At 37.6% G+C, this 288,358-nt stretch overlaps 12 protein-coding genes and 4 long non-coding RNA genes across 27 annotated transcripts in view; 8 read left to right on the top strand and 8 right to left on the bottom strand.

Moving 5' to 3' along the window:
- The window catches only part of arhgap27l (Rho GTPase activating protein 27, like), a 29,011-nt gene extending 24,901 nt beyond the window's left edge, over nt 1-4,110 (bottom strand). For 2 of the 5 annotated variants that reach the window (XM_082177761.1, XM_082177762.1), the window contains exon 1: nt 3,136-4,110. The gene's annotated coding sequence lies outside the window, so the exon portion shown is untranslated. The remainder of the gene's footprint in view (nt 1-3,135) is intronic. The other 3 variants (XM_082177758.1, XM_082177759.1, XM_082177760.1) reach the window with 3 other exon arrangements.
- Nucleotides 4,111-8,652: 4,542 nt separating this feature from the next.
- On the top strand, nt 8,653-10,981 carry LOC309481900 (uncharacterized protein). Its single transcript, XM_082147003.1, has 5 exons — nt 8,653-8,868; nt 9,478-9,546; nt 10,057-10,194; nt 10,287-10,361; nt 10,477-10,981. The coding sequence occupies exons 1-5, from the start codon at nt 8,755-8,757 to the stop codon at nt 10,573-10,575; spliced, it is 495 nt and encodes a 164-aa protein (XP_082003129.1). The 5' UTR covers nt 8,653-8,754; the 3' UTR covers nt 10,576-10,981.
- A 3,508-nt stretch (nt 10,982-14,489) lies between these two features.
- Nucleotides 14,490-17,640, top strand: ifnphi1 (interferon phi 1). The gene is made up of 5 exons (XM_082178999.1): nt 14,490-15,008; nt 15,603-15,671; nt 15,827-15,982; nt 16,614-16,700; nt 16,860-17,640. The coding sequence occupies exons 1-5, from the start codon at nt 14,880-14,882 to the stop codon at nt 16,962-16,964; spliced, it is 546 nt and encodes a 181-aa protein (XP_082035125.1). The 5' UTR covers nt 14,490-14,879; the 3' UTR covers nt 16,965-17,640.
- Nucleotides 17,641-21,975: 4,335 nt separating this feature from the next.
- Nucleotides 21,976-22,913, top strand: ifnphi2 (interferon phi 2). The gene is made up of 5 exons (XM_082147360.1): nt 21,976-22,073; nt 22,178-22,264; nt 22,396-22,530; nt 22,618-22,713; nt 22,812-22,913. Exons 1-5 carry the CDS (start codon nt 22,005-22,007, stop codon nt 22,899-22,901), a joined length of 477 nt encoding a protein of 158 aa, XP_082003486.1. The 5' UTR covers nt 21,976-22,004; the 3' UTR covers nt 22,902-22,913.
- A 958-nt stretch (nt 22,914-23,871) lies between these two features.
- LOC309506553 lies at nt 23,872-26,204 on the top strand. The gene is made up of 2 exons (XR_014208862.1): nt 23,872-24,997; nt 25,594-26,204. It is a non-coding gene; the product is annotated as an uncharacterized lncRNA (long non-coding RNA).
- A 6,722-nt stretch (nt 26,205-32,926) lies between these two features.
- Nucleotides 32,927-36,454, bottom strand: ifnphi3 (interferon phi 3; the record flags this gene model as incomplete). Its single annotated transcript, XM_082168025.1, has 5 exons — nt 36,228-36,454; nt 36,035-36,118; nt 35,797-35,943; nt 33,154-33,249; nt 32,927-33,034 (listed from the first exon to the last, which is right to left on the bottom strand). Exons 1-5 carry the CDS (start codon nt 36,351-36,353, stop codon nt 32,927-32,929), a joined length of 561 nt encoding a protein of 186 aa, XP_082024151.1. The 5' UTR covers nt 36,354-36,454.
- Nucleotides 36,455-39,361: 2,907 nt separating this feature from the next.
- rdm1 (RAD52 motif containing 1) lies at nt 39,362-43,625 on the bottom strand. The gene is made up of 7 exons (XM_082146209.1): nt 43,385-43,625; nt 42,822-43,001; nt 42,588-42,710; nt 42,310-42,472; nt 40,428-40,526; nt 40,261-40,340; nt 39,362-39,951 (listed from the first exon to the last, which is right to left on the bottom strand). Exons 1-7 carry the CDS (start codon nt 43,487-43,489, stop codon nt 39,859-39,861), a joined length of 843 nt encoding a protein of 280 aa, XP_082002335.1. The 5' UTR covers nt 43,490-43,625; the 3' UTR covers nt 39,362-39,858.
- Nucleotides 43,626-44,601: 976 nt separating this feature from the next.
- gh1 (growth hormone 1) lies at nt 44,602-48,616 on the bottom strand (the record flags this gene model as incomplete). Its single annotated transcript, XM_082167911.1, has 5 exons — nt 44,602-44,805; nt 44,949-45,110; nt 45,814-45,930; nt 46,081-46,220; nt 48,490-48,616. The coding sequence occupies 5 exons, from the start codon at nt 48,614-48,616 to the stop codon at nt 44,602-44,604; spliced, it is 750 nt and encodes a 249-aa protein (XP_082024037.1).
- Nucleotides 48,617-54,942: 6,326 nt separating this feature from the next.
- scn4ab (sodium channel, voltage-gated, type IV, alpha, b) lies at nt 54,943-96,087 on the bottom strand. Of its 4 annotated transcripts, XM_082183742.1 has the most exons (26): nt 95,804-96,087; nt 95,492-95,716; nt 79,700-80,024; nt 79,470-79,588; nt 79,163-79,252; nt 78,011-78,139; nt 75,859-75,950; nt 75,500-75,754; nt 75,249-75,312; nt 74,925-75,066; nt 69,921-70,118; nt 69,593-69,803; nt 69,167-69,405; nt 68,867-69,040; nt 67,565-67,921; nt 66,323-66,667; nt 64,690-64,807; nt 64,455-64,609; nt 64,190-64,363; nt 63,203-63,325; nt 61,289-61,573; nt 61,144-61,197; nt 60,849-60,990; nt 60,665-60,765; nt 59,576-59,846; nt 54,943-58,735 (listed from the first exon to the last, which is right to left on the bottom strand). In XM_082183742.1, exons 3-26 carry the CDS (start codon nt 79,967-79,969, stop codon nt 57,498-57,500), a joined length of 5,346 nt encoding a protein of 1,781 aa, XP_082039868.1. In that variant the 5' UTR covers nt 79,970-80,024; nt 95,492-95,716; nt 95,804-96,087; the 3' UTR covers nt 54,943-57,497. The 4 variants fall into 4 exon arrangements, with proteins under 4 accessions (XP_082039868.1, XP_082039867.1, XP_082039866.1 ...); XM_082183741.1 differs by lacking the exons at nt 95,492-95,716; nt 95,804-96,087 and adding an exon at nt 88,026-88,139; XM_082183740.1 differs by lacking the exons at nt 95,492-95,716; nt 95,804-96,087 and adding an exon at nt 81,467-81,678.
- A 5,828-nt stretch (nt 96,088-101,915) lies between these two features.
- Nucleotides 101,916-105,465, top strand: myl4 (myosin, light chain 4, alkali; atrial, embryonic). Its single transcript, XM_082184376.1, has 7 exons — nt 101,916-102,297; nt 103,829-103,856; nt 103,949-104,098; nt 104,198-104,371; nt 104,558-104,635; nt 104,993-105,030; nt 105,119-105,465. Exons 1-6 carry the CDS (start codon nt 102,193-102,195, stop codon nt 105,019-105,021), a joined length of 564 nt encoding a protein of 187 aa, XP_082040502.1. The 5' UTR covers nt 101,916-102,192; the 3' UTR covers nt 105,022-105,030; nt 105,119-105,465.
- A 5,232-nt stretch (nt 105,466-110,697) lies between these two features.
- On the top strand, nt 110,698-160,541 carry maptb (microtubule-associated protein tau b). 4 transcript variants are annotated; one of them, XM_082183972.1, is made up of 13 exons: nt 110,698-110,953; nt 112,716-112,813; nt 139,289-139,474; nt 143,047-143,070; nt 143,988-145,175; nt 147,078-147,112; nt 147,835-147,898; nt 148,682-148,732; nt 148,988-149,220; nt 152,238-152,319; nt 153,025-153,131; nt 156,877-157,016; nt 157,825-157,964. In XM_082183972.1, exons 3-12 carry the CDS (start codon nt 139,306-139,308, stop codon nt 157,000-157,002), a joined length of 2,079 nt encoding a protein of 692 aa, XP_082040098.1. In that variant the 5' UTR covers nt 110,698-110,953; nt 112,716-112,813; nt 139,289-139,305; the 3' UTR covers nt 157,003-157,016; nt 157,825-157,964. The 4 variants fall into 4 exon arrangements, with proteins under 4 accessions (XP_082040098.1, XP_082040095.1, XP_082040097.1 ...); XM_082183969.1 differs by lacking the exon at nt 156,877-157,016 and having other exon boundaries at nt 157,825-160,541; XM_082183971.1 differs by lacking the exons at nt 143,047-143,070; nt 156,877-157,016 and having other exon boundaries at nt 157,825-160,541.
- Nucleotides 160,542-162,444: 1,903 nt separating this feature from the next.
- On the bottom strand, nt 162,445-258,306 carry kansl1b (KAT8 regulatory NSL complex subunit 1b). 2 transcript variants are annotated; one of them, XM_082183873.1, is made up of 15 exons: nt 258,209-258,306; nt 217,800-219,081; nt 176,894-177,035; nt 176,101-176,196; nt 175,537-175,649; nt 175,218-175,413; nt 171,079-171,238; nt 169,541-169,723; nt 167,220-167,387; nt 166,960-167,099; nt 166,756-166,874; nt 166,599-166,656; nt 165,858-165,970; nt 165,291-165,545; nt 162,445-164,733 (listed from the first exon to the last, which is right to left on the bottom strand). In XM_082183873.1, the coding sequence occupies exons 2-15, from the start codon at nt 218,990-218,992 to the stop codon at nt 164,499-164,501; spliced, it is 3,171 nt and encodes a 1,056-aa protein (XP_082039999.1). In that variant the 5' UTR covers nt 218,993-219,081; nt 258,209-258,306; the 3' UTR covers nt 162,445-164,498. The 2 variants fall into 2 exon arrangements, with proteins under 2 accessions (XP_082039999.1, XP_082039998.1); XM_082183872.1 differs by lacking the exon at nt 258,209-258,306 and adding an exon at nt 256,859-256,998.
- Nucleotides 193,929-196,512, bottom strand: LOC309509669. Its single transcript, XR_014209987.1, has 3 exons — nt 196,498-196,512; nt 195,809-196,270; nt 193,929-195,613 (listed from the first exon to the last, which is right to left on the bottom strand). It is a non-coding gene; the product is annotated as an uncharacterized lncRNA (long non-coding RNA).
- Nucleotides 196,151-196,649, top strand: LOC309509707. Its single transcript, XR_014210016.1, has 2 exons — nt 196,151-196,267; nt 196,465-196,649. It is a non-coding gene; the product is annotated as an uncharacterized lncRNA (long non-coding RNA).
- On the top strand, nt 206,755-213,342 carry LOC309509640. The gene is made up of 2 exons (XR_014209961.1): nt 206,755-210,940; nt 211,912-213,342. It is a non-coding gene; the product is annotated as an uncharacterized lncRNA (long non-coding RNA).
- A 2,435-nt stretch (nt 258,307-260,741) lies between the features above and the next one.
- cdc27 (cell division cycle 27) lies at nt 260,742-271,074 on the bottom strand. The gene is made up of 19 exons (XM_082183935.1): nt 270,903-271,074; nt 269,697-269,772; nt 269,263-269,410; nt 267,228-267,353; nt 265,218-265,315; nt 264,935-265,095; nt 264,560-264,771; nt 264,247-264,358; nt 263,765-263,880; nt 263,574-263,673; nt 263,266-263,470; nt 262,943-263,115; nt 262,649-262,801; nt 262,349-262,557; nt 262,110-262,227; nt 261,799-261,927; nt 261,645-261,719; nt 261,373-261,538; nt 260,742-261,298 (listed from the first exon to the last, which is right to left on the bottom strand). The coding sequence occupies exons 1-19, from the start codon at nt 270,927-270,929 to the stop codon at nt 261,213-261,215; spliced, it is 2,490 nt and encodes an 829-aa protein (XP_082040061.1). The 5' UTR covers nt 270,930-271,074; the 3' UTR covers nt 260,742-261,212.
- Between the last annotated feature and the right edge of the window lie 17,284 nt (nt 271,075-288,358).

Below are 288,358 nucleotides of genomic sequence, written 5' to 3'. Positions count from 1 at the left end.
TTCTACTGATTTGAGATGTGTGTGTTCTGGTTATGGCAATATATACGTATATTTAAATACATTTGATAACTTCAGTGCTTGCCAGGAGCCACTTAAAATGTGAATCCCTCACACCCAATGTGCCTTGATCTTTGTAAACATCTAGTAGTTGTTTGAAGCTGTCAAAAGTAAGCAAGCTTGCTTTAATCAAAAAATTCTTCAAGGATCTTATTTGTAGTTATTTTATGTCTAACCACAGCACTCTAAACCACAAGGCAAACACATGTGCTCTGGGACTATTTTCATTAGATAAGCATTTAGGACAGTATCAGGTCAAAATTTACAGTATTTAAAAGGGTGTCTCTTTAGAATTTCTTGTCACAATTGAAAGAGCCTGCTGTCATGAGACGTGGTGTTTTTAGCTTTTCAGTTTTAGATAGTTTGGTAAATTTGTATTTAGTTGATTTATTTCATTATAATTAATCAATTAACCGGTGAATCAGAGTGGAAGAACACTTATTTTCCCAGAATGTGTTACATTTCTGCAATTCAATACATTTCTCCTCATGTAATTCAAATTACAACTTCCTGTCAGGGATGGCTAAATAAATTCATATGCCAACTCCTCAACTGAAAGGAAGCCTATTCTTCAATTATGAATTTACAATGTCTGAGAAACTCTCAAAAGCAATTCATTTGTGGGATATGTAAAAACACCCTTGATGTAAGCAATCTGCAGACATATTGGTTCAGTGAAACACCCTTACGGCTACTACTGCACTGGAATGTAATGTGATTTGGAAAAAAAAAATCAATTTTTTTTGCCACTCGTTTGTCACAAAAATATTATTTTATCTATTTAGGAGACTGGAAATTGTTCGTCTCCCAACAAAAAGATAAGGCCAAATGAAATTAATTGCTCTTAGCAATATGAAAAGGAGAAAAATCAATGTAGTCTACAGAAGACTTCATCAGCCTCTTGCCAAAACAACATCAGCTGCTGTTTTTTAACAAGTCAAGACATGCCTCCCGAGAGACAAACGAGACAAAGAACACCACCCTTGTACAATTGAAAAAGCTAACCAAGAGAGAGTCTGTAGACACCCAGCAGTCCTTCCTTAAATAGGGAAGTAAATGGTAGGCCAGACCACCTTCTCGATTTATAAACCAGGGGGTGGCAATGGATCGAGAGGAGGCCTTGTGGTCTACCAAAGGAGCACATTGCACAATCCAAGGAGGGAGTGGCCAAAAGCACTGCTATACATTCGATTCTGAGAATATATCTTCTTCATACTGATATGCTGTCATGCCAACTTAGATCTCAGACTGGATACTTAATGTATTTCACAAACAGTTCACCTTGGAAGGGGAGAGCCAGAACCTGTTTCACAACTTTTTAGCCTGGAGTTGAACAGCAGCAAAGCAAAAATTACAGAAACATCAATGTGATTCATCATGTTGGAGCGGTTTGAAAAGAAATCACCTTCTGCACAAGCTGTCTTTGGGGGGAGGGGTGTCCTTCCAGTTGAAAATGGCTTTTAGTGTAGAACAATTGGAGGAGGCCGTTCCCATTTAGACAGTGTTTAAACACGGAAACTCCTTGTTTTTCTCTAGCCTGGCTTGCTTTGACCTTGCTGTGCTGTCTGGATCTCTCACAGGATGTTCATTGCAGGGGGGAAAATGGTTCCCTATGTGATGTGTTCACTCACCCTGCAGCACCCGGTCATTTTTAGAATTAGATTTAGGGCTGTCCTAACACTTCATATTATCCCCTGCCACATGTTGTCAGTCCAAGGTCTCAACATCCTCATTTTGTTTTAAATTGTCTTTTTCTATCTGTCATAGCCTGTCAGGTACGGAACATAAAAATACAAGAACAAAAAATATTAAAAGTTATTGTCTTCCACCTCTGCTTCCTTGTTACATTTTTGAGAGTGTGCCAGAGACTGTGTACATGCAATATTAAAAAAGAATTGAGGAACCAAATAGTTCAGATAGCTTTGTTTATTAAACAGTAACTTGTTATTTGTTGAAAATGATCAAATCTAATTTGTGCATGTGAGCATTCAAACATGCACCAGGTTTGATGTCAATAATCTCCAACTGCATGGCCTACATTAATTGTGATAGAAATGCAATGTGATGTGAAAGTTTTGGCGGATGTGATTTTCAGCAATTAATAACTTTGGTCGGTTCATCATGCAGAGCTACTGTATAGCTTCAGAAGACTTGGAATTTAGTGCTCCTTTCATATGGACTACTTTCTGTCTAACATTGCCTTTTATGTTACGTGAAAGAAAGAACATTTTACAAGGTGAGTAAATGACAGAATTTTTATCATTTTTAAGTTAACCAGTAAACCAAACTTAGAAGTGTACAGTAAAAATGCTTGCAATTCAAGATTCTAAGCAAAACCTGCTGTGCTTTCAGATTTGAACCCAACCAAAGCAGTGGCCTCAGAAAGTCAGAGGTGTTATTTTGAGGTGTGCACACAGCGAAGACCTGAGGCAGAACTGAGATTGGAATGGGCCGTGCACCTCGGATAGCTGTACCAGATCTGTGGTGTTCCAGTTTTCCCTCCACCCCCACCCCCACCAGCCCAGTCACCTCAGGAATGCAGAAAGAGCACTCTCACTCTGTGAAGTCTACGCACTAAATGCTGAATACAGCCTGCATACAAAATGTTTCTTCTTATCTTTCTTAACAGGTTCCATTGAGCTTATGAAGCTGAATTACTAAGGTCGGAGAACGATGAGATCCAAAGACACTGAATGACAAACGTTTCTCACATCACAATTTCACCTATCAGCTTGACAGCCTCAGTTGATCGACGTGCCACTGACACAAAACAAAACTCTAAGAATTATCACAGATTTGAGGATGTAAAACTCAACACCAGAAATCAAAATCAAGTGCTCTGATTTTTTTGGTCTCACATCACAGCGTAAGGCGGCACACTGTGCCTTCTCTTTGTAAACTGCAACAAGTTGCTGTTTATGTGGGCAGACAGCTGTTTGTCACGCAACAAGACAGAAACAGAAAATAAGGAAGGTAGGAATCTAACAGATAAAAAAAAAAGGCCAAAAATAAAAATGCGACGTACCTAAAGAATGAATACAAAGTACATCTAAAAGAAGCAAATTCATAGAAGATTACCTGCTGAGGCAGGATCGGAACACCATCTTCTCCACACCTTTGTTTCCTACTCTTCTTGTTCAAGTTAAATTTGTAGGATCCGTCTCCTGTTTTTCTTCGTCTTCAAATCTCTTTTCCTTTCTTAGAAGCTCACTCCGCTTAATATCTTGGACGGCACCGGTCTTTTGCCGCCGCCGCTTTGACGTTCCACCTCTGACAGTTGTTGCTCAGGGCCAGTGTGTGTGTGTGTGTGCCTGTATGCTTGTATGTGGGTGGGTGTGTATACACGCTAGTGCTTTGTGCCAGTTTCAGCTTGCCTGCCTCCTCAGTCTGCATTCATTTCCTGTTCCAGCACACATCACAACTTCAGAAGATTCAGACAGTTAGCAACAGGAAGAGAGAGATGAGGGTATGGTTCAACTGAATCAGAAAGAAAAGCCTTGTAATGCGTAACCAATTGTTATTCCACAAAAGCAATAAAGCATTACTCTGACAAGATGATGTTCCTTATTAAATAAAAGTTCTGCAATGTTACTATGTGTTTCAAGCTGTGTTGTGCCTCATCAACAAATCAGGTCACTGGAAAGTTGGTGGGTGAAATCAATCAACAAAGCAGTAGACAGGAACACATGACCAAGACTACAACTGACAGGATGTTTTAACTTAGAAATAGTTTCCTCACCTGCAAACAGAAAGTTCTGCTTTCATCTCTGCTGTTCACTCGTGTGAGTACAGGCTTATTGACATCTTTCAGGTCCCAGCCAGCAGTAAAAGGTATTTTTATGCTACCCTACAGGCTCCCTTGTGGCAGTTTCATGCACTCCTGATGTCAACTACTGAATGAAAAACATCAGCTATTGCAAGTGTTCCCCATGCAGTTTCTATGAATAACACCCAGTGGTTGATTCACACCCATTTGGGCTCTCTGGTGGTTTCTTCCCTCCCTTCCAGTTTGCACAACCTCTGATCACATTTAGGCTGGATAAAACGGAACGACCACTAAATATAAATACTAAGAAATCTCACACTGAACAGTGAACACTAAGGAAAAACCAGGAACAAAGAGGTTGATACTCACCCTCACATGTGTGAACAGGACAACACGCCCCACCCCTGTAGTAAAAAAGTATGTTTTCTGGGTGGGGCACGTGAAGATTTACTGTTGCCTTTGGACTCTATACTTTCAGTGATGTCCCATTTTAGCATGCTCTTGGAATGTGGTGCAAATGGTGGAATTTTTTGTTAGGATAATTCAATGAATCAGCTGTAGTTAGGTCATAGAACAATGTTCAAGTTACTCAACATTGTTTAGTGAACACAGTCACATGGTGCATTTAGCATTGTTGGAAACTGAGTGTGTTGAATGATGCATGAACGGCTAGTTTTTTTGTTTTTTTTTACAACTGTTAAAAACATGTATGCATGTTATAGTTTCCTCTGAATTAATTAATTATTTTTTTTTAATTATGTACCTGTTGTGAAACATTTAGCAAAATTTTGCAAAACATTCTGCACATAGTAATAAAAGGTGCTGCTAGTGCCATTTATACATTTTAAATGAGCAAAATGGTTCACAGGCAGAGAGTGTTTTTAACTTTTCTGATTTGGCTAAAATAGTGGGCTGACATGTTTTTGTACTTTACAAAGGCAACGACTGTTGCCTTTGGCTTGCTCAGTTGGGGATATTTTGGGGATATTTAATCTAATTTTATCAATCAATAAATTCCTCTTGAAACAAACTTTGTTGTATTATTTTAATTTAATACTGTGAAGCTGCTTTGATACAATCTGTATTGTGAAAAGCGCTATAAAAATAAACTTGACTTGACTTGACTTGACTTGACAAGGCTGTCACTAGACAGGTGTGATTTAGTCATGTCTTTCAGGTAGTTGGGGCATTTTCTGTTCCCTGGAACTAACAACTCCAAGAAGTACATTTTTGGCAAACAAATTATTGTGTGACCGTAAACATTCCATAATGACGTATATTTTTGAGTGTCAGTGTTTATAGGCATATTTACTGTTGGTGATGAATGAATGGTGAGGTGATGAATGATTTATATGGCAGGATTCAGTGAGGACAGTCTATTTCTGACTGTAGAGGGTGCATTATGATGTCATTTGTGTCATAACTGATGATATCATTTGTGTTGTGGGAAAGAAGTCAGTTTATTTTATGTATTTTTTTTTTTAAAGTGACAATCATTTGAACGATACAAATTATTGTCTCTTTTTAAAATATGTTAAAAATTTGTTATTCTAGTCTAAACTAATTCATGCAAAAGTATAAACATATTTTATAAACACCATTTGCAAAAGTTAGAAAAGCTCAAATTTATTGGTAATCAGTGGTATTTTGACACTGTCCCTGCAAGGCCTAGAAACATTCACATGTCTGCCTTTCTTTCTCCCTGCAGTCCTCCCTCTTCCTCATCCTCTGGAAGGAAACCCACTCTTTCCTGTTCAGTAAGCCAGCCACATAAAGTTTCCTCTTCTCAAACGATCTCATTTCCTGCCGAGGATTCACATGTCCTTGCTCCATACACACTCTGGAGTAGATGACATGTACAGTAGGCCTATAGTGTGTGAGTTTTGGATGGTGCATAGCCTATATACGATCTTATGACGTACTGAGACATCACATCACAAAAGCAGGTGGTGTGCAGCTCTTGATCAGGTATGAACATGTCCCAGTAGTCTATATCTTAGATTTTTCCCCCTCATTTGAAGTAGATGATCTTTTGTAATCTAGCAAAACATCTTTTTTTCCCCCTTTTTTTTTTAGCCCAAAGTATGTTTTGCCCCTCTGTCAGATTCAATTTTGCAATTCTCTGGACACAGCAGTTTCCTAATTCAGGCAGGCAGTTCTCACTTTTCAAATAAGCCTAGTAGGCCTACTCATCTAATATATAATTGAGGCATAAGCACAAACTAGACCAGGCAAGCAGTGCACGATATAAACATTTATGCTTAACATGTTTCTTATTTGTCAAGGCATGTGTACAATAAGAGGACAGTTAACAACACAAACGGTAAATAGATGCAGATAGGTGGTAACTACATTTATTTCCCATAAATAAATCTCGGTTTCTCGAGAGCATAAGCCTTGCATGTGTAAAGCTACGAATCTCACAGATTTGTTTAATTGTCACAACAGCAATGTTGGGCTGCCCTCTACCGACGGAGATTTGTAATAACGCAGGAATAACAAATTCAAATGATTTTAGATACGATATGATATGACATTAACACAGATTTTGTGCAGCTGTGCGGTTTCTGTTTTAAGACTAGATGCGTGTTAGCCTAGAAGCAGCATTCAATTCTAGGCTACTTATATATATATATATATATATATATATATACAGAGCCGCCTTAACCCAATGTTAGGCCCCGGGGCTGAGAGGTTTTGTAGGCCCCCCATCCCCTCGATTTATAGAGTCTCATTTTTAAAAAAGTGTAAAAGCCTATCTAGGTAATCTACATCACAAAATGCATTAGTTTCTTTCGAGACCTACAACAGTGAGTTTTTTTTATATTGTTTTTAATTTTAATATTGTTATTAACATATCACTGAGCACATAAACACAAGACACTTTATTTAACAACCATACCAAGCAACTAAATTTCAACTTTATGCAAATGAGAAGCGATTTTCGCGAACGACAACCAATAGGAAAGAAGCCTTTCAGTGGAGCTCAGCTTCCGTCACCGTCTCGAGTGCACTAGTGCAGGCAAGACAGAAGAGTTCAAGGGCGATTTCACTATTTTATGATTTGACTGTAACTAACCACAAACATGGATATAATAAAATAATGCATGGAAAAGAAACTGTCGACAGTCAGTGAGTTTAATTTGTAGATTGATCGATCGTTAATCTAGTAGCCTAAATGATTTAATCCCTGAACACTGCTGTGTGGTAATATAAAAACACTCTCCCAACAGCATACTGTTTCTTTTGAGCCTAATTCCTAGTCAAATTAAAATTATATAGTTGTATAATATCACTTGTGATGGTGTTTTGTATAGATGTGGCCAGGCGAGCAGTCTAACGCCTCATTCGCGCCGCGGGACCTCTAGACGCGCGTAAACGCGTCTTTGCATTGACATGAAATCACTCGCGCCAGACGCTCTATTCGCGTTTGGTGTGAACGCACCATAACAGTAACATTAGAGCGACAGCACTACCAACGTCCACAAGCGACTAGCGACACAGCGACAAAATCTGACCCAAACACCAATTTAAACTAAATTATTATAGCTAACATTTCTATTTTTTAAATTCATTATTTGCTTTAATTTAGTCATTTTCAATGGCTTTTAATATCTTATACCATATTAAGGCCAAAGGTCCTTCTTATATTATACATAATTTATTTCTTATATAGCCTATTACGAATTTTATTGGAAAGAGCAACAATGTTTTGGCCCTTTAAGATGAATCGTACTTTTTATCTTTCTAAATCAGAAATAGAGTCTAGGATTTTTAAATGAATTGACAAAACAAAGAGAGATATAGGTAGTTAATTAACGATTTTTCCTTTGAACTGAAATAGACACTTAGGCCTTTCCTTTATTTTATTTTTTTTTTATTATTATTATTATTATTTTTTATTATGCCCATATCTTCACGCGTATAGCCAGGTGTACAAAGCAGTTGTTTTTCTTTTTACAAGACTTCGTCGTCCATAAGACACAGCGTGATTTGCACAACATATGTTCCAGCATTAATATACTTTGCTGATTCTTTGAAAAAGAAAAAAGGGAAATTTACACAATTGCAATCCCCGATTGTTTTTGACGAAGTTTTGAAAATATTGTTTGCGTCATAATACAAGCATGGCCATGGAATTGCTAAAGGAATTCTAAGGAAGAGCGCAGACACGAGGTCACTATGGAAACTGAAAGTGAAATGCTGTATGTAAACAATGAGGGATTACCACTAGCCCGAATTTCTGACATCATCACCTCACACAAACGGTTTGATTATGTCACCCTAATCAAGAACGCATGCAATTGCTCTTAAATAATGTTGCACATTTTGTGCATGATTTTATCATCATTTTTTTAGGCTATTTGAAATAAACTTGTTTTAATAAATAAAATGTAAGAGTGCAAAAAAAAGTGTAAAAACTCTTTTTTGACTAAATGATCTAACAACGCGAGATTGTACCTAAGAACAGAAGATATGGATAACGTAGGCTACAGTAAACATCCTAATTTTGACATCATAGGCTAGGCCTACTTGGTTGATGATGTCGTTGCGTCGCCTACATAATAGTGATTATGAAATTCCCGATTTTTTTTTTTTCCAGATGAATGAGATCACTCTCACTGTGTTTTCAAGTTGAGTAAACTGCTTTAGATCCATCTCATTGCGTTATCAAGGTGAGAAAATGAACTTCCACCGTGATGAAGAGAACGTGATTCTTTCATTTTCTCCTTCTGAAACTTCCAATTGTAATACCGCTGGGCTTCCCGCTCTGCGCACCTGCTCAAGGGAATGCAAATTATAGGGTTTTTTTTTTGTTTTTTTGTTTTTTTTGGAGAACACTATATAGCCAAGGTCTTGCCATGAACTATCCATATCGTAGTATTCATATCGTTTGAATTGTAGCACTGCACTGCTGTCAATATAAAACCATGAGAACTTTTTTGTGTTTTCTGTGGCTTATCATTTTTCCGAGCCTATTTGCAGAATCCTTTATTCAGGAGAGAAGGAATTTGTCTAAAACAATTAAACTTCTGCATGAGCTGGTGAGTAGTCTAATTTATTATTTTAATCTATTTTTCTATCTATCTATCTATCTATCTATCTATCTATCTATCTATCTATCTATCTATCTATCTATCTATCTATCTATCTATCTATCTATCTATCTATCTATCTATCTATCTATCTGTCTGTCTGTCTGTCTGTCTGTATGTCTTTTTTATTTATTGTTATGCACACACATGGTCCATTAATCTATTAATAAATATTTATGGATTTATTTAAAAAAAAAAAAGTTTCTGGAATAACAATATAACATAACACACTGTATCAAGAAAACAACATTTCATAGGCCTACTTTAGTAAGGTTAATGTGAATTTATACATATACCATTGTTAATTTTATTTTAAATATAGCCTACAACTTGTGTATTAAATATTAACCATTAGGTTAACAAATAGGCCTACTTAACAGTATAGTGGGTATTGTTTTAATATGGAGCTTATGAAACCCTCAAGTAAAAGTATGGTTCATTGTTAATTCATGATACCTAATGGTTTAATGTTATCAAAACTGTGACTGCAATATTTCATCGCTTAGTGGTGAAGAACACACCATGAACATTGACATGTTTTTTTTCTTTCTCTCAAAGGGCCCAAAAGAATGCCTAAAAGAGGTGGAAAATGCCACGTCTGATCGCTTCACGAGTCTTCCCAAAGAGGTAGCTAGACAAAATATCAAGAAACAGTATACAGAAATGTTAAATCCTGGAGACATATGAATACTTCAGATGCAAAAGCCTTTAAGTCCGTCTACGTTTTCTTTAATATTAACATTTTTATCAGGCTCCTCCTATGTATAGGTTTCTACCTAAGTACCGACATGGGCTGAGGCTGGGATCTAGTGAGATTGAAGTGAAAGTATTTGATGAACGTATACTATGTGCGGGGAGCATTCACTCAATATTATTATCTAATTTTTGACATAGGTGGCTTTTAGAGGCTTTTGTATCGGAGGTCTTCATATCTTCCTGCTGCGTTTTATTTGCAGTCTCCCTGTGTTTTGTCAATGAGCCCAAAGAACTTGATTTGCTGGTTCAGGTGTGCCATCATGATAAAACTCTGCAGTGAGGTTGATCGCCAGAAATATTCAGCACTGTTGGAGTTACTCATTGTTTTTCGCATCCTGATGGTTTGACAATTAATGTTTTGTCTTTTTTTTATGTGCACAGGAAATATCCCATGTACTGAAGATATTATATAACTCTACCTTCGAGCTCTTCAAAAAGAAAAACACTCATGGTCACTGGAACAAAGATGCATTCCAAAATCTAATGGAGCACCTCAACCGGCAAGCTAGATCAAATAGCGTAAGTCACGGGCATTACTTGGGCTGAATCAAAATCGACTTTTCATTTTTTGACAATGCTAGATTGTAATACAATGTATCGTTAATATCTAGGTCCCGGCGATGAGCTCTGAACTTGAGACGCTGGTCAAGAACTTCAAGTTGCTTGATCATTTTCTTACACAGCAGGTGAGATATGCAGCAAACGACGCGCTATACCATAACAAAAAAAAAAGGGTTTAGCAGGTGTTTGTACCTTCATAGTTCAAATCTATGATTAATGTGTGACTCTTCTTTCCTCCAGAACTTTAGCCGCTGCGCGTGGGAGATTGGGCGCGATGAGATTTTGGTCATCATGAACCACTTCAGCAGAAAGACAGCACATAGAAAGAGACACAATTAGCCTATACATAGTACATGTAGTAAATTAAATGTTGGCCGTAATTTATTTATATGCTATTTATTGTTTTTCTTTTGCACTTTTCACTTTTCATTGAAGTTGAGTTCGTAAAATGAACGAATGAATGAATGAATGAATGAATGAATGAATGAATGAATTTCCAGATTAATATTAGCCTAATATGCCATTGTCTAAACTGGCTTTAATGGCTCTGCTCTTATTTATTAGAATAGAACAACTAATCTACACTAAAAGATCTACATCGAGCAAATAAACTATTGTCTGTTATTAAGCAAAGCACAGGGCATGTGCTATGAGGGAATGTTTCGTTTACATGTTGAATGAAGTTTACAATGAATGTCTAAATGTCTTTGTAACAAATACTCACCAATGTTCATCAAAAATAAATGCAAAAAACAAACAAACACTTGTCTCTCAAATTGTTCTTTCATATCATTCAGTTACAAGGGGGAATATTCTAACCAATAAAAGTTATAGGCTATAGTTTTTATTTTTAAGTAAAAAGATAAAATCAGACCGTTGGGGTAAGATGTACCAAGTGGCATGTTGTTACTTGTCTTATTATTTTTAAACGGCATACTTATTGTGATTCATGGGGTTATTATTTAATATTTCCATTAATTAGTTCAGACATCTTGGCTTTTATTAAAACCTAAAGGTTAATTGAGTGAAATCATTCAATTTGATTTCAGTGTTTCTATTATGACATATCTTACATTAAAACATGCCAATTAAATATGTAAATAATGTATATACCTGTGCATAAGTAATATAATAATATTACCTTTCAGATAAATCTCATGGAATTCTGCTTTGTCTGTCACCGGTTATTCAATTATTCAACTAAACTGTCAAAATACAATTTTGAATAGCTCATTTAGTATTCTACATTAATGACACTTTACAAAATATATAATTATTAATAATAAACATAAAAAGTGATTTATACATATGTATTTGACATCTATATGACATTTTGTGCTATAACAACTAAATTAGCAAATGTGTCTATTTATTTCCTATAATAATACATCATCATCCAGCACATGCTAAACTTATATCTAAATAGTTGCAGTTTACAGTAAAAGTAGAAGGAGACCGGGGATGGTTACATTTTTTGACATTTCTGTCTGTATATTGGAGGGTTTTTGTTTGTTTGTTTGTTGTTGTTGTAAAAATTACTTTTTAAGCGTTTTATTCAGCTTTTTATTCAAAACAGACTTTTTAATATAATGGTGTGTGTGTGTGTGTGTGTGTGTGTGTGTGTGTGTGTGTGTGTGTGTGTGTGTGTGTGTGTGTGTGTGTGTGTGTGTGTGTGTGTGTGTGTGTGTGTGTGTGTGTGTGTGTGTGTGTAGCAAAAATGAATAAAATTAGCAAATGTGCACCAGCTTCAACAATTGAATACTATTTGTGTGTGTGTGTGTGTGTGTGTGTGTGTTAGCATCATCATAATACAACTGAATAATGTGTGTGTGTGTGTGTGTGTGTGTGTGTGTGTGTGTGTGTGTGTGTGTGTGTGTGTGTGTGTGTGTGTGTGTGTGTGTGTGTGTGTGTGTGTGTGTGTGTGTGTAAGCATGTCTGTTACTGTCAGTCATAGTAATTGGCAATAAAAAAATGCCATACAATTCTGCCACAGATCAGACTTTCCCAGCTCTTTTACATCATATGCTCTCTTCAAAATGCTGAGAGACACCCCTCAGTTTGTCTTTCTCTTCCAAGACCCAGGTATACTGAAATTTGAATAAAAATACAACTTACTTGGGGTAGGTTGTTATATTCACTGCACTGATGTAATAACTAACCCGTCTTGCTGTTACAACTAACTCAGAGTCCTAGCCATGAACTAGCACTCTTTACAGCTAACAGCCAAAACACCAACAACTTACATGCAAAATATCTACACAGACACACAATAAATAATTTAACTTTGATGAGCTTAACTAAAGCAGGAATTTTTAAAAGTTACTTTCAGAGGCGAACAGTAACAAAGTACATTTACTTGAGTACTGTACTTAGGTACACTTTTTGAGTATTTTTACTCATTATTATTTCTTCTGGAAACTTTTAACTTTAACTTCACTACATTTGAAAGACAAATATTGTACTTTTTACTCTGTCAAGGTCCTTGAGTATAAAGTAGTAATATCAGTCAGGGGTTGCATTTTGGTTGGAAATAAAGATGATTATTATTTTTCTTTTTTCAATTCAGTTGTTTAATTTCTATAGGTTGTATAACATTCTAAAAGCTCTTAATTCCACAGATACTCAGAGGCATAAGGTACTGTAAGTATTACATACAACAATGCAACAATAATAAAACAATGCATTGGCATTTACTTTTTACTTTTGATACTTAAGTACTTTTAAAAACGAGTAGGCCTACTTCTGTACTTTTACTTAAGTAAAAATCGTCTTTACAACTTTTACTTGTAACAGAGTAATATTTGACCAGTGGTAGGCCCATCTGTACTTTCACTCAAGTAAAATTGTGTACTTTGTCCACCTCTGGTTACTTTCTTACATCAAAATGAGTTTTTCTGCTCTAAAAACTGTGTTTTCTGCTCACATGTGGAATAAGGACAAAACCGAGCATGTGTGAAGTGAATCAGGTGATTTGTAACTTGTTCCTGGTTGGAGAAATTGGAAGTGTTACAATTAGCCCGTATTAACCATCGCCGGTCTCCCCTATATCAACATTGTTCTTTAGCATGAACATTTACAAAGAGAAGAAGAAGGCGAAGAAGTCGTCATTACTTTTATTCACTGTTTGTATTGCTTTGGGCTCTGTCCTCATGCAATATTCGACAGAAAAGGTGAAGGCGACAGCTGTGGTCGAAAGACATCAAACACAGGTATCGATGCGTGAACTATGAAACCAGGAGCCCACTCTCACGAAAAGATTTTATCCCCCTAACTTTCTTTCCTTCCTTCACTTTTATAAGACCTACTGTGAACAAAATGTGTGCTGTAAGGACTTTCTTCGTGACACTTTTGGTCTCACTCTCAGGTCAGCAAACTGCGGTCAAAACTCAAAACACATCCTCATTACATCTGTTTCAATTTATATGGCTCGTCTTTATGATTTTATCTTGCCATCTACAGGCAAATAGGTGCAACATCTTCAAAGTATACGGTGCTCAACGCATGCGTTGCCATATTGCCCAGAAATGTTTCATTTAATCGTACAAAAAGTGAATACTGAGTCATCAACTTCGCACTCAGTAATAACCAACGAGAGATAATCACTGTGAAATATGTGTTAAATAATCCAAGAACAAAACAGCCTACATTTGATTTATCTGCAGGGTGCAATGTTTTAGCTTTTTCTTAGGTTTGTTTTAAAGTAATGGACCATTATTGACTTGATTAAATTGCCACACTCGATTGAGTAGCCTAACTGTTTATTATTTTTTATATTTGTTCTTGTGATTGTCATAGGCTACTACATTTAATCAGTGAAATTTAGGTGCAAGCTGTCCATTAGCTGGTTGCAGATATCATATTCCAAAACACCTTTTTGTTAACAAGCTCGAAATCAGCTACCCTGTTCCAAAACACAATAGGTCCATATAACCTGGATTAATTATTAAATAATATTATTTATTTTTTCCAAAAAAAATGTTTTAACAACAACAAAAATGCTTTAAAAAAAGGTTGAAAGTAAATATTGAGATGTGGAATTACAAAAGATGAGGAATTACATTTCATTGCACCATGAGAAAGTGCGGTGAAATCCAGTGAGAGCTTGAGGTTACGTCAGCACGTTGACGTTGCGTGAACAATGCGTTACATCACACGTTTCAGTCTCAAACAGAAAGTGTTTTTCTATACGAGCCCGCAGACCATCTCCCTGTTTGGAAACTTCACGAACGAAAATACTTTGGAATCAGGTAATTATTTTGACCCGTGGGATTGCTTTAATTTTTACGAACTTGCTAATAGCATTGCTTAATGGATTGCACGAAAGTTTGTGTGCTTTTTGCGTTGATGTTTAAGCTAAAGACTGTTAAAGAGTAAACTATAACTAGGATACATGTATTTTTTACCTTTGTCTTTTCTAAATGCAAATGTATCTACTTTTAAAAGTATTTTTGATGAATTAAAGCAGACTAGATAAGTTATTTTGCGTGATAGCCAATATACGAAAGTGAAAGTGGGAATGCCCACTTGGGGATGCATACTTCGATTTTGCTTTCCATACTTCCGAATAAATCCAAGGCACTGCACCATGTCCCTGCAACAATCTCTCGAGCGACAGTGTAGAAAACTACTGCTTGTATACAAAGATGAAGACTCAAATGTGGACGTATATTTTTGTGATATTTTTTACTCTGCAGAGTAAATCCTCAGCTTGCAAATGGCTCATCCAATACGGGAGGGTAAGCAACGAATCTCTGACTTACCTTAGGGAAATGGTAAGTAGCTACACTTTAAATCTTTATGCTTTATTTGTGAATTTTTGAATAGAATAGTGACAATGCCTTGTACATTAGTTCTACATTAGACTGTTGCACACATCTCAGCAACTTTCCTTTAAAATACCTTTCTTTTCAATGATTTGTGCAACAGATTTGTTACTTTTTTTCTTAGAAGTATCCAACTGTTAACTCAACCTTACAGAATCATGTACAACTATTTGGAATACTATGCAATGTTTTGCTATTGTGGGATGCTGTCACTGATTCGCCTTTTACACGCCACTGTAAAAGTGTTTCATCATTATGTTACATCTTTGCTTCTATCCTTAATTTTTGTCACAACAATTTCTGATGTTTACACTGTATTTGATAAGTTTCTATTTCTACATGCTCTAATCTTCATTCGTTATTCAACGTGGTTGCCAAAGTGCAATGCACTAACCACTGCGGGTTGGCACCACTTTGATTTAATTAAATATTGAAGGCAGCAATTAAAGTTTTCGTTTTTGTAAATTGATGTCTGTAACAGCAATGTCAAATATTCAGCATGTGTTATATATCAAAAAATACTAATTGTACTCTGTCTTATAGGGTGGAAACTATCATGATATCACGGTGCCATTTCCAGGGAAACTGTACAACTGGATAGACAACGATAAGGTTTGCAGAACTTTTCTCCTTATTTAACAACACTTGAACAGAGTGCAAACATTTCATTCCCTAAATAACACTTAAGTTATCAGAGATCATCTTGCATACTATGTTCATAATCTGAAGGACCCAGTTACCTACACAGGCATTATGTCTCCTTACAGGTGGAGAACCAGCTGAAGTTTCTTGTCCTGACCTTAGAACATATCATCCAACTCATGGGGTCCAGGGAGAGCGTGAACACAGTGCAATGGAACCAAAAGACTTTACAGCATTTCCTAGCTGACCTGGACAGACAGTCGTCGGAACTTAAAGAATGTGTAAGTCTTGTGTTTTCAGAATACCATTCTATGAATTGCATATTATCCTACATTTTTAATCGAAGAGAACACTTTATTTTGATGGTCGCTTTAACACATTCTGTTGACTATAAGTAGCGTTGCACCTACATTTCTCCTAACTCTCATTAGAGTGTTAGTAGAGCATTAGTAGACTGGTAGTAAGTTGACATATACTTGCAAAGTTACTTATATTCAGTTGAATGTCTGTTGGAGGAGCATCACAATAAAGAGTTAGCAGATGTAAAGCAGTGAGTCGATGAGAGTTAGTTGACATGTAGTTGCAAAGTTACTTACAGTCAACAGAATGTTCAAAAGGGACCATCAAAATAAAGTGTTACCGATTATCATAATAGTAATAGACCACAAACTCAGAATGAATTACACTCAACCATTTAACATAATATTGCATTAATCTTACAAATGTTGATGACGTTCGGATGAAAAGGCTGAGTGAATAAGAGCCTATTCAGTGTTTGAAGGAGATTTAGAGACTGTCAAAAAGATATGATTGTAGAAGTATATAGACGCTGTAGAAGATTTTTCATCATGTTAACTTTGTCATTAATGTTATTTTGGCTAATTGTTTATGTTTTGTTGATTTTTTTTTCAGGTGGCTCAATATCCATCACGTAAGGAGTCCTACGAGAGAAAGATAAAAAGCCACTTCAGGAAGTTAGATAAGATTCTAAAGAAAGAAGTAAGTTTGATCGCATATTATATTATATGCGTACCATAAGAGGCATATCATATTTGCTCAATGTAAATGTTACTTTGTAAAGAGTAAAAGGAATGATTTTCTTCCATATAAAATGTAGTCTGTTGTACTCAGCTAAAGTTGTTCCTCTTGTGTTTTCAGAAATATAGCGCCCAGGCATGGGAGAAGATCCGGAGAGCTGTGAAACATCACCTTCAGAGGATGGACATCATCGCAAGCAATGCCAGGTCCTTTCTAAAAGTTTAACAGATGATCCGATATAATGACTGAAGAATGGCTTGCGATACAGTGGTGTTGGAGTGTTGAAAATGTACTGCTAACAATGCCTTACAAACAAAAACTGAAAAAACTGAATGTAACAAATGTATCTATTTTATTTAAATGATTGTATTTCATTGCAATGAATGTAGCCTAGAGTTGTATGTTTTACCTAAAGTGTTTTAATATAGAGTTTACCTTGTGTTTTTCCTATGAAAACTTGAAGTAACCGGATCAAGCAGGCTAATTATTTTTCTTACCTGTGAAATTTCTGTTTTTTTATTTATTTTTATTTTGGTGCAAATAGGCCTCTGTGCCTAAACAATACTGAGATTTTTTGCTGAATGTGAACAAATGTTAAAAAAGAAACAAGCAAGCTATGCAATTCAGATCACCAGTATTTATTTACTGTCAGATAGGTGTAATGTGTTCGTGATTGTTTCTTGTATTTATTATATTTAATTTAATTTACATTGTGCAATTTTTGTATCCCAGGATATTTGCTGTTTTCATTTGTACTGTTATTTATATTTATTTATTTATTTGATCTGTTTGTTCTCAAAATGTTTTTGTACTTTTAAAGTTATTTATTTATTTGATCTGTTTGCTCACAACATTTTTGTACTTTCAAATAAAAAATAAGTTATTGAAACTAATGTTTCTTTCATTTGGTTTACTAAATCCATTGAACTGTCACACACCAGTATAAGAAAAGACGGTTGACAACTCCTTACTTGTCCTATACTTTTCTAGTATGGTTCTTCAGAGATTGAAAATGTTCTTTGAGGTATTTAAAAAGTTTTAAACCCATTATTTTTATTCTAATTTCCCGACATTTGTATAATGCGAATGCTTCGTCTATAATGCAAACGTTTCACTATAATGGACATAGGAGAGAGGTGCAGAAATTGCGTTTGCAACATATTAGGGCTCTTCTCGTAGGGGGGCGCCAAAGTCATTCCGGGCGCCAAACAAACATTCTTCTGTGAAACACAAAATAATACATTTCTTCTTGTTTTTGTTTTTGTTTTAGCGTATGAGCGTCAAAAACAACCGACACATATAAAATAAAGTCATACAGGTTTTGGAATGCAATAAGTAACTGATTACAGAGTTTACATTTTCGAATAAATTCGAACTGTTGTCGAGTAGCCTAGTTCCATTTTTAGGCCGGCGACACACTGGCTGCGTGGCGTGAGCGTCTCAGCTGCGTGGCGTGTCCGTTTTTATTTCGGCTCCCATGTTAACAGGTTAGAGCCGCGCGGGAAACGCGTGCATGCTAGAAATAGAACCGACGCCTATTTTTCACGCGACACGCAAGCCTGTTGGAAGCGTTTCCAGGCGAAATAGAATGTTTATATGTCATTTTGACACGAATACATATTGACATAAATGACATTTTGATGTTTGAAAGTCTCTAGGTTTTGACATAAATGCAGATAGGGGGAGAGCGGGGCACAAAGTAACGCTTTTTGACTTTCTCAGTTTGTGTAAATCTACTTATGGTTCAGTATTTATTTTTTCCCACATTTCTAGTACAATTATATAGTTTTTGTTTTATTAATACAGTAGGCTATATTCTTTTTTCTTGATATACCCCGAACGAATGGAAGTGAAATGTGACAACATGCCCCATAGGTGGGGTACATTGTAACGTGTGGGGCACATTGTAACATAACATATGACAGCTTAAAATGTTATCTGATCTCATTAAAAAAATATACAAAACAAACTAAAATATTTTCTAAATAAATACAATTAAAAAACTTTTTCATATAAAATAATGGCAATTTTTAATAATTAAATATAAACTCATTTTTTGAGTTTTGACTACGAACACATGAAAACACAGCCATACAACATAGTTCAAAACAAATAAATAATTAGTCATTTCTGAACATTGACTCTCAGTCTTTATTCACCTTTTTCTCACGTTTTCTCAATAAAATTAATAAAAGTATAGAATATAATAGCATATTTCTAATAGGGGCACATTGTAACGCAGTGTTACAACATGCCCCCGCCTGCACAACTGGGATTTAAACCCGGCTAGTGTCTTCTGCTAGTTAGCGAAGCATTGAAGAACTATCTCAACTGTTAAATAACATCTTGGAGTTGGAGATTAAAATAATATCAGATTTGTCTTATTTTAAATAAACACAAAAAAATAGAGATGAAAAATTAACTTAAGTAAGAAATTTACTTTTGCTATGGTTTAATAAATGTCTATGGATATCTTCCAAAAAAATAAAAATTTTGGCGGAATTTTTTTTTCTATAGGCTAGCCTATAGTGTTGATATGGCAACTAGTAAATAAATAGGCTACACAAAGTTTCGTCCTCCAAGCATGTGCGGAAGTATTTAAAACAAGCGTGTAACTAGCCCCGCTTTAGGTTGTGCCCCGCGCTCCCCTATAAATGTAATTTAATAAAATATATTTTTGATTTTCAAATATTGCACCTGTCAATACAGAACGATATATTCTGTAGCCTATTTTGCCGTCAACACTGCTATATATTTATGTTTAACATGAAGTAGGCCTTCCACCACTCTCTCCCCATATGTCGAATATATATCACCAATGAGGCTTATCATGTTACCTATCAGCAGCAGCGCCGCGTCAGACACGTTTCTGGTGTGCAAAGACATAGAAAACGCCACGCAGCCGCCACGCAGCTGCACGCAACAGAAACGCCCCGCTCGCGCCACGCAGCCAGTGTGTCGCCGACTGAATAGTCTACTTGGACGCATTTATGATGTTTCACACTTAATCTAATGATTGTCTGTCACATGCTTTTGTTTTCATGGTGCTTTAAGATTTATTCGTGAAATGGGCTGTAAACTAACATTGTTTTTCCCAGCTTTAAATAAAACAAAGATTGTTGGAGTAGCCTAGGCCTATACGACGTTTCCTATTTCAGTCGTTCTACTTAAAAATGTCACGTTTAATTTAGTGTGTTACTTGTTGCTTCTTTTAATGAATTGTGAAAACTGTTTCTATACCAACTATTTTAAGTGTAGGCCTAAGGCTACACTCTTTTCTAAAGTGGTTATCTTGAAGCATTTATTGTCACTTGATGATTGATATATTTTTATATTAGCCTATTCAAGTATAAGACATTTGACTAACAAAATTAGTCATAACCTACAACACTCCACCATATCCATAGCATACAACGCAATCTTTAGGCTATTTATTTGATTATTTGTTTGTCTCATTAAACTATTTGAACAATTCCATGATGATGCATTTAAAGGAAACCATTTTTGTTTTGTTTTAAATCAGTTAGTCTCACGCTCAGTTCCATAATGATGAGCAAGCACATAGGCTAATGATATGTCTCTTGTGTTTTTTTCCAGATAGGCTACATACTCAACAGCAGAGGCTAAATGAATATAATAGCTAATTTCAGGTATTGCGCTTCGTACGTTAACATGGTGAAGATGGAATATTCCGCTATTGAATGATGACGGTGTGGGTATTATTAATAAAGCGCACACTCATTATTAGCCTAGTTTTAAGTGGAACACATGCACGCGCTGAATTGGCAGAATTGAATTCATAGAGCGCGAGCTTGCTCGTGTGGTCTGTGAGCGTAGGAATAGGCTATACGCTGCGGTGGATCGTGGCAGTTATGATTCGCTGATGTGGGTTGTTGACACCTCACTGACACCTCACATGTGTGCTTCCCTCTCCCATTATCTGAGAAAATGTTTGTTTTTTCTCATCAATTTTATGAAAGAAAAGAAATTAGCCGTTCATTCATTGAAAGCAATGGGAATTGCCCAGTGCTCAGCTTCTTTCGAGTTCAGTGAAAAGTGAAAATGGCACACACATTTTACTACGTAGTCTACCACCCTTCGGTCTCCTGGTTAAGATGAAATATATAGCTAATCAGTGTAATAATAAAAAAACACCGACTGTAATTAAAAAATGACGCCATATAATAAAAGGTTTAGTTTTGAACGGTTTTTCTTCAACGTGAAACTCAACGGCATTTTTATTTTTGTATTTTTTTACTACGAATTTGTACCAGGTTTGTGTTTTTTTTTATTATTTTTTTTTTATTTTTTTTGCACTACAAGATAACCCAAGATGGCAATAATCCAAATAACTAATTCGTTCACAAATTTCTTAATCATTCTAAGTTTTCTTGATAATATACTGAGAACTTTAATGCTAATTGTCCGACATATAATTCATTAGATAGATGAATTAGATGACAAATATGCATTATATAACAAACTATCAAAACAAGTGGCATTTATTTTAAAGAAATATGGCATAAGCACACTTTTCAATTAAAGCATTTCAAAAAGTTTGATAGATTTCAAATACAGATATTGTTCAAAATGAATTGTCTTGGATAGGCAGACAGACAGATAGATAGATAGATAGATAGATAGATAGATAGATAGATAGATAGATAGATAGATAGATAGATAGATAGATAGATAGATAGATAGATAGATAGATAGATAGATAGATAGATAGACAGACAGACAGATAAATAGATAGATAGATAGATAGACAGACAGACAGACAGATAAATAGATAGATAGATAGATAGATAGATAGATAGATAGATAAATAGATAGATAGATAGATAGATAGATAGATAGATAGATAGATAGATAGATAGATAGATAGATAGATAGATAGATAGATAGATAGATAGATAGATAGATAGACCACATCCTCTTAACCACAGCAAAGGAGAGAGAGATGCACAGCGGGAAACAAAAGAGAGACGTTGCGGTCTCAAAACTTCCCAAATACACACAGTTCTTTCCATTCATCACTCTCTTTTAGTATAAAACGGTCAATTGGCACCCATGTCTTCAGCAAGAGATTTTCAAGAAGTTTCAGCACCGTTTGAGACTCAGTGCTCTTTTACAGCTCCTTTCATTTTTTTGACTTGGACAATCAGCATCAGCTGTCTGATTTTTGTTCGCATATACAAAATGGCACTTTTGAAATGTATCGCTTTATTGAGTCTATTTCTTTTTTTCTCACAAATTTGTTCAATGCCAACAGACCGCATTAAGAAAGTGCGGACGCTTGTGAAAACAACTCACAATCTACTTGAGAATATGGTAAGTTGAGTTTCTCTCTCTTCTCTCTCTCCCCCCGTTCTCTTTATTTCCTTTCCATGCATTACCTAGCTATGTCCTAATACAGTATGTGTCTTTTCTCATAGGGAGGTCTTTTTCCTCGTGAATGCTTGGAAGAAAACGTCAAAATACCCTTCCCGGAATCTGCACTGCAATCAAATGGCTCCAACCAGGTAAAAACACATCAGGCATATTAACTCCTTGATTGTCTAAATGTTTCTGGAATGGCGGAACCTGGAATGATGAAGACTGCATATAATAGGCCTATATAGCCTATTCTAACTGTTATATGTCTAATTTTCAGAACATCGGTGTAAAAAAGGCAATGTATAAAATCATGGAGCACATTGACTTCCTGTTTGCTAACGACAGTTATCCAAAGTCCTGGAACCAGAAGAAAGTGGAGGATTTCCAGAACATAGTTTACCGTTTAATTTGTGTAAGTTCGAAATACATTTATTTTTATAGGCTATTATGAATATATGAACATGGCTGTAATTATGTCATATTTCTCATCCGTGTGTAGATGGGGAGAACGCACAGAGCCGTGGATGATTTTCCAGCAAGGGAGGATGCTCTGAAAACCTACTTTGATAAACTGGCCACTCTCCTCAGAAACAAGGTAGAATACAGCAGATTTCAGTAGGCAACGCACAAGTAAAAACTGTGATGTCATCCCATAGCCTGTATATTAATTGCTGTTCTTTTCCCCTCAATCAGAACCACAGTGTCTGCGCGTGGGAGGTGGTTCGAAAGGAGCTCCTGCGTGTTCTCAACGTCATCCTTAAGCTTAAACCATTCAAAGGGTAGTTTTCCGTGGACTTACTGACTACTTATTTATTTATATATTTATTTATATATTTATTTATTTATTTATTTATTTATATATTTATATATTTATTTATTTATGTATTTGATACTTCATTGATTTGTAAACCGTAAAATTGTTTCATTGTATCATTGTTTCCGCCTAAAATTTATACTTGATGGTAGCTACTTTGTATTTGTGAAGTACATTACTTGGACACAGTCTCTTTTGATAACATCACTCTAAATTGTAATGTAGACATGCATTTTCTGTAAAGCTGCTTTGTATTGTGAAAAGCGCTATACAAAGAAATGTGTATTTTACCTGAATTCAAATCATTATCCTGAACACTCAATAAAACACTCAATACAACTGAAGACAAGTTTATCTCTGAGCATAATTTACAACTGAACAGCCTTGTTTCGAACATCATGCTGTATTGCTGTAAAATTAAAGCCATGATATTCAGACAGTAGATTGCAACTGTAAAAATGCTTTTCTATAACAGTGTGATAAACAAAGTGTTAACATTGATTGAGTAGCCTAACACACATTTTACACACACTATTTACGAAAGTACAATTAAATATACTCTAAGTAAACTACTAGTTTAGTAATTTTATACTGCAAGTAGGCTACTTCAGTACATAAATAGTAGACTGAAAGTACGTTCTTATTTTTAGCTTAAAAGAAGTAGGCTATAGGCTACTGTTATAGCACACTTGAAAAAAAAAATATTTTTTAAAGAAAGTGATGCTCACTGTCACTGCAGAGCCAAACGATGTCTAGCTACCCCTATCTGGACTTAAAGGGTAAAGGGATAGTTCACTCCCATGTTGTTCCAAACATGTATGAATTTCTTTCTTCTGTTTTTTTAACACAAAATAAGATTTTGAAGAATGACCAAACAGTAAATAAAAAAAATATAAATTCAAAAAATGAAAATTCTGTCATCATCTACTCACCATCATCCCAGCAAACATTGGTCCGACGGCAACGTCGTGTCCCTGGCCAAAAATAGTCGCGGTATGACGGCATAAATCGGTAAAAATATGTAACACAGAACATTTCCTAAAAATGCATTCAGATACATGTGTGCATGTCTACAGTTATCTGAGGTTGCATGTATAATTGTTATTTTGACTTTTAGCTACGTAGTTCAATATATACCATGTTGTGTTTCGGGTGAGAGAGGACGTCACCATGGCGACGTCTTTTACACGTGCATTTATAGTCCATCATGACCCTCTATGAAATCAATTGTGATAAAGCTGTGCTTAATCCTTGTGTGGTTAATACTGCAATAATTAATTAAATTTTTTATTAAATTAAAGTTTTAATAAGTTGTGTGAATACGTCCACTGACGTCCTTTACACGTCTATAGTATCGGGTGAGAGGACGTCACCTGGCGACGTCTTTTACACGTGCATTTATAGTCCATCATGACCCTCCATCATGGAATCCTTGTGAAATATGCAAAAGCTGTGCTTAATCCTTGCATGGTTAATACTGCAAAAATTCATTTAATTGCCCAAGTAGTTTTTAAGAGGTTGTGAAGACGTCCACTGACGTCCTTTACACGTCAAGGCTGTGAATACACGTCCACTGACGTCCTTTACACATCTAGTCAAGCAAGACAGAAAAAAAACCCCCAGGAATTATCTTTATGAAATACACGAATTGTATACAAAGTAAATATATTTACTTTATCTTGTTTAAATAAATTATAATCACACAGTTCCCAGTGTGGTTAAGTTAATGCAAAGCCTCTGCATTTTAGTCATTATTTCAACCTTAGCCTACCTTACCTTTTCGGTAATGTTGTGTTTTTTATTTTTTATTTTTTTATGGAATGTATGCATGTAAAACAGAAATATATCTGGTCACCATTTATGTCTGAGTTGGATGTAATTGCCAAAACTGTGCTGCCAAGATGTAACAAAAGATCTCCCGACATTACCAAATCCCGCGATAGGTTAGATTATCTCACGAGATGTTAACGCGTTTTCCCCATAGACTCACTCCGGAACACTGAAGTTTGAACAACCACGAAGAGAGGAGGAATTGAGGCCCATATTATTAAAAATCTACTGTTGGGTACGTACATTTTGTATTATTAGATTCACGTGCTAGAGTTTTACTTGTTTGACATGAATGAACCGAAAGAAATGATGCCCACATTGTCAACTGAAATTGGCTAACTGAGTTTGGCTAAAATTAGCTAGTAGGCTAAAAGTTGCTTTGAACTTATACAACGGTATACCATAGTATAAAGTATGTTTAATGATACAGTCAAAGTTATTACTGTAAATTATTAATGTAGCCTTTTGAGAGTTTCTTTCAGAAAGTAAATTATCTGAAGTAGAATGAAATGTTTAGCTGGATTTGAACATGTATGTTTTCAGTAACTGCTTTAAAAATTTTGTAATTTTAGAATTGCTAAACATGTCTATTCAGGGGACATCACAGCCCACCTGTCTTTATCAGAAATGTCCTGTTCACTTTCTCACTGTTACACACCTAGTTAAGGGTCTTTCTCAAGGGCACCACAGTGGTATTGAAGAGGCAGGGGACAAATGCTGTTTTGAATTTAGCTGAAGACCATACAAATATTTTGAAAATAAGTGCATGTCATTTACCTCAAATTTTTAATTTTCATTTATTTTAAAAAGAAATATATTCTCTTCCCTTAGATGCTGTGAAGAGGTGGAGCCCACATGCTACAGACTCTGAAATTGATGCAGCAATGGCAGAACACCTGAAACACACTCCAGGAAGAGCTGGGGGTGGTGGATGCAAAAAATGAGCCAAACAATGTGTTTAAGGGATAGTTCACCCAAAAATGAAAATTGTCATCATTTACTCAACCTCATGTTTCAAACCTGTATACCTTTCTATGCTAAACACAAAGATGTTTAGAAGAATGTTTGTAACCAAGCAGATGTCGCTTCCCATTAATAATCATTTTTTCTCCAATAATGGTAGTCAGTGGATGCTCTATTTGCTTGGTTACAAACATTCTTCAAAATATCTTCTTTTGTGTTCAGCAGAAGAAAGAAACTCATACAGGTTTGGAATTTGGTGAGTAAATTACATAATTTTCATTTTTGGGTGAACTATCTTTATAATTCAGTATTTTGCAATTGGTATTTTAGTTTGGTTAACAAATCGAGAGCTTAGAATTATAAGGTTCTATCTCCGTTTATTGTAGTTTATAAAGCATCAAAGTTTTTAAACTCGGTTTATGTTTTGTGAGATGGAACCTTTTATTTTATTAATAACTACTAACAATTTTTTTTTTTTTTACAAAAATAACACCACACAGGCATTAATAAACACCTAATGGATCAGATTGTCAAAAACTCAATTTCAACCAAAAGTGGAGATAGAACCTTAAAATTTTAAGCTCACGAAATGTTAAACATTGAAAAAAATAAAGAAATTTTGGCTGTTCAATATCAATAAAATGTTGTGCTTAATCAGAACATGCTTCTTTTTTGCTTATGTCCACAAATAATGTGTTATTGTTTTTGATGTACACGTGATTAAAACGTTTTATTGACGTTCAGGTCTGACTGGACCAATTTTGGACCTTTTTAGAACCTTTGTCAAGATGTGTAGGCTAAACCTCAAGACTTGATTGTCTTTCACGATGTTACACAATAGGTGTGTGATTATTTTATATGCAGGCTTATATATACACTTAAATTATGCAGCAACACATTTAAACACATATGACGACGCATTTAGACGTCCAGGGACGCGCAGAAGAGACGTGGAATTCACGGCCAGAAAAGACGTGGAATTCACGGCCAGAAAAGACGTGGAATTCACGGCCAGAAAAGACGTGGAATTCACGGCCAGAAATGACGTCGGTTCAACTTCCATTTTGGAACTATTTTTCAACCATGACGGGACGTCTCGGACGGACGTCTTTTCAACGGTCATTAAACGTCCAAATGTTTGCTGGGATGTCTGTTGAAGCTTAAAAGTTTATGTATTACAAGTTGAATCAAATATTTCCTTTCTAAAGGCCCATACACACCGGGACGAATATCGGCGCGCGTTATTCGCCAGCGTTTTTCAACGCGTTTTTTGTGTTCACACCCAAGCGTTTTTCGCTGACGATGAGCCGAGTGAACATGCAAATTCATTCCCTGACATTAGATGGCGCTTAATGTAAAACAGAAATACAATACCACTCCATAACAGTCTATACTCTGCAATACCACTCCATAACAGTCTATACTCTGCAATACCACTCCATAACAGTTCTCTTTTAACAAGATTTTTGTAGTCGCTGTCGCGTTTGTCATATAGTTCTTTATTCCGACACCAACGAGACCAGCAGCTCTACATTAATCTTGCCTTGCATCTTCCTCGTCATTTCTTCCCGGCAGTGTCTGTCTATGGGCAGTGTAGACGCTACCAGAGCCCGTCTACGGAGAGCCTTGGCACTTCCTATTAGCCCCATTGTATCGATCTTGGTTGCAGTTCCATTAGAATTCCACTGGAGGTGATCGCGGGCGAGTGCAGACTGAATGGGAGTCAATGGGGCTAGACGGCTAAATGTGTCTCTTTCACCCGATTGCCGTTGAGAAATCTCAGATTTTATTGTAGGTTTTGCAAGTTCAACATGGGTTATAGGTCGAAAGTTGAATGAACGAGTACTTATTTCTTTTCGATTTCTTACAGGTTGAGTTGTTGTTGCCCATAACACGCTAGCATTCTGCTAATGACGTCAGCATTCTGACGTCATTGACATTTTAAAAGACTTTTTAAACCAAATAAGTGACTCTAAAAAATCTAACACCCAGCAATGTGTAATTTCTTTGCATCTCCTTTCGAATACAACATTCAAATTACTAGACAAAAAATTATATCCTGAGAAAAGTGGATTTTGAGGGTTTTTCGCCATAGACCTCCATTCATTCTGCACTCGCCTGCGAGCGCCCCCGCATGGACAGAGACGTGTTACTGCAGCAGTCCAGAAACCGGAAGTAAGCAGAGAGTGCCAATTCTCTTCCTATTAGCAGAGCCCGTCTACGGAGAGCCTGTCCACTCCCTATTAAGCCCTATTATACCGAATTTTGGTTGTAGTACCACCAGAGTTCCACTGGGGGCGCTCGCCATGAGTGCAAAATGAATGGGAGTCAATGGGGCTAGACGGCTAAATTTGTCTCTTTCACCCGATTGCCGTTGAGAAATCTCAGATGTGATTGTAGATTTTGCAAGTTCAACATGGGTTTTAGGTCGAAAGTTGAATGAACGAGTACTTATGTCCTTTTGATTTCTTACAGGTTGAGTTGTTGTTGCCCATAACACGCTAGCATTCTGCTAATGACGTCAGCATTCTGACGTCATTGACATTTTGAAAGACTTTTTTAAAGCAAATAAGTGACTCTAAAAAATCTAACACCCAGCAATGTGTAATTTCTTTGCATCTCCTTTCGAATAGAACATTCAAATTACTAGACAAAAAATTATATCCTGAGAAAAGTGGATTTTGAGGGGTATACCGCCATTGACCTCCATTCATTCTGCACTCGTCCTGTGAGCGCCCTCATATGGAATCAGAGTGGAACTGCAACCAGTTCAGAAGCCGGAAGTGTAGTGAGAGTGAAACTTCTCGCCATATTAGACATTCTCTGCTATTAGACATTCTCTGACGCTACTTGGCGTATATATTCTTCGCTGTTACGTATGTGTGCTCGGCAAGACCGTTTTGTGTTTGAGCGCCCCCAAGTTGTGTTTTACTGTAACTTCAGAAGCTCCAGACACGTGAGCAAAAGCGCCAATCTCATTGGTCGGATAGTTTTTGACGCGGCGCGTCAAACCAAAAAAACGAACCCGAGGCGTTTAAAAAAAAATTACGCTTTTATGCGTGGCGTTTTTCGCGTCGGTGTGCACACTCACATTGGCGCCCTTTGTTTAGTCACGATCGAGGCGTTAAACGTCGGCGAATATCGCGCGCGAAATTCGTCCCGGTGTGTACGGGCCTACTTTTTGTAGGTGTTTACGTAAACGGTGTTTACGGGCCTACTTTTTGTAATGTCTATTTGACATTTTGGGGTAAACTGCTACTGGATATTGAGTCCAGCACCACCTCTGTGTGGTCAAGCCTAATCATCTTTAGGGTGTTTCACAGTAGGGGAGACCGGGGACAGTTGCAACATGGGGATGGTTGCAACATGTCATTTTTCTCCAATCAGAAACAAGCTAGAGTGATGACACTCATACTGCACAGTTAGACCCTCCACCCACCAAGAAGACAGTAGACATATTCAACATCTGCTGCTGCATTTATTGAACAAAACTTGTTTTTGTTTTTTCATGAGATATATTTTTTCATGAGATATATTTTTGTCATACTGTCCTGACATTTTGTATGAATTAATCAAAACTTACTTAGTTTGAATTATTGTTTTGTTGACTTCTAAGTGACATGGTTAGCATGTGTCAAAGTCAGCGTGTCTAGCAGGCGTATGATGTTCTGTCATGGCTGATAGGGTCGGGGACGGTTGCAACAAGTTATAAATTGCATGTTTAATAAAAGTTTGTTGCATTGCAAATTGTTCAATTCTTCCTGTCTGACACTGAAATATGGAGAGATTGAATAGCATCTGTAACACCTGCACACTGAATCTATGTAGGCCTATGTTCTACACATGAACAAACAAAACTCAATAACTGTTATTTGATAAATATGTCTAAATAAATAAATTATAGGCTACAATAACATTATTGAAATAAATAATACTATAATATAATAGCTAAAACAGTTCATATTTTCAGAATTCTATGCTCATGCAACCGTCCCTGGGTTGTGTTGCAACTGTCCCCTGGGTTGGGGTCAGTTGCAACATCTGGCTTCTTCCATTCAAATAAATACTGTGAACGATATGTCATCATCTTTAAATGGTATGGGTAATTAGCAGACAGATGCAAGTTTAATATATACCAATTTGGTTGGTCTAGTCCAAATAGTCTCTGAGTAACTGAGAGAAATGCAAAACGTGTTGCAACTGTCCCAGGTCTCCCCTACACTCTTAAGAAAAATGGTTCTAAACAGTACCAAATTATGGTTCTTCGGCTTGTAACAATAGCAGAACCCTTTTTGGTGCTAAATAGAACCCTTTTTTATAAGGTTCCATAAAGAACCATGCTTTGAAAGTGCTATATAGAACCTTAATGGTGTTATAAATAACCTTTTCAACATTATTTATTTTCATTACTATCTTCATATTATTAATATTGGGTTTTTTTTAGCCCTCTATCTGCCTGATATCTTGTTGCCTCTATTTGGGTTTTTCATTTTAAAAAAACAGCGTGTTCTTGTTCATGTACTTTTTCTTAACAACGGAACTGAATCAACACTGATAATGACCATCCCTGTAAAGCAATCTGTATTGTATAAAGCGCTATATAAATAAAGGTGACTTGACTTGACATAACAATCTCTGCCCATACAGTATAAGGCATTTCTTAGAAACATAAATAAACATGTAAGCAATGCATAATATTAAATACATTATCCAATATCCAAAATATAAAAGCATCTACAATTAATAAACAAGGAGACAGGGTCATTGCATTTCCTTGATAATATACAACAAGGGATAGGGTAACATGAGGGTTAGGGTGTGGCTTGACCTTTAAGCCCACCTATCACGTGCAGAGAGGACGTCAAGCTCCACCCATTGGCTCAACTTTGCGCATTTCTAACGCACAGTAGCAGAGTGTCGTTCTTGAATGAATAAGTGAATTCAGTGAATGATTAAATTACTCATTTAGGGCCTATATAGTCACTTGATTAATTCCTGTATGAATCAATGTATTTAAAGTCCTCATTAATTTAGAATAGACAATAGGCCAACTATTTATCCGTGCATCTTCTTCTTTTTTTAATTTTTTTTATTCATGTGTCCTCATAATATTTAATCAGAATAACTTCCCATCTTTCTTGCAGCGACATCTTTTCTCTGATGATGTGTTTATTAGCTTAATGACTGGACAACCTGTCACTCATGAGATCACTGCAGCAATAGCAACCGACAATCAACCAACAATCCCGATGGGTGGACGGATCGCCAGCTATTAAATACAAGTTATGTCCATTATTTCCGTCTCTGATTTCTTTGACCAAAAAAACTCTAATTAGCTTCAGGTAAGTGCCGTTATAATTTTTAATAATTTTAAATAGTTAATTGCCGCTTGCATTTTCAAGTAAAGGATTTGGACGTTGACTGCATCTTTTATGTTAATGACATGTATAAGGCGGAGTTAAGGCGGAGATCTGAAACCTTTCAGCTGCGCACAAATTATTTGCGATTTATAGATTTCACATCTGGAAGAGATCGAGGGGTATACGCACGTTTTTTTGTTTTGTTTTTTTTTTGTTTTTTTTTGTACGTTCGTTCTCTGAATCACATTTTAGAAATAATCGTATATGAAATGGGTTTCTATGCAATATTTTATAAACGAGGCCCCGGGTGAGTTGATGTTCTTGGAGCAATTGTATTTTCATAAATGCCAAGTTAAGGCATTTTAACGCATTTTTTTTTTTACTGTTAGGCCTAATGTAATGATTTTGCAATTTGTTAATTACAATATATTTTGGCCCAAAACAATTTTATATTTTTGTTCATTAAACGTGTGGCAAATAGCTATGGTTTCCCTCATTGTTCATTTCACGCCATTTAAACAAAACAGAGAAGCTCTCCTGTTACAACCTTGTAAACTTGACATTTACATTCCCGTTTAACCACACTTTAACCATCTGTCTAAAAAGAACAGTGTTTAAATGGTTTACAGTCAATGTCTGTGAACATGTATTCTTTAGCTCTTCCCTTTCTTACACACCTGTCCAAGTTTACTCAAAGCCAAGCAACAGTTAAACAATAGCAACTGGTAAAATACTTTTGTGATTTAGAAAACTGAGACGCAGTCTTAGGTTCATCAGAAATAAAAAAGATGTTAGCGTAAAGGGCAAAAGAGCAAAAAATAAGCTTCAGTATGAAAGAAGAGTCTCTACTGTAACTTATATAGTACAACACATTTGCATTTGCTCTAGACATAGTAATAGACAAAAACAGGATGTTATTTTGCAACAATGTACAAACAGGATATGTGGTTAAAGTGTGATCGCTATAGGTCTATTCGGATCTCATATAGCATGATGTTCTTGAACTAGAAATAACTTCTGCTGGAACAAACAGCTGCATAGATGCACAAATGTCTAAGGTCACACCATCAATGTCTAAGGTCACACACACACAGAGAGAGAGAGAGAGAGAGAAACATTCATGTAATTTTTATTTGATTTTTTTATTCATTATTCATTATTTTTTGTTATTATTATTATTAATATAGTGTTATTAATGCTTTGGCAATGTAAAGATTTATTTTACCATGCCAATAAAGCTATTTATATATATATATGAGAGAGAGAGAGAGAGAGAGAGAGAGAGAGAGAGATGTAGTTTAAATATCAACCTCAATATTCCACATACACCACGTGTATCTTATTTATTCATCCACCTTCCTTCCTTTTTTCATCACACTCTTTCTTTATTGATCTGCATTGACCTCTTTCATTCAGATATTTAAGGTAATCATTTCACAAATGATACTTTAATAACACAATATTCTGAGAGGTCAGTGTATTCAAAATGTATCTTTTATTCAGAAATGACAAAAAAACATACAAAAATACAACATTGTAGATGAATGAATAGTCTACTGGAGTGTTCAAGCTGTGAACTGTCCAGTGCTGAATGGAAATGGTGACGTAACAAATCAAAATCAAAAGTGAAACTGACAGTTATTTCCCTTACAGCGATCAGGCATAGAAAGCGAATACACCTCTAAAGCCACAAAGGAGACAATAAATAAATAAATAAATAAATAGATAAATAGATAAATAGATAGATAGATAGATAGATAGATAGATAGATAAATAAATAAATAAATAAATAAATAAATAAATAAATAAATAAATAAATAAGCCAGCATGCGAGTAAGCATCTAGAGTTGTGGAGAACCATGCATGATGTCAGAGTTGTTCTTCAATATGAAGTTCAGGGTGCGGATAATCTCACTTCTCGCGATTTCCCATGCGCAGTAACTGAAATCCTGCGCAGAAAAAAAATGCATTCAACATAAAAAATAAATATAAATAAATAAATAAATGATTACCTTTATATAACACAAAAGTATATATGACTACAGTTAGGTTTGGGACACAAGCGTACCTTTTCTTTCAGAGTTGAGGCTATAGCCTCGAAGTAAACCTTGAGTGAGGCGTCTCTGCTGGGAAAATCCTGGGCCGCATCAGACTTGCTCATGATCTGTATTTACCAAGACCCAGAAAACATGAAATTAATTAAATGTCATATACGTAACGTTCATATGGGTAAGATTTTTTTTTTCTCTTGGCCATAATGACACAAAATCTCATCTCATAGACGTTTGATGAATGGCTATGGTATTTTCATTTAATTTGGTCACTTCCTCTGAATATCAACATTAAAGTCCGCGTGAACCGGAAGTTGCAAACGACTTTTCTCCAGTGCTGTGACGTATTTCCCAGTGAAAAGGAATATTGAACAGAGGGCAGGGTTTTACTCTAGCGCTCCTCCTCTCCATCTCTCGCTCATTAAGCCTGTTTTATGCTTCTGCGTCGAATCGACGGCGTACCCCCGCGGACCCCTCTGCGTCGACGCGAACCTCGACGCGAGCCCTCCGCCGTAGCTTGACGTGCACCTCCAAAAAATTGTAACTACGCGTCGCGGTGACGCAGACCGCAGGGGCTGTGATTGGTCAGATTATACATCATTTCCGGAGTAAAATATATTAAAATAGAAAACAGTCATTTTAAATTGTCATAAAATATGTTTTGTTTTATTGTTTTTTATATACTAAACACAGCCTTGGTGAGCAGAAGAGACTTATTTTAAAAACATTAAAAATCTTACCGATCTAAAACTTTTGACCGGTAGTGTATATGTATATATTTATATATATTCTTTTCTTTTTTTGTTGTTGCTAGAAATAAACTTCAATCAATCAAATCAATGTTTGTTTTGAAAAAAAGTTTGTTGTTTATTTACAATACAATGTTCACGGGTACATCATGGATATCAAGTAATTAACCAAGTCTGCCACGGGACACTACATTATCCTGCCATGGCACCGTGGTCGAACCCATTTTGTAGCCCAACCCGGTGATCTTTGCACCCGAAGATAAAATCTTTAAAGTCACTGCCAGTCTCTGAGCGAGGTCAATAGGCATACTGTGTGTAGTCTGATGCTGTATTAACGGCTTTAAACGATGAACAAGATCGTCAAATCGACCTTTCGACATCCGAAAATACTTAAAGTGCATTTCTTCGTCCAAGTCCCTCAGCGGTCGAACAACCGTAACAAATTCGCCAATCCTTCCCCTGTCTTCGTGCACTGGTCGTACAGACCACCTTCGCTGACGTCTTTTTCTTCTACGATTAAACATTTGCAATAAAATCATTTGTTGATTAGCTCCAGCTGCAACAACACTCTCTCTCTTTCGCTCGCCATTGTCGGAAATGAAAAAGCGGAACCGGCGCATGGAACCAAAACAAACTAGGAAAGAGATTCGCGAACCACACCACCCCCCTAGCGTTCTGGCGGTGAAATGCACCGCGATGCAACGCAACCCGACGCAGAACCATAAAACGGTCACGACGCCGTTGGAGTGACGGCGTAGCTACGCCGTGGAGTTGACGCAGAAGCATAATGAGGGCTTAAAGACTAACGATTTGAGGGGAGTGGTTAAGCGTTTCCCAAACCAAGCCATCAAACCTACGTCATCAGGGAAGGTCCTCCAATGCAGAGGGGAGGGGCATTTTCAGATTTTGATTAACGTAAAAAAAAAAAAAATTCTGTGTTTTAACTTGCACTGATTAATTGTTCACCAACAAGACTAGTAATATGCGCTAACAAAGTAAATAGGGTCCATTTTGATTTCAGTTGGACTTTAATTTATTTTAGTCAGTTGAAATTAAATCGAGGTGAACCAATCAAATTTTGTTTCTAAAGATAACAGTGATCTATGACATTGTATTAGCCTACGTACATTTATTTGTTAACGAGAGATTTGTGGACACATTAATGTTTTTAGATTTTTGGAGTAAAAATTAGGCTATAGTTTTTATTTTTAAAGTGAAAAATAAAATTAGATAAAATATTGCCCCAAGGGGGCCATATTACCTCATTGGTGTTAATTGCATTTACAATTTAAAAGTAAATCCACATCGTTCTTAAAGGGGCATCTCCCCCATCTCTGTAACATACATATCAGGCTACACAGCGCTCTATATTACTTGATTCTGATTCGTCAGTTGAGGCAGTCAGCGGTCATATAGCCTATTTTTTGGCATAATGGATAAACTCCAGGGCAACAACTGACCGGTTCTACTTCCAGCGTCTCTTGGAGCTTCATGCGTCTCAAAACGCAGTTTAAGTTGTTCGGAGCACTTCATAAGGCCTGTTCATTTTATCTTGAAAGCTTTTGATACTACAAGTTCAGGTTCAAGATCAATATACAAAGAATGCAAACGAAAAGATCACTCGGAAGAACTATGCAAACCGCCAAAAGACTCGAACTGGATTGGGCTAGTGAAAGAAATGAATTGCAGCTAAATAATAATAAAAAAATTATAAAAAATGAATCCTGTGTAACCTAATGTGTTGCCGTGTTTGTGTTGAGCGATTATTTTCTACGTTGCAAAGAACTATTTTTCGTAGCGGCAGCTTTGAAACAACATGCAACCTAGCCTATAGCCTAGACCTAGGCGAGACAAGGACAAGATCTCTGAAGTTGAAGACATTAACAAAAATGAAGTTTGCTGTTTTCTTACGCATTTGCTTTCCTCAATCTGCCGGTATACGAGGCCTCGAAACTCAGTCATTTTTTCTGAATCCCACTGGTCTGGAACACTGTAGTCCTCAAACAGTGCGTCAATATTCTGGAGTGTCTGGTAAACAGCCTTTTCAACACCAGAAACCTTCAGAAACATTAAGAGTTGAAGAGTGACCTCATGTCCACAATAACAACCTAAAGTAGTGCAAATTAAAACGGTTATTCAAAGTTTTTACCTGATTCTTGTTGCTGGACTCGAACACATTTTGCGGGAAATATATGGGAACGTGGCCCAGGCATTGCGAAGGGAAAAGGCCACCCTAAAACAAAATTGTTTTTAGTTAAAGAATATCCTATATATCATTTAGGATTTATGTTTTTTTTTTTTTTTTTTTGCTTTCAATGAACCTTCTCTGCAACGATTCTTACCGCAGTCTCTATAAATGTACAGGTTTTCTCCATTAGGTCCTTCCGAAGGATGCAGTTTGTTGGTAATGACCAAACCTGCGCAAAGCAGAAAAAGGTGCACAGCCAGGCCACATAATGAAGGTCCATTCTGACAGATGCCTATAGAGGATCGGAGAGCATGAGTTTAAAGCAATAGGATTCAGCAATTTCAATGATAATTATAAGCCTCTAATTTGACTGCTTACCTTGTTGAATTGTTGTGTATCCTTTACAACTTGTGTTTGTTCTTATGTGATACACTCACAGCAGGTCTGCAGTTTATATACTGCATTTTGGATCGAAAAGTGTTGGGGGACCATTGATGTCTTTCTGTTTTCGAGACGTCTTTAACTCCGCGGTTTGTTCTAATTATGCTGACTTGCGTCATTTCAGTGTATCCCAAATCAAGACAGATTTCGTCGTTATGAACGTTATGAAGCCACAACACCATGTGTTAATTTCATGTTGGAGTCACAACTATTGCTCTCTAATTCATCTTAAATAGGTTTAAATGGTATCTAAGTGCCCAAGGTACGAAACCCAAATAAAATAAATAAATACATTCCAGTGTATGTAATTGTGGCAGATGAGTGATATCTTTTGAGTTAAAACACATTGTGGCATGTTGACACATGTTTGTTGTTCACAAGAACTAATAGTGAACAACTTAGCTATAATTTAGGCTACATCTGAAGGCTTAGTCACAGATGAGCTGATCGACAAAAACTTTCTGTTGAAATATTTTCTAACGCATCCAAGATGATCAATCTAAATACAAATCACCGAATCATAAAATAGACTACTAATTGTTGTGAGATTGTGTTGGCAGATTTTAGGCTTATATTTGACAGTCTCTTAATGTGTTGAGAATTAGGCTACATTTTTATTACAATTAAAACTGATTTCCCTTGCGTCAAGTGTTAAACACTCGAATCGCTTAAAAAGAATATGGAATAGCAGCACAGGTGTAAAAAAACAAAGAGTGAAAAGGGAAATGTTAAGTAAGTTACATTGAAATTAGGAGGTTAACCACAGAATATGGTTATAACACTGCAGTGTATATTTGTGACATGCTGTACGGTCATTTCCAAATGTGCCTGCAATCACAGATCCTTTCTTTGGTAGATTTTTGGTCGTTCTTGCTTCTGGTTTTGGTAGGCTATCGGCCTGCGGTATTAAACCAGACCACAGTTACAAATGCTATTGTTTTTAACAATAAATCTGTTGACTGATGTTGATTTTATGCTTCTTTTTAGACCAATATTTATTGTGAAAATTATTAAGAATAATAAGTAGGCTATTTTGAATTGAATATTCTTTTTTAGATAATATTATAACAATTCATTGTGCCTTTTATTTAGTTACATTTATAAAATAAATGGCAATTATTTAAATTCATTTTGAGAGCTGAACAAAAGATTTATGCAACACTAGCAGACTGGGATTTGCCCAAGATGGCATGTGTGTGATTTATTCTTTGGGTTATTTGTGGTTGTGGTTTTACTTGCAAGAAGAAGAAGAAAAGATTTGTCGTTACTCTTGGTTTGTTTCTAGTGAAATACAATGAATGACTGGTATATTTCAATCTCGTGGGTAAATGGAGAGACCCCCCGCTGGCATTATTGGAAAGTGAAAATTAGGACAGGGAACTGAAAGCGCTGAACTGAAATGTGAACCAAGCTGTGATCACGAAAAATCACATTCTTCCGTCCCTATCTGGGGTTGTTTGAGGGGAACTGGAATCAAGAACTGCATGTGCTGGTTCTGCCAAGCGCCTCAGGGCGTGCAGAACCCGCAGAACCCGATCTCTGATTACCGAATAACCTCTCACAACCATAGGCCTACTCATCAACACGAGTTTATGACTTATTAGTCCAAACAAGAAGTTATTAATGTCATTCCCTGCACACACCTCAACAAATCCAGTAGAACTAGAACTTATGACATCAAGTTTCTTAATTTGCCAAAATGTGGAAATACACTGCTTTAGTCAAACGCGAAAGCTAAATTTGATCTTCTAATTTGTAATTCTTTCGATTTGATAACATCTTTCCTTAATAACAAACATTCTCAAAGTGTTAGAAAGTAAATAGAAATAAGAATATGAAGTAATTTTCAGGCATTTCTTTTCAAATATTCATTTTGTAAAAAAAAAAAAAAAATCCCCTAAATCAACTTAAAAAATTAAAGTCATGAAATCAAAATTGACACTATTTACTTTGTTAGGGCACATCGAACGCAACTTTCGATTCACGGGGCGTTGAAGGCAGCAATTGTACTTAAGTTTTTAATCAAATTGGCTGTATAAGTAATTTCATCTCTTTTAAAAAAATATTTCCTATTTAAATCTTGTGTACTTAAATAATGAAGTACTTTTTTTCTTTCTTTTTTTTCAGTGTAATAATCTCTCATTACATAATGCAGAAATGACATGAAAAAGAAGACAAATACATACATGCATGTTTAAGCCTCAACATATAGGTATACACAAAACACAAGCATGAACAGAAATCATGACAACAAAAGAAAAATCTTTATCTCTTCAAAAACAATCCTATTTGATATTGTCACTGGACTGGAATAAGCGATTTTTGTATATATTTTCAGTGCATGCAGAATGAAGAGGAAGAATGCGTGTGTATTCCTTTTTTTAATAAAATTTTTGATCAAACTAATTAGTCAATATTATCATAAATATGTTTTTATACATAATATAAATATGTGCCAGTCTGACTGTTTCCAGCTGAGTTTAGTTCTCCCTCTTCCTACGCTACAATCTAAGGGTCTTTTTTCTTAGGGTCTTCCACTGTTGCCAATGGCTTGCTGAAAGAACTCCTTGTACAATTCAGTTGAATAGAAGCAGACACTGCCACCTAGTGTCAATTAGGTTAAGAAGCAAGCACATCAGCTCTAATCACTATGACAAATAGACACAAGAAATTATAGGTAAACAGAGTAGTCTTGATTCTATAAATTCAATCTACTGATATTATTCTTCAATCCGGATAATTCCATTTCTAAGACCCAAAACACATGGCTAAACATATATTCTACAAAGAAAAGACAGCCAACTGAACAATAATCAAATGCAATGAAGGAAAGAGAGGCACTTATGATTAAGATACAATTTAGTTTTATTTAACACAGCAGAAAAATCACAACACACAAAAACCCTTTTAATGACAACATACAATAGCCTCTTAATGTATTATAAGGTAGCACAAATAAGAATTTTTAAAGTTATTTTAACAACAGGTTTATGAAGTTATAAAGTGATGCATTCCGGCTTCCTTCAATTCCTTATGAAATTACACAACTTTCTTTGCTTGACATCTGACCTGACCTGACCTTCAAACCTCAAACTGTGTGGCCACTGTATCGGCCACTGTATCGGCCACTTAAAAAAACCTGAGAATTGCTTTGGAAATAGAGAAGAGGAATCTGGGGTCAGTTGCACTGAAATCAAGAGGTTTACCACAGATTATGACCGTAACACGGCACACGTTTGACATTATGGTCAATACCATACATTAAAGAGAAAACATATCATTTTTGATGGTCACTTCTCTGGAAAATATTGGCAACTGTGTGGGTTGAGAAAGTTGAGTGGTGGTCAATGAGGGAGGTCCCCAGTGAGGTCCCATGGGAAATCCTCCTCGGTATTACTGTCATCACCTTCAAACTCATTCCAGGAGATGTCATTAACCTGGCAAATTAAGTTATTTAATAGTTAGCTCTCTGATCAGCTGTTGCTAAACCACTGACCAACAGGACAAGAACTGAAAGTGACTGGTTAGTTCCTTATGGGAAATGTTCCTCATAGCAAAACTTATCCACTGATTTCAGTAGACTTGAATTACAGTAATCTGGTATGCACGGAACAATATATTTTAATACAAGCTTTTCTAATAAAAAGGCAAATGATGACTGAAATTTTGAATTTAGCTTTCTGTAAATGGAATAAATTCGATAAGTTATTGACTGAAGAGTTCAAAGATCTTGAAGGAACACTTACTTTAATGACTCCTTCTGAGTTCTCCTCTGGAAGGATCTCATCTGGATCATACTTGATTTCAATTGCTACTTTTCCATTTCCTATGAGACATTAATTACATGAAATGGATGTCACCACAGACTGCAATGTACATTGTATAATGGCTGTATAGGTTGTGTGATACTTACCCAAGATCATGAGAAGCACTTTTTCAAAGGCAACCTCTACAGCTTTGTCTTTGGCTCGTTTCATTAGTGTCCCTCTTTTTCTCAACTTTTCCTCCGGGTCTCAAAAGATTTGAGCAGATGTGAACTCATAACATGTTTTGCATGAAAAAACAACAACTACATATTGCACACACACATCTGAAACTATATTGCATTTATTTGGCCTTTATGTAGGGCTATTATTACATGACAAGAACAAGGTAAAATAAATTAACAAAAAAGTAAATAAACAAATTCACAAACAAAGAAGTTAAATAATTGTATAAATGTAATTAATTTAAAATAATGAATTGCATTTAAATATGATTATTATTACATTTATTATTATTATTATAAAAAGTGTTGGGGGAGATGCATTACAAGTAACGAGAGTTACGTAATCAGATGAACTTTTTTCACGTTACTAAATGTACAACAAAATATCTGAGTTACACAAGTTACTGTCTTCCCATTTATAGACTGACCTCTTCTGTCCCCATGTTGAGAGAAATCGGCAGTAAGTTCAGAGGTGTTGTGAACGCAATGTAAACTTGACAGTTATTGTAATTCTAGGTTAAATGTGAGAAAGCATTTACTCATCTCACTTGCAAAAAATAGATTTAGTGTTCCTTAAAATAAATGCAAACCGTGAAATGCAAACTCAGAACATTACACAAACTTGCAATAATCAAATATGTTAACACAAATATACTTTATGGATTTAATCTCACTTTATTAACCAATGTCTTTGCTGCAGACCTTTGATGGTCCAATTCAACCGTACGAATAAGCAAAAATTACTTTAGTTAAACATCAATTTTTAGTTTTTATTGCTGAAGAAAGAGGGTGCTTCTCATTTCTTATTTGTGCATCCTCGTTTCCTTTCCTCGCGTCTCAGCTCCACCCCCTGTAGGATGCGAGGGAAGGCTGCAAGGAAAGAAAATGAGGATGGAGGAGTTGAATGAAAGCTTTTTTTTATACATTGGAATACTTGATCACTCGAGTGTCACTTCACAGCGTCATCAGCAGTTATGTTGTTGAAGTTTGGTTATTTAAGAAATTCATTATAAAAAATAATAAAGCAATATACCCTGTTGAAATATGTGAGATGTGTAGTTTATATAAACTGCAAAGGTAAAGTATAAATTAAAATGATTGTGACCGATGTGAAGGGGGAGGAGAATTTATACGTGCGTCACGTTTTAGTCGATAAAACTCTTCCACATAGGATACGTGTATCCTCGCTCATGACTCCTCAGGAAGCTCCCTCACTCCTCGATCCTCGACTCCTCACGGTGCAATTAGAGAATTGAGATATCCTTCAAGATGGCTGAGCTCGATCGGTTTCCGGGTCATAGGATGGAGGACGGAGGAGCGAGGAGACGATGAGGGATATTGAGAAGCACCCAGTGTGTTGAACTTTCCTCTCCTACGTCCTATTCTTCTGCGATCCAGAATGGCAGCACAGCTTAAAGGTTTGTTTGATCTGCACCCTCTACTGTAGAGACGTGAATTTGCATTTCCTTCAAAATGAGGCTTAATCATTTCACTTTTGGTGTGAAAGGGCCTTTACATTTGCCAAAATAGAACTTTTGTTTGTTTGTTATTAAAAGACAAACAAGCAAGCCCAGCCCAGGTGAAAAAAAAATAATGGCAAAGTAACATAAAGCATTACTTTCCATATAAAGTAACTAAGTTACACAACTCATTACTTTCAAAAGTAACTTTCCCCAATACTGATTACAATGATGTATTATTATTTTAAGATATATTTATATAAGTAAATTGAAGTGTACTCAAGTTTTCTTAAAAATCTGAGTTTTCTAAAAAAATAAAGCATGTTGCTTGACTCAAGTCAAATCACCTCGATCGTTGTCAATGATCTCCTCTGCCACACCGACCCCCTGGCAGCTCACGCCATGCTGTGGGAAGGTCAACTCTGCTATGCAGCCATATTTCAAAAGCACACCCTGGTCATCTGCTTCTTCTTGACACCCGGCATCCACACACTTTGAGATGTCCTTCAACTGTTGATGAAACACACAAAAAATGTTTGAACAGCCGCCATGAACAGATGCACACTTAGCCTTGGGGGGGAAATGAAGAGTATATTCAGTGTATATCATCCATATTGATGCTTACAGTGATAATGCGGGTAGACCAGCCACTGAAGCCCAGATAGTGGTTAGCCAGGTTGTGACATTTGGAAAGGCAGAGAGGTTTAGTGCTATAGAAGGACAGATTCTGCTTTGTGCTTAATCGGACCTGAGGGGTTGGTTGAAGGAGAGAATAATATAAGCAAAATAAAATCAAGCACTCAAACCCTCTGTAAAATCACATTACAGCTTTATCTGTCGTTGTAATAGATTAGGCTACCTTTAAAGGAGAGCTTTGGAAAAGACACTGTTTATCAGTGGCCCGCTGAGCTTTGGATGCCTGTGCTGATGAGTAGAACTTCACCATCGTGTAGAACCCAGGTTCTGCCACCGTGGCATTAGGACACACCTTCAAAAGGTAAAGAGCTCCAAATGCTGAATACACGCTCCACAGGGACTCCTAAGAAGTCAGGTGATACAGTGAGAAACAGTCATTAAGATTAAAGTTAGGTACATTCACGCTATTACTGGTGATTTTGCACTAAAAATCCCTAAGATTTTTTAAACTAAAAGTCCAAAGTTGAGCAATCCAGGTCTTGTTACGCAAACATTATGCTTATGTACATCTTTGGGCAAAAATTAAACATAACCTGACTTAAGAGCAGGTGAACAGTAAATCAAGACAATAATAATAATAATAATAATAATAATAATAAGAAGAAGAAGAAGAAGAAGAAGAAGAAGAAGAAGAAGAAGAAGAAGAAGAAGAAGAAGAAGAAGAAGAAGAAGAAGAAGAAGAAGAAGAAGAAGAAGATGTGGTTTATATAATATGGTTTAACTTACATAAATGTAGGCCTCTGAAAAGTTTGGCTGAATGTCCCAAATAAAAATAGTTTTGTTGTTTTCGAGAGGGACTTTGAACTCAATTATATCGACCTCAATATCCATTGAGATATGGGTTCAAATAAAGCTACCACTCGAAAACGGTGTTGTTGCCTCATAAAACATTTACATTTATTTAAAACGCTTTAAAAAGTTGAGTATTCAGTTGACACCACGGCTCCCCTCTACTACTTCCGTAAACAGAATTGCATTTCGCGCTCTTCTCGACGTCATATTACGTATTGCGCCGTGATTGGATCAGTGGAATAAGAACTTTCCGCGCAGCCAGTGTGCTAGTACCAGTCTATGGCTAGTACCTACGGACCAGAGCCATCGTATGTGGCTCTGCTACGAACGTTCTAGAAGCGTTTAAACAATAACCAACATAAGTTAGAAACATTTAAAAATGTAGGCTAATCTTGTGTCATCATCTTGTTATAGAGACCTGCAGCAGTGCATCTTAGAACAAAAAGATGGTCCTGGTTTAACAACATACTGTAGAAATGTTGTGGCTATTTTTATTTTTTCGGTCCAATTTTAACTCGTTCATTGTGGATGCCTTACCAGGGCACAACACAGACTTTTTTTTTCAGACAAAAAACACGAGCATTTAAGGTAGTAGGCTACGAGTAATTTTGAGACGGGCAGAAAAATGAAACCACACAGGTGATACAGAAGACAGATTGGATGCAGTTAAACACTTTAATGGATAAAGACACACAGCTTCAAGAGAACAGCATGATTTAACACTAAGGGCATAATCAATCTGACAGACAGACAAAAGTTTACATTCATACACTTGGGAGTGAACCCAACCATCCAAATGACAGTGTCGACAAAAGGCATCTTTAGCCATTTTTGGAGCCATAATATGCTAATGTCAAAGTGATTTGGGCACATTTGAAAATAAATTGATTAGCACCACTGTGAAATGTTAAATCAGATGCAAGATTCAACCTTGATTTATGAGCACTCCCCAATGAGAAGAATAAATACAATAGTAGGGTTTAGATATGGGAGGGGACTAGAGAACAGACCTAGCCATACCTGGTTGACATTTCCTGCATATATAAGACCAGATAATAATTAGGCCTACTTTAGGAGGTTTTGAGGACTTAAACTGGTTTTAGATCTGCAGCAAAGCACACAGGCTTTGACTAGCACTACATTGGCGCCCTCTACAGGGTACAGTTGGAATCCAGGGATCTCCTGCAATTTGCAACCCTCAGGTAAGTTTCCACCTTGTGCATGTCCTTCTTGAAGCAAGCCAGAAGACGGAAGCTCTCTCTGACACTGCTCTCCCCCATGGTCAAGTAGAAATCCTCAAAAGGCAGCGGTAGGGAGTCGTTATCATCCATGTTTGGTTGACCATCCAGACATCCCTGTGCAGATACAAATGGCAAATTATGGAATAGCTATCCAAATAAGCCCACAAGATGTGAAGATGTCATCACACCTCCACTAGACACATTGTTTAAAAAAACTAAAAACTAAAGTAGCCTAGAATAAATCTGGTCTCTCTCACCTTGATGAGCACGCTGATGCCCACTTTCAAGTCTTCCAGCTTCTCAGTGATCTGGTTTGGGTTCCCGACGGTCAGGCTGTTTGAGACGGCTCCGCTCAGGGTCTGGCTGGGGAACTCCCAGGACTCAATGAGGCGGAAAGAGATACGAAGGAGCTTCAAAATCTGAAGGAAGAAAAAGGAATACCGGAGGCTTTAGACCACTATCTATTTTTTTTATGTTTATGCTGCCCATATTTGTTACTGCCTTAGATTTTTAAGTACAATCAACTTGGATTTTTCAAGTCATTTGAACTTAATTATTAAACTGACTTAAAAAAAATGAGTTGAATCTTGTATAACTTATAAAAAAGTTTAAAATTGCTTAACTTATTTTGATGATGTATAAACACCCGTTTTCATAATATATTGATCGTTTAAACTTTTTTTTGTGATGATGGAACTTTTAATCTCTTATAGCATTTTCTGATTTTTGAACAATTTAAGAATAAAATTGTCATCTAATTGCGTGAAAACAACAAAAATATTTCACTTGCATCATGTACTCTAATATTATATATTTATTATTGTTTGATACTATTATTTGTTTAATAGTTCTATATATAGTTGAATAAAACATGACAGGTTGAGATTGAATTTTTAACGATATTGTCTACACAAAGTGATCAGTTGACCTTACTTAAAAAAGTGAGAAAAACCTGTTGTCTTAAAATATAAGGTAAACAAACTTCATTTGTAATTGAAAAAATTTAGTTATGTGGCAATGTCAAGTTGACATAACTTTTTCAATTACGCATTAAGTTAATTTACTTCATTTTAAGGCAACGGGTTTCCTAAGTCAACTGATCCCTTTTTACAGTGTACGTACTGAGCTCTTCTGCGTTTCATCTTTTCCAGTGGGCGCCTCAATGGAGTCAGAGTTGCAGAAAGACAGAGGAAAGATTTTACTCAGCTGTCTGCGATCCTCAGGCAACAGGTTGTCCTCCTTGATAATAAAAGTAAAATAGTATTTAGTCAAATACATGTTACAAATGCATACATGTTCATCTGATAGAAATGCAAAGAACACTAATTAAATGGATAGTTCACTGAAAAATGGAAATTTTGTCATAATTTATTTGAATGGAAATCTTACAAAGTCGTTAATCATTTTTGCAGCCAGCTGGTGCAGGTGTTGAACACGGATGACTGCGTTGTTGAAGAGCCGCTGGTTCTCTGAGGCTCTTCCCTGGTTCACCAACAAACTAACTAGGACCACCGACAACAGCACTAATGCTATAGGAGAAGAAAAGAAAGAGGTTTGTTTGCCATTTGCAACATAGTTGCTTTAAAGCTCCTGATAAAATAACCGAGTAACTAATGAAATCAAGATTTTGAATTAATCAAAAGATCAAATACATTTTTTTGGTTTATTTGCCATGCTCCATAAACACTTTTACGACTATGAAATTGGTTTTACTGGTAAGAAGATAAACATCTAAACTAAACAGGGAGTTGTCAAAAATACATAAAAAAAAAACCATTAAATCCACAAATGACATGCAATAGAAAGCATCACATCATACCTCTAGCCATTTTTACTCAGGGTAGACGAACTCTTGCGGTCTTAGTTGAAGGCTTGTGAAGGTTTGTTTTCCTGGCTCAGGTGTACTGATATTTATATGTGGCATGAACATGTTTTGATGCATCCTAATCAGAAACATGATAGTTTCCTTGCTTTAATATGTATTTAGACAAAATACATTAGTGTTGTGGTTCTAGTCATTTATGTGGATATTTCCATGACTCTGATATGATGTTGTTGGCACTAAGAAAAACCATAGAGGTCATCATTTTATTTACTGAATATTAATGAAATTCTTTGTATCATTTGAATTAAAACTGAAAGAAACACATAAGAAATATTTCTTTCCTTGTAAAATTCTGGTGGAACTATGGAAAACATGGAAACTATGGAAAACAAGTTTCTTTATATTTTTAAGTGGTCCTTATATTCCGAAAATGTTTTACGATCAACACACAAGAAGATGTGTGTAGCATCGCCACGTAACCTGTAAATGGTGTCATCTCCTTCTGAAAGGATACATTGTCAATAATTATGAGAGTGAATCAGGCCATATGTGTTTGTTGTCACTGTGGGGATGTGGGAGGTTTTTCCTATTCAGATGTGATGTTGCCCTGTGTGTAATATTCAGCAGTACTGGGGTTGCGAAATGTCAGGATATGACATTAATAGTTTAATCCCTTTTCGTGGAAAAACAGAATACAATCAGTTACCTGACCCTCATAGCTGCATTTTTTGCCCGCGTCACTAGTGGCATAAGGACCAAAGAGTATAGTATGTCCTGGACAGTTAAAGTTGGATAATTCATAGATAATAGATTAGACCAATATTGAAAGTAGAAAATATAGCGAATGGTCAATCTCACAAATCTGTCAAAAAACATGGGTCATAGTTCACTCAACATTAAAGATCCAGCTGTATATTTAACCATGGATATGGTGTACTTGTTATCCCTGTTTGCACCAAACCATTCTGATGGCTCTTTTTTAAAAAGTTTCATCTTACCATATAATCCGGTCCCTTTTGAAGATCCAGTCAGTCGTGTCTGACAACTGAATTTGCTAGAGTTTGTTTTTGGATGAGCGAGGAGGATTTTTCTTGAAACCCTCCCAAACAACATGTGGGGATGTAAGGATGTTTGGTTTTTGTTTTATAGGATTTCTGACCCCAAGACTTAACTAATCTCTGCAATTCTCCATCTGTGATCCTTGGAGAGTCTTTGGCCACTCAAACTTTCCCCCTCACCGTGCATTAATACAATATAGACACACATCCTCTTCCTGGCAGATTCGTAACATCTGTAGTTGATTATAACTTCTTAATTATTGCCCTGATGGTCAAAATGGGGATTTTCATTTCTTTAGCTATTTTCTTACAGCCACTTGCTATTTTGTGATGCTCAACAATCTTTTGATGCACATCATAACTATATTCTTTGGTTTTACTTATTGTGATGGATGATTAAGGGAATTTTGCCTTTGTGTTTCCTCATAATTAAACTCCTGTGAAACAAGAAGTCATTGCTAGACAATTTCATGTTTCTAGTCACTCTGGTGTGCTAAAAAAAAAAAAAGGTAAATATTAATGGGAATATACTTCAGAGATATTTTACTCATAATGAATTCTAGGGGTGCCAATAATTGTGGCCAACGTGTTTTGGAGAAAAACATTTATTTCATAATGTGATTCCCCATTATGATGAGTATGTATATATATATATATATATAGGCCTACATACTCACAGAAAAAAGGTACAAAAGCTGTCACTAGGACGATACCCATTGTATTTAAAGTACTTAGTTGCATATTAGTACTTCAAAGGTACATATCGGTACCAACATATTAGTCCCTAAAATGGTACCGTCCCAGTGACAGCTTTTTTACCTTTTTTTCTGAGAGCATATATATATATATATATGCTCTTTCTATTCATAATTTTTGAGTTGATATTTAAAGGGAGGATGCTGTTCCTAGGTGCACCTGACAGGGCTTTCATCGGGTAGAATTGGTTTCCCACACTTGACTGACAGGTGCCATCAGTCATCAGAATGTCCAGTGTGAACAGCTGAGGCATCATGGGGGATTTATCTCTGGCACCTGCTTTCATTCCGATTGTAACCACAGGGTGGAAGTAAGTTACAGTCTTCGGATGCTCGTGGTGCCAGTCAGTTCTGTTCTGTCTATGTAGATGTTTCCATGGCAAGCTGATCTGAGACCAGATACAATAAGGCTCTATGCACGATCGCTTCCGCGTTTTGTCTCAGCCCGCCCAGTTACATCCGGTGCTGCGTCGGAAGCCGTTTTTGCATTCGGTGGAGATAATGGCAAATTACACTCGCTGTTTTCAAGAACTTGCAGCGGTTAACGTGAATGATGTTAACAATATTGTGAGGCAGTTAGCTGTCACACAGAAAGAGAAGGGCTTTAAATTATACATTTTGAGCTACATCGACAACTTTGAGGGTGAGTATTCTCTCATATCGCGCGAAATCCGACTAGCGAATCAGTTTCTAAAATCGTTGTCTCCGTTTCTGAGAAAATGAATTTTAATGTTTTGCCGCTATACACTTCGCTATAGAACGCTCTATGCGGAAGTAAAGACGCTGGCTGAGATCCTACCGGAAATATGTTAGCAGCGTTTGTGCATAGAAACGTTCATTACGTTCGTTTTGGTAAACCAAAAAAAAAAAAAAAAAAAAAAACTCAGAGCTCAGGGAAACCTACATAACTTCTCAAGAATGATATTACTTGAATATTGTCAGAGGTCATATTTCACTCCAAAATCAAAAGAAAAAAAATATTGGCTAGCTGTACATTTGGCACACAAAATTAAGCCTATTTTAAGACATTTAAGATTGTGACATTACTCTTATGACAATTAAGAACATTTCCCTCCAAAATGTTCATTTGTTTACTGCAACAAAACAGTCTCAGTATATCACTCTCATTAGTGTAATAAAATTAATCATGTCTGTAAATAAAATTATAATCACCAAAAAATGTATTTAGCATGATTTAAACTTGTGCTTTATAAAATTTAAGTAATTGGCTACTTTTTATTTTAAAGTAGGTAAAGTTGCGACAGTCTTTTCTTCCTTCTAGTGACGTATATCTAAGTGAAATGGCTTCTTGAACAAGACTTGATTTTGTCCATCGGGAATTAATTAGATGGTTGGATGCTGAGATGTCATGTGAGTGACAGGTTGTCCCGCCCTCACAAGAGAAGAGAAGAGAAGAGAAGAGAAGAGAAGAGAAGAGAAGAGAAGAGAAGAGAAGAGAAGAGAAGAGAAGTCACTGCAAGAGGGAGGGGAATATGCATCAAAAGATTGTTGAGCATCACAAAATAGAAAGTGGCTGTAAGAAAATAGCTAAAGAATAAAAAATCCCCATTTTGACCATCAGGGCAATTATTAAAGGAACCGTATGTAAGATTGTGGCCAAAACTGGTACTGCAATCACTTTCAAATTACTGTAGAGCGGTGTATCCCCTCCCCCTCCCCCCTGACTCGAGGTTGCCAGATAGGCTGCCATTTTTTATCCGACACGTTTGTAGCTGGAGCTGTGATAACTAGAGCAGAGCTGGCAACCCGGATGCCGAAACACTACTGACTTCGTGATTAGTAGATAGGTGGAGGGTGGAGCATCAGGCCAAAACACAATATGACAACATCAACATCAACATCAGTTGAGGGCTGCAACTTCACTTTTAAATGACAATATCCTGGCCGGACTACTGTTGTCAGTGATATAAGTATTTGAAATGAACATGATTTCTTAATGTCTAGTGACATATCAGGGCCATTTTATGATTAATTGAAATACATTTCTTACATACGGTTCCTTTAGAAGTTCAAATCAACTAAAGATGTTACGAATCTGCCAGGAAGAGGACGTGTGTCTATATTGTATTAATGCTCGGTGAGGGGGAAAGTTTGAATGGCCAAAGACTCTCCAAGGATCACAGATGGAGAATTGCAGAGATTAGTTAAGTCTTGGGGTCAGAAAGCCTATAAAACAAAAACCAAACATCCTTACATCCCCACATGTTGTTTGGGAGGGTTTCAAGAAAAATCCTCCTCGCTCATCCAAAAACAAACTCTAGCAAATTCAGTTGTCAGACACGACTGACTGGATCTTCAAAAGGGACCGGATTATATGGTCAGATGACACTTAAAAAAAGAGCCATCAGAATGGTTTGGTGCAAACAGGGATAACTAGTACGCCATATCCATGGTAAATATACAGCTGGATCTTTAATGTTGTGGGCATATTTTTCTGCTGGAGGTCCTGGACTTCTTGTTCAGATACATGGTATCATGGATTCTATCATCAACAGATAAAAAATCTAAACCTGACAGCTTCTGCTAGAAATCTTATAATGGGCCGTGGTTGGATCTTCCATCAGGACAACGATCCAAAACAAGCATCAAAATCAACACAAAAATGTGTTAGGGAGCACAAAATGAAGCTTCTGCCATGACTGTCCCAGTTCCCTGACCTGATGACTGGGGTGAACTGAAGAGAAGCGCCAACATGGAGCTGGGAATCTGAAGGATCTGGAGAGATTCATTACGGAGGACTGATTATAGGAGAAAGCTGTTATCTTGGCAAAAAGTATTTAATAAAAGGGTGCCAATATTTTTTTGCCAACGTGTTTTGGAGAAAAACATTTATTTCATAACGCGATTTCCCCCACACTTTCAATTCCTTTACTTCAATGAAAGGTTAAATTTTTGCAATTTTTTTTTTATTTTTATGAAAGATCAAAAGGATAAACAACGCAGATTTTTTTTTTTACAGCAATTTTTTTATCATATTTACCAGGGGTGCCATTCATTCTGACCACAACTGTATATATAAAGGCCTATATGATTTGTATGAGAATAAGTTGCCAAAATAATGACTAAAATTACAAGATTTTCTTTGTAATATCCTTTCTAGCCACAAGACGGCGCAATAAATTGAAGATCTTTTCTAAAGAGGCTGTATTTACGAATTAGGAATTTCATGTTTTAAAGCTGCTTCCAGTTATTTTATTCCTACAAAAACACAAAAAAACATATTTGAAATTTCACACATTTAGAGGAAATAGCCTATTCTATTTCTAAGGTGAGTAGCACTTTAAGCCTCTTCAAAAGGTGTACAGTTTAATATGTTATTTTCAGATGTACAATTTTGAGATGATGTACAGTTATGATAGATAATATACAGTAGTTATGAGAGTTTTAACTGTTCAGACTGAATATAGCCTGAGGGAAAAAAAATAACTGTTCTTGTACCTATATATATATATATATATATATATAGAATGATTTGAGAATATTTCCATTATGTGCTTTAATGCTCAGAACAATAATATATATACTTGGCAACCTTTAGGCAGAGGAGAGGCACCTGCCCCTGACGCCACCTGCTATATTCACAATGACCTTCGACCCTTTCGTTGTAAACTGTTCTTGAACTTTTGGCATCATTGATGCACTTGCAGCCATAACTTTTATGCACAAAGACAAGCCGTGTCTTTCTGTGTTGATTTAGAGACCTGTATAAGCTGTGCTCAGGACACTCTCTTCCTTTAAGGCGAACTCCACCTTGTTCCCACTTCTCGTCAACTCTTGTTTCAAAGGGGGGCAATGTTACACATCTACCCTGGAATGCACTGACTCCATCCCACCCTCTCTCCGGTTCCACAAGCTGCTCATCACAGTTCTGGAGTCGTCTCATGTTGCATCTCTCCGGGCAGCTGCGGCTTCTTTGCTTTGGAGGAGCCACTCGTTGATGGGACAAGCTTCTCCATTGCTTCCTTAGCTTACATAAAGGCTGAATCCCAGAAGAGGTCTTTCACGTTCCCGTCCAGCCTGTAAAAGTAGCAAGCATAGGTTGTTCAGGTCAAGTGTGCTGTTCTGACAGTGCTAAGCACTATGAAATCTATTCAGTTAAAAGTGAAAAGTTACCTAACATAAGCTGGATCTGTGTTTCTGCACGTGGTTCAGAGTAATTGGTTCTAGCCTGTTTTGTGGAAACCTTTTCTACAATGTCCATGTTTCTATCGACAAACAGCCTTACAAATAAATAAATGGATCATTTAAATGAGTAATAAACACTTTAATAAAAAAAAAAAATATATATATATAAAATCTATAATATAATATAAGTTTAATATAAATAAAAATGACAAATGTATTCATATATTGACTATTTAAAAAAGTTATAGGAAAACAACAGAAATGGACAATTTTTTTTTTTTTTTTACATGGATGAGTATTTAGTAAATATGAATAAAATAAAAACAGAAAATTAAATGGAAAGAAAAATAAAGCAAGCAAATAATTAACAGGTTATTGTAAGAATGTTATGATTCTAGTCATTTCTTTCCAGATGCTGAAACTTTGATTACCATGACATGAAACTAAATCTAAACATAGTTTAGTCTAGTCCCAGACTAAAATGCATGTTTGAGCTGTTTTACCTGAAAGCCACTTACACTGACATATCTTAAAATATATCAGTGCCATTGTTTTGTCTCAAGAGTAAGGTTATTTTTTTTTTCAAAGGCACGTTTATAAAAGCTACTTAAATGTCTTAATGGAACTAAGGCCTAATCTTGGCTTAATCTAAGCCCTGTCTGTGAAACCAGGCCCAAGTTTTAGTAATATTAAGTTTATTTCAAGAATATTCTCTCCAGTAATACATAATTATTCCATTGTTTAAATTAATACATTTTTAGCTAACTGTGATTTTGTATAATTATGACCGCCGCTAGCATAGCTAGCGAAAGCGGTCATATAGGGATTGTCAAAGTTTTTTTTTTTTTTTTTTTTGTCATCTACTGAATTTTTCGTCAACGATACCAGGGACACCGAAACACCGGGGAACATGAAATTTGGTGGGCATGTAGCCCCACTAGACTTTTACGGAAAAATTGTGGTCCCCGGGGGCCCCCGATTTTTATGGTATGTTGGTCTTAAGGGCCCACATCAACCTAGCCCATAATCACTCATTTGTGATTTGCGCCCCTCCCATAAAAAATGCAATATTATTCTGCTTTAATCGCCCCTATCTTCAGTTGAGATGTTCAGAACTGCACCATATTTCATGTGTATGATTAACTTGACATCCTCTGGGGGTATGCTAAGTTTCGTAGAATTTCATCCATGGGGGGGTATAAAATAAATTCATTTATGTGCACATTTAGTGACTGTACACTCATCGGCCTGTAGATGGTGGTGTTGAGCGAAGGGTTGCTGGTTTAGGATGATACTGTCACACACACACATCTGCAACATCGCAAGCATGCACACACACTGACCTCCACACGCACACATACAAATCCACATGCACAGCCACAGACACACACACACACACATGTACGCACGCATACATACACGCACAGAGACACACACACACACACACACACACACACACACACACACACACACACACACACACACACACACAGACAGACAGACATGCACATACTACTACTTTTTTTTAGGTATATACATAAACACGCAATACAGCCAAATTGCTCCACGTCATTTATTTTTGTGGAAAGCCAGTGCAGGCCTGAGCGGTGGTCATATTTTGTACCGCCATGCGGTACATCTAGTTATGTACATTTCTGAAATGCATAACTTAGACAGTTATCTCTGATAACAGATCACTCTAAATTGTAATCTGGACTTTTCTGTAAAGCTGCTTTGAAATGCTGTGAAAAGCGCTACAAATAAATGTGTATTGAATAGATAAACCCTCAGCACTGAAGTGTCACTCAGACGCCAGTGAGAATGAATGAGCATAATAACAGCACTCATCAGAGTGAAAGAGATTCACTAAACGCACTGACCGTCTGTCTTGAGGTCACTTCACAGCTGACCCTTGACCTGGTTTGCATGCACGGAACTCGGACGGCTGTTATCCAGGGGATGCCGCAGTAGTTCCAGTGAGCAGCATGTGTTCTTGTGTGTAGGCCCATAGGTTTGAATGTGTGTATGAGATAGGCTAGTATAGGCCTACAGTGCCTTGACCAGGGTATTTAGTGCACTTAAGTTTATTCATTTAAAAAAATAGGTATGGCTAAAGTGTATCCTGCAGTAAGACTATACAAAATGAATAAAATAAAATAATAATAAACCATCGCTGATTCGATGTTTAAAGTCAGCTCAATAGGCTACTGTATTGAATAAAAATGATCTTGACCACGGGGTGGCGCATGTTTACCATATCAGCTGGACAATTGAATATGCAATAGAAAAAGTAAAAAAGTATAAAGCTGTTTTTTAATATAAATTTTTTGGTAACACAATTCTAAGCTTTACTTTCTCTTAACTGCATTTAATTAAAACACTAATGAGAAAATATCCCAAAGACAAATAGAATCTTGTATTTTTTGTCATTGCATATTGTTAGAGAACATAATAAAACCCCAAAGACTCAAAAAACAAGAGTTTATTTCACGCATGTAAACAGAAAGAATATACAATAAAATTTACAAATATTTCAGTACTTGAAAAATTTTACATTATCCATAACATGCATTCAGCAAGTGACAGATACTGTGAAGAGTCAATACATTCAGTCAAACAGTGTGTTAGTAACAGTGCCAAGCAGAACATTAAAGACCATCTGATAAAAGATTCAACTAAAATTTCTTAATAGTGATTTAATTAGAAAATTAAATAATAGATGGTTTTTATCAATGCATAACATTAAGAAGTGGATTCAGATTCTTATTCTATTATTATTCATTTGTCTTAGTTTATAAAATAAATCAAGTCAATGATAAACGAAAAACGTTTTTCTAAAAAGCATTCAGTTATTCTGTGCATTACTATTTTAATCACGGTCATGTTATTAAAGCACACTGTAAAAAATTATATGGTGAATATATTATAACAACATATGTTTTATTGCTTTAACTCGTCAAAATAAGTTAAGCAATTTTCAACCTTTTTTTTATAAGTTATAAAAGGTTCAACGAAATTTTTTGAGTCAGTTGAATTTTTTTAAAGTTGGAATTACTTAAACATCCAAGTTGATTGTACTTAAAAATTTAAGGCAGCAACTTTTTTTTACAGTGCATGAACTAACTGAACTATGAATAAATAAGCATTTGCATTTGATCTTATTTGTAATCCTCATCTCTCTGCTTATCTTATTGGTTTGCATTTCACATGTATAAAAAAATGATAGAAATGCCATAAATAAAGAGTTTGAAAGCAACCAAAGCTTCATGCTCATTTAAAGTGCTTATTCTAACACTTTCAGCTTGGGGGCTTAAATAAACTGGCAGCTTCAGAAGCCAGTGCATGTTTAATTACATTAAATTTATCCTCAAAAGTACAAAATGTTTCACCAATTCAATAATAATAAAAAAAATTATGTGAAACGACAAGCAAATGAAAAGACTTCTTAAAAACATTTAAACCTCTTTACCTGGCAGCAAAAAATAAACTCAGATTTTAAATGCTGTTAATTGATTATGTGAGAGAAAGATAAATTGTTAACTTTGCAATTAAACATTGATAATCAAAATAACAATGCATTTGAGCGAGTAACTGTAAATGCTGGATGAGTATAGGTGCAGTGAAACACGATAGGGATGCTAACAGTCTGACAAGCACATTTGGTCAGTCTTGTTCAGTCTGACTCTCTGGAGGCATTATAGCAGACTGCGTCCATAAAGACAGCAACATAGTGTCACCAACATGTGGATTCCACGCGTACCAGATGTGGGCCGGATCTGGGCCGACATCGCTATGTTGCTGTCTGGGAGACAGTCTCCACAGAATGCTAATAAATAGTAGGATGCAATATGCTAAGCTGGCTAGTTTTTTCTACTTTCTGACCCTGATACATCCATTCATACATGCAGTTTTTCCAACATACCCTGTTAAAAGCATAGTTTATCTTCTACAGAATATTCTCTGTATATTATGCCATCATGCCCATTTTCATTCACTACATGACTGGGCTGAACAACCGGACATTCAGGACACAACTGCACATCTGGCTCAAAATAAAGTAAAAATGACCTACATTCATAAGCCAAGGATTTCACAGACTTGCAATTAACAATTTGCAAGTACACCCTCCACATGAAAAAGGCTCATTAGGCAAGTGAAACATTACAGAATCCATATTTCAGCATGCTCCATTTGTTTTATGGTCTGAGTTAGCCTTGGTTAATTCAATTTTATAGTGACATTTTTGTTTTTGGGCAAACTAGAGATTCTGCTTTTATTTGATTTAAGGTTTAAAATGCTACCAGAGTCAATAACCAAATGTACTGCTGTTAGTAAAGTCTGTATAAATACAAACGCACATAATATTACATGTCTTTGCGTTGAACTATTAAGACTAATATACTTGATTAAATTCTGATTAACAGGTTGCCATTGTTATTTTTATTTCACTTAGTGCAAAATCAGAGCGATATGTTTATTTTGAACGCTACAGTTTAAAGTAAGTAAAAAACAACTGTAAATCTAAGTACCTCATATATGTGTTATTTGTTAAATGCAATTAAGTCAAGTCAACTACAAAAATTATCTGTAGGTGATCTTTAGGCTAAGTCTGTTCTGGCTATCATGGCAACTCATGGGGGGGTTTCCTTTCCTGTAAGTACTCTAAATTACTTTTGAATGATTAGTAATCATTACCATTAACAATTTTTCTTAAAGTTGTCATTTCAGGTTCTGTGCATCAAAAATGATTGACATCTGCACTAAGAGCCCAATCATTTCCAATGCCATTAGACAAACAGTTGATGGTCTTCTCAAGGGCAGTACTGAGAGGAGCCATCGATTGCATCAATACATGTAATACTGATTACAACTCTTAGCCATTCGCAAAGAATCTTCGCCTTACTAACTCAATGAATTTCTTTCATACTTGCTGTTGTATGTCGAAGTATAACTCAGTCTCCTGAAGGGTCTCAGTATTGTTGGGCTTTCCAAAGGTTGAGTGTACACCATGGCTTGAACCTGCTACACAATTGACTCCTTCAAGTTTTCCTCAGCCCTTGAGGAGTCAGGAACGGGAAAAGGGGCGGAGTGCAAGACCACGTCTCTCTGGACCATCACCGGGGGACGCTTAGCCCCATGTTGTGTTTCCCCATGTTGAGAGAAAGAGAAACCCACAAGACTGTTGTCCTCAATGGCTTGATCTCCATAAAGATACCTCATTTTGTTAGCAATCATCCCTTCGTTCTCCGGAGCCTCTTCTTCTCGTCTCTTCGAGTCTGTCTTCTCTCTGTACATATACGAGGCCTGTTTGAGGCAGCGTTTGAGGACGTGTGAGCGGTAGGCTTTTTGGATGGTCGAAGCAGCCACTTCTTCTTGCTTACGTCTGAGAGTGCTGGTGATGGGCTCGTACGAAACCTTTGAGGGGTTGTTCGCCATGAACTTCTCCTCCATAGTACCTTTCATGGCATCCATCTGTCCAGAATCGCCCAGCACCTCTGTAGTGAGGGCCAGGAGGATGTCCAGACAGTGGATCTTATCACCAGGGACCATGGGAAGGTCCATTGTGATCAACTTCAATGTGTTTGGTTTCGGGATTCTCAAGGGGTCTTTCAGTGTGTCGCAGAATTCAGACAGTCTACTGTAATCGATGAACTGAGAAGCAGAGGGGTCAAATTTCTCCCAGGTTTCATAGAACATCTCGAAGTCGTCCTCGCACAAGGGGTCGCCGCTTTCTTCCGTCGCTACGTTGAAGTTTTCCAGGATAATGGCTATGTACATGTTGACCACGACGAGGAACGACATGACAATGTAGCTGCAGAAGAAGACGATGCCCACCGCGGGGCTCCCACAGTTTCCTCTGACAAACGATCCCGGGTTCTCCACATCCGGGTCACAGTTTGGTGGACTGTTGAGAATAGGAGACAACAGTCCATCCCAGCCGGCGGACGTCGTGATCATGAACAAGCATATGATACTGTTCCCGAAGGTCTCGAAATTAAACATGTCATCGATGCCTGCTTCTTTTTTCACGTACGCAAAGTTGGACATGCCGAATATGGAGAAAATGAACATGATTAAGAAAAGGAGGAGGCCAATGTTGAAGAGGGCAGGTAGCGACATCATCAGCGCAAACAGTAACGTCCTGATTCCTTTCGCACCCCGGATGAGACGCAGGACTCGGCCAATTCTGGCCAGTCGGATGACTCGGAACAGCGTAGGTGACACAAAGTACTTCTCAATGAGGTCTGCCAGCAAAAGACCTGTGAGACGACAAAGAATTAACACGGAAGTATTATGGTCAATTATAATCAATTAGATAATTATATAAATTATATCAAAAACATTCATGGCATTTTCAAGCCTCTAAAAATGTCATGTAAATCAAGTCAAATGTAATAGCACCCTGAATATGAGTTTGAGTGTAATATTTGGATAAATCTTTTTATTTATTTATATATATATATATATATATATATATATATATATATATATATATATATATATATATATTTTTTTTTTTTTAAGTACATACATATTAAGTACATAAATATGTAAATGTATTTAGTATACTTAGCATGAAATAAATGTATTTCAAATACACTTTGGTACATTTTATTTTTCACTATTCATTTTAAGGATTCATCTGAGAAAAATGTTGTACAAGTATATATATACTGTATATATTTACGTTTTTGGGAAGTTACACATCATGACATTTTACAATCTGAACTAACCTTGTCTTGTCATAAAAAAGTTAAGTCAAGAGGCTTATAGACCTCGACACAGTCATGTCTTCTCTATGATATCTTTTTTTGTTGATTGTTTTTGTTTTTTGTGAAGCAGTTTTGTTTTTGTAAGGTAAAATAATAAAGGATTATGCCAAATTAAGGTTTCATTTTCACAAATTAAAAATCCGTTAATGGGGCTTTTGTCTTTAATATGACATTAAAATTTATTTTAAAAATGCTCATCATAGAAAATCATTGAAGATTAATTCAGTTTGAATTTAAATGAATATATAGGACAAAAAAAATTAGCAGCCATTAACATTTTTCTACATCATGATTGCTTAGTGATTACTATTAATAAAGCAGCCTTACCCGAGATTGAAAGAATGACCACCACAAAATCAAAGATGTTCCACCCAATGGAGAAGTAGTGATAGCGCAGGGCGATGATCTTGAGAATGCACTCCCCGGTGAAGAGCACGATGAAGATAAAGTTGATAAAGAACAGAATTTGTTCTATCTCTGCACTCTGGTCATCCGTCTCCACCATCATGGTCACCATGTTCAGGCAGATCAACACCATAATGAAGATGTCAAAGAATTGCTTGGTGACCAGGTCGTACACCAAGCCTTGGAAGCAGTTCTTCAAACATCAGATATATCCAGGCAGCATATGGGAGAAGAGCATACCGAGGAGGAGAAGATGCAGTTAGTACTTTAAAAATAATAAGATATCAGATTCAACTCTAGTGAAAAAAACCTATACCAAAATGTATTTAAAATAGATTTATTTCATACTAAGTATACTACAATTCCATTAACATATAATATTTACTGACATAACGACACTTACTGATATAAATATTGCAATTAAACTTTATTTGGAGTACTTATTTATTGCACAATGCATTTTCTTAATATTAATCCTAAATATGTGTTTTAATATCACTATTAGTAAGGATAGTATGATCACTGTATAATATCAGTCTTTAAATGCAAGATATTAAAAGTGTCCCTAAAGTATACTAGCAATAGTTTCACTTTAGCACAATCAAATATACAGACTTAAGTATATATTTAGTTGGACCTCTCAGCACTATTTCTGGATAACTAAAGTACATTAAGTGCAAACTTAGTTGTGCCAATTTAGCAGACTATTATTCAATTTAGTATACCAAAAGTACAAATGTAGGGTATTTTTATTAAGTACATAAATATGTAAATGTATTCGTAGTATACTTAGCATGAAATAAATGTATTTCAAATACATTTTGGTACATTTTATTTTTCACTATTCATTTTAAGGATTCTTCTGAGAAAAATGTTGTCTATCTATCTATCTATCTATCTATCTATCTATCTATCTATCTATCTATCTATCTATCTATCTATCTATCTATCTATCTATCTATCTATCTATCTATCTATCTATCTATCTATCTATCTATCTATCTTTATTACCGTAGGCCTTGGAATTGGTTTCTGTGGCTTTTTGGAGCCAAGTTTCTTCATGGCATTGTAGTATTTTTTCTGCTCTTCTGTCATGAAGATGTCTGTTCCTCCTAAGTATAGGCACAGAGACAATTATTCCAGGGCATAAAGTGTTTTAGTGTCGCTACAGATGAAGAAGACCCATTGCAGACACTTATCTTTGCCTTTTGTTGGTTGAAATTGTCAATGATGACACCAATGAATAGATTGAGGGTGAAGAAAGAGCCAAAAATGATGAAGATCACAAAGTAAATGTACATGTAGAGATTTGACTCATATTCCGGCTGATCCTCCACCTGCACGGAGAACACTGTTAAGCAATCACACACGTATTGTAGGAAAACAATATTGCGCATTCGAATTTGAATCATCTGGGGTTACAAATGTGAGATGACACAACTAGTCATGATTCTTTTATTCTCTTAGTTAATGGTTAAAATCTACATTACCCTACGGGAATCCACAGCACTATACATGATGTCCATCCATCCTTTAAATGTTGCCTGGAAAGCAAAGTGTATTTTTAAGTGTATTTGTCATTGCAGATCAGTGCACACGGAGGGCAGACATTCGACGACTAATATCAATGCTCACCACTTGCAGTAAGGAGAGGTAGCCCATGCCTACGTTATCAAAGTTGACCTTCATATTCATCCATCGCACATCTGATTCATTAGCCATCATGAGCTCAAAGCAATCAGTCTTATTGTTGACCTCACTGGGAAGGAACATTTGCTCGGATGTTGTGTTGAAGCAGTAGTAGAACTTTCCAGCAAAAAGGTTGACTCCCATGATGCTGAAGATGAGCCAAAAGATTAGGCACACCAGGAGGACGTTGAAGATGGAGGGGATGGCCCCCACCAGGGCATTCACCACCACCTATGCATATTGACAGCGTGAGAGCCAGGAACCCAACCTTAAACCGTTAACCTTCACAAAGATTGAATAGCCAACTTTCTTTTTTTTTTCAACTTGAAAATGATTCATCGTTTTTAGTCATGTTACTGATGTGGACACGTGGCTGGCAAAACCACCATAGAACTGCGACACAGAATTTTTCTAACCACAATTATTTAGATCACCTCTCAAAAGAAGAAAAACAAAAATATGTGAACAAAATGGAAGTTTTGGGCATTTGTGGTCCATATACAGTACATCACCTGCTGCAGTATTTCAATAACTAAAACAACGGGACGTTCTAGAATGCTTAATGTGAAAATTGGCTTTATGTGTTCAAGTGAGATTAAAAGTTCAAATTCAGTATAAACCTTATTGATGATGCATATTATATACAGGGGAGCAGATGAGCCCAGAATATGAACGTCACATGAAAGCTATGAATAATATAGAATTGGTTAGCACTTTATTTTACAGTCCTGGGGCCGGTTGCTCCAGCTGAGCACAAGATACAACTTAGCCTAATTTTGATGTAAATTGACACTAGGTTACAATTTATGCACTACTAAATATTTTTGCGTTGAAGCTCAACTCTACGTATAAACTAAATATTTACGGAAGCCTCCGATCAGGAGTAACGGTTGGAATAAAATAGCAGACAGACTGAACTTTTATCCGACAGACTCAGTTCTTTAGACTGTGATAATGCTGATATTTACACTCGCTTACATTTTAAGGGAAAGAACATTGTGTGAAAACATTACTTTGTTAGTGGCTATTCAACACATATCCGTCCTAAACAGCATGCCGCTGTGTGCATCGGTCCGTGTTGTGCATGTCAAATAAAATCAGTCATTATAAATGTAATTTTTTATATAAATTTTTTTTGCATCAGAATTTATTTGTTGATCCTTATTAATTTTGTTTCAAATACAGTTTCTGAATGTTATTTAGCCTACATATAAAAACACTTGTGTTATTCATGATTAAGTGGTAATAGAAACGTATTTATACCGTTAGTTACGCGAGGCAAAATAAGTTAGAATGAAGGATAAACTGAAATTCACAGCATGTAAACACAACTTCTGTTCATGTATTTGAAGGCTATTGGAATATTGAGGGTAAACGTCATATTATGAGACTATGCATTACTTTACGGACAGTTTACGACCTACTAACTACGTTCTGCCTTAAGAACAAATGGTGCAACTGAATAAAGTACAGAGTTAGTTACAAACTAGCTAGTAGTTACTAAGCCTCTAGTGTGGACATTTTGCGTTCCAATGAAGAAAGAACTTACAAACGACTGGTGCAACCCTACCCCGTTTCTCATGTACATACTATGTACTTATTGTAGTAATAACACTAACTGGGTAATAACTAGGTTCTAACCCTGAAACTACCCCTAAACATAACCATATCCCATGTTGTTACCTTGCATGACTCAGTACTTTTGCGGGCAAGTACACTGTAAGTACATTGAAAGTACACCTACTGTAAAATAAAGTGTAACTAAGAAATGCGAGGAACTAATAATATTATGGACTTCTAATTAATGAATGGAGTTAAGATGAGGGTGGAAGAAAGAAAACTTACTACACACACACTTACCCTCATTCCTTCAAACCTGGAGAGAGCTCGAAGAGGTCTTAGCGCTCTCAAAGTCCTGAGAGATTTAATGGCCCCCAGTTCAGAGTAGCCTAAGATATTTGCAGTCAAGCTGATAAGGGACACCTGAAGAAAGAATAATTAAAATAAATTATATTACTAAGTATAAGTATAAAGTATATCACTGGTTATTTTCACATCAATAACACATCTTGAAGCCCTAATTCTCAAAATACTGAATTAACCCTTCTGTTGTCTTTAAATACATATTGCTTACCAAATTACCTGATCCATTGTTGGTAAATAATATGCATAGAAAGTCAGACTGGTAACCCAAAGGTTGCGGGTTTGATTTTCAGTACCGGCAGGAAATTACTATTATTGATGTGCAAATGAGCAAGGTGTGCACGATTTGCAGTGTGTGTGTGTGTTCACTACTCACTACTCCTTATGTGTGTGTGCACTAACTTGGATGGGTTAAATGCAGAGGACAAATTCGGACTATGGGTTACCATACTTGGCCTTCACATGTCAGTATATGGGATGCAATAAAAAGACAAATAAAAATAACATGACATGTCTTTATATTGACTTGCCCTCACAGGCTGCGCTACTAAACATTTGTAGTACTGCAACAAATTGTTTTATATCAGAGAAATGGATTTGTTGTGACATATTGACTACTCCAGTCACAATAATAGAAATTTGATTGTGAAATAGACATGAACCAAAATTTTGCTTTAAGATGTACACCATCCATTTACCAATAGCAGAATAATGCAGAAGCTGTTATAAAATATGAGATATTACAGAAATAAACTATAACTTAAGTACATTAGGAATTCATTAATTTATAATGGCTTTCAGTGTGAATCAAATTTGACTCAAGGATCACAGATAGATGAAGTTTCTTAGGAAGGTAAAACGATAGTGTGAATTGTATTTGTACTTTTAACATGAAATTTTCAAGTGGGATGAACTAATACTTACATCAACGATAAGAAAGTCCAGCCAACACCATGCGTTTGTGAAATAGACCTTGAAACCATAGGCTACCCATTTCAGAAGCATCTCAATGACAAACACATAGGTGAAGACCTGATCTGCATATTCAAGGATGATTTTAATCATTCTCCGTTGTTCAATGTATATGTCCTCAAATGCCTAATAAAAAAAAAAGTATACATATGAATTTTTTTTTTTAATTCAGTGGACTCTGGTTAAAGAAATAAAAATGGTTTATTGATTGGTTCACCAAAGCTCCACTGCTGAGGAGAATCATGAAGATGATGAAGGTTTCAAAATAACTGTGCTCCACAATGGCGTAGCAGGCTTTACGTAAGTTCCACCATGCCTTCCCTTTACCCTGGGAAACGTCAAGCTCCAAGAAAGGACATCGCCTGATGCAGTCTGGGAACGCAGACAAACCAATATGTTAATAACAAGAATATAACTCAATATACTACACATAGTCATTGTTGATGTCTCACTCTCTGTGTAACAGTCCTCAGGGAAGGTGGAATCCTCTTCTTCCATCAGTTCTACCTCTTCTACCTCAGGAGGTTTGTCCACTGTGCTGCAGGTTGAAGATTCATCTCCATATTTCTTCTGTACAGATGAAAAAAACTGCAGGTTAATTTTGGCTCTAGGTTGAATATAACTTTACAAACAAATGAATATCCTCTGTGTCTGGAAACCGGCAAAAAGGTCGTTAAAAAGGTCGTGCTTCCAAGTTCCCAAATCAAGTAAAAATTGGATTCGGCAGGTAAAGCCACACTCACATTAGACTTTAAGCATGCACAATTTCTACAGACATAGATATCTGCAATTTTCGTAATATGACGTCACACTCGGCAACATCTTTTTTTTTAACATTTACTTTCATGCATTTGGCAGATGCTTTTATCCAAAGCAACTAACTTTGAATAGGTAGGTATACAATTGATCAGTTAATGCAAGCCCTGGGAATCAAACCAATGACATTGGCATTGCTAGCACCATGCTATACTGTTTGAGCTACAGGATTCCTGCAGATTTAAAGTTTGCGTTCTTTTAATTCAGCTAAGAGGTCACACTGTGACATTCTGATCTTCTGTTGCTCACACATCTTCATGTGATCGGAGTTCACCAAACTTGAACTTTGGAATTCGCATGAGTTTGCGTTTCCGGTCTCCTGCGTTGGCATGCGTATGAATGGAAGTCAATAGAATGAAAAATCTAGTGTGATCTAGTGTGATCTAGTGGTTTAGGCTGAATTGTACGAAGAGAAAATCAAAGATATTTTAACTGTCAACTCAAGCAAACGTCATTATTTGCTAAATATCTTGTGTAGTTTGACAAAAACGCAAGGAAAATGGCTTAAAAAAGAACGGTAAGCGACATTTTATTTCCAATTTACCATCACTGGCAAGTGTGTTCAAAATAACTAATGTGACTAAAAGTTCCAAGATTAGGCTTTATGAAGAAAAAACTAACATAAGATCATGTTTCTGTTACCTTACAGATCTTATTCGACTGTTCACACGAGACTAAAGTACAACTTTGCTTTCGTGTTCCCTCTCTCTGATACATAGCTGGTTGTGAAATGCAGGGCTGTGCGACACATGAGGGCATGACATATGAACTGTGTTACCTGATCCAGTGGCATGCCAACAATCAGTTGTCTAATGAGTTAGAGCCAGCGCGCTTAAGCAAACCAAATATGAAATAAAATGTATGACTTGAATTGGTAAGACATACATTTTACTGTGCATTGGTATACAGTGCAGGTAGGGATTGATTTTAGAAAGTTTATAAGGCATGGACGTGCTTTATGCTGGTTCTTCTTCAGGACGTTGTTCAGCAAGGTAACTAATCATGCTGTGCCGGTGCTCTTTCCCACGCCCCGTCACCGTGTCACATGATCTCTGCCATTCCTCAGACATACTCTCTAAACAAGATGACCCATGGGGCTCCAGATGGACTTTGCAGGTGTCACAGTATTTGGGACACATGTCTAGGTGTCAAAAGGTGTTGATGGACGGATGTCAGTGACACTTTGGTGAGCGGTTTTGCATTTGTGTGAACTTTCACATTAGATTTTAGGAACACAACTATACGAATTTTTCACTGAACAAAACTCACTTTAGAATTTTTATCGACGCCTTCGTCTTCATCCTCAGAAGAGCTGTTGCCATCCTCATAATCCGATTCACCATTGGCTATAGGCACTTTGATAACGGACAGACTGGAATTCATGGTGGCCATTTTAGAATCTCCCTCTTTGTTTGCATTCGCACCCTCTTCCTTTGGCATCAGGCCCAGACACTGTCTTACATGTCCGATAACGAAGGCCTTTACCCAGTCAATGCCTCTTGTTATTCTAGAAACGGCAATCTGCAGATTGTTCATCTCCCCATCATCATCAGACGCTGACAGGTTGTCCCCGCTGAAGGAACTGAGCAGCAGAGCCAGGAAGAGATTCAACACCTTCAGGAAGAGAATGAGAAAAACTGTAATAATGCAAAAGATGAAATACAATGACATACAGTACCATATTTGGGCTGGGGATATGTGGCTATCGAGGCTATTCAAGAATGCAATAGTATGAAAATATTTGACTCCTGCTAAACTGATATTGAAAATGAATATTTCAAATAGGTGACTGAAACATGTATAATACACTGCAACAGAAAGCATTATTTTATGGATAATTTTAAAGGTATTTTAAATATAAGGACTATCTTTATGTAATCTCAGCTGCTTTTCGATGCCAAAATCAACAACTAGACCAGGTCCATCTTTTTTTTTCCTGTCCCCTCATATCTCTGATTAGAATCTACTGCATGAAATGTGAATGATTTCCAAATAGGTATAGACATTTTGTACTTCTTGGGTCCATTCAAAACAAAAAGCCATTGCAGGTTGTCCCTCTAGGTTTGACACCCAAGTTTTGTTACCTCATCAGATAAGCCCCTTGGTCTATGAATAACACAACTTCTGTTCATGTATTTGAAGGCTATTGGAATACTGAGGGTAAACGTCATATCCCACCGATGGCCCTTTTGATACTTGTATAAATATGAAGTAAATCAATTTAACCTCAAGTTCAGATTGCATGGTCTTGATCTTTACAACTTGATGTTGCACATCTGACTTTAAAGCATCTATCTATCTATCTATCTATCTATCTATCTATCTATCTATCTATCTATCTATCTATCTATCTATCTATCTATCTATCTATCTATCTATCTATCTATCTATCTATCTATCTATCTATCTATCTATCTATCTATCTATCTGTCTGTCTGTCTGTCTGTCTGTCTGTCTATCTATCTATCTATCTATCTATCTATATATTAAAGATGGAGTTAATCTACTCACCACTAGGTTTCCTATAACCATAACCATCATGAAGACGACGATGCACATGCCTTGGTCGGCCACCTCCATGCAGTCCCACATTGTTTCGATCCATTCCCCACACAGAATACGAAAGATGATGAGGAATGAGTGAAAGAAATCTGTCATGTGCCAGCGAGGGAGCTCACAATCATATGAAATCTTACACACACAGTCTTTGTAGCTCTTTCCGAAAAGCTGCATCCCCACCACAGCAAAGATGAAGACAATAATGGCCAGGACAAGAGTCAGGTTTCCAAGAGCACCCACAGAATCACCGATGATCCTTATCAGCATGTTTAGGGTTGGCCAAGACTTTGCCAGCTTGAACACACGCATCTGCAACCAACAGAGTCATGATTTGAATAGAGATAAGTCCTGAAACTCTGAACAGTGCGATTTCAGTAAACAAATTTGTACATAAAATGTATTTAAGTTTATTATAGTTATTTATGACAATGCAAAAGCAACAATGGTACAAAAGACAATGTTACAAAATAATTATATTTCAAATAAATGCTGTTCTTTTGAACTTTCTATTCATCAAAGAGTCTTGGGAAAAATGCATCACGGTTTCCACAAAAAAATTGCACAAAAAAACTGCTTTGCATTGATAATAATAAGAAACCTCTTTTGAGCATCAAATCGTCATATTAGAATGATTTCTGAAGGATCATGTGACACTGAAGACTGGAGTAATGATGCTGAAAATTTTGCTTTGCCATCACAAGAATAAATACAATTTTAAATAAAATTTAACTTAAAAACAATACTACAATATTACACAATAAAAAAATAAAATAAAATAAAAAAACAAACAAAAAAAATCAAAGAATTTTTTTTTTTTAAACCTGTATTACCGTACTTTATTTCTTCGAATGAACACAAAAGGAGTTATTTATAGCAGTGTCTAAGCTGCTCATTTCCATACAATGAAAGTGAATGGTGACCACTACTCTCAAGTGAGATTTTCAGTAAAAAATGACTTACATTTCAGTCTTTTCCATACATAAACTATCATATGGTTTAGAAGACTTGGAATTTAGTTAACAAGTCACATGGACTTTTCTTATTATGCTTCTATGGTGCTTTTTCACCCTTTTTTGAGCTTGAGAGCCATTGGTCCCCATCTACTTCCAGTTGTTCTGATTTCTTCATTTGTCTTCCATGAAACAAAGTTTTGTACGTTCGGATCAACATGAGGGTGAGTAAATTATGACAGAATTGGACATTTTAGGCTAACTATCCCTTTAATAGTTGGCAATTCAATCAAGTTTCACCTACCAGACGGAAGGACCTTAGCACAGACAAGCCCTCAACATCGGCTAAGAACAACTCCACTAGGCTCATGGTCACAATGAAGCTGTCAAAAATGTTCCAGCCGACCTGAAAGTAATGATAAGGGTCCAGTGCAATAAGTTTTAGCACCATCTCCGCTGCGAAGATACCTGTGAAAACCTGCATGGGATAGAACATGATGCAAGTAAGCCATCAGCTTCTGCAACAAACTTTCAACATATTCTCAAAAGATATACAGTATAAGTTCTCAATACACATTTAACATTGATAGGTAGATGTACTTACCAGGTTTCCCACCGACAACGTGTTTTCAAAACTCTCAGACATGGGATAGTGTTCCATAGCCATGAACATTGTGTTGAGCACAATGCAGATGGTGATGCCCAGATCCACAAAAGGGTCCATCACAAATAGGTATACGATCTTCTTAAATTTCACCCATGGAAGGCAGCAATCCCATATCAGGAATATGTCAGCAAACTTGTACCAGCAGGGAGGACAAACCCTTTGATTATCTTCCAGCTCTGTTAATTAAAGTAAATATATATATATATATATATATATATACATATACACATACATACATACATATACATATACATATATATGATACATACATACATACACATATATATATATATATATGATTTGTATGTCATAATATATGATTTGGATTATTTAATTGTTCTGGAACTCACCATTAACACTTACCATCTAAAGCATTGTCTGTAGCATTCACTGCACTCACTTTTCTCATCTGAGAGTCAGGGACTTCTAAGTAATTCATGCTGCCTTTGGATCCATTCGATTTCGAAAGGGGTTTCAGTGCAATCCCATCATAGTCGCTCTGAATTTGGTCATCATCACCTTTCTTTTTGCTGGATAGTGATGTCTTGCTGCCATTTACCACTCCGTTCTTCTGCTGCTTGACAAATAAAAACATCAGATAAAATCAGAACTAACAATTAGTATTTTTCAAAACAAATGATCCAATGCTCAGGCTACGCTAGTTAAGCTGTTATGTTACTGCATGACAAACCTCAGCTTGTTTCTTGAGCTGCTCCAGGATTTTTGCATACTCTTCCTCCTTTTCTTTAGCTTCTGCAAAGGTGGCTTCATTCTGTTCAGCATATGCCATGGCCACCACAGCCAGAATCAGATTGATGAGGTAGAACGAACCCAAGAAGATGATGATTACAAAGAAGATCATATACGTCTTCCCTGCTGCACGGAGCGTCTGAAACATTTAAGACACTTTTCAGAGTGGTGCTTTTTTGCACACATATTACTTTTTATGTTTCATTTATATTCTTGGTCAAAAGCATAGAGAAGTAAATGGTTACTTCTATAAAACACTAACATGCATTGAAAGGTTTGGGGTCGGTAAGAATTTTTATAATTTTTTTGAAAAAAGTCTCTTATTTTATCCAAAGTTTAATATTTTTCTGGAAACCAGGACATATTTTTCAAAATTCTTTGCTAAGTTCAAAAGAACGTCTCGGTTACATATGTAACCCTCGTTCCCTGAGGAGGGAAAGGAGACATTACGTCAGTGAATGACGAAATGGGGGTCCCAATTTAATCACGCCATGGCGGCTGTCTTCCAGTGCCCTGCGCAAGACTGAGCTCCCTGTCAGGAAACTACCATGGATGAAGGGCTAGGCTTAACGCAGGAATAACAAGGTACACTGGGTGGCATATCCCAGGTGGAATATGTATCACAGCGCCTACCCGAAGGGAGGACTTATAATACACATACGACCCGAGTACCGGATGCATATGGAAAACTCAGAGGTATCCAGCCCGCTGTGTGGAATGTTTCAACCTCGAGGCAAGTGAAAGACACATGCTCAGAGAAGACTTACTGTGGAAATACACATGTGGGGGTTGCACAACTGGGAACCATGCACATGGAAGCACCTAGCCAATCACGAGGGGTGACCAACCGGGCATGCACTCTGGTGACGGCATCAAAAGTGCAGGAGGAACTCAGGGTCTAAGGAGAACTCATCTGAGTGAAATAGCACACGTATCCAGTCCGTGGAGTGGAATGGCGCAGCAAGCGATGACACCGAGCTGGTCCTACTTACTGGCTAGTGGAAGCGAGTAAATGAGAGGACACTGGCTCTATCCGGAGATTATAGAATCTCAAGAAAGTGTTAGGTGTCGCCCAGGTGTCTGTTAGTGAAGCGCCATGCGTTAAAGCCCAGGAGGAAGCCATACTCCGGGTGGAGTGTGCATTTACCCCTAAGGGGCATGGACGACCCTGCGTCTGGTAAGTCAAGACAATGGCGTCCACTATCCAGTGAAACAACCTTTGCTTGGAGAGAGCCTTTCCCTTCAGCTTCCCACCATAACAGACAAAGAGCTGGTCTGAGGTCCTGAAACACTGCGTTCTGTCTATGTAAGCATGGAGGGCACGTACTGGACAGAGCAGTGCCAAGGTGTCTGCCTCCTCCGAGGGCAGCGCTTGCAGGTTCACCACCTGATCCCTGAAAGGAGTGGTGGGAACCTTGGGCATTTATCCAGGCTGGGGTCTCAAGATAACGTGAGAGTTAACCGGCCCGAATTCCAGGCACACTTCGTCAACCGAAAATGCGTGCAGGTCCCCTACCCTCTTTATGGAGGCCAAAGCGACCAGATATATATATATTCTACAGAATTGGTTAGAGTTTCTGCAGAAAGTTAGAGTTGGAAACATCTTTTGTATCCTCTCCCCAAATTTGTCACTAATAAAACACAATAAAATAATGTAATGAGAAGGCTTAAATTGACCGATTTAGATTTTGTTTTGTTTAGATTTACCTTGTAAATATATTTTTTGCTATTTTATTAAAAAGGTTACAATTACAACAACAATTACGATTTTATATTTCAGGTGTAATCTTTCTTTGTAAAAAGTATACATTTTATCATAAGTATTTCAAAATTAAGGATTCTTTTGTTTGAATATTGGAACAAACACTTTAACATCTTATTTGATAATTCATTATACCTACTTTATTTTTGACAAAACATCCCATACTATATATTTAACAAATGAGCAGAAATTGGCGAACAAAAGCTTATTTGATGTGGCAGTAGTCTTTTTTACAGCAAAAACTTTATAATCTATCCAAAACTAATCAACGAAATCTAAACTTTCATATCTCGTCTGTGACATATCATTTTTATGATATATTAGCATATAAATGTTAATTTGCAGTTTAATACGTTGCTTATACAAAGACATTTTATTTCAACATATTTCAGTCGATTTTTTCTCATCTCAGTATAGCAATATAGTTTGGTAAAAGCTAAACTAGTAGAAGTGTTCATGTAAAACTAACATGTTTAACATGTTGTAAACAACAGCGCGCATCTGCGCAGTTCATTCATTCACACACAGACACATGATTCATATTTAAAGGGGTGGTATAATGCCATTTTCACAAAATGTCAAATAAATCTCTGATGTCCCCAGAGTGTGTGTGTGAAGTTTTAGCTCAAAATACGCCACAGATATTTTTATATAGCATGTTAAAGTTGTCACTTTTTGAGGGTGAGCAAAAACGCACCATTTGTGTCTGGCCCTTTAAATGCAAATGAGCTGCTGCTCCCGACACAGAGGGCGGGGTTTCAAGAGCTTGTGTGTTAGCAGCTCCGATTACCTCACGCAGACACACACTAAAATGACAGAAACTGTTCTGCCTTTTATGTTCAAACATGAGTCAGACAAAGATGGAGAGACTCAAGAAGAAGTGACAACACGTAGAATGCAGCGTTGTAACTTTGCAGATGTTGTTTATGCTCAAAAAGCAACATTACACACTAACTAAAGTTAGAAAAGTGAAATCATACTCAACCACCCCTTTAAATGGTCTTTTTGCGGTTTACAGACACTATTCCATATCACGATTAAAACAAAGCACTTAAGAACAAAGAACTTACTATTCACAATCCTCAGCTGGATCCATTACTCCTTGAAGTGAAACTAAACCAGCACTTCTGAGGTAAATTTCACGGGATTATTATTACGATTGTATTATTCCTCACAGCGTAGCAAGACGACGTAAAGTACATGAATCTGATAAAACTTGTTTTATAAAAGAGTTTTATCGAGTTGATGCGGGCGTTCACAGGTTTGCATGGATTGCCTCAGATCATTTGCGTTTGAATAGCGTGCTCACACGTGTAGGCGTGTTCACATTAGCAGATAATGAGCTGAAATGAGAAGGACTGACATCTCTCTCTTTTCATACAGATTACATAAACAGAGAATATTTGTTTTTTATATGAATTACTTAATTTAAAAGAAGAGAATTCAAGCTTTATAAAGACATATCTCTTGTGCCTGTGTGACTGAGTATTCGCTGAGTTACAGTTCATTTTCAGATGCGTTTCAGAATGGACTTCACTGACAGAGAGAAGGCAGAACTCGCATCATGTTTATTTTTCTATATTTGACGAAAAGCACAACACTTTGTTTTTATTGTGAGTATACACAAAAAAAAAATAGACACTTAACAGGATCGAATGATGTACAACACCTATATGTAAGATCAAAATCTAAAAGAGTATTTTGAGTCTCTTTTGCACTGATAAGAAAAAAAAGAGGTGTCTCTCCTGGACCACAGCTGTGGATATCACCTGACCCAGGGAGCATGCGGTCACCAAGTCGCCCAGAGAGCGAGGTCGGTGGAGGCACGCAGCTCTACCATGAGCCCCGGATCAGCTCTTCCCTCGTGCATGTCCCTGAGCATCTGGGCCTGACTGACCTGCAGGATGGCCATGGCATGCAGCGAGGAGGTGGCCTGCCCCGCAGCTCTATAGGATTTCGCCACCAGGGTAGACAAAAACCTACAGGCTTCGGAGGGGTGCTTTGGATCACCAAGCGAGGTAGAAGAGCTCTGAGGACACAACTGCATTGCAACAGAGTGCTCCACCGGGGGGACCCCAGTGTACCCTTTAGCCGCGGCCCCATCAAGGGAAGAGAAGGCGGAGGAGGCCACCGAACGATCACGGGAAGACAATGGAGACTTCTAGCACCTCGTGACCTCCTCATGCACCTCCGGGAAGAAGGGTATTGGGGGCGGGCGCTGACGCTGTTTCCACACCGTCACCCTCAGGTCACCCTGGCCACCAGCCAAAGTATCGCCTCTTGCGGAGGGGATAGATTGGGGTGTGGCAGAGGGGACTCTACCTCTACGGAGATCATTGAGTCTTAACCGCAGCACCGCGATGGTCATGTTCCCGCAATGAGAACATGACTCATCAACAAACGCTGCCTGAGCGTGATCTAAGCCCAAACACGCTAGGCAGCGATTGTGCCTATCAGATGGCAAAACGAACTGACTGCACCCAGAAGTGCACGGGCGAGACATCTTTAAAAAGACGTGCCACGCGCAAGCTCTTTTGTGAGGAGAGGAAAAAGCTCAGCAGAGTGCTGAAGCACCCAGAGAGAAGCACACACACTGTTGGCAGATCACTGCACAGATCAGCAGGCAATGTGATCTCGCTGGAACGCGCCGTTGCACCAACACACTGGAAAGCCGCTCGTCTCGTAGTCTCGAAGAACTCAGATACAGGCTTGCAGCGGAGTGAAGAGATGCTCTTGGCTCCGAAGTAAAAACATAATGCAAAATTGCCAGCGTCACTCCTTTTATACCCACGCGGTGGGGCGGAGTTGCGCTATGCAAATTCCACAGACCCATGGCATTTTACTTGCCATTGGCTCGTTTTAAGTAAAACCCCCATTTTGTCATTCACTGACTTAACTCGTAGTGACTGAATGAAAGGGAACAGCATTTATTTGAAAAACTCAATATGGCCTTGCTGAATTTAAGTATTAATTCAGTAGCAGTAACAGTAGTGCACCTAAAACAAGCATTCACTTAATGTTAAGATTTGTTTATTACTGGAATGAATTGTAATTGTACAATCTTAAACTTTTGTTATGGATTGACTCATGTAATTTTGTTAACTACTTTAATAGTATGGCATTGTATTATTACATGCTAGAGGGTGAGGAACAATGTGATTTTAACAGAATGCATATACCCACCAACTGAAACAAGTTCTCCCAGAAGTCTTGAGTCATTAGCCGGAAAAGGGATAAGAAAGCCCATGCAAAGGTGTCATAACTAGTGTAGCCATAATTTGGGTTTCGGCCAGCTTTCAGGCATAAGAACCCCTCAGGGCACTTCCTGTGAACAGCAACCATGAACAGGTAATTTAATATAAATACATTCAGTTTGCTTAAAACTGCTCCGAATAAAGTTTGAATTAAATTCTTTGACATTTCTCCCTGTTGGTATTGCAAAACACCAATTCAAAGTTGCTTCTTTAGATGATTGCTTAAGGCAAATATCATATTTGAAAAATATACCCTGCATCAGAGCTGTTCCCACAGATTAAAGGATCCAAATGGCCAGGAACATAGTAGTAGTTTTCTATGGAAAGGGAATGGATATCTGTTTACTAAAGTGTTAAAGTACTGTAACTGCAGTACTTGACAAGTTCTCATTAATTTTGAACAACTTCATCTGTATCCAAGCTATTCGTAATAATTCCTACTATGTACAGCAATTGCAGGCTACATTTGTGACTTATTACTTCAGTAATGTGATGTGAAGTCACCTTGATTTTCAATATATTCCTCGTAGTTGAAGCTATAGGCAGATTCAGTGCCATTGACGTCTGTGTGATTGAAGAGCATGGTCAGGTTGTCACTGTAGCCAACTGGAGGCCATATGACACATTTTTGCCGCAAATTTCCCATGAACAGTTGCAGGCCAATGAGAGCAAACACGCTGAGACAGAAGACGGTGAGGATCATGACATCCGCCAGTTTCTTCACCGACTGAATCAGGGCTCCAACAATGGTTTTTAGACCTGGAATTCATAGTTGAACAAAATCTCGGCGGATGCATTACCAAACTGTACAAAACATTTTAATTTCAAGTGAGTTGCCATGTTAAATGACATGCTGTATTTACCTGGAATTACAGTAATTGTTTTCAGGGCACGGAGAACACGGAAAGTCCTCAGAGCGGATACATTCCCTAAGTCCACAAACTCTGTGACGTACCTGTGGATGAAGTAAATAGACTCACAATGCTTATTATTTTAAAACCTCACAATTAAACCACTGACATGGTATACGTTCAACTTATTAATATTAATAGTTGTACATTTTACCACATAATACATAGTAATAAAAAAAAATGTTTTAATACCTTTTACAATTTTGACTTTTTACCAAAGATCTACTTTTTATTTTTTTTATTTTTTTATAATAAAAAATAGAGCACTAAGTAGAGCACTAAATTAAATAGACTATGCAATTAAATGGATGGAAAATGTTATTTTGGAATAATAACAACAGGTTCTAACATGTTTGCCTCAATCTAGATATTTCTGTACATCTGGTCTTGGCCAATGGACATGATTTATGTCGTCCCAATGCACATTGATTAAGAATACTTCTGCTTTGATAGTAATGTTCACGTGTTAATGTATTAGCTCATTTAATTTATTACATTTAACAAGCAACAAAAAATTATGTTTTTTGTACAATGAACTATCATCCCACCTATTAAATCATTCATCAAAAACCAAAAACTCTTTTTTTGGTGGATAAATCCTTGAAAATATGTACAAAAACTTTGTTTAAGTCCTTTTGGAGTATTTATGGCTCAAGATAGTGTACATTCAAATCTCTTTTATCGACATGACCTTTAGGCATATTTTTGAAGAGTCAGTTTTGCAGAGTCTTCTGAGGAGTGTCGAAATTGCTGGGGTAAGAGATATGTTCAGTGTAGACTATATTTAGCTTGAGTGCAACAGTCGATCACAGAAGCCAAATGGCATCATTATGTGTATACTATGGACCAATAGCAAGTGAGATGCCTGTGGGGTAGTTGGATCACAGCATTGAATTATGATGTCTGTGAACTTCAGGCGACTGATTTCATGAGAAAGTAGTACAGGAACCACGAGAAACACATTATACAGTTGCTAAAGTACAGTGAGAAAGTATTGAGAAAAAAAAGCATTGATGAAATGTGTTGTTTTAAAATAGTCCTGATTCCTGTAGCACAATCAGTAGAGCTTGGTGCTAACAGTGCCAAGGTCATGGGTTCAATTCGCAGGGACTATTAAAAAATTTGTACTTTGAATGCAATATAAGTCGATTTGGATAAAAGCTGGCAAATGCATAGAGTAAATCATAAATCATAAATCTAAAAACAAAAATAAGCTGCAATAGGAAGCTAAAATATTCATCAACAACCTGTTGTGTTCACACACTTTATATATTGAGGATTCACTTGACTAGACATTAGGGGAAATACACAAGAAATAACATTTATAAAAAAAATTCTGATAACATGCATGACTATATATACTTACCTATATACATATAAAATACTTTTAGCTATTAGTACCAAGTAATACTATGTATAACAGCAGATGGAATCATAGAGGGAATAATAATAACTGTCTACCAGGACAGTATCGGGACCACAAAAGTTCTTGTACACCTTCAGAACTACAATCAAACCGCAGCCTTTTAGTTTTCTGAGGAGGGCCAAAGTGTGAAGCTGCTAAAAATAGGCCTGGTAAGTGTTCTCGCTTTACAAGTGGATAAACATTTTCATTCAGCCAGGCTGTGGTTGTAAAGGGAGGTGAGGGTGGACCTTGGGGAGGCGTATGGAGAAGCTGAGGAGGGCTGTCTACAGAGGACCAGGCCATGCAGGCAGCCTCATTACACTTTTGGTGATGCTGTAAACACACTGACCTTTGACCCCTCACATTTGAGTGGGTATTTTCACAATGCCTTTGTGTCTAATGTGGTTGCCACATACCCTGACTGAGCAAAAACTGATTAGTCGCACACTATGCTGACTATTTGGAATGGCATCTGATTACGGAAACTACTGTTAAAAATAAAGCTGTAAATGGTTCCAGTCCTTTTCTGAACAAACCATTTGCATTAAAACCACAACACTAATTGAAGGATTTATAGTGCAACATTTTGGATCTCACAAATATGTCATCAATAAATTTAGAGCCATAACAAATGTTTGCACTGGCTTGTTTAGCCACTGATTTTACATTCAAGTTATATTCAATCACGGTCATACTTACGCCATGCTGATGACCATGAAATCCAGCCAATTCCACGGGTCTCGTAGGAATGTGAAATGACCCTTGCAGAAGCCTCTGGCCAGCACCTTTACCAATGCCTCAAAGGTATAGATGCCAGTGAAAACGTACCTACGAAGATCCAAATTGTACAATAAACAATCAAGGTCTATAAATGTGTCTCTATAACATCCACTTTAGGTTTCAGGTCAGCTCATTTTGTGTGAATTTTATTTCTGTCAGGACCACTATCGTCAAATACGATTGACAATTAGCATACAGTTTGGATTGGCGGTATGGTTCCGTTCTGGGCGAGTACGGATGGAAATACATACAGCATGTTGACAGGCAGGTAGAACATCGTATCATTGCATTTGGACCATGCAGTGAGTGGACGAAAAACTTTAGGTCCTGAGACTTCCACAGAAGATATATGTAAAAAAAAATATATATATATATATTTTATATTATATATATTTTGACCACCTCTATTATTGATTGCTAAAACATTGCCTACCCTACCTGTAAGTTCCAATTCCTGAATTTAAATTAAATTTGAATTGAGGTACCAAACAGGATGCAGAACTGTAATTTAAATCCAAGGAAGTAGAATTAAAATTAACTGATGTTCACATAAAATTATATAACTAATTTGACAGACCGATGGAACAATAAATAGATAGAACAATGGATGGATGGATGGATGGATGGATGGATGGATGGATGGATGGATGGATGGATGGATGGATGGATGGATGGATGGATGGATGGATGGATGGATGGATGGATGGATGGATGGATGGATGGATGGATGGATGGATGGATGGATGGATGGATGGATGGATGGATGGATGGATGGATGGATGGATGGATGGATGGATGGATGGATGGATGGATGGATGGATGGATGGATGGATGGATGGATGGATGGATGGATGGATGGATGGATGGATGGATGGATGGATGGATGGATGGATGGATGGATGGATGGATGGATGGATGGATGGATGGATGGATGGATGGATAGATAGATAGATAGATAGATAGATAGATAGATAGATAGATAGATAGATAGATAGATAGATAGATGTCATTGGTGGGGTTGTGTATTTGAGGAATGTTGGATAGATTTTGGAGAAATGGTGCAACTCTTACTCTACTGTTTTGCTCCAGGATGGAGGGTCACTCAGTGTCATGAAAGCACAGTTTGACAAGATGGTTAACATGATGAACAAGCTGAACAATTTGTTGTGAGTAAAGGAGAACTCAGAAGGAATGATTTGTGCCTCTAAACTAAACAAAAACTCTGAGTATTCTCTGAGTATTACACAAACCTAAGACGTCAACTTAAAACATGGAAATCAAAGAACAGATGGAGAACATTGTTGACATACTGTATATATATACATACATATATATATATATGACTATTTCCATGGGTTATATTGAATATAAAGGATATGAATGTATGAGTATTCTTATGGCTACTCGTCGAACAGGGTTGAAGGGACTTAGAATGTAGCAGGCAGGTTCAGCATTGAATCTGAATATTGTTTTCCCTTTGGTGACCACGATGAAAGTCTGAAAAACAAAAAAAGGGACAGAACAACTCTTGTGGAGTAACTATTATTCTGATAAGCCAGACCTGTAAAAAATTGTTCACATCACTGGTATTTTACTTTTGCCACTGACTTTTTGTGCTTTGTAGAATGGATCCAACTCTTCAATAGGAACATTGAAGAGCTCTGATGGAGGGTCTCCGTAAATGAATGGTAGGGACTTTCCTGCTTCCAAATCACTGCTGGGTTTGGGCAGATCTTCTTCAGTCACCTCGATATTCTGGGCCTTCATCTGTTCCTGCTCGGCGGCTTCTTCTGCCATCCGCCGCTCGATCTCGGCGAGCGACTCCAAAGTGAAGGGGCGGAACACATCGATGCCAGTGGGAGGGAGTAGGCTTGCCATCTTGACATTCTGCTGAAGGAGGGCTGCCACCACTTCGGGGTCTCTCAACTGTGCCCTGCAGGGATAGAGAAAGGTGGTTGTGGTACATTAGTAAACCCTCTCTGAAAGTCATCACATGAGATATTAGACCGTCTGTAATTCCTTGTACAACATTATTCATATTCAGTCATGCTAAACAAGTATTTAATTACATTTCTGTCAATTAAAAAAAGGAAATTATGAAATTACAGTTTATAATATATTATAATTTAGTTTATAAATAGCATTTGTCATCACATCTTAGTTTTCTGCAAACATAAAACATTTTTGTATGTCTCAGAGTTAGAAATAGAACAGGAAATTTGGAAATAGTTTAAATAATAGTGAGATTTTATACACTAGCCTTTTAAAGTTTGTGTCAGTAAGAAATCAATACCTAAATATATTAAACTGATAAAAATGTATCAAATTAACACTAAAGACATATACATGATCCTTCAGAAATCATTCTAATATGCTGATGTATTATCAATGTTGGAAACAGTTAATATTTTTTATAACCTGTGATACTTTTTCCAGGATTTTTTGATGAGTAAAAAAAAGAAAAAAAGAACAGCATTTATTTAAAATAGAAATCTTTTGTAACAATATACACTACCGTTCAAAAGTTTGGGGTCAGTAATTTCTTTCTTTTAATTTCTAGTCTTTCTAGTAATTTTCTAAATTAATATTTTTGTTCAGCAAGGATGTGTTCAATTAATAAAAAGTGATAGTAAAGATTTATATTGTTAAAAAAGATTTCTATTTTGAATAAATGCGGTTCTTTTTAACTTTTTATTCATCAATGAATCCTGAAAAAAGTATCACATGTTATAAAAACATTGATAATAACTGAGCATCAAATCATCATATTAGAATGATTTCTGAAGGATCATGTGACACAGAAGACTGGAGTCATGATGCTGAAAATTCAGCGTTGCATCACAGCAATAAATTATATTTTAAAGTATATTAAAATAGAAAACAATTATTTTACATTTTAATAATATTTCACAATATTAGTGTTTTACTATATTTTTGATTTTGAAGAAATGCAGTCTTGATGAGCATAAGAGACTTCTTTCAAAAACATTTCTTTTGAAAGGTACTGTATATAAAATGTTTTTTTTGTTGCTATGTAAATCCAACTCTTCATATAGTGAGGTGAGTATTTCTTGAAATTTTGAGATATATATGTACAGTCAAACTTACGAGAAACTATATATTACATGCAGAATCTTTCCTTTTTCAGTACAATGAAATGTGTAAATTAAGGCAACAATGAAAACTTTCATTAAAACATAAATCAAAGCATTATATTCCACAGTTTTACAACGGAAATACTCTAAAATTTGCACAGCACCGCCACAACAAACAACTATAATTGAGCTACACAAAAAATTTGCAATTGCGACAAATAGTCGCAATTAAGTTACATATATTGACCAAGTAACCTGTTTTAAAAGTTTTCAAACTTACAGTTGACGAGGCCATAGTTTTAGTTTAGGTCTGAATAGGTAAGGACCACGGTTCCTACTCCAAAACTCCGACAGGTTTATCTTTTGCTTAGGCATGGCTGCTCTGTCCCCAGTTAAAAGTTAAAAGCTCTCGACAAATTGAAGAATGCTATTTAGACTGTGTGCTGAAGTTTGTGGGACGCTTTTTTACTTCTAGGTCCAGCTGGACCAGGATGAGACCCTGCCCCCTCAGAGTAACGAAACAATTCAGCACACAAAGATTCTATTGAAGGCGAGAACAGCGTGTTGTTTCCACTTCAAAAGATTTGCCCTAGACAACTCTCTCTGTCAAATGTGATCACTAAATGAGAAAAAAACTCTATTCTGATAAATACTGCACACAAAAATATCAAAACAGCAAGGCCCAATCTGATTGGCTGTCTCTACAGTAGTGGAGGTCAAAAGGTCACTTTTGCATTGTTTATTCATGCCATCATATTTTTGAAAGATAATGAAAGTATACTGTATATTCCTGAACACACCTTTATTTGCCTTGATTTCTATCCCCCCAAAAAATAAAAAAATAATTAGGGATCTGATCTAAACATTTTGGTTGATACCAATCATTATTTATATTTTAAAGCCAATATCTGACAATACAAAACAAAAATGCTCACCTTAACATGCATTTCAAACAACACTAAACCATGTTCCTATACAATGGAAAACTGATTTTCAGCTTCAAAAAGCAATCTTTTCTATTCCACAACCATTTACCTACAGTTAAATAGACAAAACTTTTCACTTTTCATGTAACAAAGAACAGAGAAACAAAATGCCTATGTCTAAAAAATTGCACCAGATCTGAGTAAATATTTTATTTGTATAAAAAGGTCAGTCGACTACAAATAATGTACCCCACATGATCACGTGGCTGTAATTTATTGTCCAATGTTTGGTGATACCAAAATCTTTTAGTCACTAAATGTACTTAGAACATTTATGGATCTCTTCTGAGATCTGCCCACTGATCCATGTGCTGGGTGTTGAGACCTGTGTTTATGCCACTCCTTAAAGCGCTGGTCAGGGTCATTCCACTGTTACATAACACAGACTAACCAGTTCTGACAGGAATGTGTCTCTAATGAGGCCTATTATGTTCGGCTTCTGGGTTCTTCAGATTGCGCAGAAAGTGAATTGAATGAATTTGTTCTGATTTAGAGTGTGGTTCTGTGAAGTTGGGAGGGACCGAAGCCAAAGACTCATGCGGTACCTCAGCAGCTGCTGTAGGCCATCACCTCGTATGGCGTCGAGTTACTGGTGACTCTACTCATTCCTGTCGTGTGTTTGCTCGCTTACATTGTGCGATGAACAAGTCCCGCCTCCTGATAAATGCCTTCCGCCCACTGCTCGATCATCCTGCGGGGTCAATCTGGCTTTTACCCAGCCAAAAAAAATTTAATAAAAATACATACTTCCTATCTATCTATCTATCTATCTATCTATCTATCTATCTATCTATCTATCTATCTATCTATCTATCTATCTATCTATCTATCTATCTATCTATCTATCTATCTATCTATCTATCTATCTATCTATCTATCTATCTATCTGTGTTTGTGTGTGTGTGTGTGTGTGTGTGTGTGTGTGCGTGTGTGTGTGCGTGTGCGTGTGTGTGTGTGCGTGCGCAGACTGATTTGAGAATGAACGGTAAAAATTCACATGAGTGGAGGAAATGCTTCCATTGCAATATGATTGGCTGTTCAAATAATAAATCCGGCCTCTTATTTTCGTGCACATTCCACATCAGTGAGTCAGTCTGAATGAACAAATAATGATGGGAAGACTAAATAAAAAAGTAAACAACTCACCCACTTTATGTCATGTCAAAATCACCTGAAATGACTTGAAAACATGATCTGTGAAGGTTTTTTAGTGAGCTTGGTGAAATTAAATGGTGCATCTCTGTGTCTGTTAAACTCATGACACCTGCAGTGTTGACCGAGCTTTGATGACTGATTATCTAAAAATAAGTTGACTATAAAAAAGAACAGCTGAACATGAGCTCACAAATAAAACATGTAATCTGAAATTTGTTACTTTTTTGATAGTGCGAGTAGTGTTTGTTTGTATCATTAACTGTAACTGGAACATGAATCTGGACTTTGACCCCTTATTTCAGAACACTACTGTACACTACTATTATACACAGTATACTGCACACTTTTGTCCAGGACAAACTGCAGCTCTTGTTCGTGTTCTTCCTCTGACTTATCAAGATGTAGACAACAGATTCACTATACAAGCTGAAAGTTTTAGTTTGGCCCCTCCTCAATGCCCCCCTGAGCCCTTTGGGTGCTGCGAGTCAAGTCCACACTTTGTCTGCATCAGTGCGGGCTTGGTAAAAGGCCACATCAAGGATACATAACAGCCTTCTGAAACCTAAAATGTCAAATGGGACACACTACAATGTTCTACAACGGCCTGCAAATGCTCATCAAGTGCTCCATTTGGGACAGGGCTTTCGAGGGGACTGTAGACCAGTTAGATTGGGTTACATGTACTGGACCTCAACTGTTCCCTCCTTCAAACACGCTCCTGTCAGGTTATTTTTCATCTCAGGCTGCCAGAGATGGATGATGACTGGTATTTTCCCACAACTATTGGGCTTCAGTGCGCCAATCTGGTCTCCTTCTGATCACGCACATTTGGGTTTGCGCTTTCTCCCTCTCTTCATCGGCCTCTCTCTCAAAAGAGAGATCGAGAGTCAGAGGGGCAACAACAGAGTCTGAATAACAACTAGAAGACTCTCTGAATATATATAAGCGACATGCTTTTTAGAAAAGGAAAATTTTAAACATTAAAAAGAATTAGGGAGAATCAATAAATTATGAATGATTTACTGCCATTGTAAGAATTATATGTAATCAAGTAATCAAAAAAGTAACTGTAGTCTGATTTTGAGTATTTTAATATGATCTAATTACAAGTACTTATTTTTTGGAGAACGTCCAGATTACATGTAATCCATTACTTTCTTTCTTTCTTTATTAATTTATATAGCACAATTTAATACAACTGGCGTTGCCCAAAGTGCTTCACAGTAACAGAATAAAAACACAGAACAATAGAATAAATAAACATATCACATAAAAAAAACACATAGACAATAATCCAGTTAAAAAAGCTCTCCATTAGAGTTTAAAAGATGTTGTTTTAGCATGGCTTTGAACATGGATAAGGTTTTAGCAGATCTAATCGATTGAGGAAGGTCATTCCATAGTTTTGGAAAGATGGCGCCGGTGGTCATGGCATGCCGTCTACCTGCTCCGTTTGTTTTTGTTTTGTTCCTGTTGTTGTTAACCTGTTGCACTCACTATGCATCTTCATTACTACCAAGCACTAATATAATGTAAGTTATATATATATATATATATATATATATATATATATATATAAAAAAAATTTCTTCACATTATATAAATATTTTTACTTACACTTTTTAATCAATTTAATGCGTCCTGAATAAAAGTACTACACATAAACATATATATATAAATCTATATTAATAATATAAATATAAATACTTAGATGCATACATCTGTCCACACACATTATGATTAAATATGTCCATATAAATTAAAGATGGCAATCATGTTGTAGCAGTTTCCTTTTATCTCTTTTAAAGGAATGGCATAAACAGAATGTCCCATCAATGGCTTTTAAAGGATTGTGTCACTGTCAGACTTAGTGACAGCCAACCGGGCCACCAGAGCTCACAGTCAGCAGATCAGAGACACGATTTCTGCTAGTGCAGAATCGCTATGCACTGTATACTGCGAAGCCAGGGGGCCCGAGCTGAGACCTGAGAACTAGAGTCTCCCTGACACAGACGCAATCCAAACAGGCCATTAAAGTCTGATACATCCAACCTAACAATAAACAGACAGGAGTGAAGATCCAGATGGCAACATGTTCAACAAGTGTTTTCACCCGGCAGAACAAGGCATTAGTTATATAGGGCCAGTGTAGGGTCAAATGAGGATATGGACTGTGCTGACAATGCCTCAGGAGCACAAGGTCTAAACTGGATCAGTAACATCTAGTGTTTTGCCGTGTAACATGGCCTTCCATTTCCAAAAAGCTGTTGGAGATCATACCAGTCTCAACACAACACAACATTTAGAATTTTAGCCAACATACTGTAAAGTCTCGAAATGCCATCTTCACTAGGATGGAGCAAATGTAACCTGAGTATAGCAATAGACGGGACAAAAAGCAAACAAAAAAGGGAAAGTGATGAAATGGATCGAATGTAAGTTGGAATGCTCAGACACTGGAATTCTACTGTTAAAGAATTTAAGCCCATCGAACTGACTTTTTATGAAAGTCACGTACATTTTCATGGCCACCACAGTTTCATTCCCACCATATTTCAAATGATGTATAGAAATTACATTTAAAAAATATTTGGGAAAAATGGAAGTCTAAAATGCTAAGGCTAATTTCATAGATAGCATTTTACAGAATGTATAATATACACAATTAACACAAAGTTTTTTGTAAACAAGTAAAAAAAAAAAAGAGTTGGATAAATAACACTATGGGTCAAGCATAATATTAGGAAAACTATAATTAAAACAAATAAATTAAACAAAAAAAAAATTTAAATAATGAAAAAATATTTAAAATATTTTTATTTCAATACTAATATTTTATATTAATATTATAATATATATATATATATATATATATATAAAATATTAAGTATAATATATAATTTTCATACAATAAATATTGAAATGATTTGTTTATTTTATACTTTCTTAGTTTAAACATGTAATAGTTAATATTTGTATGATGAATGTTTATATTAAGGTAAATGGTATGCATGTGAAAAATAGCTCAAATAAATGATGACGGTCAGGTAAAAAGTAAACAATTTAAAAATGTAAAAAAGTTGAAATCATTAAGCCATGAACATAAAAGTTGAATAAACACCCATTTGTCTGCATCTGTAATGCATCACAGCAGAACTTCAATGAACATACAGCAGATAAGCAAAACATACAGATGAGTTAAGGAGATACCAAACGTAGCCTATAGTTCATTCACATTGACAGATCTGCACTGACTCAGGACGTGCCACATGAGGGAGGGCAGAGCAGGGCAGTGGGGTGGAAGTCTACAGTGGGAGGTGAGCAACACTAGACTGTCTCAAAGAAACAGGTGTTTGTTCCGGAAACAAAGCTGCATGGCTTTAGGTCTTTGGCTCTATTGCAAGGATCATTAGAGCGGCATTGAAGGAAACCACAGGCACGTACCATTTCAAAGAGTGAGGTGGGGGTGGGGGGAAGAGGGGAGGTTTCAAAACAGGATGTTTGTGGAGAGGTGCCGATGTACCGTATCATGTGGAGGACTGATGGCAGACCATATTTCTGAGCCTCTCACACATTCTCATTCAATAAGAGATATTACATATGCAAAAGGGAGCAGCAGTCAACTAGCATAATTGCAGTACTATATCTGATTCCTCTACAAGGCTAGTTTGTACCAACAACACAGCAGAAATTGTAAACTGAATAAAATCTGCATTTCCATTTCTGCACTTAGCAGACACTAAAGCACATTCAAAAACAAAGAATGCAACAACATAAGCTAGAATAAAGTTCACCATTATAATGATAAAATAGCTGTCCTCGTTTCTCTAAAGTGAAATTACTTCTAAGCAAAAATAAAATAAAAATACTGTCAGGGAATTGTCAGGGAAAATACTTAATGCCTAATGTTAACAAAGTAAAAGACTGGCATATTTCTATTTTTAGAAAAAGTATGGGTTAGGCATATACCACCGTGTAAAAATTTGGCATCAGTAAGATAAAAAAAAATACACTTTCATTTAGCAAGGACACATCAAATTGATAAATTTGACAGTAAAGACATTTATAATATTACACACACACAAAAAAAAAAAAAAACTTTTTCAAATAAATGCTGTTCTTTGGGACTTTGTATTCATCAAAGAATCCTGAACAAAATGTGTCGCAATAGAAAGCAGCACACCTGTTTTCAACATTGATTATAATAAGAAATGTTTCTTGGGCACCAAATCAGAATATTACACTCTAAAAGCTGGGTTGTTTCAACCCATGTTTGGGTCAAATATGGACAAACATTATTTAAAGCATTATTTAAAAATCATGTAACATTGAACTGAAAAATGGAGTAATGATGCTGAAAATTCAGCTTGGACATCACAGGAATAAATTACATATTAAAATGTGTTAAAATAGAAAAAGCATGTGATTGGACAAAAGTCTGTGTAGTGCAACTTGAGTCATCAATATTTTTGGTCATGAGAAAGACAATTTGAGCTCAAAAGGGAACCGTCATCAACTTGTTAGCGTACACTAGCATAGCCTCAAAGCTAACAAACAAGGACCAAGAGCCACTAAACTGTCTTTAATGGATGACAAGTAGAAAATAAAAGAGAAGCAAAAACTGACTGACTAAACAATATTAAAGAATATACAACTGGACCTACGAATTAGTTCTGACAGTGTTCAGAGATGACTTACAATGAATAATGTCTCCGCTTGTTCAAGTCATGACGATGGGAGCTTTTTTGAGCAAGCATTACAACAGTGTTCATGACAACACTTTGTCACAGCTACAAGTGGGCACTATACTAGTCCATCACCCCGCCGCCGCTGGGTCGCGCAGCCTCAACCGGTCTCTCAGATATGAAATACAGTACCGTTCATCCATCAGCGGCCTGTCATAAAACCACTCGTAACTCTGATAAAGGGACGCCATAATGTGATTTTAAAGGGCCTTGGACACAGACAGCTTTTACTAAAGTCTCTCAGTCTCTATCTTCTGGTTCTCTTTCACATGCATCGCATTGTGTTCTCGTTTCTTTTTTCCCTCTCTCATGGAGTCATATCTCACTTCTACTCCAGCACACTTCAACACCCTGACGCTTGCCGATCGCCTCGTGTCTAGCGTCCTCACCTTGTGTGATTGCAACGTGCCGGAGCGAAATACTCCACGTATGAATTCAGATCTATAGTCGCTGTCCTCAAATCCTATTCTTGAACATTTAATGAGGAAAGCGAAACCATGTCAAGATCAACAGCGTCAGGCGAATTCTGCTAACACTGCACTGATACTAAGAAAGGACTCCAGCAATGTTAGGGACATGGCAGTATCCTCGCTCTCCTCTCCACTGGCCTCTGACATTACTAATCACTCTAACAACAGCTATTCTGCTCTTTCTGATTATGTGAAATCATACTCGTTTAGCTGCTTGATAATGTGACAGACCTATGTAACTACACTACATCTTTCTCTGTGGCAAGGCAATGCTGGTAAAGCATTATTCACACACCAAAACATGCACATCTTTGCTCTTCGTTTTGCAATAGTAGCTCTAAATACATTTTGTTTCAATTTTACCTGTGCGCCATTATCTGTAACTGTGTGATGGCCGTATGATTGAGATGTTTTGTGCTTTTCATAGAATGTGGTCTTCATCTCACAATTTAATTGGTGCTACACACACACACACACACACCGGTTTGCATGCCTTATGGGGACATTCCATTGACGTAATGACTTTTATACTGTACAAAATGTATATTCTATCCCCTTACACTAACCCTACCCCTAAACCTACCCATCACACAAAACTTTCTGCATTATTACATTTACTAAATTAACAAAACTCTTCATTTAGTCTGATTTATAAGCTGTTTTCCTCATGGGGACCAAAAAAATTCCCATGAGGTCAAAACTTGTATTACTATCCTTATAGGGACTGTGGCGAGCAGGACGAGGCCCGTGGCGTGATTGATAATGTGCGAAACCTGCGCGACGCACCGGTCTCGTATCTCTCACGGAGGAGTGGAAGCATAAAAGCAGGATTGACTACAGTGAAGGACGAGAGAGGACCAGGCCTGGATTTATGTTGTGTTTTGTTTCTGTTTTATTGTATGTATAGCAGTAGTCATCCGTGAGGGACTGCTGCCTTTACTTTAGTTTTGTATTTGTTTATTTGATTATTAAAGTCTGTTGAACGTTCGCCGGTTCCCACCTCCTTCTTCCCATAACAACGAACTGTGTTACAGGGACATTTAGTCCTCATGACGTAGGGAATACCAGTTACACACACACACAACTCTCCTGGTCTCTTCAGAAATGTTATCAGGGTTAGGCACTCAAATGTCTCAATGGCTTATCATTCTGATAGACCCGCCGGGACTGTATTTCTCCAATTTCAGTTCTAGCAGCCAAGCAACCATGAGAATCAAGACCTTACCCAAGCAGCCAAGAACACACTAAACTCTAAGGCTAAACTCTACTGCTGTGACAAGCAGGGATCACTTTACATCCAATCGTGCAACCAAGAGCTTTATTTTCCATTGATGAAAAGGACAAAACATTTCAATCATACGGCCATTACACAGACACAGATAATGGCGCAAAGGTACACACACTAACAGATCTGCAGTTTTTTTTTTTTTTTTTTACAAATTAAACATAAAAAGTTTGGGGTTGGTAAGAAGTCGCTTATGCTCATTAAGGCTGCATTTGTTTATTCAAAAATACAGTAAAAATAGAAATAATGTGAAATATTATTACAATTTAAAATAAATGGTTTCTATTTGAATATATTTTAAAATAAAATGTATTCCTGTGAAGCAAAGCTGAATTTTCAGCATCATTACTCCAGTCTTCAGTGTCACATGATCCTTCAGAAATCATTCTAATGATGATTTGATGCTCAAGAAACATTTATCATCATCAATATAGAAAACAGTTGCTGCTTAATATTTTTGTGAAAATCTTGATACATTTTTTCATGATTCGTTGATGAATAGAAAGTTAAAAAGAACTGTATTCATTTGAAATAGAAATCTTTTGTAGCATTATAAACGCCATACTGTCAGTTTTGATCAATTTAAAGGGATAGTTCACCCAAAAATGAAAATTCTGTCATTATTTGGCTCAAGTTGTTCCAAACCTGTAAACCTGATTTTCTTTCTTCTGTTGAACACAAAAGAAGATATTTTGAAGTGTGTTGGTAACCAAACAGTTGATGGACCCCACTGACATCCACAGTATTTTTTTTCATACTATGGAAGTCAATGGGGTCCATCAACTGTTTGGTTACAGACATTCTTCAAAATATCTTCTTTTGTGTTCAACAAAACAAATAAATTCATACAGCTTTAGAACAACTTTAGTAAATAATGGCAGAATTTTCATTTTTGGGTGAACTATCCCTATAAATGCATCCTTGATGAGAAAAACAAACATTAAAACTGATCTTTAAAAGATCTTACTGACCCCAAACTTATGAAGGGTAGTGTACATATTTTTACATTCAACTAAAATCATTGGGTTTTTCAAAAACTTGTGGAGTTCATGCAACTCGAGTGTTGCTGTTATTTAAGCAGAAGAGGGACAAACCAAATACCAAACCAAAGACGTGTTTAATTACATTTTCACTCAAAATGTTACGCTGATAACATAATTAACAATAAAACCATTTAAAAAATTGTGTTAAATTAGAAAATATTAGCACTTGCACAAGTGGTCTCTGACTTAGGGACCCCACTCTTCATTTATACCAATATGAAATGTGAATGATGAATGTGTCTTCAACGTCAGCACAGGCAAACATTTGTGGGCATAAGATCTGAAGCTTCCAAGTGGGAAATGTATACCATTAATGCCTCTTTATTAAGTAATCATGGTATAGATTTCAAGTGCTGAAGGGCAGCATAGGAAGTGATGATCTGCCTTGTGCTAGGCATGCGTCTGAGTTGAACGGGCAAACTAATTCAATCCAGAGGTGAGAAACTTCATCGCCCATGTGCCCCAGTCTCAAGATGCCCATGTATCAGAGTCATCTCATGACCCACTGTCCCTGAAATGCTTTTGTGCTCCCAAAGTGAGAAAACTGAACATCCTTTGAATGTCACAAACAGCCGATAGCCTGGCTTTTACCAGGGAAACATCTCTGAACAATGAATCTGTTGTCAAACCCTCCATTCCCATGCACAACCAAGCCTGAGAATCTGACATGCTCTTTCAGAGTCAACACGGACGTCCAGCGAGCCTGCAGTCTGATGGCAGCGCAGGCGTCTCTACTAGGAAGCAGAGTCGGGACTTAAATGGAGTTTGGGCTGCTGACAGGTATTAATACGAGACAGAGACTCCAACCTGATCTGTGTGTCTAATGAAGGCTCGCGGGACAGGGGGTGACCTGGCCCCCCGAGATGTCTTGTTTTCTTACTTATGGCATAAGCCTGGCAGAGATGTCGCAAGCTTTGGTGGGGCCTGGCAATGAGTAGCAGGAGAGTAGATTATCGGGGAATGAAGGGCCTAGAGGTTCAAGTCAAGAGCATGCATTTGATCCTTTCAGTTCCAAAGATCAGCAGATGAAGCCATCGACAGCCTAAAGACAAGACAGCCCAACATCTCACTTGCAAGATAGCAGGTGACCATTTAACAGATGCTTGCATAGTAGGGTTGTAACGATATCAGAATTTTAGCAGTCAATAACCTGCCAAAACAAATGGAATTCAATGATTCTAGTTTCAATACCATAGCAAACAGTAAAATTGCATAAAGCACACTAGCTATTAAAACTTTTTTTTGTTTTACTCCTAACTCCTTTTTTTTAAGTTCAGTTGCACGATTTTACTTACTATGATGGGGGCTTGGCTCATGAATATTAATGAGCATATGTGAACGTTAACAACATTAGCAGCATAAATCATATCTGTATGATTGAATACTGAATACAATATTGAATACATTCATGAACCAAACCTTTGACAAACTATCAGAAATCACTTTAATATGCTGATTTGGTGCTCAAGAAAGATTTTATATTATTATTACTAAAGTTGAAAACAGCTGAGCTGCTAAAATTTCTTGTGGAAACTGATCGATTTTTTTAGGGAAGTTCAAAAGAACACCGTTTATGTCAATCAGAAATCTTTTGCTACATTATATGTCTTTACTGTGACTTTTTATCAATATAATGCATCCTTGCGAAATAAAAGTATTAATTTCGATATAAAAACCTTTGAACGGTAGTAAACAGTACGATATTGTACAACAGCCACATTTTCGTGCCACGTTAAAATAATGAGAAAAAAGTCATAATGTTTTAAGTATAAAGTTATAACATTACAAGATTCAGGTAGAAATATTTTGAGAATAAAGTCAAAATAACAAGAATTGAGATGATGCTTCCAATACTACACAAAAAGGTGGTATTGTTACTTAACAAATAAATAGTTTTGATTTGACACAGAAATACCAGTACTCCCTAATCTATAGAAAATATAAACTATAAAGCAAATAATCATTTTTTTAGGGTTTAAAGCTATATCCTTAGGGTTACCTGCCCACGTCTTTAACTACTGTACTTTAAAAAAAACATACAGTAATTTAACATATTCAAACTGATGCTCAAATAATATTCAGACTATTTGTGCTTGACTGCACAATGCGCACAAACTAACACGTGCATTATACCATCTGAGTTCAGCATGTCTGTAAACATAGTCCAGAGAGCCGGATGTCTCTGGAGGTGAATATGCTGAGAGACGCATGGGTAGACAGAATGTCGGCTCTAATGGCCAGATCAAAGGGAACTCCCGCCACTAGTTTTACATGGACATCCTGCAGTGACATGAAATAGCCTCAGCCATGCAGTGAAATGAAATGTGAATCTGAGTCTCAATACCTTATCTAAGGGCAGGGAGAGATAGTATATGTATATACAGGTCTGGTCAGCAGTTCAACATCTCAAAGTGTCTCCACAAATAAAGCTTGGCTATAAAAGATGAATTCTATATTCATGCACCAAGTTGTCTGGCAACGGTAAACAGCCTACACTCTGCTTAGTGTCGAGCCAACATCATCTCTGGACCGTGGTTAAATCAATGTAACATATGGTTCTTAGTAGCTTACTGCTCTAAAGGTTTTGAGACTTTCTCCATTAAAAAAGTCACTCTATAGGCAAAGAACCACAAACTATCAACAATACTATCAACAATTATTTCCTAATTTTACATTTTCTAGAGCAATTTTTTTTTATTTCCTATTTCCAAAACATTTGATATTGTTTTGTTTTTTTAAATTACAGCTGGATTCTGTATATTTGGAAATCCAGAGGTGAAAGCACCTTCAGATTTTTGTCAAGTTGATATCAAATTCAAGTTAAAATCAAATATTGTGTCAAGTTAAAAGAAATAATGATGATAATAATAATAATAATAATACATATGTAAAAAATAAAAATTACATGTAAAAAATGTAATTAAAATAATAATAATAAATAGAGCCTACACTACCGTTCAAAAAGTTTGGGGTCAAAAGTTTTTTTTATAATTTTGAAATAAGTCTCTTATGCTCACCAAGGCTGCATTTATTTGATAAAAAATGCAGCAAAAACAGTAATATTGTGAAATATTATTAGAATGTAAAATGTTTTCTATTTGAATTTTTTTTTTTAAATGTATCCTGTGATGCAAAGCTGAATTTTCAGCATCATTAGTCCAGTCTTCAGTGTCACATGACATGATCCTTCAGAAATCATTCTAATACGGTGATTTGCTGCTCAAGAAACATTTCTTATTTTTATCGATATTGAAAATAGCTGTGCTGAAACAGAGATACATTTTTATCAGGATTATTTGATGAATAGAAAGTTTTAAAGAACAATGTTTATTTTGAAAACAGTAGTGTAAATAGAAGCATGAAAACACTGTCTCTTCTGATTCCTAATTTTATCAAGAATCATACTAGCACAGATTTGTGCATATGCATTATCACAAACAAAAACCATCCGTATATTGATAACAAACTTTAGGATAACTTTTATCCTGTGTGTCTTCCTCTATAGGCTCTGATACAAATCAACACAAGTCCGTAATGATGAACTGTATAGGAATGTCAGCTGACACACATGCCAAAGCCACTGTTTCCTCTCAACTGCTGTGCTCAGTACTTCATATCATTCATGCCAACCCAAGGCAGACCCACAAACACTGATAAATAAGAGACATGGCACCCTACAAGCTGGGCCATATTGGTAGGGGTCAATAAGGAATGATGTTCCGGGCCCCAATGTATTCTTTATGATAGTGTTCGATTCTAAGATTCTAAAAAAAATAGATTGCAACCTGTTTTTCACTTTAGGTACATGCAAAGCTGTGTCGAAGCAGCAAAAAATACTGTGGAAGAAGCTGAAGCTCCAGAGATCTGATTTCAAATCTTATTTCAGTAAGCTATATCAGTGCACTTTTCTCCTGACCATGCTAACAAAGCTAAATGCAAAACTAAGTGTAAGTGCATACATGTAGGATACATGAACATCATCTTTAAGAGGAAAACTATCCGACAGACAGTTGAACGAGGCAGGCAGTGTTCAGAGAGACTGTTACTGTGACCTCTTCAGAGCAATCAGAGCCTCTGTGAATAATAATCACTAGTTCTGCGGAAATTGTTCTGAGCTAATTATATATATATATATATATATATATATATATATATGAAGCATGTCATTCAACTAGAGGTTTTACACTGAAGGTGTAAAATATTAGCATATTTGATTGCCTTACAGAGAGCACTTCTTTCAACCAATAAAGGCTCAGGAGGAGAACTTCTGCGTAAATGGCTATTCCAGTAATAATAGAATATTATAATAGGTCAAAGAAACAGAAATGTTAAAGAAAATACTAAACTGACATGACGAAAATGATACTTAGAAAGTGTTCTGAAGGCAAAAAGAAAAGTAGTATCATGACAGGTTTAGCTCACATTTTGGACCAACATAATATCTGGAAATGCTTTTATGCTTCATAAAAGCACAATGCAACCAGATTATATTAAGATCAAACTTCAATGCCAAGTTATTCAAGACTAATAAATTCAAGAGTAGCCTACTTTCAACCAGTTAACTTACTAAAAGCTGTTGCCAGTACAAGACAACCTTCAAAATTGCCAATTTTCTTTTTACCTTTCTCAGCAAGAATAAAAGGTTTTTCTTGTATCCTAGGTCCTTCGGCTAGTGTTCGTTTAAATCCACGCTGAAACTTTTGCTGGTCTGGGAGAAAGTCCAGGCTCCGGGCAGCTGTCGCTTACGCACGGGTGTCTTGATGAAACCTGAGAAACGCCTCAGGTAGGATCATCACTTCGCCTTAAACTTGTGACACACTGCCAACTTCTCCCAACTGTCACACTCCTGGGGGATAAAAATTGGATTAAGACCAACCTAATGGTAGATTTTAAACATGATTATGGATAATAAAGTTACGTTCACTAGGTATACCTTAACACGCTGACAGGAGTGAAGAAGTGAAATTAAATAAGGCAGTTCTTGCGTTGTCATATAGATGGATGCACGAAATCATCTAGATCATTTTAATTAAACGAATTAACCACGGTTTAGAAATAAATTAAAACAGCTGTATATTAGCCTATTTATTACTTCACAGGCAATCTGTCAACTGATTGTAATAACACCATGACCTGACATGATGCAGATTTTCTCGTTGCCCATGAGCACGCTGAGGAAGATGTCCGGTTTGGAAATGAACCCGTTTTAAAAGGTAGCCTAACCAAGTGCTTTCTGGGAGCACGTTAATTTATGACCTCCCTGAAGTGCTACAACAGCCAATACTGAACTCTCTTATGTCTAGTGGTGTTTTGTTCATCAACAAGTCCGTGATTTCAACAAGTCGTTAACAAAGTGATGACTTTGAAGCATTTCATTGGTAGGACCCACTGAATGTCCTAACTTCCTTGACTGAAGGAGTCGCAGTTTTGAGTCTGAACACCCTTGGAGGAACTGTTTTCAATATGAACAAAATTAATGAATCAGCCATCTGATTTAACTGAGACACACTTTTAGCAGTCTCATGAATTAATTATTAGACGCAAATTTTAATAAAAGATTATATTTTGGTCGTGATCGGTTGAGTGAGTGATCCAATGACTCACATAGGACACAAAAAGCCACCGAAAGAATCAGCAAATGAATAATTTTGGTCAACAGATTCAAAGGATTTTGGTCAACAACAGGATTTTGATCAACACCGAATGAATTATTGTGGTCAACAGATTCAAATTATTTTGGTCAACAGATTCAAAGGATTCGACTCACTGTCAATGAGATGAATAAAAAATGTTCACATTTGAGAAACAGATCTCATGAAAGCTGACCATATGCTGATGTGAAGGGAATGTACTGTGTTAATACAAATATGTGGGCTATAATTGAGTGTAGCCAGTTCTGTGCACTTGTGCTAAGGGGTTCTTGGTGAAAGCGATTCAACTCAAATGGAAATACAAAGCACATTTTCATATGTTTCGCAATGTTCTATGAAGAACTGCATTAAATCATGTTTTCGAAATATCTGAAGATGAAAACAGGAAATTAAATGAATAGACTGCATTCATGGATATGACGAGATCCTCTGTTCTCTCTCTTCATTTAGTTTTGTGTGTATATTTCCAGAGGATTTCTGGAAGAAGTTAAATCCCATACATGAATTTGCGATACAAAAAGGCTTTGTAGAGAAAAGACTACATCATACACAACAATGGTGTATTCAGAGTTGTTATTCACAATGAAAACTCAGTAATGGACTAGAGACACCAAGTAGTCTGTGACATGATGTATTGCTATTCAGCATTAATTGAATATTACTTGAGAGGTCAAACAGATGTCAGGTTTATCTGTGAATTTTGCCATGCCAAATTCAGTAAGGCCCTCATAATATCATCTTCTTACCCAAGCACGCTAGAAAGCATATTGGGCAACCATCAATATAATATAATATAATATAATATAATCAATATAAATTATAAATATTTTCAAAAAATAGCAATGGTATAATTGGTATAAGTGGCAATGCATCTAAAGGAAACTAAAATAGTTATTTAAAAGTGTATATTGAGATATGACCTATGGATATGACTAACAGACTTGAGCTTGAACTCCATTCCCAGACAGAAGCTGTCAATCCATCTGTCTCAACACCTGTCATTTCATCTCATAATAGCCAACTGGCAGGACAACGGCTCAACCTACTGGTCATTGGTAGTAATGCACTAGAACACTAGATTTGAGCATCAAGGCCAAGTTGTTCCAAATTTTTAATCTGGATCAAAATGATCTAGATTTGGAAATCCCATGTTTTGCTCTCCAGGATCATGTAATCCATCTTACTTTTGTGCTGGTTTTTTAAAGCAAAATATTGATCACCTTGATCCAAATACACACTTTTTTCAGATTGCCTAATCCGTATTACCAATGCTCCAAAGGGTGTTACATTTCACAATTGTAGGGTGTTAGCCATGTTAAGAAGAACAGGTAGAAGAATCAGAACTATCAGACCCCTACGGAAGCACTAAAGGGACATATAATATTTTAAAGCTTTTGCGTTCTCTCACAAAGTTTTGCGTTCTCCAAGAAATGTTGTGTTCATTCGCGAAGAACTCAAACGTATTGAAAGTGAACACAAAGTTTCTTAGGGAATACAAAACATTTGCAAGAGAATACAAAAGCATTCAAATTCAGTTTTGTTTGATATTGACAGCTTTTTGGGGGATTGTTTTATGGTGGTGTGGTGGATTTTTAATAGATAAAATAGTAAACTGTATATTAAACTAACCATGTTTCTAACATCTAACCTTATTTCTCTTTTTAGGCCTAACTTGATAACACTTTGAAACACAATGTACTAAAACATTCTGTTTTTGAATGTTGTGTTGCCATACCCCTTTGACTTTGGTTGTGTGAGTGAAAAAATAACAAATAAAGGGAAATGAAACTAGACAGATGACTAAGTTTGAACCTTGTGATTAACAATTAAGTAATCATTAAAACAAAGTTTGCTTCACCTAACAGAAGGGTTTGCATAATTATGAAGAACCAATCAAATTCATATAATTTTGCCATACCTCCCTATTCTATAAAAACTGTTGTATTCTTTTAGCTGGTGGGATTCTCAGTGGAATTTGTCTGAGATCCTCCGGCCTTGCTTCTTCTTGGGGGAAATTCTCTGAGAACTGCTTGAGAGATCCTCCGGCCGTGATTAAAGCATTTGGTCATTTGCTGAAGTCTGTCTGTCGATTATTCCTGCGCAGGAAGTAAACTAGTTAGGGAAGCAAGTTAGTTAGGTAGACTATATATTGAACGTCGACTGGAGACGGCCCAGGTAGCTATATAGGGAACGTCGATTGAAGACGACCCAGGTAGACTTAGAGTAGGAAGGGAACGTCGATTGGAGATGACCCAGATAGTTAGGTTAAGGGAAAAATCTACCAAGTGGCAAAATCTTCACTGTACTGAAAGGCTTAACAGGTAGTCTAATGTCTACTTCTAATTTATTACTTTAACAGTTAAACTAATCAAGAGCATTATAAAAATAGAAATGTGTGCATATATGACATGATAAAAATGTTAATTGTATTTTTGACCAGTTTTAAAGTTTCAGTACATTTTTGTTGCTGAAATCTACCCTTCGGCTGGGATTAGGATAATCCTGATTTTTTTGGGATCAAAAGTATCCCAATCTTAAAAAATAAAAAAAGACGATCTGATCCAGATCAAAACCAAGATTGGATTTTGTGATCTAATCTGATTTCCGAATCCTTTTTTTCTTTTTCGTTTGAACAACCCAAGATTTAACCCAATCCGTTCACTGAAATCCAATCAGATTAGGCTATACTTTAAACAACTGGCCCCAGAACATTCAAGGGCTGAAGAGATCGATTTTGGTTTAGAGGTTATATTGTGATTATAATTTTCACAATTTAGTAATAAAAACATAGACATTTATTTTGTGTTAACAGAAGTTAAAATTACAGCTCTGGATGTAATTGAGCAACATTTTAAACTATCTACTTGCTGTCTTGATACACAGCCTACTTGATTTTATTTTCTAAAATAATGTGTCTTTAAACTGTCTAGACATAAATAAAGAAAACAGAGCTTGGTTCAATCATTAGGACCCCAATTTATTTTTAGGCTTGGACTTATGGTGTCCTTTAAATATTTTGAATTCGTTTTTATTTTTGTATTTTCTGTTTTCCATTTTAGGTAAAGTTTTAGTAATTTTGTGTTTTTGTCACTTTTATAAAAAAATGTCTACACGTTTTTTTTTAGTTTTTTTTTTTAGTTATTGTAGTACATCAAGTTAAAATAAATTAAAAGAGAAACTTGCAGCTTTCACTTTCAATTCTCAAATAACTTTTCTCCAATTGGATACTCAACAGCAAATCTGGATTAGCAGCTTCTAGAATTAGTTATGCTGCCCTCCTGTGGAGCACAGACAAAAAGACAGAAATTGGAGATAAGAGAATCATTTACTGTCAATGATGTGTCATAGAAGATCATTTTATAGTATTTTTATTTATCGTTTCCATAGTTTTTTCTTTTCTATTCTATTCTATTCTATTCTATTCTATTCTATTCTATTCTATTCTATTCTATTCTATTCTATTCTGTTGCTTATTTTGGTGAAGCCTACTTTTACTATAACTTGAATATTCAAGGAAACTGTTGCTGCAGCAAGTTAAATCACTCATCACAAAATTTACATGCAGTGCATCATCCAACATTGTTCTTTCAGACAACAGTTTATTGAGTTATATGACTCATGGAATTATATGACTTAATACGTCAGGCACCTCGAGTTATATAAAGTTCTAGACGGAGTGAAGTGACAGACATTGAAAACAATGCACATGCTTACATCCTGGAAACACTTCTCTCCTCCTACCCTGTCAGTAAGAGTTCAAGTAGGCTTAACAGCATGAAACCAGACACTTCCAACAGCCCTGCATCTCTCTGTCTGGAGAGGGACATCCCACAGAGGGAGACCTAGAGGGGATGAAATCACAGCAACAGAAGAGGGTCCCCGTGGCATGATCCATACATGCAAACAGATACCGGATGAGTAGAAGTCTATACTCCACTCCTGCTGTGTTGTCTTATGCGATTCACTAAAGGCTTCTGGTATTAACACCAGAGCTGAACTGACAGATGGAGCGTGCAAGGGGAATTTAAATTGAACATTTAAATCTAGGAGGTGAGGTTTAGACAGAAAGTTGATCAGTTGCAGGTCAAAAAGTGGTTACTGGATTTGAGTTTAATCCACTTCTCTTCTGTATACACTTTTTTTTATTTATTTTTTTATGTTTATTTTGAGCTTTCAGTGAAGTTATGGGCATGCACTATAGGCAAGAATTTGTATTTCCTTCAGCCTGAGGCTTTTTCATTTCAATTTACGGTGAGAAAGCAAAGGAGCCTTTACATTTGCCAAAAAAAGCCCAGCCCAGCTGAGAAAAAGTAACCTAAAAATAACGTTACACATTACTTTCTATAAAAAGTAATTAAGTAACACAATTAGTTGCTTTTTTAGGGAGTTAATCCATTGTTTATTCCCTGAGGTTCAGGGCTGAGTGAACAGGTGGATGATGCTCCTTCTCTTTTAAACTGTTGTTACTGGTGTCGGCTCCAGACGCCTGAATAACAGACATCAAGGGTTAAAAAAGCGAGAACGGCAAGCAGTTGCTGTTCATAACAAAACAAGACATAAGGTATTTATCCTTAATAATTCCCTTGATCTTTTGAAACTCACAAAGACAGAGAGAGGGCTGTCCAGTGAAATATAACAAATATCTAAACAGGAGAAAATGGATTACAATTAAAGAAAATTGTTACAGTTGTTTTCTTAATCATTGTAGTTGGTGATTAAGTGAAATGTGTAATATTTTTAATTCTCCCAGCGCAGATTAATATGCAGAGAGACAATTAAACTGTGGTGTTCAAAACATTGCTGATTTTATACTGACCAATGGCAGACAGGGGTAAAACATACAAATGTAAATGAGACAAGTTTCCAGAAGTGTCCAAATTTATCCATGGTAATGCGTTAGCTGAAATTTCCTCCATCATCTCCTCAATTGTGAGCCAACAGTTATATGAAAATTGCAGGACCTGCCAGTTTCATCAGAGACATAGACAAACAAGATCTTACTACCCTCTTAAAAATAAAGGTTACAAAATGAGGTTTTCGCAACAATTTCATAGAAGATCCATTTTAGGTTTATATCACTCCATTATCAATTTTATCACTCACATGAAATCGCAGCAATAGTCAAGTAAATCAAGTACCTCCCAACATTTTTCCTTGTCCGAGAAGCCGTTTCACACGGATATATGTCACAATAAGGAAGAAAAGACTATTGCAACTTCTGTTTCAAAGTACTCTTTAAAATAACGTTTTGGGTAAAGAACATTAGAATAATCTCAATAACCTTTTTCCACTATAAAGAACCTTTTGTGCAATAGAAAGGTTCTATGGATGTAAAAGGTTCTTCATTGAAACTGCTATCATAAATTCCAATAAAGAACCTCTATTTTTAGAGTGCCAAAATCTCTAGCTGAAAAGTTTGAGAGCATAATTATGAACTATAAACTGTTTGTTCTCATCCATGTTAACATGCTAATACCATCATGCATCTGTCTCAGGGGTTTGGCTTGTGAACACTTAAGCTTTCCTGTCCTTGTTTGGATGATGATGATGGGATGGGACCAACCCTCTTGATGCAGTCGTGGAGCATTGAGGAGGGTATAAATCTTCTCAAAGAACATTCTCGTTCCTGTTTCCCATCTCACACCCTCGTGCTCTTCATCTTGGTGGAAGAATGGCTCCTAAAAAAGCTGAACCGAAGAAGGAGGCAGCAAAGCCAGCACCCCCTCCTGAACCAGAGAGACCCAAGGAGCCTCAGTTTGACCCAAAAAGCATCAAGGTACTTACACTTATGGCTTCGTCTATATTGCAATTTTACTAACAGCTCAGTGTTAGAACATCATGAGAAACATTGGAAAAACCTGAAGTAACTTCTTCCCAAAAATCGTAAGGAGGTAGACCTGAAAGACAATTAAGGACACAGAGTTTCTTTCTTTCTTACACACACACACACTAGAGTTCTTACGAGATCAAGAAAATATGATCATATAACACAGATTTTATCATCACTGCATTGGTTACCTATAAAGTTCCGTATTAATTACAAGGTATTGCTACTGACTTATAAAGCCCTAAACGGCTTAGCTCCAGTCTATTTAACGGATCTTCTATCACCCTATAATCCATCGCGCTCTTTAAGATCACTAAATTCAAGGCTTTTGGTCATACCTAGGATATCCAGAACCACCAAAGGAGGGAGAGCATTTTCACATTTGGCTCCAAAACTCTGGAATAGTCTTCCTGATACTGTTCGTTGCTCAGACTCGCTCTCCCAGTTTAAAACTAGATTAAAGTCGCATCTCTTCAGCCAGGCATTCATATAATCCTACAGATCAAACTACAATCCGGCCTCTAGCTCATAAATGCCAGAGGAGAACTGGCCCCCGACTGAGCCTGGGTTCTCCCAAGGTTTTTTTTCTCCATTAGGTCACTTGATGGAGTTTTTCGGTTCCTTGCCACTGTTGCCTTTGGCTTGCTCAGTTGGGGATATTTTGGGGATATTAATCTAATTTTATCAATCAATAAATTCCTCTTGAAACAAACTTTGTTGTATTATTTTAATTTAATACTGTGAAGCTGCTTTGATACAATCTGTATTGTGAAAAGCGCTATACAAATAAACTTGACTTGACTTGACACACAAAACATTTTTTATCTTGTGTTAGGGACTAAAACATTCCCACCTTGATGTCTTATTGAGTTAAAAACATTCAGATATTGATTGGTCTAACCTTGTTATATACATTATGTGCCCTAAACAATATCATGGCTAAAATCAATGAATAAGGTTCAAATGTTTCACACAAACGTCTCAGCTAAGTGCCTATGTGGAGACATTATTCAAACTGGTCAGAGACCACATATGCAACTTTAACTAACCTGATGGTCAGATTTGGGGTCTGACTCTGGAGAGTGGAAGCTTGTCTGAGGTCAGTATGAAAGAGCCTCCATGTGGTCATACAGCCTTCCACACTGGTGTCTCCCATATTACAGCGAAGCATTCCTGTTCTCTTGTCTCTCTGTCCAGTGGACGAAACGGATGGGGTTTCGCTGTAATTCCCTCTGGTCCCAGACGTTTGTTATTCTTATGAGTGGGGGAACAGCTGACTTTTGTTAAATGGCCCCAGAAAGCTTTGTTTGAGAATTACAAACATCTGTATTTCCATTGTGATTGGCCATTGTTAACTGCATTTATAATACTGTTTAAAAAAAAAAAAAAAAAAAAATCCACTTTACCATTACTAATCACAATGCTAATCAATCAACTTCTTTATAAAAGTTCCCTAAAATCCTTTTTTTACCCTCCCTAGGTGGAGTTTACAGCTGACCAGATTGAAGGTAAATATTTGCTAAATGAAATATACCTAAATTGATTTTTCATATCTCTTCCTCATATACAATACAATTATCATAATATCCTATCCACACAGAATTTAAAGAGGCCTTCATGCTATTCGACAGAACACCGACTGGTGAAATGAAGATCACTTACGCCCAGTGTGGTGATGTCATGAGGGCGTTGGGTCAGAATCCCACAAATGCTGAGGTCATCAAAGTACTTGGCAAACCCAAACCTGAGGGTGAGAGAAATAAACTGTGCTTTGACCGTATAGGCTAAAAATTGCACAATTAAAATGAATAATTTTTTTTTATGTGTTTGCAATACCCATTTTCTCTAGAAATGAACACCAAACTGATAGACTTCGAGACTTTCCTGCCTATGTTCCAACACGTGTCCAAGTCCAAAGATCAGGGCACGTTTGAGGACTTTGTTGAGGGCCTGCGAGTCTTTGACAAGGAAGGAAATGGCACTGTAATGGGTGCTGAACTTCGCCATGTACTTGCAACGTTGGGTAAATACAAAACATCGCTACAAAAAAGCTCCATTACTAACAAACCCAATGAATTCTTTGTTAGGAAGAGATTTATTGGAACATAAGCATCTTATTAAAATCTGTGTTTGACTGTTTTTTACATATTTACCTTGAGATTAACACCAGAAACAAGCACCCACAGAGTGTCACATGTCTTGCCTTCAGGTGAGAAGATGACAGAATCAGAGGTAGAACAGCTAATGGCAGGACAGGAAGATGCAAACGGCTGTATCAACTATGAAGGTATGATCATTTTTTACATTTGAAAAGCTGCAAATTACTTAGCTTACTGTACTATACAGTATACTATACTCCCATTAAAAATTTTTTTTTTAAATACTTTCATTCAGCAAGGATGTATTGATCAAAAGTGACAACATACATTTAAATAAAAAACAGTTATTTTAAATTGTAATAATATTTCACAATATAGCCATTTAATGATTTTTACTGATCAAATAAAAGCAGCCTTGATGAACATAATGAACATAAGAGACTTTTTTCACACACACAAAAAAAAAACGTACCCATATTTGTCTATGATCTTTGCTTTCCAGTGGGTAGATGATAATCTTGTCTTTTCATCCTTTTCTCCCACAGCATTTGTTAAACATATCATGGCTGGGTAAACAAATAAGGTCAGTGGTGGTTATGAATTTTAAATTCAATTATATGTGCAAAAGGAAATGAGAAATAATCTGATTGTCTTCTCACATTTCCCCGTAGGTACTAATGTGACTGTCCTTTGCAGTTCTCAACAGTCCTTCAGCCCAGCTCTCCTCTCTCTAATGCCCTTAACTATTTTTCCTGTATGAGATTTTGTCTTTGATTTTTTTGTGTATGTGTTGCAGGCCAAACGAGAGCAAACCCTTTCCTAGGTTGCCATTTTACAACCAATGCATTTATTTCCAAATTTGTTGGTTACTGAAACTTCTTGTAACATTAGGCTACAGATCTTTTCACATGAAATTATGTCATTGATTTTTGTGTCAGTGCTCACACTCACAAAGTCTAAAACTCACTAGCAGGTGGTATAAAAAAATAAACAAACATCAAAATGAAAATTGACATCACCCCAACCGCCTCTGTTGAAACTTCACCTTCTTTTCAAGACAGCTGCAGAGAACTCTGAATGTGTAGATTCCTTTTAAAAAGGAATACAGCAACAGCTGGAAAGAGAAAAGACTCTGAAACAGACTCTCACCAACATCAGTGCGAATTAAAGATTTACAAAGCCAGGATAAACGACAAGAGAAAATTCACATTACATGTGTAAACATTTTAATGGTTTCTGGGAAAGCACATTTCTTAGATCCTCTTGATTTGATTCTTGTTTCTTGATTTTTGGTAAAGCCATTTGGTAAATGCTTTTAAGATGTGTATAAATATGGCATCATTGATGTGATATGGATTAATTAAACCAAATTATACCATGGTCTATCCGCACACGTGCCAAGGGCACTAGACCAGAGTGGGGCCCAGACAAGCTGCAGAGTGCCTGAGGGGCCTTTAGACAGGACCGTACAGGGTTATAATCCATCCCTGGTCTGAATTAGATTCTGATTGGCTGGAAGGTGTGCATTGAAACCATTTAATGCACAGGTAGTTCCAAATCAGTTTATTCCCCATTCTGTATTAATTTGCTGCTTTCATTTAAAGCTGCAGTCCCTAGTTTTTCCTCTTTGTCGCCATCTCTGTCGAAATCTGCAATTGCAGTTATTCGCGGAATTATCAACTTTACGTGGGTTGTGCCTCGGCACGGCACAGAGCGTATCAATCCAATGTTTTGAGGAGAATGTGCGGCTGTCAGTCTCCGTGCCGTTGTGGATACTGTCATTCGCAATCACAGATTCTACTTTTTGGAAGTGTGACCAACATAAGAATTTTCACCGGAAAATGTCATCTGAACAAGTGGCCTAAGTAACATCCACTTTTGTTCTGACCAATTAAGGGAAAAAAGCATTGCAGTAAATTGCGCTGATTAAATCGAATGATCGCTAATGATCAAAACGTGCAAATTATACTTTGTTCTCAAATTGTTAATGTTAACAACATCAGCATTGCGTGACTACATTTAATGCCCTTCCGATATTTATCCTTGTTTTCGCATGGGCCCGGTTGCAGTCTCTTTTTTTCTGTAGCCACTCCGAAGTTCGAAGTCTTTTGCATTTTACAACGGGTGAATCTCCAGTTGTCACTGACTGTCGTTTGAACCTTTCTGGATCCGCCATCAAATTGATACATTTATATCAAGTGCTGTGAGAAAAGGCTATAAATCTCCACCTCCAACATCCTCACACGCAATATAGCCTACTAGCCGAGACACCTTCTTTATGTGTACAGATGTGAAGTAATGACGCAAAGACATGCTCGAATTTCCCGCGGAAATCCACCAGTACCACTGGAATTAAAAACATTATTATAGTTACAAGCTTACCGTTTTGAATACGAGCTAAGGCAAGCAGATAGTTTTGAACACTGGCTGGTTATGTACTTGCTCAAACATTTATTTTGGATAATTTTTTACCTAAAAAAGTTACGGAATGCAGCTTTAAGCACACACACACACACACACACACACACACACACACACACACACACACACACACACACACACACACACACACACACACACACACACACACCACTCGTCACTCGCACACAGAGATCAGAAATCGCTCTGCAGACACACAGAAACATTCAGGAGCACAGAACTAGTTGTCAATGCTGCCCTGTGACTAGCTTCGCTACTTAATCAATATATATCACTTAGCAAGGGGGTGGTGATAACATCACTGTTTTTGAAGTAATTCAACTCACAGCTTTATTCCTAGAGACACCGCACAGACGCAGGTAATTCACACAAACTTTCTCTCTCTCTCTCTATCTCTTTCGATGGGCTAATTTATTCAAATGAATGTTATAATTCAATCAAATATACAACATTTTTGTTTAAAGCGGACAGAATGCTAGATTTAACAAGTAGAAGGAACCTTTATCTTGACAATGACAGCTTTAACTTGTGAATGCTGGCCAACGGCCATGGTATAAGTAGGATTATACACGCTACCTGTGTACTACACGATTTGAATGCACTCCATGGAGGCTTCGTGTCGGGTGTTTTTTTGTTGTTTTTTTTACATCAATGCATTAAAATGGTTTAATGCACAGCTAGCCGTACATTAATCCTTTGGGGTCAGTTAGATTTTTTGAAAGAAATTTTTTTATTCAGCAAGGATGTATTGATTAAAAGTGACAGGAAAGACTTTTACATTGTTACCAAAAATTCCATTTCAAATAAAAGAATTTTTGATTCCTTACGATCCTTATCACGGTTTCCACAAAAATATTAAGCAGCTCAACATTTTTCAGTTTTCAACATTGATAATAATAAATGTTTCTTGGGAATACATAAATGTTTTAAATCAGAATATTAGAATGATTTCTGAAGGATCATGTGACACTGAAGATTGGAGTAGGCTATTGATGTGGAAAATTCAGCTTTGCTATCATTGCTAGCAAGCTTCATGGGAATACTTGTATTACTTTGTATTTGATTCTACCAGAATGATCATACTGGTTTTAAGCAGATACTCACCCAGCTTACAGGGAATGTTATTAAAATTTGGGCTAACATTTTGGAAAAGGTTCTCTGAAAGTTATGAACAAATATCCGTTTAAAACCAGAGAGCGTGTCCATGGTGTGATACGAGACACATGAAAGTACTGTGGAAATAACATCTGACCACTGGATGCCTCGATTGATCAGTTCAGGTAGTCTCTTCAAGAGTGCTAGAATATAATGAAGAACAGTTTGTCTGTCTGTACACACTTGGTTATGTTACAGACACGGATTAGTGATGGACGTGTGGGTCCACAGCTGACAAGTGTTAACTTACAGACCAGAACAGCTCTCCATTCAAAGGCTATTGTATTTTCCCTGTGTGTCCTTGTGGCTCATGGCAACGGAGATGCCCTCATTTGTCTCCCTTATTGTTGGGCTGTGGGACGCAAGCATCTCCTTTGATTTTTCAACACGATGATGCATAAATAACATATTAGCTTCAGCTGTGTCCCGATTGAGAAACACTGAGGCAGAGCAGGTCATTGTGTTACTGACACATGGAGAGGGAATACACTCAAAACACAATCTATAAGCAGCAGTATAATAAGGGATTCTTCTCTGTATCACTGTGAAGATTTTCATGCCAAATATACCTACAGCTGCTGCCAGAAATAAACTGCTAATTCCTGTTTGTTTCCAGGATACCTTTAAATTAACAGTTGGAATAACAATGTTTAATTCATTTGGTCTGACTAGGGCCCTCTACACTAACATAGTCATAGTGTAGGGCCTATTATTCTCATAAAACAGATTTGCAACAACACCAAAAACAAGAGCATGACATCAAGTACCCCCTTGCTGTACCTAATTGGTGGAGCTAAAAGGTCCAATCTTTATATCGCAGTATTTATTTTTAATTATTTATCCATGCACTCAATTTTTTTTAAATGCATGTGCCCTCATAATCTTTAATTAAAATAACTCCCCCTCCCACTTGCAGCAACATCTCATCTCTTCTCTGATGATGCGAGGGCGGGACAACCTGCCACTCACATGACATCACAGCAATAGCCAACCACAACCATCCAATCAATTCTTGATACACAAAGTCAAAGTCTCGCACTACATTTTTTCTTGTTTGTGAAGCCGTTTCATTCGGATACACATCACAATATGGAAGAAAAAACTATCGCAACTTCCGTTTCATGATGACTTTAACCCTAAAATAATTAAGTTAAGCTCTACCCCTTTAGATCATGGACATGGTCAAGCTCCACCCATTTAACATGTTTGATTAAGTAATTACTTCACGACCACTAAAAAAAGTACGTTCCATATAGATTGAATGTGATGTAATCTGGACGTACTACATTCGCCATGCTGTCATTATCATGTGAGCGTCAGTTATGTCGCATCACCTTCATTCATTAATCCCCTCTCGTATTTAATAAATAAATAAATAAAATAAAATAAATCAATCCCCTCCCATGGCCTAATGTTATAGTAAGGTGGCCAAATGTCCAATCGCGCCTGAAGTAGTTGGTCATCCGGGTACTTTTTGCCTACTTTTATAAGTACTGTGAATTCAGACATAGGCCTCTCATCACTTACTGTTTTTTGCCTAGGGAAGTATGCAATTTTGGATGCAGCCAAAAACTACTGACAACTGAACTAGTGTTATCTTACTTACTATTATCTTGTTCTTGTTTTGTTATAGTGGAGACATGGCTAGTTGTCACATTTCTATTCGGCTATACGGTAATAATACACCTTTAAACAGAACACACAAAACAAAACAAAACTATTGACAGTTTCCTAACAGCCTATTGCCCTGGAAAAAGATCACACACTGATCTAATACTGATCTAATCTCTGAGGAAGGGCCGTAAAGGCCCGAAACGTCACACTTGAAATACATTTTGTGAATGGGAGCTCTTCGGTGTGCGGATCTTTACTTTGTAAATAGTGGGGCATAACAACTTTTTATCTTTTTTTTTTTTTATCTTTTTTTATAGCTAAATTTGAACAGAGTTGATGAATTATGAACACAAAATGATTATGTAACAACAAAAATGTTGTAACAAAAGTTGCAATTAATAAATTACATAAAATCTCAACATTTAAGACAGATGTGACAGCTATAGGCTACAATTACAAAAATATGACGATATTACAATACTTTATTTTTATTACAGTTTTAATTTAAGAGGGGTTTGGACTACAGTAAGTAAAACTAGCAAATGCATTGTTAGATACAATAACAAAATGTTAATATATATTTTATTTCTCATTGGACCAATGTGCATTAATTAATATCGAATCAAGTAATGTTATTAAAGTCCGATTTTTACTGAATTACAAAAATCAATTACAACCCTTTCTGAGAAAGTTCACGCAAGCAGTCACATTGACAGGGCTGAGACGCCATCTAATGGCCAGAAGTGTTTGTGACAGCCATACTTTATCTTCTGTTAGTTCTGTAGGAAAGAACCATCATTTGAAACATTAAAGGTTGATGTATCAAAGCATATTGAAATAAAGAGAGGTTTAAAAATCCAACACAGGAAGACAAGTCAATGCAACAAACATTATCAGGCCATTAGGGCTGTCTCTCTCATAGACACACCTCAAAATGTAAGAAAAATGCCTACTCATTCTCAAGTGGGCTGGTTGCTGAGCAACTCCCACCCAAGCCCAACCTCAACCAAGAGCTCTATTGGCTTTCAGACGAGCATCTCACACATCTGAAGAACACAAGGACACTGACAGCATCCACAGCATTGCTCTTTTTCATATTCTAAAAAAAATAGTTTTTGCAAGTAAGAGATCAAGATTACTTGCTTAGCAGGAAGGAGGAGAATTTACAATACATTTGATATAGAAATTTCTGTCTTTTGGGGGAAAACACCAGCAGGTTGTGCAGCGGTTAAACAGAGGATCTCTTAAAGACACAAGGACTGTTTATGTGAAGGTGTCCAGGTGAAGGACTTGGCTTGGTATGTAACTCTGGAGAATATGGCGGAATTTGGGGGAGCAGATGGTGCAGTGTGTGTGTGTGTGTGTGTGTGTGTGTGTGTGTATCATGCATGTTTGTTTAAGAACAGACTGTGAAAATATATAGGACTTGTAAAACATACAGTTTATAAACAGAAATGGTGCTGAATTAATATTACGATTGTGCTGCATTATGCAGAATAAGCCAGAATCTGAAAGTGCGTCAAACTGACCCAAAACGTTTAATGGAGAACACAGTTAAAAAATAACCGAAGAACTAATGTTTTATACAAATTCCAGGACAAAAAATTAAATGGTTATTATGTTTTGGTCTATAGTCACAAAAATGTTAAATATACACTAATGTGCAAAAGTAGGCACGTTAGTATTTTTACAAATAAAAAATGGTTTTAAGTCAGTCATTTATATTTTTTTTCTGTAGTGTGTCAGTAGAAAATATCAATAATCCAGTGAGATTTTTAAAGGAATCTGACAACAGCTGGTGTGATCTGATCTCACCGTCATCGAGTCTGTCTGGGATTACATCAAGAAACAGAAAAAAACTAAGACAAACTAAATCCAGAAGAACTGTGGCTTGAAGACGCTTGAAGAATCCTTCCTGGAAAGCAACAGTACTGTGAAAGGTTTTAGGCACTTGTGTAAAATGCTGTAAAGTGAGGATGCTTTTAAAAATAATGTCATAAATATATTTTATTTATCAATTAACTTCTATTAACTAAATCAAATCAGTATTTGGTGTGACCACCCTTTGCGTTTAAAACAGCTTTTGTCCTCGGTACACTTGCTCATAGTTTTTCAGCTTTGTAAGTTTCTTCAAGCATCTTGGAGACGTTTCTGCAGTTCTTCTGGATTTAGCCTGTGTCCGTTTTTTTCCTGTTTCTTCATGTAATAACTGAGATCAGATCTCCATGTGAAGGACATCGGCTGTTGTCAGACTCCTTGTGCATACACACATTTCACTGGATTATTACAATTAAAGGAAAAAATGAATGTTTTGAAATGTAAATTGACATTTCCTATTGAGACACTACAACAAAAGCCATAAATAACTGGCTTAAAACCACACAAAAATACTAGTGTGCTTAAGACTTTTGCACAGTACTGTATATAACTTGATTTACTAGGTTTAGCAAAGGTGTTTGCATCCTGTAAGCTTATCTTATATCCTATAGGGAACTATGGAAAGAAAGCATCTGCCAAGAGCATAAACACAAATATTGATCACTTAGCATATTTTTTTCAAATATGAGCTTTGGAATGGCCTAGTCTGGCCTTTATGACCACATTTAAGTGTAATCACATCAGCAAACTTTAACTTAACTACAAAGTTTTGGACAAAATCTTAATCATGATAGTAAACTGAGGTCTGGGAACTTCCAGGGAGCTTTTAAGGGAGCATTTCCCTACCCCCAAAAAGCATTTTTTTTCCTCTCCTTCATGCATATATAAAGGTCATTATATATTTAAATATATCGACGCATTTACAGCATTTAAGGCATCAAAAAGTTTGAAGTTGTTTTTGTCATCAATAGGTTTGAAAACCCTTGCTTTTACAGTAAGAAAAACCATAAATAGAATGATTTCTGTTCTAATATCGATTCGAATGCAGACATTGTCAAATAAGATACAATACAATACACAGCGTGTATTTATCATTTATCATTTGTGTGTAAATATCATAGAAATGTCAGCTTCGAGTTCTGGTTTATCCTGACTGACATCATTCTCGCTCTTGCTCTCTAGCGCCATCCTCCCTTTGCAGGACGCGAAAGGATTTGTCAGGGTTTGCTCACTGGCTGACTGCTGCAGTTGGACAGACAATAACTCAGTGTGCCACAGAGGTAAGTCAACCCGGTTTACAAACTCAAAGACTTGTATTTAATAGCGATTCATTATTAATCAAGTAATGAACTAGGTTCATAAGCCTTACCACAGTTTTTATCGCTGCAACCAGTGTATTGGTCTTAGGATGTTAGTAACGTAAATCCGACTGTTGGGTGTGTGACAGACATTATGGGCCCGCTTTTCTTCATAGACTGATTTTTAAAAAGAAACACTATACATGTAATTTCACTGAGATTGCATCGATAAGGAAGTGCACATAAATCTGATTGCTTTATTTATTAATTTGCATCTACAGGTAACTTATTTTCATGGATGCACAATATGGACAATAATAATTTATTTTAATTGAAAGAATATTACATTCCACTTTATTTGGCTTTTTTGAATGACGTGCGTCGCATCGTAGAAATCTCGATGCATTGTGTCGATTCACGCATGCAATGCTTCAAGTGCACGCGGTTTGCCGGTGTGGAAAAACCTAGAAGTATGAGACATTGATGGAACATAATGTGGCTCACACCGGTGTGTTAAGTCAGTCTGGATGAAAGGTGCCAGGGTTTTCTCGAGATCTTTTGTGGCCATAACCATTGACAAATCGATAATCGGGGTTTTGCAGCTTTTGCGGCCGGACCTGATCCGTCTGAAAGCGATTTAAACGCACTCGACGTGTCGCTGATCCTCCGGTGTAAAGGGATTTTCGCAGTTTGCTCCATGTTGAAAATGGTGCTGATGTTGCATGTCTATGGTTTGTCATGGTTTCCATAGAATCTGAAAGAATCCCTTATCTGTAAATTTAAACTGATTTTAAAGCGCATCTTAATGAAAGAAACCCCTTTTCTTTACGGGAACACCGCTATTAGATTCTGACCTTACATCTGTAACACATTTTGTCTGGGCGACTCTGCAAATACAAGTCTTTCGAATAATAACAATAATAATAATAATAAAACATTTTATAGTGTGACATTACACAAAAATACTTTTTCTAGGCTAATGGAAAACCTGGATCGCAACATTTAATACATTTTCTCTGTTCTATTTTGTTTTACTTCAATTAACAATGAATGAATTATTAAGCATAAAAACATTTTTTTTATATATTTTATATAATTTGTATGAGGATGGATGAGGATTTTCAAGACAGCGGACACACCTTGCTCCCCCGCCCTCCCCGTCTCTCTCTCTTTCTCTCTCTCTGGCTCGCGCTCTTTCTCTCTCTATCACATCACGGTCGTTGCTCTGCCACACTCTCATCATCCGCGCCCATTGTTCGCATCGTAAGTACTCTCTTTTTGAAAATAAACATTATAATTTTGAAAAGCTTTACTGTAGCGTTTGTAACGTAACGGTCGAAATTCACGCCTGCATCTTCTTCAGCACTTCCTCCCCCACGCCCATCTCTGCTGAACACGCCGTGGCTGTCTTTAGCCCAACGACACTGTCGCTTTCATTTTTATATCCTAATATTTAAAGATTACGAAATGACTTCTGCGGGTGGTATTTCACCATGGCTTTATAGCGGAGTTGGTATTTTGTCGGCGAATGTATACCTGTCTGTGCATTATGCATATCATAACATGTGACAAATCTAGATTAGCTAAACCTTACTAGACATGTTTTTTTAGAAAAAAAAAAATCTTGGAAGAATATCTTTTTTTTTAGTTGGACAAACAGAACAAAAAGGAACAGCAAGGGATGAGCAAAATGAATTGAGGAGAATATTTACCTCTAAAAGAAAGGTCCTCCTGACCAGTTTTGAACAAATGTAGAAAACCCAATATTCCAGTAAATCTGACAAACATTTTTTCAAATTCTAGGTCAACTCACTTTTTGTAGTTAATACTCCTCTGGTCCTAGATTTAGGATGTCATTTGCAGTCTGCGGTCTGTAGAATAAAAGCAAAAAAGTACATTTTTAAAAGTCTAGATGGAGGGGGTCGCTTTTGCACACAAAAATACAGATGCAAAATTTGCCATTGAAGACCACAACTACAAACATCATCGTCATATTATTTTGACGGCAGCTATTGAGACAGAGACATGGAACATTTGGTAAATCTGATTCAGTTTACAGACCATGCACTGAAGTGTGTGTTTCTCCTGCCGGACAACCGCCTGTTACTCGCTTCAGTTTTAAACTGTTGATCTTTTTATAATTTTAGAACAGAGGAGGAGGAACTCAGTTCAAACTGTATTTCTCTTTTAATTAAAATTGATGCAACTTGTGGCCTTCTAGAGGTTAAAAAACAAAACGGCATGCATTTTGCAGAAGAACATTGTTTTGGTTGTGCTTCGGCATCTGTGTGACTACGGATGAATATGGTTATCCTCCTGCTCAGAAAACATTCACTACTGCTCTTAAGAGATATAACCAGTTTATTTGGAAAGGATCTCAAGCTGACTAGCTGAAGACGTTACTGTAGCTTTACCTATTAATAGACATGGTGCTTCCTTGAAAATAAATTCCAGCACAGCTACACAACCATGAAACGACTCTCACAATAGATAATGCTTTACATATGGCAATTTATCTGTTCAATAAAATACCCTACTCACATGTTGAGTAATAAAAACGCATCTCCATGTCGCTTTTCAAACATTTAAAATCCCTCAGTTATCGCCATCTCTAAAAAGCCAAGCCGATCTTAATTCTGGTTTTATTACGAGCTCTGTCGTGTTGTTTTTTTGCTAGCAGACTCTCCTCTTTTCAGCTTTAAAAAAAAAAAAAAATGAGTTTGAGCTGTAGCTGCTTCATGTCAACCTTTTTTGCTCGTTGTGAAAACGAACCTATGCCACTCCCACATACGTCAAGGTAGCCGGAGCAACTTTTCCCTATTTACAGATATGACCAGACGTAAGAGGAGGAGTGACGCAAGTATGCAATTTCGAGCAAAAATCATCCCGCTCTGTCTAAAATATAAACTCTTATAACGGGCTTACCATTGTGAATCAAGGTAAGACAAAAACACGTTTTGGATACGTTTGGATTGACGGTATATTGACTTTAATTTAGGACATTTTTAAGAAATAAAAAAAGTGAAAAAAGTTACATAGTGTACCTTTAAGATAAGATAAAAATTTCACTATATGAAGATATATGAAGGTTGCATCTTTCTGAATATTGCTACTTATAATGACTGCATCATAATTTACCTTAGTGCATTCATTAAAAGTCAGAATAAGTAATTTAATCAATATTGTCAATCAATTTTGACCTCTAAAAACATGAACTAAATTAGAGTGTGTAGTGATAGACTACGTATCATAGTATACTTTGTTAGAGGGTCTCCACAAGGGGGATGTGAGCATTAGGGACCACTTTGATTTGATTATAAGAGCCATTATTGCCCAATCAGATCTCAGGAACTTCCGGGGATAAAATACACATCTGGAGTTACCGGAGCTGCTCATTGTTGACTACAACATATGACAATCCAGATTCAACATGTTTTTGCTGCTTGAAGACAGTGAGACAGTGTCTCTCTGGTCTGGTAGGCCAGATCCCATGCAGTTTGCACTGCAGTCCTGAACTCCCTGATGCACCATGGCAACAGATGACTAACTTCCTGTGTGCAGCGGCTGGAGATCACAAAAAACTGTCTTGCACACACACACACACACACACACACACACAAACTGATTTCATAGAGTTAATACATCTTGTATATTGAAGCCTGTTGAATAGTTAGAATGTCTGTGCCTCACAGCTATCTGCATCAGCACACATTTTGTTTCTGGATGTATATCATCAGATTGACATTTTCCTCTTCATGCCAGCATCTGTACGACACATGTTCACGTAAATGCCAACCGTCCTTTCTGGGGACTGAATATTTTCTTATGCTAAGTGGATCATGCTGTTATCGGCAGCAATTTCATCTGGCAGCATGACCATTATTTCAATTCGGCCAGAGTCGGCACACACAAACACACACTGACTGCTCTGCCAGTCGGTTAATTTAATGTCCAGATTCAGTTCAGTGAGGTGTGATCTGAACTCTTGAGGAGAGTCTGGGCTGCGGGTCCAGAAACCACATGGCAGATGGGAAGGTTATGCCTTTCGGTTAGATCAAGGACATCTCTGCTGTTTGAGCAGGTGTGATCACCACAGCTCTGTTTATGCAGAAATAAGGTTTAATGCATTCTTGTAGTGATACATGTTATTTACATTCTCTTTGGGAATTAATTTATTAGTCCTAATAATATCGTTCTGTGCACTTTTTTTTTGTTGGTAAGATTATATAGAATCTGCTAAATCTTGTATGATGCTTCTCTTAAAGGGATAGTTCACACAACAATTTTAATTCCCATAATCTACTCACCCTCATGTCGTTTCAAACCTTTATGACTCTCTACCTTCTGTGGAACTCGAAATGTAAATCTTTGAAGAATATATTGGCTACTTTGTTACACAAAGTGAGTTAGGGATCAAGATCCAGAATCACCAAAAAAGCATCATGACTCACGCACTATATTCCAGATCTTCAAGACATAAACTCCACTCTGCACTGTAAAAATAATATCTTTTTGTTGTTGTAAATAAAACAAAGATTGTTGGATTATGTATATAATACATAATTTCAGTCTTCTTTAAAATTTCATTTCATTTCATACTTACCGTTTCTTAGTAATTATGTGAAAATAGTGAAATAGTGAAAACTGTTTCAAAGTAATTTCTACACCATCTAAGTATCTAAGGAACACACCAACTTTTAATTATTTATTAATTAGTCATTATTCATTGTGCCATAGCCTTGGTGTGTTTGTTAGACAGCGATATACAATTTGTGAACAAATCATTGTTTTAAATTCAGTGAATCAATTGATTTGTTCAAGAATCGGACAGATCTAGTTCTCACTAACTCAATCATCCATTCCCACTGGATATCAGTTCACTGGAGAGAAAACGAATAGTGAGTGAATAACCATTTTTCTCACATAAAGCTATCATTTGACTTAAGACATGGAATATAGTTCAAGAGTTGTGTGGACCACTTTTTTGATATGTTTATGGTGCTTTTTTGTAATTCTGTAGCTCAACAGTCCCCATTTACTTTGATTATATTAAAAAGAATGGCCAGATCCCCTGTTTTGTTTCACAGAAGAAACAAACCTCTTACAGGTTTGAAATTACATTTAATGACAGAATTTTTTTTTTTAAGTGAACTATCCCTTTAAACACATTAGCATGATTTTGGGGTGGGACAGTGATAAACTCTTAACCACTAGAATTAACTTACCAGTTGATCTTGCTGCTTGGTGCAAGCATGCTACATTACTTGAGGCAATACTAAACATTTTCTTGATTAGTCCGCACCCTGCCACGCACTTGGACACGTAGAGACATGCATCCATTACCCTCACTAATCCTGCTGCCCAGTGCTGGAGCTCTGCCGGAACAGACAGAGAGACGGAGAGAAAAGGAGAAAGAGACAGACTAAAGGGTGGAGACATGAGATGGAGAGATGGCTGCACACTTCTGAGTGATGCTGCAATCTGCGCTGCGAGCTGAGATGGACAAAACTAGGTCAGAGGCAGAGAGGCACTCAACTGTGTACGGACAGAGAAGCTAGCAGAGACCAACAACCAAAGCACAAACACAAAATTTACTTCTCTACAACTTGTAAAAATAGTCAACAATTTCATACTGAGCTGCCCTCAGGAAGTAGTTTCATTTGAGTGGACTTAACTTCTGTGTTTTTGTTTTTTTGCGACTGCATTGTTGCAGAGGCATTCCAGAACCATCTCCTGGGCACTTCAATTACACTGCGCACAGGGCACTTACGTAATTGGTCTGCCTGAAACACTCTGAGAGAGACCTGTAAATTTAGTGAACAGAACAGAAATGCTGAGCTGGAGAGGACAGTCTGGTTAATTTAACCCTCAGAGTCTATCTGGGCTGTTAAAGGGGATGAATGATAAACAAGCTAGTATTTTAGTTACAGGGCAATGACCTTCCAATATGGAGCTGCATTCAGTTTAAACCAGCATAGTGAGTGGATTTAAGCACATTCACTGGTCTAAGGAATAAACACCAACGTCTAGACTCTAGACAATCATAGTCCATTTGTCTTTAGTCTGTTAACCTGAACTTAACAACTAGGCTATTATGATGTAAACCTGACAGATTTTTGTGTAGAGTATCCATTTAAGTGACTGCTAGATGGCGGTAAAGCAGTAAAATTAAATCAAACATATTGTGCATCCCTACGAAAAAAAAAATACGCAAGACTTGATTGGATAGTGATGAGTGATCTCTATATTACAGGTTGTTGGAGGGGAGGATATGAAAAATAAGAGAGCTTTGGGACGTCAGTCCATAAAGTCTTCAGGGCAAGCAAGATATTATATTTTAAAAGATTACAAGGGTTTTTCCTTTGGAATAACATGACCAGATTAACAGTTCACAATAAAACCAGGAATGTTTATTAAGAAAGAAATGATATAGGGTAAAGCTTTGATTTTATGTTGACCTTAAGGAAAACCTCAATGTATTAGTGGCTTGGATATATAGGCTGGTAATGGGAGACTACAAATTGATAGCCACAAGGGGCTAACATAGTAGGCTAATCCTCTTATTGAGACATTAACCTTTATTACACAGGAAAAATCCAGATTCTTAGTGCTAGAAAAGCTGGTACATGGATTATTAACCTTCAGATGGACCAACCTGGAAATTATGATGAATTTATCTTTGTTTGTTTGTTTGACTTTATTGCCCGTTAAGATTTACTGGACAGAAATTCATCTTTAACACTGGCATAAAAAACAGATACATCAGACAACACTGTACAACCACATTGTATACCACATAATAAAACACATAGGGAATACAATACATGCACACATGCTTATGCATACACACGTTCATACACCTACAGTAACTACCTCAATTGAAAATTTTATTTAAAACAGTCACCGCCAAAGGAACATGATCTTTTATAAATGTTCTTTTTAGCAAACGGTATACGCAGCCTACGCCCCGAAGGAAGTGCCTCAAAGCAGGGGTGGAGGGGATGAGTCTGGTCTGAATATACTGCAATCGCCTTTTTCTCCATACAATGTGAAAACAGCTCTTGCAATGTACTCTGTTTTTGGCCGGTAATCTTATTTGCTTCGTTAATTACTCATATTAATTTATTCTTTAGTCTCATTGTTAAATTGCCATACCATGAAACGATATTATAAGTTAAAATACTTTTGATCATCGATCTGTAAACAATAGTTAGGATCCTCTTATCAATGCCAAAATTTCGTAACTTCCTGAGTAGACCTAAACGCTGTCTTGTTTTCGTATGTGTATGGTCCACATTTTCCTGGAATGAGAGTTTGTCATCAATAATTGTACCTAGATATTTAAAATTTGAAACTTGCTTTATCTTTATACCTTTTATAATAACTTGTTCATATGGGAGGCCAGCTGTACCTTTCCTAATTTGATTCCCACAGCATAATTCCTTTGTCTTCTCAATGTTCAATTGTAGATGACTGTTGTCAAACCATTGTAAAAGACTTTTAATACACTCAAAATAGATTGAACAATTTCTGTCTGTTTGGCAAGAAATTAAAACCAAGTCATCTGTTTATTTGATTAAAGTGAGATCATCCCTGTTACATTGAAGTTCGTGCCCCTGTGGTAACCCTGAATTTAAGACTATACAATCAGATGAGATTCCATTAACACTGACTCGTTGGGGCCTATTACTTAAAATGTCTCAGTCCATGAGATTAGCCAGCTACGAACACCTAAATCTCGCAATCTTTCTTTTAAGATTTGCGGCTGTACAGTATTGAATGCTGTAAAATCCATTACAAGCATTCTGACATGAGCATTTGTTTTATTTAAATGGTGCTGGGCCTTATGAAGCAAGGTCAGGGAGGCATCCACTGTGCTGTGATTGGGCATGTAAGCAAATTGCAATGGATCTTCAGAGCCATTAATTTGTGCTAAAAGTTCCTTGCATAATATACGCTCCATGCACTTGCACAGAACAGATGTAAGGGCAATTGTGAAGGTCTTTAGGAGCTCTGGCATAAGATGTTTTAGGTACTGGGATAACAGTAGTATTTTTCCATGCTACTGGCACAAAACCATCATCTAAAAAGACCTGAAACAGCCTAGTACATACATGCCCAAGCTGTCCTGCACACTCTTTTAGAACAGTACCCTTAAGGCCATCTGGCCCGGTAGCCTTATTTGGTTTAATTCTGCGGAGCACTTTGATAATCTCCCCTACCTCTATTCTCATAGGTTCAAATTTTGTCAGAGTAACATTATGCTCAACACCTGCATTATTATTAAATCGTGAGTAAAAAGCATTTACATTATTTACAAAGCTATGGGGGTCATCATCAAACAGTTCTACCCGTTTCTGTTGTCTGCCCATCATTGTATTTAATTCTCTCCATGCGTCTCTGACATTACCGGTTTTAAATTCATTTTCAACGTTACCTTTATATACTGTATTTGTGCCTCATTTATCTTACATTTAATTTCTTTATTTAATTATTTTACCTCGTAAAAAAAAGCAATTTTTTTCTTATTTAAAGATTGTTTAAGATATTTGTTAATCCAGGGTTTGTTGTTTGGGAATATTCTATTTTTTTTTGTTTGATCCACCGCCTCTGTACAAAAATGTATGTAGCCTAACTGGTAATCGTGTCATTCAAAGACTCATGATCGTCATTGCAACAATTAAAATCATTAAAAAACAGATTCCAATCTGTGCTCTCTCTAAGGTTTTCAATTGAGATGGCAGCTGAATGGCAGGATTTATTGCGTATTCACCATATTGACTTGCTGGATTGGTTGCCGTAGAAGCAAGAAACGTCTTTGAGAGCATTATGGATGTTCATATCTCACCAGGTTTTCTTCTGTTTGTTATTTAATATCGTTTTTGAAGATGGCCGCTCTATTGATTTCTCCTTTTATTGTATCAGCTGGGATCTGTAAACGTCTGCAGTTTCTTCACACATTCTCTAGACCAGCAGCACGTTTGCCTCATTTTCTGCCCTTGCTAAGGGCTGTACATTTACTGACAGGGCCTAAATATAGAAAACGACATACATGAGGTAACACAAGGTTATGGATCGCCATGCCATCAAGTTGAGGCACAAACACACCCCTAACTCCTGGTATCTGGTGTGCGGGGTTTGACAGATGGTCATTTTTCCAATTGAATGAGCAAAAGTCGAGTTAGTTTAGCAGAAAAACGGCCAATCCTACTCACCAGGACCACTGACAGAGGTTACATTGCGTCACGTTTAATACGCATCACTGGATCAATGCCAAGGCATATTGAAAACTGGTCACTGGTTCTTTAATATATGCTGTTGACGACGTTTATGCCTTTATATTAGCTCTCGATCATAAGAGGACAGTGTTAAACTTGTCCAACTACAACAACTGTCTTATTTGAAAAGGCTGCCTATATATATATATATATATATATATATATATATATGTATATGTATATATATACACATATACACACACACATTAAATTATAAGAATAATATTGACTAGGCTATACCACCAATGTGAAAAAAGGTCTTCCAATAAAATATTGGCATATCCAGTGATTATTTCATCCTCAGATTCACCTCTTGTATCAACCTGGGGTGAGTTTCCCAAAAGCATTGTTAGCCAACTATGGTCTCAAGATGCATCGTTATCAGCATAATTCAACGAGTCGGGTTTCCCGAAACCATAGTTCCAACAAACATTCGCAAACAGCTGGGCGGTATTCGGGTTCATACCGAATTCAGTATTTCCTCTCTCAATCAGTAGAAAATATGGTTAACACCTAGTCATGCTTGAAAAAAAACTAAATACCGTCAGATACCGTGAAACTGGTATAATTTAGAAAAATACCATGATATGGATTTTTGGTCACACCGCCCAGCACTACAAACAGCATCGCAACGTTGTGTGGTTAGAATGACAGCTCTTGACCTGCGTTTAGAAGCATAGTTTCTTGTTTCTATGACATGGGTACTTTAATAAAAATCTATTATTACCTTAAGCAAAATAAGCCAGCTGACATTTAGTACAATCTGTATATTTAATTTCAAATGTATACAAATGTCATTTACCTCTTTTAGTTACTCAAGAGATTTAAATCAGCATTTTTGATGAGTGTGCGTAAGTGCTCTAGTACACAAGAACGAGCCTATGATTGAATCTGGAATTTTTAATTTTTTTATTACTCCACCACCTGTGTGACATCATTAACCAACGTGGTTGAATGACAAATTTGCGACAAAACAATTTTAGGGCTAGTTGATTTCTTCAACGATGCATCGTACTATGGTAGTTATGGAGCGAGTTACGACATTGTACTTGTGTAATGTAAGTCAGCCAATCTACATGGAGATGGGAAGAATATGTGATTGGGGGGGGGGTTGTATTCACTCTTTGGTCTTCCACAAAAGTATTGCTGTCCCCTGAGAAAACATTCTCTTTCTCTCACAAAATGAAAGTGTTCCCCTGAGAAACTTTTGCTCGCAAAAGCACTCAAATATAGTTTCCCCTCCAACCACATACTATTTCCATCACAAAAGCTTTGCAAGCGAACACAGGTTTTTTTTTGCAAGAGAACGCAAATTCTTTGAAATAATTGAAATAACCCACCCAAATAAATTTTTTTTAGACTATTGCCATGTAAGTTTAGAGCTATCATTCATCGTTATCAGATTAGAGCTAACCAAACTCAGAAGGTCATCAGACGGTCAGTGAGTGGACTGTTAGGTGTGTGTCTAGTGGCTACATGGATACAGTTTGTCGATGAACACGACCTCAAGAAACCTTTCAGATCTGTCGTGCTGCAGGATCATTTAGCACAGTGTGCTCAGGCAAAATAACATGTGATCTGATGAGAGAGGACAGGGCTCAGTGCAGTGAAAATACCCACGATTCTCTAGTCCTCTAGATGTGATGGGAGCCCATTGCACTGTGGCAAAATCAGTGAAAGTCCCTCGAGAAATCTGCTGTATCATACAGTTGCAGGCTCTGTCTGTGTGTGTCTGTCACTCTTTCTTTCCTCTTGCCTGCAGTTCCATTATCCTTTCATCCCTGAAGTGCTCTCTTTCTCTGTCCTCCTCCCTCTCTTTTTCTCGCTCGTTGAATTCTTTCCTATTGCTTGTTTCGTCTTTGTTTCTCTCTCCTTTTTCGCCTACTCGCTCTTGTCCTTTCAGCTCAGAAACCCTCACACATTCTGTCTCTCTCTGTTTTGTCTTCCTTATCCCTCGCTCTCCCTCTGCTCGCTGTTTACTGTGGTTGAAAGGGTAGCAGGGCTCAGCAATACGTTTTTTTCCCCCCGGCTGGTCAATAATTCAGATTTGTACCTTCTCTGCCAAAAGTTTCAGTTGCCCCAACAATTATGCATTTTATGAAGCGTATTAAATGTGGTGTGAAATAGTGTATACAATATAGAGAATAAAACTAGTATAAAATATGTGGCAGAAAATTAATATTTTCATGAATTTTTTTTTTATTAATTTAATTTTTTTACAAAAAATTTAATAAATAAAAAATGTGATAAAACAAATGAAAATAATATATTTTAATTTTTATATATTTTATTACAATTTAAGTTTATATAAATAATAATAGTATATTTTAATATAATAAACTTACAATAATACCCCCCCGGTATTTTTTTCTCTCAGTCTTTGTTTCCCTTTCATCCTCTCTTTTTTGCTCTCTCATTCTCTCATGCTTTCTGCAGTAATGTGTCCTGAATATTGATGAGGTGAGAATTGCCCGTCCCTGGCTGCTGGCCAACTCACATTACAATTCTCCGCCTCACCCCTGCCCACTTCAGTACGAGCCACCCCCTACTCAGATCAGCCACATGTAGCCACTAGCCAGCCATGTGTTGTCTTTTAAGAGCCCCCCGCATTCCCAAATCTACCCTTAATAAATCCACCTTTACCATCCAGCTCATTTCAGCGTTGCCCTTTCTGCTCTGTGCCAACCCCTTAACCAGAGAGAGACATCCATCATTTGGCAGAAAGTCGTAGGCCTCTTAAAGGGGCATTGACATTCTGCCTGCACTGCCCAGGAGGGATCACAATCATTCAGATCAAGTGCTCCCGCTAAGCACCGTGAACAGCGACTGTTGCAAATCTGACTTAAAGCCAGAGGAGACCAAATTGCATGAGCTCAAAACTCGGCCAGCAAATTCACAAAGGCCTGCTTCTGAAAAGAGAAAACAACATGAAGTCTCAAATTGCGCTGTTTACTTTCTTAATACACATTCCTGGTCTTAATATGTTATTCATTGTCCATGTAATTCAACAGAAAGAAAATGTTTGTCTTTGCAATCTGTTATCAAGATGTAATACCTTGCTCCGCCAACAAAATGACTTTCTTTTTGGTTGACGTCATCAATCTGTCTTGTTCTTCAGCCCCATCTGGTGCCCACTTTCCAAAGTTGATTCCCTATGGATAAGATCAAGTGTTGACTTGATGGAAATTGACATGCTTTTTATAACCATGGGTTCATAGCCTTCTAGCAAACACTGAAAAACACACATCAAGTAAACACACTTTCCTGCTGTCCAGACCAGCAAGTGCTCTATCTGGATATTTTATCCTAGTTGATGGCCATTTGGTGATGCAAGTTGGTGAACCTGCACAGCCTTTTTGTTTCCCTCCAAAACCTGGTTGACCAGCATGGCATTGCAAGTGAAGCTTCAAGACAGTTACAGCAAAGTTCAACATAAAACAAGCATTTTTGTAAAGTTTTACTCACCCTTGTGAGTCATTCTAAACTTGCAGGATTTTCTTTCTTCTGTGAATCAGAAAAGGAGACAATTTAAAAAATGTTCACACTGCTCTTAAGAGTACCATGAAAATAATAAATAATTCATATGGCTCCAAGTTTGCTATAGGCCTGTTTCAGCTGGGTGTGAGGAACAGACACATTTTAATTCTTTATTCATAGAAAATCATATGGAATGATGTTAAATCAAGGCTTTTGGCGATAGTGATGTCATTTTACCACAATGAACTTGTAAAGTCAGCATGAAACAGATGTTGCAATCATCTTTTCTCTTCTATTGTGGCATGTAACCTAGTGAAACAGCTTCTTGAATGAAAAAAATTTAGGACAGGACTTGATTTTGTTTATGGGGAACTGATTGGATAACTGCTGCAATTGTTTGCTAACTGCTGCAATCGTGTGAATGACAGGTTGCTGAAAGGGATGGGTTGTCATCAGAGAAGAGATGTTATTGTGAGGGGGAGAGGACAATAATATTTTTGATGAAAGATTACCTAGGCACACGAATAAAAAAAAAAAAGAAGCAGGATAAATAATTGATAATATCCTGCAAGGATCAAATTAGACATCTGATCAGAATACCAATATCCTAAACACACCATCTGCTGAGGACCAGCTGCTGGGCTATCCTTTATTTGTTCCATTTTTGAGCATTTCAGCTGTTTCTCCCCAGTTTGTGTTTTGTAACAAACATTTTTAGTAAATACATCAGTGCCTATTGATGTAGCGGTGGTTTCCACTGCTTATCTAGTTCTGGACTGACTGTGGTTGCAGATGGTTTCTAAGCTCTGTTTACTGATCTCACAGCCCATTCAGCCCATGAATAATGCATGATGACCCTGTGGGAGTCAGGCTTGAATTTGCACCACTGCTGCCTCAGGGAAACCCAGCTTGTGTGAGTTAATTATGAAGGTGGCAGATTCCCACTGTGGTATTTTGAGAGAGATGCTTCCCAATCTTCAACACACTTGTACAGTCATGGTACTGGGACTAGGGATGTGCCCGAAGCCGAACACTATGTTCGGAAAGGAAATAAAACGGCTTTCCTAAAAGGACCTGGTGATGGAAATATATAAAAAACATATTTCAATGCTTTTGCGTTCTCTCGCAATAGGTGGTTTGCAGTCACGTGATAGTGATGACGCGCGAAATTCAGATGGAGGGCAGGAAGTGAAGAGCGGAATGGACAAGATGGAGGAAAGTCCGAACTGTACTACTTTAGACGCTATTACAAGCGAAAAATATAACAAAAAATTTAAACAAATGTTGGACGTGATCCTTGCGTTATGAAGAGGAACGATTTTTCAACTGAATTGAAAGATTTGCCTGTAATGTTACGTTTGTCTTCAGTTACAGGGGTAACTTACAAACTCAAAGAAAAGAAGAAACAATTACTTTAACTTTACAAAGTTCGGAAACTGGTACGTTACACAAACATCCACATAAGTTGTATTAATTCACCTTTGACGAAGTGATCACTGCACACATCGGCGTTTTTCGGTCAATTTCTTGCATTTTCCCCCCTTATGAACAACAACTTTTGGTACACGATAAAACTCCTCGTGGTTTAATCGATTTGAGCAACCATAAACGACGCAAAACATCGGCATTTTGAGTTTGTTATAGTGCTTCCTAAATGTAACAAATCACTTCCTGCCCTCCATCTGCATTTCGCGCCATGGTAACGCAGTGATGTGACGTCATATGCAAACAAGCTATTATACAGTTGGGTATAGGGGTGTAACAATATATCGTGTCACAGTATATCGCAATACAAAAATGCAACAATATGTTTCGTGGATAGTGACATATGTATTGTGTATAGGTCACCCCAAAAAAAAAAATTACTATATAGTGTTGAATATAGTGTATAATAATGCAATGCAGGAATATTTGTGGGTCCTGATAATGCCAAATGTCTTATGTTACCTGTAAAAAAGTGGCCTACATTATTTTAAATATATCTAGTCAGTGACAGAGTGCAAATGTTACACCCCTGGAAAGGGGAATAATGAATAATAAAAAACAGGACACGGTGTTACTTCCCTCACGTCCAGTGTAATAATGCATTTCTTTTACAAGAACAATAATTCAACAATACATAATATTGCAAAGTTATTACTAAATGCAAAATCAGCACTAAATAAACACTTTACACTAACCGACAAAATATCACTGCAAAGTACAAATGCAACTTGTTACTCTAAATACGTGGAACAGGCTGTATTATTCCTCTTATATACATAGAAGCTAAACAGACTAATTAACAAACATGAATTTAATTATTCTAATATTTAACACACATATAACCACCCTGATAGTCTAGCAATTAACATCACTCTTCTCAACTACACAAAATAATATAACATATCCCAGTTATTTATCATTAAACACATCTTTTCTTTAAGTGCTGAACACTGCACATGAACCGTATAGTTGTCCATCACCGCCATGCGATGTACACCACGTGATGCAGCTAGCAAAATAACTATAGTGGAGCTTACGTTAAGCAGCACTTACTCAAAGCAATAACAATTATACAGACAAATTTGACTACTAGCTTATTTCTTAGACTACAGAGGACATAAATACAGACATAAAATGCATTAATAAACAGATTTTACCTGGAAAGGGGAATAATGAATAATAAAAAACAGGACACGGTGTTACTTCCCTCACGTCCAGTGTAATAATGGACGAACAGGAGCAACACGCGTCCCTTGCGATACGCCAGGCATAGTCAACCGATTCCCGATCAACAGGCGAACTCTTAAACACAAACTTTGAATAGCAAAACATGAAAACAAGGTACAACAATATATGAGCAGAGTAACTTTTAAATAATGCCGTTTTTGACACGTTATTGTGCTGATGCCTCATCTTATGACTCTTTAACTTGAAGACCAAAGTAATCGCTAATAGATCATTCAATCAGGAAATCACAGTGCTATTACTCTTACCATTATTCTATTTATGGGCATGAATTATGATGTGCTCTTCACCCTTTTTTAAAGTACTTCTATGAATTAAAGCAAATTGCTTATTTTCCTCTTTTTAACACACAGAATTACATATAATGAATTTTTCTGACTGTAAACATTCTCATTACCATTACACACTCCCCTTCAACACAAATGGCGTCCTCGACATTCAAATATTAAAGCAGTCCCATTAGCAGTAGTGCATAAAAAGCAACCGTACACAGTCCATATAAAGGCATTTGACCACCTCAAAGTCCTTGTGTTTTTGCAATGGAGTGTGTGTTGGATCACAATTGCTTGAACAGTCCATTGTGAATGTGTTTATATGTTTTTCTTCAGAGTCACAAGTGTGTGTGTGTTTCTGGGCATGTTCCATTTGTAAAACAGTTCTGAAGTGTATGTGTGTGTGTGTCCAATGTCCCAAGGGTCCATAAAAGTGAATGTGTGGATGTGAAACAGTCCATCAAATGTTTTTAAATCACCCATACAAGAAAACAGGGTGATAGATGGGAATCTGATCAGGATCTGACCACATGGCCCCGGGTTGGTGGGGTCCATAGTGTTGCACAGGATCACACCTGTATGTGGACCTGGCTGGGAGTCCTAGGCTGTAACAAGCTGGAAAACCAAGTTCATCATAAGTGAATCGCTTTGGGGGTCGTCGTCCTCTCCTTGGCCGGTCTTGGAATTGTACACTCTCACTGTGCCTTTCACATGGGGGAGGTGACATAGGTGGCAGTACAAGGCTGTCTCCAAGAGTCTCCAGCTCCTCAGGTGCCTCATCTCTGCCCTGTGAATCAATCCTGCCCTGTTCCTCCTCAAGCTGCAGCACCTTGTCGTATTCCTGTCCTTGTTCATCATGTGCTCTAGTGGACTCAGTGTCTGCTAGCTGATAGGTGGGTTCCTCCTCATCACATGTCTGTGGAGCATCACATGTCCTGTTCAGACGGGGCTGTGGAGGTGGGTAATAGAACCATTCATCCTCTGAGTCCTCATCGCTGTCATTCTGTTGGCTATTCGATTCCTGTTCATTTGTCTGTTTTGAAGATTTTGTCTTCGGCCTAGCAACTTTGAGAGGAACTTCAAGGGGTAAATGGTCACATGGGAGCAACAGATTGCGGTGCAGGATTCTGCTATCTCTTCCTTTTCCTTGTTCTGGAACAACTTCGTACACTGGAGCATCCTTGTTTACACGTCGTACAACCTTGTGGATCGTGTCCTCCCAATGGCTGCGGAGCTTGCCAGTTCCTCCTCTTGGAGTCAAGTTTCTGACCAAAACACGGTCTCCTGCTTCCAACTCTGAGCTCTTTATTTTGCAATCATAGTTTCTTTTCCCTCTTTCAGCAGATTTTCTTGCATTGTTCTTTGTTATCTCGTAGGCTTCTTGCATTCCTTCACGCCACTTTCTCATGTACTCCCTGTGATCAGGCGTGCCGGTTTCTGGTGTCAGACGGAATAGTATGTCGACTGGCAGCCTTGGGGTCCTCCCAAAAAGGAGATAAAAGGGGGAAAAGCCAGTAACTTCACACCTTGTACAGTTGTATGAAAAAACTAATTTGTTCATTGAGTCTTTCCAGTTTGATTTCTCCTTCTCTGTGAGAGTTCTCAGCATCTGTATGAGTGTGCGGTTAAAACGCTCAACCTGTCCATTACCTTGAGGATGGTATGGCGTTGTCCGCGAGCCTAGTACTCCAGATGTCTTTTTCAGTTGTGCCAGAAGCTGGTTTTGGAATTCACCTCCTTGATCGTGATGAATACGTTGAGGAAACCCGAACCTTAATGCGTAATCATTAAAAAGTTTCTCTGCCACTGTTTTTGCTGACTTGGATGTTGTGGCGTAGGCTTGGGCGAATCTGGAGAAATGATCTATAACAACTAAGATATACTCGTACCCGCCTGCACACTTGTCAACATGTAAGAAATCAATGGACACTAACTCAAAAGGCTGGGTTGTCACAATATTAGTTAGGGGTGCCCTAGTCTCTCGGGTGGGTTTCTTTTGTTTCAAGCATGAACAGCTACGAGTCACATAGTGGTCGATGTCACGCTGCATATAAGGCCAAAAGAAGCGCTCTCTTACCAGTGAGGTGGTTCTGTCGACTCCTTGGTGCCCCATATTATCATGCAGTTCCTTCAAGATGGTTGCCTTGTACTTGTCAGGCAGAACAAGTTGTGTTCGGGTAGCTGTTTTTCGACGCAGGACACCGTCATCATCTAAGGTGAGTTTTTCCCATTCACTGATGAGCCTTTTACTCTGTGAACTGAATGATTTCAGCTGTTTACTGTCAGGTTTTTTGTTCAACTGACGACACTCAATAACTGGGCTGATATTTTTGTCTTCTTTCTGGGCTTGACAAATCTCTGATAGAGAGAGAGGCTGCTGCTCCGGCCTACCAATTTCATTGCATTGAATGGACAGTGCCATAGACCACACAGCGTTGGAATCTGGGTCCTCAACTGACTGTACAACTGCTTGTACTGAACGAGATGACATTTCCTCAGTACAGTGTTCCATCATGGCATCCAAATCCAATGGCATCCTTGAGAGAACGTCGGCATCCGTGTTTTCTTTCCCGGGTCGATATCGGATAGTGAGGTGAAAATCCGCCAATTCAGCAACCCACCGGTATCCAGTTGCGTTTAATTTTGCTGTTGACAAGACATAGGTAAGCGGATTGTTATCCGTATACACAGTACAGGATGAGCCTATTAAATAGTCTCTGAATTTTTCACACACCGCCCATTTAAGGGCGAGGAACTCCAATTTCCCGGAGTGGAAATGGTAGTTTTTCTCAGGCTCAGTGAGGGTTCGGGATGCATATGCTATTACACGCATTTTTCCTTCCTGTTCCTGATATAAAACTGCCCCTAGACCCAGATTGGAAGCGTCTGTGTGTAGGACAAAGGGTTTGTTAAAGTCAGGGAAGGCAAGGATTGGCGGCTCTACAAGGTGATCCAAGAGTTCCTCCAGCAAGTGCTGATGTCTCTCTGTCCATACAATGGGGTGGTTGGAAGATGCCCCACTTTGTTTTCTTTTATTCTGTCTTGTTCTGGGGCCACGTTTGTCATTCCTTTCTAAGTCAGCAGGAGCTTTCATGAGGTTATAAAGGGGGGCAGCGATTCGAGAGAAATCTCGGATATACTGACGATAATAACTGAGGAGACCCATGATGGCTCTTAGTTCTCCCACTGTGGCTGGTTGCTTGTCTTTTAGGGCTCTGACAGCCAGGGTATCAGTAGGGTCGATTTTACTGCCCTCTGATGAAATGACACGCCCAAGGTAGCGAACCTCTCCTCTAAATATCTCGCACTTGGCTGGTTTCAACTTTATACCCTGTGCTCTTAATCTTCTCAGCACAGACCTGACATGTTCTACATGGTTCTCAAAGGACTTACTGAACACCAATACGTCATCAAGATAGGGAATGCAAATTTCATCCCTGAGCCCCTCCAGACATTCTTCCATGCATCGCTGGAAGGCGGCTGGTGCGTTCATTAAGCCGAAGGGTATTCGGATCCATTCATATAGGCCCCAGGGAGTCACAAAAGCAGTGAGAGGCCGGCTTTCTTCTGCCATGAATCCCTGATGGTAAGCTTTTCCCTGATCTAACAATGAAAACCATGAGTTCCCTCCCAGGCCGTCCATGATGTCCTGCACCCTGGGAATGGGCTGGCGGTCTGGTACAGTCTTACGGTTCAGCTCACGGTAGTCTATGCAGAGACGTAGGCTTCCATCTTTTTTTCGAACACACACAACGGGGGAAGCATACGGGGAAGTGGATTTACGCACCCAACCTTGTGTGATGAGGTCATGAAGGTAGTTCTTCGTCTCTTGATAGAGGGGTTTTGGTACAGACAGGTAAGTTTTGGCCACAGGTTCAGTGTCTTTCAGTGAGATGGAAAGCTGCAGGTTCTCAATGGAGCCGATGTCGTCATCAGAAATGGAAAAGGACTCTGACTCTTCTCTCAACATTCCTTTAACTATTTCCTTTTCAGTGGGACTAAGATGGTTCAAGTCGACTGGAGGATCCCAATCAGTAGCAGATGTTTGTTTCTTACTGACTTCCATATTATTTACTGTTACTGGGGGAGCAGAGCAGGGGTGTTCCAACACTGTTGCTGGGTACACTGCTTGAACTGGCTGTGCTGTCCCAATAACTGTCCTGCCAGTAAGTACTATGTCATGATCTGTTGGGTTTTGCACATCCACAACTATGAACGTTTTTTTCCCTTTACTCAGTTTCACAAGAGTGTCAGTGAATTCTAGGCCCTCCGACCACTGCGGGTTTACACTTGGCTCAAAGATTAGCGTTGTCTCTTCTTGCAAAGGAGGTGTCAAAATACGGCACTCCACCTTTACAGATGTATGTTTGGGGACATTTACATTCTCTCTGGTCATTTTGACAGCATACTCCAGTGATTGCTGTTCAGCAGCAACTCTCTCGACAAATACTTTAGCATCCTCCATTTCAAAACCAGAGAAAGCTGCTTTAACAGTTCTGATTAGCTGCTGGTTGTCATTGGCTTCATTCTGCTGTAACTCTGTATCAATAATAAGGCCAATAACATTTGAACCTATAATAGGTCGAGCAAGAGTGTTACCTTTAATCACCAAGGTGGGAACAACAACTTCTGTTGTAGGGACTCCTGCACCTGCAGTTAATTTGAATGCAACCTCCATCCATCCACTGTACGGCATGTCTTCACCATTAGCTGCAGTCACATTTAAAGTGTCATTAGTTTCAACGATTTCAGAAATATGTCTCAGTGTCACATGCGGTAAGTGATCTGCTTTCCATTGTTCACTAACTACAGTCACTTGTGAACCTGAGTCCCACAAAGCTCTAACCTGCTGACCGTGGATGTGGCAGTCTATCAGATATTTTTGTCCAACCAATGGTGCAACTTTAGCTTGTCTTTTCTTTTGTGATTTGGCTTGGACTGTATAACACAAGGTTTTTGGACACTGACTTCTGTGAACAACCCAGTGCTCATATTGACATGCCTTGGAACAATATAACACACTTTTACATACCGCACATTGTCTGAGCCTCACATTTTTTCCACGTGCACCACAGCGTGCACATAGTTGGGGCACTGATGATGAAGTGGTCACTCCCTGCCCCGCTGGGGTAACCCTTGCCCGTTTAAAGGACCTCCTCTGAGGTGGCCTGATCTTCTCATTCTGCAACCGGCTGAGAAGTGTTCGCTGCTGCCACACCTAAAGCAGTGAGTGCAGTCCTCCAGATTTTCCTGCTGACAGCCATAGCATCTCCTCCTATACCGCAGTGTAGCTGTGGGATGAGAGTGTTGGTTGTCATACCTTTGGTTCGGTGGAGGGTAGCTGTGCTGTACTGTAGGGGCTCGAGGGTAGCCATATTCTGCTGCAGGAACCTGAGGATAGCTGTGCCGTGCTGCAGAGCTTTGAGGGTACCTGTGTTGCATGGCAGGGGATTGAAGATAGCCTTGTTGTGCTGCAGGTGGTGGGGCTGCTCTGTGTGTCAGTGGTGGGTCATTGTAGCCTGATGTCAGCTGAGGTGAGATGCCATCTAGTCCTGATGGTGGATTTGGGTGCAGCTGCAGCTGTTGGAAAGAGGGCTGCTGCATAGACTCTTTAATAGAGGACACTTCAGCTTTAAGGTCTTTCAGGAGGGTCATGTTAGCTTTCATCTCCTGCAGTTCTGAAAGAATATCAACCTTATTCTTACTTTGACTCAGCTGGCTTGTCTTTTCTTTTTTCTCAATTGGAGTCTGGTCAGAATGAGCAGCATGAATGGTTACAGGCCGCTGTGGTGCTGTCATCTTCTTCTTATCCTGCCTCTCACTTTCATATGCACAGGAAATATTTAGTTTCTCAAACAAGAGTTCATCAGAAATGCCAGCTTTCTCCAGGAATGGCTGGAGGTCACGTTTTACGTTATCGTTCTGCAGGCCGGTCATAACTGTGTGGAGGAACATGTTCTGCACGAGCACTGGATCATATCGTAGGCCTGACTCAGATTCTTGTGAGGCAAACAGAATCTTCTGTCTTAAATCTAGAGCGCGGATAAGGAAACACTGAGGTGTCTCCTTCATGCTCTGGACTTCAGAAGACAGTTGTTTATATAACTCTGTTGCACTCTTTTCTTGGTAATGACAACGGAGTATCCTTCTCAGGGTGGGCAGTGTGAGGTCACTTTTCCCCTCTAAATAACTGCGCAACTGCATCCCAGGAACAATGGCTCTTATGACAGCATCAACAATCTCAGTCTCTGGCAGCCCTTTGAGAAGACCATGCTCGATCTGCCGTGCTAAGCTGGAAAACGGGAGACGATCTTTCTGTCCTGGTTCCCCAATTTGTCCAGATATTTTAAATTCTTTGTGCCAAGGAGGAGGGATGTGATCCAGTGATGAACCTGAGGCTGCCGTTCTGTGGCTTGGTTTGGTGGCCTGGACCCCCTGTTCACCTTTAACATTTTGTGGTACCTGTACCTGGGGAGGTCTGCTTTCTGTTGGTGCATTGTCTTGTGTGTCATCAGGCTGATTTGGGTTTTTATTTGGTGATGCTTGAGGCTCACTTGCGTGGTTAGCTGCTGTCTGAGCCTGTAGCTCAATTATTTTGTCTTTAAGGCAGAGGAGCATCGCCATTCCCAAATCTTCAAGTTTCTGTAACTCTTCGCTTTGCAGATGGTTACTTATCATTAAGATGAGTGATGTTCTGTTCTTTCCTGCCACATGCTCCAATTCTGGCCCAGCAATGATAAGAAAATCACACAGTTCTTTTAGGCTTTCTACTGGCAGTGTACACAAAAGTCCTATTATTTCCAACTGCAATGTCTCTACTTCAACGGACTCCATTTTTCTTGCATCAACGATCTAGTGTTCAGTAGCAGCAGTAACTTGTGTGCTTAACTTTGACAGAAGCGCTCCTGGTACCTTGGGTTCACCTCAGATTGCTTTTGCTTTTAGTTGTAGACACTCGAACTGCCACCGTATTATCCACTCGACGTCGCCTGCCTGGGTAAGTTGAAGGGGACTGAATGAGAGCTTGGGACGTCTGTTCTTGGCAGAAGTCGGACCCTGCTTCACTCAATCCCAGCGGGGCCTCCAGAAAATGTTACACCCCTGGAAAGGGGAATAATGAATAATAAAAAACAGGACACGGTGTTACTTCCCTCACGTCCAGTGTAATAATGCATTTCTTTTACAAGAACAATAATTCAACAATACATAATATTGCAAAGTTATTACTAAATGCAAAATCAGCACTAAATAAACACTTTACACTAACCGACAAAATATCACTGCAAAGTACAAATGCAACTTGTTACTCTAAATACGTGGAACAGGCTGTATTATTCCTCTTATATACATAGAAGCTAAACAGACTAATTAACAAACATGAATTTAATTATTCTAATATTTAACACACATATAACCACCCTGATAGTCTAGCAATTAACATCACTCTTCTCAACTACACAAAATAATATAACATATCCCAGTTATTTATCATTAAACACATCTTTTCTTTAAGTGCTGAACACTGCACATGAACCGTATAGTTGTCCATCACCGCCATGCGATGTACACCACGTGATGCAGCTAGCAAAATAACTATAGTGGAGCTTACGTTAAGCAGCACTTACTCAAAGCAATAACAATTATACAGACAAATTTGACTACTAGCTTATTTCTTAGACTACAGAGGACATAAATACAGACATAAAATGCATTAATAAACAGATTTTACCTGGAAAGGGGAATAATGAATAATAAAAAACAGGACACGGTGTTACTTCCCTCACGTCCAGTGTAATAATGGACGAACAGGAGCAACACGCGTCCCTTGCGATACGCCAGGCATAGTCAACCGATTCCCGATCAACAGGCGAACTCTTAAACACAAACTTTGAATAGCAAAACATGAAAACAAGGTACAACAATATATGAGCAGAGTAACTTTTAAATAATGCCGTTTTTGACACGTTATTGTGCTGATGCCTCATCTTATGACTCTTTAACTTGAAGACCAAAGTAATCGCTAATAGATCATTCAATCAGGAAATCACAGTGCTATTACTCTTACCATTATTCTATTTATGGGCATGAATTATGATGTGCTCTTCACCCTTTTTTAAAGTACTTCTATGAATTAAAGCAAATTGCTTATTTTCCTCTTTTTAACACACAGAATTACATATAATGAATTTTTCTGACTGTAAACATTCTCATTACCATTACACAAAGCATGGGGGTATCGTTACACCCCTCGTTTGGTAATTGTATTGTATATGATTTGCGGGCTGCTTTTATGCCATCAATATGCAGGGTATTGTAATCGCTTTTGAATGTACACTCGTATTTTACTTTCACTTTCTAATTCATGATCACGCGTACTCTGTTAGGGAGCGGCGGTACTGACCAGGCATTTTACAAGATAAGATATTTGTCAATGACGGTCAGGATCTGTTGCGTACCAAATCCTCTGACATCGTCCTGTCAGTCACCTCTCCTTACTATCTATTCGTTTATCATTTTCCGTGCCTTTCCGATTTCGGCTTTGGGCACATCCCTACTGGCCTGGGGACAAAACACCTTCAGGTTCAAAGCATAAGGGAATAGTTCAACTAAAATATGAATGTTGTTCCAAACCCATATGAATCTGTGGAACATGAAAGGTGTAAATTTGACAACTGTTTTCCATATTCTTTGCCGTGCATTTACAACAAATGGGAACCAAAGCTTCCAAGTGTAAAAAGGCCACAACAAACATAAATTGCTCCACTCGTACTTAGTCATATGGGTTTACTAATGAAAAAAGATTTTAGATTTTTGGATGAACTGTCCCTTTAAAAAGCCATTTTGGCTTCTGGTGGTGTTCCTTCCTGCTGGTCACTGCTGACTTTAAAGATGATGTAACTGACAAATGTAAACCCACCCCTGCAGCTTTGTCACTTTTTCAGCTCGACACAGCACTTGCCTAAAACAACTTGGTTTTCATTATGACCCCCACATCCAGATGACCTTGCTGTGTGATCTCAGAGCACAAGCAAATCATTCTGGTGTCGGATTACATACACGTGGGTCATTGACAAAAAGGATTTATTGGATGTGACAATGTTGCATGTAAGCCATCTATTCCATTTCAACAATAATAGAATTCATGTTTATAGGCGTCCTGTGTGAAGGAGATGGATGAGAGTGTTCACTTTACTGTCTCGAGTGTGGATTTACAAATAGCTCTGCTGGGACTACATAAGTTTAATCTACTTTGTTCAAAGTATAAAGCAGAACTGCTAAAAGGAAAACCACATTCGTAGTTGTAACAGGAAGCACACACTCAGACACACACACGACACAGCACATCAGTGACCATAAGTAAAATAACAGGATACTCTTTTCTCTGGGTATGCTTTAAGAGGAAAGGAAATCCCAGTGCCATCAATCCCTCATTCATTTAACCAGCCATCTGTCACGTCTGTGAACAATTCCCCGCCTAACTAACAAACTAACTGCCTGACTAACTAACTAACATCATAGTTTTATCATAGTTAAAGGTTACTAACAACAAACCAACCTACCAGCTAACTCATACAGTAAATCTATAAGCTTTTGTATAAAAATACCCCTTATGGGTAAGCGACAGATGCTTGACAAGGTTTGATGTGTTGCCTCCCAAGCCAAGCTTGCAGACTGGTGTGGTAAAGTCTGTTTCACCTTTTCAACAGTTTTGTACGCAAAATAATTCCAAATTTCACTTCTACTGCCTTTTTTATTAATTCGTTTTGGGCGTGTTGAGGAAGATTCACCTGCTTTTTCCATTTTGTTCCTCTATGTTGCCACATTTGACGGTTTCATGGCAGTTTGGGTAGCATACTGCTACCTAGCGGTTAACTTCGGAACAGCAGCGTATCAAGTACCGAAAAGAGCTAAATCATGATATCATATGGCTTTAAATAAAATATATACCGTTATTTTCCCTGTATCGGTATACTGCGCAACCCTAACCACAGTAATGTAGTACTATGGTGTAGGGCCTCCTTTTGCTGCCAATCAGAATCAATTTGTCTTGGGAATGACAGATACAAATCCTGCACAGTGGCCAGAGGGATTTTAAGCCATTCCTCTTCCAGAACATTGGCCATGTCACTATGTGATGCTAGTGGAGGAAAAGCTTTTCTGACTTGCTCCTCCAAAATCCAAAATAAGAGGCTCAAATATATTTAGATCTGGTGACTGTGCAGGCCATGGGAGATGTTCAACTTGCTGTGTGTATCGATGCATTATCATGCTGATACATGTCACCCCCTTCAGGGTACAATGTTTAAACCATTAGGTGCACATGGTCCTACAGAATGGTTCAGTAATCCTTGGCAGTGGCGTGCCCATCAAGTTCAGTAGGGAATGCCATGATACTGCAGCCCAAACCATCACTGATCCACCTCCATGCTTTGGGAACACAACAGTCCTGTGCTATTGCTCTGCTAATTCAACCTTCAAACACTGCTCTTACTGATGGAATGTAAAACCACCAGGCTGCGCATATATGGGCGTATTGGCCAGTCTTTCAGTTTCATTGTCCAACCCCTGTATATACGTCTGTGCAAGTCTATGTACATTCATACTACTACTAATATATTGGGGTTTAAAGGCAATGCAGCACATTTGTCTCTTTGACACAATAACCTCCTGATGCTTATTTTTCTGTTTTAACTATACAGACTGAAATCATCTCAAAATGGACCATCAGGACCACATGAATTCTGGACAGGTGGGTGACTCTCAGCACTCTCCTGGGAACAACATAGCATCTGGTGTGGCCAACATGACCATCAATGACGGACATCAACGAGACATGAAGAACGGGACAGCAGCACATATGGGACCAGGTGACGGTCCAGTGAAAGGTCTGTATAAAGAGGGAAGAAATACTGTAGTTACTGTACTATATAGAAGGAAAAAACTGAAAGTCTGAAAATCCCCTTTTTCCCCACAAAGCACAGAAGAGCTGAGTGATACTCATGACAGTGTGTTTCTCACTTATGTCTCGTCTCATATTGAGAAACCCAACACATGCTGACAGTGACACCACTCAGCAATGTGTTGGTTTCAAATGTCTGTGAAGATATTCATTCATTCAGGTCAATTGCAAAATGTCATGTAGAATTTATTTGTTGGACTTTATTTTCCATTTGTTGAATGATGATAAAGATCACAATCACAACTTTAGAGAGACAGTTTACACGGTGATTGTGTTACATTTTAAGGAATCCCAACCAGAGTCTGTCAATGGAAAACCTGACAAAAAATAATGTGATTTCTAGACCTGGGAAAAGTCAGAAAAATAAAATCTTAAAAATACATGGAAAAATTGTAGAAATATATAATCTAGCTAAGCTCAAGTATTTTGTTGGCAAAAAAAAAATGCTCTGTGTATGCTTTTGCCATGATTAAAAATATACATTTTTAAAAATCCTGTAATCATGAATGACTGAAAAAGTCATGGAAAAATCAAGGAAATGTATTTGTTAAAAATGTGTAAAAACCATGCCACCATCAGATAACTATGGAAGACACATGGATAAATGATGAGATGTCTTCAAATGTTGGAAAACAAAGTTAATCTACAAATAGCTTCTATAAGACATGTTTCCTGCCTGAATTGTCTGTTCACAATAGTTTTTTAAAAATAAATTTGTGCATATAACATTGATCGTAGATAAGTTCTTACTATGTTTCTTATGATGTATAGTTTATGATGTATAGTTGGATGAGGCTCAGATGTGAGGAAATAGGTCATAGTTTATAAAAAAAGGGTAATCTGTCTTACCTGCTTTGGATTGTTCTGGCACAACTGACAAGCTTTCAGCAAGCCCCAGGCTCCCTCACAGAACACAAACGAAACCTTCTTATCAACCAGAAACCTAAAATTCCAGCTCAATTGTGCTGGCAGAAGTCAGTGAAGCAGAATGTCTCTAAAATGACAAATTCGGTAAAATAAAGTTTGGAAAACAACATAACACTGACTTTTAGAGAGTTGGTTTGCCCCTTAGAAAATTATGTTTTTGCAGTTATAGCTCTCGTCTCAAGAGCATACTAAGATGCATCAAGGTCATCCTTTCCCTAAAAGACTAGAAGAGCGTAAGGAGATTGAAAATACTACTATATTGTACTAATAAAAAAAATACAAATAATTCAGCATAATTGTTATTGAAATTATTCATTTAATAACTGACACATGAATGTTTTTTTTTTTGGTGATAAAAGCCAGCCTCTCATATTTCCCCTTCAGTGGACAAATGAGAGTGCTAGATACAAATTTAGCCATTTATCATCCACACCTACTGCTTTTCCCCATTCACTATGCTTTTATTTCTAATGGAGGGCCCTTCCAGGCAGTTATGCAGTTCTTATTTTGAATGCATAACATGAAAGTTTTTTCTCTCTCTTAAAATTCTCCTAATTGCACATCATAAGGTTCCCATAGTCATGGAAAACCTGGGAAAAATCTGAGATTTTTGAAAGTTATTTCTATGCTTGAAAATGGTATGGACATGTAATAAAACTTCAAATGTCATAGATATTAGCTATAGTAAAAAATAATTTCTGTGATTATGCCATGAATGGAGGCTCAGAAAGCTAAATCCTCCGTTGAGCCACATTCAAATCTCAGGCCATTTTTTGTGTGTCTTTTTAGAGACTGACATGCATCTGAAGTACATCATATGTTATCATAATGAACAACAGGAAAAGTAATGGAAAAACAGTGGGAACCTTGACACTAACATAAGAATTCATGCCTTGCTTTTGCTTTCCCAAAAAGCAGTCCTTATTAGCATTGCCAACAGAACAGTGACAATTCCATTGCCTTTTTGGACGAGCAATAAATCTGGATCCTCTCAGGAATGACCTTGCCATGCTTTTAGAAGCTTTTTGGAAACTTAGTTGAGTTGATTTTTTGCTGATGTTGTGATTTGCTGATGTAAAAAACAAAAAAAAACAAAAAAAAAAACACTGAAAGCTAATTGCATGCCTTCAAGGCTGTAAAATGCAGCTGCAACAGGAAGTAATGTTCCCAAGCAACACAACTAACTCTTTAAAGGATTCAAGGCCAGTAAAAGCCCAGAATATTTGTCAAAGAGCAATTAGGCAGGTCTACTTCACCCTTCCTTTTTGCATAAGAGAATAATGTCAGTTCTGGGCAGGGCGAGTACAACACTAAATTGTAGTGCCCAGACCATCCATTTGTTAAATGAGTAAATAAGAAAAGCGCTCAAACCACTAATGGCATAGATGCATGTACCTGTCTGATGCCATGACCTGGGCATGATATAGGATGGAATAATAATAATAATAATTTTTATTATTATTATTATTATTAAACCGCAAGTCATTTTAGCTCTAATTATTGTTGTTAATATTGTACATTTGGAAGTGCTAATATATTTCTGTCGTAAACACTTCACTGTCATTTGCTGATTTAAGGCACCCAGCTTGTAACAGCCAAACATATTTAAAATTGTGAATATTAAAAAAAGTGAAATCAGAGCACTGTACTTCGCGATACAGATGTGTTCGCATGTTCTTCACACATTTGGGTTTATTTGGAGGACTCACATAACAGTACTTCTCACAAAAGAGAGACATACTATGTGGATTTCATAGTACACTATATTTGCTTTAAATTTCCTTAATTGCAATATTTGACTTTAAAGTTAAAATTACAGATGAATTACAGAAAAATGCCATTTGGCCAAATAGCCCCAAGAAAAACAGTAAGACCTTCTTCTGCCATTACGTAGGATATAATTACCTCACAAAAGTTCAAGGTCTGAGTAAATGGACTTCATTTATCATTCATCTCCCAAGGCCTCAAACTCATCGATCTTGTCAGAGAAATGGCTGTCTAGTTGAGACAAAGGCATTAAGATAGCATCACGTATGTTGTATGCTATGGTTCTATGAAGTTGGGAGTGATGTAAATGGATTAGACTACCATTAGCCATAAGCTGAATATTTCAGGTTAGAGAACATGTTGCTGATGTTTGCAGTACTGCTGAAATGGGTCTGCAACTTTAATTGCTACAAAGTTCACTTAACATGCTTCTATGACCTGCCAGAGAGATCAAATGTCTATCAAGTCATATATAATGTAGACTCTCCCCCATTTATTTCATATGATAGACTCATTTTACTTAAAGTTATAGGGGAAGGGTTAAATGTATGAAAACATTTTGCTTTGTTTCCTGTGATTTATAGGTTGATAAGTATTGTGCTTGTCTGCCAGCCACTTCAATTCACAATTCAGCATGTTTAGAAGACAATAGATCTGTATTGATCAAGACTCAAGATTGAGTTTCTTGTAATCGGAAACCTACCAAACTGGACAAAAGAATCCCAGTGCTGCTGTTAATGTTCTTCATATCTCATCTGTTCTTTTAACTTGCTTCCATGTGATTTCACAATTTTGACTGTTCAGGAGGGACAGCAGGAGCTGGAGAAGGTATGGTGGGCTCTCCACACCCTTATCCACCTGCAGTGTGAAAAAGTTCAGTGGATTTACATGCAAACAATGTGCTCATGACCACCACAGATGCATTCTTTCACTGCATATGAGATCTCAGTGGAAACCACTTCTATATTCTTTCTAAATAAATCTGTTTATATTGGCTCTATATTGCATCACTGTATCTGAGAAAATGAAAAGTCTGAAAATAATGAGGCTTTCAAATACAGCTATAATTGAATGCATTAAAAGTTATTTAAATGCATTCACAGCACAATGCTTTTTACTGCTCAGATCAGATGCAAAAGTTTCCATCAGTGTATTAAATTATACTTGCAAATCGACAATTCGCTGATTCATTGCTTCATTGGCCATTTTGCTACCAGTCATCAATGCTTTACACACTGAAGCTCACAGAGATGTTGTGGGTCATTGTGAATATTGTGGTCTGATTGGCCAGTTGATATTTATGCTTTTGGTTTTGATTGTTTTTGTTGTGATTGAGTGAGTGAAGAGGCACTTTTATAAGAACTGATCCCATAACCCCTTCAGCCTAATTGATCCCTCATTTTGCCAACTATATAGTTACCCATTTTTTTGGTACAATCCATGTTGCATCCTACTGCTCGCTAATTTAGATTAGCAAGCATTGTGTAAAAGTGCCTTTAACTTAAAGTTTAGTGTGTAAAATCAGATTTTTGGACTGTTTAACTTTTGTCATGAAAACAGAAACTTGTCTTTTGTGTTGTGTTCGGGCTCCTTACGTGGTTTTGTGCTTTTAGTTCCTTTCAGTTCCTTGATTCCTTTTCTTTCTCTGCTTCTAATGTTGACTGTAGAGAGAGGGTGGTTGAGTGTTGCTAATTCTGGAGTGTTATCTGTGGCTGTTCCTATCATTCTGCCTTCCATGTCATCAGAAGAGTTAACACCCGGAAGTCTGCCAGAGAGTGGCCGGAGCAGTGCGGCATCAGTGGATGGGGATGGAGAGCAGGAGAATGGGGAAAGACAGAGCTCTGTCAGCCCACGGGAATCACCAATGTTCCCACATCCATTGCCAACAACCCTTGCTGATGGTTTGGGTTCAGGAATCACAGGCTTTGACAGTCAGGTGATAAGGAGTCCATCGGATAAGATCTCCGACCATCATAGTCCCAGTGGTTCTGAGGAGGAGGAGAAAGAAGAGAATGAAAAAGAAAAGTCTGAGAGATTTTCTGGTTCTTTCGGAGTGGAAGAAGCACCTATAAGTGCTATCAACATGAAAGAGGATAAAGAAGAGGACAAAGAGGAGGTTAGTGACACAGAAGAGGAAGAAACAGGAGTTTCCTTGGTGCACAGTTCTGTGACCCCAGACTTGACAACCCAGAAAGACTACAATGAACATGAAATCCCTACTCATCTTCCCATGACCCCAGAGGAAGCTAAAAAACGTGGCCTATCGTTTGACTACACAGAACCTCAGGATCCCAATCATCAAAGTGGTCCTGTGGGCTGGGAGTGCAGCTCTGACAAAACGCCGCCGGAAAGCAAGAGCCCCGACTCATGCAGGATGGATCCAGGCTCACCTCTTTCTCCCAGTGCTACCGCCGACCCTACCCAAGAGGAATCATCTCTTACAGACTTCCAAACGGATGCTCGGGAAGAAGAAGAGGAAGAAGAAGTGGAAGTAGAGTTGCCAGAACCAGAACATGAAGAAGATGAGACCCCCGTTCCTCCTGTTTCCCAAGAAGATGCTGCACCCAAGATGGAGCCTAAAGCAGAGGAACATAGAGAACCTAAAGAAGTAAAAGAGATCAAGCAGGAGACATACTTGGAGACGAGCAATAATGATCGCATTGATATGGTCCAGTCTGTTACCTCACCACAATCTATTGCCAAACCTGAACCTGATGATGCCAAAACTAAAGATGCTGTTAAGCCCAGTGCCCAAGAAATGCCCACAAAAGCACCAAGCAAAGCAGATCCTGTCAAAGAAGCTCCTGCCAAAAAAACTAAGAAACCAGTCACTACAGCCGCTGCCACTCCTTCCCCCAAATCTGCTCCTAAACTTCAGAAAACCCCCTCTAAAGATGCTGCTCCGGCCAGAAAAGCAAGTGTCCCATCCAAAGGTCTGTTTTCCGTTCTGTTCCTCCAAACCCCACACAAATCTTTTTATTTCTCCTTTCCTTTTCTTTTTTATAGTAGATTAGAACTACGCAGCACCCTTTCTTATAAGCGCACACAACGTAAAGAACGTGTTCGGTTGAAGAAATGGGCTGCTTGTAGCCACAAAATCTCTCTCTCTCTCTCTCTCTTGATCCTTTATGCCCTGTGTGTCTATCTCTTCTCATTCCCTCTCTGTGTGTGGTCAGTGTTATTCCGCTTTTGTCTGTGACTAACTGCATTGATTGACTGTTAATGCTGGCACAGTTTTCACCTGTCCCTCTGTATTGCATGTCACCTGTGCATGATGTGTGTTGAATGTATCACTCACAGAACTGTGCATTACCTTTGTGGGCCTACTCCTTTCCAAGATGTCCATTTTATTAAACAACCAATTGGACCCAGAGGCCCATGCTGATGGGGTTGACTATAACACATACTGAAAGGAGAAGATCAGCATTTGCTGCTGGGTTCAAGACAAACGTCCTCTAAATGTCTCCCACAGCTGTGCGGACATCTCCTACAAAAAGATCAGACAAGCTCAAAAATGTGAAACATTTACTGTTGCAAACCATCTTAAGGCAATCTTTTGGTGCTCAACAATCTAAGTTTGGTGCATGCAAGGCAACACTATATTGATATTCATGAATCATTCTGCACTTCTCACAATTTTTGTATTTATTTTAGCCATCTACCTTTTTTTAAAAACTTTGTTAATTTAGCAATAAACAATAAATAAACAAGTAAATACATAATAAAGAAATAAGACAAAATAATAATACTTAAAAAAAATGTTTTTATTATGATGACATTTTAATATTTGCATTCTGAATTGCAACTGATCATCACTTGCATAAACTTGCATACTGAATTGTAATTGGATTTCTTTTACCTATGGTTATTTAATCAGATTGAGAAATTGTGAAGAAGGTGTCAATTTATGTGTTGATTTTTGTTGTGCAAAGGCAAAAGAAAATAAGATGTGCATTCATTATCATGTCAACAACAGTGACAGCTCTGATTGTGCATTTTATTTTACCTATTTATTAAACCTTAAGCTAAAACTTTAACACTACTCTTTTGCTGCCTTGCAAGCACACCAATTTACTCCAGGAAAAGAAAATCTACTGTTGTTTCCCTGTACAAGGTTAAAATAATAAAACAAGGTCCTGTACAAATCAACTGATGCCAAAAAAGGTCTTTGTAATTTTGCCATCATTTTCCTCACCCTCCTGTTATACCAAACCCATGTGACTGTGTTCAAGGAATATCTTCACATCTCCAATGGACTATTTAACCATAGCAAACAGATAATTGTGAGAGCTGAAACCAGACAAGTTCACATTATGAACGAATCATTCATTTTTTTCTGTGAACTGGATTCATCAGTTAATTTAAAATATGAATCAGAGATAAAAAATAAATAAAAAAATCCCACATGAACTCTGATAAAAAAAAGAATAATATTTTGGTCTGTTTCTATAAAGCTCCAGAATGGCTTTAGAAAACTTGGAATATACTTCTGTGTTTTACAGAAGAAATAAACTTTTTCAGGTTGGGAACAACATGAGGGTGAGTAAACAATGACAGAATTTTCATTTTGTAATAAATGTTTGTTTCTGAATGTTTATCATAAACAAACATAAAAACTGAAACAGGAATCTGTGCTTCTGGGAACAGGACTCTCAACATCACATCTGATCAACTTTACATTTAGTATCACATTTAGTACTGATGTAAAAACACAACAACAACTTTCCTTCTTTGAATCAAGTAGATCGACATCTTGATAAATGTAAGTCTTGATTTCAGGCAACTAAAACCATCAATGTATGAGCTTGCACTTACTGTTCCTTCCTTTCTTACAGCCAAGGCTGGAGTTGGGGCAACTCCTGAAAAAAAGGTACTGTTATCACGGGTGATATTATGGTTCGTCTGAAAAACAGCTGTTAGTCTGATTAGTTAAAATACATCACTACTGAGAGGAGTCACTGTTTCATAAGTTAATTTGTGTTTACACTTAATTTCCTTTACATTTCTAAAAATTAAATCATCTACAGTTTTAGTTTAGCATTTTATTTGGTGTTTTTGTTTTATTTTTAAATGCATTTTTTTAAGATAATTTACTGATTGCTTTTTACTCTTGTTTTACTTTTTCTTTTTTTTAAAACTCTATCACCCTATCAAACAAAAAAACATAAGATACCCACCACAACCCGGCATGCAAAAGCTAGACCCACTTCTGCCCCCTTAAAGAGGGTCTTCAGTCTCAGGCATCCCCAGCAAAAAGCCCTCAGCCTCCTCAACTCCACCGTGCCGCTTTAGCAGTCCAGGCTCCGCAAACTCTGTAAAAACACCCAACAGTCCAGGAGCTTTTGTTCCGCAAGAAAAAGCCTATGTCAGTAGGGTTGTTTATGAACATGAAGGCGATTCAGTTTACAGCACCTGAGATACTTTACAACGTCAACATCCTTATTACTAGAGCAGAAGTTAAGTAACAGTAAAAGTTAATGAATTTATTTTACTGTCATGTTTTGGTGTATTATTGCATTTGAATTGTGATGTAATTCTAAAAAGTAAGAGATATACTATTAGCTGATTCTTGCTTTAATTGTCCATATTTAGGCTGGAGATGCCAAGACGAAGACAGTGGGTGCCAAACCCCAAGGGGTTGGCACTAAAATGCCTGGTAAGTGATTTTTAGATGCATCTTTTCTAGGTCCCCACAATAATCTTTATTTAGTACCATGAAAAGGAAGGATACTGTACTTGGTGACTCAACATTTAATTTCCCCTTCTGACAGTTTGAGAGGGAAACAAAAATGTTATTATGTGAGCCAAGCACTTTCAGGCAACGTTGTCTTCACAATTTATAACAAATGTAGCTTTTTTAATACTTTCTCCCATGCCATAAACCCAATCCACATTCAGTTTCGCTGTATGCAAACAAAAGTGCACTAATTATAAATTCATAAGCAAGTATATGTGGTTCAGTGTATTCACTGCATGGCAAACTGCAAAAGTCAGCTCACCTTCCTATCATTTAACTGTGCACCACTTAAAGGGAAATTCTGTCCTCATTTACTCACCCTTGAGTTTCTTTCTTCTGCTGAACACAAAAAAAATATATTTGAAAGAATGTTGGTAACCAGACAGTTGACGGTAGCCATTGACTTTCATAGTATTTTTTTTCCTATTATGGAATTCAACGGCTACATCAACTGTCTGGTTACCAACATTCTTCAAAATATCTTCTTTTGTGTTCAACAGATGAAAAAACTAAAAAGAAACTAATACAGGTTTGGAACAATATAAGAGAGTAAATGACCACAGAACTAACCCTTTAACTAGTGTTCAGGAAGTACAGAGTATTTGCCTACTAGAAATAGGTTGGGAGACCACAAGGGAATGATTCTCTATTTATAGAGAATTTGCGTGACTGATTTGTACCACTTTGATTTGTGAAATACAGCTGCTTCACGGATGGAGCAGCGAAAGACAGGACCAGGGTCCATTGAAAGAGGTAAAAAAGCCTCTTTTGTGCGGGAGCCAATCAAAAGTTTTACTGTAAAATACTGTGGGTCCTGCCAAAAATCTGCACAGCTGGAATAATAAAACTACACAAAACGTAATGAAAGCTGTTACATATTAACATGCCAAAGAAAGGCTGGAAGGTGAAAACTTTTCCTATAAGATAATTAACTACAGAGTAAAAAGAAAATCAGAAGAGCAAAAACAGAAGAAAATATTCTGGTCTTTTATTGTTTTTCACCGTCAGCTGACTCACCTAAAACCCCAGACCGTAGTGGTTGCAGCAGCCCGGCCAGTCGGTCCTCCACCCCTGGACAGCAGGTGAAGAAAATAGCGGTGGTACGCACCCCTCCCAAATCACCTGGTTCATTGAGATCTCGCGCCCCGATCGCTCCTGTTGCACCAATGCCTGACCTGAAGAACATCAAGTCCAAGATCGGCTCCACTGAGAACATTAAACACCAACCTGGAGGCGGGAAGGTAATTCTGTCATGCATGTTTGACAACATGTTTTTCAACTGGTAAAATCAAACGTCTAGAAGGTCTGAAAACAAAACCAGCTGGTTGGGACACATTTAGTGCGTAATTAGTGCCAATCATCATAGATATTTGAGTGGAGATGTTTAATGGATATTTGGATTCTGGAAGGTACTTGACAGAAAATCCAATAATCAAGCTTATCCATGTTGGGGAAAGTTGGTTGTAAAATGGAAGAACGTCACCAGAAAAGAAAACTGTCTTTAACAGTAGAACAAACCCCTTTGCAGAACCTGGGATCTGCAGTTCAGTTCAAAGCACCAGGTATATAGATATATATATAGAGAGAGAGAGAGAGAGAGAGGCCTATACACCTCAATTAAATACATTTTGAAATAAAATAATAATAAACAAGGCTCAAACATCCATTTCGTAACAGCCATGCGTGTTTATTTGAGCACTTCCGTCAATGAAACAACACACTAAAGTCTGTAAAGCATTGAAATAAATAACAGTAAATAATATTAACTTATATATAATATAATAATATATATAACATAATAAAGTTAAATATTTAAAAAATCTTTGTTTTATATTTCCACACAAAGACGCGTGATATAGCCTACCATTCTGCGCTTTGAGAGGGATGTGGGACACGAGCAGGAAATAGACAGTCATTCTCATTTCTAATATATTCATGTTTTCTACTTGTTGTAAAAGGTCTGAAGAGCGAATTTTATCTTCCACAAGGGCAAGACATTTAAGCGATGCTTAATTTTGCGCTGCCAGAGAAAGCGAAACTAAAATCAACCGCGTGTGTGAAACGTGCTTTACAAATAAACTTGTCGTGCCTTACCATGTCTAATAACTAGCACAAACTGTGTTAAAAAGAATTTGACGTACAAGTAAAAATATAGGCTATCTTTCCTACAGTGTTTTTCAACTTTACCACAGTAAAGAATGCGGATATAATAGGCCTACTTAAAAGTGAACCAAAGGAAGAAACGTTTATAATCCCCTTCGAAAATGGGTGAGACGTGAGTGAAGATTTGGGAAAAGAAACAAGAGATTCCATGTCCAGTGGAATAATCTGATAATTGGGTGACCAGGTCGCAAAACAGACTAAAAAGCCGACAAAGCTTACATGTATGGGCTCACGCACAACTCTCTCATTCGTCATGTATCCAAATGTTTCCATGGCTGCAATGTAACATTTAATTGCTAACCTATTATTTATTTTGTAAACAAAGCTTTGTGCTTCACTCGTGTCATAATATTCATGTAAAACAGCATTCACATACAAAAAAAAGTGTTTTGGTGGACCACAGCCGGCGCTACTCGGCCACCGCGGTGGCGCTTTACAACCGCGGTGGTTCGGTTGTCAAGATTACCAGCATAGCCCTCGACTCTCCTTGTCCTTTTCCATGTGGATATTGTTCATGTGGATATGGTTCATAAGAAGATTGACTTGTCTAATGTTCAGTCTAGATGTGGATCCAAAGACAATATATCAAGCATATTCCTGGAGGTGGTAATGCGAGTAACTGGTAGGGTTAGAACTCGCTCAGACAAATACTGTAGTTAGAAGCAGTTAACACTAGATACAGTTGTAAATTAATGTAGAAAATGATAAAGAGAAGAACAACCAAATATAGAATTATATTTCAGCTGTGTTTCTGATTGAAAATACACCCCTCCACAAACAAAATGTACATGACATTTGTGAATTGGAACAGTTCCCTCAGGGTATCGCTCAATTGCTGTTTAAGTTACATAAGATATTCTACTTGAAATGATCAAAAATTAGCAATTTAAACACCTCAAGCTTTGACAATGACTGCTGTATATTTCTAACAGTTTAAAGTATGTTAATCTCTCAAAGACAGTTCTGTACACTCAATGTCAATATTTACCTCTTGTAACGAATGAAACCCTGACACAAATACCCATTACCCAGTCAAAGCTTTTAAGTACCTCTCCATCAACATGTCAAGTATTATCTTCCAAACACCCACACAGTCAAAAAGACAGTGTCTATTTTTAAACTGTTAGAATAAATTAGATTGAGAGATTAGACAAAATACTATTTTTAAAAAGTACTACCAAGCCTAAACATTCACATTACAATGTGAACAGATTCATAACTAAAGCCATCAGTGTTTCATAAAGGTTTAGCTAGTTCAGGGCTATCCTTCACAGGCAATGCATTTGGTTCTTCTTGGTTCCTCCATGTGATGCACCTGGATTGCTGACTAGTGTTGCTGCATTGCAGATGTGCTGCTGTACAGTTTGCATGCATGGTGAAGATTGTTAGGGGTCTCAGGTAGTCAGATATGCAGAATAAACTCCAAGGGATATGGATCTTCACTTGACTGCTTGAATCTGAGCATGTGCGTTATTATTACAGTGATGGCAAAGCATATTCAAATCCCTCATTTCTGCTCACACTTTTTTGCAATTCTTTTTGACTTAATGACTATCCAGACTAGATCATTTATTCCTTGGATGTGCGATTTTTTTCTTTTCTTTTTTCCTTCTCAGGATCATTTGACCAAAAATGTTTGTTTTCTTGCCTTACAAGCACTGGTATTACCTTCAGATGTAAATGTAGTTATATCTGAATTTTGTCTTAGTAAATCAGATGTTTTTGCATTCTCTTCCCTCTGTAACTGTGTGAGTGATGCATATATTGAGTGAATCTCTTTTCTGACTCGGCATCTGGGACAGGGGAAATGTATTTATTTAAATGTACTTATTTGAGAAGATATTTACAAATTTTTTACATCTGATCATGAAAAGACCAAGTGTAAATGCCCTCTATGACGTATTCAGATAGATAGTAATCACCACATTTTGTGGTGGCCTATCAGTGGAAGCAAGTTTCCTCTCTGTCCCATGAACCCTGCTGTTGTGATTAATGGCCATTTTCCTACTCCAGATCATCAGCTCCTCAGGTGCCTAAGCATGCTATTCATTCCCTCTGGTTGATGACTGACTCTTATCTGTTCCTCGTGCTTCAGGTTCAGATAGTGCACAAAAAGATCGACCTAAGCAACGTTCAAGCAAAGTGCGGCTCCAAGGACAACATTCGTCACAAACCGGGTAAGATTTCAGTCAGATTAGGGGTGTTGTGATATTGACGACAACCATGATATTTAAAAAATTAAATATCATTATAGTGTCGCAATATATGGGTATTTGTAGTTCATGTTAACTGCTGACGCCTTTCTGTGTTTTACATCCCTCTGGGCTTTTAGTACAAAAGTATGCTCATTCAGATAAAAACATACAATAATCCATAAGTTTTCTTCAAATATCTTTAGAGAGCAGTATATTTTTCTATTTTTACCCAAAATAGGACGATGTGAGCATTATGGAGCGCTAAACTCTCACATGTAATTATGTGTCAATCATACTCGACATTGAGGGCACAGAAAGTTGAAAGTGAGACCCATAAGAGTAATAAAACTTAGGACGATCCAGGAAATCCATAATGTGGACAAAGATATCCAGTGATCGACGTAGCAGAATAAACACAGATATAGAGACATTTTGACTTATTAAACAGAGAGAATTTACACACTGTGCGACAGTATTATAGTTTATCTGTGTTCTTCAAGACATCTTGGGTATTTTCATAAGGATAATGTATATTTATAATGCAATGCCAATCGACATAGCCTTTATCACTGTATATAATACTATAAAATAATATAATTTCTTTTTCATTTCTATTTGACAGAGCATTATTTATTTAATTTTTTCCAAGATTTCTACAAATGTTTTACACTTTTATCTGTATTTTAGGAGGTGGAAATGTGGAGATCAAATCTGAGAAGTTGGATTTCAAAGCCCAGTCAAAGGTTGGATCTCTGGAGAACATTGGACATGTTCCTCGGGGTGGAGCGAGAAGGGTATGTTCTTGACTTTATTAAGCACAACACCTCAAGTCTCAAAGGAGTCACAAATGTGCAATAATGTGGTTAATTATTTGTAATATAGATGTGGAATTAATTCACAAAAATATTCCAATGCATAAGACAATGTTTCATGATGCAGTTTGACTTATCTATTCTTTTATCTGCACTACTCAGTTGAAAATCTCCTTCATGTTAGATCTTGCTATGATCAGCATGCTTCCTCCTGCTTGGCAGACTTCAGTGTACTTCTTTTGCACAGATTTTTACCAACTTCTTTGAGTTGCCTTTTAGATTTACTGTTTTTAATTGGACTGTGTGTTTAAATACAAGGTTGGAAAACCACCTAATCTAGAGCAACTGTTATTTATTATCCCATGGTCCATTATCTATTTAAATGTTTATTTAATCCAAAATGTAACATTCTGTCATCATTTACTTGCCTCACGTTATTCCAAACCTGCATGACTTTGTCTTCTGTGGAACACAAAAGGAGACATTTATCCGAATGTTCTGGCTGCTCTACTCCATTAATGAAAATGAATAGGGCCTGTTGGGCTTCAAAAGCAGTGTGTTCCAAAGAGAGAAAATCATATGATATGACAGCGAGTAAATGATGAACTACTCCTTAATTGAAAATATTTGCAGCTTTATAAAAACTTACTAAATCTGAATTAATTTAGTCATCACAACACAAAGCCTATAAAAGGTATCGATTGTTAAATATAGGTGCTAACGAATTACATATATATTTACATAATCAATGAATCAAGATGATTTTATATATGTAACAAATGAAATAAAAGTACAGCACAGGATCTACTGAGTGATAAAAAAGCATCTGGGCATCTTGCTCTCCTTCATCTTCTCTCTCTACTGAACATATTTTCAGTAATTTTCAAGATCACTACACTGTCTAATGCTCCCTTTCTTAGTGCTAACTATTTTTCCATGCAGTAATTTTCTGCTTCTGTGTCTGTTTTTATCACACATAACCTAAAACTGCTGGCTGAGTGTTGCTTTCATGTGTTCACATTCAGGAATCGTTTAGGAGTGCTGATCTAAGAACTATTTCTAGCAGATAAAAGTTAATGGTTATAATTTGGTGATTTGGATTTGGTGAATGTCTTTGTGAATTCTCTTTGAGTCATGAAAAAGTTTAATCTGAGATCAGTTCCATGATTTTATATAGGCTTATTAACTTGGTACTTTATTTCGATGGTCCACTTTAGACATTCTACTAACTATAAGTAACGTTGCAACTACTTGTCAACTAACTCTCATTAGAGTATTTGTAGACTCACTGTTACAGTAGGTCACGGTTCAGGTTAAGAATAAGTTGATATGTACTTGCAAAGTTACTTATATTAAGTTGAATGTTTGTTGGAGGAGCATCACAATAAAGAGTTAGCAGATATAAAGCAGTGAGTCTACTAATACTCTAATGAGAGTTAGTTGACACGGAGTTGCAAAGTTACTTATAGTTAGTTTTGGGTGAACTAACCCTTTAACAATGTCATATACTGTACGGAAGACAGATCAGCACTCTTACTTGGAAATATTTAAGTAATAATAAGTATTAAAGGATAACTGTCGCCAAAATGCAACCTAGGGTCTTTTTGTTAATCTACCCGAGGCAAACTTTCGTTTAAAAGCATAATTAGAATGGAAACTCCACTTTTAAGTTTGACCGTATTTTCGTTTTCGGTCAAATTGCCTTTTGAATGGGAGTGCTTGGGGCACTTCTATGACAGCATCAAAAATCGCTATTTTTAAAACACTAAAAAGGCTTGGCACAACATGAAACTTTGCTCAAGTATCACCAGGGGCTCTACACATGAACTCGAGCATTGACAACATTAGCCGCGTTTCCACCGAAATTACCCGGAACAATTTGTCCCAGGAACTTTTTTCCCAGGAACTTTTTTTGCCCCAGACCGGTTGCTTTCTGCGTTTACACCGCGGTCTAAAGTACCGGGAAGGTAAACTGCACGCAACTGCTCCTCCCAGTCTGCGACGGACAGTAATCAGTTTTGAGCGCCACATTTATAATAAGTATGGAGGAGATTCAAACTGTGCTGCAGTTATGTATTGGTTTACTAACGAGGTAATTAACAAAACAAAATACGAGCACTGATACTAAAGCGTGTTCAGAAAGCTCGTATGCGTATAAAATTATACAACGTATGTTATCAGTTATTGTGAGATGCCTGGGACAAACGCGCAAAAATTTCCTCTTTCGCAAATACGCTTAAAAAAAAGCCTTAACCCCGTCTATCAATCATAAATAGTGAATAGTCTTGTAAATAGTTGTTTGTTACTAGCCTCAAAGCGCTATTTCAATCCTGTTATAGTAAATTTGTAACATGGTTTGGATTGCCTTGCAATAGATGGCAATGTGTAAACATAATGACTTAATAATAAAAGCTGTGGCAGAAAAGAGACGAGCACTGATAAAGCGTGTTCAGTAGCTCGCAATGCTAACGTTAGATATAAAATTTGTATGTTATCAGCTATTGCGGACATTGACCGTGAGATGGCTGGGACGAACGCGCAGAAAGTTTCCTCTTCCACAAATTCCCTTAATAAAGCCTGAAACTCGTCGCCAGTCCACCAGTTTTTTTTATTAAATTCCATATTTGCAGACAGACAACTCTTACTGCATGAAGCCACGACACGAACCGCAATAGATTTTTTTTAAAAGGGAGGTTAAAAATAAACCATCCAACCAAAATGCGGCGTGAACACAACCAATCAGCTTGTGCAGCGCACAAGTCCCACCCCTGAAAGTTCCTGAACTTTGAAAAAGTACTACCTCATGAGCAGGGACTATCGGAGGGGGAAATATTTACCCGGAACTTCATTTAGACCCTGGTTCCTGCGGTGTAAACACATCGAGTACCAGCCCAAAGTTCCTAGTTCCTGGGGAAAGTTCCTGCGGTGGAAACGCGGCTATTGTTTGTGTACACAGAGTTTACTAAAAAGAAAGATTTTGAACAACTCACTGTATCTGCGTCCGCCGGCATTTTGACAGTCAAAAATAGTCGATCTCCGAATGTGAATGAACTGACTCTGAATTTTTGGATTGCTTCTTAAATGAGGATCTTTTTTCAAATACAAGGTCAATATTGATTTTCACTGACGACAAAACAAATTATCCGTGAATTTATATGGAACTAAGCTTTAGGAGCTTTCCATCTTTACTCTCCTCCCTGTTATGTTGCATTCGGAGATCGGCCGTTTTTGACTGTCAAAATGCCGGCGGACACAGCTAGTTGGTCAAAATCTTTCTTTTTAGTAAACTCTGTGTACTCAAACAATGTTGTCAATGCTCGAGTTCACGTGTAGAGCCCCTGGTGATACTCCGAGCAAAGCTTCATGTTGTGTCGAGCCTTTTTAGTGTTTTAAAAATAGCTAATTTTGATGCTGTCATAGAAGTGCCCCAAGCACTCCCATTCAAAAGGCAATTTGACCGAAAACGAAAATACGGTCAAACTTAAAAGTGGCATTTCCATTGTAATTATGCTTTTAAACGAAAGTTTGCCTCGGGTAGATTAACAAAAAGACCCTAGGTTGCATTTTGGCGACAGTTATCCTTTAAGACAGCTTCATCCCTTCTCCCAGCATTCCCTGTTTTTTTTGTGTGAGTGTTTTTTGCCTTCATAACCTTATTTCATCATTTGCATCCCAACCCAACTTCTCAATAATTTGTTTTGTTTACCCATAACTCTGTGAACTGTAGAGTGAGAAGGGGAAGGAAGCAGAGCCGCAGGCTGCAAAAGAGTCCTCTAATGGGGACGCTGTTCACTCTAATGATGTGGACATGACCTTTGACCTTCCCTCCACTGAAGGGAACAGTCTGGTTTAAGTCAGAGAGCCTCAGTAAGTATATTACTAGAATTATGAAGTGTCAATTTAACTGACATGTCACCATTACATGGCTTTTATGTCCTTCTGTGCTAGTTATAATTTCTTGAGCACTGTATTATTTCAGTTCATTTGTGCATTTACTTCTTAATCACCATATTTTGGTACATTTCTGATACCCTCTCATGTTATGGATGCAAAAGGCATATATTAATCCCTATAAGAAGACTAGTTCTGCAGGTTTATATTAAATATTATAATTATAGAAGACCCATCTTACCATATTGCATCAAGTTGTCCATGTACAGGAGGCCCACTAGAGGGCAGCCTTACAGTTTCAGCGGTCTCTGCAAATGAATTAACAGACACAAGACCCTTCATTCAGGAAGGAAACATTAAATTGATCAAATGTGACAAAGATATTTGTCATGTTACAAAAAAATTCTATTTCACATAAATGCTCTTTTTTTTTAAGATCAAAGAATCCTGACATTGATAATAATAATAAATGTATTTTAAGCACTAAATCACCAGATCATATGACTCTGAAGACAGGAGTAATGACAGCTTTGCCATCACAGGAATAAATGACATTTTAAAATTATTAAAATAGAAAACAGTTATCTTAAATCGTAATGTTTTTACTGTATTTTTGATCAAATTAATTAATTAATATATTCAAATATAAATGATTTTTTTTTACCGACCCCAAACAATACACATAACCTTTAGCTTTATTTTATGTATGCATTATCTTAAAAAAAAACTGTTAATTGTTCATATCCATCCTACTTAATCCAAATTCTACCCTTCCTCCCATCAGATTGAGAGCCACAAGCTAAATTTCCGAGAGCAAGCCAAAGCGCGCACCGACCACGGCGCTGAGATCGTGTATAAGTCCCCCAACATTTCCACGGACGGATCGCCCCGCCGCCTCAGCAATGTGTCTTCCTCCGGCAGCATCAACATGACCGACTCCCCACAACTGTCCACGCTAGCTGATCAGGTGTCGGCCTCCCTCGCTAAACAAGGCCTGTGAGCGGCGGTTGACAAATCAATTTAAAAATGTACCTCCTTCAGTCCTTTCAAATAAGGTGCTTGTCGGATTTCTCCTAACTAAAGGTTGTCCCAGCGGCTTGTCTGCTCGTGAAATAATTTTTGCCTCTTGGCACAGAGGGACGGGTATTGATGTTATTGGCTTAGTGTCATCAAAAGAAAAAAAATTACAATTTAAAAGGAGCTGGTGGTGTATTGACCCAAATGGTAATTTACAGCACTGAGTAGCCTGATTTGTTTCATTTAATGCCCCCTTTTTTGAAAGAAACAACAATGACATTTGCTTTCAAAGTTGTATTTGCTTCGTTGCCTTATTGTGAATGTTTTTCTTTACCATAACTTATGCACTCGCAGCAGTAAGGAAGGCAAACATGCTACATGGTTTGGAGGGTGCGGTTAATGAAAATGGCTGTGAATTTGACAGGAAGCAAACATTTCAAACGCTCTTAGGTAAAACTTGAGGCAATCTGGCTGTAAAGGACACAAATTTAAGAACAATAGAGGCATGCTATATAATTATTTAAATAAAATCGGTCAGAGGCCACTATAGTGCATGTTACAGTCATTCAAAGCTGTTAAATTCCTTTTATAAAAGCAAATTAAGACATAATTATTCAGATCAGTCTTATATTATGAATTGGAAATTTTGGTACCGGACTTTGCCTATTCTTCAAAACTACATCTATACTTCACCTCAGCATATTTTCCAGGCCTATCTGTCCTGATGATGAATGCACAAGAAGTTGCATCGCTGAAGGAAATCGTCTTGCTTGGCCTCTAGTGACTCTTTTGACAGAAAAGAAAGCAAATGTCAACACAAAATCATACAAAACGTTGAACTAAAGCTGTTGTTCAGGGCTCAACAATAAGGATAATTTGAGATCTTTTTTTATTTTTTTTATTTAATGCAAATAATTGATGTTTTACATGCAACTTTTGTTGGAAAACAATGGCATTATAATGCAAAACTGATACTTTCTATCTGCCATTGCATTATTCTTACAATTTTTCTGACAAAGGCAAAAAAAAAAGAAAAAAGAAAAAAACTATGATCATGATAAAAAAATAAAATAATGGTATGACACTAAATATAAGATGTAGTGACAATTCCTGAAATTCCAGCCACACAGACAACCATGTCATCCTTATAGTTGAGCTCTGGAATAGTTTTGCCCTGCACAAGCACCATCTAACTGGAATCACTCGGTTTTTCATGAGCTAATCCTCCCTGTATGGTAACGATGCTTTTGTATTGATGGATTTCAGCTTCTGTGTATAAAATGCTGTTCCAAAGAATGTGTGAATGGACCAAGAGGATTTCAAATCACTCAATAAAATATCTGTAACAACATTCATTACAGGAAATCTGGCATTGAGAACAGATCAGCTGACAGTGCCTCCCAGTGTCCATCAGCTACATTTCTGAAAACTGACTATGTTTTAAAGATTCTCTTTGGTTTAAGACAGATTCAGTCATGTACAGCAGCACAGAGCTGATTCATTTGGTCTGAAATATGATGCAGGACATTTAAAACATAGCCATGCTTCCCTCAGTATTAAAGCCTTCAAAACAAACCACAATGCTCACACGCTGCACATTCCCAGCATGCAATAGACTTCATTCATGGTCTTGAATATAGTAGCCACAGTCACCACATCCCTGTCCAGCTGTTTAGATAACTACCTTTACTAGACTTTAAGAGCGTTTAACTAGTCTTAAAACATGAAAAAAAAAAGAAAAGAAAAAAAGAAAAAAGTGGAGGAAGATGAAAGGAACAAAGCTACCTGCTAAAATACAGGATTATGTTGCACTCTTTTTTTTAATAGTGTTGTGTGGACGATGTAAAATGTACGAATGCGTTCAGATGATCTGACACTAAGCTTTTTATTTAATATCTGCAGTGCATTGCAGCTTTATGCTCATTTGAAAGTGAATGCACTGATTTGGCAAGACATTGAGCTGCCTCAAACTACATTACTCATTAAGACGTATATCTTACATTTTAAAAAAACCAAAACAAATAGGTAAATAAGGGTAAAATTTGCATTCAGAATCCAATATCAGTAAAAGTCTTGCCTAGTGCCACATGACCCTGTGAGAAGCTTTAGACTGTTTGCTGTTAACCCAACACTGCATCCTCTTTACAGCATGCTGCGAACATAAACCTGAGCATTTAGACGTGTGGGTTAAGCTGAAGAACAGACTTATCAGATGAAATGTTTAAAAATGGCACAGGATAAGGCCTTCTTAGCAATTCTACCCTTTAGATGTGTTTCAAACGGTTCTGTAATCTGTTAACCAGTTCTGAGGCCTCTCTCTCTCTCTCCTCCGTTTCATTTCCCGCCTCTGCTCTTCTCATCGCAGTTCTTCATTCTAGCTTGACAGTTGTGATTGTCCTTATCGTAATGTGTTTTATTAATTGGTTTACACTGATACTCCTTGCTGTAAACGTGAATTTGGAAATAAAGTCCGTATTAAACTGCTTCATGTGCCTTTTCTTTTTAAATAAGGCTGTATTACTTTTTCCTCAAAATTGTTGAATGGACGCGAGGCGCTATGAACACTTGATTCATGATGTTTAAAGGTATAGTGTCATTTTTTCTTTTTTGTCTTGCCAACTCGCACGATACAATACTGGCTTTTGAAAGCTGGTCAAACTATTGTACACTTGCCTGATAAGTACAGACCCCCACAGAGAGATGAAAGGGTTGGCGGGTTTCTCTAGAGGAAATTTAATTTTTCTTCATTAAAAAGATTAACATAGCTTAACTCTTTCCCTGCCACATACTTTTCCGGCTTTCCGTGTGTTTACTGTTATACGGTAGGGGGCGCTAATACGAATCTTCTGGAAGAGTAGCCTACACAAGTCTCTGGATCAAAACATGGAAAAGGAGCAGAAACAGGCGATAAAAGCATTGGTTATGCACGTTGTAGTCTTTGAAAAAACATGATTTTTTTTAGCTCTTGGTTTTAATGAAATTTACACACATTCATGCATGAAGCTATAATAAAAAGGCTGTTCTTTTAATATATTACATGATTATATATTCATACAACAAAATATTCTAGGGGCCATTGCATTTTTGTAAAACAAAAAACGCTGGCGGTGGCTGGCAACTTGAATGCTGGCGGGGAAAGAGATAAAAATAGCATTTTGAAAACTTTAACCTCTTAGACCTGATTATATATATTTTTTATACCTACTTTATTTGGTCTTCACTGTAGAAATGAATCTAAACACACGTGTATTTATGCATATACATACACACCCTGTAAAAAAATACATGATCAATAAGTCATGACATTGTTTTTTTTTATTGCTTTAACTCATCAAAATAAGTTTAACTTTTTAAAGTTACACAAGATCCAACAAATTTTTCAAAAGATAGTTTAATGTAATCTAAGTTAAAATGACTTAAACATCCAAGTTGATTGGATGTTTACTCATGTAATTATTAGAAATACATTTTCAAAAATAATGATTGTTTTCTGTATGGGTGTGTATAATTTATGTTCACCACAGGCTTTATTTTACTAATAAATTGGAAAACCCCTATAGAAAAATCTCGAGGGCTCTGACGTCATCCCTGCACCAAGGTTTGCACACACACAAAACACGTGATTTCCATCCAGTGGACGCAGGATCCGAAGGGGTTAAACTCATTGAGCCTCACGTGACTAGACGATTATTAGCTCAGAGAGGAGCGCATTCATGACGAATAGAATACATTCTAAAGCAATTTGTAACCAAATACTACAGATTTAGCTTGATACTGCATTATTGCCACTAGGAGTCAGTATAATGACTAATTAGATGTACCTTTCCAATTGAGCACCTTCAAAGTCGGTTCACTCGGTCCAGCAATGTCCATGAAGTCATGAAAGTACAACACCTACTTCCTATCTGAACGGGGCAAAGATCAAAATTTTCAACAATAATATCTGAAATCATTTTCATCTAAACGTTGTTTTAGATTAAATCATGCTAAACAGTGAAGCTAAAGTGCATTGACTTTCTGCAGTAATTAAATTAATCAATTAAATAATATTTTATCCCTCCCATTTATTAGTGGTCTTTAGCTTCCTTCTCTGCAGTTTCTGATAGTTTTACTTGAGTGGCCCTTTATCCAGCTATCTGTGGAATACATAAAGTCCAGTACACACGAGTAACCTAACTTTCTCCATTGTCCTTGAACATTATTAAAAAATATAAATATATAAAAAAATTGTAACGGGATCTGGGTTAAGTTTAACGTTATAAAAATATGTAATTTTTTTGGGGGAAAGTCCAATCCAAATCCTTAGCGATCCAAGCAGAGACCTGTAATGAATAATCTTGCTTGAAAACATTTCAGTAGTCCAACAGAAAGACAGAAGACATTTGAGTACAATATAATTCACTTTTAATTTGAAAAGCACAAACGTTGCCTGTCTGTCCGATCGGCCAATTATCCATAAACTTTTTTTTTTCTTGTTGCCTCTGCATAAAGAAGTGTGTTAAATATTCTCATGTGTCTTCTCCCTAGACAACCAGGACAGCTACAGCCTGAACATCAAACACAGTAAAGAATCAAACAAGGTATGTACAAAATAAACTTTTTTTTGTTGTTGTTTTGTACAAACTATTACATGCTAAAGGATATACCAGACTCACCCAACCCTCATTCACCACATTGGAAATTCAAAGTATGAAAATAACTCACACGATACAATATTGGCTTTTGAAAGCTAGTCAAACCTTATGGTACATTTGCCTGATAAGTACACAGACCCCCACAGAGAGAGACATAAAACCATAATTAATGATAAAGAATGAAAAGGGGCGGCGGGTTTCTCAGCAGGAAATGGGACAGTCGTTGATGGTCCCCTTACAATTTGCCACACAACCTCAAAAGAAGAGATTTCTCTGACACTATGAATGCGGTTATGCTCCAGTGAGATAAAAAAGGAATATATTAAGGATTTCTGGTTTACATGACATCCCTTAAACAAGAACAAATGGCTACAATAGCTAGATTCGTGTGACAACAGATACAGAGAAGCTACTTATAAAATTTGTAAGTAACTGGTGTCCGCTATTAGACTTCATTACATTCATATTAGTTAAAATAACAGGAAGGAGCTGAAAGCAGTGACTCGCTGACTGGGGAACCAACAGAAATCGTTCCTCGTTGTTACCAAATAAAAAATAAAAAAAAAGTAAAAAAAAACGGGGCTGTGACCGACAGCAACCGAGGAGCCAACGAATGAAATTTTGCCAAATCCTTTCTTGTCAAGCACTCCAGCTAATGCTATAACTCATCATAAATCAAGTTACGGGATTTGATGATGGCTGTAAGTATTGCAGATTGTTGTATTAAACGAAGACTGTTTAGACCTGACCAATCAATGGAAGAGCTCTTTTCCACGGGGTTGGGAGATAAAAGAAGGAACCATGTTAAAAGGGAAACAAGGCAGGAAATTCCAGTTTATATTGGAGTGACTGCATGTTCTTTGGACTAACCTGGTCATGCATAGTACCAAGTGCTTTAAAACTCACTCCCCGATGCTGAAAGCAGCGAGTGCAGTCGAGTCTCCAATATCAGCAGCCTGTGCATGTTTATTCGGGTGCTGATTGTAGGATTCCTGGAAATAGTGTCATGCAAGAGAGACCAATTAAGTGCTCTAATCAGACTTGGTGGTGTTTAAAAAGCGCACGAGAGCAACATGGCAGTTTCATCTCCTGGCTGTGATGAAGGCACCTGCTATCTCCATCACGTTGACAGAAATGGGGCACATACGGACCATGGTATACAAGAGATCACGGGACAAAAATTAAACCAGAAATTGTGATTTATGCAATTCCTAGGCATTAAATATGAGGAAGTTTGTCTGTTCAAAATAAAAAAGGGAATGTGGAAAGATTTCAAAATGAAGTGCTTTCACAGAGAGAACTAAGACAAGCATTGGCGCCTTCGTGCAAATCTCTTGGTAATCATTATTATTGGCTTTATTTTTTGCGTTTTATCACTCCAGTATAAACTGCAAGGCTGAACGAGTAATTTTAGGTGGGATTTTGGAAAACTTCTGGAAGAGAACCACACACAATGCAAGCTGAGCCCCTCAGTACGACAGCATGCTAAGGGGGAAGTGCTCTTCTGCGATATACGATACATTTCGGAGCTTCTTATTTTGGTTTAGCACTCAAGCTAATCTCTCTTTCTTTTAATTGTATTTATCTTCCTAAACATTTTTGTCCTCCAGTGACCCAAAAGAAAGACTGAATTAAAACAGGTCTATATATATATCGCCATACAATTCACTAAAAACTGTGAAAGAATTGACTGATGTTTGAATATCAAACAACAGGGACTTTCATTCGTTTTGTTGGTTTTCTTTCCGTCTACGTTGCTGCTGTTTCAGGAGTTTCTGAAAGCTGGTGGGTGGGCAGAGTCTAGGCTTCATCGGTGAGTAGGTTTGGGTGGGTTGGTTTGTTGCTGCTTTGCGCAGTCGTCGCCCAGAGGTGACGAAGGCCCTGCGTCGGACTCCGACTTGGAAGTCCTGCTGCCGGACACACGTCGAACAGTCCTACAGGGCCTCTCGCCAGCCGGACTGAGATGGATTTCGCACTCCTGTTGCGGATCCACGTCCAGCGGAAAGGTCCGGAGTTCCCATGGCTGTACCGGTTGGGGAGCCCGTAGGGACAAAAAGAGACAGACTAAGTAAATATCTGCACACACAATTGAAGACAACTGTACATAAAGGTTAAAAAAAAAAAGGTACTTTTTTTCCTAACTGACTTACAGTGGTGTACAACTGAGCATGTGTGAAACTGAACATACAATAAAGCCTCTAGTTTATATTGGAGCACTAGCCAAATTCCACAACAGACCCTTTTCATATTTCCAGGGTTCTCAGAACTGGAAGTCGTCATAGTTGGGTAAACCTCTATAGTGGTGAATGGAAACTACGACAAATATATATTTTTTGCATTCATATTTGAAAAAAACAAAAACACACAATAACATTTCTCTGACTTTAAAAAAAACATTGAGAGATTGTTAAAATTTGGTATTAGCCACTGAATCAGAAACTTTCATGTAGCCGTGATAACTTTTATTTAATACAGAGGTGGCATAGTGTAATCGATGTACATGTACGTTTTATTTATTTTTATGAAATAAAACTAAATTGACATTTAATAACTGATCATTTTAATAACCATGATGGCGCTTCTACTTTGGGGGCCTACCATTTCCTCGCAGGTATCTGGGGTGGAGCAGCGCGTGTCCTCATTGGACAGCATCCGCTGAGAGTCTCTGGAGCCAGGCGTGTACAGGCCGGACAGCATCAGCATCTCCGGGCTGACGGGGCTGGAGGGAGACGCCACTGAGCTGTACTCGTGCAGCAGGTGGAAATGTGCCGTGTCTGGAGATGATGGCTGCGGCGTGGAGGGGTTGGTGCCGCACAGCAGAGGGGTTGTCCGTCCGTCCACAGACTTGTACGACCTGTGGAGAAAAAGACTGGCGCTGATTATCATGTAACTAACAGTGCGGCTGCGGTGAAATCAGTGTAATGCTTATTGCTTCAATGACTTCTCATTATAACATCTTGATGTAAGTGAACAGCCTGGTGTCATTATTCACTGCATTTCTTATCTCTTGCATTTAAAATGGTTGGTTTTCTTTTTTGCACCTCATCTGCCATCATGAAGTGCAAAAATCAGCCACATGTAGACAGCGGCAAAGTTGTTAACCAGGAGAAATCGCACTTATCCCTTTAAAGGGCTGAGAAAAGCCATGCAAGTGGTGTTCCCTAACCTGCTGCCTCTTCTCATTGCGACGTTGCTGGCGGTCCAACTCCAGCGAGAGCGCTCCTGATCCTGATACGGAAGGTGAAGCTCAGAGAATGTTGCGTCAGAGAGATCCTCAACCTGAGAGAACGAGAGAAGATTATTAAATACATACAACGGGCAAAATAGGGCTTCAGGCTATACAAAATTAAAGGTAGTCCTAAAATGAAACATTTAGGAGATAAATGACAAATTACAGAATTGCTTAATAAAGAAGGTTGTTCAGAAGCTGTTCATTGAATGCAAATATTTAAATGTTTATTTTATCATCATAAATTTATTACAACAAAACATTTTGAATCCGGAGATTTGATTCAAAACACTAAATGTTAATCTTGTTGTCTGACTCAGAACGAATAAGTTAATTTGATCAGTAATCAGACATTGTGTGGCAGTTTCCCCTTCCGGTCACAACACACACATACTTTAGTTGGAATAAATATGTCGAAACTGCATAATATGGACACACAATTTTTCCTGACTGTCTAGATTTTAAATTAGTGTTGCACATTTTTATGTTACATCTGAAGCCATTTTAGTTCAAAACCTATTGAGCTGCCTATCAAGAAAGCATTCCGAGGCATTATCGTCACATTCGAACCCTGCATAATTAGTGAAACAAACCTAGAATACCCTAAATTTCTAGGTAGGCGGCTTACGGTCTTGACAGCCTAAAATAACTGCTGGGTGACCCACAGCATGGCCGTACCTCCATTGCATCGTCCTCTTCAGCTATTGGTTTTGCAAAAACGTCCACTTCTCGCCAACTACAATTAAAAAGCAGAAGGCAAAATAATCAGCAATTAAATCTTTGAAGATTCATGTGGCTAATAAACACGTCGGGAAACTCAGTTTGTGTCTCTGACCTTGGGGTAAGGATCTCTTTATACTGTAGTTTCTCCACTCGGGTGGTGGCGGCCACAGACATGGGGATGACGATGTTATTGATGTCAAAAGGGCTCTCTCCTCTCCGTCTTCGAATAGTCTGTAAGAGTCACACACAGGCATAAGTAACTTGGTTCTCATGCGTTTACACAATCAGAGATGTAAAGCTTTCAAGAGCATCTTACAGAGGCGCTGCTGTTGAGGTGGAGGGGTGTGGAGGTCTCGGAGATCGATGGCTGTCTCATCAAGGGGCTGTGGGTGGGTGTGTTGAAAGCGGACAGAGATGGGCATGGACTCCCCATGTCCATATACAACTTCGTAGCATCTATAGAAAAAGTGTGTTAAAGGACTGAACTCAATGTTGATTAAGAGAGAGACGAAAGCAAACAAGACTGACGTGAATAAAAGAAAATGAATGAGAGGGAAAATATAATGAAGAACGTACTTTCTGTGCGGTCCAGCGAGGGTTCACGAGGTCTCTTGCGGCTGTGGCTCCTGTCAAAAGAACTGCTCTGCCGGAAATGCTGGCGAGAGTCAAGTTTACTGGCACTCATCGGGATGTCTAACTGCTGCCGGGACACCTTCTCTGAGCGCACCTTATGATGCGGCAAACCTGAGATAAAGCAAACAGGAAGAGGAAATAAGAGAAAAAACAGTCAAGTATGACAGGAAGAGAATGATATAAAGGGTACATTTTATTACTTGTCAAATATTTTTTTTATTTTTTTTATAATTCTCACATATATACATACACGTATATACACACACACACACATATATATGTACATGTGTATCTACGTATATATAATACTCTACATTTGTTTTTAGAACTTTGTAATCTTTGTATTTGCGGGTTATTTTACATAATTTATGTATGAGATACACTGTTTTTGTTCTGCACTAACATATTTTGTTTTAATGGTTACGGTTATCTGTTTAACATTCCCTTTTCAGTTACTCTGCATATTTTGTCTGGTTATATCTTTTTTGTTGTTGTTGATTTGCATTTTTACGTTTAACTTAACATTTAATCTGTACTGTTATCAGTCTTAACCTTTACAGTTATTTTACAAAATGTATGTGTTGCTTTGGACATTTTTTTTTATCTCTTATTTCTAATCTTTAATGTTATCCTTTCTTTGTCAGTATACGTCATCTTTATTTTACGTAATTAATGTAAATAATTAATTGCCATGTCAAAATCTCAAACAATAAATTGCATTAAATAATACACAATAACCAATAATAGTCATTTCTTTATATTACATGTGACTCATTCAACTATACGCTACAGATGACTAAATCTGGACGCTTTTCAAAGTTCAATAATTCATACCCGGAATATGGGGGAAGTGTAAGCAACCGTGGCTGGACTTGTATGATACCAGAAATAACTGCTGAGTCACTGCAGAGAGCAGCTAATGATGGCCAGACACTCACAGGTCACTTTAACTGCCCATAGGGGCTGTCACGTTTAGACCAAATTTAGACTCTCCTAAAGGTGTAAGAATTTGCCTCCATTGGAGAAAACTCGGCTCTTGACATTTCAGACACTGAGGATGCAGGGAATTTTCTCTCATAATTTAGTAGACCGTCAGAGCAGTGGCCTAGGCGGCTAAGCCTTGGTTCCTGTGCAGCCACCTCCATTTCCTATATCCTTTGTATTTTCATGTCCATGAAAGTGGAGAAAATGCCCTTTAAGGCTAATTAATAAGTGTTGTTTAGGGATGTCAACGATTAATCGACGATCGATTAATTGTCGATAATACATTTAATCGATACAACTGATCGATCATCGATTAAGCAGGTCTTCATGCGCGTGCGTGCTGCTCAACCGCGAAACATGTAAAGCGAGCGCGCTGGAGTTATGTTTGGGACCATTTTACACCTTCATCATGACTATAAGTTTGCGTGTGCATTCGCAGCCTTTTGTTTTGTGCAAATGTAAGTTGTAATACTGTTTATTTTCTGTAGGCCTATCTATATCTGATTTATCTCATATTGGATGCATTTGGTTAAGAATTAACTCTGTAGTAAAGCGTCAGCTTCAGCGCGCGCAGCTCAAACGGCAGTGCACGACTAATAATGACTATTGGGACTGTAATATTACATAACATTATAAAGAGAACAATATTGTAATAAAACATTGTGAATTATTTGGGTTTAGTTGCCGTGTCGCGTTGCTCCAGGAAGACCGCGTCCACAACATGAGTAGTTCTGAATGAATGGCACGTAACTTAGTTCAAGTTCACTTGTGCATGAATTTGCGTCATTTTGTGCAGATATAATTTGTAATATGTTTATTTTGAATATATCTTATTAATCTCATATAGGATGCGTTTCTTTTAGATAAATAACGTGCTAGCAAAGTGCTCCAGTTTAACGGTAGCAGATTCATTCAGCGCGTGCAGTTGTTCCAGGAAGAGCGCGTCCACAACGGTCACACATTCGCGTTGGTGACACGTTGTATTAGTAGTAGTAAATAATTAATTTATCAATCACATCGAAACATTTTACAATCCTACTAGCCCTTTATTTATATTTAAAACCATTCTAATTCATTTGGTGAGGAACATAGCGTTTTGAGCAGCATTTGCAGACCCTGTCATGCTGTCATAGCCACTGCAGTAGACGCATATCGCAGTATTAAGGCTAACGATTAATCGATTAATTGATCGTTAATTTAAACGACGATCGATCATGGGAATTTGTGAAAATTGACATCCCTAGTGTTGTTGTTTTATTTTCTATTCTTCCCACACTTACGGACTGTGGAGAGGAGAGAGTTGGCGAGCCTGTGTTTGTCTTTGGAGGAAGGATCTGAGATGCGGCTACCCAAACACAACTTGTGCTTGAGCGAAATCTTCTTGATGGGCTTGATCTTCTCCAGAGGACGATTCTGCCAGTGTCCCTTCAGCACACGCTGCATATGGAGATTCATCATCACATCTGAGAAAAACAAAACAAAAGTTCATCATTTTTGCATTGATTTTGGTTTTGCATTGTCAGAGACCTCGATCTTAGACCTAAATGTAATAACTTTCTCCACCCCTTAAAGAAAAATTTCTTGTTGAATATCCTGTTTTACTTTAAATACATCAGATTGTGTAAGTAAGATGGGTTGCGACAGATTCATGCTGACTTTCTTTTCTTCTTTTTTTAAACATTGATGCCAATTTTATAGATGGGCCAGAAATGTAAATTATGGGAAAAAGAGGCTGGATTGGTATCAGGAAAGGCTATGAGTCAGACACAAACGTGTGCTGATTGTGTTACACGTACATATACATTTGCATATATCCATCACACAATAAAATGGATTTTCCATTTATAAAACATTTATTAAACAGTGGTAATTCAAATTGCTTCACATAAAAATTATTTTTAAAAAAGATGTAAAGAAAAGTTAAATAGAAAAAGGTATACATTAAAATGAATAATTATGTGCATTCCATAGAAATTGAACCCAAAACCCGGAGTTGCTAACCATTTGTCATTGCTCATTCAGAAGCCTTTTCATCCTTTGGCTACTGTAATAATGTGAATAGTGACTGACCTAATGGTCTGTGTAAACATCTACATCAGTGACACAAAGTGTACCAGACATGTGTGTAATTCTCCAGAATGGGGAATCAGAGCTTGATTCTAGAAATTCATCGTACTTTGGTTCCTCTTTCTATTTCCCTCCATCTACTCGGGTTTCACCAGCGGTGTCACCTACCTCTTCTACGCCCATTATTCATTTGCACAATAGACGCCAGATTAGAGAGGACAGCGGGCTCATATTAATGAGGGAAAATACGTCTGTCTCAGTTAGCCTGATAAAGCTAGCCGCTATTGGCAAAGTTAGCCAGAGTCAGGTTGCACTGCTCTTTAAAATGGTCCTCACCGCTAAGGTCAGGCAGATGAATGCATGATCAGCTAATCTGACCAGCACAGGGAAGGATTGCTGATCTAAGATGAGCTCTTCAAATCAAATGTTACTGAATTCTCACACATGAAAAGCAAAAACAGTTCTGAGATCTCAGCACTAATGACCTGCTCCAAACCCAGAGCAGCCTGCAGATTATTTTAAGAAGTGCAATAACCAGATCCAGAATAATTAACACTTAAATTAGCACCTAATTGTTATGCAGTAAAAAATCCTTGATGCAAACTGGGAAACAATAGGCAGAGGACAGACAGAGCTGCGCTGTGTCTACGTACATGTACGTAGACACACCTCTATATGCGTCCGTGTCTACGTACATGAGTGCATTCTGGAAAGAATGAAAGAAATGTAAAGAGCCAGGGTGCGTCCTCACCATCTGGAAAGGAGAGGATGGGGTGAATGCAGGGGTCGAACTGTGCCAGTCTGTCCAGTAGGGGGAGCTGGTGCTGGGTGTCTGCAGGAGGGAGAGCACATCCACTGCACATCACACACTGAGTGTTCAGCTCACAGCCACAGCGAGGAGCCACTGACCTCTGAGAGTGACAGAGAGAACAACAAGGAGAAAAGTTAGTGTATGTGTATGAATAGTAATTATGGCGACTAGTAAACAAAACCCAACTGAAAAAAACAACAACAAAAAACACCTTTTTAGCCTTGCTAAATATGATATATGATATTCAGAATTCTGTAAATTATATAACTATAATTAATTCTTAATGTATACTATGGTTAAAAAGTTTTTTTTTAAAAGAAATTAAACATTTTATTCTGCAAGGATGTATTAAATTGACCAACTGTGACAGTAAAGACATTAATAATATTACAAAAGTTTTCCATTTGAAATTTTCTATGGACCAAAGAATCCAGAAAAAATTTAGCACAATTTTCACAAATATAATAAGCAGCACAACTGCTTTTAACATTGATGATAATAAGAACTGTTTCTTGGGCTCCAAATCATCATATTAGCACGATTTCTGAAAGATCATGTGATGCTGAAAATTCAGCTTTGACCTCAAAGGAGTAAGTTGCATTGTAAAATATATTTAAATATATTAATTTAAACAAATATTATTTCACAATATTACTGTATTTACTGTAATTTTGAACAAATAAATGAAGCCTTGGTAAGCATAAGAGATTTCAAAAATATTTTTAAAAACATTACCTGCAGCAAACTTTTGAACGGTAGTGTAACTTATGTATTAAATATAGTTATAGTTAGGGCTGGGCGATATGGGCCAAAAAAAAAATATCATGATAATTTTTTTTATATCAGTCGATATCGATAATTATCACGATTAAAGTCAAATCTTTATTTCTTTCAAGTTTGAAGGCAGATTTTTGCTCCTAAGTGAAAGTTGTAGAAACCAGAGCGTTAACTGTGGTTTTAAACTACTCTTTATTGTCAGAACATATCATGACAAACACTTGCCAAACAGGTGAACATTTCACAAATCTGAGGTAGAACATTCAAACATTTGTCATTTTTCCTTAACAAAATTAATATATTGGACAATTTCTTAGTTTCTGCATGTGCTAATTTTTTTTGGGGGTAAAAAAATTTTTTTCTGCCTGTTTGAGTTTTATTAAACTTAACCATTGGTCATCCAATAACATGCATTTAGATCATGACAACCACAGATGAAACCAGGCATAGCCTATAGCACCTCACTATCATGGCAAAATCTAACTTTATGATTTCTATGGTATTTGTATGAAAAACAGTAGCCTAAATACATTATTAAATACTGTAATTATATTCCATTAGTCCTTTAATACATTGTCTACATTAATAATATAATACAATTCAATATGTATATATCCCACATTTCATGGTGCAGTTAATATTACTAGGCTAACGTTACAGTAAATCCATGGTAAATGATGGGAATTTGTAGTCGGAAAAGCCTTCAGACTGTATCGTTGCGCACAGTGTTTCTCCTGTTTGTCAGCGCTGTTTCATCTGCCTTTAAACTGGTTTAAATCACTGAGACATTTGTGTTCCTCGCTGAATTCAAGCGCTTCTCACTGGATCTCGTGACGAGAGCGATCAGAGTAAACGCATCGGCTCTAGTGAGCTCGCGCTGCCGTTTGGACTTTGAGCCGAGCGGATAAACGGTCCGTGTGGCGCGCGGTTCAAATGAGTTTCGTTCCGCTTTTGGCGCATAAACATTATCGAATATTTATCGACCTCTTGATATCGTTTTATCGAGAAAAAATATATTGTGATAATTATCGTTATCGTTTTATCGCCCAGCCCTAGTGTCATTCCAAACCTGTAAGACTTTTATTCATCTTTGGAACACAAATTAAGATATTTTTTATAAAATCTGAGCCAGTTCAGTACGCTTCATTCATAGCTACACAACTACCACTTTGCCACTTCAAAAAGTTCATAAAGAGATCATAAAACTAATCCATATGTAGTTTCGTCCAAATTTTCTGAAGAGAAACGATTTCTTTACACAGTATGATAAAAAGATTGAATTTAGGCTTATTAATGACAATAATTTTTTAATTTTGGGGTGAACTAACCCTTAAACAGTTACTAACAGACAGAAATGTTTATCTACACTAAAACTTTGCAATTCATATAAAATGACCTTTGATGGATGAAAATGATGATCAGTTTTGGGAACAAATTTAGGACATCAAAGAATAAGGCAAGACTAAACTGTTTGTTGTCTGTTTTGCTAAACTGGTAGATTTAAGATATTAAGGATCCGTGAACACACTACACTTTTTGTGTGTCTGGCAGTAATCCCAGCTCCAACCTTGGTAGAATCAAATGTGAATTTTTCATGAGTTTTGCAGAAAGAGCCTTTATATCAAAGCATCTATAGACTGTCATCAATTATGCTTTTTATTAATCTTAAATCCAGTCTTTCAAGTGCCTTCCACTGTGATCTTGCTTTTGTTAATAAAATCTTAATAAAATGTAGTTCTGCCAGGGATTAGCCTTTCCCTTTGTTTCCATATACTGGAGTCAACCTGATGCACTCATACTCTGCAGCAGATGTCCACACATGGATCCTGAGCTGCTCACCCAGTTTTGCATGTGGCAGGTTCTCTAGTACTCATGTGCTCGTGTCATTAACCCAGAGCACAGCACTGGGTAGAAAGGGTTGCTATTGGCAACTGTGCCCGGTTTTTCCGAGCCTATTCAAACAAGAGTGCTTCACATTAGAGCAGGACAGTTTGTACAGGGACCATAATCTCTGCAATCACACAGAAAACACCTGGAATTACAGAACTGATCTTCTTTCTTGGTTGTAATGAAATGCAAATTAGTATTTCACGATCCATTTTGAACATTTCAACATCAGCTACTTTACTTACAATGAGATTAAGCTAAACAGTATGTTTCGGTCTTTGTCAGTGTTCAGACATAATGGTGTAAATTTTAAAAGCCACCGAGTGTCTGCCGCGAACTGGGGTAGTGTTCATCTAGAGTGTTTGTTATAACGTTAGGATTGGACTGTACATCAGTTAGCAGGTAGTTTATAACTGGCAGCGTGAGTGAATTTGGCTGTTAGTACATTGATGACACTGGCAGCATTTCTCATAACATTTCAAGAGTGCCGTCTCTGAATGACATCCAAGCACTGTTATTTGTAATGGAGCTGAGATCGACTGGGGCTGCGCTTATTGTTTTAGCACATGCCTGCACGTTCTCGCTCACAGTGGGCCTGTGTTATGGGAGGAATCGAGTTTTAAAGGCTGTTCAGAAAGCAAACAGATCTATAAAAGCAGTGCTAAGACTTTGAAGCTGTGTTATGAATGCAGCAAAATGCAAGTGTGAATAGGGCAGATATTGTTCCATCATTCGGAGGACAGCTGCCTGTTGGACAGGGACTATAACACCATGTCATAACCAGGTGTGAGGCGATTAATGATAAAAGTTATGGTTTCAAGTTTCAATCCAAGTTTCTATCCTAACCAGCCAAACTAGATTTCAAACTACATCCACTTGGCTTCTACTTCACATGAAAAACCACTGAACCAAAATCCTGATCCTATATATTTAAACACCAAATATAATATTCATAGTAACTTAAAACACAATAAACGACAGTAGCGTCAGTTCTGGAGCAGCACTGTGATCTCTGTAACACTGCAGTTTCTGTGTCACCTCTATTTAATCTGTAACCTTTGCAGGAAGCCTGCAGGGACCTTAAGGAGCTCAGTGCATCTTCAGTAAAACACATCCACAGGTGACACTGAAAGAGCTTGTTTGTTCTGTCTCACACATCTCTCAAGGCCCATTCACACCAAGTGACCTTCTTCACTTAGAATCTGACACATCTTACAGCAAAGATTTATCTGTTTTTAGTCAGAATAAAGAGGGTTAAAATAAGTTAAAAAAAAAATCCATCATTAGTGAATATTTTTAGTGCAACTATATTAGTTATGTGTCAAGTATTCATATCAGACTCAAGTGTGAACAGCCCTTTTTGCTCAAAACTACACCAGCCACTGGATCTTGAGAAGATGCACATCTCTCCTTACCTTACGATTGAGACTGGCGAGCGAACCGGGCCGGAGGACCCTGCGTTTCCTGCAAGAGAGCAGTGGCCGCGTGCGGGACGACACACATGTGTTGTCATGCACAGAGGAAGCCAGAGGGCCCAGCTCCAACTTCTGCTGAGACTCAGAGCGACTCTGCTCGTCTGGGCTCGAGGTGACAGGGGAACCGGGCCGTAAGCTGGATGAAGAGAGGAAATAAGCATGAATGAACATGACAGTAACTTTCTTTTTGGGGTAAAATTTTAAATGAAGAGAAAATTGTTTTTTTTATGAATGTACCTTTAAATAATATCTATCATACCTGTTGATAACACCATTGACCTGTCTCACAGGTCCACAGCTTTTCTTCAAGCCAGTCTCTGTGACGATGCCATTGGATGATACAGACACTTCCACTCCAACAGTATCATGCTCCTAAAAAGACAAAATAACAAAAACAAATGTGATGTTGGAAAGGACATCCCACTAATTTTCCCCCTGAGTTGGTCTGGATGAGTTGAATGGTATCTTGCTGCATTTCTTCACTACTCTGATTGAATGAAAAGGTCAGCAGCGCTTTGCATACAACAGACAAAGAGATCGAGTGTTTGCAGCCCCTATTCTCAATCCTCTCGCTCAACAATCCCAGCATTCTCCTAGGCTGTGCGTAGGCCCGTATCATGGGCATCGTATCTGTTTGTATGGGAATAAACACACTAATGGGTCTTGGACTGTTTTATGGATTGATAAATGATCACCTGTAATCTAACAATAACAGTAAATAAATGTATTGGTCTTGAATTATAGTTTAAACTAAGTTCAGGACTAGACTGGCTCTGTTGGTAGTTTATTTAATGTGGTCATGTGTCTGTGCTCTTGGCCTTACCCGTGCGACAGGGCAGGTAATGTTCTCTGTCCTTGAGTCACTGCTGTTCTCTGGTGCTGACTCACACACTGAGCTCACCCCAAGTACAACAGAGCCCTAGAAAACAAACAACCACACAAATTATAGACCAAAACTGTGAGACAATGCTTTTCCTCCCCTGTCAAAATCCTCAAATCTTTTTCTTTTAGAAAAACTTTTTCTTGCTAAGTCTACAAGCACACAGCAGATCAAATGTTTCTGTAGTAAATCACAAAAGAAGATTGGCAATCTGATGGTAGTGTTAATGTCATGCACTTGCTTTAATTCAAATAAACAACTTTTTGAAATCTGCATTGGCCAATCACATTCATTTAATCTAAAACTGCAATTTGCAAAATATTAGTCCAGTTTGAAAGAACTGTTTTCTATTTAATTTTTCTATACATTTCTGAAGTTTCACATTGAGTCAGAAAGGTTTTTAAATACATCCATCACTTCACATGTCAGATGAAAGACTTGATGATATTCTCCAAATTATGTTTGTGTTTGAATCACACAGGGACAACAAGCTGGAGAAGCGCTTTGAAACAAAAACAGTGAGCTGAAGAAACATGAAACAACGATCCCACAAGAGTACAATTCACCACGGGAACATGAGAGAGAACCTGCGTTGCCAAGTTACCAAAGGCAGACGGCACCTCCGCTGGGTTAAAACTTAAACTACACTCTGAACTTAAGCTTAAACTAGAATTTCCATGATTCAAAATTTTAAAAAGCATGTGTGAATGTGCATGTTTTGTGTATCTGTGCACACCTTGCTGGAGCGTATTTGTCTGTAAATGTCGGTCTGTTGACGTATACGGTACTCCAGGTCTGAGACTTGGGCCTGTAGCCAGTTCCAGTGACTGATGATGGCGGCTCTGTCCACAGCATAACGGCCTTCTGCTCTCCTACATCTGGAAAACACACAGAAATATACTGGTTACAATTTAGGACAACAGTTTAACAAACATTTTTCATTCATGTTTTAGGCACTATCTGTCTTAGTAAATAGCGTTCACACTGTTTTTAGCTAAATGCACAAATGCATCCCCATTGACTTTGCTTCTAAAATCCAGCTAAGCAGTTAGCATAAACATTCTAAATAAGATAAGATAATTTTGGTTTGAGTCATTTGCAGATTCTTTTCCTCACATTTTCCAATCCATTTTTCACCGCTACTACAGTCAATAAAAAAATAAAATAAAATAAAAAGTAAGGTGTAATGACAGAGTGAAAAATATCAAGTAACCTAGTTACAGCACATGGTGACGTGGAAGTGAGAAAACAAAACCGAGAAACAAAACCTGACAGGAAGTTAACCAAGAACATCAGTTCAATCCAAAACTTCCTCTAGCTGTTTGTATGTGTGTGTGTGAGAATTTAGCAAGCCATTTGTCACTGACCATTCGAAAATCCACTTGATTTGTTCCCATTAAACCGTAATTTAGTCCACACAAATAATACAAATAAATAACAACATCGGGTCAAGCACCATTTCGAAAATGCACTGAATTGACCTCTGACCTCTTTACATTAGCCCCAGTACAATCTTGCATAACCTCTGGTCTCTAAGATCATGCAGTGAGGCAACATAAACAGAGTAAAGCCAGTGCACATAACAAAATAAAAAGATTGCAAAATGTGAGGATAAATAAACAGCACATTTTCATCTGAAGCACAATAACATGAGTCAAGATTTCCCTGAATCAGAGAGAGAGACTTAAGAGATGAAAGTGAAGGGAAAAGAAAAAGCATCACTGAAACCACAGTGGAGAATGATGAGAAGAGAAATACAATTTTGCTGAAACACAAGACAGAAACATGCACACATCACTACTTTTTGTGTTTTCTTTTAAAAGTCCAATAAGAACGCTCTTTACAGGCTGGAATTACACTCAGCTCTGCTTCAGAGGAGCCTGACAACAACAAAAGAACCACACTAGAGAATATAAAATCAATGAACTCAACCAACAAGCCTCATTTCTACCCTTAGGATTTTTTGGTTTTTTAATCCTTCACTCTCAGATGTACACAGGGGCCAACTTTTTAAGGTCGTGTTACACTAATCAAAACTTTGCAGTTCTTTTTCAATGGGAGAAAGGCAGAAGGTATCAATGCTCATCAAGCTCATGTACAACAATCCGCCCACTTCATCAAGCACGACTGTTAGCACACACACTGGGTAGGACAAACACATTTGCATGTCATTGAGCAATCATGTGCGACATTATTTACAACCAATCAAATGACATTTCCTTTTTATGTAGTCCAAGAACCACACTGGAACAAGGCACTAGTTATCGAAAAATAACATGCATGAAGTGTATGTGAATCTTTTGAATGCTTGTTTTATGTCAGTAGGGCAGTGCATGGGTCCTGACTTGAGTTATCACAACCAACACCTAAAGAAAGACCTTATTTTACTCAGCATTATTTCATTTAGCATGACTTGTTCTTAAAGTATCAGTACTTTTGACACTTGCAATGCCTAATTGTATATTAGAGCCTGGAAAGATAACTGGGCCAGATAAGAGCCCACAATCTGTGATCGTGAGCAGATCGGGCAATGTGTCCGTACTAAAGCCAACACACACTTACAGAAAAATAAAATAAAAATCATGCTCTGCCATACTCAAAAAAAGAAGAAAGGACAATGTACATTCGTTTCATTCTTTAATATTGCCATTTTGTTAATATTAAAAGGATACTTCAGGATTTAGCATTAAGCTTTGTATCAGTAGAAAACCCGTAGTGTTTTCGAATTACCGTGCTTTCCTCCCTCATATCCCCCTGAGACGAGAGATTGATGTATTTTTTGTCTGGAAAAAATCCTCAGATGCAAAAATCCTCATTTTGCGTTATCAGAGGATTTTTTGGCCAGAGGCTAAAGACTACAGCCAGTAGTAGGGGCTGTCCCGCATGTTTTCAACCTGCCCATATAGGGTGGGATCTCACTCACAGAATGTACACATAGTGTCAGCCGTCTTTCTTTGGAAGCTAAGCTAGCAGGGGTTACCATTCTCATGTCCGGCTGTCGAGATCGTCCAAAATGTCCGGGATTCAGCTTTTGCTTTCTGCAGTCGCCATTCATTGTTTACATGCACACCTTTTGTTTCGATCTAACTGAATTCATTCCGATGGGTGAATCTGAATGTAAAGTTTACATGAACGCTAAACAAGTGATCGGTTGATGTGCTCCTCCGTCGCTCATCAGTAATCACGCCACCGGCCTCGCGCCATTCTCCTGCGGGCCTCAGCCTCGTCCTGCCCGCCACAGTAAACATAATGAATGGCGACTGTAGAACGCAAAAGCTGAATCCCGGACATTTTGGGTATCTCGAAATCCCAGGCAGACTCGTCACGGAAACTCACTAGTAGCCTAGTCTTGTTGTTTAACTGCGCGCTCTGACCGGTAGGCGTGGCTTGGGAGTGGCCTCGTAGAGCAGCGAAGCAAGTGCATTCTGGGAGTTGTTGTCTTTCATCCACATAAGCCAAAAATACATTTTCTGGCTTTTCTCAGTCTAGAAGGCTCCAAATTAAAAAATAATTTCACATTTCTACTACATAAATGACCCATTTTAAATACACATTCATCTTTCCAGAGGTGAAGTATCCCTTTAAGAAAATGTAAAAACAAAAATAATAGAATTCACATTAACTATAATATTAACTATTAATCTTGTTCATAATTACAACAATAATATATTAATGTTATAAAAATGATCAGAACACCACATACGGGCATTAAAATGTAATCAAACTTTCAGATTTTCCAGGAAATGTGACAATAACAATAACACAAAATCTATTCCAAAGAGGCAGACAAAGACAAGTATGAGGCTCCTGTAAACATGCTATGACTCCCTGGAACAAACTAAACAAACACCGTGACCAGTCGTCATCTTCTTTACTGGAATGCCATGTTTCCACTCTTGCCAGTTCAGATGAGCGTTTTGTATTTTAGGCCTTCAAAATGTTTCCACATGGGTTCAAGGTGGGTAGGGACAGACACATTCTGTAATAGACACAGTTTGCCACAAGAGGCAGCTTGTCAACATGAAAGATTATGGAGTAAAGAGAAATGTGACAAGATTTTCTGTCTAGGAACACAAAGCTTTTGAAATCGTAAGAGAACAAACTGGGTGACAAGTCTGATCTGAGTGAGCGTTTGTGGTGCAAAAAGATTGAATGTGCGCAGATGAGGCATTTCCTGACCTGTTGTCCTTAGAGGAAGCAGGAAACAAACAGGACAAGGCCACAAAATGAAGAACAGACACTATGTGAAGATCAAAGGCAGAAAGCTACATACAGGCCTTCAAATGTAATCAGAAAACTGATTTTGCAGGACGTGCATATTCATTTTAACAATAACTACAATCTATTCTAAAGAGACCGACCAAGACAGGATTGAGGCTCCTGTAAACATTCTGTATGATGAAATTACAACACACACTCCTAAGCTGGGTGTGAGTGAGGATAATTTGCATAGACCAACATGATCTACAATATCTCAATGGCCTACAAGCCTTCAAATTTAAATTTTCAAATTTACCGATAACTGGCCGCTATGACACATCATGCCCACGTAGGATAAATAAAAAGCAATACAACTAAGTAGTATTAATTCAATTTAACTTTACTCAAATGTAAAAAAAAATATCAGAGGACAAGACCTTCAGTTTGTCCCATCCAAACATCCTGTTCACAAGGAAATTTGTCAACAACAGAAACAAAAACTGCATTAGTCAAGGGAATCTAAACAATAAAAATAAACAATTTAAAATGATAAACCCACAGGACTACTGCATTTTTAAACTATCAAATATGCTGTCAGTATCTTTAGGGATTTTGCTATATTGTGTTATGTAAATACCAGCGTGATGAAATGCATTAATGAAAATATAAAGAACGGGACGTGATTGATGTTAGAGTTATAAGTGCAATATATCCTAAAAAGGAACTGGGTGCGGTGCTCGTGCTGACTGGCACATTGCCAAAGTGTGCGCAAAGAAAGCTGCCTCTCTCAGAAGGCGATCACAAATTTGGGACTTGCTTGATTTTAAAAAGTGTTAAGCATAAACAATAAGCAGTGAAAAAGAACTCGACGTGGTGCACAGAAAGCTGCGTCTCTCAGCATGTGAATGTAAATTCAGTTCTCTTTCACATCTTATTGCGCTTGAATGATCGAATACACACGTAATTATGTCAAAATGCACATCGTTTTGAGTATTCATGTAAACACAGCCGGTTATGTCTCAAGTGAAAGTAAACAGTTGGGTGTAAACCGGATTTGTGTCAGTACAATGGATCCGTGTGTTTGGTCTTAAAGTGACAGCAGCCTAATATACCTACCTGTCATTAATGTGAATCAAACAAACGAGAAAATAACTTACTGCTCTTGACGGAGTTATTTTTTTTTTCAGCTTTAATAATAATAAATGTATATTTAAATCATACAGTGAAGACTATGAAATGTAGATATATTTTTTGACATTTGATTACTACACTTCTGTACTAATTCTAACAATATGTTAAATAAACCTATTGTACCTGAAAAACTTAATTTGTTTAATTCATATTTTTGTTCTATTGCATTTGTCCTATTGTTTGTAATTTGCTTCTTTTTCCCCTTATTTTTAATAACAGGAATGAGATAAAACAACACAAACTAACTATAGTGATATACATAGTTATTGTGAAATAAAATTTCCCATTATCGTGAACAGAGTTTCCGCTAGAAAAAAATGGTGCCGGTCAAAGTGACCGGCAGAGATTTCGTTTTCCGGACATTTTGATGATATGCCGGTCAAATATTGCCTCTTAATTAGTCAAGTTGAGGAAAACTGGAGGCAGGCTATGTAACTTAAAAAATGACATAATCAGGCCGTATAGAACGCAACATGTTTATTAGCCTAACTTTCAAATAGACGAAAAAAAAAAACATGAACGTCCGATTGGCGTCAATCAACGCCAATTGTTTTTACTATGGTTTCACATTCATAGTTTAACAAACCAATCCCCCTTCCCCACATAAAATATCTGAATATCTCGCGGTGTAAATAGCCGCATTTCCATTACAGATTTGCGCAAATGTTTTGCGCTATTATCTAAATATCGATAAAAAACTATTGCGAAATGACGGCGTTTCCATTAACCGATGTTATATGCGACTAAACGTCCTTTTTTCTCTCACGATAAGTCATTTAAAAAATCACGGCAACGGACGTTGGTTTATATAATATCACTGCCACCGCATTAGACATTATTATTATTATTAAAGGAAGGAGACGTGGCGTGTTATCCAAGCATTAATGGCAGGGAAAGACCCTTGTACTGCGAACGACACATAAGGAGTTTCTGGGTGTTTCGCCCTCATTTCTGCTCCGAGGTTTTGATTGTGGCATTTATTTGAGATTTAGAATCCAGTATTCCTATAGGCTAATTATTGTTTCTTTTATGAATTTAATAAAGAACTCTGTCTCGTATTCTGTCCAAACGATCCATGTAGGCTACTTTTGTCCATTCGTTTTTCCTTTTTTAACCCGTAATTGAAAAACGAAAAATGAACGGTTGTTGTCTTTTTAAAACGCAAAGTTGAACACCAAAATTTTAATTTGAACTGGCTACACAAACTGCTGCGCAAAAAAGTAAATACCGACGCATTTTCTGATTTTTGTTTATGACTTTTTGCCCCTTTATTAAACATTTAACATATTCACAAATTAATATGGAAAACATGTCGATTTTACTGGTTTTCAAAGGCCAGATTAGAACCTGGAATTGATGTTTTTCCCGCAGTGCTGAATGAGAAGAGCCATTCATATTATGAATAAACTATTGTTTTCTAAGTGTCGGCTAAAATCACATCTCCATCTCCGCTGTTAAACAGATGCGCTGTTCGAGAGAAATGCACCTTTCATACGGATTAGGTACATAATCAGAAGGTATTAGCTTTCGATTCGAATTTGTTCGTTTTAAAGTGGACATTTCAAGCTTTAGCCTACATAAGCTATATTTTGTTTCAATTCTCACGCTCCAGTTTATGGAGATCATGAAAGTGCGTCTGATTGTTTTATTTTATTTTACAAAAGCACAACGTTTTCTTGTTATTGTGAGTTTACACAAATAAAAGTAGTTGAGAATAATGTATTATTATTTTCTGTATGACCAGAAATGAGTATTTTAAGTTGTTTCCACTGTTAATAGGAAAATGCAAGTGGTCACGCCCGCGCCTCCGTGCCATGCAGTGCGCGCTCCACACTCAGCTTTGTTCCTTTTTTGCATAAAAGCGTCTTCTAAATATAGCTTATTAAATGTTATAATATAATAAAATAATATAAAATAATTATTATTTGCGTAGCTATACATGGACCTCAAACACACCGCGTCTTCTAAGTCAGGTGACTGTAAATGCGCAAAAACTGTTTCCATTGCAGTTTTGCGAAATATTCCTTTTTCGAATTGCCTGAAAAACCACCTCATGCGAGCATAAAAACGTTCTTGCGATAAACGGGAGTTTTTGCGAAATTAACGTGTTTCCATTGTGCGTATTTTTAATTCGCAATTTCAATTTGAAGGGTAGCCTAATGGAAACGCGGCTAGTGTCTCTCCACAACTTGCAATGCGCATAAGCCGCGTAACCTTGTTCTCCGCAAGGCGACTTCGCTGCTTCGTCTTGATCCGATTCTGCTTTTTCTCCGGTGGTGGTGGAGCTGTCTGGACATCTGAGGCTTCAGGCGTTCCTGATTCACCATCGTCCGTCGCGTCTGGCCTCTGAAAAAAGCTTTTACGGCTAGTCTGCCTGGGCCTGGCCATATTTGAAACGTCTCACTCATTCGTTGGTTGTTTAGGTCTATATTACAGCCGTTTTAGGCGTGCGCTTTATTTGAAATGCAGCATGCGATGTTGTTTAATAACTTTCAAACGGTAGAGCCTGTTCCTTTATAACATAGCCAAAGGTCGGTGTATTTTTGTTTTATACATTTTAGGCTTATTCTCAAATTCAGATTGTGTTAGGGGGGCGGGATTATTAGGTCATTTTAATCGGACAATTTGACCGGAGAGATTTAATTTTGTCGGACATTTCATTTTTTTTCCGGCCAATGTCCGGCCATTACCGGACAACGGAAACCCTGATCGTGAAATAAAAATGTGGTCATATCGCCAAAGTTCTGTCGGTGATAAAACCCCAGCCAATTAGCATTTAAAAACAACCCATTTTTTCAAATAGCCTAAACCACTTTTGAGAGTGAGTTGAGTTTTGATCTAACTTTGACAAACAATAACAATAACATTCCATTTGACAAAACAGAAATAATTCAATAGGAAAATGACAAGCCCTCAACTAGTGATGGGCATTTTTAAAAAATATTGTATTTGAATATTTGGGCTCATAAAAATCAAATATTTGTACATTTAAATGATGTTTAACGAGAAAGACAAGTTGTTGTCACCATTTCTGAAGAAGCTTACGATTAGGCAATATACACAACGAGCTTACGTTATATCTTAAGGTTTTCTTGTAGTTGAAAACATTCAACAATGTGTAAACAAGAAATATAAAGAACAAAAGCATTTAAGCAGTATAACACTAATAAAGACTAATAAAGCAGACTGCGCCAATTATCGTACAGAATGTACTAGTGTTGTCAAAAGACCCGGTACTTCGGTACCAAGTCGGTACTAATTTTTTTTTAACGTCACGGTACCAGGTTTTCTCAAACCCGGTACTTGATGCGCGTGCATGCCCGAAGCGCGTGCAGTTGCGTCCTCTCCTCTTCATAAAAGCGCTGATGGCGATCGGCGGTGCTGCTGCTGATGTGGTGCTGATGTTTTTGCGCGTGCAGATACGTTATTTCTTATACTGTCTATGGTTATTTCAAATGGCGCGCGGCAAAGCGCGCTCATAATAGAAGCGGCGCGCTCGCTTTTCCATGTGCGTTCATGGATGTATAGCAACGACAGACGCCACGGGAGGACAGACGCCACGGGAGTACAAACGCTTGTGCGAACTGCGCTCTCCATGACGACGAGGAAGTGTGACATAGGCCTATTAATTGATTTCTAGCCCTTGCATTAGCTTTACTAGATATATTTATGGAGATGAGAAATAAAAAGCCGTCATTAATATCAGTCCGTCAGAAAAGCAGTTCTAGTCTTATTCTTGGCTGGATAACTCTTAGCAGGTTTAAAAAGCCCTTTTAAAGTTAAATATGAATACAGTTTTGGATTAAATAAAAGTATAGTCAAGTCAAATAAAACATTTTATCTCCTGTATAGTTTGGTAATGCTACAATAAGATACCATTCATTAACATCACTTAATGCGTTATTCACATTGAGTGAACAATATATTTTTACAACATTAATTAACGTTTGTGAATGTTATTTAATACAAAACACTTGATTGGTCATGTTTGTTCACTTCATTCATTGTGCATTAAATAATGTTAACAGAAATTATGTTAACTTTTGATTTTAAAAATGTATTTTTAAATTAACCCCTAAAGGAGAATAATTGCGACAGTATATAACTATTGTTTTTTTTGTTAGGTCATTTTATCTAATGTTATCTAACAAATGGAATCTTATTGTAAAGTGTTTTTAATACTACAGTTTCCATCTTTGTGATATACACTTTAATATAATTATGTAAATTTAATCTAAATTAAGCTTTGGTACCGAAATTGGTACCGAGAACCGTGGATTTTCACTGGTATCGGTACCGAATACTGAAATTTTGGTACCGTGACAACACTAGAATGTACACTCGCGTCAGCATATGGTTATCGTGTTTATATTGTTTCACATGTTCATGTTGAGAAAAACAAACGAACAAATGCCAATCACATACAGCCAAACATTTACAGGCCAAACAATCTAGAAACCTTCAGCTGATCGTCAAGTGGGTCATTATAAGAAAAGATTCACATTCACGAGTGAACACAAAGAAAACGACAACAAACACTTCAAATGCTTACAAAAATTATAAATGAACAGAAAGTGACCAGATTTCAAGATGCAGTGGATAATTTTGTGAAGAATCCTTGAATCATTACTGATTTTCTACATAAAGGTTTTTATTTATTTATAATAAAATAGTTTTTCCTATCCCAGTTTAAAATGCAGAGACCATTATGAATAAGCCATTTGCAGGTTAATTAATTTGAGGAGCTATTCAAATGTTGTTTGAGCATCCCCACATAAATGTTGTGACTTTGGGGCAGGAATGTCTGTTTGAAAACAGTCATAAAAAAATAAATAAAAAAAGACAACCCCCTTAAAGCGAGCATTTGTACCCCAGTCCCATCTTTCAGCTGTCAATAAAACCAGTACACAAACAATGTTCAAGCTTTAAATCGATGGGAACATTACCAGATAATCTTATTCAGTGGAGCGCTTAAAATCATAGCTTGCGAGCGGAGAGCAACCACTTAAAATGTCCCCAAGTGTAGCGAGACAGAGCTGATGATCAACAGAAATGAAAGGAGACATGTATACCTAAAGATCCTTTCTCTGATAGTTCTTACAAACTGTGAGCCCTGTATAGAACAAACCATGATAACATTAGCACTTCAGCCAAGACACAATCACAGACCAACTCAAGCACAAAAGTGGAAGGACAGGGGCGTCCCACCTCAAGGTCAGAAAACACTACTGAGCGAACACTATCTCTCTGTAACACACACAGTCCTTGGGGATTTTGTCAACTCAAGCAGTACAGAAATGTGTGAAAAGACTGTGATCACCACATCATATTTTAGTAAAAAACTAAACTAAATATATATTTCTAATTGTAAAAAAATATATTGTTGACATTATTATAAAAAAAGCAATCATTATTGCTACAATTAGTCATCATTAAAAAAAATATTTTATACGGAAATATGATTTTTATAGATTTTTTTTTAAATTGCTTATCTAAATCTACTTATATTGCATTTAAGGTATACATTTGATCAGTTCATGCATTCCTTGGGAATCGAACCCATCACCTAGGCATTTGCTAGTTCCATGCTCTACAATACTACTAATAATAAATTAATAAACGTAAAAAATAAAATAAAAACAATGATAAATAAATACACACATACCAATGTTGACAAAGAACATTTCAAGCAGCGATTACTAAATTGTATCTGTTCTGTTATTTTTTTTTTATACTGCTTGCAATGTCTCTTTGCTCGTTACTTTATAACTGAGGATATTATTTAAAAGGGCGATATGTAGAATTCAGAAAACCTTGTTATTAGAGACACTGGTGGCCGACTGGCCGTTAAGTGAACTGCCGCCAGCAACTTAATGTTCATGTGCGCACATTTAACGCACAAAAGACTGAACGTGATTCAAGGCCCCGATATAATTGGGGCGAATTTCTTCTTCGTTCTTTGCTTAGAAGTTAAAATAAGTTGGCAACATCTCTGCAGCAAAATATATAAACACAACAAAATTACAGTGGTGAGAAAAAAGCAGTTAAGAAAGAATCCCGATCATAGCGATGTGTATATGCACAAGCTCTGCAATTCATCGACAGTGTCAACAGATGAGGAAAGTAAAATTACACATGATAATTTGATTATAAAATATATTTGAGACTATCTAGTTTAGTTGAATCAATCCCTTTTCTTTGCATGACAAATTGAACATTACAGTACAGAACAGCTTTTTCGACATTATCATGAACGTTGTATAAGCATTCATTTCACGTGTCATTGAAGAGAGGCTCTCAGGAAAAACTGTCCCGAGTCCTTGACATAAAAATAAGTCTACAGGCTTTCATAGACAACCTAAGAAATCGGGCAAGGTCTTGTTTTTTTAAGTTTACTTACAAGCTGTTCACACATTGGCAATACAAAAACCATAATACATGAAAATTCTTGCATAGCCCTTTTAGTTACACTATTTAAATAATGATTACATGGACAAACTTGAAGACTTAATTGAGAAAATGTAAGGCTACGCGGCACTGCTTAAACTTAATTTGTTAATAACTATAACCATAATACAAAGCAAGTTTATTATTTGATACTGATTTTTACTGAAATATTGGTACCATAACAAACCTAGTGCAATTTCAGGCTGGACTGTTATCAACATCATTGCCTTCATGATGAACTCCTTTGCTTCTGACACATACACACAAGCGTGCGCATGCAAGCACACCCTGCTTTTTCAGGAAATGACAGAACGAGGTGGAGGAACTAAATGAAAACACAGGAAATCAAGCCTGTGGTGATCATTACGAGGGTAACATGAAGACAGCTGAGACGAGAAGACTGAATGCACACACCTGCATGCATGCAAACATCAACAACCTTGAGAATCCAAGCACAATAATTTAGTTATGGTGGCTCAAAGATGAAAAAAGAAAAAATACAAAAAAAAAAGAAAAAAACTGGCAAAACAGTTGGGCATGATCAAAATGCAACTCATTCTTAATGTAGCCTACATGTGTAATCATTGTGAGAAAGTGTGATTGTGTGTGAAGGGCAGAATGAAAGCTGACTTCAAGGCCAGGGATAGAGTCACTCTACTGCAGACATGATTTGGGCGTCGTCTGGAGAACAAAGAGTTGAGAAAAAGAGAGAGAGAGAGTGAGTCCCACCCCCTTCAGGGTCACATGACTGGTAGGAGGCAGACGGGGAGCAAAAATAAGAGGAAAGAAATGGAGAGAGAATAGAAAAAAAAGAGAAAAAGAAAAAGGCATGCCAAGTTTAAAGCATGAATATAGTGTTTATGCATGCTTAAAATAGCTTTTATTGTATTGTTTGGGAGTTGTATGGGGATGAAATAAACTAATTTAACACGGTATTACGTCCAATGACTAAAAATGTATGAAGACAGCATGAATAGCATTCCCAACAGTCTTTAATCATGTCTATTTCTGTATTTCAACAAACAAATGATCTTTTAGTATTTTTTTTTTTTTAAATGATTTACTTGAACGGTTTCACATTCAAATATGTTACAAATGTAGTGTTGAGTGATGATAAATCTATGGACTGAAGGAACTGACTCCAATGTACCGGTTTGCCGAAAAAATCAATCTATAACCAGCTTCACGTCAAATTCTAAAGAATGTTTTGCGTGTTTGTTAATAATTTTGGCTAATTTGACAATGCTTTCAGCAACCATCAACAGGACAGTATTCTAACATGTTTTATCATATTTCAGAATCATAAGTCCATACATAAACTCAGAGCAGTTGGCTTCACACATGAGAATGTGTGGCATGTGTGGACGGTGGGCCTGGTCTCTTACACAGGAAGCCTGTGCCCATATCATCCAGGCTCCCAGTGCATTACTGTAAGTCAGCAGATTTCCATAGTACTGACCAGATGCCCAAACCCTCTCCCATATATCCCCCCCACCAGAGGCTCTCAGTGTGTGAGGGAGGCTGTGGTTTGCTAGATAGCGCTTTGAACTCGTAAATAACACAAGTCATGCATGGGGGGCGTTAGTACTGATAGAGGAGAATCTGGAGGGTCCGATAATAACCATGCTTCCTTGTTGACTACTACACACATGCTGATGCTAAGAACTGAGGCCAGTTTGCTGTGCTGATGTTTAACTTCAGTACATATGGAACATCAAAACAGTCTCGGATTAGCGTTTGAACATTCCTGATAAACAATAAACATTCAATTGCCCTTTGTCTAAGCACTTTGAACTTCATACTCACTTGTCACATTATATAAAAATATAAAACTCAAAATAACATCACAGGTTCCCACTACAATAATATCCACAGGTAAAACTACAGGTCGGAGTAGGTCATGATCAGCTGATCAGTGATCACAGCTGCACAAGTACAGATATGATGACTAGAACATATAACCCAAAACACGTAATATTTCTAGTGAATTTAAAAAGAAAAAAAACTGAGCCATCTGGAGTTTCAGTAACTGATAGAACTTACATCTCTTACAACTCTTGCATGTTGAGATTTGTTTTGCATAAACAGGTTGACCTTAAACACGCATCCACTTGAACAAACACGACATTAAAAAACATAACTTAAATGTAAGTGAACGTAAAACAAACTTCACATAAACACATTACAATAAATGTTACATTTACCTGCCCTTCATTATATCAGGGCTAATTTTCTTTTCTATTGGCCCAGTCAAACCGGTTCAGATTTTTACTCTCTCTGTCAAAATTTTATTGTTTAAAGGTCCCATGACATGACATTTCCACTTTCTGAGGTTTTTTAACAGCAATATGAGTTCCCCTAGCCTGTATATGGTCCAAGTTTCAAAAAATTGTAATCGGTGTAAATCGAGCTTTTGCTATTTTTCTCTGCCTTTGAGAAAATGGAAGCTCAACCGGGCTGATCTTGAATCTCCTCCTTATGACGTCATAAGGAGAAATGTTACCTCCCCTTTCTCTGCTTTGCCCGAGAAAGAGAATATTTCTCGCCCATGAGAAAATGAGCTAGGAAGTAGAATGCGCGCGATTTTAGTTTGTCCACGAGAGATATCATGGCTTTTGAGCGAGCAAAGCATAATAATTGCTCAATAATTGGATGTACAAATGAACATCGAATGGTCAATACAGAGCTGGGCTTGCTGAACGTCGGACAAGTAAGTCAACAAATTATATATAAGTGTGTTGCTTTACTGTTTATGGTTACCTAGCTTCTTACACGTAGAATGTGGCTGTCACATTAGCTATGCAGTTACTTGCGCTAATGTAAAGGTAGACAGCATCAAGTTACACATACTGTAACGCGAGTGTTGTACATTTCTTTGTTATTTGGATAACCGTTTTCCTGTTGGTTATATGGCGCGCGCGATATCCGCATTTCAAGATCGCAGAGCTTGATGTAATTGTAATAAGATAAATTACAGACGTTACAGATCTCTCATGAAAAGGCAACAGTAGGTTAGGGTTAGCTACAAGATAATAACTGTAAACCATCCGAATAAAGCATCGTATCCAGACATAATATTTTAAACTAACCATTCGGAAACGTCCTGCTGGAGCCGCTGAGTTGCAACTTCTTCATCCGTTGCTTCTCCATCTGGATCAGATTCTGGGTCAAACTGAAATGCTTGAACGACTGCGTGTCTTCGTGCCATTGCTATATCCAACATAAACAAACATGCATGGTACTGTTGCGCAAGATGGTCAAGGCCACACCCACCCTCCACCTTGCGCTGCCTTTCTCCTCCTCATTAGTATTTAAAGCTACAGACACCGAAACGGCCCGTCTGAAGGAAGCTCATTCTGGGACTTGCTTGTAGTGGCTATAATTCTGCACCAAGGCTTAATTTTTGGAAAGAGATTTCAGATACAGTACTAAGGACCACAAAGGACTATATTAAAGCCTACAAAAAGTAGCATGTCATGGGACCTTTAAGATATTGTTTCATTGTTTTTGACGCATGTAACCTTGTAAACAGTGCTATAAGATTTTCAGGTAGCTCTAACAGGAAATATATACAGAAATTGAATCAAGTTGTCAAACACTTAGGCTAACTGTCTTCACTGCATGAATTATAAATTAAAGCTACACTGGTTAATTTTTTTTGTTGATTCTTAGCAAAAAACACTTGGTTCTTTCAAAAATATATGTGCTCATTAATGTATATTTCTTTCTTTCAAGTAATAAAGTATTCTCGTAAGTTTATAATCTGCCATTGAAAGTACATACGGGTGAGGGGTTCGAATGCCGGTCGCCATGTTGCCCCTCCATCTTGAAACTACATTAGCCATACCTGTAAATTCGCGCTTCGCCTGTCGCGCTTTACACTCAGTGACATAGAGACAAATGTGAGGGGGAGATTACTCGCGACTGCCGGCAGATTTGAAAGATTGCTGATGGAGGATCACGCCTATTTTCGAGGACATGTAGCAGAGTCGCCAAGGAAGCGAAAGAGAATTAAAACGTCAACGCGACAGGCAAATCAGCAAGACCAAAGTCAATACTGGAGTAACTTTTCCCAGATGGAAAGAGCTCATGAGGAGCAAAGATTTTAAAACGGACGCCAAAGTTGCCTGCTTTCTTCTCGACAGGTAATTCAGCCTATTTGTGTAAATTCGAAGTTTTATAGTTGCTTGTCTAACCATAGCATGGTTGTGCATAACGCCAGAACGACCTCTAGTATAACTTGCGTTACTTTTCCTCATGTCAATGGTGAAAAAGTATTGTTTACCTTGTAACATAAATCTGTGCTGCGACGGATCACAGATGATAGTTTTAAAGGCGCAATTGGACGAAGTCGAAACTGGAAGTCATGTTAATCGTGGAATAATACGGCCACCGTAGGAGTTAAAACGCCCTCGAAATTGAAAGGAACAGAAACTAATATTAACTGGGTAGTCATATACAATTTCACCGCTAGATGGGGGAAAATATCACACAGTGTAGCTTTAAATATAGATGAATCCTTAAAGCTACAAATGTTATTCAGTCAAGAGCAGTGAATGATTTTATTTTTTCTTTTGTTCTTTGACTATCCTTAATGACAGACAGCAGCAGGTTTAGAAGACTCCTGCCACTTTAAGACCTGCCGCAGATTTGTTTCCTCACAACTCTTTACGTTCACTTAAGACTTTAACTTATTTAACTGAGCTTGCGAGGATACTCAACAAAGCAGACATTTTGTCATAATTTTGTGCGTTTTTTTGTCTGTTTAAGCGCCGTCTGAAGCGGCTTTTTGTGAGTGTGTGTGTCACACAGACAGGAGATTCACAGACATGCGCCAATACCGCACTGCTTTCTCTTTTGTCTTATAGCGCTTGAATGGTTTAAAAGGATTTTAATGAATAAGAGTGTGATCATATATTGTAACGCCAGCCAAAGGATGACGAGAAAAAAGCGGATGCTGCGCTAAATATTTTTAATGCGTTAAACTCAAAAATAAAATCGCATAAAAAAAACAACAACCTTTGAACAGCACCAATAGCTGTATGTCATTATTCTTCTAGTTAGAGCTGAGAATATTATGTATTTTAATAAAATCATAAAACTCCATGGGCATTTTTAACAGAAATAATCAATATACAAATTTTTTTTTCTAGTTAAATATTGTTTTTGTGATAGAAATTGGAAGTAAAAAAGCATTAAAAAAAATCTGTATTCTTATCCTTAACCAGTAAATCCCAAATGACTGGACAAGTCATGTACATTCGTCAGTTAGAAAGAGTGGAAACTTTGAACATTCAGCTTTTAAAACTTCTGAAACTTTACAGAAATGATGAGTGTTTGGCCTTTGAATATTGTTGTGAAGAAGTGTTGTGGAGCTATGACTGTATTTGAAGGTGAACAGAACAGAAATGTAAACAGGAACCTATGCCAGGCAGGGAGTAGCCAATGAAACGAGAGGTGAAACCCATGTGGAATTCTGGAGTTTGAACATAAAGAGTGAGCAGAGAAAAGGGACAGAGAGAAGAAAACAAACTGGTTAAAAAATCAAGTATGTAGGAACAAGTGAGTATATGAGAGAGAGAAAGAGAAAGAGAACAACTGTGATCCGTTATGCAATGGGTGTGGGAGCAGATTTCCAGGGCCATCAGTTGTGCTGTAAGCAGCTCCAGATGTTTGGAGTTCAGGGTGGGAAAGTGACACAGCTGCTTGGCATGCGTCAGCTCCTGACTGAATGCACTACCAGAGCAGGAATGGCCTTGCATCACACCAACAAAAGAGATCTGTGATGCGTTTCTAAAGGGAAGACAACTTGGGAGATGAACTGACAGATTCTAAGCAGGCCTATTATAGGATACATGCTTGTATACTGCAGAGTGCATACATCTGTTCACAGTTCTTAGCATTAAAATGAAAAAATTTGTGAAACGTTTTCATACGTGAAATACTTTTGACATACTTAAGACATAAGAGTTAATGTGCTGAACATTAGGACTGTGTTTGATACATCGATGCGAAGATGCATTCGAGTATCGATTCAGCTGCTGCTTTATTCCTTGGCACGTGCACAGCAGTGGACCACACTTAATTTGAATACAAGAACAGCATTTAAAACAGAGTGGAAATGTGCTGAAATTAATGATTCGAATATATCGGCTAGAGCAAGGTTTAATCTGGCCCGCAGAACAACAAAACTGGGGTTGCCTGATATCAAAAGATGTAATCCCCCAATCAGAGCTTTACACTTGCACAATATCTGCTAAGTGTTTTACTTATTTTTCCCAACTTGCCAACCATGTGCACTCGCGCTCAGTCTCCAATGTGGATAAAAGCACTGGCTTTCTGAAAACACTGGTAAGATTGCAGTTTGGCGATCTATAGTTCGATATTCTATTCACAGAAAAGTGTAATACATCAAGTATGTTCATTTACGGGCCTGAGAAAGAGAAACTGTGCATGTATGAATTACCTCAGTCTGTACCACGTTTCACTATTAACAGTGAAGCGGTGAGTTTAATTGCTTCAAAAACAGTGATGTTACAAACTCCTTGCTGAGAAAAATGTAGCTCTTCAGTGGCGAAGCTATTTTGTTGATAAAAATGGCAGGGCAGCGTTGAGACGTTTCTGTTGTGAAATGTTTCTGTGTGTCTGAATGTGTGTTTGTGAGCAACATTACAATATATATATTTATTAAAATAAGTACATTACTATTTATGTGCTTAAAAAACAGAAAGAAAACAATCAGAATATTGTATCTGGTGGGGAGTGCCCAATGTTAACATGAAACCTACACCATTACCTATATTTTTATACAGTGCTACAGAGGCCCTTTATAATGCAAAAGGCAACTGCCAGTCCGACCTTTGGTTAGCATTGGCCCTATAGTATGCAGTTGTTTAATAAACAGCTGTTATACTAAATTCTGCTGAGAATACTGCTAAATGTATAGGCCTACTAAATTTAATGCAGACCCGTATCATGATATATATTGTAATGTGGCCTCCGTATCGGGATACATGTTGTATCGTGACGCTGTTGCTGATACACAGCTCTACTGAACATCAGTAAACATTCTTCTTTACTATCATTCTGACATCAAACATCAATTAAATTATGTCTCAGTATTACAAAGCATCTTGTAGTTTGATATTTGTGAATTTGAGTCAAAACATGAGCAGCTGATTATCTATAATGTTTGTTTAAAAGCACGTCTGCACCAATTATCAAAACGAGACTCATTAGTGACGCATAAAAAGGATGAAAAGTCTGTCAAAAAACATGCGTGGGTTCGTTACCAACTGCAACACGGAGCACTAAACACAGTGAGGGTGAAGCCAAACATGTTCACCCATTATAAACGGGGGATCTGGTCTCTAAACAGTTGTGCATCTGTGAAGACTGAACAACCAAATTAACCAATTAGGACTGCACGATAATAAAAAATAAAAAAACTGACATTGCCATATTTTGTATATTAGGGGTGAGAAAAAAAAAATGTTTTGCGATTCCCTCTCCAATGGTTCAGAATAGATTCGCTTAGTTTTTAACCGCAGATGCACGATGACACTGCGTGTGTTTTAGAAACACCTGTATTCTGCTTGCTTCCAACTCCTCTCACTCACTCACACACACACACACACACACACACACACACACACACACACACACACACACACACACACACACACACACACACACACACACACACACACACACACACACACACACACACACACACACACACACACACACACACACACACACACACACACACACACACACACACACACACACACACACACACACACACACACACACACACACACACACACACACAATCTTTTATAAAGTTCGGAAAGGTTGAAGCAAATTACAAGGACATCCGCAGGCTTCATTGCACAGGATATGTGAGAAACGCGTGCTTTGCTTGATGTTACGCTTGCAGTGTCCGGTCTAGGGCCATTTTGCATAAAGAGTAGTTTCACGTTTAGTACATTTTGCTGACTACTTACTGAAAATAGTATAAAAGTACAGTACATATGTAATTAAACATGTTTTCATTATGGTATTATTACTTTTACTTTAGAAAAAGGATCTGAGCTCTTCCTCCACTGGTAGAGACTAGAGGAATTAAGACTAATAATAGAAGATAAGGTTTTGCCAGTGACACTTTTGATATATTTATTGATATAAGTAATTTTTTATATAACGTGACTAAATAAAAAGATTAAGTCATTAGTGAAGATTTTGTAACAGTATTTAGAATAGAACAGTGGTTCTCAACTCCAGTCCTCGGGACCCACTGCTCTGCACATTTTGTATGTCTCCCTTATTTAACACACCTGAACCAGATCATCAGCTCTTTAGGAGAGACTCCATGAACTGAACTGAGTGTCAAATAAGAGAGACATACAAAATGTGCAGAGCAGTGGGTCCCGAGGACTGGAGTTGAGATCCACTGGAATAGAATAGAATAGACCATGCAATGCAAATCAGTTTGGTTACAGCTCACATGTATCATTCTCATTCTATCATTCACCTTGCCTCCATTACATATCTGTCACATAAGTGTTTGATCACCACATTTGAGTGACATTTCAGAAAATGTTATATATATATATATATATATATATATATATATATATATATACACAAACTTTTCACTGGTACTGTACTATAATATACACATAAATAATATTGATACTGTATTATAATACACACACAAATAAAATCGGCCGAAATATTGATATCAGGCTTTTTTTTACACCCTAATATCGGTATCGGCCCCCAAAAATCCATATCGGTCGGGCTCTAATATATAATATATATATCGCATTATTAATTATCACAAAATAGTGCAATGTCAGTTTCCTTCCAATAATACTGCAGCAATATTATTTCTATACTATGTTATAACTATTGTCTGTGTTACATCTGTTTTAATCAGACTTTCACCTGTCCTCAGTCAGCACTATGCTTAAGTAACCACCACTTTCACATGCTGGGTTAAAGAAAGAACACCAGGTTCAAGTTCAAGGTACTAAGTGCAGTTTAATCAGTACACTGGTAATGTGTGAGTGTTTTAAGGAAAAGTGGAAAGTACATGTGGTGGGACTTGTTGACTATGACTCATAAAATAACGGCTAAATAAAGACTAGAGCTAACAAGCCTTACAGGTGAGCCAGCAGGGTTAACTAGACGTTCAACAACAGAGACGCAATTCTCAAATAACAAAGATGCATCCTCTCAGATTTTGCCTAAATGCCATAGAGGACTGAATTTAGCATCCATATAAAGAAATGTGTCTGGTCTGCTGGACATAAACAGCCTAATTTTACAGGCTACCTGAATACTGACTGGTCAATTAAGAACATTTGTAGTTCTGCACATCCCAAGTAATGATGTACATAAAATAAAAGCTACAATAAAGTTCAACTGTTACCAGGCAACTCGCCACGGTTAATTAGCTTATACACACAATGTATGTAGCTATTAAAACAAAATAATCAGACTCCACAATAAAATCCACCAAGTTACAAGGTCTTCATGTGAGCCTGGATGTTACAAATGTTACAATGTGAGGGACAGAGAGAGGATTTCATTTCACACCACAGATGTGTGTGCTGATCAAGTAAGAATTTAGACCAAACACACTCTGGTGATCAGATATGAACCAGCTTGATCAAACCCCTAAAGGAGGAATCAGACGCTCCATTTAGAAATGTGTACGTCTGTGATGCACCAAACACCTGCTGGTGTGACATCAAACACGCTCTGATCTGAAAAGCAATCACTCACAGCTTATGAGAAACAGAAACCTTGAACCACCAACGATGAGCTAGCACAAGAGTAATGTTTCAGTCACTGACGCAAATGCAGAACCACCAGATAAATGTGTTTGTATATACACCAATTTCAATATTAATAATAAATTAAATATAATGATAAAGCATATTATTTTATATACAGTGGATATAAAAAGTCTACACACCCCTGTTAAAATGGCAGGTTCTTATGATGTAAAAGAATGAGACAAAGATAAATCATGTCAGAACTTTTTTCACTTTTAATGTGACCTATAATGTGAACAATTCAATTGAAAAACAAACTGAAATCTTTGAGGAAAAAAACAACAACAACCTCACAATAACCTGGTTGCATAAGTGTGCACACCCTTAAACTAATACGTTGTTGAAGCACCTTTTGATTTTATTACAGCACTCAGTCTTTTTGGGTAGGAGTCTATTAGCATGGCACATCTTGACCAATATTTGCCTACTCTTCTTTGCAAAAGCGCTCCAACTTTGTCAGACTGCGAGGACATCTCCTGTGCACAGCCCTCTTCAGATCACCCCACAGATGTTCAATTGGATTCAGGTCTGGGCTCTGGCTGGGCCATTCCAAAACGTTAATCTTCTTCAGTTGAAGCCATGCTTTTGTGGATTTGGATGTGTGCTTTGGGTCGTTGTCGTGCTGAAAGGTGAACTTCCTCTTCATCTTTCTAACGGACGCCTGAAGGTTTGGTGCCAAAATTGCATGGTATTTGGAACTGTTCATAATTCCCTCCGCCCTGACTAATGCCCTGGTTCCAGCTGCAGAAAAACAGCCTAAAGCATGATGCTGCCACCACCATGCTTTACTGTGGGTATGGTGTTCTTTGGGTGATGTGCAGTGTTGTTTTTGCGCCAAACTTTTGGAATTATGGCCAAAAAGTTCAACCTTGGTTTCATCAGACCATAACACATTTTCCCACGTGCTTTTGGGGGACTTGATGTTTGATTTTGCAAACTTCAGCCGGGCTTGGATATTTATCTTTGTGAGAAAAGGCTTCCGTCTTGCCACCCTACCCCATAGCCCATTCATATGAAGACCAGGGAGATTGTTGTCACATGTAGCACACAGCCAGTACTTGGCAGAAATTCCTGCAGTTCCTTTAATGTTGCTGTAGGCCTCTTGGAAGCCTCCCTGACCGGTTTTCTTCTCGTCTTTTCATCAATTTTGGAGGGACGTTCAGTTCTTGGTAATGTCTCTGTTGTGCCATATTTTCTCCACTTGATGATGACTGTCTTCACTGTGTTCCATGGTATATCTAATGCTTTGGAAATTCTTTTGAACCCTTCTCCTGACTGATATCTTTCAACAATGAGATCCCTCTGATGCTTTGGAAGCTCTCTGCGGACCATGGCTTTTGCTCTGAGATGCAACTAAGAAACTGTCAGAAAAATCCTACTAGAACAGCTGAACTTTATTTGTGATTAATCAGTCACTTTAAATGATGGCAGGGGTGTAATGACTCGTCTTTAACATGAGTTTGAATGTGATTGGTTAATTCTGAACACAGCCACATCCCCAGTTATAAGAGGGTGTGCACACTTATGCAACCAGGTCATTATAAGGTTTTTATTTTTCTCCCTCAAAGATTTCAGTTTGTTTTTAAATTGAATTGTTCACATTATAGGTCACATTAAAAGTGTAAAAAAAGTTCTGACATGATTTATCTTTGTCTCATTCTTTTACGTCACAAGAACCTGGCATTTTAACAGAGGTGTGTAGACTTTTTATATCCACTGTAATATATCATGCGCAAGCCAGACAACTATATATAAACATATTAGAGTTGTCAAAAAGTAAACAATGGCCAACCAGAGGTGTTTACGATTCCGCTCAACAGCGGAATTTTAAAGTTTCAGTACCGTTTGGTACCGAAGTCGGTACTTTTTGACAACTCTAACACATACAGTGCTGGTCAGAATTATTTGCCCCCTTGGTAAATATGATCAAAGATGGCAGTAAAAAAAAAAATCTGCATTAATTTTACTTGTAAAACTTTCAATGTTATAGTAACACACCAGCTGACTGGATTCCCTGTATAGTTTACTGCATTAGTTGAGATTTTTTTTCCTTGAGAAAAATGAACATGTACTGTCCCTGATATATCCAAATTAATATATCCAAATGAGATTGAATCTATATCAGAATCGATAGGCTTATGAATAGAAATCGAATCGTCAAATTTTTGTCAATGCATAGGCCTAATAAAAACACAGTACCAGTTATTTTAGTAAATTTTTGTTTTAAGTACATTAAAATTAGATTTTTATTTTTTATCTGCAGTGATTTCCTTGTTTTCTTTATTAGTTAGAATAGGTATAACAACATTTAAACTGACTGCAAAATGCATACAAATATAATACCTTATAGAAGAACTTGAGAATCGACAACTTCAGAGTTTGTTGATATAGGCTAGTCCAGGGGTCAGCAACCTATGGCAGGTGTGGGATAATCAGGCATGTGACATTACATAAAGTCCCTTGAACTTGCATATGGACGTATATTTTGAGGTAATCATTCCTGTGATCATCCCTTTGCATGCCATATGTAGGGGTGTGACGATAACCGCATCACCGCAATATCGCGTTAATGAGATGCCTACCGCGGTGTGAGGTCATCACCGCACTTTTTTTCTTTCTTTTTTTTTGAAAGTCACAGGAGTGCATATGGTGTGTGATATGAACTATAAACACATTAATATTTGCTTATAATTTACTGTATCTGCGAGTCCCATGTTCAAGTGCTTCTGGAGAAAAAAAAAACGCTTCCTGCGCAAGGGAGGGACAGTCCGTTAAACATATGGGGGATTTATTTTTTTGTGTGTGTCTGATTATTATTAATTAACTGCTAGGTTTCAGTACTTGTGATGTTTACAGATAATGTTCAATTAAATACAAACAAACACAGGCATAAAAGACAAGCATAACGTAAACAGTTGGAGTTAGATTTTAATTGCAAGTAGCGATCTCTCTCATGTGGTATAGGCAATAACAGTTGACGGCGCTAGCCGAATGATTTAAAAAATAGCCACGAATCTAGTGTCTAAGCCAAATACTGTGTCGCCTTTGAGGCAGGTGACAATTAAGGGGAAGCCGGTGAATTTGGACAAGGCAATATGCCGAATTTGTCGCACAAAAGTATCCGTCTCGCGAGGAAATACCACTAACTTAAGACCACATCTTAGAAAAATTAACCATCCTGTGGCGTTTGCTGGACTTAAGTGCAGAACACCTACCTTAGGTTGGCGACACACTGGCTGCGTGGCGTGTCCGTTTTTATTTCGGCTCCCATGTTAACAGGTTATAGCTTGAACACTGCCTGCGTGAGACGCGCGTCTCAGTTGCGGCACGAGCCGCGCGGGAAAAAGCGTGCATGCTAGAAATAGAACCGACGCCTATTTTTCACGCAAGCCTGTTGGAAGCGTTTCCTGGCAAAATAGAATAGGAAAAAAAATTTTGTATGTCATTTTGACATGAATACATATTAATAAATTACATTTTGATGTTTGAAAGTTTAGGTTTTGACATAAATGCAGATATAAATGTAATTAAAAAAAATATTATCGATTTTCAAATATTGCACCTGTCAATACAGAACGAAATATTCTGTAGCCTATTTTGCCATCAATTCTGCCGACGCTGTCTTTGCTGCTATATATTTGTTTAACATGAAGTAGGCTATAGGCCTTCCACAACTCTCTCCCCATATGTCGAATATATCACCAATGAGGCTTATATGTCACCTAGCAGCAGCAGCGCTGTTTCTGGTGTGCAAAGACATAAAAAAAAGCCACGCAGCTGACACGCAACAGAAACGCCACACTCACACCACGCAGCCAGTGTGTCGCCGGCCTTAATAGTTAATTATTAATATTTACAATTTAATATTTGTTAATTTGTTTATTTGTTAAAGAATACTGCTTTATGTTATTCATTTCCATTGTCATTTACAAGCTACATGCGTTCTTGATCGCCTCTGCAGTGTGTGACGCGGCCGCGGGTGATTTTTTTTAAAATGTATTTATTTATTTATTTATTTTTGGGGTGGGTGGGGGGTCGGTTAACCGCCAAACCGCGAGATTTGTTGCTTCTTTACCGCGGTAAGAAAAAATCCCATACCGTCACAGCCCTAGCCATAAGGTTGCCGATCGCTGATATAGTCAAATTAGAACAACATCTACACACTACAGTTTAAAAAAAGGCTAGATTATTTTCCAAAAGAATATGTATTTAACAAAGGGACAATAAACAGTTCATTGGTTTAAAGGCATTGAACTCTGAGTTTTATATAGACACGCACATTTCATTATTTTGAAAAACAAACTCAATTACTCCAAGTTACTCAAGCAGCCAGCAAAACACAACCACATGTGGCTGTGAGCTTCCAGCAGCTTAGTGAACACTGGCCAATCTTTGCAGTGAGAAAAAAAAAAAAAAATGCGGCATGGAAGAATATGACTCGAGTGAGTGCGTGAGGAGCACGTATGTGTGTTTTAGCAGTTTCGAGGAACCATGCTAATGTTCGTCAATGTGTTCAAGACTACAAATCTGTACACAGTGACGCTCCCAAAAAGCAGGAGGACACATTTCAGCAGAGGGATATGATGTTCATCCAGTGTTTCAGACACAGCAAGAGGATCTCCTCTTGAAAACAGTTCCTGAAGGTCCAATCAGCCTCTAAGCTTTGAGCTGAATCAGAGCCAGCGTAGCGATCAAAAGCCGAAGCTGGACGAGAGCAGAGACTCAGTGTTTCCTCCCCAGCACAGTTCAGCAACTCAGGAATTTGTATTGTGGTCCCTAGACAATGTTCAAAAACAATAAGATTATCTGCAGTGCATTACTGCTGCTTCCTGATCAAACACACACACACACAGAACTCATCCTGGGACTAAAGACTTTCCGCAGGTTTAGGATTAAGTGCTTTAAACATGTTTAGGATTACAAGTCAACTTCAAGACCAACACAGCACAAACTGCTGACATAAGATATTATTAACTAAGGAGAGACTAAGCGGAGTTACCGAAAAATGTACTTCAGCACCACAAAAGGCCAAAAGCTCAAAGAACTGCTCCATGTTTTTGTCTGATTTTGTCCATAAAATTAAAGTTTTTTTTTTTTGTTAGTTAACGGTTAACTGGTTAATTATGAGCATCCCTAGAACAATAAGAAGCTTATCAAAGTTTCAAAATGTCATGTGGCAATGCATCTGGAATTTTGACCAATAAATTGACATACTTATCCAGTTGTTCATGACACTGGATAAGGATAAAAACAAACTTTAAAAAGATTACACTTAAAGTGCCATCTGAATATTTTAGAGCTCAGCAAAATTTATACTATAGAAATATACACTATCATTCAAACGTTTGGGGTCAGTATGATTTTTGTTGAAAAATTTTAAAACTTAATCAGCAAGAATTCATTAAATTGATCAAAAGCAACAGTATACAGTAAAAATGTCTAACGTTTAAAAAAATAAGAAATGTTCCTTGAGCATCAAATCAACATATTAGAAGGACCATGCGACAATGAAGACAACTAATGATACTGAAAATGTTGCTTTGCCATCACAGGAATAAATCACATTTTTAAATATATGAAAATATAAAACAGAAACAATCACTAGGTACTAAAACTAGCTTGCGTTAGCCTATATGTGATGCTATAGGTGACAATAACCTGCAATCAATGTTTGTCACACAAATGTAGGGGAAAAAAACATCCAAGTAATCCATTTAATGCCAAATATTCCATGGCCAGTAAGAAAAATGAATGGCCATTCAACTGCCAACTAGTAGGTGTGGCAGAAAAGACATTTTGAACCCTGACTTGATTATTCTGGCAAAGTTCTTGCTGAGAGAAAGAGATATATAAAGCTTAATTTAGAGTTAGTCTCAATTATTTTCTCTTTTGACTTCCTTCTAAAAATATAATATAAAATAAAATAAATAAAACAAGTATCTATAATTCAGAGATCTGCTTGCTCTCTGGGCATTAGTGACAGCAGCCTCACATGTTAACATAAGATCCTGCTTTTTATGGCTCCGACGCTGAAGAAAAATAAGCAAGGCCAAATTGTAAAAAGCAGATTGCTGATGTACTGCCACATCTATAAACTGCTTGCTTGGCTCCATACATATATTGGCCCTACAAGCAGTAAATGAGTACCATTATTTATGCCGTTGCTTCTAGAAGGTTCTGGCACTGTAATTTGACCACCCGGGAATAAGTGATAGAGCAACAAGGACTTTAGCTTTAGCAATAATCTCTTTATTGCCAAACAATGTGAAGTAAAACTTTATCCGATTGGTGTGGGGAAATTGACATGGCGGTTCTATGATGTCACAATACTGATGAGTCACACTAATAAACCGGCAAGTGTGTGCAACATAACATTCATTAGCCTTGAATCCACACTAGCACAAAAATACAGACAAACCCTCGGGGAAGGGTATGTGACCTGAACCACAGCTATGATGACTTGCATATTTCATTACAGAACAAAAACAGGCCTCAGAACGCAACACATTGAACGGTTTTATTCAATCACTCTGCCACACACATTCACAGAGGCACACAAACACACACACCCTTCACAGAGGAGCCTTTTCATTATGGGCCAGGCACTGCGGGCGCTGCCAGGTACAGATGATAGTGAGCCATATAGAGAGAAAGACCTCAGACCTCTGCTGTAGGTATAACTACCTTATCAGGCAAAAAAAAAAAAAAAAAACTCATGAAATAAATATTTGGACATTCTACCACATTTCTGACATATGCACAGTATAGGCTACATCAGGGCTATTCAACTGGCGACCCGCCAATCATCTCCACACAGCCCGACGGCACCAACCTCCCTCCTCCTCCTCCTTTCCTGGCGGTGTGGCTAATTTAGTTTGATACTCGCTCCGATTGACCTGAGAAACGTTTTACGTGCGAATATTTCAGCAGTTATTATATGTGTCCCGAATTTATGTCGACTGAACCAGCGATACCAATCATTCGTGAATGAATCATTCTTTTGGTTCGATTCTTTCTAAACATGCTTGCATAACGGTCTAAAACTATTCGGATTCATTCGGACCGCTCCGTCACTGAATCATCTGAAGCGGTTTCTCAGTCAGCACAGTAACAACAAATAGCGCTGTTTTCAGTTGTTTCACTAGTTGTTTCAACAGGGCCCAGCGCAGAGTTGCGTTTACTCCCGGTCCCGGACACTATTATTAAACAGCGTTGCGACAACCAGTGGGAAGCATTTCAATTCGACAGACACCTCTCTGTTACAAACCAAAATCACCCGATGGCTTAACTAGTATTAAATTGGATGAAACAGCCTCAACATTCCCAACAAGACTGATGAGGAAAGCAGGAGAAATATTGTGGCATGAACGAAATTAGAAGACTTTAAATCCCCTAAACACCCTTGCATACATTTACCATGAATGTACTGAAGTACTTTACCATGGGTTGGGCAGAAATGTGCAATATTTATATTGAATACTATGTTATAGTGATTTATATTGCATTAGATTTATTAGGTGGGTAGAGGAATATATAGGCCTAATTCATTTTTGTTTTGAAATTATGTCAGTTTCTTTGTAAAGGTGCGTATAGTTTTTAACCTGTGTTCAGGCATTTTTTATACAGTGGGAGTGAGAAGCCTGTGGTTATCAAGTCTCACTGTCAGAATATTTTCATTTCAGCATAACAATTATAAATAAAATATTATTATTTCTCACCAAGAGCTATGAGTTTGTATAATTAATTTATATAAGGAAAATAGTTGTACACAGCTGTAAACTATCAAGTTTTTTTTACGGTTTTATATATCTGCACACTGTTGGGTACCACATTTCCAAGTGAATACCATACTTTTTTAGATTTACTTTAACATATTTATTGAAACTGTTATGTTTCAATAAATAAGCTAAACCCCCAAACCAACCCACCGGCCCACCACAACTTTTCAAGTGATTTCATAGGATCTTTAAAAATGGTTCAAAAAGCAGAACAGGCTCAATTTAACCACACTTGCACTCCACAAACTACCAAGCATCAATATTTCAGAGCAGTAGTCTTTCATACTAAGTGCAAGTAGTAACAACACACTTCCGAATGCAACATAAAAACTGCAGCTCTGAAAGGTCGTGGACATGAGCTCAGAATGAGCGCCAGATGGCCAGAGCATGGTAGACATCTAAAGGTGAAAAGCAAAAAACAAAAACACACACACACCTTTACATGGTTTCCAGGGAGATACTCTGCCATCACCAATAAGACACAAGAGATGGTGGGCTGCTGTATCCCGCAGTCCAAAGGGCAACAGGGAGGATGGAAAAAGCTGCTGGCAGTTTCAAAGCAGTGCTGATGTTTAAAAGGATGCCCTGAAATATTCATCTGAGAGCTGATTTACCGTTTCTACACTAATGGTTAAGATGCATACTCAAACAGAGAAAACCGGCGCTTGAGCAGTGGGTAAGAGCAAATTAAATAATTTGCAATTAAATTTGGGGAAGAAGTTAGGCTGGATGGAGGAGAGATCACAGAATAAACATGCAATGGAGTGCAATAGACGATAGAAAAGCAGCAGAAACTAAGGAGTATGGGTATTTCAGCTTTTTAACTCAGCCCAGGGTTCATTCAGATTCTGTAAAATGAAATTCCAGGACTTTCAAAGCATTACTTTTTTGGATTTCAAGGACTTCAATCAGCACTTATCAAATCCCCTTAACCATTGAAAGGATAATGAAACAGATTTTTTTCCCATGAATATATTATTGACCTGAAGAATGAAAGTTGTATTATATATATATATATAGCCATGCAAAATAGCTCTATATCTCAGATGGGCCGCAGGCGTTAATTTTGAGTGAAACGATTGTATTTTCTATAAAAAATAAATACAATAATAAAAAATAAAAAAATGTAATTAGGGATGCACCGATACAACTTTTTGCAGAACGAGTGCGATACCGATACTTTCATTTTGGTCCTCGCCGATACAGATACCGTAACCGATCCCTGGATTTTCATTGCATTTCAAATTTTAAATGTATTAGTAGATAAACCAAAAGAATATTAATCATATTAGTTGGCTTAATTTGTCCATCAAATATATATTTCCTTCAGTTATTTTCATGCTTAATAAAGCCTGCTAAAATGCATTGCATGAGCTTCTGTTACTTTCACTGTTCATTCTATTGCTCTATCATATTTTATCTTTCATTTAACATATTTAGACTAGAGCAGCTCCAGCAGGGCTCAGTGCTGAGGATTGGGTCAGTGGTACAAATGTTTAGACACCAGTGTAACACCAATTATTTAATCCAATTTTGATACTACAACAAAAACTACCAGCCTAATTAATGTGAATTTAAAACATTATTAAAAGACAAGTAAGCAGTCCGTAACAAAATAAGAACAAATAATCGAATTACAAATAGCACAAATAAATACAATAGAACAAAGAAAGGCTACAAATGAAATAAACAGTGTTTTTAGAGTTTTTCGGGTAGATCTAACAGGTACAGAAATTTGAATAAAGAAATCAAATATGAAAAAAATGCATATTCATTATATAGATGGACCTTTTTGTAAAGTTGAAAAGGGTAGCCTATTTAGTCAAAGAGCAGTGAATAATGTATTTGTCCTTTGTTTGATTAACATTAAAACACAGCAGCCGGTTTATAAAAACCTGCTGCCCCTTTTAAGACCGAACGCACGGACCCCATTTGAACACGTCTACGTTCACTTGAGATTTAACCGACTTTGTTTACTAGGATACTGGCAAAGACGGGCGTTTTGACATAATTGTGTGTGAATTCGCCCGTACAAGTGCAAGACGTGAAAGACAATTTAATTCAGTATTCACGCGCTGAGACGCTGGTTTGCGGGGCACGTGCTTTGGATGTTTGCGTTCATGGAACTTGAACTGCACATGTCCTGTAAGTAATAATGTAGGGAACCACTCATTATACATAAATCAGGTAAAAGTTCATGTTTTACTTACATATACGATTTAGTTTATCCAAATAACACGTGCTGAGTGAACGATCAGCAATCAAGAGCATTCAACAGAAGTGCGCTCTCTCTCTCTCTCTCATCAGTTAACGTTAATAATAAACTACATGCCTCGTTTTACTTTCTTTGCCATTGACATCCGACTGAACTACAAACTTTCCACTGATGTCTGTGAAAAAGGGATGCGCTCGACCAGCTCGCGTCTGTGCTGCTGCACACTCAATCCACTGTGCGTTTTTCTCTTATCAGCTCTGCATTACTATATTTCATTTAATATTCCACTAATAAGATACATTTATTTCATAGACAGCCTTCTTTACTTTATTATCCCCATTATACTCTCTGTTATGAGTGTTTCTTTGTCTGGACACACACACTGCCTGGTAGGCCTATCGGTTTTTGGTATCAGAGCATTTTTACGAGTACATGAGCTCGGTATAGATGCATCCCTATTTTTAATAATTCAAGCACTTTTCAAGTACCTCTTCAAAAATATTTCCAGGACTTCAATTTCAAAAAGTCAAATTCAAGCACTTCAAGCACCTTGTACGAACCCTGTCAGCCTCATGTCATTCCCTCAGAGTAACACAAAATTTTTTTGCATTTGAGTATACACTTGCCATTCCTTCACACTAAATGAGGCCTGTGTCGTAAATATTATGGCCTGTTCATCACACAAAGCTATCGTAGCTTCAAAAGACATGGAAGACAGCCTAGTACAAGAGAAATGGACTACTTTCATGGTACTTTAGCATACTTTTTTTTTAACGGGATAGCTCTGGCCCCCATTCATTTCTCCTTTTGTATTCCACCAAAGAAAGTAATACAGGTTTGGAACAACATGAGAGTGTGTAAGCAATGACAGAATTTTTGGGTGAACTAATCCTACGTTACAGATCTACAGATTCAAGTCTGTGTATAAACAAGACCTCTGCATTTCATAAAAAAATTAATTTAACTCATGCAGATAAAGGAAACGTTGAAGCTGAACAGAGCTGCCTCATAGTGACAGAGTAGAGGGAACAGCGCACAGCTGGGTCTGCCCTTTAAAAACCAGTCAATCTTTCTCTGCTGTTGGCTTCAGGCTACTACAAACACAAATGCAGTTTTAATCACTCAAGATCTGATGAGATCCTCAACGTATCACGGGTCCATCCAGTTGTTGGCTATAGTGAATATCTGTGGACAAAAGACACACATTTGCCCTACAGTTTGGGGTTCATGACACAGGACAAGCCAGAATGATTGTTTTGCTGTCTGAGAGTTTGTTGTTCTCTCATACTGTGTGCGAGTACCGGAAACCACAGTGCCACAATATAAGATCTCTCATTTCCTGTACTCACTAACGTGGGCCGCTCTGCACACACTCAAAATGGTAGATGGTAACTTCAACTGTACTACGCCACTCTCATGATTTGGTAAAATGGAATTTGAGTTTGTAAAATCCATGAAATAGAACAGAATAGAACATCAAAACAAACTATACTATGAATTTTAGTCCGCGCCCAATATGCTTCGAGGTCAGATATAATATTTATTTCTCTACCAGAGCAAAAATACTGATATAACGCCAAATATTGAAATATTTGTGTGAAATAAAATACTCTTTAGAAAGAGAAAGTAGTCTTTCTCTAGTACTATCTGCCTGACTAGCAATAGCAAAGAGCAAATCAAATTCAAGGCTGTAATGTAAATGGCTATTGGCCTTATAACAAAGACAGTGGATAAATTGATTAATATATCAATTGGATGAAAACTGTCTATTAGCCTAACTGTTAAACAGCAGTACTTCACGTTTGTGCACACACACCAGCCATATGACTGTGGACGGGATGCAGAGTCAGAATATGTTCCTGCCAGTACTTGTATTTCAAGCAGCAATGGTCTGATTTTAATGTGTGTGAAGATAGAGGAAATGGAGGGCAAAAAGAAAAGAGAAAGCAACAGAATATAGAAAAAGTAACACAAAAGCCTTCACTAAGGTTGTTGAAAAGGAAGAACACAAGATATACATAGAAAGCACCATGAAAGCAGATCCATGAGAAATTAGCCTACTTTTGTGATGCAAATCAACTGTATGCGCGGTTTTATTGCTCACCATAATTGATTGATTCTAATGACAGATGTTTTAGAAACTGAGCACAGAAAGTGGTTACGTCTGTTTAATGGACATACTGATCTCAGAGAAGGCTGAGTATTTTAGTACAGTTTGTTCAGTCCATCAGCGGAAGAATTTCAACTGAACCCAATTCCATGAAAATCTACTTGAGTTCTTAAGTCCAGTTCTTGTCATCATTTATTCACTCACATTCACTAATTCCAAACCTATATGACTTACTTTCCTCTTTAAAACACAAAAAAAGTATATTTCAAAAAATGATCCAGTGTTTTTTTGTCAATACAAATGTAAGTCAATGGGGTCCTTCTTAAAAGAAGAAATATATTCATACAGGTTTTCTTAAAGTATGTAGGCTAATTGCATTTAAGACAAGTTACTAGAAAGTTAAATGACAGGATCAGATATTTGTCCTCGCGTATGTTAAAAAGCCATCTGTGAAGAATGAAACCACTGCTAGAGCTAAAATGTTTTACTCCTTTCACACAGGAGGACTTGCAGCCAGTGGGCAATGGGTTTGGTGTATTATTATAGTGTATTATTATGGTGTACCAGACTGATTAAAGAGACGACTCTCTGACTCTATTCATAATGGCCTTGTTCTGTGACACTTCATCTAACAAAGACAGGACACAAAACTTGGTACTAAAGAGAATATAAACATCAAAATAGGGCTGTGTGCTTAATCGTAATTGATTTTCGATTTTGGCTTCCAACGATTATGAAAATAAGATAATCGAAGTAAAACGATTATTGTGCCACTGCCACATTCAGCGGTGCGCTTTCGTTCCTCCCTAAGCCAAACTTAACATCCAAATCAGCCGAATAAGTGTTGTAAAATGCAGTCTACTGTTGCTAAACTGTAGGATGTGGCTGATATTAAACAGTATCATTAAAAGCCGCAAAAGAGACATTCCCTAGGCGGCTTTCTTTGCGGGCACTCAGAGACGGAGCAGACTGTGCATAACCAAAGTGTAGGGCTGTACTCAACCAAAGAAAATCTTGGTCGACTGAAGTCCTGAAGTTTTCGACTAAAAATCGACTAAAAATGACGTTAGAAAAAAAAAGTTAAATTAATTAGCTGCGCACTGTGCGCAGTAACGTTACTTGGTAGCCTTGTTGTCCGCCTAAATTAATTATAAATAAAGATTAAAAAAACTAGTAGGCTATTTGCAGTATTAAATCGTTTTTGACGTAATTAATTTGCACTGAAATGAGTCTGACACACGAGTCTGTCGGCTCTGACAGCGTTGCATCACGTGCACCTGCGCAATATCCGAAAATAGTACTATGTTGTCAACTAGTGATATCATGACAAGAACTTTTGAGGAATATGTAACATAATTTAGACAATTGTTTCTGTCATATGTATTATAATAACTGACAGACTCTATAATTTCAGCCGCTCTGTGCAGCTCGCACAGAGTGAGGCTGAACCTATTTTTTACAGTCTATGGGCTGAACATAGGAGCTCAGCTTCGCGGCTGAGACACGAATAGACTATTAACTTAAAAGCTTTTACTCTTAAACACAAAAGGCACGTCCACTTTAATAAAAAAATAATATTTATTAAACAAACCAGATCAAGTAATATTCAGCAAACCTTCTAGTAGCCTACTTTCTTCAATCTGTCCGTCTTCTCCGGTGAGTTGGGCTAATCCAAAAGAAGTGAAAACAAGGGGGGTGTTCTGAAGACAGACTGTTACCTGTGAAACAGGGGTGCTCTGAAAACACCCCCATTAACAATTAGTGCTTTCCACCTGATGAAATGAACGCGGCAAAACTGATGAAATGAACGCGGCAAAACTGATTACCGGTAAATGAACGCGACAAAACTGATGAAATGAACGCGGCAAAAAATCGACCAATCAGAATTTTGGTCGAGCCAGAACGTATCGACCAAATAATCGACTAATCGACTGGAAGAATACAGCCCTACCAAAGTGTACTGAGGGCTTCGGATTCGCACCTAAAAAGTCAAATAGTCTACACAATTTTTTCCCCAGAAATGCTGTTTTGGGTCAGTATCCTCATAAACACAATCGGTTATGTCTTAAGTGAATGTAAACAGTTGAGAATGAAAATGCATGTTGAACAGTATGTTGGAGTATTACTGCTTCAGTCTGTGCCATTAAAGGTACAATATGTAAGAATTTTGTATCAAAATATCCCCAAAAAACACTTGCACAGTGTTATATATTTCTTTCAATTGTGTACTTCCATTATCCTAAATGTTTCCAAGAATTAGTCAATTCAGAGAAATTCCCAATTTTAAAAAGTGCTCGTCCCTGTTCACTTGTCGCCTGTCAATGACGCAATATCCCAAAATATTTTTTGGGTAATTAAGTTTCTTTGTTCTTATTGTATTGCTGACTGTTTACTTGTCTACTGTAACTGTTTTGACTTTTACTTACATCAGCAAAAACTAATACTAAAGTAGCCTACTGATAACTGGGAAATTTTACTGATACCTACAATTACTCATGAAATAAGACTGATCATATCACCCACCAATAATAGTGTTAAATAATCGGGTTTTCAATATTGGCCAAAAATAATCCTGTTTATGATTTTTGCCATAATCGAGCAGCCCTATACATAAAAATGTCAAGTCTGTCAGAACACTTTTGAATTAGTAAGACAAGACCAACTCTGATGAAAAACAAAAACAAAACAAAACATGGAAGTGAATATGTCAAAAAAAGTGAAAAACTATTGGAGTAAAAAAAAAAAAGAAAAAAAGAAGCTTGTCGGCTATGTCACCTAGAAGGTTGACTGGTAAAACCAGAAACCATTCCAATGGACAGGCCTTAATAACAGAGAGAGAGAGAAAAAAAAAACACAACAATAATAGTTTGAAGGCAACTGAATAAAGAGTGTTAGGTATCAAGTAAAAGTATAGTCTATTTTCTGATATACTTTGCTACCTTAAAAAAAATAAAAAAAATAGACAATGTAATATCTACCAAAGTCTAGAAAAAGCAGTTACGTTTTTAACATTACCTAGGACAGACGCACACCGCAGGAAAGACATAAAGGGGAAAAGTGTAAAACGCAAGGCTTTATAATGGTTGGTTTTACAGGTCGATATTGATTTTTTTTTTTGATGGCCGATGATGTTATCTTAAACAGAAGAGTGTTCTATAGCCGTATATTTAGTTTACATAAAATTCTTCAAAAAAATATCTTATTTTGAGTTTAGCAGAATAAAGAAATTCATACAGGTTTTGAAACTTGAGGGTTAAGTAAATTACAGAATTTTCAATTTTAAGTTATTATTTCAAAAAAAGTTAAGTTTTTTTATTTTTTTATTTTATTCCTTTAATATTTACTAAATTAGGAAAATTAGGAAAATTATCACATGGGGAAATGATTTGAACTTAATATATATCTTTTTTTTTTTACTTTTAAGACTTGTTTAAATGATATAAATGAATATTTGCTGAATGCTGATGGTAGATGAGAAAAGGACTTTGTTTTTTTAGTGTTTGTCGTTCTATTACTAATAATAGAAAAGCAAACGTTAAAATTCTTTTTCATATACAGTTTACCTTCTTTGTTTAACAGTTGTTATCTAATAAAGCATTTGACAGAACGGTTAAATAGAAATGATAAACTAATGAAGATGGAGAAAGGCACTGGTGCTCCCAGCGTTGTCAAAATAAAAGTCCCACTTAAGACACATCGGCCGATACCGAGAATTAAAAAATGCCAAACATAGGCCTTTGCGATAGATCTGTTGTCCACTAGTTCATTTCAGTAAAAAGTCTGAATATCCGAAGACGTACAGATCATTAATAGAAGAACCTTTAGGAGACCGGGTACATGGAGTACCTAATTACACTCAACTCAAACTTAATCACTACTAGGGCTGTCAAAATAGCTCAAAAATGACGTTCGAATATTCCCTCTAAAAAACACACGAATATTCGAACTATTCGAACATCTGGTTGCGCATTTTGTCAATGACGCGCATTACATCAATAAGGACAAATTAATACAAAGAGATACATAACTACTTGTGTAGGTAGTTAATTTAAGTTTAAACATATTTGACAATGTATTACCAACACAAAACCAAGTAAATAAACTAATGGCCAAGACCGCAGACCTCAATCGCAGGCACTCTCTCCCTCTCTCGCCCTCGCGCTCTCTCTGCGCATAACAGTTTAAATTAACAACAACAATAAGCACATGTTGAGTGCTGATCAAGAGTTTTGTGCAAGCAATTTAAGGTCGCGACTCTTGTCCCAAATATAGCAGGCTTCATTCAGTGATTGAAACAAATTTATTAACATTAATTGAAGTTTTACAGTATAGAACCGACATTGAAAGCTCCGAGCGAGCTGTGCTGTGGTAAACATGGAACATTCCCGTTTAGGTTCATAAAAAATAAAGTGCTATTAAAAAAACATTCTTGGTGCTTGTATAAAAAAATTTAAAAATAATTGTCATTATGCCATGCTCATTTGGGTGCACATTTTCGAGATGTGACTTCATGTTGCTAGTGGTCGAATGGTATGCTAGCTGTATCTTACATAGCTTGCATACTACTTTATCTCGCGGCTCCACAATTTTACCTTCTACCGACCAAAATCCAAAGTACTTCCAGACATGGCTTTTTAGATTTTGGGGGGTTAAAATCACTTTCTCTGCTGCGGTCGAGTTGGGCTCTGCACTTTCTGCCATCTTCCATAAGTCAACTTTCAGCAGTGACGCTGTGCTAGACAGTGCGACTCGTGTGACCTGTCCCTGACGCCTCACGGCAGCGCACCCACTCGCAAAGCAGACAGCCGCGCCTCTGCTTCCGCGGGCGTGTTTTTCCATATTCGAAATTCACATTCGAATATTAATTTTTACGTTCGAATTTCTGCTTTTTAAAACTATTCGAATATATATTCGACTTTAGAATATTCGTTGACAGCCCTAATCACTACTCACTTAAATCATCATTATTCTTCCTGAAGGCAAACATCTTAAAAACTAGAGACAAAAATATTGATTAATGGTTACAAGGGGAGATAAAAACATTTAGTAGCTCCAGAATGGCTTGTTTTGTTTACATTAAAAATTAAAAATTTAATAAAAAAAGGTAAAAAGAGTTTGATCCACAAAAAAAAAAAAAAAAAATTTTTTTTACTAATATTTACTAACCCTCATCTCCTTTCAAACCTGTATGACTTCCACTGAATATGGAATACTAAAGAGAATGTTTGAAGATCCTGGCTGTTCGTGTCAAAATAATTAAAGTGACAAGAAGTGGAGATGTTAAACACCAAAATGACAAATAGCATCACTAAAGTGAACAGAGGAAAATGTAATTGATTTGATTGATCCTCCTAGCTCTCCTGGTGTGTCCACGCCCAATCAGTAAAATAATCTTTTCAATTAATCAATTCATGCAGTTCACAAAACCTGTCTGAATGATTCATTGCTACATCCCTTTGCAAAAATACATAAAATAACTCCTTTTGTGGTCCACAGAAGTTTGGAATGATATAAGGGTGGGTAAATTAGGGCCCTATGAAATCCATTACATTTTTTCCCAAATACTCTATTTTAATGATTAAATAAAAAAATGTGTAATCAAAAAGCATGTCTAATTAATTGAAATCATGAAACTTATACAATTTAACAACAATGGATTCAAAAGTTCACAAAAATAACTTGTTTTGGGCCCTATGAAATATGTTTTTCCCCCTGAAATTTTCTGTTTTCTGAATTCCATTTTAATGGTTTAATTTAATGTCTCATTAATTAAATTAATAAAAAAAAAAATTTTATAATAAAAAAAAATAAAAATAATGTTCCACTAGTCTATATCATGATTTGATTTTAGTGCACTGACCTGCTTTTTATTTATTCATACAAAATTTGACAAATTCCGTAAAATTCTGCATTATATAGTAAATTCCGTTTTTTTTATGGCTGGCTTCCGCGATTCCGTATCGTGGAAATCATAGAGCCCTAGTAAATGACAGAAGTCTTGAGGAGTCTTTACAGCAGAAAGCGGCATGACAGGTATGATTTGATGTTCGACCAGTTCAATGGCTCCTTTTCATTCAAACTGGTTCTAGATAAAAGGATTACAGCCCAGAAACAATGAATGCCACGTGAAAGTACATGAAAGCTCATTTTTAGCCCATGGTACCAGAAGGACACTTGCAAGACTGATAAATGTGGTTGCACTTGTGTGTTCATAATGCTGAAGCTGGTCTTCATGGAAACATGGTTATTTAATGGAGTTTCGTCCCAGGAGGAACAAGGAAGCATGCAAACACTGCTAATAATTAACCTGAATTGCCAAAGGTGGTCCTTATACAGTGTTTGAGCACTCTTAATCTGTCTGAGGTAGGGGAATAGTACAAAATAATATCTACAAAAGGCACAATCAACAATATAAAATCTCAATAACTCTATCTAGCTGAATCCAAAATAGCAATAATGAAAAATCATACGGGATACATTTTCCTTCCAGTGACTTGAGGAAAGCAACCGTTTACCACCAATAAAGCAAAAATGACAAATGACCCACTGGGAACTGCAGATTTGCTTTGAATTGCACTCAAGTGACCCCTCGCACATCAAGACACTGGCTTTAATGGCTGATTAAGCAGCAAGACAAATCAACTACCTAACAAAAAGACTTTGCATGAAGTTACAACATGCTGTACTCAAAGGAATCTGTTGCTTTATCAATAAAGGACTAAAACCCCATTTTAAAGAAGTACCTATGGATAGGCACAATGAAGTAAAAAAAACAACAACAATAAAATAAAGTTAAATAGTCCTTTGTCAACGCGCTTCACTATGCTCGTCGCATAATCTGCAAGTAAGCCTATTTGTCCTTGCGCAATAGTCATGTGACTGACTCCACTGAATGTAGGTTATCCCCTCATGGAGCAGTCTTAGTCTGTGTAAAAAAAAAAAAAAAAAATTCTGACTCACTGGGCTATTGAGACACCATACACCTACAATGATGCAGCAAAACAGACCACTTGAAGACCTGTCGCGATGGAGGAGCTGATGTTTATTGTACAACAAGTAAAGCAAAATTAGGCGAAAGTGGTATTTATCAAAGCTATAGGCCTAGGCCTACACGTTTTATGTGCCAAAGCTTTTATCAATGATCTAGATTTCCCTCATAAAAGAGGATTACTTCCCTTATGTCTGGATTATTTATTGGGTTTGAGTATTGGGAAAATTAGAGCAAATACTGGAAAGATAGGAAAAAAAGAACCCAAGCTAAAAAAAACAAATATATAACAAACACCAACAGGAAGTAGAAGTTAAACAGTGCCTTATCTTTGCCTTCCACTTGTCTAGTGTGTTCTTAACCAGATGTTGGGATGGGTGAAAACAGGCCCAATAACTGAATGAGAAAGTGTGTGAATGGATTTAAGGAAGTGACACACTGCCTCTCAAGAAAAATCCTTTGCCATTTGAGTGTATTTAAACAAGTCTCAGCCCTTGGGAAGGAAACGACTGGCTTGCTGTAAGAGAGAGTGCAGGGCGTGTGTCCATGTGTAACCAGAATAGTAATGATATTCAAGAGATGAACACATACCTTCATTATAAACAAAATTCCTCTGTAACAAAAGCAATCAATGTGATCTTGAACTGAAAGAACAAATCCACACTTACAAATGCACAGATATGTACAACAGCCACCTCACTGAATTTACAATCAGTCAATAACATCTGCACATCATGATTCATTAACATGTGAGAACGCAATGGTTTCATGAAACAGCATCACCCAGCCTGCATCAGCACTTATCCGACATCATTAAACCATCTAGATTCACATTATCAGAGGAATAATGAAGGTCGGTACTCACAGAGGAATGTGGCGTTGCTCAATGTCGACCCGAGCCAATTCATCTTCCTCCACATCAGTTTCTCCTCCTGAGCTGCTTTCCGTGGCATCGGAATCGAAAGCACATTCGGCAGATTGCAGGTTGGTGGTACAACTCAGGGACAGTCGTTCTAATTCAGCCGGCATAGATCCACCCTTCAGGAAACGTCCCAGTCCGTCCCTCTCCTGAGGGGTGAGGGCGTCGTCACCATAACGGCCTCTTGGCCGTCTGGCATCCAGAGCACCCAGCGTGCTCTTGAGTAGTCCGCCCAACTGTTGCTGCACATGGCGCTCCACCTGCTTGGCCTGCACCACCTGTAGCCGTTTGCGTAGTCGCCGTAGCCGTGCCTCTATCTCCCCTTGTCTGCTCTGGCTGTGCTGGGTACGGTCGCTGAGCTCCGCTCCAAGGTCACCTAAGGGGTCTTGCTGCGTAGCGAGCGAGAGCGCCAACGGATCTTCACTGCTTAGCGGGATACAGTCTGAGATTTTGTCCACTGTGAAAGGTGCAATGGAGGTTGGGGATGTTGCAGGAGGTTCTCCATTGCTGGGACAATTTTGGGACTCACCCGTTGTCAGCTGGTGCTGCTCCACACCGTCTCGAAGAGGACCATTCGTTGTCAGTCCCCTGGTAGCAATGACAATTTGAGTTGGATTTGACAAATCCTGCTCGACAGTATGTTGACCACCATTAAAGGTCACTGCATTGTCTCGTTCAGTCGGTTTAGTCACTTTCTTTGTCAAACCATTGACAGTGGTGCCTTGGACAGTGGGCGGCCCACATGGCCCACCTCCTCCACCGGCACTCATGATGCTCTTTAGCTGCTCTTCAGAGAGCTCTAAAGCCTGGTGCTTGCGTGGTATGAGGTTTGGCAGGATGCTGTGCGTCTTCAGTAGAACACCTTGCAGCTTGAGAGACTCTTTTGCTGAGGACACAGAGGTCACATCTGAACAGTGATATGAGGTAACGAGGGGCTTGCAGGGGCCGGCCCCGCGAGAGGGGCGCTCCTCCGAGGCCTTGCGCTTGACTACGCCGTTACTGGACACGAGGATATGGTTGGTGGTACCACTTTCCTCCACGCCACTCGGGGAGAGGGTGGAGGAGGGCGGAGCCAGTTTGAAGCGTATGCGGTGAGTTTCGGCCGGCGCGTCGGTTAAAGCGGGCGCCATTGCAGCCATGCAGCGCTGGGAGGGGGCGGGCGAGGGGGCCTCTCCCGGTGCCGAGGCCAGCTCCACACCACCCACCCACCACTGTTCCAGGGGGCAGCCTGAAAATAACACAAGACAAAGAAACATCACAAGTCAAATTTAGCTTTATTTGTTCTATAACAGGCCAAACTGGCCTTAAAAAAAACATCTGTAGCCATTTGCAACCACTGCATTTTAATCACAATCCAAACAAGTAGGTAGCTACACAAATGTACCATGAGCAGTTTGTTTTGTTACATAAGACACCTGCACAAAACAAAAACGGACAGACTGAACGAAAATGCAAATTCACTCTCTCACAGCAGGTGGAGCCTATGGAAAAGAAGCATTTCTTTGGGTACCGCTAAACAAAGCAGCGTTGCATTTATAAACATTATACGGAGGTAAGAGGAATAGGGCTGAAACGATTAGTGGACAAAATATTTTTGTCGAGTAGCCTAGTCGTTTGATCTCACTTCAGTCTTATCACTTGCCTGTATTTTGTTCCATATTCATGAAGACTTACAAAAGGAGATGTTATGAAGAACATCATGTCAGTTACTTTTTCATACTGTAAATTAAAAGGTGAATGAGAATGTCTCTGTCAGCTCAATTGTCATGTAATTTTTTTTCCAATTTTATACTTATAATAATTGTTTGCAGATTAAGTTTGTCTGTAATGCAGCTGATTAATTTTTGTTAATTTTTTTCTATTGAAAGAACAGAATATTTAAACAATGCTTAGAGAGCATTTGTGTGAGATTTGAGTTGGACAGAAATCTGAAAACTTAAAGAGAATGACCTGTTTAGTTGGCTCAAAGTTCATTAAAACAACACTTTCAAAAGCTGAAGTGATTTTCTTTTTTTTAATATTATAGTTAGAATATGTATAACTCAGTGTTTTAACTAATTGAAAAAGCTGAATAATCGTTCCAAACTAACTGATTATTCTGCGAACTAATCGACGATTAGTCGATTAATCGTTCTAATAATCGTTAGATTAATCGATCATCAAAATAATAGTTTGTTGCAGCCCTAAAGAGGAAAAACAAATGCAATCGAAACTATTCTGAAGACAGTCAGTTTCCTTCAGAGATACATTCATATAAATCCCCACCCCAATTAAATTTTTTAATTTCTCTTCCTATATTCCAAATAAATTAGCACGGATTAAATTTCGTGAGAATATGCAACCAAAATGGTCGCAATTTTGAGCCTTGATATCAATATAAATGGTATTGCCTCATCATTTGTCATTTATAAAAAATATATTGATATATCATACAAACTTGATATATAGCCCAGTAAATATGTGTGATATGATAAGCTACATTTTATTATTTGCATTTTAACAGACATACTACCCAATTACGACTCATGATCAACCAGTTGAGGACCACTGCTTAACGGTAGACAGTATCAATGTAGGTCAAACCTTAAGAGGAAAAAACAGAGAGCCAGACACAAGGACAGTTTCATATGGAGACCAACTAAATAGATATGAGCATATTTCTACATCAAGTAACTGTGAAACTACAGCCTTCAGACAGAGACATCAGAAATATTTAGGCCAATTCTCATTCTCAAAACAACGACAACAGACCGTGACGTTCAAAGTGACTTTAAATGCAGGTTGAAGTTGACAGAACCAATAACTAAATCTGTAACATAAACCAATTCATTCTGCACTGTCAAAACCCTTTAGGTGTAAACCATTCTTATTAAAACTAACAAGCTGATGTGCCATACCTTAACGGATTTGGTGAATATTTTGAGAGCAGTGACACAATTAATTCGCAAAGAGACTTAGGTTCTTAAGACACAAAAATGGAGTGGGGTGACTCACACTAAAGCAACATGGCTCAATGCTGAAATGTCACCTTGTCTTGTAAAGATGACCATTACAATAAATGACATGAGGGAAAAAGGTGGCTAAACTGCCTCTATTCAAAATGAAAACGGCTACTTTGAATTTGAAAAGATCATCCAAAAAGCACATACAGATTATAAAACACAAAACACTAGAAGCCATTTTCCATGCAGTAACAAGTAGCCTAACTTAGCTTTCAAAAAGGAAGCACAAGAACCATGAAAGATTAAATTAATTATTCAGACTTGTAGTAAAATGGAGCAATCGATTATTTGACGATAAACGCTGACAGAATGATAACTTTTGAACAAACTATTCCTAAGCTGTTTGGTTAATGCAGGGCTCGACAACAAGGACTGCCCGATGGCCCGGGGCCAGTGTGAACAACGCTCGGGACAGTTGACGGAACTGCAACTTCCCTGATCGGGCCAGTGTTGTAGGGGTGTGCGATATATCGTCTATGATATCGTAATTGTTGATTTAACGATCTGACATTATCGAGTATGTCCCTCACTTTACAAAAAACAAAAACACTCATTGAGTGCATGGATACACTACGTGATGTAGTCTAGTAGATTAGACTAGCGCGCGTGTACATTTAGTGTACGCTTAAACGGCGTGATTTAGGCCTAGTCTATTAAAATGCCCCCAGATTTAAGACAAGAGGCAAAATGCCCCTGTAGGCCTATGTCTTTTTATATTTATATCATTTAATAAAACAATATTACAAGAAGAGCACCATTTTTCTCCAAATATCAGCATGATATTTAGGGTTGGGTATCGTTTGGTTTTAATTCGATACCAAATTCACAATAAAACCTAGGCCTAAGCCACCTAACTACAATAATTGAACACTAAACAACAGTTACAGTACTAATAACAGCAAATTAGTCTGTATTCTTGGTATGCTACAAACCAGCTTTAAATTTCAGCAATTCTTTTGCAGAAATATGACCAAATTTTTTGCGTTCTGACAACACGGCACCTCTCCTGACTTATTGCATGTCCAGCACAAGGTGAGCGTTATTTTAGAACGCATCACCTTAAATGCCGTGACGCGAAACCCCTCGTGGAAGAAGAAAGCCGTCATGTTTACAACTGTGACAATGAGCGCTTATCAGAATCAACTGAATTCTGGATTTTCAAAAGTATATGAAGTTTGCAACTATTTTTGCAGTAGCTAAACTTGCACAACGTACTTCAATGAATAATTTATTATGCAGGGTTTTTCCTGCATAGAGAATTATGAGGCGGCCGCCTTCGTCAATTTCGCTGCGCGCAGTGCACGGATAATCCGCGGGTCGGGTGGGCCAAGTAATAAAAATATTCCATTCCAATTAGTCGAGGGTGGATGACAGATAAATCATTTTGTTTTGAGTTTAACCCTTTAGGCGCCAGAGGTTTTTTCCTAAAACGTTCGATTTTGACATCTTAATTTCAAAAGGCTATATCTTAAAAGTGATAAAAGATAGAGACTTTCTGTAAATTAGAGAAATATTAAGGATGACCCAAAGTTTATGTAGGGATTACATTTTCCCATCTAATTTGCATATTATGACATCATATGGTGGCGGTCATCTTGGATTATAGAATTTTTATGGGTTTTGTTGATGTTTATTTGGTTGTTTTTTTGTTTTTTAGCTGACAAAGACGCACACATCACAAGGACATGAACACACAAAAAAGAACACATATTGTACACTACTAAATGGTCAGGGAAATAGATAGTAAATCAACAGTGTAATAAATGGCAGACAAAAACAATTGTTGCAGGGCTTTTGCTGTAGAGATAATGACTCCCTATTCATCCAGGTGACATTTCTTGTAGTGTTTCATGGTGTGGTCTTGCGATAGACTATGCATAATAGCCCCTCTGCCCCGTGTCACATCGCCTCTTCTCCTGCTACGAGCAGCAGCGCGGGCGCGGCCAGATCTGCCTCGCGCGCGCGCCGCTGTCATTGTCATTGCGACTCCCCACCCTGCCTCCACGTTGCCCCCTAACTGTCCTATGAATACTTCGACCTCGTCTAACATACCCAGTGGCATTAGACAAAGTCTCCACCACAATACTGTCGCCGCGATTGCGGAGAGGCACACGGTCATCATGGCTAGCGCGGTAAAAGTCTCCCGCGGCCGCCTCGTTCCCCACAACACTAACATGCCTGCTAACTTCGCGATGAACACTCCGACCCCGGGAAACATTGTTCCCACCACTGACATTGGGCATAGGACCATCTAACGTTATATTGGGCAAAGGATTCACCGTTTGTGCTTGGTGTAGGGCTATACTTTCACTTTCAGAATCACCGTCATTTTCTGAAGGCAGATAACGTTATTCCCCTTCAGAATCAGGGTCCGCGAATAGAAGACCCAACACTTCATTGCGGGTAAGCTTTATTGATGCCATTAGATAATAATAATAATAATAATAATCTAATGCAAATACTCGCTGACGTTGACAATATTGCTCTGATAAAATGGCTCACTCGCACACTAGCTCCGCTTTTGTTCGCACTGATTCAATGCGCTCTAGCTCGAATATTTTGTATAGAAGCATGACTTTTTTTTGAGTCGGGGATGAAGTATGACATGTCTGCCAACTAGTGGAGGGGAGGTCGAACGAAATTTGACACCCTATTTGACAAAATCGGCCGTTTTATTCAGTGCCGCATCTTGTCGAGTAAACTCGACCGTGGCGCCCAGAGGGTTAATAAAGACACGGAACTCTCATCACGCTAATGAACGTGCGTCACTCTACTTTCGTTTTCAACAACGTAATTCTCTTCAGGGAAACCAATCAAGGAAAACATATCAGGACTCGACAATAACCATAGACTGTGTCCGGGACACGTTTTTTTTTTGAAGGGAAAAGTGAGAGAGAATTGTAGCCCATCCGGACATAGCCTATGCCCTGATTAAAACAATTTTTAATATAAAAATAAAATAAAAAACTAGATAATCACCGAAAACGTGAGGATGATTCTGTTTTATTTCATTTAATGTAAGTGGTGATTGATAGCCTATAGTTGATAATAATATAGGCCTACCTAATGTAGGCTACTAACGGTAACAAAGTTGCGCTGTTGAGGCTTGCAATGTTATTTATAACATATTATAGTTAAGAAAAAACAATATATAGCCTTGGCTACACACGACCAGAGTGCTGTTTTCCTGAATGCCATCAAGATTGAAACCGAGACTGATTTCATAATCATAACAGTTCAATAAACAAATAGTTAAAATTAAGTCACTTACATTTTAGACGCAATGACTGTTTTTGTTCTGTTTCAGCAGCGAAAATAGTTCCAAACAAAGATCACAGCAGAACCATAGCACATCTCACAGCAACACTCAGCCATGTTTCATTAATGAATGATTCAGCATTTTGAACGAATCGTTTGAATGAATGACTCAATGACTCGCTCATTAAGACGGCCGCCTCCTACTGGCGGTTTAGTTTCATAAAGTATCATTCTTTTCAACATTCCTTATTTGTATATTCAAAAATATATAAAATAATCTAATTTAATATAGTTATAATTTTCTATGTAAAATATTTAATTTGATTGGTAACAGCCTAGTGTCTTATTATTTAAATTTATTTTAATAATAATCAAATAATCAAATTTAAGAATTTGAAATGAAAGATGGAGCAAACATTTAATAAAATTAGGGAAAAAATGCCCTTTATAAAAGGTACGAAAAAATTATTCTGAGTATTTTCCAACAGTGATGTAATGAAACATTGACAATTTAAGTCTGAAGGGAGTAAAGCCTCTGTTAAGGCTATTAAGGAATTGTAATTTTGCCAAAAGAAGAACTTTTATTTTAAATAAATGTTAATTTTTAATTAGCCAACTTCAGTGTGATATGTTAACATATTATCATGCTTAACACTGAGAATTTGAATAATTGTATTGTGATGATCAGATGCAGATATTTAAATCAAAGAATAAGGGCGGTTTGCGGGTTGATTATTTATTTTTAACAGTGGATTCGGGCGACTCAAAGTGCACCAGATTAATGAATTTATCTTTAAAATTTACAAAAATTTCTTACGGGGGGGCATGCCCCCGGACCCCCCTAGGGGTACCAGGCTACACCCACAAAAATAATGTGGGAAACACATTAGGCTATATGATGATCTATGAAAAATAACATTTAATGACCTTATTATTAAAAAACATTATTAGGATTTTACCACCTCCATCTCATTTTGAGCCAGGAAAAACCCTGTTATGTATGGCGGTCTGTTATTTTAGAGACATCGACTTTACATTTTCATACTAAACATGACATGGACCAAAACAAACTGTGATTGGTTGCGTTACATGTCAGTCAGTCCTTGGCTGATATTTTTTATTCTTAAAGGGATACGAGACACTTTTTTGGGAAATAGGCTCATTTTACAACTCCCCCAGAGTTAAACAGTTGAGTTTTACCATTTTCGAATCCATTCAGCCGATCTCTGGGTCTGGCGGTACCACTTTTAGCATAGCTTAGCATAGATCATTGAATCGGACATGACCATTAGCATCTCTCTCAAAAAAATGACCAAAGAGTTTTGATATTTTTCCTATTTAAAACTTGACTCTTCTGTAGTTACATCGTGTACTAAGACTGACGGAAAATGCAAAGTTGCGATTTTCTAGGCTGATATATATTTATACATTAGATTACAATTTCTGTACATGAACATCTCCTTTTTAAACCTACATGAAAAACCTGAAAAGCAGATTTAGGTTGGGAACTGAACAATTGAAAAGGCAATTTCTAGCATTCCACTTCAACACTGAGACTTCTCAAATACTGTTATTATTCACAGCACAGGTAAGGTGTAGACTTAAAGCATATGGGAAAAGGTAAAGGAAACAAAAGCAAACCCCTTTAGCCAGGGCTCGAATTTCAGGTCTCCCACTTATAATGCGGGAAATTCCCTCAAACATTGATTCACATGTAGGTTGTATTGGTAAATTAATCCACACAAATTATAAAATCAAATCAGTCATTTTAAAACTGTCTGCGAGACGCAATTTCACAAACAGCGTGAGTGATTCAGCGGTGCTGCGTCTTCTATCTCTCGTCTCTCAAAATGTGTTGCACAACCCACCGTTAAGCGCGCTGCAGGCGGTGATAATACACTCTCACGTTTCGGGAGTCGGGATAGACGGAATTGTCACTTGCATAATTGGGACAGCACTGCATCATGAGTAACTAAAGTTTACCATTTGCACTTCTTTTTAAGTCTTACCAGTTTAAACATTCACACGATTTTAAACTATTCGGTCTGAGAGATGTTTTTTTTTTCTCTGCACACATACATGGAGTAAAGCCACCTCACAAACAGCTCGCGGGTAACAAAAGTTATTTTTCGTGGATTATATCGCTTTAACAGTCAAAAACATGCGAAAATTATGTCAATTTCGGTCTTGGTGAGTATCCTCCAAACACAGTCGGTTATGTCTTAAGCATAAATCGCACGTGACCGTATAATGAAAACAGGATCCATGCACTAGCACTTACAGTGACAGCAGCCATATGTGTCTGTCATTAATTTGGTTGTCAAAACAACAAAACATAGCTTTAATTTTAAGGAATCAGGATTAATAGCCTATGTATTTAATTTAGTCAGGACTAAAATACTACCCAGTGTTATTTTACATTTGATTACCTTATTCAGTCTCTGTAGTATTTCTGAATACTAGTGTTAGACCTAAGCAAAAACGTTTCTTTATTTAACTTTATTGGTATCTTTATTCTATTGTAGGCTATTTATTTGTGCTACTTTTTTTTATTTAATTCAAAGATTGAAATCAAGCTTCCTTGTGTTGTGTAAATTCTTAAGAACAAAATTACCCCATTGTAAAAATGCAATGAGTGAGCATACATTTAGGTGAGATAAAATAAAAAAAGAGGCTAAACTCCCCCCTCAAATAAAAAATTCCCCGCCATAAGAATCACTTAAGCGGGGATTTCCCCCCCATTTTCCAAAATGAAATTCAGGCCCTGCCTTTAGCAATGACAGCAGTCATGTTTCATGCCAAAACATTATAAACATATCTAATATCAGTGCTTTTCTAGCAGTGCGATGAGTGATTAGGAGATACGCTTCTCTAAGTTTTCAATCATCATTTTACAACACATGTTCAACTACAAATAAAAAAATGACTTCCTGTAGTGTGGAACTGTACAATTAAGCCTGGTATTGAATGCCATGTTCCTCCACTGACATATCAATCAATGTGGTGGTACTGCAGTTCATGTGACCTTTACCCATATAAGATAACCAAGGATAAAAAATAAAAAATAAAAAATTTAAATTGTCTTTGTGAGCTCTGTGTGTGTATCCAAACCTCCCTGTGCTGGTTGGAATCTTGTCACAGAGCTTTTAACCACTATCTCCATTAAGGAACTAGGCTACTAGTTAGTGCTGGGCGGTGTGACCAAAAATGTATATCACGGCATTTTTCAAAATTATACCGGTTTCACGGTATATGACGGTATATATTTTTTTAAGCATTACTGGGTGTTAACCACATTTTTTACTGATTGAGAGAGGAAATACTGCAGTAGATTGACTTATAATGCCCTATTTTACTAGCCTAGAAATCTAGACGCACCCTAGCGGCAGCTGAATGTATTTTGCAGCCAGGTTAGTCTAGCAACTCCCCGTTGACTTTCGTGCTGGAAAAACCTAAATTGGGTCAGGCCAATCACGTCGTGTAAAGAGTAGGCGGGGCGGGCTTAACATAATGACGACAGAGTTCCATTTCCATAGCGGAGTCCCTGCTACTTGAAAACAAAGAAGAGCTGCTGCTGGAGAATAGTCTTTCAAAACGGCTTTGGCGGCACTTAAGTCATTCTTAAAAAGGAAGATGTGCTTTTGCACATTTGTTGAATCTATCAACTGACGTTAGCTCCGCTGTTGGGAAAACGCTCTGGTTGGTTGAAGCGCTGTCCTATTGCGTGCAGAGGGAATTTGAAAGACAGCCGTTTATCCCGCCCCTCGGATTGAGCCGTGTCTATGGTGAGTTGCAAGGCTCCAGACTAACTTTTTGCCTTGGTTGCACTGGTCCGCCTAACTTTTTTATTTAGGTGCACCAGCACAAAATTTGGGTGCACCGAAAATTTTTCTCGGCTCGCGTCACCTTTAACGCCACAATTTCAAGGTCACCTTTTTATCACGCTCTATATACATTCATATTATGTAAATGATTTTAAACTAGAATAAGGTGTAGGTAAATAAAAAGCAAAAAAAATATATATATATTTTAAGTGCTTCACTGAGCTGCCAAACAAACTATTTTGAGTCTCTAGCTCAGGCGCGGTATAGGCTCTACCTCCGTCTCTGAGTCGGATGCCATCTCCGACGAAAGACCAGGGCTTGGCATCTTACCAGGGACTGGGGAGAATGGTGGCTGAAGTAGCTTCATGTCTGGGCTGTTGTCGGAGCATTGACCGGGGAGTAAAGGGTTTTAACGGTATTCCTACTCTTACCGATACTGCTTATCGATCCGGTACTTTAACTGTATTCTTATTGGTTCTTTTTGTTTTTATATATATATATATATATATTAGTCTAAAAAGAAATCTAATAAAGTAATCAAATGTAAAATAACACTGCATAATTTTTCATAAATAGATTAATGCTTAATAAAGCTGAAGTTATTCTTTCAAGAGCTTTGTAGTGATTTTTCTCTTGTTGTTTGATTCGCAGTAATGGCGCAATCGTCCGCATGTTTACTAGACTGCGGCCCCTTTAAGACCGAGTGCAGATCTGCTACTGATCTGATGCATCTCCCAGTCACGTGACCCCTAGCCGCGTGTCAGCCATTTTGACGGAATACTATTGCACAAGCGCACATACATGAGAATGCGGATTATCACGTTTTATGGCTGCGAATTGAATAAAATAATGAATAATGGTCACTGTATTAATTATCTTGAGCCTGCTGAAATGTTCCTATAAATTTTCTTTCCAACTGTGCAATCTTAATAATAAATAGGCTAAATATATTTATCCACTAAGCTGCAGCAGTCCTTAGATGCTCGTCTTCGTTAAGTTTTTTTTTTTCTCTTTCTGACATTTCATACCTGTTGTTACATTTTTTTTAATTAAATTGACTATAAAAAAGATTGCTTGTGTGTGCTGGTGTTCATTCCAGTCTTTTAAAATAGTTGAATGAATGAATGCTCGCGAGGTGCCTGTTACGATTTTAAATAGGCTAACGTTAGGCTATTTAATCAATAATGTACTAGGGCTGAATCCGTGTATCATTCGTTCAGTCGTTTTTTGAATTAATATTGAATATAGAAAAATGAGAAAACGGTCCCTTTTTCGTTTTTTCATTTTTTACAAAAAAAACGAAAAACAAGAATTCAGCTGGATTTCTCGTTTTTCGTTCTCAGTTAGAAAAATGAATAAACAGCTTGAATATTCGATTTCTACACGTGGGCGGGAATTAAACGCCCCTTTCCTCTGATTTGTCAGCCGAAGATCAAACTGTTCCGTCATCAGTTCTGCACAGCAGAATAAGAGTCCTCCGTTGTGCGGATTCTTAACGTATTTATTGCAACTACATTTAATCTTTTTCTCATCAAACCACCAGACTAACGAATGTCTTGACACAACCCGTACCGGGGAATAGACTAGATAGGGCTTTCTTCTGTGTATATATAAATTCACCTACGATTTGCATCAGCCGGCTGTTAGCCTATATTGTCGCACTCGCCCAGTAATTAATATATATATATATATATATATATATATATATATATATATATAAATTAAGATATAAATCAATATAATTAGTTGTAAATTAAATATTTTTAACACTAATACAAAAAGAAAAGAATAATGCATTGACTATATAATTGGCCTATATTAACGTTAACGTATAAACTGTCATTCAGACTGACTAGCCTATCTAACAACTGGAGAAGTTTTATGATGTAGGCCTTGTGTTTCATTAAAATGTATTATAATTTATATCTCTAGGATGCGCGCTTGTGCGTGGCGCGCCGGGTCATGTTGAGAGGGAAACGCGCGCGTCACATCGTTGTAAAAAAAGCATATTCATAAATAGTGTAAAAGACCGGTAAATAAAATACAACATTAACATTATAAACACTATTAATAACATAATATGCGTATTTTAACGAGAAACTGAAACTGTACAGGAGCAGACGTTGGTTTCGGGCATCTCTCATTCGTCCAGTAGCCTATCCATATTTGCAATGTAACATTTGGATGCTAATTAATAATGTAAAGAAGGCTTCGTACTTCATTCGAGTCCCAATACTACACGTAAATCAGCATCTCCACAGCAAGGGAAATTAGTTTGGAATGTCAACAGACCAATTAAGCAGAATAACGTTTTATATGTTTGGTTGACTGTTTTATTTTAATAACGAACAGGCTGCGACACCCGACATCACTTGGATGTGTTGCTCAACAGGGGATTTAATAGCTACTGTCGTTTAATACTCTCATTCGAAACAGTAACATTATATGTCTATTTGTGTACTTTCAAAATGACTACAACATATCATATGCCTTTGAAATTATTATATAAGAATAATAATTATTATAAATGATTATTATATTCTTTCTGGCGCACACCAAAAATAAACCAAAATAGCCTACAGCCAATAGCCTTCTTGGCGCGCCTATATATTTTTGAAGGTCAACATTAAGATTAATCACAGCGTGCTTGTTAAAAAAAAAAACCCTGTGACTTGACTTTACAATCCGGAAAATAGCAAATTATTTCACGGACCCCCTGGCACTTGAGAACTCCTGGTCTACACAGAAGAAAGCCCTGTCTAGTCTATTCCCCGGTACGGGTTGTGTCGAGACATTCGTTAGTCTGGTTATTTGATGAGAAAAAGATTAAATGTAGTTGCAATAAATGCGTTAGGAATCCGCACAACGGAGGACTCTTATTCTGCTGTGCAGAACTGATGACGGAACAGTTTGATCTTCGGCTGACAAATCAGAGGAAATGGGCGTTTAATTCCCGCCCACGTGTAGAAATCGAATATTCAAGCTGTTTATTCATTTTTCTAACTGAGAACGAAAAACGAGAAATCCAGCTGAATTCTTGTTTTTCGTTTTTTTGTAAAAAATGAAAAAACGAAAAAGGAACCGTTTTCTTATTTTTCTATATTCAATATTAATTAAAAAAACGACTGAACGAATGATACACGGATTGGGCTGGGTATCGATTCAGATGTTACAATTCGATTCGATTTCGATTCGCAAGCTCTAATTCGATTCGATTTCGATTCTCGATTCGATTTTCGATTCGATTTTCGATTTCGATTCGATTTTTCCAATTTCGATTCTAAATTAATTTCGATTCGACTCACTCAATTAGTGATGCTCCGATTGATCGGCCGCCGATCATGATCGGCCGATATTGGCAAAAAATAGCTTGATCGGCAACCCCCAAAAGCGCCGATCAAAAAAAGCCGATCACGTGACGTAAATAACTCACGCAACTTTTCCGCATGCGCGGCAACACAACAGCAGAGCAGAGCTTGCTTAACAGTGGCAAAATGAGTTCTCCTATGACGGCAATTCAATGGCAATTATAAACGAGCGCACAACTGATGCTGGCGCGCGCGGTAAATGACATTCGCGAGAGGATAACAGATCTACGCGCGAGGAAACGGGAACTCGCGAGCTCATTCAAACCCTGCGCGGGCGCATGACATCTCTGCCCTCGCGCACGCGCGCATGATCATTCCCAACACTCTCGCGCTTGATCTCCTCTCGCCTGCTGATTTTGCTCGCTCGAACACTTTTATTTTTGGCAGTCGAGGGGCGGGACTTACTGTTTTAATAACCTCAAATGTCATTGTCATTATTTTATTTTTTGGATCTGATGTAGTTAGTTCCTCAACTACATCCATTGTAGTCTGCCTGACCCCTCTTTGTTTTGAAAAATTATACTGTGCCTTATTTGGAAAAGGTGGCCTACAGTAGCCTTATGTTATCTTGTTTTCTAACTACAATTAAATAAATATTGGTGGTTCTTCAAGATTTTCTTGACTCTAGCATATTTCCATTCTGTGATCGGCAATCGGCAGATCATGATTTTGGTGATCGGTAATCGGTGATCGGCCCCAAAAATGCTGATCGGAGCATCACTACACTCAATGAATATTAAATACAAATCCTATATTTATAAAAAAAGAAAAAGAAAAAAAGAAAAAAAAAAGTGAACAAGTTTTCAAGTGTTTAATTAATAAAAATAAATTAAGAGCTACAAACCTGTATATTAAACTCTTTTTATTTTAGGTGCAACCCTTTCACGCATCGTGGTCACTACAGTGGACAGCTATTAAAAAAGCATTTTCTTGAATTTGCACGGGTTTTTATGGCAAAGTTGCACATCAATCTCTTCATTGGACCCTGGTGCATCATCCTATAAATTGCAATCAAGTGGCAAGCCTTTGTGTTTCGATTTTTTCCCCCTCCAAACCAAGATGGCCAAGGGTCAGTCAGACATGCCAAGTTGCTCCAGAATATCCACCCATTCCTAGGAGACTCTTGTAGGTAAAAAAAATATTGCAGCATAAAGCAATATCTAATGAGTCATATCACAGTAAAATTTTCCAAGTTTTGATTTTAGATTGAGAGAAAACTCTGATTAATCACATGTCCACTGTAGTGGACGTCATGCATGCAATGGCTATATTTCAGATACAATTCATAATTATAATGTGAATATTGTTTTTGAAATTTAAAACTTAACTTAATATGCATTGACTTTTTCTACTGTAAATAAATGTATTTGTATTATTAGAATGTAATTTTCATTGACATCGAAAAAAGTCATGTGATTACATAATGTATGACACTTGTAATGCATTACTTTACTTGTTAGATCAAAAAGTAATCTGATTTTATAATGCATGTTATTGTAATGCATTTTTTACTCATAACATCAAAAAGTAATCTGATTACATAATGCATGTTACTTGTAATGCGTTTCCTTTCTCATAACATCAAAAAGTAATCTGATTATGTAATGTGCGTTATTGTAATGTGTTTTTTTACTAATAACATCAAAAAGTAATCTGATTACGTAATGCATGTTACTTGTAATGCGTTTCTTTACTCGTTACATCAAAAAGTAATCTGATTAGGTAATGCATGTTACTTGTAATGCGTTTCTTTACTCGTTACATCAAAAAGTAATCTGATTAGGTAATGCATATTACTTGTAGTTAATTACTTGTTAGATCAAAAAGTAATCTGATTAGGTAATGCATGTTACTTGTAACACATTACTTTACTTGTAACATCAAAAAAGTAATCTGAATGCGTTATGCATGTTACTTGTAATGCGTTACCCCCAACACTGATCATTTCAGATGAGATTGAAAAAACGTATCGCTAGGTTTTCTCAGAGGAGGGCTATGATAGAAATGTGCATGTCCATCTTGAACATAATCAGAATTCTCAGCTAATAAGGGTAAATCTCCATACTCTGGTGCACTGGAGGGAGCATCTGAGTGGTTTCCACAGTTGTACCTTGACAGGCTGTAGAAAATTCTGATGGAATCACGTCCTCATGTTCTGATATCAAAGATACGCAAAGTGCAACTTGTAGGAAGTTGTATGAAGCCATTGCAATATTTTGCATTTATATTTTTTGTATATATTTTATAGTTTTCACATTATTTGATATAATTGCATTGATTAGTTTGTTAAATTCACATACTTTATCTGTTTGATTATTGTCTTATATTTAATACAGTATATCTTCAGTTTAAACCAACCGCATGCTGTCCACTCAAGTGGACATCTGAAGATCTCTTTGAAAAATTTGTAAAAAAATAAAATAAAAATCAATTCTTGTTTTTCATGCCCTAAGAGCAATAAAAACACATAGGAAAAAAACTGAGGGTATCATAATTCATGCATGAAAGGGTTAAAACAGAACCCAACTCTATATTTCAAATGCATACAATGAATAGACAGGATTTTGATGCAAGATGAAAAATTGATGCTGAAAATTGGACAAGTCAGAACAGTCGCATGTCTTGATCAAACAGGTTAACAATCCTCACATAAACCCACATATAAAAACGTTGCATATAATATAATATGTGCCCTTCCTGTCTAACAGCTAGGCCATACAGAAATTGAATAAAATTATCAAACAGTCTGTGTTGCATTAATTATAAATTATATATTGACTAATCAAAGTTACAAAAGTTCTTTATTCAAGAGCAGTGAGTGTTTTTCTCTGTTCTCTTTGTTCTTTGATTAACTTAAATGACAGAGATAATTAGTGGCTACAGTGTACTGTCCCTTTAAGACCAGCCGCTGTTGACAGAGACGCGGAACTCACACGCGGACTCATTCTCTCACGAGGCACAACTCTTCACGTTCGTCATAAGACTGCTCTTATGTTATAAAGATACTCGACAAAAATACATTTTGGCATAATTGTGTGTGTTCTTCGTTCAAGCGCGAAAGATAATTCTATTCTGTGCTGTCTTGTGCGCACTCACGATATCATCGCAAGTTTTTCTGTCACAGTCACGACAGCATTTTGGCAGCATTTTGGTCATATAGCCTAATTGCGTATAGGCTTGTCATAGCGATTGCGATATGATTAAACGTGCAGCACTAATTGAGGTTATTTTATGATTTAGATAAAACTACCATAAAATCTCACAGCATTAGCTATAAAATTGAGTTTGCAAGCCTATGAACAGTGGAGGAAAACTAATACATAAAGATGGAAAAAAATCGATTCTTGGCGTTTGAGAATCGATTTTGAATCGACCACATTTTAAAAAACGATTAATCGAAAAATCGATTTTTTTGCCCAGCCCTATAATGTACACAGGGTAGAGGAGAACGACAGTCAACTACTTTGAATATTATAGCATTTTGGGCATAAACATGTAAATAGTGAAAAGACTGACATTGAAAAATGACACAGAATGATTCAAATTTAATATTTAAATATTTAAACCAAATAAATAAATGTTCGTGGTTCGCACTGATGTTATTCATTTGTTCTCACACACTTCAGCGTCGCGGTCACTGGCCACTATCTATTATTAGCGCAGCGGCCGTCAGCCAACTCTTCACGTCATGTCATCATAAAAAGAAATATACAAGAGGAAGATAAAATAATCAGGAATCATAGATCCATATGAAGCACCACAAGTTCTTTTTACAGGCATTAAATGTGTAGAAAAACTTCCTGACATTGAGTTCGGTGACATTTACAGCTACCTTATTCACTTCCCATCACGCTACACCGGAGCTTAATTAAAAGCATACAAAAGCTTAGCAGGCTATGGGTATCACGAGTCCGGATGGGTCAGCAACTCTTTGATTTGGACGCCAGCGGGGAAGGATTTTTCAATCATCACCGCAAAGGTGGGTCAATAGATGAATATTTCGCGACGAGCTGTATTATCACCAGCGGTTTAGCATTTTCTATTCCGTCAAGATGGCTGCTCCAAATGGCGTGACGTCACGCGGGACGTCCCTCCAACTATTTCCATAACTACGTCCATTTAAGACATAAACTGTTTTTAGTGAATCTCCAAGCCGGTAGCCTAGAAATCTAGACGCACCCTAGCGGCAACAAAATGTATTTTGCAGCCAGGGTAGTCTAGCAACTCTCCATAGACTTTCGAGCTGCAAAAACCTAAATTGGGTCAGGCCAATCACGTCGCGTATAGAGTAGGCGGGCGGGCTTAACATATGACGACAGAGTTGCGACGGTTACCTGCCACTTGAAAACAAAGAATGACGGCTACTGCTGGAGAACAGCCTTTCGAATCGGCTTTGTCCGCGACTCTGGAGGACTTGGAGTTAAGTTTTTCTTTGAGAAAAGAGCAAAGAACGGCCCTTAAGTCATTCTTAAAAAAAGGAAGATGTGTTCGTCGTTTTGCCGGCCAGATATGGCAAAAGTTGAATCTATCAACTAGCTCCGCTGTTGGGAAAACGCTCTGGTTGGTTGAAGCGCTGTCCTATTGCGTGCAGAGGGAATTTCAAAGACAGTCGTTTATCCCGCCCCTCGGAGTGAGCGTGTCTATGGTGAGTTTCCAGACCTAACATCTTGATGTAGGTCTGGCTTGCCAGGCTACCAAGCCGGTCATTTTGACATACTTTTGTGTACATTTGATCGTTTAGACACGCACATTAAACCCAAAGTAGGCTATAATTTGCTTGTCTCGGTTTCGGTTTCGGAGCGCGTGCCGCCTTGCAAACAACATCTCTTGCGCAGATTTTGTGCTTTTAATAGCTCTTTTAATTATTTAACGCGTCTCACAAGTTAGCAACAGTAGCTAGACTGCATTTTACAACAATCACCGATCGTGCTGATTCTGTCGTTAGGTTTGAGTTTTAGGGAGAAATGACAGTGTAATGCTGCGAAGGGAAGAAGTTGCGCTAGATAGAATGCGGATATAGTTTTTAATGGTTTTACCTCAATATATTATTTTTTATAATCTTTGGAAGCCAAAATCTAAAATAAAATCAGACTAATATCACAGACCTTAAGTGTAACCAGGCTACGTTTGAATGTTTAATTCTGTCCTCCGTCATCACTCATTAAGCGTGAGAGAAGAGTGTGAGTTCCCATGAGTGTGTGAGTTCCGTCAAAGGAGAACAAACACTTAGTTCGTGGAGAGGCAGCGGATGCGAGGACGTTAGGTGCACCGGTGCGACCTAGGAAAAATTTTAGTCGCACCCTTACAAAATTTGGTCGCACTCTAGAGCCCTGCGTTGCCAGACCTAACATCTTGATGTAGGTCTAGCTTGCCAGGCTACTATTTTACTGTCATGAATGAATATTGTAGAAAAATTCCACACTAGTAGGGGTGTGACGAGACGCTTACTCCACGAGACGAGACGAGACACGAGATTGGGTTCACGAGAACGAGACAAGACGAGATTTTTACACAATTTTTAAAAAATCCTCAATGATGAAATATATGAATGGAAAATAGTCTTTTATTCAACTGAAAAATCACAAAATGCAAAACAATTTAGGTGCATTTTGAAATCAACTTGTAATGAATGTTATTTTACTTCTATTTTAATTAATTCTATGCAGTAAAGGACATGCAAACACTGCAAAATGTTTTGCTATAAACTCTACCGTCTGGCTTCTCCCCTGTACGATTTCACATGAGAAATCTAACTAAAATAACACTTTAAATGCAAACAGTAAGTGTGTATCCATAATCAAAGTACTGCTCTCTCAAAACTACAAGTTCAAACAGAAACAAATTTTTTCTTCAAGCATGAATAAGAGATAAATTAACTACACAGAACAGCCTAAGATTATGGTCATGGTCTTTTTCAAGAATATAAGCATGTCGATGATTTCTGGCAGCAGTTGAGACCTTTGTGCAGTAACTAGGGCTGCACGATATGAGGAAAAGCTGCGATGTGCGATTACATTGTTTAATATTGCGATGTCGATATGACTTGTGATATGTGAATGTTAGCTATACTGTTCCCATGTCTTAGTGCTTTAATAGGTTCTTTGCCCGATAGGTCAAATGTTTAGTACCTGCCTGGTTCAGATTACACTATTTTAGCACGATTTTGGCACGATCCGTTTCGTGGAGATTCGGACAACGGGCGTCGGGACGCAAGATTCGATCGTTTCATTTCGTATAGTGTGTCATAGTGGGCGATAACCTACGCGTCTGCGATGCTTCAGGACATCACGACAGAAAGACTAGCATGTTTAATTTTAACGGTCCTCCACGACGGGTTGAGTGCGAGCGAGAGTTTGCGTGCGCGAGTGAGCGCGCGCGTGTGTGTGTGTGCGTGAGTGAGTGAGCGAGGGACAGTGTGTGTGTGTGTGTGTGCGGAGTGTGTGTGTGATTGGCCCGGCACACAAATGATTTAAAAGTGGCAGGGGCATCTTCAATACTAATTTCACCCTCACGCTCCATCACTGACATCACAACAACTCACGAGACAAAGTTTCACCTCGACGAGAAATCTCGTCGCGTTTTAATCTCGCGAGATCTCGTAACACGAGATCTCGTCACACCCCTACATTAATACAGGTTTGCAGGCCCCACAAAATGATGCAGTTTACAAAGAGGAGCCAGCAGGAGGCGCATTAGGAGCGGAATATACAAATAACTATAATGCAATATGGTGGATATTAGGGCCGTCCCTAGCGATTATTTTTGCAATCGAGTAATTCATTTAGTGGTAATAAAAATAGGCCTACGCAAAGACCTAAGCCTTTAAAATGACTTAAAAATACATACAATAACAATTAGGGATGCACCAATATTAAAATTTTGGCCGATACCGATATATTGGCCGATTAACTCTAAATTCAAATTTTTATATACTTTGATAGTCTGAATACATAAACAAAAGGCTCACCATTAAAAGCCAATGTCCCAAACACCTCAACATAAATCATATATACAATACAGTAGCCTAGTTTGAACCAGTGTAAGATTCCTTAACTTTTCAAATAAATGTTACACTCCTATGGCCAACTTTCTTTATTAAAAAATGGTAACACCTTATAATAAGCTTTCATTTTGTTAGTAGTAGTTAGCATGAACCAACAATTAATGAACAATACTTCTACAGCATTTATTAATCTTAATGTTAAGCTCAACATTTTATAATAAATTAAGATCTAAAGTTGTATCTGTTGACCTTAGTTAATGCACTGTGAACTAACATGAACACATATTTTATTAACTAACATTAACAAAGGCTATTGCTCTCTGTTAGTTCATGTTAGTTAATGCATTAACAAACGAGACCTTATTGTAAAGTGTTACCAAAAAATCTAGGCCTATTGCCTAACACATTTTTTTTTATAAAATACCCAAATAATGCAAACATGTCATTGGATAACATTGGGCTGCATATTACAACAAAATGCATGTGCCATGGATAAATAAAATGGAATCGCCTTGAAAATGGAATTAAAACCATATTGTTGATGAAAATAATATGAGTTAATAATAATGCATCAATGTTTTTTGATTTTTTTTAAACATTTTTTATTTTACAGTAATAGTAAACATCTTTAATATTAGGCTTACTGTTTCAAATGACATCACTGCTGTTTGAACTGCGCGCGCTGAAGCTGAAGAGAACGAACGTTAAACTGAATCGCTTTGCTAGAATTAGGGCTGTACTGTCCCGTCCCAGTCGATTAGTCGATTAATTGGTCGATACGTTCTGGTTCGACCAAAATTCTGATCGGTCGATTTTTTGCCACGTTCATTTCATCAGTTTTGCCGCGTTTATTTCATCAGTTTTGCCGCGCTGAGGCGCGCTCATTACATCAGGTGGAAAGCACTAACTGCTAATGGGGGTGTTTTCAGAGTACCCTTGTTTCACTGTAACAGTCTGTCTTCAGAACACCCCCCTTGTTTTCACCTTTTTTGCATTAGCCCAACCCAAGAGAGAGCGATAACTATAGAAGGTTTGATGCTGAATATTATTTATTTAATTGTGAGAGCGTTTAATAGTCAGTCCTCTTCTAACATGTCAACAACAAAGAAATCGACAGTGTGGCAGCATTTAGTTAAAATTGATAACAGGAAAAAGGTCGAATGCAAAGTTTGCAAGCAACAGTTTTCCACAGCTCGACGACAAACATGACATATATCATCTAAAAGTGGTAAGCTCACTCGTCTGCGTTAGCTTGCCCTGTCTGTTTTGAGTAGGCTATTCGGTTTTTAAGTCGTGACGTAACCACTCTCCGATAATACTCTTTCCGGGTCCAAAGTCCAGGTCCTCTCTACCTACCTACCGCTTTCGCTAGTGTTTTGGTTATTACTGAGTGTTTTTACAATGCCGCAGTGCTGTGTCCCATGTCCCGAGCTAACTCACTTCAACCTCGTAAATCTTCTTTTTCATTGATGACTGGACTCTACCCTTAATTATGCCACCTGAGTGATGAGCTTCACTAACCACTCTGTTGGTGTTAAAGGAATTTAAACCCTTTTCGACCGCCAAGGGTGCCTCACTAAGAAGGACGTGATCGTAAATAAATTTACAGGTTCCACCATTGTTATTTCTGGACGAGAGGAGCGCTTGGACCCGGAAAAGGCTAAACGTCACGCGTGACGTCAGACTTAACAATCGGATATGAACATATCAGAATTTGCATATTTCAATGTTTTAGTGTTATAACTAGGGATGCACCGATCCACATTTTTTCACTTCCGATCCGATCCCGATACCTGAATTTGGATATCGGCCGATACCGATACTATTCCGATACCAGAGCTGTGTTTGCTTTAATATTTTTAGTATCATTATTGTTTATTTTATATGATGCTGAAATAAACTCCTCTCAACAGGCAAGTATGATATGTAGGCCTACATATTTATGCATGTATGGTAAGTATAAGGTCAGAAAAGGAAGTCAGAAAAACAGTAAATCCTGTTAACAGGAAAAATCCCATTCTGAAAACAAATATGCAACTGTAGGTCATGTCAATATTTATTACATTCCCAAAATGTCAAATATTTTGAGTCTTGAAATATAAGAAAAGTGCAAGTGTAAACATCTTACACACACACACACTATCTAAAGGGTGATCCTCGCTCCGATGCTGTAACTCTCTCGATGAATGCTCGATCAACATCAGCCCAGTGTTGTAGTCGAGTCACCAATTGTCGAGTCCGAGTCAAGTCTCGAGTCCCCGTGTTCGAGTCCGAGTCACCAAAGAAGAGACCATTACCTGAGTTCGAGTCCGAGTCGAGTCTCGAGTCCCCAGTGTTCGAGTCCGAGTCGAGTCATCAAGGTTGAGTCTGTGTTATATTTCAAGACTGCCAACATTTCTCTACTCTGGCACCTTTAAAGAGCTGATATAATTATAAAAGAGGGTCTACATTAAACAAAAATGACACCACTGTGTTGACAATTATAAATAATAAATACAATATAAATAAATATAAATAAAAAATTTGATTTCAATAATGTAGGCTATTAGTAGGCTAAATGTTGAAATTAACATTAACAATGCTGTAGAAGTGCAGTTTATTAATAGTAGCCTAAATGTTAACTAATGTAGTTAACTAGAGTTTAATAAATGGAACATATTGTAAAGTGTTACCGATTTGTTATACACCGATTCAGACGTCTCGTGAGTTCGTTGTTGGACAGATGGTCAGTTGTTTTAACCATTCATTAAAGTGAATCGTTCAAAGGAGTCATTAGTTCGCGAATCGGACGTGTCATTAATGGACGTGTAGCCTATACGGCACGCCTTGTGTGATTATCTCGGCAGTTTAGGACAGGACAAGATTTGTCAACACAGAAAACATTTCATCACTAGATAGGTCTTTTCGTTTATTGAAATTGTGGCTAATGTCAGCTGAATGTGCGGAACGCTTTTCAGAGAAGATAAGGCAAACGTTTTTTGTTTTTTTTCAGCACAATTCACACCTCGCGGTAATTCAGGAGAAAAAAATCTCTGAATGATCTACGTGAAACTTCGGTCTTCCGACCTTTTACTATCGTGTCAATTGATTTTGATTAATATGCGTGAGGAGGGAGCACCGCTCGTGTTGTTTGAAGACGGTGAGAGCGCGCGCGCGGCTGGAGCTTTCTCTCTGCTCGTTCATATATGCAGGAAAAAAAGAGATCCCGTCCGGTCTTGGAGCCCAAAACAGGAAAAGTGTAACATCTTATATCAAATTTTAAATCCTATTTAGTCAGAAACTTCATCCAACGTCATTCATTTGATGAATGCTCAAGTCCGATTTTATATCCTCGAGTCCGAGTCCAAGAACGAGTCATCAGTCCGCGAGTCCAAGTCAAGTCACGAGTCCTGAGAATAGAGTCTCGAGTCGGACTCGAGTCCAGAGAATAGGGACTCGAGTCGGACTCGAGTCCGAGTCCAGGACTCGAGTACTCCATCACTGCATCAGCCATGTGCAAACAGACAAGCGGATTTCGCCTCAGACGCGCGTCAATTTCGCTTCAAACTTTTGCTTTTTACGAGCGTCAATTTCGCTCTGGGCGCGCGAATGGATTCAAAATATTCAAGCGTCCAACTAGACGCGGCAGACGCGAATTTGACGCGCTATTCGCGTTTGGTGTGAACGCACAGTAACGTGGTGCTTTTTTAAATGTTTGATTGCATTCGTTGTGTTGTACGACGCGAGGGAGCTTCAACGAGCTCTGAATTACGGCTTTGCAAACATTGCATTTTGCTGTCTTGCTCTGCGGTGTTTCCAGTGTGAAGAATTTCCACACAGCGGCCGCAAACTCCGGAATGGATTTCCTGAGCGGTGGCGTGTCTCATAACTCTGTGTCTCATTGAGCCGCGCCTCCGTTCAGGAAATCCATTCCGCAGTTTGCAGCCAGCTAGCAGACTAGCCGGCGGGAATCACTTTTGGAGTCATTTCAGCAGACAACGTTAAAGCGCAGACATGACTCAAGGATATCGGATATCTCCGCAGGTTGGATCGGGAAAATCCGATACGTGAATTACGCTGGTATCGGTCCCGATACCGATACTGGATCGGATCGGCCCCATCCCTAGTTATAACCTAACTTTTTTTTTTTTTTTTTTTGAGCCTAATGTGCAATTGCGCTGTGCTGTTGGTTGTGTTAGTTTTGAGCCTAGGATGCTTTATTTTTCAGTTGTGCACTATTTCGTTTCTGCTCTTGATCTGGTTTGTTTAATAAATATTCTTTTTTTATTAAAGTTGACGTGCCTTTTGTGTTTATTAAGAGTAAAAGCTTTAAGTTAATAGTCTATTCGTGTCTCAGCTGCGAAGCTGAGCTCATGTTCAGCCTCGCTCGGTGCGAGGACATGAACCGTGAAATTATAGTTATATAATTACAGTTATAACTTATTATTATAACATATGACAAAAATAATTGTCTAAATTATGTTGCATATTCCTCAACAGTTCTTGTGATGATATCACTAGTTGACAACATAGTACTATTTTCGGAAATCATAAGCTATGATATTGCGCAGGTGCACGTGATGCAACGCTGTCAGAGCCGACAGACTCGAGTGTCAGACGGTCAGACTCATTTCAGTGCAAAATAATTATGTCAAAAAGTACAAAAACGATTTAATATACTGCAAATATCCTACTAGTTTTTTATGTTTATTTATAATTCATTTAGGCGGACAACAAGGCTACCAAGTACTGCGCACAGTGCGCATCTAATTAATTGAACGTGGGTTTTTTTTCTACCGTCATTTTTTGTCGAAAATTTCAGGACTTCAGTCGACCAAGATTTTCTTTGGTTGAGTACAGCCCTAGCTAGAAGGTTTATCAACTCAACGGTTGCTGATGAATGCAACTGAACCCAAAGAATTTACAACTTATTACAATAATGTATACGATTATAATGATATGACAGTACTAATCATAGCTTTTAATGTTTTGCATTGCTGTTTGATCACGCGTGCTGAAGCTGAAGAGAACGAGCACTGGGAAACTGAATAACTTTTCTAGCAGGTTGTTCAAATCAACGAAACGCATCCTATATGAGATTAATCAGATATTTATATTACATAAACGTAATATTACGACTTATCATATATCTGTACAAATGACGTGAATGCACAAGCGAACTTGACTGTGCCAGTCAGAATGTGTAATCCCTGTTCTGGACGCGCTATTTCCACAACAACGCGCAGAAACGGCAGAGAATTCACAATGTTTTATTACAATAGTATTCTCATTATTATGGCATGTATATGACAGGCCCAATCATAGTTATTAATGTGCATTGCTGTTTGAGCTGCGCACGCTAAAGATAAAGATGATCACCGGTACAATTAAGCGCTTTACTGCATTATTCTTTAACTCAACCAAACGCATCCTATATTCTAATCAGATATATATATATACACACACACACAAAATAAACCTATCACAAGCGAACTGACTGTGCATGTCATGAAGGCTTAACTCCATACCGCTCAACGCGCTCGTCGCGCTGAAACACTAGCGAACACATATCACAACATGCTTTTACAGGCGTGCTCTTATTATAATGTTATGAAGCCTATGTGACAGATGTGCTGCACTGAACTATCTTACTTTTCGAAATGATTCGAATAATTCAAAACCATCATGGCGACCAGCGCGCATATCTCAACTTAAGTAAATAATCTACTATCTATCGGCTTTGAAATATCGGCCAAATTTTTCTTATCGGATCGATAACGATAACATCAAAAATGACCATTTATCAGCCGATATCGATATGTGGTCGATATATCGTGCATCCCTAATAACAATGAGACAATACAATTTGGTTCACAAAGTATCAAAAAGCAAGCAGGTCTAATCATATGGTTTTATAGAACAACACTGTTAAAATACTTAAAATAATATACATTAGGGCTGTGACGATATATATCGGATGGACGAAATAAAGTCTACCGTTTCATATTACGCTCTATCGTTTATTTTGTGGTGTCGCAAAACACATTGTTTACGGCAATACTTTTTCATCATTTGGATGACTGCAATCTTACACGCCGCCAAGGGGATGCAGGCAGAAATGTGAATAACAGCATAGCGAGGGGAGAGAGAACCAGGTGGTTCCGAGTCTGAGCAGGAGAAGGACCAGCCAGGACAAATCGAGGAGCTTGTTCCTTAACGAGGGGCTACCTCTGTAGCATGGACATGGTTTGGTTAACTTTCTATATGTTTGGTTGACTAATTTATTTTGATAATGAAGAGGCTGCGGTGTTAGCAATACTAGAATATGCTGTGAAGTGTGTGAGGTGCCGGCGAGATCACAGGAATTTTTGTCCTTCTGAGGAACCTGTTACTCCGTAATTTATGATCATACGGATAGAAGCAAGACATGATTCAAAACTGTAAAGCTTTTGTAAAATATGGAGCCCGTCACAATGAACCGAAACTCAGCAAAATGTTTTCTTTTGTTTTGTTCATCTGCAATTCATCATCATCATCATCTTCCGCTTATCCTGGTAATCTGCAATGAATTAAGTGAAATATATTTCACGTATAGGCCTATTTATTAGTTTTATATATTTTTGTTTTATTGTTTTCTCCGTTCACAGAAGCGCATCACTGCGTGATGTGATGTGTAAATCCATGTTCTACACTATCCTGCAATTTTCGCTGGTTTCAAAACACATAACAAGCTGCATATTACCTGCTATTAATTTTCACTGAAATGTAGGCCTAATTGATTGACAGTTGGTGACTTGTATCCTCGGAAAATCTAACGCCAGCGCATTGCCATTGCGATTTACATAATTGACAGCTGAGCGCAGGCATTTCACTCACGTTGGACAGGCCAGGGCCTGAATTTCGTTTTGGAAAATGGGGGGGAAATCCCCCCTTAGGTGATTCTTATGGAGGGGGATTTTTTATTTGAGGGGGGAGTTTAGACTTTTTTTTTTTTATTACATTTATCTCACCTAAATGTATGCTCACTCATTGCATTTTTCAATGGGGTAATTTTGTTCTTAAAAGGTAGGGTCTGCAGTTTTTTTCTAAAAAAATGTTTTTCCAAATTTGTTTAAACTTTCTTTACATAGGCTACCAATACATAATTAAAATGTAAGTACTCTGAAAAAGAGAGTATAAAAATCTAGTGTCTGTAGTCCTCTCAGGGCGCAATAAACACAGCTACTTATTTCCATTCGGAACGAATGAAATGATTGGCTGGGCGACTGTCACTCTCCCTCGCTACCATCCCTGCCGCTACAAGAGCTGCCCACATGCGAGAACCCGTTTGACTCGAGGAGGGGAAGAGGCACAGAGAGAGGCACGGAAGCTAGGAAGAATCACAATAATGGCAGAGAAAGAGCAGTCAAAATTCCCAGTACCTGCATATACAGTCAGCCAAGGCAAAAAAAGGAACTAGTAAGGTAGAAAGGTAGGCTACTTGTCACCGGAGTGTAACGTTAGTCCTCATCAGAGCCAACAGTGCTTTCATTGTGGAAGCTCTTAAGCCTGGAACACACCAAGCCGACGGTCGGCCGTCGGGCAGTTTCCGTGCGTCGGCCGACTAAATCTTCTCAGTGTGTTCCGCACCGTCGGCTGAAATTGGTCCTCGTCGGCTTTGTAACGGCCGATTCGACATGTTGAATCGGCGTCGGGCCGTCGGTGAAAGAGGGAACTCTGATTGGCTGTTCAGCTTAGTGACCGAGTCAGTGCACGAGAATAATAGCAAAATAGCGAGCAAAGTCAAAACGGTACAGGTAGAAGGCTGTTCTAATGATATGTCATCTTATCTGAGTGTTCCTTGGCGAATATTTCAATATTAACACGAGAGGAGTGGAATAAAGACAGTGTTTAGCAGGATTGATATTCAAAACGGTAAGCACGCACTGCTTTGTTTACGGTTTGTGTAACTGCAGCCGGCAGCGCCGGTTTCCCTTTTTGAATGACGAATATAGACGAATATATCTGCAGAAATAGACAGCTGTCTCATTTACACGCAGGCGCAGAACGCGCATTCTAGCTGACAGTCGGCTGTAGTTCTCTCGGTGTGTTCAAGTGCAGCTTTTTACCCCGACGCGAGGCGACAAGTCGGCTTTCATCAGCGCTAGTTCGTCTGCGTCGGCTTGGTGTGTTCCAGGCTTAACATGCAAAACACCGTATATGTTATGAATCTTACACGAAATTCACCTTCATCACAGTGTAACTGATGGTAATGGGAAAACGTGTATCAATGCAACCTGTTTTTAGCTTTGCCTTATGTTACTAGCTCGTTACCGAATCAAACTCAATATTAGGGCTGTAATCTCCCAGTCGATTAGTCGATTAATTGGTCGATACGCTCTGGCTCGACCAAAATTCTGATTGGTCGATTTTTTGCCACGTTCATTTAGAGCACCCCTGTTTCACAGGTAACAGTCTTTCTTCAGACCCCCCCCCCCCCCCCCCCCCGCTTTCACTTCTTTTGGATTAGCCGGGGAGACAGATTGAAGAAAGTAGGCTACTAGAAGGTTTGCTGAATATTATTTAATTGTGAGAGCGTTTAATTCATAGTCAGTCCTCTTCTACCATGTCAACAAAGACATCGGCAGTGTGGCAGCATTTTTTTTAAATACAAAATGGGAAAAAAGTCGAATGCAAATTTGCATTGTTTGTATTCGTTTTGAGCCTATGCTTTATTTTTCAGTTATGCACTTTATTTAATTTCTGCTCTTGATCTGGTTTGTTTAATAAATATAATTTTTTTATTAAAGTGGACGTGCCTTTTGTTTTTAAGAGTAAAAGCTTTAAGTTAATAGTCTATTCGTGTCTCAGCCGCGAAGCTGAGCTCCTATGTTCGTGCGAGCTGCACAGAGCGGCTGAAATAATAGTGTCTGTCAGTTATTATAATACATATGACAAAAACAATTGTCTAAATTATGTTGTATATTCCTCAAAAGTTATTGTGATGATATCACTAGTTGAAAACAGTACTATTTTCAGAAATCATAGGCTATGATAATGCGCAGGTGCAAGTGATGCAACGCTGTGAGAGCCGACAGACTTGTGTGTCAGACTCATTTAAGTGCAAAATAATTAGGTCAAAAACTATTTATTATACTGCAAATAGCCTACTTGTTTTTTATGTTTATTTATAATTCATTTAGGCGATCAACAAGGCTACCAAGTACTGCGCACAGTTCGCAGCTAATTAATTTAACGGGTTTTTTTCCTAACGTAATTTTTAGTCGATTTTTAGCCAAAAATTTCAGGATTTCAGTCAACCAAGATTTTCTTTGGTTGATTACAGCCCTACTCAATATATTTTAAACTTTACCAGTATCGATATGCTAGCTTGATAGTGAGTACTAACAGCCATGTAAGTTGTTTATTTTAAACTTTAAAGCTGTTATAATCTTTAACAAAATGTTTGACATTATTTGACAAGCCCATGCACACAAAAGACAAGTCTCACGCAGTCGGATAATAGGTAATAATAATAGCAATAATAATAATTATAGATAATATCTCTGGTCTATCCTAATATTAATTATAAATACAATGTATATAAAATATAAATACAATATAAAATAAAAACAATAAAAACAAATACAATGGATTGACCACCTGGTATGGTGTGTAAGGTATTTTGCAGCTCATCCTTTCCGAGCATATAGTGAAGTTTCTCTGAGTCATTTAGAGTAAAGACTGAAAAATTCAGTGCTGCAAATTGTGGAAAAAATATTCCCCTTGTAGTGGTAGGCTACTTGGGACAGACAAGAAAGTGTTTTCATCTTCTGTCTATCTGATTCAAATCACAGTCTGCTAATTCAGTGGTAATAATTTAATTGTTGATTTTATTTATATTATTGTCCATTTATCGAACTTCCACGCCTCTTATATAGTAATGATATATTACTATGTACCAATTTACTAATGCTCAGACACACTCGGCCTCTCTCGCGCGCAGAAAACACTAGGTCTCGCTCGCGGACTCTCTGACACACTCGGTCTCTCTCGCGCAATGTCGCTCGCGGAGTTCGCTTTGCTTTTGTCCAGTCCGGCGCCTTATAGCTCAGCTCTGCTCCGCGCTCGACTCAACTTTTTTTAATTTATACTCAAAAATCTCCTTATTCTTAATCACTTATTGAGTGGCGCAATAGTCGCGCGACACAACGAATCGATAATGAAATTTGTAATCGATTCGTTGTTGCAGCCCTAAATTGCACGTCAACGCGGACAACGACACAGAAGTATAAATGAAAACCAACCCTGAGTTTGTTCAACTACCATCATGGTACAGGCCCCTGCTCTGAGACGCATGTAAACTACAAGCATGTAAATAATTAAAATGCATATATTTATGTAACTGAATCACAGCCTTTGTGAATTTACAATAACACTATGCTTTAGTATGGTTTTTAAATTGGTTTTATTGGTTTTAATACATAGTACAGCCTTAGAAAACGGTCTAATAATACGGTTCATGGATTCTCTTCCATGGAATCCGCCACTTCCGGTATTTTGCTGGTTACTCGACATGGGTAAATTGCAATCAAGAATTTTTTTAAATAGAGTACACAAATTTAATCAAGGAATCATGACAGCCCTAGTGGATATAATGCAAAAATAAGCAGCAATTTAATGACAAATAAGATGTACACAAACTTGCTGACTTTCCTTTCCTGAAAAGGAAAATATGTGCAGTATGGATTGACAAGGCTGTAGTAGGTCGATTCTGGAACTGATACAAAACAGAATGACTTCTGTTAACCAGACAATCAGTATGTTTGCATGCACAATATGGTAATAACTATCAAAAGGCAAATGCTTTAACATGTTACTTAATAAATATATGCACAGCGTGTTTCATATTGAGGAGCGGCAGTGTGATCAGAGCGGCTCGATCAGCTCAGTTAATTCTGCTCCATCTTTGCAAGCACTGCGAGTTTGAGTCAATTGCATTTGAAAAGCAAAATGCAGCAAACATTAGCCTACATGTTTTTACTCCAAACTTGTTGATAACGTCAGTCGAGTGTTTGAAATAACTTTCATTTGGGATCTAAAGTGGCTTCTTATACAGAATGAGGCAGATAATGTATTATTTTGTAGTATTCTATTCAGTAATTATCTAATGCCAGTTATTTTCGCTTTCTCTGGCAGAGCAAAATTAAACATCGCTTAAATGTCTTGCCTTTGTGGAAGATAAAATTCGCTCTTCAGACCTTTTACAACAAGTAGAAAACATGAAGATACATGTCCCACATCCCTCTTAAAGTGCAGAGCGGTAGGCTATATCACGCATCTTTGTGGAAATATAAAACTACTTTTTTTATATATATTTACCTTTATTATATTATTTAAGTTACCATTATTTACTGATATTAATTTCAATGCTTTACAGTCAAACTGTCCATTTCTTTGATGGAATTGCTCAACTAAACACGCATGTCTGTTACGAAATGTTTGACCCTTGTTTATTATTATTATTTTTATTTCAAAACAACCCCCATCTTATCTTCATAAAATGGCACAGCTTTTTACATTAAGATACATTCATATGTGATATGATCTGAAAGCAAAACAACTAGATTGACTATTTTTATGATAGAACTTCAATAGCCTAATTAGAACTAAAATTGGTAACCATGTATGAATGCAGATGTTGGTCATTCAGTGTTTCTGTAAAAAAAAAAAAAAAAAAAAAAAAAAATTATATATATATATATATTAGTGTTGTCACGGTACCAAAATTTCAGTATTCGGTACCGATACCAGTGAAAATCCACGGTTCTCGGTACCAATTTCGGTACCAAAGCTTAATTTAGATTAAATTTACATAATTATATTAAAGTGTATATCACAAAGATGCAAACTGTATTAAAAACACTTTACAATAAGATTCCATTTGTTAGATAACATTAGATAAAATGACCTAACAAAAAAAAACAATAGTTATATACTGTCGCAATTATTCTCCTTTAGGGGTTAATTTAAAAATACATTTTTAAAATCAAAAGTTAACATTATTTCTGTTAACATTATTTAATGCACAATGAATGAAGTGAATAAACATGACCAATCAAGTGTTTTGTATTAAATAACATTCACAAACATTAATTAATGTTGTAAAAATATATTGTTCACTCATTGTGTTATGTTAGATAACGCATTAAGTGATGTTAATGAATGGTATCTTATTGTAGCATTACCAAACTATACAGGAGATAAAATATGTTTTATTTGACTTGACTATACTTTTATTTAATCCAAAACTGTATTCATATTTAACTTTAAAAGGGCTTTTTAAACCTGCTAAGAGTTATCCAGCCAAGAATAAGACTAGAACTGCTTTTCTGACGGACTGATATTAATGACGGCTTTTTATTTCTCATCTCCATAAATATATCTAGTAGTAAAGCTAATGCAAGGGCTAGAAATCAATTACTAGGCCTATGTCACACTTCCTCGTCGTCATGGAGAGCGCAGTTCGCACAAGCGTTTGTACTCCCGTGGCGTCTGTCGTTGCTATGCATCCATGAACGCACATGGAAAAGCGAGCGCGCCGCTTCTATTATGAGCGCGCTTGCCGCGCGCCATTTGAAATAACGTATCTGCACGCGCAAAAACATCAGCACCACATCAGCAGCAGCACCGCCGATCGCCATCAGCGCTTTTATGAAGAGGACGCAACTGCACGCGCTTCGGGCATGCACGCGCATCAAGTACCGGGTTTGAGAAAACCTGGTACCGTGACGTTTAAAAAAAATTAGTACCGACTTGGTACCGAAGTACCGGGTCTTTTGACAACACTAATATATATATATATATATATATATATATATATATATATATACACATACATATACAATATTGATAAGATAATAGCACTACTGATTCTAATACTAATAACAATATAAAAGACAATAAGGTCTGATGAGCTGCTGGGATAATGAATATTAATCATGTTGTCTGCATTCATTCGAATTGATTTGCTGAAAGGGCCGTTCACATAGAATGCATTTTTCCATGCTACCGCGCTACTTTTCAATTGTTTTTCAATGTAAACGTGCTAGACGGAAGTCTTGAACAGTTGCGCTCGCGTGTCGCATCTTTTGCAGTGTCTTGCACGACACGGCATTCTAGAAACGCAGTGCTCAAATTAAAAGAAATTCAACTTTTAAAAAGTGCATCTCTATTTATTTATTTATTTATTTGACAGGGACATTGCACAACAAATGTGTTACACAGACCAGAGATAGCTGCAAGCTAATTTTCATCTGTAGTCCCTGCGCAGAGGCAAAGTGACAGCAGGTTTATACAGTGGACAATGAGCATTCTTACTGATGAGTTCATTCACAATATAAAATACAGATACAGCACCTACAATAGGATCACCTCAACTAACATGCAATTACAATATTTACAGTATTTACAATTATCACAGTTTTTATTTTTTTGTATAAAAGAAGAATATTACCTTCTTACATTTTTAACAATACCCCAATTTACCAGTTTTGTGTTAATGATCGCAAATCTGACCGTCTTTAGACCTTGCACTTTTTGTTGTTCCGCTGACCTGTATCTCACGTTTACGTTTTACGCGTTATCAGTTCTGCCCACAAAGTTAAACCAGCAGAGGCTTCTGCTTGTTATTAAAGGTGCTCTAAGTGATGTTGGGTGACGTCACTTCTTGTTGACGTTTAAAGTATTGTCAAACAAAACGGAGGCTAGCTAGACCCTCCCTCCTCCTCATCTGCGCACTAACCCAAACCCCACCCCCAAATCCTTCTTGTCGGTTATTGGCTGGAACAGTTTGTTATGTTTAGTGGTGCGGGTTAGCCCAGTTTGTTGAGCCTGGGGTGTCCACAGAGACCGCTTTTTTTTTTTTACAGTGTGTTCAGGGGACAGGCAGCTAGCGGATGGTGAGGAGATGTTTGCTGTATGTGACACAAAATGTTTTGGCCTAAAAAACGTGTGACATTACTTAGAGCACCTTTAAACACGGAATAATTCCAAATGAACTGTTTTGACAGGAAAATACAACCAAGAACATAATTTAGGGGCTCTCAGCTAAACGACGGTTAGTGAGGCGCCTTCACAAGACAGTTTACAGTGCGTCAAATACGCAGCGCATCCATTGAGATGAATTGTAATAGTGCATTTTAAAGACGGAGAGCGAAACTCAAGCGCTCAGAGTGTTCAAGACGAGTGAAAATATATATGTGCTGAACTTATACTATGTGATATAGGCTACTTATACTAATGATAGACATTATTTAGTCGCCTAGCATGAAAATTGTTGCTTATGGGAGTGACTTGCACTGTATGTTGATGTGCAAAAAGAATACACAAAATACAACCCTAAATAGGCCTAGGCCTACATATAGAATGTTGTTCCTTACTTTAGTCCCTTTCAATAAAGCAACAAAAATGTTAGAATAAATGGTCTTATCCTGTTTTTGTCTTTTTAATCTTTGTGGCTCTAATCTGGGCCCTCAACCTATCACAAGGGAAGTTTTCAAACGATCTGCTTTGTCGACTGTGACAACCTCCTCCTCTCACACTCCCTGAAACGTGTGAAGGTCAAAAACATGTATTTCAATGACTCCTGAGTGGTGGAGAGAAAGTAGTAGTTCCCTGGGTCCTCTCAAACAATCCCAATTTTCCCAAATTTCCATTTGGACACTTATTTACATACCAAAGACAAGCATGTCATCGCTAGCTAGCAACTCTTATTTTCTCAGGGGATATTGAGCACAATGCAGTTGAGTAATTACAATTACCTAAAGCCACAACAGCACTACCAACACAGATCTCAGAACAGTCATGTTTTTGTGTAACCTATGCCACACAGTGCTGACTTATGAGAAAACACAAGGTGCTTACTAAAAAATAATCCTGTAACAGTTTGTACTTAGACAACTACTCTTGCAGGACATCTAAAGATAATATCAATCAATCTATACATAAATATATATTTTTTAAATCCATCACAAAATGATTAAAATGTAGGTATTGATCAATCACATTCTACTGATTAAAATACAACCTCTACTCATCTACTCATAATCAATACATCAATTAAACAAAACTGATTTCAAGTGGTTGTAATAAGTCCAGATCATGGTTCTCACACTGTCTGGCCTGAGGAGGAAGTGTGTGAATGAGAGCTTATCTTTTTAGTGTGTAAATGTAGGTGTGTGTGTGTGTGTGAGAGAAAGCCTTTATGAAAAGGCCTTTATTTGTGGAAAGTTGACGCATCACATGTCCTTGAACTATTTTAAAACACACATGAGAATCTTAGGTTAAAATTTATATGAATTTATAATGGTAAAATGCATATTTTGCCTTCATTTTTGCAGTATTTGTCCTGTGGTGTGATATCCAAGTCGTAAAAGTTCAAACAAATATTCCATATAGCATGAATTCATAAAAGCTATACATTTTATCATTATAAAATAAGCAAAATGCTGTTTAAAATAGCTTTACATGGATTACAGCATGTCACACCACTTGGACATGTCAATTTCCCTAAAGTTTTTCATGTCAACTACCCTTGTGAGAGGTAAGTGAACTTTAAATTCAAGGTTCGGCCTAACCTTAGCTAACAACTTTCAACAACTGTCACGGCTCGTTTGATAAACAGTGGTGGTTTATCATTCTCTTCAGAAGATCAATCTACAAAAAAGGAGGAAATTTCAGAGACTTCAGAGGCAGAAGGTCAACTCGGCATTCTCATGGAGTCTGGAAAGCTTTGATTTCTTCCATATGGTTCAAGTATTCCCAGCAGGGGGAATTTACTTACAGAAGCCCTTTAAGACTGAAATAAAAAAAGTATTTCATTTAAAAAGACTTAAAGTGAATAGCTTTGCGCACAAAAAAACTGCTGTTGTTTGTAAAACAGACACACTTGCCCTTGTAACAGAGAATTCATGTTAATTGGACTAAAACTACAGAGGTTTTCTCTGGATACAGGCCACCGTGTCAGGTTGTTTTTCCCAAACACATTAAACAGGTGGTCCCGTCTCACAATCTGACTGACTCCTCTCTCTGCTCCCAGCCAAATGGATGTCTTCAGTCCCGGCCTTGAACTTTCCAGAGAGAAAAACAACCTTGATGTTTCCAGACACTGTTTGTCAGTAGCTTGCACTTTCTTTCACTTTTCATTTTTAACCTCCAAAGTCCTGCCAATATAATGCCCTGCCAAGGAGAACTTTAAATTACACTTAACAGATACAAGTTAGAAGCTAAGCCTTTTAAGTTTAAAATAAAGCCAGGCCTTGGGGTTTTTGAGTCAGACAAAAACAGGTACTTTTTGTGACACACTTATACTTCAAACTGACATTGACTATGAGTTGCACAGACTTGCAAGGGTATCAATACTCAAATGGATCATAAAAGGATTACAGGAAGATTGATTTAAATGCCTTAAAGCAATAATTCAATTCTCTTTAAATTCACTTGGACAGCCTTCAACAGTGTGGGAGCCAAAAATTATTTCATGCAGCTCAACAGCTGAGAAATGTGGCGGCCCACACAAAAGGTATATCAAGAATGTCTAGAGAGAAATTAGGATTTTTATGAATACCTTAAAAAAAATAAAAACACTACAGTGTCTAAATGACTTTAAGGTCAAATAATTGACCTAAAGCATATTAAGTGCTTATTTATGCACCAAAAATACAAAGCAAAGGAAAAGAAAGTGTTGATGAGATTTCCAAATGACTGCACCGCCTTGAAAAAAATTAAAGCACTAAGTCAATGGTATTGATGTGTTACGTAACAGCTCTTCCTGTAAGGAGGGGATGTAGGACAATGATAAATCTGGATGGAACGAAAAGTACACAACAGCTCATAATCATATGTTGACCCCTGGAGACTCTTAAAATATCCCACAGACAGACTTTAACAATTCAATGCATTTGCTGTGCAGTCAATGTAATAAAGAGCTAGTTTAACCCAAAACAGACTTTTCCAGTACAGAACACAAAAGACCTCAAAACCAGGAAATAAGAGAGCAACTGGAACAAACAGCACAAGAGAGAGACATGGCATTTACCATTAAGGATCAATACAGTATCCATCTATCAGACGAGGGGGGGAGGTTTGGGTCTAGGAAAGTCTTTGTTTCAACCATGTTTTAACCCCATCTAGGAACAACAAGGTTTCAGAACGACAAACAGGCCCCCATTTAATAAATTACAGTCAATGTCTTGTGGGACAGACAATATATAATGTATCTGAATGTCTTAAAAAAAAGGCTAAACATGTCACGGTACAAAAGGCATAACAATAAAAACATGTCATTAATGAGGGACAATACATCACGAATGTCTCTTCAAACCATAAACATCACGTACACATGCGGAACCTGTTATATTTGAGACCTGAGATCAATGGTGTGCTGCGAAAAATATGCAACGTAACACATTATATAATGGAAAAGTACAGCGCGTTAAACTAACCACAGGTTGAGCAGGTTAATGTTCTATTACACCTAAAGCCATCTGCTGTCCACAACCAGGCAAAATACTGAGCTAAATATAAATAAACCCCCTATTATACGGAAAATATGGGCTAGGACGAGCTGAAGGCCATTAAGAATCGCTGGCTGCGTTTCGAAAGCTGGCGTGTTGCCTACCAAAACAGCATTTTTGGACATTATTTCGCTACGTTTCGAGACGCAGCCGATGGCGCGAGGACAGAGACGATTCTATAAAAAAAAATTCTCTCGCGACGTCAGTCCGGTTCAGCGGAGCGAGGGCAAACCAAAGGGGAAGAGGGAAAAAACAACCAAATATTATGTAATGCAGCTAGTTATGGAAAACTCCCCGTGTCCAGTCTCAATGCAAAAGTTGTAACTGTTTACCGAACGATTGCATCATTTTTACACATACATGCGTATGTTCAGTACTGAGCAGATCCCGGAAATCAAATGTATGTGCTATTTGTTTTCTTTAAAATATATTAGATTTTCTGTGCGTCTTAAAGGGCCAGTACGCGTTGACTGTATAATTAATCTGTATTACTGGAAATCCATGTGATGCATAGGCCTGGGACAACATCCAATAACAGATCTTAATGCAATGCACAAGATTCGCACAGCACAGGCGAAACCCTACTGATCTAGATGCAGCAGACAGACATATACTGCGCACCCAACCCATGATCACACACGCGCATATTGCATGGGTTTAACCTACTCAAGGCAAAAGCCTCTGAGTGAACGAACTCGTCTCATGTGTGATTACCAACTACGTGCTTTCGTAAAGTTGACACGTATAATTATGTCTGTGCTAGTCGGGCTGATTTTGCAACCTTGATGGTCTGACTTTCAACGCCGCCTACTTTATGAGTTTAACCAGAACAAACCGTGGAAAATAACTACCGAGAGCAAAAGGCGTCCGATCTGAGCCGCATTTATAGAGTTAACGCGCCCTCGACATGCACTATTTCACCGCACGTCGATTTAGTGCATAATTGCGTTAAAAATGTCTGAAGTTGCCTCACGCCACCGAGTTATAAACTAACAAAGAGAAAAGGAGGAACCTACCACGTGATGAGGAGCCGATTCCGGGGGAAATTGATGTAATAAATCCCCACACCTAAGAAATATAGTAGTAATAACTGACAGGCAGAAGCAATTATCCAGATGCAGATTCCACTGTTGCACGTTCAGGTGGAAAAATCCCCGGCCTCTCGCGCGCTCCGGTGTTCGGTAACCCCCCTCCTCTTCCTCCTCCCACTCCTCCAGGCTGCGTTTAGGAATCACGAAATGGGCGAAAGAAACGGGGGCAGTCGAGCTATAGGAGCCCAGTCGGCTGTTTTTCAATCGCCCCCGACAAAAGCCACGTAAAAACAGAGAAATGTATCCCTTTTCCGGTCGTTCTTTGAGCGCAATCCCTTCTCTCCTTCTCCGAAAGGTCTTCGTGTTCGATTTTGGCTGTTAAAACCACGTTTTCGTCCGTTTTTTTATTGTTGTCGTTCGAGGGGGAAGCGACGAGCTCGGAAAATGGCGGCTCGCTCCTCTCCCTCGGATTGCGAGTCTGACAAACAGAAAGAAGCGGAGCGGCGCAGTGGCGGGAGAGAGACGCGCTACTCTGACTGGCCGCTAGAGGCGCCAAGCTTCCTGACATAATGCGTCATGACATTAGGGGGCGCCACATTTAGACGTGCATTTAGTACATCGTCACCAAATTAATCCTATTCAAGCAGAAGCATAATTGGTCAAAAACAGTCAGAATCTAAATGTTATCATAATTCAAATGTTTAAGTTTTAACAAAATAACATATGGATAAAAACAGCACAGTAAGTAGTGCCTGGAGTCCTGCCTATTGTTGCACATTTCTAGAAAGAAGTTCTAAAACAAATGTTCTACCAGCAGATGGAACTCAAGGGCATCTGAAGTGCTCTATAGTGACCAAGGGGTATGAAGTGTTCAAGAAAACAATACCAAGTGGAGTGGAATACGGCCAAATAACCACTATGGAATAAGATAAATGTTATACAAGACCCCTGCGTGTGAACTTAAATACAAGATTTGTATTACCAGTTAAAAAATTTGCAACAAAGTAAATATAAATCAAAATACACAACACAATGTGGCAAAAATGGGCTTTTATCATAAGAGGTTCGAAATTATGCAACCATGATATGGAGGGTTTAGACTGAGCTTCCTATTTACAGGGGTCCTCATAAATAAAAAGACAGCACCATCTACTGGTTAAAATGGGAATACTCAATTTCTTAACTTCTTTTCTGTGGCACTGGTTATTTATAGAGCCTTTTTTGATTATTCTAACAACTTACAGTATACATACTAAAGAGATACTACAGGAACATCCCCCAAATATATTACAAATAAATGTAAATAAACATGAAAATAACTTAAGAGTGTCAGACCTTAGAGATGACTGGTTTCAGTCTATGGTTTACTGAAACCTCCATTATTAATCCAAATGTAACTTGTAAACTCAAAAAAAGACAGACAGCGATCCAACTTGCAGTCTGAAAAACAAACAAACAAAAAAGATTGTTAGCATATACATTTATAATTGTAATAGCCCATATTCCTAACAATAACATGCATGATTATATATATATATATATATATATATATATATATATATATAAATATATATATAAAATATAATAATATTTAATCTAAATTGCACAATTTAAAACTTTATATTTAACAATATTACACCTACATATTCATTACATAATATAAGGCTGCAAATGTATCGTGTCTTTCACTTATTACAGTCAGATCTTTGGGAGACAATAACAGGAGAGAACTAATTTCATAAAGTTAGTTCAGTCAGATCAGTGAATTTAAACAAAATAAGATATATATATTTTTTTATAAACAAGACTAAAAGTAAAATACAAAAACAGCGCATTAGAAACGGCATCTGAAGCCAGATGATGGAGTGTCAGAATGTGTTTCAAAAGCACGTAAGCTGCCATAATACGTGCGTTCAATATGCTGACTTAATAGGCAGCTCACTAGGTTTTGAAACACAACTACATACAATACAATATAATAAATAAGACGTGTAGAGTATAATACAGATATGAATAAGAATAGCAGACTTACTGCAATTTAATTAGATAAGTTTAAAAAAAAATAAAGTTCAGTATTAATTTCGTTTACTCATGCCCGTTCACAGTAGGTTTAGCATGCTAACATCATCAGCTGACAGTCTCTGCTGTATTACAGCCTTTCTTTCATCACCACTCACATCTTGAAGACGAATTCAAAGGGTACAATTTTAACTGACATTCTCACTTGCAACTACAGGAAAAATTAAATTTTATAGTTGGTTTGGTTTTATGTGGAGGTTAATTCTGATGGACTGAGAGATTTTTTTGAACCCAAACAATTTTTGGCCTGTTGACTGCAATCTCCGGGATGAAATTACTTTGTCATTATGTCTACCGCTCACTGAATGAGATGAAAAATGAAACAGCGTTTTCCTTTAGACCTTATACAACATTTTACGTTGAAAACAGTATTTTTCCCATACTAAAACAGCAAAATAAGTATATTTTACATGACAGAGTACAGAATTCACGTTCACTTACCTGCACAGATCAACCAGACTTGAGCCGGAAGTACCGCCTCATTTCAACCTATGATTGGTCAGTGGGTGGAAAGCCGTCTGCTGATTGGCTGGTTTATGTGTTTTTAGCGAGAGATGGGCTTACGAGTGAAAGTAAAAAAAATATGTAACTTTGCAAAAGAGTTGATTTTTGTTTATTTGTTTGAATTTATTGTGTATTAAATATACAAGTACCCAACATACTGTCACGTTTGAACATACCTCAGGCCTATTAAATAGCTTAATATCGCAGTATCTTTGTCTGTTGTTGTCATTCTCGCAACTGTCGCAAGCTATTTTATAAATGTCAGCGCATATCTATGGGAATACATTATTATTAGACATTTATAATTAAGTTAAAAATGTCTAAACCTTCTTACATTGTCCAGTGAAGGAACATCACATTTCAATTGTTTTTTTACAGCAGTATAAATAACTGTAGGCATTCGAGTGGAATCATGACATGTTGATGAAAACCAATGGCCATTTTACGAGCCTATGCACTTTTGAACAGTGTTTAAGAAAAAGCCACGTTTAGATTAGTGTACAGGTTTCGTATTTTTCTTCAATAAACACATCAGGACGTTCAGTCAAAGTTGTTTATTCTATTACCTTTTAATTCCTTAAAATGTACAATAAGAAGCATTTAGCAGAGATCAAAAACATTTTATAATAATAAACATGTTCTGGTAAAATAAAATCCATGAAAGATACTTTGTGCACATTTTCTGTTCATCAGTATTATCCTCAACAGCACCAACATTTCAGAAAATTGTCTCAAGAAGTCTGACCACTGGTCACTGTGCCATACAATAGTGTTGTAAATTTGGACATTGTGGTATGGGTTCCTAAACACACAGTAAGACTAATGTGTGCCAAAGGAAACCACCACACCCATACGCTTATCGTTTAAGCAACAATTCTCTAATCAATGTCTTGCAGCTAGGCAAAAATATGGATGCAGATGTTTTGAAGGTTCATAACTGCTAGAGTAAAACAGATGAGTGTGAGAGTGGCAAATTGTTCTGAAAAAAAATACAAATAAATAAAAAAATAAGAAGTGCTTTTTGAGTATAACTCACAGGTTTTAAAATCTGGTGAAAAACAAAAACTGCATCATTCAGAACTAGTACTTTCTATGGTTAACTTTCAAAAAGATTTTTCTTCTAAACAGATGGCAATCTGATAGAAGATATGCAGTTTACATTGAATCTCTTAAGCCAAATACTTTTTTTCATTTGGATGTGGGCAGAAAGTGCTTTTTTTTTTTCTCCCAGCAATCACGTTCCATGAAGAAAAAGGGAGGGGAGAGGAATCAAAGGACTACCAACTCTTACACAGGTCTTTATTCAGAGTAAATGGCGATAAAATAACATAAAAGGCCTACGCATTAAGACAGGAACATCGATGAATGTCTGTGGCTCTTTTTTGAGTCTTAAATTGACATTTAACTTGTTGAGAAGACAGTGGAGTCATTGGCAAATAAGGGCAATTTGAGCTCAGACAGAACTTGAATTCTTCAAGTGATCATGTCTGCAATAAAGGTGATGATGCCAGTGACGATGAGGGATGAGACAGGACCAGAAGATCAGACCGATGAGAGACGTCTAAGGCATGATGACGAGGGGGTGGAAAAAGGCAAGAACGAATGATGAAAATAAAATGACAGAAATGAGGAGGTACTGTTATTAGCAGCAGTTTGTTTTCCTTTTTTTCTTCTTCCTCCTTTTTCAGAGCTGGAGTCTTCGAGTAGCCCCCAAATTGGCATTTTTTTTTTCAAAGTCCAGAGTGGTGTCCAGGGGCTACAGAACCTCATCGCTCTCCGCGGTGTGGAGCTGTGTGTCATCAGCGTCCGTCATACTGCTCTCCTGTGACTCCTCCACCTCCGCTGCAGAGACCAAGCAACAACATTAGATAGAGCACACAGCACCACTTAAATGGCTCACTGGGTAGGATACTTACTTGAGTAGTAGGGATAATCATCAGGAGTGACAGGTTCATCATCATCTGGGAGGTATCGCTTATCTATGGCCTCTTTGATCTGATTATTGGCCCCTTTGGGGTCTAAGTCCATGGCCCAAGAGAAGTTCATTAGTGCCAGATGAGTCTGGCCAAGCTTCTTATAGACCTATAAAGATGATGTACATTTGTTTAGTGTAGGTTTTTAAAATGATGATATCAGCATATAGCTGATGTAAAATATATGCAAGTAAGCAGCTGAGCTTTAGGTGTACCTTTCCTATTAAGAAGTAAACAAGGGACTCTTTGGGAACTATTTGCTTTAGCTCTTCAAGCTCCTGCAGAGCCGCCTGTGAAGAATGAATTAGTTACTTAACATTTAAAAATGTATATCATCTTGGCCGACTGATGTAAGAAGTTGAGAAGTACCTTGTACTTTTCATTGGCAAAGAGAATAGAGGCCCTATGAAATTTGCATAGCGGGTTCTTGGGGTCGATGCTAATGGCTCTGTTCAGGGTCTCCAGTGCATGGTCTGATTTTTTCAAAGCATGTTGAACCTGATTTGGAGCACATGAGAATGAATATAAAGGTAGCAACGCAACAAGTACATATAGAGCTAGTCTGACATTTCAAATTCCAAGTAACAATCTTGCACTGTCGTTTACCTAAGAAATAAGAGGATGTGACCCACAAATTCACTTTATACTGATACTATTTTCCCTGCATTAGATTTACTCACCACTCCAATATGACAGAGCAGTACAGAGCTCTGAGGATTGATGCTCAAAGCCTTCTTGAAATGAATCTCAGCTAGGTTAAACTTCTCCTGCTTGTAGTAAATCATTCCCAAGCCGTACCTGACGTAGCAGACAACATAAAATTAATTAGTGAGATTCAACTATTTCATTTTATGCACTTTAGGTTTTATCAAATGTAGTCTCTCGTTTCCAAAGTCAAAGAGTAGAGTCTGAACCATACCAGGCATTGTAGTGACGTTTATTGAGGCGTATAGCATTGCGGAAGCAGCCCAAGGCTTTCTCCAGCTCCTCTGTGAGAACTAGTTCATGCCCTAATAGTGTGTATGCATATGCAAAGCTGGGGTCCACCTGGATGGCCCGTGTGAAGAACTTAATGGCAATGTCATGCTCCCGCTGTAAGCTGAAACAGTTACCAGCTACACACCAGGGCTGTACACAGAGAGAAGAAAAAAAATAAACCATGAGATAAAGCATTGCAAACAAAACCTGTGCATTTGCTATATTGCAACGAGAAACTTACCTCTGGTGAGTTTTTGTCCATGTCAGTGAGATCTTTAGAGAGGGCAGAAAGCGCCACATCCTTCTGTAAATGCCAGAGTGTTGTGGAATAGATCTCCATACCTTCCACTCGATAGCTCTCGATACGCCGGACTTCTGAGAAAATCCTCTCCGCCTGGTTAAACAGACCGAAAAATTCAGTCTTGGTTACCTTTTCTGTAAGAATAACTAGAAATAAATTATTTTTACCACTGATAAGTTCTTGAATGCCTTCAATTATAAATGATGTCATCTGATTTAACCAGCCCTGACTCACCTGCATGTATTCAGCCAGTTCAAAGTGGGCTCGTCCGATCTGACCCAGCACCCACCCTGTGTTGTAGTGGTGTGAAGGCAGCTGACTTAAGATGTTAATGGCCTCTCTGCAGTTATAAGAGCAGAGAGCTAGATAGCCCCTCCCAATATCCCGCATCAACGTCATCAGCCCATCTGAATAAAACAAAGGAGAAAAAAAATTAAGAACCTGCTTCAGTTTTGCAGTAATTTACTTATTTGCAATAGTAATAAAAAAAAGATAAATAGATTGATTTGTTTATAGTTCTTCCAATACATCTTAAAAAGATGAGCATTCTCAGATACCTGCAGCAGCCTTTTGTAAATTAAAAGCTTGGAACTGTGGTGAGCTGATGTTGCCTTTGCCCTCCGATATGGAAGAATCCAGCTTGAGGATCTCAATGCTCTCATTCAGGTTAGATGGGGTGATTCCTCCCTTACCCGTTTTCGTTTTGGTCTTTCGGTTAGGAATCTTGGTGGGGAACTTCATTTTCAGCTTCTTACTATTCTCCTATTCAATTCCATCATTAACAGAGTGTTAATAAAACCTTCTCTCTTTTTTTTTTTTTTTTGCAAACATATATGCATAAACTTGCATGAGTAAAAGGCAGTACCTTGGCAGTGGAGCTGGCACTGGTGAAGAGTCTTGAGCTCCGCCGTGGCTGCACATTTGGGGGAGCAGCAATGGTTGGGCTCAGCACTTGTGGTGTAGTACTACAAACCAGAAAGAGATGTCATCAGAAGCCATTATCATCATCATAGCTATTAGTTGCCTATATAAATGTGTACTGACAATGACATTTACCTGGTCTGTGGGGCAGTGGTCTGAGTTTGGTTGAAAGGGTTTGGAATGACCTCTCTGCTGTTGCCACTCTGTGCAAACACTGACTTCGTCCCCACTTGGCTGATTCTACTGACGGCCTGAAATGGGGGAGGGGATCGTTTATTTTTTACAAAGCCTTCCATAAATGTTTTAAAGAGTTTATTTTGATAGTCTGTATTATAAATGACACACAGAATAATGTTTCACACTCTTGTGGAATAATGATATAATGCATGTCATTCAGCAAAACAATTCAGCAATAAAAATAAAAACAGTAGTGTAATAGTGCAAAATAGTAATGTACAAACTAAATGACTCTTCCAGTGCAACAAACCTTGGATAATGATATAAAAAAAATTTTTTTTTTTTAAACCTGCATTTATTCAAAAGTGTAAAACAAAGCCCCTTTAAAAAGTCCCATGGGAATATTATAACAGCAAGCTGCTATAAGCAAAGAAGATTACCTTTTTTGGAGGGCCAGGCGGAGGAGGTGGTTCCATCCCAGTTCCACTGTGACCGTAATTCTGCAGGTACGTTGGGTCTCCCGGGCTCGGCTCCAGAGGCAAAATTCCAAAACTTCACAGTTTTAAACAGAAAGAACAATTACTAGAATGAAATCATAACATAACCAAAGTTCTGCCAATTTATCACATTCATAATCGGAATCAATGAAGAAAAAAAGTACTTGGAACTACATTAAAAAAAGTCTTATGCATGTTTAAGTGTGAGGCATAACAGCCCTAATGTTCAATTTGGGTCTCTCAAAGTGGTCGTTACCTTGGTGTTAGGGGGCTGAGTGTGGCTGTGCCCCCCAGCAAACAGCGGCCACTCTTGGGTTTGTTTTGCACCTGTTTGGATAACAGTGAGCCACCGGTGCTCAGTGGAATGGAGTCTGGCGAGATGACGGAAGAGTCGATGTAGGACACAGAGGAGTCCGTATTCAGGGAGTACTTTGAATTAGAAGATTCTAGATTGAGCCGGTTTAGCTCCTTTAGAGAGGGAAGAAAGACAATGCCAAGATATGATGAAGAAGATAATCAGTTCACAACGTTAAATATAATAAGTCAACCCATGCCCCTCATATTCTTAATGCATAAACAAATCTGTCTTTATAAAACATAAAATGCATGGCAAACCAGAGGAAGGACATACCAAAGTATCCTGTGGGGTCTCCATTAGGACGGTGTCGACTTGTCTGTGTCCCATGTTGTTACTAGGTGTGTGTGCAGGGCTGATGGGAGGAGGGAGGAGGCCTCCACTGAAATTCTGCAAGGAGGTCAATCTGAAGATCTGCTCTGGATCCGGTCGTTCCCCTGTAGCACAGAGGGCACAGTTTAAAATCACATTATCTAACATCTCCTCATGGAGTCCTGTAACTGTGTAGCTTGGATAAGGTTGGATAATGACCCTAATTAATAACGGAAAAGAAACTCACCAATCTGACATAGAGACTCAAATGGAGACCATAAGAAAGGGTTCTCGCTCATGCTCTTTTGGTAACATTCAGCTCCTTTTGCTATTCGATCCGTTTTGCTGAAGGGACAAAGAAAGGTGTATAAGTTTTGTGCATGATCACCAACATTTTAGCGACTGGAAATGTTTCAATTCATAAAATGCCATTTTTGGGTTTCTGCCAAAATACACAATAGGCTGAAAATGTCAACAAAAATCTGTTTTTTTTTTACTCAATGTAAATAACAATGGATTATTTGCTGTAAGAAAATGTCACATTTATAGCTGTCGAGAACCACAGCTTCTGTGAGACGCTCACAGAGAAACCCAAACACACAGCGAGCGCAACAGCAGAACAAACTCTTTGACGTCTACAAAGGTGTATTGCAGACAAAATTAAAACATTACAGATTCAGCTGTGTGGATTTCCTAGTTGTGTATTGAAGTACACATCCCCAAAAGTGATTGTTGTCTGTGTTATATTAGCACATTAACAAAGAGTGCAGAAGCTGTGAGGCTATACATCTCATGTCATACATTACAAGAAGAATCTCTCATGTGAGAAAACAAGGAAGCTTGATCTAATAAACAACCTGCCACCTTACCTGAAGAAATTAAAAACTCTAAGCAATCTCTGTAGGGCTGCATGATTTGGGGGGAGGGAATTGCGGGAATTTTTCTGGTTAAAATTGAGATTTGAAATGCATTTATTTTTTCAAATGAAATATATATATATGTAAGAACACCTGGTTTGTTGTGCTTGTGCTTATATATATTAATATGACTAATAATAATTAATATGATTCTTATTTCTAAATAAACATTAAACAAAATAAGAAATATTACTATTGCAATAACATTTACATTTAAAAAAATTAAAAATAGAGTATTTAAGAATAAAAATAATATAAAAATTAAGAAAATAATAATATTTTTAATTTACAGAAAACTTATTTTTACTAAATTATTTTTAAAATGCAGGGTTACCTGTTAACATGCAGGCAGCCTATGACTATAAATCATAAGAAAGGTCTAAGGATTTATTATAAAATATTATATTATAATTTTCAACATCTGTGACAATCATTTATTATTTTTGTCAGGAGGTACGCAAAGTCAAAAACGGAGTCCATGTTTTTAATATGAAATATGAGCTTTTTATGCATCCAGTGTGGGAAAAAAAAACGTCTGTACACTGGAGAAAAACATATGTATTATCATATATATTTCTTGAGAGAGAAGTATTATTTTCCCTATTTTTTAACCCAAAATAGGATGGAGTGAGCATTCTAGGCGTTTGTTTACTGGACGCCAAAGGACGCCCTCATGCAGAAACTCCAAATATGCCTTGCGGAAGTAATACAGGATATCCCAATTTGGCAAATACAGCTATCGCTGTAGATGAATTTAAATGAAGATAGAAACGCTTTCTTCCATTGTTAAAGCCTTCTTTGGTATTTTCATAATAATAAAGTATATTTATAATGCAATGCAAATCGACTTAACCTTTATCACTGTATAGAATACTATAAAATTGTATATTGTCTCCCTAATTCCGTGATAAGAAACCACATTAGATCGACTGATGATCTGAAGCGAGTAAAAACATGTTATTAAATGTTGTCTTTTGTTGGACAACAGGTTTACAAGTTTGAGAAGAAGTTTGGTGCAGGTTGTTTTTCAAATGCACAATTGCACGTTATAAGTGACTCAAACTTGCAGTGTTTTTAGAGAAGCTCTTCACGAACATATATTTATTTAAATGTAAAAAATAAAATAAAAATCTCCATGAGTGCAAAACAAAATACTCAAAACAGTCCTGTCTGTCTCTAAATCCATTACAGCTTTGGTTCCAGTCAGCAGTATCCAAAAGTTAAACAACAAAGACTCTCACTCTCTTTCCCAGGGACAACTGCAGAGAAGATATCTCTGTATTTTCAAGGTTCACTGATTTCAGTAGGTCAAGGTAAGTAGACAAACAATCTCAACATACCAGTAGATTTGCCCCAGCAGTGCCAGAGTGAAGCAGGCTGAGTCTCCAAACTCAGTAATGATGTCGTCTTGGCTCTTCTGTTTGTTCAGGACTCCTCCGGTCAGGATCTGTTCTCCCTCTGCCAACCTGACAGAGAAAAATACAAATAACTAAAAACTTGCCATTCAAAACAGTATTCATCATTAATGAGATCTATAGCTTTCAGTCCTTATCATTCTTCTGATTAATATCCTATATTTCATTACATGGCCCTCAGGTAGAGATGTCAAAAGTAATTCTACTTCAATACTAAAGTAAAGATACCAGCCATTCTGCAGTAATTAAGTACTTAAAATTCTTAGGATTTCAAGACTTTCACAGCCTATGCATGTTTTGCTCAAAATGTTAGGCACAAATGTATACATGGTAACTTTGTCTTGAAGGGCTCTATCATACACCCAGCGCAATGGAGCCCGGCGCAAATGGACGCAAGTGTTTTTTGCTAGTTTCAGCCTGACACAGTTATCATTTTCACGTCCTGCGCCACGTTGTTTAAATAGCAAATGCATTTGCACCCATTTGTGCGCCCAAGGGCGTGCTGGTCTGAAAAGAGGTGTGTTCTGGCGCATTGTTGGCACGTTTCTATTTTGAGGCAACTGAAATAGACTGTGCGATTGACCAACTGAAACCTGGTCTAAAGTCAATGGCGCAATCTTTTTTCTTTTTATTTAAAGAGCGCGTTAGTATGTGTGCCTATAGGCGAGTCCACAACACACATACACTCTGCTTATTACACACACAGGGATGCCCAGCAGCACACAAACTAGCCAAATATAAAAAATATTGTGTTCATAAAGATATGGTGGAATCCGGCTTGTCCCATAGCATAGATGGTCTGCTTCCGCGTTTTAACCTCACGCACGAACAGATCCGTTTCCTCTCTGGAGACGCATTCAGTCTTTCCGCATGCAAATTCAGCCAAGTAAATAGCGAATCTGCCATGGCGCGAGCGCAACTGGCTTTTAAAGGAAATGTGAAATTACAATCTGATTGTTTTTTTTTGCATGTTACACCAAAAACACACCCATTACCCATTAAAAGAATAGGGACAACCCTTTTAGACCATGCGCTGAGTGCGCAGACCATTTTTCCCGTTGTTAAACTAGCAAAAGTGGATACAGACATTTGCGCTGTGCGCTTTAAACCGTGCACTTAGATTATTAAAATAGGGCTCGAAGGGTTAGTTCACCCAAAAATTTTTATTCTGTCATTATTTACTCACCGTCATGTCGTTCCAAACCCGTAAGACTTTCGTCATCTTCATAACACAAATGAAGATCAAATGAAATCTGGGAGCTTTCTGTCCTTCCACTGACAGCCTACGCAACTACCACTTTCAAGCCCCAGAAAGGTAGTAAAGAAAATCAAAAAGTACTCCATGTGACTCCAGTGGTTTAACATACATTTTATGAAGTAATATGAGTGCTTTGTTTGTGCAAAAAAACAAACAACTTAACACTTTACTTACAAAATATTAATCTCCAACGCACATTCACTAGACTAGAGCACGGATTCATGCGTGTTCTGTTGACGCGAGAGCAAACGTTGTTGCGTGAACGCGCATTGGAGGGTCATATTTTACAACCTTTCTGGGGCTTGCAAGTGGTAGTTGCGTAGACTTTCAATTGAGGTACAGAAAGGTCTCAGATTTCATTAAAAAGATCTTCATTTGTGTTTCGAAGATGAATGAATGTCTTTTGGACATAGGTTTGGAACGACATGACGGTGAGTAATTAATGACAATTTTCATTTTTGTGTGAACAAACCTTTTAAGTGAAAGTAAACAGAACAAAAGGCAGTATAAATGCAGAGACTTGCTGCTGCCTATTATCTCATAATATTATTATATTAGTAGCATATAGCAGTTGCTTTTGAATATTGCTATGATTGTGAGGTATTGAGTATTTCATAAGGAATATCAGAGATATTAGAAATAGGCACTGGGATATGATGATCATGAGTCATGTGTTATGATTAGCTGGGGAATCATCCATACTTGCTCAGTTCCACACAGCACTTGGCAAGGAGATATTTGCATTGTGGCGTGGTGCAGCTGTGTCCTTTCAGGAGGTGGTAGGCCTTGTACGCTTTCCCTGAACGATAGTAGCATGTGGCCAGCAGGAAAAGTGCCTCTTCTGAATGGACTGACAGGCAAAAAGAAAATAATATTCAGAAGAACACAAATGATAGAAGGGAACATGATTTGTCCTAAATTATATACGATTTAATATGATAGACATAAAAAGAATTATGCAAGCAGTGTAAGATATTTTAAACAGTTAATGTTGGAAGCGTAAAATGAATAAAAATGTCAGCTTCCATTTTGAGTCACACAAAGTTGTTTTAATGCAATGCCTCGGCTCAGCTCTGAAAGATGAGGGGAAATGGAGGATGTTGTCTGTCTGTACTGAGCATGATTTGTGCAATTACCCTCAGCATAGAGCCTCTCTGCCAGGAATACAGCATCTCGGTAGGCGTAGTGGTTCAGAGCATGCCATACAGCAGCCTATGGATCAAAACAGAGCTGCTGTTACCTTCATCCCTTTTACAGTTAGCAATAAGGAAGATGCATCACAAAAATGGTCAACAATAGCAGGTTAATGATTTTATTAACACCTAGCAGCAAGTAGGTTATACAACTGATCATCAAAACTGCAGAAGAAATTAACTCCTACACAAACAATGAGACTGCAAAGATTTTCAAATGTATATAGAATTATTTACTGTCATTAAATCATGTCTTAATCACAGTTTCAGGAAATGGTGAACGATTTCAGTATACACAAAGGTTGGAAGAGAAGGAGGGAAGCCAGCTGATATTGACTGACAGATGTGATGCATCCAAAATACTGACTAGGTAGGCAGCTCATTTCTGATTTGAGACAGCCAATGTGTACACATTGTATATGCATTTGAATTTATGTCTGACAGACATAAATTACACAGGTTTAAGAGCTGTAATCGATGAACAGTTGGCTAGCTAATATCTGACGAAGACTTATAAAACCCACAACCTTTAACGTTTATGTTGGCCCATTAAAACAGCATAACTTATAAATATGAAAATACACATTTAAAAGGCAATCACATGTTATGTTTTTATTTCTAAAGAGCTCATATATCAAACAACTAACCATCTCCAAAATTGCTAATCATCAAATCACTTCAAATGCACTGGTTAATGTTACTTTTCCTATATTCTCTTCAGCAATCTCTGTAAACATGCAAATCTACAATTTACAATTATCCTTACCCCAGCAGATATTTTCACACAAGCGTCAAAATGAAACATCACTACCCCAATAATAAAAAAAAACAATAAATCAGGTAACGTTAGCTGGCTAACCTGCAAAACAACACATTAGCTTGCCTGCAAACTACTAACAAACAAAAAAACTGCCTCAAGTTGACAAGCACTGTATTTATTAAAACAGCAATTGTAAATACAAATAAAAGCAATATATTGTATGTTTAAGTGCAGGTTTTGTGTGAGGTAAAGGGCAGAGGCCCTTAGCATTAGCCGCTAACTGAGGCCGCGGTGTAGCAGCGCACAATCATCCGGTCTCTCGGGCTGGATAAAAGTCTTCTCCCGCAATTGGGAGTGCAACGGAGCGCTTTAACATTTAATTCAAATACCTGGACAGGTTCCTGCAACACCGTCATTCCGTAGCCAGGCTCCTCTTCACCTCCTTTTTTTAGTTTCTTCGCTCCTTCTTCAGTCGCTTTCTTAGCTCAATATCCACTCCAGGCCAGAAGTAGCAAAACTAGCATCGAAGATTTGAACATTCCAACCGTTATCGTGAATCCGGAAATGCCCGAACACAACCGATTCAAATACACACTTTACGATAAGGGGCGAATTCAGTCGGAAATAGCCGATTAGGAATTCTCCAATTTTCGGAATCTTCGGGCGAAGCAGGTACAGTGACATAAAAAACAAAATACATAAAAAAAAAAATGTATATACAGTGTATAATATGACATCTCCTGTTTGTTTACCGTTGGATGCTTAGCTGACCTGGACCAGCCTGAAAAAATAATTGCACTATACAAGCCTTTTACCAATTACAGGTTGTTGTGAGTTAGTAACAATTATGAAAATCAAAACTCAGTTTGGTTACTTTTTATTTGGCTTGGTCTGAAGTTCATGTGGGAAAAAAGTAAAAATTGGATTTGTGATGATTTGTTGGTGGAGTAGCTAGTGAAAACATCAGGCTAAAGTAGCCTAGTCTATAGTCTATTTAATGACCTTGGAAATTGACATCTGGTTTAATCACCTATGAAAAAAAGAAACGTTATAAACTAAACTAAAGTCTAAAGCTGATCATGGCAGTAGAGAGTGTGACTTAGATCAGTGTTTTTCAAACTGGGGTCTGGGGACCCCCAGTGGTAGAACTTGCGCCAGGACACCCAGTGGGGGACATCTAGCCCAGAGTCATAGAGAGAGAGAGTTGCGACACTCCCATAGACCTCCGTTGTAAATAATGGCGGCGCTTTTAACCGCCTACTTCCTATATGGGGAGGCTGCAGACCTGGAGCCGGTAGATCTACGCCCCTAGCAGTTTTACGCCCCTGGCAGTTTTACGCCCCTGCTGTTCCTGATGCGTCCAGTAGGGGGATATGCTGCGAAATAACACCATTAAATCGATGCTCAAAACTTACACAATAATAACCGTCCAGTTCATAGATTTTGCCCGAATTTGTGGTTTTTGTTCATTTAAATATTAAACGTTTTAGTATAAATCTGCACTGCACTATGGATTAAAAAATCTCTAGATATTAGGTTGGGCTTCACTCAGCCTATACAGAAGACTATTTGTTTTCATGAATTAAAAAATAACACACATAGTTGGATCAGATGACAAGTAATGATATATGACCTACTATAGAATAGTTAATTGAATATTGAATACATTAATATTGAATAAATAGTAATAATAATAATACTAATTAATAATAATAGAATATTCACTGTATGTTTTTATACAGGAGACTGAGTGAAATATGTTGTTGTGAATTTATATGAAGTTACAATTAGATATTAAACATATTTAGCCCATTAGACATACAGCACTGTGTAATCATGTGGATTCTCGATTAAATATCTGCTGTATTCACTTAGTCATCATACAGCTACAAAACAGTGTCCTACATAGCATTTTATGAAGACAAACACAATTTATCCCTTTTCTAAAATTCCAAGGGCCATTTATAAGAAAGAGACAATATTTTTGTTCACAAAAACATTATTTATCAACACCATTTATGAATTATGATGACTCCCCTATGGCTTGCCACTCTGCTTTAACTGTTTTTCTATCCTCCTGTCAAAGTGCTTCTGCTCACTGATAAAAAATAAAAATAAAATTAAACAAACAAATGTAAAAAGGACATCCATGGTGAATTTGATTTTGTCAAATTCAAAAGCAGCAGGACTCACTGTTAAAATTTGTATAAAATTCCTGAATCCTTAATTTTTTATCACAGTTGCTTTTGTACATTTCATCATTATTCATTATATCAATTCATTTTTTCCTTCATTAGTGAAATTCTAAATACACCTCCGCAATTCATCAATTCAGGACACATTTACAAAATAAAGTGTAATAGAAATGTATATTGAAAACATGCTTAACAGTTTATGACAACTAGTCAGCCATTTTGCATTTAATGACTTATGCAAGGAACTAATGCCTAGATGTTTTTCAGTATGACAATTCAACAGAGAAATAGTATAATAGGCCTATATTTTGATCAACAAGACATAAAGAGTTGATAATGTAGGAAACAGCAGACAGTTGTACATTATGAATTGCATGAATGTACCAAAGCATTTGCAATTTGTATAAAATGAGAAATTGCTTTTATGATGTGCACAAGTGAAAGATGATGTGATTTCAGGTGTGATCTGAGAAATGCACCAAAGCAACTGAGATAAACTATAATACTTATTGGAGACCCTGCAGAATCACTGACCCCATGAGTCACAGACCACATAAAAGAAAGTGTTACGAGAACACAAACTGCCTTTTTAATTTGCATTTCATGTGTGTATTTCATAAAAAAAAAGCTAAACTTTAAAAAAATATAAAAAGGACATCCATGGTGAATTTGATCTATAAGTGTGTGTGTGTGTGTGTGTGTGTGTGTGTGTGTGTGTGTGTGTGTGTGTGTGTGTGTGTGTGTGTGTGTGTGTACTTGGCAAAGACAGAGTATGATAAATCCCACTTTAAGTGCACACAGCCTACATTTTAATCCAGATCAGTACGCTATTTTAAGAAAAATGTATATTTAGATATAAATGAGATAGTTAGATCATCTCATTTTATAAGAAACAACTCAAACCAGAAAGTAAAGGAGTCTTACCAGAAGAGGCAAGATAAAGACGGGCAACAAAAGAAAATTCAAAAGAAAATTAATTTTGAAAGTGAGTAGAGAAGACTAGGGGCAGCTAAATTTACACGTGGTAAGCTATAACTTATAAATTTAAGCCAGACAGAACATCAACCTGACCGTCCAGAACTTTTTGTCTCTCGAAATAAATGATAGACCTATCCATTGATATAAAGAAATGAATTGATAACTACCTAGCTCTATCAAGCTATTCGTTTATAAATAATAAATGTTGCATCATTGCTAAACAACAATAACTTTAGCGGATTATTTATTATACCTCAATCAATTCGTGTCAATGTACAGCCTCCCCCTACTGGACGCATCAGGAACAGCAGGGGCGTAAAACTGCTTGGGGCGTATATCTACCGGCTCCAGGTCTGCAGCCTCCCCCTACTCCCTACTTCCGGGATATGAAGATCGGAATAGTTCCAAACACTGTCATTTGGGCGTTGGACACCATTCACTTACATTGCTGCGCGTCGAGTTGTTCCAGAGTTAAGTTGCCGAAATGTCGACCTCTTTTGAATTGTCAACTGTCTATATTGTATCAGAGGCCCTTTGCGATGCTTATACTGGTCTTCATTTGTACATGCACAGCGTAATTATTTATATTTTATGTTGGTTGTTTCAACCAATTTTCAAGCACTGCCTGCTAGCTAACGTTAGTTAGCTAGCGCGACTTCGTCAGCTAAGAGTTCGGTAATGAATCGCTACCACCTTTATAGCAACTTTTATTTAATTTAATTTTTTGGGATATACTAACTTTTCATTATGTTATTATTGTCTTGAGTGAAGCGGCTTGTGAGAACAATGCTGGACCTTTAGGATTGTTATGGCCATCACCAGTCCTGTCTGTTTCATGGATCACCTGCCCCTGGTTTTTGTTTTTCTTGTTCACACACACAAGCACACATTTTTGTTGTCTGTTATTGTTTAATAAAAAATATTTTATTTGAAAACCTTCATTTGTATCAGCCATGCTTAAATTCGTTTTTAATCTGTTATAGTTTTGATAATGTGTATGGCTTAATCTTAAAATAATATTCTTAGTCTTAACATGATTATGTTTCACGTTGTGGTCCTGGGGGTGGCCACTTTCATCAGAAGAAGTGAGCTAGCTTCTAAGCGAATTCTGAACGGACCGCCACGGCAGACCTCTTTGCGTGATCACAAAGGTAGGCTAATGGCTAAATCTAAATTTATAAGCAAAATCACGGGAATCAATAGCCTAATACAGCCCAGTTGTGCTAAAATAAATATCATGAGACGTCCATCATCAGATGAATGATATGGAAAAGTTAAGTTAGAGCCGCTAAAGCCAGTGCTACTACCCATGCGAACATGAACACTAAGCTTTTCCCTCCAAAAATATAGCTTAAAACTTATCTCCAAATGCAAAACTGACATTAACAAAATGCAATAAAGCAATAACAGCTGAAAAAGTACTTGGGTGTGTGTTTTATTTTATATTTACCGTTCAATAATGCAATCGCTGCTGTCTGTCCCATAGAAGAACATGACAGCCAGCGTACGTTTTGGAACTATTGGGGCTTACATGAACCACGTGACAGCCATAGCGGCGACATCAAAGAGTGTCGCAACTCTTTCTCTCCATGGCTCTGATCTAGCCTATATAATTTATTCTAGGGGCTCTAGCTGACCCCCCAGCGTGAGTATTTTAGAACGTTTTAATTCCATACAGCCTAGGCCTATCGCATTTATTTATATTTTATTCAAAATATTCACACATTTGTTAATTAGGCCTATATCATGAACTAGCCTATATATTCCGATTGTCAAATATGTGTAAGTGCATGTGTTTTGCCGTTTAAACACCTTGAATGATCACGTTGATCTAGTTATAACGCACGATGGGCGACGCAATGTTTGCACCTCAATTCATTGAATCGCATCTACATCACGAAAATTCATCCATTTCTTCCGAAATTCATAAATGTGGCCGGTGAACTGGGAGAAGAATAGACTACACTTAACAGACTGTAGTTTCCTAAACAATGTGTATCTGTGAATAAAACACTCAAATTATAATTGAAAGGATTATTATTGCAGATTCCATCAGTGTATGGAATTTGTATCAAACAAACTATACATTTATTTTTTATATAGCCTAGCCCTAGTGCTTCATTGAAATATCTGAAACCTAAAATAAACAATGTGTGTTTAAAAACACTGAATAGTTGATATCAATTGTCGGAGTAGTGTAAACTTGCCCTCACAGTGGATGCAGATCTCCATTAGATGGCACTAGTGTTATTCATAATGCATCTCCTCTTCTGCATCTGTACTGACACTTCTGTGCTCATAAAGCTAATTCTAGATGCAATATCACTTCAGCTGAAAACATTGGCTTATAGCCTAAAGACAACATGACAAATACAGACATTTTGTATTTATGTTTGTGCATGTGCAGTGTTTTATTTATTTATGCATTTTATTTTATTTGTTTGCCTGACACCACATGATGATGTGGCAAAAAAACAAAAAAACAACTCATTTGGCAGTATGTATGAATTCTTAAAATGTCATTGCATTTGATTACAAACACTGTATATTGGCAAATGTCCTTGAAATGTTGCTGTCTGTTAATGAATTCCACTACTCCAAGGCTTTTTTTTTTGAGAGAGAGAGCTGACACATCCTCTTGGGGCTAATAAAAGCTTAATGAAAGTTCCTCTTAGGTCGAATGAGTATCTCATATTCTGTGCTCTAAATTTACTATCCTCAGATAGTAAGTGACACACTTAATTGATTGGGAGTTGGGATGAACTCCAGCATGCGATTGAGGATACTGGGATACGAACCTGGGGCACACCAGCACTGATGATGTGACATGCTCAGCTGGGATGATGTGACATTGGGTCGATAAGTAATTTAGCTGTGGTATGTTCAGCTGGGTGCTGCATTTACAACATTTAGATAGCTCAACACTTGTAAGTCTGTCCTGTAATTCACACTGTGAACATGAGGCAGAACCAATTCTGTGCAAGGTCTGATTCAGAATGAAGTTGGCCTTCAAAGTGTATCTATCTATCTGTACTGTATATATATTTTTTCATTTACACAACTAACTTGTAAACAGCTAATGTAGTATATGTAATCATAAAAAAATAAAACAGCTTTTATTAATATGATAATCCAGACTTTGTTTCCTCCGGTCTTGTACAGTGGCATCCTTCAGGATCCAATTAAATGTTACTCTACATCTCACTTGGTGGCACTGCAGGACCATGTTCAGCTCAGTCTGATGAGTCATTGATTTTGAAATTCTGCTTGTTAGTGTAATGGCACATGTTAGTGATTACAGCTTTATGTCTGAAACATGGTTCTTGAGAATAGCTGCCTTGAGGGCACATTGACTTTTGGGAGAGAGGGAGAATGGCTCACTGATTTTCATTACGGTTTGGGATAAGTTCATCTGGAAAAATTGTCTTTATTTGAACCTGCTTTCTCTTAGAACCAATTACATTTTCTTAACCAAATTTGCAATGATATGGTGGTCGACAGTGGTTCAATGAGGGGTATATAAGATTCCTAACCAAGTCCGTTAAGAAAAAAAAAAACAGGACACCGATTCACAGCAAAATGCTTGTGATAGTCGACAAAGGTCATTGGTGAATGTTTTTATAAATTTTTAGTTTTTTTTTAATTGTAGAAGGTGAAATTTGTAGTTGCTGACACAAAGCCATTTAACCTGCCAATTTTGTTGTGGACTTATGTATATAAGGGAAAGCCTCATATCCCTCTGATCTTTTTTGTTAATTTATTAGATATTTTGGCCAATTTGATAACGCTTTCAGCTGCCAACATGCTTGTAGTACTTTCAGCTCCATTAAACACATTTTACCAGGTTTAAATCCATTCTGCAGAGCTCCAAAATTAGTGTACAAAAAAGTCAGCAGATTCTATTTGGACCTGCAAGGACTGAGAGAATCATAACATTGTTATTGTTCAAAGATGTTTGATGTTGCATTATCATCGACTTGCGCTTCCCCATGAGAAGCCTTTTTTTTAAATCAGATGTTGCAGATGATATTTTCCTTTTTAGATGTAGAGAATAATGGCCTGAATTTGGTCCCACTGGCATTTGTTTATGCTCCAAGACATCAAGCAAAAGAAATCAATTAACAAAGAAAACCAGTACTAAGAAAAGACACATGCATTTGGCATCAGATATAATCATATTGAGATACTGCAGACCTCAATTACTTTCACAAAACACCCCACCGAATGTACAATATGCTGTTATGTGGTAAATTCTGTAAATATGGTTTTACTTTGCTCCCTTTGTTTTTGTATGGGCTTGTTATCCATTCATGGGAAAGAGATGCTAATCACAAATCCATATGCTGTGAGTGTGGGCTATTTCAGAGCATAATAAAACCAGCAGGTCCATTTCTTCCCACGCCGGGCTTCCGCGTTCAGCTGCCCTCTACGATCGAGGCCCAAGCCGTCTGCTCCATGCTGCCCTGTGACGTGTATCTGCAATAGCTTCTGTTGATGTAGTGAGTGGATTTTAATATTGCTCATGAGCTTATCATATGCCACAGTATACATCATTTTAATAAACTGCTAATCCCAGAATGCATAGCTAATATTTAACAAATTGTGGGTCAAAAAACAATTATAACACAAATTGTGTCAATGATAATTTAGATTGTGTACATGATAATGTTTGTCGGTTTACCTATACAATTGTCCTCATAAGTTTGCATACCTCTTGCAGAATATGCATTAAGAGCAGATGTGTGTAAACTTTTTTTAATTGGATAATTAGGGTAAATTGTACTTATTTCGTCTTTGGGGAAACATTTAAATATCTAATGTAGCTCCTAATGGCAGTGATAAACGAATGCAGAACAGTAGTTTTGGGAGACCCAGTGGAGACCCAGTGGAGACCCAGAGACCCAGTTACCCCCTTATAGTAGGCTATTTTAAAAGCTGAGTAAGCATACACACACACACACACACACACACACACACACACACACACACACACACACACACACACACACACACACACACACACACACACACACACACACACACACACACACACACACACACACACACACACACACACACACACACACACACACACACACACACACACACACACACACACACAAATAAGAAAAAAGAGTATTTGCACACCCATGTACATGCTCAAGCTCCACTTGATAAAGTTCTCCAATTACCAGAATGCTTCAAGAGCATCTTACTGAGCATCATCTTTCATCATGCATAATTCAACCATAATTCATCATAATTCATTGTCAAAAAAACAACAACAACGACAATTAGTTGAGCAGCTCCTCAAAAAATGTCTATTGAATTAACAATAATAATACTATACTATACTATACTATACTATACTATACTGTACTATACTATACTATACTATACTATTATACTACTATATGTACCGGTGTTTAGCTTGTCTGATGCCACTCCTCAACCTGTCTTGTGCTTCCTTGTAGGCCTGCGAGTCTCCGGATTTAAACACAGAGTCCCATTCTCTGAGAAGCCCATGTTATCATTATTTAGCCATGGTTTCTGGTTGGGATACACTTTGTGGTGAGCATGACAAGGTCGAGGGCCGTGGGAGACCGGTGTGTCGCGCACGTGTCGCTCATTATCAATCACGCCACCGGCCTCGCGCCGTCCTCCCACGGCCCTCGACCTCGTCATGCTCGCCACACACTTTAACTGTCTTTATTGTTGTCACACTTGCAGCACAGAAGTTTATATAGGAAAGGACTGCTGACTACTCCACTATGGATCCTCTAGATCCTTGTCAAATATACTCCAGTCGGTGGTGTCAAAGCAGCCCTGAGGTGGCTTCCTCTGTCCATACTTGAAATGTTTTTAATGTTGATTTATGCCTGCAGACCACTGGTTTGTATGCAGGTATGAGAAGCAAGGATACATGATCAGAAAGTCCAAGGTGCGGCAATGGGGAAGCTTTGTAAGGATCTGAGATATTGGCGTACACTTGATTCGAGTGTATTCTTCTCGCGTGTTGGTGTGATATAAAACAGTAGTCACATTTGTGTTTGCATGTACAGTCAAAAGCTTTGATGTTAATAAAGCTCAGACTTTAAGGAAACTAAGTTGCTTTATTGAAACATAACAGTGGGATGTTTAATTATTATTATTTTTTTTGGACATGACTGAGCGTAAATTAGCATGATTAAAATCCCCTGCTGCTACAACAAAACTGCCCAGATGTGCTGACAGATGACAACTGATTGCGTCCTGCATATTTGCGTCCTCTGATGCTATCCTAGTGTTAGCTTGCAGGGGAACATATACAGCAATAATGGCGACTAATGTGAACTCCCTTGGCAGATAAAAAGGTCTACAATCCAGCATCAAATACTCAACGTTCGGTGAGCAATGTGTGTCAATGACCCTGGTGTTGGTACACCAACTATTGTTAATGTAAATACAAACTCCTCCAGCCCTACTCTTACCAGAGTCGGCAGTCCGATCTGCTCTATAGTCGGCAGGCCTGCTAGTTTGTTCACGCCATCCGGGGTGTTTATGTCTGTGGCAAGCAGGGCGGGGCCCAGAGCCGTGAGTGAACGGAGCAATGCAGGCGGTGATTGATCGTATCTCTCACGGAAGAGCTTCGGAAGCATAAAAGGAGGAGAAACGGCAGTGAAGGATGAGAGAGGACCAGGCCTGGACTATTTATGTTATTGTGGCGAGCAGGAGGAGGCCGAGGGCCGTGAGAGAGTGGCACGAGGCCGGTGGCATGATTACTGATGAGCGACACCTGCACGACGCACCGGTCTCGTATCTCTCAGGGAGGAGCAGAAGCATAAAGGAGGAGCGACGACAGTGAAGAGCGAGAGAGGACAGGCCTGGACTTATGTTGTGTTTTTTTATGTTTTACTATGTGACAGCAGTCGTCCGTGAGGGGCTGCTGTCTTTTACTTTCGTTTTGTTGTTGATTTATTTTATGCCATTGAAATCTTTAAATGTTTGCCGGTTCCCGCCTCCTTCTTCCCATAACAACGAACTACGTTACAGTTATGTTTATGTGTGTGTGGCAGTCGTCCGTGAGGGGCTGTTGCTTTTACTTTCGTTTTGTTGATTGTTTACTTTGGAATGAATTAAAGTACGTAAAATATCCTCCGATTCCCACCTCCTTCTTCCCAGAACAGCATACCTTGTTACAGCGTCCAACCACATCTCTGATATTATCATCGCACAGCAGTCCAAGTTTTGCAAAGTTATATGCTGTCTTATCTCACCCATCTTGTTGTTTAGTGACCGGACGTTGGAGAGAAAAAGGCTTGGGATAGCAGGTTTGAAGGGGTTAGCTTTTAACCATGCTCGTAGCCCCACTTTCTTCTTCTGTGCCTGTGGTATGTATCGTATCCCCTGCGACATTGCAAAGCCATTTGATTTATATGAGTGTCGTTTTCTCTGGTGGAATATGGCCGTGAAGAGTATGACCAGTGTAGCCTGCGAATCTGAGCAGTTCTGATCTGCTGTACACTAAATATTTGGACAAATATGATGTTTCTGCTGGCGGTGGTACTAGTGTAGACACTTCAGTTACAATAAAGTCAGTTAATCCACAAGGTAAGATCCTGGAGTTTCCGCTGTTGTAATCACAGCACCTTTTTCTCTAGTGTCACTGATCCACACAGACTCCCCTGGAATCAACTGTGGTAAATAATGTGCTCTGTCTTTTATTAAATTGTTTTCCTTGTTTCTCTCTCCTAACTTTTTCCGCTTCTTTCAGACGATTTAAGTCCACCCAGCCTGGCTTCAACACTGACGGGGTCTGTTGTGCGAAGCTTTCTGCCCATCAGCAGTTCTGCAGGACTATATTCATTGGCTAATGGTATTACCTGATATTCCATAAGAGCATGGTATGGATCTGCTGCTTTGCTAAGAAAATCCTTCACAGTCTTCACTGCCCTTTCAGCTTTACCATTAGCTTGCGGATATCTGGGGCTGGACGTTGTGTAAAAGAAACCCCAGTGAATTTCCTAAAGTATTCTGCATGGAATTGTGAGCCATTATCTGACATCACCTCAGTAGGAATTCCATGATGAGCAAACATACTTTTGAGATGGGTTACTGCACATAACCATACTGCACATAGCAGTTGATGATGACAGGTTTGCTATTTCCACAAACCGGGAAAAATAGTCAGTCATCAGCAGGTATTGATCCTCTTTCCAATGAAATATATCTGGTCCAACCTTTCTCCAAGGTCTCTCAGGGAATTCAGTGGGAATCAATGTCTCTTTGAAGTTTTCCGATGGCTTGCACAAATATCACATTTCTCCACCTTTGTCTGAAGCTGTGCTCTGAGATCTGGCCGCCAAACTGAATTCCAAAATTTTGGAATTACCAGTCAACAGCCTGTTTTTAGTCAGTCAGCCCTCTAGAGAGTACTTGTTCACTAGCTGTTTTTCCCTGGAACATGTGAAAATGGTGTAAGTAAATTTCATGAGTCTTTGGATACATGGAGGCAGTTAATCTAGAAGTCAAACTTTTGCAGAGGCGGCACTTGAAACCAATCCATTTTCTCTTATTATGCAGCTCTCTCCTCTTCTTCGTGAAATTTCACCTCAAATAGCATGAATTCTTTGTACCACTCATGGCAAAAGGGTTCTCTCTGTCTTCCTATGCCATTCTTGTGCAAACGTCTGACACTATGTTGCATTAGGATGGTTATTTGTTGATGTTTCGTGCATAAACAAGCCAGACAGTCGTGATGAAATACAACTTTATTCTCTCTCAGACAAAAGTGTAACAGTCACTTTTCACCATTCAGTCAACTCTTCATGGATAAAATGAAATCTCTTCCGACATTTTTTCGATTAATATCTTGTTTAACTCAGAAATACATCTAATTACAAAAGTAAATGGCAGTTTACAAACACTGGCTTCCACTTTGTTGATCTTTGACCTTATGATGATGTATTTTAAAATTGATGTGATGTTTACTCATTAGCACCATGTTCTATCTGAAATTGCTTGGCATGACATTGAAGCTCCAGGGTCAATTTTCAGGCTGTTCCTTTGTTAGAGGGGGATGGCTTTGTTGAACTCATGGTGGTAGCTCAACAAAACCAGGGAAAAACACTGAGAAGCATCTAAGCTGTTTTGACACCTTGTTGTTCATTAAGGCAATGTGCTATTGGCATGAGACGTCCCTTTAAATAGAATGCAAGCCATCTTGTTTTCTCTCGTTTTCTCTAGTTTAAACGTCTCGTCTATGTTTTCCCCTCCTTGCTTAGCATTATGAAATAAACTTTTTTTGTTTTATATATGCAAAATAATAAACATGGGAACAGTCATGCAGTTCAGTTCATCACTTTTTTGATACTTGAAGGATTCTTAGATGATTTATATTTAAAATTATGATAGAATTTTTATTGACATTCGTGAATGATTTTTGAGTAAGATAAAATCTATCTATCTATCTATCTATCTATCTATCTATCTATCTATCTATCTATCTATCTATCTATCTATCTATAATAAATAATGTCCACAGGGAAATCGCATGCAAACCGGGAACATTTTAAAATATTGTGTCAAATACTCTGGTTGATGTTTATTAATTGGAAGATTTTATTGCTCTAGTGAGGTTAGTTCTGTCAGGACCACTATCGTCGAATACGATTGGTTCTTTTCTGGGCGAGAACTCCCTGCGCATCCATGCAGCCTAGCATGGATAAGAGCAGGGAGAGCAGCAATAACCCCCCTTAGGGTAAACAGAACAGAACCAACATGAATGTAAGCAGGTCATTAATTCAAGATTTTAAAGTACAACATAATTTGAGAATTTATTCTGATTCAAGGGGAATCAGAATGCCAAATCCTGGCTGACGAGAGGAGGAGCTGGGGATGGAGGAGGGTAATTAACTCCTGAGAAACGCGATAGCTGCTGATAATACTGAAGGAGCTTATATATGTATACAGTGATAGGCGTTGTATTCCTATAGGTAGACGTGGATCAGCTGAGAGTCTAACGTGACCTGCCAGAAATTACGCTACGTTTGATATTGCTGCAAATTTGTAGAGCCTTTTAAGTTGTGGTTGCTTGAGGGTACATACATGATTTAATATCTTTTCTGACTAAAGCTTGAAATACTTAAGATGAAGAGACTGATAATGCATTTAGTGGGCCATTTTAGTCTTCTTGCTCTAAAAGGTCTTTGAGGCTTTTCCCCATGAGTGCATGTAAATACATATTCACAATGTCCACATGATTGGATTGGGGTCACGTCCTTTTACTCTAGAGACAGAATTGCCTGGGATACAGCAGGTCAAAAATATTGGACACTATTAGCAGAGACTGGATGAATTCGATCCCAGAGGTCAAAACAGAGAGACTGTGATCACTCTACCTATTTATTTGATCCCTGGGGGCATAGAGGCAACATCATACCATATCTGAACTTTAATTTCACAAGGGAACCAAATATATATTTAAAATGGAAGGTTCTAACCCAATTTCCTCAGTTCATTGCAACATGAGTATAGACACAGTCAGTGGACTTGTGCCCCATTCCACTAGATTTGAGAGCATGCATCTGCATTGCATTGCGTAAATCAGTATTTGTTTGTGTCATTCGGTGATGTCTGTATACAAGTGTATATTTGAAGAGTTCAGATGCAAAAGCCTCTAAATGCCATCTGAAATTTTCTTATATAATGATCATTTTTATCAAGCTTGTGTATTTAAGTTCAGTAATTTCACTTATAATACAATTAATAGGTAATCTTCATTGCCATTTAAGGGAAATTATTGAATTAAAATATACAAGCTTGATAAAAATTATCATTCTATAAGAAAATTTCAGATGGCATTTAGAGGCTTTTGCATCTGAACTCTTCATTTGTTCTAATATATCTGATATCTCATTTTCAATTTTCTTCCCAAATTACTCCATAAAATGACAGACAGGAAGTGACTAAAACATTACATTTACATATACATCTTTATAAAAAATTTCTGCAGTAGTTGAAAGATCTCTATGTTTGTGTTGAGTTTAATGACGATTTCTGTTTTCCCTCTTTCCCTCTTTTTTCATTGTCTTTTGCACCAAAAACAAATATTCATATCACATTTAAGTAAACATACAAGAAGATAAAAAAAACACAATCACATTCACAAAATCTTACCCAAATGCACAATTAAAGAAAGAAACTTCTGTACAGTGCACCTGCTGTTTTCTTTCATTTGCTGCAGCTCACGATGCTCATTTCCTCATAGGCATCCTCGGCTCACCTGTAGGGCGAGCACCTAATCATTTGCATCTCAGCAGGAGAGAGTGAAGTGACTCAATCTCTTTGTCATCTGCCCATGCTTCAACCCTAATGAAATGAAAATTCATTTTCTAAATGTATTTATAGATCAATTATTGTGAACAATTCACAGATGAATATGTTTCATCTTTTTTTCTTCGTAGGGTTTAATCAAAATGTCATAACTAGACCTTTTTTTGTCTCACCTCATAAGGTTTAATCAAAATGGCATAAAATGACCTTCTGTTATTTTTACAATTCTATATTTTATTTCAGTGTTTCTCAGCTGCTGGGGCGTGACCCAAAAAAAAAAAAAAAAAAAAAAACTAATTCTAAATGTTTTGCTGATGCGAGACTTTTACTTTAAATATGCGCGCTGCAGCAGTGGGAAACAAACTTTGCTGTCCTGTCAGACGTTATAGAGTGGTGCAGGAATGATGTCACTTTGTAGGTGAAAATTCAATTTATTCTTCCATAATTTTGTGACTTCTATGGGAATTTTCCACTATTCGCCCCTTTCTTTTTAAATTTTTTTTTTTAATTAAGCCGTTTTTCATTGTTTTCAACCAAAAGTTTACCGATTTATGATACAGGAAATCTTTTATTTGAAAAACAGTCAAAAAGTAATAACCCTAAGGGGCCATTCAGACAGAACGCGTTTTTCCATTCCATTGCGCTACTTTTCCATTGTTTTTCTATGTAAACATTCACTAGACGGATGTATAACCATGCACTCATGTCTCGTGCATGATACACCATTCTAAAAACAACTTTAAAAAAATGCGTCTCAAGACCTTGCGTTTTTTTCCCACAGCCCATGTCTCGCGTCTTTCAAAGCAAAAACGCGTTCTGTGTGAACGAGCCCTAACAAACACAACTTCTATGAATTTTGAAGCCTAAATGCAGTCGCTTGGAGTAAAAAAGCTAAAGGTAGGCTAAACGCACTACACCACGGTCCCAAGTCATCAACGTCACCATCACTAAGCATCCAACAACTCTTTCAGTTATTATCTAAAAACATTTTACTGGAAAGTTTGAGTTAGAATAGTTATAAGAGCACAATTATAAGCATAACAAGGCTATAAAAGCGAACTGAACTTTTCTGTTCAGCGTGATGGCGTTTAATGTCCTCAACAGCCTCTGTAGTCCCGTTTAAGCCACTTGTTAGCAACCACCTTTTTCAAGACTTGTAACCGCTTAAAAAAATCAAGAGCGGGGTAATACTGATGTGTTTTAAAATGTGAAAGTGCCTTGATTTTGTGTTAACCATAGACTCATTCAGCCATTTAACCAAAAACCCATTGTCTTCGGGACGATGGAGCCGGAAGTGCTAAAATGCTGACTCGTTTCCACATTTTGGCCTACAAATTTACATCATACCTGCTCCACTCTATACTGTGTGCTCGCTGTATATTACTTCACTAAAGAGCAAAAGGGCCTACACCTGGTAACTTAATGCATTTTTACTGGTCGGATAGCCATCCGCTTTGTTAAATCTCTTCCATTTACTTACCATGTGACTACCGGGAGCAGGTAGCCTAACATGTTCTCACACGATAAATTTTTTACCATATTGGGAGGAGTAAAATTGACATATGTGGCTTCAACATCCAGATGCAATTACACTTGTTTCATCTGCAATGATCGGATATAAATCAATCTCAAATGCATTTTGGATGGCATTTACATCTGGGGCCCGTTCTTCATTCGTGGATTACTCAGATATCTGGATTTTACTGTTGGCAATTTGACATGATCCAGGATTGCTAGTTCTTCGAAGTTCAGGTGATTCTGATCCTTAAGATTATCCTTAAAGTCTGTCCCAGCCACTGCCCTATTGAACCAGGGACAATAATGATTTTAAATGATAATAATAATAATGATTTCAAAATTAATTTGAAAATAATATTATGATGTTGTGGAGTCTATCATAAATACACAGATGAGAGATTTATTCGTAAGGGAATAATTACATAATTTTATTGGAATCTTACACACATGATGTACAGTTAGTCTAAGCTGTGTATTCATTTGGACAGTGACAGCTATTGGATTGGCTTGAAGCAGCGCAGGAGATACAGATAAAAAAAAGTCTGTCTTCTATGCCATTAGAAAAATGTTTTTGACCCATTAGAAACTTTAGACCTGTCGCTCCCATGTCTGTAGTCATGAAGTAATTTGAGAGACTGGTGTTGGCCTACACTGGACCCTTGCTGGACCCCCTGCAGTTTTCCTGTAGAACAAATTGGTCTGTGGATGATGAAGTCAATATCGAACTGCGCTACATCCTGAAACATCTCGACAGACCTGGGTCCTATATATGCAAGGAACTTATTTGTGGACTAAGTTCGGCCTTCAGTACCATCATATCTGATCTTCTCACAGAACCAGCTGACCCAACAATGGAGTCATTCAGTTTGGGCACTACCATCACTCAGGACCTGAGACATACATAGGCTCCATTGTGAAAAAGGCCCAGCAGAGCTTGTACTTCCTTCAGTGAGGAAGTTCAACCTGTCACAGGAGCTGCTAAAACAGTTCTACTCCGACATCGAGTCTGTCTTGTGCTCATCTATAACTATCTTGGTTCAGCTACCAAATCAGACATCAGGAGTCTACAACGTACAGTCAGGATGGCTGATATGATTATTGGTTCCCTCCAACCCCACCTCCAAGATCTTTACACCAACCCCACCTCCAAGATCTTTACACCTCCAGAGTGAGAAAAAGGGCTAAGAAAATCACTTTGGATCCCACACACCAAGCCTCTTTCTCTTTGAAATGTTGCTGTCTGACCTGTGCTACAGAGCACCGAGCACCAGAAAAGCCAGGCATAAGAACAGTTTTTTCCCTCAGGCTATATTCAGTCTGAACAGTTAAAACTCTCATAACTATCATAACTGTATACATAACATCTAAAAATGTTACATCTGTAAATAACATCTTAATCATCTCTATATAAATAATATATCTGTACATTCATAAAACTATTATTGTTTTACTATAATAATAGTATAATAGTTCATAAAACTATTATAGTTTTACGCTTCAGATCGGGCAGTTATTTGTCTCCACGTCGTGCATTAAAATAGTTTAATGCACAGCTAGCCGTGGATTATCCCTAATGGTATTATGAAGAACCTAGGTATTTTAATTATTATAAGTTTTTTAAGCGGTATTTTTTTATAAGTATTATTTGTAATATATTGTTATATTGTTAACAATATATATTTTGTATATTGTTAATTAAAATACATTTTTAAAAGTTTATGAAGGCCAAAGGTAGCCATTGTCAATGAACAAGTAGATGAGCACTTCACAATGTTAAAAGGAAAAAGTGATAAAAAAGTCATGGGGTGGCTTTAATGTTAATGCATAAACCCAAGTAATAA

Source organism: Leuciscus leuciscus (assembly GCF_965113295.1).
Source record: "Leuciscus leuciscus genome assembly, chromosome: 1".
Classification (NCBI taxonomy): Eukaryota; Metazoa; Chordata; class Actinopteri; order Cypriniformes; family Leuciscidae; genus Leuciscus; species Leuciscus leuciscus.
The sequence above is the reverse complement of the archived record's forward strand: the minus strand, read 5'-3'. Positions and strand labels throughout refer to the sequence as shown.

Coding starts and splice junctions, on each gene's coding strand:
- LOC309481900 (XM_082147003.1), top strand. CDS start 8,755: ATGAGAACTTTTTTGTGTTTTCTGTGGCTTATCATTTTTCCGAGCCTA. Junction 8,869..9,477: donor TTAAACTTCTGCATGAGCTG/GTGAGTAGTCTA, acceptor TTTCTCTCAAAG/GGCCCAAAAGAATGCCTAAA. Junction 9,547..10,056: donor TCACGAGTCTTCCCAAAGAG/GTAGCTAGACAA, acceptor TTATGTGCACAG/GAAATATCCCATGTACTGAA.
- ifnphi1 (XM_082178999.1), top strand. CDS start 14,880: ATGAAGACTCAAATGTGGACGTATATTTTTGTGATATTTTTTACTCTG. Junction 15,672..15,826: donor ACTGGATAGACAACGATAAG/GTTTGCAGAACT, acceptor GTCTCCTTACAG/GTGGAGAACCAGCTGAAGTT. Junction 16,701..16,859: donor ATAAGATTCTAAAGAAAGAA/GTAAGTTTGATC, acceptor TTGTGTTTTCAG/AAATATAGCGCCCAGGCATG.
- ifnphi2 (XM_082147360.1), top strand. CDS start 22,005: ATGCCAACAGACCGCATTAAGAAAGTGCGGACGCTTGTGAAAACAACT. Junction 22,531..22,617: donor TAGTTTACCGTTTAATTTGT/GTAAGTTCGAAA, acceptor ATCCGTGTGTAG/ATGGGGAGAACGCACAGAGC. Junction 22,714..22,811: donor CCACTCTCCTCAGAAACAAG/GTAGAATACAGC, acceptor CCCCTCAATCAG/AACCACAGTGTCTGCGCGTG.
- rdm1 (XM_082146209.1), bottom strand. CDS start 43,489: ATGGATATTGAGGTCGATATAATTGAGTTCAAAGTCCCTCTCGAAAAC. Junction 42,711..42,821: donor TCCAAAGCTCTCCTTTAAAG/GTAGCCTAATCT, acceptor CCAACCCCTCAG/GTCCGATTAAGCACAAAGCA. Junction 42,473..42,587: donor GGTCTACCCGCATTATCACT/GTAAGCATCAAT, acceptor TTTCATCAACAG/TTGAAGGACATCTCAAAGTG.
- scn4ab (XM_082183740.1), bottom strand. CDS start 81,561: ATGCCTAAGCAAAAGATAAACCTGTCGGAGTTTTGGAGTAGGAACCGT. Junction 64,364..64,454: donor TCCTCAGCAGTGGAGCTTTG/GTGAACCAATCA, acceptor TTTTTTTATTAG/GCATTTGAGGACATATACAT. Junction 59,847..60,664: donor AACCAATTCCAAGGCCTACG/GTAATAAAGATA, acceptor TGATGTTTGAAG/AACTGCTTCCAAGGCTTGGT.
- myl4 (XM_082184376.1), top strand. CDS start 102,193: ATGGCTCCTAAAAAAGCTGAACCGAAGAAGGAGGCAGCAAAGCCAGCA. Junction 102,298..103,828: donor TTGACCCAAAAAGCATCAAG/GTACTTACACTT, acceptor TACCCTCCCTAG/GTGGAGTTTACAGCTGACCA. Junction 103,857..103,948: donor TACAGCTGACCAGATTGAAG/GTAAATATTTGC, acceptor CTATCCACACAG/AATTTAAAGAGGCCTTCATG.
- maptb (XM_082183969.1), top strand. CDS start 139,306: ATGGACCATCAGGACCACATGAATTCTGGACAGGTGGGTGACTCTCAG. Junction 139,475..143,046: donor AGGTGACGGTCCAGTGAAAG/GTCTGTATAAAG, acceptor TTGACTGTTCAG/GAGGGACAGCAGGAGCTGGA. Junction 149,221..152,237: donor ACCAACCTGGAGGCGGGAAG/GTAATTCTGTCA, acceptor CTCGTGCTTCAG/GTTCAGATAGTGCACAAAAA.
- kansl1b (XM_082183873.1), bottom strand. CDS start 218,992: ATGGCTGCAATGGCGCCCGCTTTAACCGACGCGCCGGCCGAAACTCAC. Junction 166,875..166,959: donor ACCTCAACAGCAGCGCCTCT/GTAAGATGCTCT, acceptor TGACTCTTACAG/ACTATTCGAAGACGGAGAGG. Junction 164,734..165,290: donor CCAGATACCTGCGAGGAAAT/GGTAGGCCCCCA, acceptor TTTGTCCCTACG/GGCTCCCCAACCGGTACAGC.
- cdc27 (XM_082183935.1), bottom strand. CDS start 270,929: ATGACGGTGTTGCAGGAACCTGTCCAG. Junction 267,354..269,262: donor TGCTGTGTGGAACTGAGCAA/GTATGGATGATT, acceptor TTTCTCTGTCAG/GTTGGCAGAGGGAGAACAGA. Junction 262,228..262,348: donor AAACGTCACTACAATGCCTG/GTATGGTTCAGA, acceptor CTGCTACGTCAG/GTACGGCTTGGGAATGATTT.